At 37.0% G+C, this 243793-nt stretch overlaps 4 protein-coding genes across 4 annotated transcripts; all 4 read right to left on the bottom strand.

Moving 5' to 3' along the window:
- Positions 1–693: 693 nt before the first annotated feature.
- Positions 694–39427, bottom strand: ube2g2 (ubiquitin-conjugating enzyme E2G 2 (UBC7 homolog, yeast)). The gene is made up of 6 exons (XM_088607341.1): positions 39270–39427; positions 27563–27598; positions 25234–25279; positions 9835–9953; positions 5112–5252; positions 694–4747 (listed from the first exon to the last, which is right to left on the bottom strand). Exons 1-6 carry the CDS (start codon positions 39310–39312, stop codon positions 4635–4637), a joined length of 498 nt encoding a protein of 165 aa, XP_088463467.1. The 5' UTR covers positions 39313–39427; the 3' UTR covers positions 694–4634.
- Positions 39428–40279: 852 nt separating this feature from the next.
- Positions 40280–46002, bottom strand: LOC148648936 (small ubiquitin-related modifier 3). Its single transcript, XM_088607342.1, has 4 exons — positions 45845–46002; positions 44529–44657; positions 42272–42343; positions 40280–41301 (listed from the first exon to the last, which is right to left on the bottom strand). Exons 1-4 carry the CDS (start codon positions 45863–45865, stop codon positions 41239–41241), a joined length of 285 nt encoding a protein of 94 aa, XP_088463468.1. The 5' UTR covers positions 45866–46002; the 3' UTR covers positions 40280–41238.
- Positions 46003–49118: 3116 nt separating this feature from the next.
- pttg1ipb (PTTG1 interacting protein b) lies at positions 49119–63089 on the bottom strand. The gene is made up of 7 exons (XM_088607340.1): positions 62734–63089; positions 60780–60832; positions 57434–57542; positions 55191–55293; positions 54135–54200; positions 51933–51979; positions 49119–51268 (listed from the first exon to the last, which is right to left on the bottom strand). Exons 1-7 carry the CDS (start codon positions 62822–62824, stop codon positions 51225–51227), a joined length of 513 nt encoding a protein of 170 aa, XP_088463466.1. The 5' UTR covers positions 62825–63089; the 3' UTR covers positions 49119–51224.
- A 13466-nt stretch (positions 63090–76555) lies between these two features.
- Positions 76556–206582, bottom strand: myo10l3 (myosin X, like 3). Its single transcript, XM_088607339.1, has 41 exons — positions 206167–206582; positions 168106–168204; positions 144811–144969; positions 138769–138956; positions 136444–136578; positions 135829–135953; positions 134656–134669; positions 133771–133855; positions 133096–133199; positions 132436–132565; positions 131302–131420; positions 125688–125834; positions 125029–125129; positions 122017–122083; positions 120312–120404; positions 119742–119810; positions 116709–116791; positions 115785–115893; positions 114355–114435; positions 111165–111289; positions 109829–109943; positions 101600–101706; positions 98493–98933; positions 97954–97993; positions 96508–97293; positions 94779–94902; positions 93440–93683; positions 92969–93064; positions 90682–90775; positions 89559–89614; positions 88948–89090; positions 88331–88525; positions 87694–87851; positions 84897–85020; positions 83992–84289; positions 82941–83148; positions 82139–82275; positions 81493–81616; positions 80161–80631; positions 79440–79631; positions 76556–78945 (listed from the first exon to the last, which is right to left on the bottom strand). The coding sequence occupies exons 1-41, from the start codon at positions 206185–206187 to the stop codon at positions 78841–78843; spliced, it is 6312 nt and encodes a 2103-aa protein (XP_088463465.1). The 5' UTR covers positions 206188–206582; the 3' UTR covers positions 76556–78840.
- Positions 206583–243793: the final 37211 nt, after the last annotated feature.

Below are 243793 nucleotides of genomic sequence, written 5' to 3'. Positions count from 1 at the left end.
TTCCAGGGGTGGAGGCTTGGGTCCTGAGAGAACATTTCCTTTCTGCTGCAGGGAACAATGCATATTCTCTTTGTTGTCTTTGCATCATCTTATTTTTTGATGAATCTATGCTGGTATCAACACCCCCTCCCCCAAATTCCTTTTTTAACCTCAAGCGCAATCTTTTGGTCTGTATAATCAGAGCATATGAGGTGTGGGGCCATTGAAAAGCTATTGAATACCTATCTGTGACACTGCAATCTACTTTGGCAGAAAAATGTCCAGTCTTCATAATGGCACTCAAATTTTGGTGACAGCTTTTACTGCAAGAGCTATGTATCACGTCAAGCTTCTAAATATTTAAAAATATTAACCTTTTAAAGTTGATAAATGAATCCAGCAGGGCCTGTGTATTAACATAAGCTTAAAGTAAGACTGTTCTGGGATGTGGATTGTGTGCTTTGAAACAGTGGTTACTCTTTCTCAGTAATAAAAGAACTTCTGTTTTTATCAATATCCATCATGGAATAGTAGAAGATTTTGGATTGCTGTTGAACAGCTAAATGCTTTTGCCATTTTCAAAGAATTTAAATATTCTGTTATTCTCTAGTTATTTGCAGATGACAGTTCTATGAATATTATATTCTTGTATCTTGAACTAAAATGTAAAATTCAGACAGCTTACAGTTCCATAGATTCAAAAACTCTAGAAAATAGGAAGCGATAAATATGTTTATTTGTAATCTTCTCAAACACATCTGCTTTCAAATGTCGATTACACAGAAATAAAAAATGATCACAGAAAGGGCATAAAAGTTTTAGTATTGCTTAGTTTGTAACAGAATTTTAAGTTATTGTTAGATGTGCAAAGTACTCACTTCAAAGGAACATGCTTATATATGTTTTCTAAAGTATATAAGTTATTGGAAGCAATGGTACTCCTCTAATCAGCTGGCAGGTGGCAGCAGGATTGTTTTAATAGCCACTTGATTGCATAGCTTCTGTGTAACCCCTGTTCCATTTTTGTTTTATTGGGCAGCATTATAAAAAAACATCTACTAACACGATTGTCCCATTTCATAATTCAGAGATTACTTAACACTATTTAAATGTGGTTATAATGTGATATAACATAAGACAATTCAAATGTTTTACAGTAAATGTGCTGTTATGTGCAAACGGATCTCTTATCTTTTCCATGACAAATTGGTCTGAGACAATACCTTTTATACATGTATTTTACCTAACTGCTTGACTGTTATATTGAAGTGACTTTACTTTCAGAGGGAAGCTAAATGTATTTATATATTTCTGAATGGATAATATAAGCATATCTTCAACCTAGTCAAGGATTCTTTAAGTCATGTTAAGCATTCTTCATTTCTAAAATACACATAGCAATTTTCCACCTTCTACTATTCACATAGTGAAATGGCTACTCTAGAATTTGAACAGTCCAAGTTCATAAAACACTCTTTTTGTCATTTGGGTGGGCTGCAACTCCACTGAATGGCAAGAGAGGCATCCAGTCCGCCACTAAAGCTCAGGAAAGATTGTGTCTATGAACAGCCTTGACTGAAAAATTACACATTTTAGGAATCAAGAAAATATACTCATCTACCAAAAAATCCAGTACCTGGCCCTTACATTATTAATGTTCTGGACTACAGTTGCTAGCGTTGTTTTTTACGTTAGCATTAGACCTTTCACAACTACAGTACTTTACATCACCGACACAATGTATTTAACATTTTGGAACACAAAGTAATCTGTACAGTGAAACTGCACAATAAAATAGACTGATGCACAAAGAAGAGTCAGTCTTATTTTTATCATTAACACATTGATCACATACATAATGCTATTTGCATTTTAAAAAGGATTTGTTGATTGAGTTGTACTGTGGTAATTATGATATTTGCTTATGATATTTAAATTCAAAGCATAGTTCTTCTGTTTATGGACAGCTGAAAATGAATAGAAAAGCTTAATTAACTATACAACATAAAGCCCTGCTTTTCCATAGATTGTAATGTATTTCTTTAATTAAGCTCAGTTACGTACTAAGGCGCTGTTTGAATCTGCATTGCATCTCTGAAATAAAACAGACTGTGACTGCCAAATTTGGTGTAGTCTAGTCCTTTTCAATGTTAACCTACCCAAAAACCAATACAAGTTTTTTTTTTAAAGTGAATGATCTTATACACTAAACTCAAATTCTTGCAGGCCACTTTGTCTTTTCCCCATGCCATCAAAAACCATTTTAAATTCAGATCATGCAGACATTGTTAAAAAACATCCACACAACAATTTCTATACATTTAAAAACACTTAAACATCACACCAAATATCATGGTAATTATCAAGTCAGCAAGACACCAATGAATGATGTGTATGTACTAAAAAGTTGGGTTACTGTAAAAAATATTGCTTTAAATCCAAAATTATCTAATCACATTCTAAGAACCTCGTGATCTTACTAGTATTATGTGCATATGCAAATGGCCCTTAATATGCTTGTTGTACACAGGCTGAAATAAAATGGCATTATACTTCTACTCCATTCTACTGGCAAGGGGTGTGTCAAGAAATGACCAACATAAAGCTATATAGTAACCTATTTACACTATAATACCAAAAGTAACGGACAAGCCTCTCTATGCCAATAATGGATTGTACAAGAGACTTTTAGGTATGCAGAGGGTGAGGACTGTAGTTCAAAGGTGTATATATAGGTATTTGCAACCTCATGCATCTGATTCCTGCCAGCAAGATAATTTAGAACAGAAAGCATTTTAGTGAGGAATGATGGTTTGTTCAGATATCATATGCTCATGGGACTGAAGAGAATTCATGGCTCTTACAGTTTAGTGAGAAGGATCCAGACCAGAAGAGTACAAAATGATGGTAGATCAGGCATGAGAAACAGTGAAATGTGAAAAATATAAAAAGCCCAGTTGATCAATGTCACAGGCAAGTGACGGGCAAGCTTGCACCGAACGTAGGGAACTGTATGCACAAAGATTTTATGACAGAACACTTTAAACCAAGCCACTGATCACTTATAAAAGCACAGAGTTGAACACAGGGGTTCTGGAATCATTAATAACTTGGGTACAGAAACTCGGAAACAGCATGTGGAGTGATAATACCTGATACATTTGGATGGTATCCAATGGGAGAGTCTGGGTGTGAAGGCCTCCAGGAAACGGTTTTGACTAACACACTAACACTGTCCCATCAGAACATTTAAGCATGTACCAAGGTACTTTGGAAATTTATTGTACTAGCAAATTGAAGGAGCTCCTGTACATATGCCAACTGAATTACATGCTCTATCACAAAGCCAGGAGTGTAAAACAATTGTTTGAAAGAAAAGGACTGGAAACATAGCATGGTCTTCCCTGAATTATGGCCCATAAAACACCTTCGGGATGCACTGGAACAATGAAACAGGAAGAGACCTTATAGAGCAAATTCTTCAACTGCATTTACGACTGCACTGAAAAATAAGTATTCCTCAGGTTATCTATCAAATGGTGATAGGATGCTTTCTTTCTAGTACTTTAGCAGCCATTAAGGTCAAGCATGGTCCTAGACCCATTAAATATAATGCAGTAGAAGAAAAAACACTTTTAAAAAAAATACTGATTACCAAATTGGTTTAGGTTTCATTTATTGAAAAACTATGCTTCAGAATGTTGTTTATGTGACCTGCCCTTCCAGAACCAGGCTTTTATAGGTAAATTCTCTATTCAATAATATAAATCTAAAAGACAAGCTCCCAAAAAAACATTAAAAAGTCACACCCTTTATTTTCTTTGCAGATATTTTTCCTAATAAAGTCAGAACATCTGCAAGAAGAAACGTGACAGAAAAGCTTCAAGTTCAGAAACTAGAATGGGAATAATAAAATGCATACATGAATTACACACAGTTAAAGGTAGTAAATTATAGTCTGTGTTTTTCATATAGAACAAACCTATAAATACAGGTCACTACATTCATTTGTTTGGCTCGGTTTAATGTTGCCATCTTTTTAAAAGCAGTACTTGTTTCAAAATTATAATCTATTTAAATAAGTCTAAGGAGACAGGTATTTCTGAAGTCTGTGCCTCATGGAGCAGTAAGCATTGTACAACCCTTTTTGCAAAGGAAGAAAAATAAGTCAGTATCACACTGCAAGATAAGCTTGCTTTTCTGGTAAATACAAAGTACTCTTCCAGATTTTTCTCTGTTAAGTAGGACTACAGCCTTTTGTCATAAGTATCTTTTGTACAACCACCTAAATGCTGTATAATTGTTATCTCACTGTAGTCATACAAATAGACTGTTGAAAAGACAAATTCTGTCATAAATACTAATTCCTGTATTATGAACAACAAGGAAGTTGGAAAAGTAAGATGTAATGAGAGAGGGAAAACACAGGACAAATGAAGGAACCCAAATCTATTGATTTTCACCCACACTGTCAGTGTTCCCAACAACAGGCCCTCAACAAAAATGAAAGCAGCTGGTAATGCATAGCACAAAGTCCAAGGAAGAGAGAGAAAAAGGGCCATCTCTTCTGCTTTAGCAATGTATTTCCAGTCCTCTTTGTGAAAATTAAAAAAGAAATAACATCAAAGGTCCATTAGGTGGAGACATTGGGAGCATTAGAGCCCCAGGGATTTGCGTACAATCTGTTGAGCAATTCTGCAGAACTGGTCTCTGTCTTCACGCCACATCTTTGATGCATCGACATTGGCTCCACTCTCATCGTTTGGCTCTTTAAAATGCATATAAAACAGTGATAAAAAAATAAAATTATTGCATTCAGTGTTACAGCATAAGTGACAACAATGTTTAACTCTAAAGAAAACATCAAAATGTTTGTCATTCATGGCAGACTAACACTTTTAGCATAACATAATATTTAGAGTTATCCATTTAGCAAATAAGGGTTTATTTTAAACTGGTAAGACAATTATTTCCCTCTTGATTAATTCATAAATTTACTTAAGCAGCACTTGTGGCAAAGACCTGTAATGGACTGTTATGGTTTTGAAGCTACACTATATTGCTCATCTTCACAATAAAAAGCTCCCTGACCTGGGCTCAGTGTTCTCCCCAGAGAAAGAAGAGCAACTCACCAGCTAGCATGCTGACCACGGACAGCAGAATCTTTTCCACGCTCTGGACTGGACTCCACCTCTCAGCACTGCTCTCATAACCCATAGGATCATCTCCTGGGGCATGTAAGATGGAAATACAAACCCGTCCATCGGGGTAGACTGAGACAGTATAACACAAGAGAAAAAAGCCCAGAGTGAGTAAAAAAATAAATTCAGCTTAAATACATTTAAAACTAAATAAATGTAGTACAGCTTTCACAAGAACTGCTTACTTCTTGCAAGTTTGTGAAAACCCAGACATCATTAATGATTTCTTCAATGCAGTCTAAAAATCTGAATGTCTGGGATTTGGACTATGAGTCTGCCTTACACTTAGTGGCTTGAAAACATGTACAACCTGTTTAGTTTTCTCACATTTTTAAGGACAAAAAATGAATGGCTTTGCAATATGGAGAAACTTGGCAGAAGTGCATTTGAAACTGAAAACAGTATGCAAAGGGATTCAACTAATGGGTGGATGAGGTACTTCACCTGCGAATACCAAAGGGGCTAGATAGATTGGATGGCTTTCATATAAACCTTCTTGTTCTTATGGTTCCAAGGTTTTCATCCAGAAACATTGCAAATATTTTCTGCAAAATAATTTGAGTCTGGGTGATATTTTTGTAAAAGGGCAGGAATCTAATTTTTTGGACTAATGAACAAGGATTCCATCACAGCAAATTGAACAGTATGTCAATAGCACTTATCATTACTCCACTATTTTATAGTCTTTTAGCAAATATTACTGACCAAAGGGCATCAGTTACACAGTGTAAAGTAATCATCATTTTTAACTACTAACTATCTTGGTAAAGGTGGATATATGCCATAAAACTGTCAAACAGTTGGCAAAATGTGAGGAAATGTGAATGTGAATAAAATGTGTAATGACTTAAACACTTCCTGGTGTTGTAGCAGTAGTGCAAACTGTTTTAGCAGAGAAGGCCCTGAAGAAAACTTGGCACTCTAATCTGAAAAATCAAAGCAAACATGCTGTTATATCAGAAGGCACAGACCTAATGAGAAATGAATGATTATATCTCTGGTTAGTTTCTGCCAAACCAGGATAGGAATCCACTTTGCAATCAGATAACCCTTTCATTTTTTGTCTATAGTCTTATTCAGCACACTGATAAGACTCTAAAAAGGAAGTGGTTTATCTGCAATATTTCCTTAAGCACATAGAGTACTTATATCTAAGTGATCCAAAATACTGACAGTGAAAAGTTACAGTTCCAAACAACTGCAGGCCTGAACAAAGACTGGGGCCGGAATTTAGTTCATTCCCTGGCAGGTCTTTACAATGTGTTATAGAATAAAAATGTAAAATCATTCTCATCACTTATTAGACCATGAATCCTTGTGCATTAACAAAGCCTTACAATGGAATGGTCAGTGTGAAAATGTTTATTTCACAAAAGAGTTCTGAATCCCAGAACTCCCTGTTAAGACTGAAGGACCGGTGTAAGCTCAAATGTTTGAAATGGCAATAGCAGGCAAATACTAGTGAGTACAAATTGGTGGAGTAGTCCAATTGATCTAACATGGCTAATAGCGAATTCCTGACCACAGGCTTAATTTACTGCATGAACAAAGCTTCATCATTACTAAGGGGGAAGTTTAATATTCACAATCAAAAAGATTTTGTTTGGAATTAAAAAATGGTGAAATACTCGAACCCATTTGATGCATAATGAAGCAATGCACCATGTCCCATATGTGAGGCACTGTCATCTCAAGAACTAAAAGACAGAATCTGTATAATCGAGTGCCATTATTACTGAATACAGCACACATTGCTCAGGCATGTTTAGTGAGTGGCTATAGGAAATCAATTTCACAAGCTGCTTCTCAGTTAAAGGATTAAGGTTTTTTAGACCCTTGATTTTCATTTTTATTTTGTGTAGGCATTATGTCAAGAACGTTTATGTAGTAGTTTCCTATGGTAATCATCTTATGCAGTGTAATAACACAACACTGAAATAGGCAGGAAACATGTAAAATGTGTCATCTTGTCATATATAAAGATTTTCTCACAGAATGATAACTGGATCTAGGCCAAAACACTACAAGGTAAAGGCAACAAAATCAATTGTACCGCGGTATTCTCTTCATTCATCTAGACACCTAACAATTAACTCCAGTCTGCACCTATGCTACTGAACTCCACCTACTACCACTAAGAATTCCATTCACTGACAAGGACAACAAGTTTAAATGCATTTTGCTTTAAATTAATGCCTTGCGACATACTCCTTTCAGAGGCCCTAGTGGAAGGTGCTGCTTTTCATGAAAGCTTACATTGAACATCCAACCAGTTACCCATGCAGCACAGGTTTCTGCAGATGGACATAAGAAGAAAAAAAAGCAGTGAAAAAAAAGATACCAGTGCCTTTAATCAGAGGACTTCTTATCAACCAAAACTTTCCTGACTTAAGATCAGCAATCTACAATAGTCTTCAAATTGTACATGCTGGTTGTTTAGGACAAATAAAAGGCTATTTACCTACCATTTAAAACAAATAGTCTTCTGTATCACTTTGAAACTGAGACAAAGCAAAAATCTTAAGCTTTTACTGAAATGGGTTTACTTTCAAAAATGTATGTTTACTGTAGTAGTATGTTCCCTAAAAATAAAATCAAAATTAAATTTTAACTTAATCTGTAATCAAAGCAACACTGATTTCAAGATAAATGTTACTTTTGATAAAGTGTCTAATCCTGGTCTTGCAGAGTTAGTGTCTGTGGAGTTTCATTTCAACTTACAGCATAAATTGATCCTGTTAAATCAGTAGGTCAGTAGGTCCAGTAGGTCCATAGGATCAATTTAACATCTCCCAGCTTCAGGTACTACTTTAAAGAGACCTTGAAAACCTGCAGATACATGGGCCCTACAGGACCAGGACTGCATACCTCTGGTTTATACACACACATAGAATTTAAACTACATTGATTTCTGTTACATACTACAAAAGAACTTCAAAAGACTTTTAAAAGTGTTCTAGAAAGACTGAAAACTGATATAATTTCCATGAGACTTAAACACCTAAAGAGACATTAATTGTAGTACTAATAGTACTGTAGTACCATTGGTTTAATTTCACATTTTAAGAGGTTTAAAAAATGTTCTTTGAGCCTAAAATAAAAACCTGTTCACATAGAGATCCAAGACTTTTCACACCTTTCCCACTCCAGGGACACTTAAGTTCTCTTTTTCAAAAGTCTGACCTCTCTTTCCTGTCAAAATACTCAAACATTTAGTTCTATCTAGCATTTAGCCAATTTATGTCTGTAACTTACAAAAGCGTTTGAAACTTGCTCTTTGTACTGACCTTCACCTATTCAGTAGGACACTGAAATGCTACTGGTAACTATTTTGAACAATTTCGATCTACATTTCTTAAACATTTAAAGCTTATTCCAATGTAGAACCATATTAAACCAAGTTTATCATGCCATCATTCATGACATACAGTATATTAATTATGATTTTAAGAGACCTTAAGCTAAATAGCATACATTTCTACAACTACCCAGAAATTAAACTTCAGTATGGAAGATAAAAAAAATTCCAAACTAATATACTTAAGCACAATATTTTTCCTCAGGTGAGAGAATATTATATTTAACTTTAAGAACAAGACGGAGTATGTTGAAACAAGTCTTTTTCAAATGTCAGCACATGCTGAGAAGATTAATAATGGAGTGCCTACCAGAATTTAGGCACTCGTACGAATGCACCTAGAGCAGTTTTAGTAGAGTACTGGATGGCATGTTTCGAGGTTGGTTCACAACCCTTTGTAGATGGTCAAATACAGGTTTCAAAACACGAGGACTGATAAATTGAAGACTGAGCACAAGTTGCACAAGAGTGATACTGTAATTACCACCAGCACATATCAAATAGCACCATCATTAGGATAAAGAAAAAAAGTTGCAAAGTTTGGAATGTGCTTGCTACCTCTATCATTACCTGCAGCTTTAATGTGTGTCAATATCCTATAAAGGTCTTGATGTGGGCTTTTCAATAATTTTCCTATAATCATGAAAGCAATCTTTCATCCCTGTGGAAATAATGCATTGTTGCTATTTTCAACAATTAGATGGCATCAGAGAGGGATTAGGACTGGAAATGCGTGCAAGAAATTATTCACTGCCAGAAGTAATCCTTACATGAAGATCATTTTGGTGCCCTTATCAAGCCTAAAGGCAAGCAAAAACATTGAATAGGCACGAATGGCATAGGGCTTGTTTTTCTGCATTTTTATTGTGCATTACTCAATTACTGTCGGGGGGTACAAGCTATTATATGTAGCTGCATAAATAAACTATTCAGACTGTGGTAATCTGGAAAGGAGTTGGAATGAGTTTTGAAGACATAGAATAAGCATTTGTACACAGTAATCTACACTAAAACATATTCACCTGGCAAGAGAAAAAAGAAATTCTTTATGCTTCAGAGGCTTCATTTGTTGATCATAACTGATTGGACAATGGTGTTAAATAGTAATTCCCACTTGAACCTGACTACTGATACATGTGGCCTCTTAGCCTCCATTAATCTCCTCCTAGAAAAACACAGCTGCATCAATGTTTCATGTCACAGATCTACAGTGTGATTGTTCTTTATTTGATAGCTAATATACAAACATATGCAAAGTTTTTAATTGTGACAATGAGGAGTACAGGAATTGCTTACTGTTAGGATGAAACATTTCACAGGTAAATCTCATCTTCGGAGGACTGAGAGGGTAATCAGATGGAAAGCTCAGGATGGCTGGAAAAACACCTCCTTCAAAGCAGGTATCTTCAGGACCCCTGGACAAAACAATAAAAAATACACAGTTTGTATGTCAGTGGTTTACCACATTTAGATGCTAGAGAGACACTGTGCAGATTCATAACTTTGATAGTCATAAAGGTGGCAAAGCAATGAAAATGGAGAATGGAAAAAGTCCTTCTAGTCAAAGTCAATCTACCAAATTGAACATTGACAAATCCCAAAGCAGCTTGTGATGTCAACGTTTTATTCATTTAAGTTTATTCTGATTTTAGAGTAAAGCTAAATGAATAGATGGTGAAGGTTAAGGTGAAATGAATGTTAGTAGAGGTTAATGGAGATTCTCTGCAACAGACTTTCCCTATAAAAAAAGCAAAGAACAAACAATTGGGTCTCAAAAGTCTTTTTTCAGCATTTTACATAGTTTTCAGCATTACACTTCAATCCTCTCCTCCCTGCTTATTAGAGATCACACAGACATACAGTGATTATTCTACCAAACTGAGACATTTCCTTCAGTTGTGTGTTTTTTTTTTAATACATGCTACTGTAGCCCCACAAACCAGAATACACAATTAGATCATTGTTGCTGTCTGCTATAGAGTTTGTGGGAAACAGGAAAACTCCAGTGTAAAAGTTCTGGGTATATATGGACCCATCGGCAAGGCACTATGATACTTAAGGAAGCACGAGTAGTTCTCACAATGATTCTTTGCATTTGGAAACACAAAAGGCTCGGTAGGTATAACATTGAGAAAAGACAGGCTTGGGGTGAAGAACTCCAGAGCTGTTGAATAGAAATGCAGGCAGTTCCGCAAGATAATACTGTGGACTCAAGAATTATTGGCACCCCTTGATAAATATGAAGAAAAGTCATAATAAAATAAACCACAGGATAAGGACAGGGATTTAACATTCATATGTTTGGGGAATACTTGTCCTTTTTTGTTGGGGAATGTCGTTTTACTTGAAGAACATAGGTGCTAAAATTATTTGCACCCTTCAAATACAATCAAACACAAAAAATAATATATTTATACTTTTTTTAGTTCAATTTTGCCTTAAAGAAATAATGTCTGTACTTGTACTGTTGACTTCCTAGTTCTTTAGGGTATAAAAATGACGAAACACGCAAAGAAAAACCTTTTGTCATCCATCAGCAGGGGGAACGCCAAAGAACTAACAACAGAAATGAGGCAAACCGTTGTTCATCTTCACAAAGCAAATAATGGGTACAAAAAATAAGTAAAACCTTAGAAATACGGATATCGAGTCAGAGCAATAAATTAAAAAGAAAGAGGATGCAAGCCCATCTTGTCCCCACGTACAGTGAGAAGGATGGTGAGGGTGGCAGAGAAAAATCCAAAGGTTTCAGTAAAAGGAATACAAGGATTGATTGCATCATCTTCTCCAAAACGACTATTCGACGACACCTTCATGCCAACAAGCTATTTAGAAGAGTTGCTAGAAGAAAGCCCCTACTGTTGCAGAAGAACAAATTGAAGTGCCTGGTGTTTGCCAAACACTATTGGCACTTTGACTGGGAGAGGGTGCTGCAGTCAGATGAGACCAAAATTGAACATCATGGGTATGTTTGGCGTAAGAATAGGGATGCATACTGTATACCGAAAAGAACATCATACCTACTGTAAAATTCAATGGGCAATGTTTGATGTTCTGGGTTGCTTTGCAGCCAGTGGTCCTGGAGCCCTTGTTAAGATCAATTGCATTGCATCATGAATTCTCAAAAGTACCAGGATATTTTGGACAAAAACCTGGTTGCCTCTGCCAGGAGGCTGCGTCTTGGCCGATGATGGATCTTTCAACAATGATTCAAAAGACTTTAAAATCAACAAAGAAATGGCTGGCATAAAAGACAATCAGTGTTTTGCCATGGCCATCTCAGTCTCCTGACTTGAACCCTATTGAAATCTGAAATCTGTGGTCTGAGCTGAAGAGGGCTGTCCATAAGCACACACCTACAAACCTCACGGATCTGGGAAGGTTCTGCATGTAGGGATGGTCTAGAATCCATCCAAATGTGTTCAACAACCTGAGAAAGCATTACAGGAAAATACTTACTGTCATTATCCTTGCCAAGGGAGGCTCCACCAAGTACTAAAAACAGGGGTGCCAATAATTGTGTTTCTTTTATTTTGAGAAAAATAATTTATAATGTAATAGTTTTTTTTTTGTCATGGTCGATTCCAATGAATCATTAATTTAGGATAATTAATTCTTTATGTTGGAAATATTATTTGCTTTATACTTCTTTTTTTTATTCATATTTGTCAAGCGGTGCCAATAATTCCAGAGTTCACTGTAGGTCAGTCTTGCAACTATTTTACCATAAAGGAGAAAACATCTGGAACAGTAACAATCCATAGATTAAAATGTTATCTCTAATTTTGAAAAGAGGATGATCAAATCTAGACCTGGAAGATTCAGAATTTTAATTTGTTTGCAAAAAACATTACCTAAAAGCTTTGCATAAAAACTGTAGAGAAGCATGACTTATCTCAACATATCACTATTATGTACTCTAGTAAATTCAATTTAACCAGATTCTGTATGTTAATTATTTATAAAGAGGAAATTGTTTGATGTTTAAATATTGACTATAGTAAGAGTCCTGAAAACAATTTTGATTAAAGTCATTTTTAATTACCCCCAAACAACAATACAAATTATTAATCCAAGACCATTACACAGTACATAAGTTATGTAGGTCTTCACACAGTACTACAAGCTACAAAACTGTTTTCTTGGAGCCATGAAAGGATTCAAATCTGACATAGAATTTGTGTTGTGCTGAGAAACTGCCATGCAAACACAAAGATCTGGTACCAATGCCAATGGACACATCTTTGGCCAAAACAAACAATAACAGAAGTTCAGCCAGTATGCTTTATTACAGATTTAGTCATATTAAAGTTTAAAATTGCAACACAAATCTGTTATACTTACAAAACTGCAAAGGTTTTACATCAAAATCAAGATTAATGTTATGTGGGTCTTGTTATTCAGTGAACAGGAGGCAATGAAAACCTTTCTAACATAACTGTTCAGATTATATGAGAGAGCACAAGAAGGAGCAAAGGTATTGCCATAACAGGACCTGACCTTCCAGCGAAAGAGATGAAGAGCTTACAGTTGTTTAATGAGCACATGTATCAGATATATTAATTTAAACTGTATGAAAATCAAATTTAATTGATAAGGCTTTAGACATCTATTGTATTCATATACTTCTGAAAGACCCCAGTAGTGAACCAAATAAACTAAAACTAATCCTTTTAATTGTTCTTTGAAGCTTTGTGCCACATTTACAAAGGAGAGACATGAGTACTTTTCTCTGTGGTAAAGTACTGTACTAATGCTTTACTATAAAGATTAGAGCCCCTTTACTGAAGCTACAAAGGCTAGAAATGCATACACTACCTTTGATATTGCCTTTACATAAGCCCATATACAACCCAGAAAAAAACAGTCACTTCTTTGAAGAAACACAAAGCAAATTCAGACTTTCAACCAAAAACATCTCAATACTCCAAGACCTTGAAACTACGTGTAGTGAAGTGTCCTCTCCCATTTAAAATGTTTTACAGTATTGCATCTGTCTTTGTAACAGGCAGGTTTTAAGGATCAATCACCCAGGTGTTTGAAGTAGATGAACTCATGACATGGGAGCCATACAGAATCTGTTGCTTAACCCATTCCCTCCTGTTGTTCCTGTCGGAAAAGTTTATTTAATTTACTGCCTCCATGGGGCTCTCACAGGTGTGTGATGGAAACTGAAATTTTCCATTTCAGTCAACCAGTCTTAATAAACCCTTTTTTAATTAAAATCGAAAATGAACATAAAAGAAACCAACACTATTACCACAACAAAAAACTATTTCTCTTTTCGGATGCCATATTTTGCCTAAATACTGTATGTCCACACCGAGAGACATTAAAACACAACAAAATGAGTTTTTTGGAACAACAGCATTAATTGCTTCACACTCTCAGTATATTTAGACCAAGGTTTTAAAAACTGTTTTAAGAAGTTAAACTTCTTACTGGAATAATTCAAAAACATTTTGCCATCAGCAAACCTTCCACAGTAATGCAGAAGAAAGCTTACATTTAAAGTATTCAACCGTGCAAGCATTCCAAACAGAATGAAACACCCCAAACAATCCATATAGACACTATCCCCCTTGGATTTCAAGAAAGGCAAAAAAATCAAAAAGCCCTTTACCCTAATCATAATTCCAATTAAATTAACCAAACAAAACAGAAGATACCAGAATAGGATTTGAATTGTTAAAAGTTAATCCATCTGAACATGTTATAACTTTAACTCCTACTGACATATTTGTAATACAGTATGGTTATAATATGATTAGAAATCCGAAACACCCCAGTCTCTGGAAAATAGCAACAATTAAGGGAGAAGAGGAACACGCTTTGCCATTTTATTTATTCCTTATGTCCTCACTCATGCCCACATGCTAATGTCAAAAAAGTGAAAAGCCATCACCAGAACCAGAACATTTCTACATATTTTCCTAAACTGCTTTTTACCTCCTAACAACCGTTTCCTTATTATCTTACAAAAATAAAAAGTGAGAACTTAAAAGGACAATACCATGATTCTCCTGTCAGTATGTACAGGTTCACTTGATGAATAATAAAGACAAAATGTGACAGGTTTATATGTGTTGTCTTTCAAAGAATTAGGCTCATAAATAACTTACAGTAACTTAAAAATAACTTACAACTTACAGTGATCCAGGAATTTCCTAATTTTTCTACACAAAGTGTATAAAGTATTTTTTCTTCAAACAGTAACACAAAAAACCTGTTTAGAAGAAGGGTCTGAAAGACTTGAGAGCTGCTCAACTGATAGAGGTGCTTGCGCAAAAGCAGACTAAGTACTAAGATCACAGTATCAGACTGGATCATGTAATTAGTTAACTATGAGGTCAATTCTACACATGACAGCGTAATTAGCTAATCCTGAGCTGGATTCCACAATTGACAGATTGTTGCTAAAGTACGATAGTATTACTGATGCCTCCCCGATTTGGGGTGGTGTCAGTGAAAGACGTTAAGAATATGTTAAAAAGATGAGCGGCTCAAAGGGGGGCAAATCAAAGGCGATGGCCTACACTTCCTTATTCTTCCCTGAGTATGGGTGCAGGGATCATTTTTGCCAGGCTTGACATGAAAACACATAACTATTAAATTTCAAGTTGTGCACTGTGCAAATCTTACCAAGACGTATGTGAAGATTCCAAATTTAAAAAACAAGACTGAAAATCCATTTAAAACAGAGAAGAGAAGCCACTTCTTTACGGTTGTGGGAGTATGAAACAAGTTGCTAATGTGACACCCAGGCTTCTTTCAAAAAATGATTACGGAGATCCTCGGTTCAACCGTTACTACTTACAAACAAGCGACAGTACATGGGAAGAAAGGCTTCCCCTCATTTGTAACCATTCCTATGTTCTTATGAATGCTCTCTAAAGAGATTAGAAAGCATTATTTCCTGTTAAGAGGGTGGAAAGGTGGTACAGAAGTTAGTACTGCTGCCCTGCAGCACTGGGGTTCTGGGTTCAATTCCTGGGGTGCTATCTATCTGCCTGGATTTCGTATGTTCTCCCTCTACATACTGGTAGGGAAGGTAATAATATCTTGCCGTACTGACTTCTGGAACAACTGGCCCTGGTATGAGTGCATGCGTGTTTGTGTCTGTGTGCCCTGAGATGGATGCACAAGGATACACCCTGGACGGAACATGCCTGTTGCTTGCCACCATAGACTCCGGCTCCCATGCGACCCCAGATTGGACAAAGCAGTTAGAAAATGCACAATTTCCTGTTAACATCTTAAATCCGAGATTGATCAGTAAACAGTAAAATACAAACTATTGCCTAACTACAAAGACAAAACTGAAAAAATGTGCAAATTCAATTATAATACAGGGGTTCTTTTTGGAGACCTTACCCACCCCAATTTTTATCACATTGTCTTCAATGCAGCATAGCTATTCATTTTAATATCTTTTCAGTCTTTTAATTCTGTTTTGCATTTATTGCTTTACTATTTCACTGTCTGTGTTTCTTGTTACCAGGATGGACTGACGGCAACAAAGGTAAACTTAAGTTTTCAAAAATGCATCCAAATGATGTACTGATATGCTTAGTTATTGTGGAGCTGTTTATCAGACACTTTTTCAGCTTTCACCATTACAACATACAAGCGCATATGATCAGGCCGCATGCACAGATAGAAAATCAACTGTCACAAAACTTTTGGCCAATATTGGCTTCATCTGTTCAGGAGTACAAAAGGATGCCCATGAAATCTATCCAAAACATGTTCAGTCAGTAAGGCAGGGTAATAATACTTGTATTGCTAAGACCAAGTATTATCTACCAAACAGATTTATTCAAACTGATCCATGTATTTATTAGGCAATCCTCAGCAAATGGAGGATGATCAACATTGACGGTGCCAGTGACTTCTCAAACATGGTTAAGTTAGACAAAAGTAAGAGAAACAAGTAAAAGGTTTATTCCATGCTGAAAAAAAAGAAGAAAGAAAACACAACGTTGCGTTTTCTTCCTTCTTTTTTTCAGCACAGAATAAACCTATTACTTGTTCCTTTGCAGCCTACGTATGCTGATGCAGCTACCCACCTGAACTAAAAGTGACAGAATACAATCTTGAATTGCACATTAAAGAATCAGAAATTGAAGGCAGATCAGTAAGAGCACCTGCTTTCTAATCATACTGACGGGATATTTGTTAAAGAATAGACAAATTATGCTTATCTACAAACTGCTTACCTACTCAATAAATCATGGAAAAATGAACAAAGGAACCCCCATCACTTCTCGTTCCGCGGATCACAAAGAAGATTACGTAAAACTCACCTGTGAATTTCATTTGGTTCAGCAGTATTGAAGTATATCAGGAATACACTCTATGTTAAGCATTAAACATGTACTGACTGGTTCATATGTTATTTACCAAATGTTTTGTTTGGATTAAGGAAAGCTTTGTCTTAAATGCAAAGGAAAAACATCCATTTAACAATGACTAACTCTGATCATAGTGTAGCACATATTACAGAACAATCTCTAAATAGAGATAGACATTTTTACCTTTATGAATACTCTATACTTAAAGCACTTAACAAAATTAACATGATCAAAAAGAAAAAACACAGGTATCATCTTTTTACTGTGTGTGTGGGCCATAGACATGTTCTCCAAAAGTGAATGTGATACTGTTACACTGAGTAAGAAAAGCTTTTCAAAGTATTTCCTGGATCAATACATTAACCATTACTCAATGGCTTCAGCTCCTAAAGGTGATTTATCTAATTCCTTAAAGTTATGCAAACAAGGATGAGTGCCAAGATTTAAGATGTATTACAACTGCATCCTTAACAACAGCTTAAAATACTTTGTGCAAGACACCTACAGATTTGACAGTCATGCAGCTTTACTGTTATTTACCTGTAATTACTAGCATAATCAGAAAACTTCCAAATGATCCGATTAAAAAAGCTGGCTCAACATTAAGATAAATGGGAGATGTGTGCCATAAGTCAAATTTCCTGTTTTATTTCTGAGAAAATACACTCCACTTCAGAGTTATTCACACCACATGTAATAGAAACAAAATAGTTCATGGAGTGTTTTATGTGTTTTTGTTTTGCTTCAGATTTAACAGAATTTGTGTTGGGTAAAATGCACAAATAATAAAACAAGGTAAAAATAAATACTACATAGGTTTAAAATTCAAGAATATAATGGTTTATTTATTTGATAAATGCCAGGGTCCTGAGCCAAGCAATACGTTCTGGTCTACCTGCTTGACGGTTGTTTAGTCCTCCACTGAGGCTGTGGATTAGGCAGGCCTCTGGAATTGATGCATAGTTAGCTCCATCCCACAGGAACAAACAGGGCTTGCGCTAATTCCCCATCTATAGAGGTTGGCAAGACGAGGACCATGACCAGTCCTAAAATCATTGCGAGTGGATCACATGTGTTTGGAAACTAAAAGCTGGGAGGTGTTGGGTAGGGCATGTGATGAGATGCCTGTTTGTTAAATCCGGTGTTCCCCATGCTTGAGCCCAGGTGGAGTCTGCACTGAAGTCTTGTTGGAGAGGATTTTTCCAGGTTGGCTTTCCTGAAGGCAGACATGTTTTTGGTAGATTAAATGTCTTCTGTTTAGAGACAGGTGGATTGGATTTTTCCGTGATTTGACGTTGGCTGTTGTTGTGCTCCCAGAAGGTAAGCATCCTGTCTCGGGTCACTCCAAGGTATGTTAGAGTAGGATGGAGCTGCAATTTCTGATGGTTCATAAATGTCAAGTTTTTTTAATGTTTGGCATTGGACGGGATGCTGTTTTTCACTCAGGACTTGATCCAAGGTGCCAAACTTATGAGCTTGTGTTGCCAGACAGATGTGACTTTCAGGATGTTGTTTTTGGGAGTTCATTTATGTACAGATTAAACAGAGTGGGAGCCAATACTGATCCCTGAGAGAGTCCATTTCTCTGTCATTTCTACATACAGTAATTGCTTGCTACCAAAGGTGAACTCCAAATTGTCTGTTGCTTAGCAGCATTTGGATTATTTCATGACAGCTTTAATAGTAGACTGGAGTGCCATACTCTGTCTTAGGCTGCAATGAGATCAAGGAACACAGCATCTGTCTTCAGGTTTTTCTGAAATATCAATAGTGCCCTAGAGGAGTAGGTCCAATGTTTATAGCAGGTGTTATGTTTCACATGCTTTAGTAAATTTTATACAGTATATGTGACGCATGAAATAAAGAGCTTGTATATTTCTGATGAAACAGGTACAGGAATAATTTCTGCTGTACTGATTGAAACTGTAAAAAAAATAGTCAAAAGATCCAGAAAGCATATTAATACGGTATAGTATAAATGTATTTCTCATATAATAGTGTTTGGGGTGGAAAAAAACATCCATCATGATTTAATGGACATTCTGCAATAATGGAAGCACAAAAAACACGAGGGTCACCTTTATTCACAGCCCTGTTTTTAGTATTTTTAAAAATCCTCTCCTGGAGAAGATTACACTGACAAAACACCTCCGGTACTGTATTATGAGAACCTGGCACTTCTGATAGGGATTTCAGAAATAACCACCAGGTCATTTGGTTTTCATTAGTGAAATGCTTTTCTGGCTTGACTGGATTGAGGTTTGGTGATTGAGATGATTTCAATCAAGGGTTACAATTTCAGTCAATCAAGAACATTTAATTTGTGTGTACTGAACCATATCTTGACACATATTTCTGCATATTTTGTTGCACTTTTCAAAGACGAGAATTTTTTGTAGATATTTTTGTTACATTTTATTTAAATTTTGTTCATTGTCATGTTGCAATGTCTAATTCTGGCAAAGCTTTGTTCTTGGCAGAGGAAACCAGGTTTCAGGTCAAAATGTCCAGCCATGTGATTATGTTAATAAGGGAATCCAGGACACTTAGATGGAAAACAACACCCCAAAGGCATAAGTATATTCTCAACATGAACTCTGCCTTCATTGTACAAAATGCAATGCTAATATTGTTTGTATTGATTCTTTTAATGGTGGTGGTTAATGGCCGCTTGTCTGAAGTCTGCGGAGAGTTCTCTAACGTTATCCACAATAACGCATGCTATCACTGAATGTCTTTTATGTGCTGCCTCCATTCACACAAAACCTGCCGAGGCCTCTACATAGTTCTGCATATTTTGTTGCACTTTTCAAAGACGATAATTTTTTGTAAATGTTTTTGTTACATTTTATTTAAATTAAAGGTATAATTAAATGTGTGAATAATTGTGGCCCTTGTATCCTCAGGAATTCAGTTAATTTATGACATAACTAAAATATTTACATACTCTTTGGAGAAGCTCTAATTCTTAATTAATTCCTTGCATTTTGGATTGTTTCTGTCCTTGTAGAATCCAAATTCCACCGTAAGAAAGGCGAGCTGATGGCTGACTATGCCCGTGTAGACTCCACAATAAACTTTTAAACTTTTAAAAAGTAAACGTGTTTTATTCACATTCACTTTGGTTTCGTCAACAAACAAACAAAAAAAGTTTTCCACAATACCATAACTATTCCTTAAAGCTCAAGTAAACTAAACACGCACCTACACAAGCACACCAGAAACCGTTGTGCTCTAATTTCCTCTGAAAACTTGAATTTACATGAATGAACATCGGCGTTTGGCCATCTTAAAGGCACACACAATTTATGTAAATAAAACAACGTGGTTTTCAAATAGTAGAATATCAACATATTTACAGGATTGTTTTTAAAGGAATATAACCAAATTAAAACACCATATGGCTCCTATAGCCCTAATCGAGAGAAAATAAAAGTAAATTATATTTAAATGTTAAAAATTAAATGAACTTGAATTAAATACTAATGGGTAATTAGGAAACCAATTAGATTTAGATTACAGATATAGATTTAAAAACTTTACTGGAATCTGTATACCAGATGTTTAGTGTAAAAGTGCACAAATTTAAGTATGTTTTTTTAGAGTACATGTAAACCTAGCACAATAGGCTGAATGAAATGAATCCTTACATTTGTCAGTCTGATTAAAAAAAGACTCAATGCAACAAAATATTCTATCCATCAATTAATGCATCCATTATCAAAGAGCTATGCATTTCTTGTAAGGATTACAGCAACCTGGAACCTATACTGGAAGCATATGACAAAAGGCAAAACTACACTTCAGATGGGAAACCAGTCCATCAAAGGGCACACACAAGTACAGTTAAGAGATACCAATTATCCCATCCATCAGCTCTATGGAAGGACACTAGAGCACCCCAAAAAGACTTGCACTAATATCAGGAGAGCATGTGATCTCCACACAGGAGGTACCCCTGCTTTGAACTTTACCCAAGATCCAAGAGTTGTAAGACAGCAAGCGCTGATCACCATGCAGTCCACAGCCCTACTTCATTCAAATTTCACAAGCAAATCCTGTGGTTTATTTTCCACTCCCAGATTTATCATGCTGTTATACATATTAATCATTCACAAGAAAAATTGACTCATCACTCCTGCCATCTAATTTCCTTAAGAGTCCCAAACCTGCTCAGCAGGAGAGGAAACCATTAATTATCTTCCTTGTTTTGACTGGCAACAATCTATACTTAAAACTGTATCTCATCATTAACCAGCTGTTTTCAGTCGCAGCATCTGTTGTTTTTGTACATTGTCCAAAATATGTTTACACATTGAAACCTTGACATCAGGTTGACAACTGGATCATGTTTTCTGCATTTCTATAGCCATTTAGATAAACATTTGATCCTTTAGGCTCTTATTCTAACTTTTAGATCTTTAGGCTTTTATTTTAACAATTAACAGAGATCCCAGGACAAAAAATAAATGTTTTGTAAAACTGCGACTAACAGTATCTTGACTTAACTGAAAGGGTTACAATGGTATAATGAAATGCTTCAGAAAAGTGTGATGTATTTTCTAATGATTAAATATGCAACAGCACATTTGGGGAAACGAGAAATTCTTCTTTAACTATTATCAAGACATTTCTAAAAGTCAACTGAGACAGGAAAAACCCACTGACTAGATAATTGCTTATTTAGCACCCACTAGAGCATTTCCTGCATCACTTCCAACAACTTCCACCCATCCCTCAAATAAACAGTTAACATATCTTCCACTACTCTTCTGTTTGTAGACATAAACCTATCCATTAACCATCCATGACTCTACTTCTGTCTATTACAAACCCACAGATTCACACAGCTATCTCCTGTACAGCTCATTTCACCCCACACAAACTAAAAATTCTCTCCCTTTATCACAGTTTCTCAGGCTCCGACTGACTTTGCCGTGATGACATGGATTTCCAAAATGCACCTCAAAACCCTTAAATTGCACTTTTTTTCATTAGAGGATACTCCACCCATGTTATTGACAGGGCCCTTCCCGAGCCAACAACAGCCCTCGGATAATCAACTCAATTAGGAACTCTTGGCCTCACAACCACATTACATTGGTGCTTCCCTACCACCTTAAAACCCTTTCTATCCCATGAACCATTAATAACAACTTCCCCATCTTACAGGATGATTCCTCTACTGGTACTGGAAGACTGCTCAGGTAACATGTCAGGGTGTGAGGATCAAAGATCTCTCCAAGCCCAAAGTTTCCCATTTCACCTCTAATGGCTATATCATACTGATCTCTCCATCTGTGTTCTCAGAGGGATTTCAGAATTCTGCAGAAAGACAACCGAAATCCTGAAACTAGGATCACACCTATCCCCTTCTCTCAACGACAGACTTGTTTCCTTCTAATCCTCTCTATTCATTTGCAGGTTTCGACTTCACACCTCTCTTCACTTCTCTTGACTTCACATCACCACCAGAGTGTCGACTCTGCTTATCTCCTGCCCTCGTCTCCTCTCCACTCCCAGCTTTTGTTCTCCTATGCTTTATCAACTGCCAATTTTCCTCTCTGCCTCTCTCACACTCAAAGAAGGCTCCACAGATGAAATGTGGGCTTTCTTTTCTTCTCTTTTCAGCATGGAATAAACCTTTATCTGTTCTGTTGCTAAACATGTTAGAGTTCTTTTAAAAACATCAATACAGGAAATTATTACAGATCATATTTATTTTTTCAGAAGGCTTTTGATAAATGTTTTTTGTTAAAGATTAATTCTCAGTACACATTCAAGGAATTGCATGTTTTTTAAAAGAACAACTAGTCAAATCATAGGAAACTGAGTACAGATAAGGGGTGAATACTCAACATTGGGAAAAATCATTAGTGGACTATCGTGAAAATTGGGTTGGACCACTGCTCTTCCTAATTTATATTAATGATCTAGATTCTGTCATTGTTCAAACCAGTAATGATTAGGTTACATATAATGCTAAAAAGCAAGAATTAGCAAACTGTGGAAGCTGCAAAAAAATCCAAAAAGACCAAGACTAGGCACACAACTGATGGATGATATTTTATGTAGCCAAGAACAGAGTATTACATGCATGCAGCAAAAATGAACTATATGATGTAAAACTGAGCTTCATAAAACCACAAATTAACATTTTTTCATTTCTAGTTATTTTAATTTTCCAAGAACACAAGGTAATAAACCTATTTAACATCACACCAAACTTTGTAATGAGGTAACAGTTCTGAAAAGTCTTCCCCACCTGTAAAGCATCACCTTAGCTATTTACTAAACATCATGCTTTGATTTATAAACATTTAATTCAGTGGAATAATTTTCAGTTACTCAGTACTTAAAATCAAGACTGCTCTATACAAAGTTTCTTTAATCATATTTTTGTCTGTTTAATACAATCTAAATTGAATGTTATGTGGAACATAAAAATGTTTACTACTATTAAATAGCAGAATAAGTATGAATACTTACAGAGTTCAAACTCTTTGTATGCTCTGCAAATTTTAGAGATTAATTCTTCAAGAATGTGGGCATGCCCTTTGTCGTTACCCGTATTATTTTACTGTTTCTCAGATATCTTTTCCAGACAGATAAGGAAAGGCTTAAAAATACAAATTGCAGGCTAGTAGAGTGCAGTCAATTACAGACAGCTCTGGAATGAAACTGCATTATGTCTGGAAACCATTAATAACTGGGCATGCGGTACTTGATCTGGTTTTACAAGTACAGCTTATAAAATGTTTCCACATTAATACCCATAAAAAATACAAAAACCTTAAAATGTAAAAGAATGATGTTAAATAGAACACAGTTTTGTTTATTTTATGAGTAGCGGCTATGAAATTGCATTATTTTCAAAAATTTTAAGAAGTATGTGTTGTGTGGTACAGGTCACGAGCTCCAAAGTAATGTGCTCTAAAACCGACAGGCAGTCTATCCACTATTAGAAGTAGCCAAAGCCTTATGTGGATTACATGCTGAAACTGGACAGACCCTTGCTGAGTTGCAAGCAACCGAGTGCAGTATCGTTTTCAAATATTTAACAAAAGTACACGTCAATGAGATGAAAATAATGTTTGTACAATGTCTGCAAACACCTTTTTTCCTGGTCATGAGTCGATTAAGATGACAGAGGGAAATATATACATTAAAATAAATGCATTCATAAAGACAAATCAGGGATCATTTTAAAGCATGAAATGTGCCAGTAACGAAAGAATTTTGAAAAAAAAAGAAAGCAGTTTGCTCTCTTTATACATAATGTATATATAGTGCTGACACATAGGACACAGAAGGGAAAATATTACGTGAAGTAGCTCTTGGACAGATTTCCTTAAATTTTTAACCAAATAACTATGCCTACACCTCCTCAAGAAACTAAAATGTATCATTTATGAAAATGAAGAGGCTACAACCATGTGAGCATATATAAATACACAACTCACAAGGATTAGTAGTGAATAGAACGATGGCTGAAAGATATTTATTTGCATATTACAAAAGCTCAATGTGTTCTCAAGAAGTATATGGTCCAATGGACGACAGAAAAAAAGTATTTTAAAACAAGGAGTGTATTTATGGTACATATTTTAAAGAAGCAAGGTGAAATAACTTAAGGCTTTGAACAAAACCAAACAATGCACAAATGAGAAATCAGCTGCATGGCTGTAAAGTAAATGCATAGTTGGTTTATCTTGGCAGAACATTCTTTACCCTTTATCTTCATTTTGTCTGGATTACGTAATTATTTCTCACAGCTGCCAAATGAACAATAATAATTCCTTCAATTTACATAGCACTTTTCTGGACATTCCCCTCCACCATTACCAATGTGTAGCACCCACCTGGATAATGCAACAGCAGCCAAAGTGCACACAGTACACCCACTATACATCAGCTATTAGTGGGGAGAATAACAGAGTAATGAAGGCAGCTCATAAATGGGGATTATTAGGAGGCCATGATTATTAAAGGCCAGAAAAAACATGTCCAGGACACTGGCATAACAGTGGATTTGAAATGACTCTTGTTTACAAAACTGCTAAGTGCATTTGTTTACAACACCATAAGAAAGAAAACATACTATTTTTTCAAAGTGGAAAAATCTGCAGAGATCAAAGGTAAATGTAAATATCTGAGATGTATTGTGATGCTTCTTTGTAATACCTGTCTTGCTGAAATGTTTTTTATCCTGGATGTTTAAAAAAAGCATATTTTAATGTATAATTACATTGCATTATCAAAAGCACATAGGAAACAAATGACATATCAATTAAGAGGGCACATTGAATAAATTATGCAGAAACCAAAGGGCAATACTTACATGATAAGAGCTTCCCATTCAAAGAAATTCTCTTCATTAACAGGACCTGTTAATATGCAAAAGTAAGGGATAGTGAATTTATTTACACTGAAACCTTAAAACAGTATTAAGGTCATTTCATTTTTGGTATTTTCTTCTCTTCTGCTTTTGTGCTCCCTCTTCTATACGTCTCAGTGTAACACAGTGAAGAACTGAATGTAGTTACCTCTTTCAATATTAAGTCATCCATTAATTTTCTAAGGTTTCCTTCCAATTCAGTGTCGCGGGGCAGCCAGAGCCTATCCTGGCAATCAACTGGCGCAAGGCCATCACAGGCAGACACGCACACTCACATGAGGGTCAGTTTTCCCAGAAGCAGATATATCAGCATGTTTTTGGACTTTGGGAGGAAACCAGGGCACCCAGAGGAAAACCACATGAAAAGGGGAGAACACACAAACTCCACACAGACAGCACCCGAGGTCCAGAATAGAACCATGACCGTGCTGCAAGGCAGCAATGCTAACCACTGTGCCACTTTGCTGTATTTAATACCAAGTCATTCCTTAAAAAAATTAATCACAAACAACTTGAGAAAAAATTCCACACGTTTTCCTTGGAAGATATGGTTACTGTGTAACAGTTTAAGCGCAAGTGACAATCCATCCATGAGAAAAACAGAACCCTTTTTTGTCATTTCTCAGCACATGGATGTTTTTTTTGTCATTTCCACATGGACGATTCTGATGCTTCTCAAAAGCTGTCATTACCATAATTTGAAAGCAAGGAAACCCCCAGACTTGAAAAGAAAGTCTCTCAGAGGAAGTAGTGGAAATATCTGTCATGTTCCTGTTACGCCCATATTTGTCATGCAATGTTGTTCACCTTAAGTAGACATTATCCTTTGTAACCAATCTGTCAAGATTTTTGATGTGTTGGCCATCTGCATTCTCTCTCAAGACTTTGTCCCTTATGTACTAGCTGTTGACTGCCAACAGCAGTTTAGCTCCAGAACCTTCCGAATACACCTCTGGGACAGCTTTTAAAAAATATCAGTAGAAATCATTGTATTCATATTAAATTTATCATTCAGCTGGATCATTATTTCTTGATATAGAAAACATCATCATGGTTTAATGGTGTACATTAGAAACACTTCTTTTAGCCTCACTTTCATCGTTCCCTCAAACTTCTTTACCTTTTGTGAAACTTAAGTCTTTTGCCACAACCCACTGATGATTCCAGTTTTGTATCCAAGACATTTTTTTCCATTGTGATGTCTTCAAGAACCCATTCGGCTTCAAAACTTCATGTTGCTTTTAGGATATTTATTTTAGACCACAAAAGGGCTGGATTCTTTGTTTGCAGAGAGCTGAGAGCCCTGATTACCATCCCATTCCCACCCTGTCCTCAGCAGTACTCAGCCAAATGTGCGCCACCACTTGGGGAGTCCCAGCTGCAGTCATCTAGTGACTTAAGATGTGTTGCTCATGCATTGGATCATAAAAGTGCCTTGGGTGAGCCATGTGGGAACACCCTCTGTCTGCTTTTTATGTTACAAGGGGACTTCTTAGATTCCGTAGTTCTCCACTGCTTCAATTTAACAGGCGAGTATATTAGATTAGGAAGAAATTTTTCATTGTATTAGGTTTCACTTCCAATGATTAGCCCCTAAATCTCTGCTATGCATCAACCATAGGTGAACACAGGATTAAATGTTTAAGGAATGTAGATAATGGTGTAGGATAAAATATATTCTAAGGTTACACATTTTAAGATGGCAAGATAAGAAATATGGCGGTTTTGTGACCGTTCACATTTTTCACATACAATAATAGAATGCCAAGACCAAGGTAGCCCTATGTGAAACAACACCAAAACCTTCCAAATACAGAATAAAATACAGTGACAGTAAAGTCTGATGTACCTCAGGGTGTCAAGCAGTCCTAAAAAGTACAGTGTAACCATTTCCCTGAATGCCTGCATGGAGATTTTTATTACAATCAAAGGAGAAGTCAAATACGTCCTTTTGCCAATAGACTTTATATGAAATGACACTACTGCGTAAGAGAAATTCTCAAGTTGTCCTCAATATACGTTATATGTTAGGAATGGGACTGCATTCTCACAGATCTCAGTCCCTTACGTTTTCCCACATAATGTGCAAGAATATGACTGTTCCTCGAATGCTGTAAAAAGTACAGCCATAAATAAATGTCTTATTCATATCCTCCACTGTTAGGTATAGTACAATACCTGAGAAACTGCACATTAAAGAATATATATACAAATATAACAGACAGCCACAGGTGTTTTCTTGTAGCTCCAAAGTGAAGACCAGCATATTTACCTGCCACTATTCCTTCTGGCGGGTTGAGTGTTAGCTCTGGAAAGAAAGAGAACAGAAGATATTAAACACAAAGTATTTCTCTCAGTATAATGGAGCCTGTACAGTGTTCATTACAGTGTACAGGAGTTAGTTAATTAATTAATTAATAATTAATATTAGCGTCAACATAAAGTTGAGCCTGCTGAACTAGTTATGAGAAGGTTCATTTTAAAAGGAAAATAATATATTTCTAGACTGGATACTTACAGTATAACTGGTATTTTGTATAATTGATTACGATAAAAAGAAAATGTTAGTGAATTTGTGAGTATTTCATAATTTCATAATTCACATTTTAAGTCTTAAAGTAATTTCAAGGAATGGTAGTAAAATGTTTAATTCATACTACACTACAGCCTTGGCATTGCTATGTCTTTTAAAATTGTACCGTGCATCACACCAAAGCTGAATGGAAAAACTCATCAGGATTAGCCTAGTTCTCCTCTTTTCATTCAGTGTCACTTTTCTTTCACTTCACCACCAAAACCATCTTTCCACCACAGGACCCCCATTTTGAACCCAGACTATCTTAAGTGAGCACAAAAATGCAAAGAAAGTGGTTCACGGTGATGAAAATGTACATCACCAGAGCTTTAATAGTTTAGTAACCAGTGGCTTTCAGTAGGTCACTTTGGTGTGCTTTTATCTGTATTTTGTTCTGTTGTGGACAATATATGTGGGGTACTCCACAAAACTTTGAGATTGGACAGAAGCACTCACATAAAATAAATAAAAAATCTCAAAGAAAAATGCTGTTTGAAAACAATTCATGCAATGGATGGTTTAAACGAATTGTATTTTTTGGCAAAGCTGCATCTTTAATGAGCAAAGTCACAGATTAAAGGGAAATGTTATTTACTCAAATAACTGATGAACATTCAATGTTTTCTTTTACATCCAATTACAACCCAATAGAAGTTTCAAATTTCATCATAACTTCAGAAGCGTGTCAGGTTAAACTGACTAAACTTCTTAACTGGTGCTTTTAAATCCTCAATAGTGTACAGGTCCTCTGTCTTTCCCCTCAGGTCTTCTGCCATAGATACTTTGAAACCGGCTGGAAAGAACTGTGTGCAGAAAGTTAATGGGGCATTATAAACATCGAAAGCCTCATGAAGTACTACTTCCCAGGTTAGAACAGAATTTCCACTCCAATTAAGTTAAGATAAGATCACTTTATTGACCATATACAATTTCTTGTATTAGGAATCTGTCTTTTCCCATACCCCCACTTCCTCTCCATGAGACACACAGACAGGGAGAGAAGCTTGAGATCAGAGTGCAGTGTCAGCCATTTATATGGCACCCCTGGAGCAGTTGGGGTTAAGGGCCTTGCTCAGGGGCCCAACGGAGTAGGATTCCTCTGCCTGCTGCGGGATCTGGCAACCTTTCAGCCACAGGTGCAGATCCTTAGCCCCAGAGCCACTGCACCTCTTTTTCAAACAAAAAGATTCCAACAGATTATTTTTAGGCTACAACTCTTAGGAATTTCTTGACTGCTCTTTGAGAGCCATTCCGTGCAGTCTTTATAAATGTTGTCTTCGTCATGGTTCATTAAACTTCCCGTTTCAGTTTTTTTTTTAGAGAAACATACTTTAATTTCAATGAGAAAACATTTGTTTACATAATGGTGTTCAGATAAACTTGCTGACATATCCTGATATTCTAAATATTATAATAATAATAATAATAATAATAATAATAATAATAATAATAATAATAATTGCTTACACTTATATAGCGCTTTTCTGGACACTCCACTCAAAGCGCTTTACAGGTAATGGGGACTCTCCTCCACCACCACCAATATGCAGCATCCACCTGGCAGCCATAGTGCGCCAGAACGCTCACCACACATCAGCTATCAGTGGGGAGGAGAGCAGAGTAATGAAGCCAGTTCATAGATGGGGATTATTAGGAGGCCATGATTGGTAAGGGCCAATGGGAAATTTGGCCAGAATGCCGGGGTAACACCCCTACTCTTTTTGAGAAACGCCCTGGAATTTTTAATGACCACAGAGAGTCAGGACCTCGGTTTTACGTCTCATCCAAAGGACGGCGCCTGTTTACAGTATAGTGTCCCCATTACTATACAGGGGCATTAGGACCAACATAGACCACAGGGTGAGTGCCCCCTGCTGGCCCCACTAACACCTCTTCCAGCAGCAACCTTAAATATGAGAATATGATCACAGCAATTGTCTAAGACAACCAACTAACAGTATTTAATTTCACCTGAAAATGTCACCAACAAAGAAGGATTTTTTTTCAGGAGAAGCCCATGATTAATACAACGTGCAATGCCAGAATATGATTTATAACTTGACATTCACTATTCACTCAGAGTGCTAGGAAAAAAACCCGATAACTACCTCACTAACTACCTCATCTACAAGGCAGAGGCAATTATTAAAACAAAGAGAGCAACACCTTGAGTGCTGGATGACAACAGTACAATGGCGTGACATATGAATGTTCTACCTTTTTCTGACAATGAAGGGATACTAGATGACACCCCTGCTTTTGTCTTTCACGCAGCTAAGGATTCTGTGAAAAAACTGGTAACAAAAATGTCAGGTCCTTATCTCATTTTAAGCACGTTTATTGGCATGTCTCCATAAAAGGCATACATGCCATGAAAATATTGATCATTCATATGGTTACATTCAATTTAGGAACATAATAACATAATAGAGACAGCCATTTTGTCCATGTATCCTGTTTTGTTTTTCAGTGGATAACTGATATCCTCTTCTTTCCATTTCTACAAATATGATATGAAATATAAATTCATCAATGTGGCTTGGCTGCATGTTCCATACACCACACTCCCACAACACTTTGTATAAAGACTTACAAACATTACAAAAGCAATAGAATTTTGTTTTGTGGGAAAGTTGCATTATTAAGGAAAAAGTAGTCATTTACACAGTACAGACTTCACTAAAACGATTTTATGAGCTACCTCACGTGCTACTGTAACAGCATTTATGTTCTTTGTGATTCTCTGGTGTTCTATCATATAATTTTATATTTCTCAATCTTTTCAATGCAGCACAAAATCTCCAGAAATACTTATAAAGGCTAAATGTAAGGAAATTAAGTGGGAAAACAAAAGATTCAACACAGTCACCAGAGTGCTTGATTGGACCACTCTAGCTATCTCGTCCACACAGAACAGGCACGTTTTATAACAAGGAGAGCAACAGTGTAAATCTGGGCACCAAAAGGTAACTTTCTTTCTATCACAGACAGTGCTGAAAAAGTTATTTCCAGAGACGCATGAAAGTACTTAGAACAGGCAAATAATAAAGGTGCAGGATTAAAGATTGTCTTGAGAGGTGCTAGATAGCTGATGCTCATCTAACCAGATAAGCCAATCCCAACTGAGTCCTGATATTTTGCAATGGAGTTCATACAATGTTAAATTACAGATGAGTGTCAAATTAGATTTACACAATTAACACATTTTTGCTTTTTCTTCTGTTCTATTCTAAATATTCACAAAATATTTGCCTATTGAATGCAGTTCAGTGAAAAAGCATATAAAAGAATAAGTAACCCAAATTACATACCCCTTCAGTAACTTAATATGTTTATTTTCAAAGATAGTCACAAACAATACTTTGTAACAGAGCCTGTGGAAACGCTTCTGTGACAAACTGGCCCACCCTGAATTTTAATTAAAATTCCACTATAAAAATTATATTAATATTGCTGACGTGTAGGGACTATGTGTTTTACCTAAAGGTGTGCTTTGTTAAACATTACATTTTGTGATTATAACTTTTGTACTTCATAATAAGCAATTAAACTGTCATTCATTAACTTGGTCACTTTCGCATTAGTAATTCAATACAATGCAAGTACACCTGCATGGACTGCAGATTGCAACTTTGCCAAAGAGAGTATATATCCCTTGACAGTATTTACCATTTTATTTTCTAGGAAAGATGGCTAGTGCAATCCCTGTATAGTAAATGTTCCACGCCAATAAATAAAACTGGAGGGCTCAGATCAAACATTAATATAATTTTGCATTATTGGACAAAAATTCAGGAACTACATATACTCCAAATGACTAATGCCATATAGGGTATATCTCCAGCAGATATGTTGGAACAGTCTGAAAGTGTCCAAAAGGATGATAAAAATAATTTCTTACTGTGCGTCTCTAGTTTAATTGAAACCAGCCTTTCTAAACTAACCAAAGGGGTTTATAGTTACCAATTTGATGTTTTTTAAGATGCATTGTTCTATCGAGTAGGAAAAAATGAATTACGAACAGCTGAATGTGAAATAATGAGTGAACCACTAGTTTACCTGGCTCAAGTAATGTGTTTATACAGTTTTGTGCAAAAGTTTAGGTTGTGCAAAAGTTTAAATTGTGTTTCAACAAATCTTTAAGTGAACAGAAGCTGACACAACCTCTACATGATATGAAGTTAAACTCAACATCTTTCTGCAAATTGTAATGCAAAACTACTAATTACTTGCTGATTTTAATAGAAAAAATAAAAAAGCATAAGTTGCATGTGCAAAGGTTTGGGAACCCTTTCAGTTGATTCATTACTTAATTTGTTTTTTTCAAAACTTGATTGAATTGTTAGGCCTTAAATTAAACCAGGTGGAAGACAATTCCACGTATGAACAAATACCTGACCCATAAAATCTCTCGGGTGTTGACTGTTGTTTCTGCTGAATTTCAACAACCATATTGTCTATATAGCACTGTTGAAGTTAAGGCAAGATCTTAAAGACCCAGAAAAATCTGCAATAGAACTGCTTGAAAACTGGTAAGATCTACGAAGCAGAACCCAAAGATCACTGCAAAGAACCTCCAGAAAAGTATAGCTGACACTGGAGTAGTTATCCACAGGCCCATAGTACAGTGTTGCTCACACAATAATGATCTGCACAGCAGAATTGTCAGAAGAAAAACCTTTCCAATGACCTCATCACTCAAAATGTCTAAAGTATGCATAACAAAATCATGATACACTGGAAACTTTTTGAAACAAAGTGCTGTTGAAACAAAAACTGAACCCCATAAGATATGCTTGGAGAAAAACAGGTGAAACATTTAAAGAAAACGAACACCACGCCAAACAGTAAGCATGAGGGTAGATCGATTCAGCTTTGGGGTTGTGTGGCAGCCAGTGGCACAGGAAATATTGTGTGGATGGAAGGACAAATGGATTCTATTTATCAACAAATCCTAGAAGCTCTTGTCCCAGAATCTTAGAAGAAATTGAAGCTAAAAAAGGTTGCATATTTCACTAAGACAACAATGAGAAACATACATCAAAATAAACCATGAAGTACTTATAGGTTAAAAGATTAAGGTGTTGGAATGGCCGTCACAGTCCCTAGACTTGAATATTTTTGAAAGTCTGTGGGACATCGCAAACATGTAGCGCACACAAGAAGACCTAAGAACATTTCTGACCTAGAAGAGTTCTCCAAGGAAGAGTGGGGAAAAATTCAAAAGGCAAGAAGAGAAAGAGCTTTAACTGGCTACAGGAAACATTTGGATCGGCCAAAGGAGGTGGTAATAAGTACCAACTGACAGGGTTGCCCTATTCACAGTTTCATTATTTTGAATATCTACAAAACTGTCAATACTAATTGTGCATTATAATTTGCAGAACGATGTCATGTTTAAGTTTGATGCCTACACATCTGCACACAAATGTATACAACAACAGGGCCCTGATTATCCCTGCCAACACCTGTGCTCAATCATTAGGCTGTCAATAGCCATTTTGGCTCAGTGACTGCTCTTCTTTAAAATCGCCACCTGAGATGCATAGTCTACTCAGAGATGTAGACTCCACCACAAGCCAAAGAGAGAGAAACAGTCACATGAAAAATCTAGCTGAACTCAGTGGTAGAGGAAATTTACTCCTGAATCATTATGGTAATTGAATAATCCAAATATATTTTACATCTTATTCTTAATAATTAATTAATAATTAATTAATAATTAATCTTGTTACGACTCCTTTAAGTCTCCACTGTCGAGAGGAGGATTAATATATAAATATTAATTCTGTATAATTAAAGCTTCAGAGCTTGGTCTTTAAAGGAGAACTGCAGTCCCGATTTCTCAGACCGTGATGACAAAATAAATTGATGATATTGGAAAATTCTACAGATTCCGAATTAAGCCCAAGATCGTGAATTTTGTGAAAGTACTCCATGTTTGCCATGTTGTCCCGTCGCCGCACTGCTGCTGGTCTCGTCACAGGAGAGAATGAGAGTCTGCGAGAATCGCGATGTGTAGCGGCCCTTCCGTGACCTGCGTGCAGAATCGACAAGTGGCACTTGTCCGTAAAGCTGTCTCAAAGATGAGAGCAGTATTTCTATGGGATTAAAAGAGCTGTATTCACAAGCCTGCTTGTTTTACAAAGTAATAGGGCCGCTTCATGTCACCGGACGTTTTGTTGCCTCGGTCTGAATCACAGACAATTAGAACAATATGGCACTGCACGTACCTGGAGATTAATAATAATAATTAATAATAAATAATTTTCTGGACAATCCACTCAAAGCGCTTTACAGGTAATGGGGACTCCCCTCCACCACAACCAATGTGCAGCATCCACCTGGATGATGCGACGGCAGCCATAGTGCGCCAGAACGCTACACCACACACCAGCTATCAGTGGGGAGGAGAGCAGAGTAATGAAGCCAATTCATAGATGGGGATTATTAGGAGGCCATGATTGGTAAGGGCCAATGGGAAATTTGGCCAGGAAATGTATTTTGTGATGTAAATTGGTGGTTTTACACACTACTGTGTACATATTTACTTTCGTTGTGGTTTTAAAGCTCTCATCAATGCCGATTCTTTCCAACTCAAAAATATAAAAATAGCATTGCAGTTCCCCTTTAAAGAGCAGGACAGTTATTTTTGTTTAATAATGGCATACTAGTTATGTACTATACTGTACACCACACCAAAAGAAAAGAATAAAATGTTACACGAGCCTTCAGGCAACTGAATTAAACTAAAGCCCAGTTGTACAATGACTTTCTCTATAGCAACCAATAGCTTTCTGATCAATGTTAATTCTAAAAATGTTGATGTGAATGTCCATATTCTTTAAATTATGGGTTAACAGAACCTACGTAAAAAACAGCACTGTAGTCTAAAGCACAGATATGTGAGCAACAAGATCATTAGGAACTATAAAGCTATATGGGACACAAAGGAACATACAAGCAGAGATTTAACTAGATATAAACTGAAGTCAAGTATCTGATTAAATAAAGACGACATTTAACTCCCCAACTGCATTTTTAATGGATTTCTGTACTATAGCTGCATTTACAGAACACAGAACAAGAAAGACATTGTCCTTATAAATAATATATAATTTCTTGATCAATATGCAGAAACAGAACTAAGCAATAATATCTAAATTTATTTCTCTAAGATCTTTTCTATTATTTACATCATTTTCTTGTTTCAAGCCTTAATATAGACATGCTGCATAATTCACTGCTTGAGTGTGCCTCTATATCAAGGTTCATGCCTAGCAAAACAAAGAATATTTCTTACAGATAAAAGAAAGCAAGCTGTTGACCCTGTACACTAGTGTTCAACAAACCCGAATGTACACCTCCCCCACTCAAATAAAACCAATCTGTGTTCCCTTTAAACTTTATCATATTGATAAAAGCTCTGTATACTCTAAAATAAAATTACTTTCATCTACGGTATTACTTACAGCATACTACAGTAAATTCATTTTGATTGGTATTACCATATGTGCATCATCACCTGGTCTCACAATTTAGAGATATCTATGAAAAACGTATCCATCACTATTATCACTTCAAGGAAACATGCTGTTTTTGTAACATGTATGAAGGGTGTCTCAATTTTATGCATCATGGTGGCCACACACATACAACTAACAAGTTCAAGTTTATGTGTCATTCCAGCCATATACAGTATACAGAGGAGCCAGATATCGTTCTCCAGGTCTACGGAGCGAATACAGACAAGGCACTGACAAGACAAGGTTATAGAAATAAGTCTATTATTTATACTGCTAGATGTGTACTAAAAAACACAACAAAGAGAAGTGAAAAACAGTTAATTAATAAAGTACTCTAAATGAAAGAAAATTACTTTCCAATATAAAACAACGGTAAACATACCTACCCCCCCACCCCCCAGAGTTGGGATTACGGAGATATACAGACCATGGATCATGAGGAACAGAACAGAAACTGAAATAAGAATCCTTGCCTATTCTGTCGTCTGTCATAAACACTTCGGTAATCCAAAACAGTGTTGAAATGTCAGAAGCCTGAAGTGATTGCTAGCTGATTTTTTTCCCACTTAGCATATTACAAATGGCCACAACTTCTCTGATGCATCGCAATCTTTTTACTCCACATGATGCCATTAGTCATGATTGTGTTCGAAATAGGTCTAATGCAAGGACATTCTACATCAAAAGGCATATTTCTAAAAATCATCCATTTTGTAAGAGCTGTACTTTTTTGTTTGTCTTGTACTGTATACCATCTCTTCTCATTGGTACAGAGGTTATCTGAGCTCCATAGATGCAGTTTATTTTTGGAGGGACTCTAGGCTCAATGCATACCACACAACTACGAGAGTCGAAGATTCTATTGCCTTGCTAGATTTTGGGCTGCAATAACTCAAGGCTTTTAATTCAGAACGATTAACTATAATTATTTATATTGCATTTCAAAGGCAATGACAAAGCTGAGGTTATTTTACTAGGTCCATCAACTGTGAAAATCAAATTAAGGGTCCAAGCGTTGCATTCATAAAATGGTGTTTATGATGTTGTAACATTTGAACAGAAATGAAGCACCTGGCAGAAACCTACGAGAATGCCAGGAGAACATGCAAACTCCTCACAAACAGCGTCCCAGGAATTGAACCCAGGGCCCCAGTGCTGCAGGGCAGTGAGGCTGATCACTGTGCCTTCATGCTTGCCCTTTATTTTTTATTTTTCTGTAAATACACAAAGATGGCCTTTATTAAAGGGGCAGTACAGATTACAAGTAAAAGAGTAGACTGTACCTTTTTGGTGAATTATAGCATCAACATTGGAATTTCAGACTGTCGTTTTTAGGAACATCTTAAGGCAGCATGGTGGTGCAGTGGTCTGCATGACTGCCTTGCAGTGCTGCGTCCCTGGGATCGATTCCTAGAGTGCTATCTGCGTGGTGTTTGCATGTTCCCCCCATGTTCAAACGGGTTTCTGCTGGCTGCTCCCTCCCAAAGTCATGCTGGTAGGTTAATTTGTTAATTTTGTAAAAAGAAAACTGGCCCAGTTATGAGTGTCTGTGTCTCTGTGTGCTCAGCAATAGAGTGCATCCTGCCTTGAGCACGCTGCTCACCGGGTTACGCTCCAGCATCTCCTGCGACCCTGTACTGGATGAAGTGGTTAATAAATGGAGGGGTACACTTTGTTTACACTGCTACCCTTCACCACAAGATGGCATCTACTGTTATGTCTTTTTTTGTAACTCGAGACGCTCTTGCACTTCGGTGAAAAGCAGCATCAATTGTGCCACCTGCTGGAGAATATCTAAATTAGCAGCCAGCGGAGGACGAAAATGTTAAGCCTGTTAATGGAAACAGAGTTTTCTAACCTTTTTAAAAGCTGTATTTCATGAGTGTGTGCCATAAGCATGGTAATCAATCGTATTCAAACCAAAGCTGTGCTCAAATGAAAACTGTGGGTCATTTTTTACTCACCAAGATGCCTGTTTTTCAACTCTTGAGCGTTTCTACGTTGTGTCGTGCTCTAGTTCTACCCACTGTTGAGAAACTAATCAATCACTTTTTCCCTCACCTCATCAAGACTTGACTACTGCGATGACCAGCTTGAGGCTACAGCTTTCACTGTATTAGATATACATCTGCCTGTCCTGACATTCCAGAACACGTTATACAATATACACTGAATTAACACACTGTCTGAATCTTTTGTGTTTAATTTAAGGTTTTCTCCCTCCGTTGTACAACACTTGGAGCTCTGTTTGTGAAAGGCGCTTCATAAAACAGTTTCCTACTCTTGCATTGAAAGAGAAACCGTGAGGTGTTTTCGCAAAGAATGCAATCGCGCCATCTAGAGAAAAAGAAACCGTACTGCAGAATTCATAGAGCCGAATATAACTACATTTGAAACACTGAATACTTATTTAACCATGATGGGAGGGAGGAGGGGACGTGAAGTTGCGATTCACAAAATAGTGAATGTAACAAGCTATCACAAACTGCAAGTTAGGAGAAATCTTCTTAAACTTTACAAAAAGGCAGTCTGCAACAACACGTTGTTTATATTGGAAATTTTCCATTTTGGTGAATCCCATCAATAAGTGGGAAACTGAGGTAGTCTGGACATGTGGTCGTCTTTCTGGCTCAAATGATTCAAACTGAGGTCTCTTTTGTTTCAATTATTTTACCTTTATTTAAATAAGGCTGAGCGCCTGGACTTCATTCATATACACTATTATACAATGGGCTTATACACAATCAGGAATTACAAAGTGTATGTGAAGAGAACCAACTATGCAAACAAAGTCTCCATTAGTGCCTTCTGCATTTGTGCGTCATTAATACAACTAAACCTTTGCATTAGAAAGAAACAAGAAATCTGTGAAACACCTTAATTAGATTATTTAAAACCTTTATCACATGAACTGCACATGAGCAGCCAATAAGGGCTCATTAATTCGATTTACTAATTAAATCTAATTTACTCGCCATCAGGTGTTGCTCGTCATAAACATCACATTCACGTCCACATCCATTAATTGAAAAGCCTACTTTTTGTACTTGAAATCGCAGGTTTACCACGATGAACTTATCTTAAAACAAAATATCTGACATTTCCATGGCAAGAACCATATAATTCTATTTCTACTAAGAAGGAGGAACCGGGTTGATAAAGTAGAACAAATGTGAAATATCCGAGACAAATGTACAAATCTACAGTTCATGAATTATGTAGCTTAACCAAAAACAAACAAAAATGGAGTTGAAGCGCAGAAAAAAAAAATTCCAGCTTTGCATACATCATTGCACGGCCATATCTCAAAACCGCATTTTCCAAATAAGATTGAATGTCCCTTGAACCACTGGATTCATAACAGAAGGACAAGTCTGACTTCAAGGACTGTGCTGTATATGGTCAATAACAGTATACACGAATATAAGAAAAGAAGCTTCGTACAAAATGTACTGCGATTGCTCCTACATTTTAACGAAAATAATATTATACTAAAACAACCTGAAACACAATCTCTAGATATATCAAATAAGGCCACAGCAAGGAGTCATTAGAGCGAAACTGAACTGAAACAGACGAATTTAAATATTTCACAGTCCATCCTGAATTTGGTATAAATTCCCAAACCGAACATTGTATGAGAAGACTGAGTTGCTGCAAATCATCTGACCTGGTTCCAACTAAAATCCCACCCGAAACTCAGAACTTCTTGACTAAAACCAGTGCTCAGCAGCAGCCTGCTTTATCAAACACATCAGCAAACACCGCAAATAAAGGCTGTCATTGCTTCACAAGCTTTTCGGAACTTTTCAGATTAAACAAACTAAATTGGCACAAACAACGCCTAACAGACGTTCACAATACGCAGCTGCACTTACGTTTATATTCAGCCATAAGTCTTTTCAACGCTGTCCCAGCCATTTATAAAGAAATGTAACGAAAGAAATAAAAACTAGGCTAAATTCTTCTTTCCTTCGCAGACGTATCAACACAACAAACGCAACTGCAGAAAATAACCTGTTCCGGGTTATTTTAGAGCACGTAGATGCTAAAAACTTACTATCCGCTTTACTTACAGCACCCTCTGAAGGCCGGAGGACTTTTATCTGCGAAATCAAAATGTAATGTCAAATTAGTCCACACCTCCCCAGCCGTTTTTCATTCATTAAAAATACTTCTTAAACTAGGATTTATCAAGTTACGCAAGAACTGAAAAGCAAAGTGTTGTCTTCCCAAAACCTCTTACATTTACTGAGATATCCCAGGTAATCGGCTCCTGTACCACCCTTGACTCTTCACAGTAAACTTTTTTCCTGCAGTACCTCATTGAGATCCTGTACAATGTATAAAACAGATTTCTTGGGATTTCCTCAATCTAAGTAAACTTAGTTTCTCTTTCTGTGTGCTGGCAATAGGTGCAGCTGATGCTTAATAATAATAAACTTTATTTTATATAGCACCTTTAAAGGTGGCTTCTCAAAGCGCTTGATAATACTCATTCCTTACACAATCCTTGCTTTGTATAAATCTGCAGATACTGCTCAAAGACTTTAGAACGCCAAGTTAACTTAATCGAAATGGGACTCTTTCAAATTCAGTTCACAAATAGTTGTTGAATTTTATAAATGACATAAATGGGACCAATTATTTTTCATTCCTGTGGTCTTTATCATTAAAATCACCAGAGTGTGCACGAATGTTCTGTTAAGAGCAGTAAATAATCTCAGTGTGAAAATATACTTTTCAATGTTACAACCAAAGCCAACAAAAAAGGTGTGGCTGGCATAAAAAACATTAGATGAATGTAACAGTCAGGTGGTTAGTAGTGGAGTGAGATTATTATCCAACAGAGAAAATAGGCTTTGAAACCAATAACTTTGACAAGCAATCTGAGTACCAAACTATATTTATTGTATACAGTAGTAAAGGACAACAAATAATGTACAAATCAGTAGAGAAACATGACAGATTCAGTGGAAATTTCTACCTTGCCCACCTCCCTCCCACCCCAATGAAAAGGAAATGCAGAAACTCGCAGAATACAGGTTAATGAAGCAAGACTCTCTTGAACAATTGTGTAGAAAAAAAATCATTACACATCTTAATTTTAAAGAAAACGCCCATTCTTTAGTCCGGAAGAAAAAAAAAAGGTGAGGGGAAAACCAAACTGTCAAGTCCACTTCCCCTCATTGAACAGTATAAGGTTGCACTTTAAGTCAGTTAACACCATAGTCAGAGTCTGCTTTAAAATGCAACACTTTATACCTCCTTTCTTTATAAAGCATTATACAATGAACTTGAACTTGTCTTGTCTACTTCAAAAAAAGGTTTGCACAGTATACTGTCTACAAAGCAGTTTGTACCCCAGCATTACTCCAAAATAATTGTGGCTTTATTAATTTAATCTCAATTGGTATCATAAAATGAGCCCACTGAAAAACGCACAGCATGACTCCAAGAATGTGCTCTTCACAATTTTTTACACTCACTGAAACAAACCTGAACTTGATTCCCCCTAACACCTCACAGTCCATCATTAAATTCCACGATTAGATATCATGCATTTTTCGAGGGGAAACCACAAATGCTCTCTACGTACCATGCACTTTAATTCATGTGTACTCAGGATGGATGTTTAAAGAATCCTTTGCTCCCAGTGAGTCATGGTTACCATTTAAAACCAGCGTTCAAACTCAGACTTTGTTTCCACAACAGTCCAGGGGGGGGGTTTATGAGGAAAAAACATTAAAACCGAGTATTTGGAGGGGGGAAAAAAGAAATAAAAAAGCTTAGTAAAGTGGGTTTTACTCCAGGTCCGCAGTCCTCTTTAAGGAAGGATGTACACCTTTAACACACTCCACCGGTCTGCTGTTGAAATACATCAATAGTGTCTTCGTCTTCCATCTCAAGCTGAAAGCAAACACATACTTTTCATATAGGGAGTTGTTTTCAAAATGTATACACAATATCTGCAGTTAACAAAGGCCAAGTTCTTTACTATGAAAAAACTTGTTGATAATCCAAAATCAGAATGACATTAAAAGCTTCCTTCTACTGCAAACCAGTGTTCACATCATTTAATTATCTGGTTCCAGTTTTCAAGGATTTACTTTTCTATCAATGCCTCTTGACTATAGATCTTGAAACAGGATATCACTGCTCAATATACAGCAATTGAACACCAAAGATCACTTCTTCCAAGGCTGTATGGTCAGCGAGTGCCAGTGCAGACCTTCAGAGTGGCACTTGTTGCAAACGTACAACCACTATTACACAGTTCTTCAAAAGCAACAAGGACAACATTGTGCAAATGCCCTCTGGTATGCCTGAATGCAATACTTATAATCAGTCTAAATAATTTTTAAACATTACATATTAACTGTAATATGTAAAAAAAATGTTCACCTCAAAACAAACTTAAACTTGTAATATACAAGTATTCAAGTCAACAGGCGTCGGACCTCCATACTTATAAAAGATGTGATACTTCTGATGCTTCAAACGTGCTGCAGGTTCTTGCTAAAATAGGTACATCAAGGTACAAATTACATTAAGCTATCAATAGTTCAGGTTTGCTACTGTGACAGGAAATGGAATAAGTATTGCCTGTATTTCTATAGTGCCTTCAGTCCCAAATCAATCACATGTATGAGGAGATCTATATTGTCCACTACAGAAGTGGGTACTGTCTTGGAGGGCCTGCAGCATCCATTGTGCTCCAGCAGCACAACAACAGAACACAGCAGGTAATGTCAAAAACATCTCATTTCATTTAAGAAGGAAAATTCAGGTGGAACGGACAGGGCGAGCCTAAAACTACAGTTGTGACAAACAGAAGCAGGCTTTAAGTGCCTCTGAATTGTTTTGAGTTTGTCCTTACCTGCGCAGGTGTGTCTGTTTCATTGATTGGCTGTCCATCAAACCTGAATCTAATTTGCCTAATTGACAGACCCTGGGAAACAAAAAACAGAATAGTTAAACCCTCATGAATAACCGCATGTAAACATTTCACTTTGCAACATTACCAGTACCCACTCTAAATAGCTCAAATGGCAGTCAAAGCTAAAATACAATATGTTGTCATTAAAGGTGCAGGCAGACAGTGACTATTACATTTCCCATGCCTCCAAAGCAGCACAACTGGTGAATGTGCTTGCTAAGCACAGACTAAAGCTCTGTGGTCACCAGTTTGATGTTGGGTCACGTCACTAGCCAGCAATGACAGGCATTTCTCCAGTGGAAAGCATGCGACTGGCTGAGCACTGCCGAGGTTAGGCTGCAGAGTTGACCAGGGCCCTCAGCGACACACTGAGCCCTGTGGTTTCCTGGGTGCCTGCACATATGATATGCTGTTTGGGGATGTGTCTTTCCTCCATTTAGCACTGAGCCTCCAGATGTAGTGCCTGTGACATGAGGAGTCTCCCTTCACATCCTCATTTTCCTGCATGGAGTGACAGGGCTCATACTTGTGAGCATAGGTGAGCAACACACAGCTGGCTAGTCCTAATCAGCTGGGTCTAATTAAAAGAACCATCAATACTAAATAAAATATATATATATTACAGGAAACTGAAGAGGAAAACTGCTCCCTCATATTTCTAGCCTTCAAAAAATGGACAATTCAGAAAATCACAGAATACTTGTGGACTAATTATAGACAAATAAGTTTATGATTAGGCTTAGCACTCCATTAGAAAGATGTTTCTCTGGACAATACTCAAACCTTTAGAGACAGAAATGTTTTTTGAAAGGTAAGTACTGCTATAATCACTGGTACACATCTTTAAAGTGGAGTAAGAGAGGTAAGCATTAACTGTAACATTCAGCACTTAAATGAAAAGAACACAAAAATGTGTCCTGTCCTTTATAAATAACTCTCTAACAGAACTATTTCCCTGATTACTGTTTTAAGTGTAAACCACAAAACCTACACTGAAGCCTGCCATAAATCCAATCCATCTGGCGACTAAACAGTAAATAAGCATATTGTCCATATAGTTCTATATTATCCTAAATAATGTGGGCATGCAATAAAATATAATCTGCATTATACTATTTAAACATTGACAGTTTGTGCATTCCCAGACTGATCAGGGCATATACAGGACAATTGTTAACATAACGTTCGCCTACACAAAGACAATTAAGCACAGGATTACATCATTCTTTCTCTCTAAAACAGACTCACTGTGACGCGATTCCAAAGGAACAAGTTAAGATTAATTCCACACAGAAAACTAAAAAGAAGAAACAGCTGCCGGCTCAACAGTCAATACCTTGAATTTCTCCTTCTATGTTTCAGTGTGGAATTAACCATTCCTTGTAGCCTAAGAGGTGACGGTTTTTGAGAAAACAATGGTCAGGAATGCAGGTTTGTTTGCATGTTGATATAGTTAAAATATTGTTGTTTTTTTATTTTGCATTTGAGCTTTAAAGCAAGCCACAACTGTCTTTTCTTCAAGTGCTGCTACAACTAATTTGCATATACTATGCCTTGCAGCATGACTATTTTAAAAACTAAGATTTTAGTGGGTATTTTTGGCTTGTTTTAATTTGTGTTGTAATTGCCTGATCCCTGTAGTAACTGTAAAACCCTTTGTCCTGGCGTACAGTACTGTAGCCTGGCATACTTAAAAGGCACATCTGCACTGAATTCTTTCTTTTTTGTTCCATTTCTCTGGAACTTGGGTGCTCACCTTTTAAAGGCAGGATTGTGCTCAGACCAGATTATTCCTCAAAATAAAAACCTGAAGTCCTGCAAGTGTCCAAAGTTTGAGAAACCCCATGCCATAATTCTTGCACCCACATACACAATGTGCACTTAATAAGCCTGTGCAATGCTGAAGATTTTACAGGCTCCATCCAAGAAAAGATTAATCATTATGAAGGGAAAGTAGCTCTAGATTTATACTGTTTGTGCACACAATTACAGATGCCCTGCATCCACACATGAATCAAACCTTATGAATTATTTTGCACCAATGCATACAGGGAAACACCACCAAAGGAAAGAGTGCACGTCCTAAAATGTTATGAAGATATGTAGTCTTTGACACTCAAGTATGGTTGCCTACATCCTTATAAAGGCACTTTAAGGAAGATCACGGTAAAGAAAAATACTTCAAAGGAATGTTTACCTGTCTTTCGCAGTATGCCTTCATAAGTTTGCTGAGGGGGGTGTGTCTTTTAATTTTAAACTGGACAACAGAGCCATCCTGACCAGCCACCTTCAGGTTAATGTGGTCATTCTCGGTTTTCACTGCTTCCTGAAAGTGAATTAAAAACAAGACTATCAAACATGGATTAATCTGCTCAAATACGTAGTAACAAAGTAGCTCGGTGTAAACAAATCAAGTTACTTTAGAACCCTCATAACGTGTACTAAAGCATCGACCATTTTTTCTGCACACTAACTGCTGAAAGCATCTCATACGTTGGTTATTTTGTTACTTTTTGACAGCTACAGCGAAAATCTTTACAGTACGTAATGATTTACTTGAACCAATATATTCCTATGGATCGTTGTGTTTAATACGTTGGCTGAGCATCACCAGCAAAATCGCCATGTTTTATCAGTTGTGCTGCATACATTGGAAATATTGTACTTTTTATCATTATTGCCAAATATAAAACGTACCTTACGTTACTATTACTTGCCTAATATTGTGATGGCATAGAATTGGCATGACAGGAGATGTTCATAATTTGTCATCGAAAAAAGATGTACACTTTATTCTCAACGAATGAACTGCCTTATTTCAGTACAGGGGAAGAAACGTTATCATTAATTGATAGAGATTGGGATTTATTGTAGTTTCACGTTCTTTCTCAACTTTGTAATTTGTAACAAGGTACAAGGCCATATTCATTAACGTACCCCCTCCCCCAGTGAAATTACAAACTAAATGGGACGAAATCATAGTTAAAACGAATACCTATGTAAACAAATGAAAAGGTAATCACTCCCTCCACGGTCGTGTAAAGTGTGCTTTACCAAAAAGCACTGTTTAAACTGCATAACGGTGATGCGCTCAGCTTTGTAAATGGAGGCTGCTTGCACTGTGCATCTTTCCGCTCAGCACCTCTCTCCTTTGCGGCATTTCTTACGCCGAAGGCGTAGCTCTGCTTTGCGACTCCATTACCCTTTCACAAAGAAAATCGCGCAAAGCACACACTGAATTCCAACCCGAGGAGATTGCGCGGCAGAGGGAAACAATGGCGCAATTTCAATGAAAAGCCCCATCCTAATGCACCTTAGTAAATTTTGCTGAAGTACCAACCTATGCTTCCAAATTCCAAATAGCAGATTTTATTTTTTTATTGCATATATTTTGGTTCTCATTCTACTCACAAAAATGAGGAATCCCCTGCCCTAAACACAGCCTGATTACCCATACCGCTAAATAATCACACAAAATATAGATCGTCTTTTTTAAAAGCATCAGAATCTTACCTTTGGCTTTTCTTCAGACATGATGCCTCTGATTTGTAAGTTTTCGGTGTGGATTTATTGAAGGACAGCTTTTCAATACACCTCTGCCAGTCGTCTCCACCACTGGAACGCGCCTTGTGCCTGAAGAGCCCAGTCACTGATAGGTAGAAAGCACGTCACGTGACACGTTCTCGGGTACGCGCATGTCCTGCAAGCAGTTGGGTGTCGCGGAGATCGCCATAGTGAGGATTTTTGCTTTAACTTGCTCAAAACTAGCTGTATGTATAATGCGCTGGAACAAACAAGTTTAGCTAATCTCTAATATTTTTATACACCAAAATAAATCAATTTGCTAATTAATTTATACAATGCCGTTTATTCTGATATGTGATATTTGATTATTTTATGACGACAGGGGGCGCTCGGTGTTCGGACGAGAAGATAAAGTACTCCTACAGTACTGAAAGTTATAGTGATATTTACAGTAAGTGATAAACGAATGCTTGACATTTACCTTAAATGACACATGTTACACATGTAGCACATTTAACATGTTAAATGTCAAATGTAGAAGCGTCTCGGACAGTGAACCATTATTGTCTTTTGCATTAAACTGATAAAAAGTGCAAAATTACCTTTTAAGTTATTTTGGCTGATGATAATCGTATTAGAAGCAAAGGGACGAGGGAACTACCCGTAGTGGTTAAATAACATTAAAATCAAATAAATATTATTAATTTAATAATATCCTTAAGCACATTGAGAACGATTAATTTCCCTTCATATTCACTGGGAATTATTTTTTATATCAAATAGATCACATAAGAATACAAGGTTCAGCAATACCGTATAATGCATATTAAACGATTCCCCGGACGAGCACTAATTCACAAATCTTACAAACTCTGAAAACATTCTGTATTGAGTGCTTAAATAACTCTCGATGAATTTAAACTGATAAAACTTACGCATTAACATTACCTTTGGTTAACATTAAGATAAATAGTTTTGCTACATTGAGGTGATTATATTGAAAAATGTCACTTTTTTTAAAAACGTGCACATGAAATATGCTCAGATGCAATACCTTGTGCAATGTTTGGTAATACTAGTGTTTCTTTAAAAAAACTCGTTGAGAAAGTCAAGTTAGGACTTGCAGACAAGTGCATACAAATACATGTCGCTGGTAAAATAGATATCCCATATCCCATATGCATACTTCATTCAAATATTTAAAGTCATGAAAGGGTTGATAAAATCAGCCTAATGGATTGCTTCCGAAAAGTATTTGAGGATGGATTATAGGAAACTACCTTATTGTAGTTCCCAAAATGTCTTTGTAACAAACTACCAGTTGTGTTACTAATTCTGATTCACTGGGATCTGTAAAGAAACTGCTTGATGAAAACCTCAGATTCATATCCACATAACATTCCTTGTGTCAAAACTAAATTGACAGATAAAGTTGCGAATGTTTCCACACACAAGCTTTTGTCCTTTTCAGTTCAATTCCGAAATTAACATCTTACGAGAACAGAAGGTAAGTAAAGCTACTCTATTCGGACTGTTGGACATTTCTGTAGTTGCACGAACTACACGGAACACAGGGAAGATAATAAATATATTTGGATTTATAATATTCAGTCACCACTTGTTGCTTATTTCCCCCGTCTTTTAAAAAAATAATTTCTAAATAGTGCGGATCAAGTTAAGCACAATAAACTGACTTGACTAATTTGGGCCCAATTCTCTATCACTCGTGTCCTTTTCCCTCTTGTTATTGTCGTACTATACTTTGCCACTAGAGGTCGCACTATGAACATTTTTTTTTAGACCACGCAGAGGAAGTAAAGGAGAGAGTTGCCTGAGACGTTACGTGGCTGCGCAAAAAAACCCTGCTAAATTAATTGTACTTGGCTCCGATTTCTTGTCTTCATTTTTCAACCTTCACTTCCCCAAGCGAGGGCATATTTGTTCCCATTTATCTAATTAATGGAAGGTCACACACAAAAAACCTGGTTTTTGAGTTTTGGATATGATAGATTATGTACAGGTGGGCAGAGGTGGTATACATTACTTACTAAATTGACTCTAATGACTTCAGTTCCCACCAGAATTGTGAGCTTCCTGAATTGTAAAGCTTCCATATTCAGTCTTCAGTGTCAGATGTTTAAAAGTCAAAAGAGTTTTTCTGCAAGATGTGAAAAAAAAATTAAAGTTTTGTGAAGAATAGCTGCTCTCATGTGATGATTCTTTTTCAAGTTTCTTTTTTGCTATTTTTGGCTGTTGCCCACGTTTAATTCACTTTCTTGTCTCAAAAACAAGTTAGAAGCAACAGAAATTCATGACCTTTGCTACTGAAACAGTTCAAGTACATTGCTATATAATCTAAGACAAACTACTCACTCCCTAACTGTATATAGTCTTAGGCCATGCTACTATAAGAAGAAATTCCCTACACTGCACATGTACAGTAGAAGTTGAGAATTCTTTGAGAATTGTTTTGTACTTCGAGCCTCCTTTTTTCTGATGAGGTGAAATGTGAAGAATTTTCAGGTTATGATCTGTCATTTTAGATGAAATAAGGGACTGTACTATACGATACAATACTACACGATAAGCTTCTGCTATTCACTACTTTCTTTACAGCTCACATGAGATATTTCTACTGAATAAGCTACTTGTGTGCATTTTAAACCTAGTCCTCATCACTAAGGGGACATGCAACGTAAGTCACTCTTCCACTAGCTCTTAAACAGGAGCTAGATGATAATAAACTTGGTCCATACTGAAAGGCACACATTTACCAAGGCAACCCAAAGGCATAATTGCTGCATAGCAGAATGTAATGTCATAAAATTATGATCGATACCCAACCATGCTATCCAAGCAAATACTTTGGTATCTTCAAAGAAATGGATGGAAGAGATCCACACATTAGCTACTACCAACCTCATGAGCTACATAGGCCACGTGGCCTCCCATTGTAATATTTATTGTGCTCATATGATCCTACAAAGTTTAATCATTGTGTTTACTTACAGAAGCAGGAGAGACCCAATTATGTAAGAACACAGCAAAGATTGTAACCATATTAACCTAACTAAGTGGAAAGATTTCCCCAAATTACCCTTCGTTCAATCTCAAAGGAGCAAAGCATTTATGAAAGCAAACCAAAAATCTCCTTGTACATTCACCTATTGTATTGTCATCTAAATAAAATTAAATGGAAAACAATAGGACATTTTGCATAAAATCTTTGTTTGTTTAAATAAAGGCACAGCAACAAGAGATGAATAGTTTTTTTTCTTTTATTAAAACAGAAAAGCTCTTTTTAATGGTAAGCTAATAAATGAAACATTAAAACTACACAGAAATCACTATGTGATCGCACTACATTTGCAATTTATTAGGAAACACCAAAATTACCATTATACAAATTCAAAAAACCGTGAAGTTTTAAATACCACAGTAAATAACATCATATATATATATAATGTGCTGCTTTTAACAGATACAAAAATATACTTAAGATTAATATCAACAAGCAACCTCTACTCATTTTTGGTCAGTGAATTTGTCGGCAAAGCGCTGTTTTAAGGCACAAGATGTAAGGCACAATGGTTTCCTTACTCATGGTTTGAGTCGTATGAAAAAGGCTTAACGGGCAAAAAGTATGAAGGTCCTATATTTCTATAAAAACGAGTGTAAAACAGTGCAGCACATACTTACTTAAGTAAAGCTCTACATTCGGTGTGAGTAATGATCAAATACAAAGCTGAGATTTAGAGAGTACTGGGCTGAGATGATCTACTGAACTATCAAGGGAGCGCTTAACCCTTAAAAGCTAACTCTTCCTCTTATTCCTTTGGTATATATAATATAGGCAGCTGTGCTTCAAGTGTAAAATTTCCATAAGTGTTACAAACTTACTGCTCAGTGTCTGCCGCCAACATCTGCCTTCCAGAACAGTTACTAACAAGGTTTGCGTATACATTTAGCAATGTGTCAAAAACAGGCTTTCAATAAGTCGTGACCATATCTGAAAGTATTCACCATTGTGAAACTTCTCAAAGTGGCTATACCATTAGACCCATATCAAGCATTTCTCTTTGATCTGTCCCTATATGAAATGCCACAAGTGCCCGATTAGTTTGCTGTTTCAACCCATTAAAAATTGTTATTCTACACACGAAAGCTTTGTTAAAAATACCCTCTTTGTAATGGTTTGCAATGCAGATTGTTTCAGAATAACTATGATGTTAAAATGCTATCATGTCTGAGAACAATTTGTCGTCCAAACAGAAATCTAAATATTTTTTCAAAAAGATATTAAGTCTAGCAATTACAGGAACAAAGCCAAAACTGCATTAGCATTTATAACAGGAAACATCATTCTTTTCTTTTATGTTTTGTCACTACCACTGAAGGAGCAAAAACTTGAGAAAAAAAGAGCTATTTCAATCTTTGAGTGAATTCCAAGCAGTTAGCTCTGTGTATAATTTCACAGAACTTTACACCAGTATTTTCTTCAAACTATCACTGTGGGAAAATAATTTTTGCAGACATTTCCAGATAAAAATAGCAACCACACATGACATTATCAGATTCTTCTCTTTTTAAACAGAAATGCGCTTATGAAATGAGTCAGTCTTATCAGGCTAGAGTCACAAACGTCTTAATTTAATAGTAACTAACTCCACGTCTTTATTCGTACAAAGTAAGAACAAAATTACATTCGAATTTTTAATAGCTACTTAAAATATAGTATTTTTAAGAAACCCAAAATGGTATCACCTGAGCTAGACTAAATGGTACTGAAAAATATCTTAATATTATAAATGACTTTGTTGTAACCCTAACCAATGCGGAAGCCTAGTTTAAATATCTTGTTTGCTGAGTCTACTGCTCTGGGAAATCAGACAAATTCAGAATCCTGACCTTTAACTAATGTATTCACATCACCTCTTGAACTTAAAACTCCTAAACCTAAAAGAGTTCTTTGACAATCTTAAATTTGCTAGATTAAATTTTAAAATAATAGATGTTATTAATTGTATTTAGGAACACTAAATTATTTTCAGATATGCATTGCATTTATTGCTTCTGTCTACAAGTTTTAAACAACTCAACTCTTAGTGGAATTAGAGATAATTCAGCTTTTACAAAGGAAAATCTCTTAAACTGGTTCTTCTACAATGAGATGTAAAGGTGTGTGTGTGCAAAGAGCAATATGGTTCACTCACCTTCACAAAACAATTTATATTTAATTGGCATTATTGTTTAATGTTGGAATTTTCTAATCAGTAAGAGAAAAATCTGCAATCAGTGGTCTAACAGGAATTTGTTCGTCCATCGAATAAAGGTTTGGAAAGTTGAGGAGCCTCTGGTTCCACTGGAGTTAATTGTTTTCAAATTTAGAGTAAGGGTTGCTCGTCGTTAAACCTAAAAGAGAAAAATTAATTGAATGCATTTGCATACTTTCAAGCTGTACCACATAATAAAAGGAGTTTAAAAAAACTACATAAATGAAATAACAAGTAAAGAAGCCAGAATATGACATCCAGATTCCATCGCTTACAAAGCTACAAAGCTTACCCTTTCACCATAGCCAAAACAATATTTTATTAAAAGAACAGAAAGCTGCTCAAACTCCTCTTGCTTTAGGTACTGAAGTACTTAATTTGTAGCACATAAATAATATGACAAAAGCACCATAAAAAGTGCAAACTTGTCTCAGCACCACATTTAAACAACATATTACCATCTAATTTACGTCAAAGATCTCCGTATGATATCAAATGAATAAACTGAATCAGATACAAGGTGTACTTCCTTTTTCAATTACATGTTGTATTTGTTTTCACCAACAGAGGGAGTGTGCATCATATGTAATATTAAATTCCTTTCACAACAGGGTAGTTGTTGGTTATGCAGCAATTATTCATTTCTTTCTGAAAGATAACTGGCATGTTTGATTTCTTAGAGAAACTACACAGATTCATACTGCAAGCACTTCAGTCAGAAATTCTCGTGTGACTTTCTATAAATCTCTTAATAAAGTCCTTTGATTCTGTAAGAAAGGGATATGTTGTTTTGAGTTGCTTACCATATTTCCTTCTGATTTCATCGTGTCTCATTTTCATCTCGGCTTTCCTGCAAGGAGACAAGGAAATCTTTTTAAGCTGCAAAGAAACAGCTGTCCATCTTATGTTTTATGGCTGGGATCACTAGGCTGTGTTGTCAAATACTAAACTGGTTAGGTCAGACCATAACTACTGCTGAAGTTTACAGTAAGCACGTCATATGAAATGGTGCAGTTACGTACGAAACAACATTCCTCTTAATGACAATCTTTCAAAGTCATGCTGCAAGGTCTAACCATCCCAAAAATCTACCAGGAGGCAGGTTCAATAAAGAGAGAATGGGTGCTTAAAAAGTAAACTAATCCTATTAAAGTAGAGACATCTTTTACACACTCCTTTCTGAAAGTTCCAACCTGAAGTTGATGAGTAATTACAAGTCAAGGAAGTATCAGTCAGAGAATAGTTTTTTTTCTCTTTTACTTCAGTATCTACTGTCATTATACAAAAGCATTTAAAAAAGAATGCAATTAAATGTTTGAAGTAATGGTTCAGGACCTCATGACATTAGAATTGTACAGTACCATCACTAAGCAAGGTGAAGGCAAAACATTTTATGTTTCTTTTAGAACATTACATAAATTGTAAAATAATTCTCCCTTAAATGCATAACAAACCATAGCATATCTGAATTTCCTTTTTCAGAGTCCGGAAGACAAATCTGTAGTACTAGGAATGGTAAATTGTCACAATGTATCACTAAAATATAAAGGGCTTTCAAACCCAATTCCCAGAGGGCCTACAGTTTTTGGTTTTACCTAAAATAAATTGCATCATCTTTCCATGTGGAAGAAAGAGAACTTCCAAAACCATCAACATTACATTATATCTTCTTATTTCCCACTTAGTTTTGTAAATGATTATATCTCACTTAAGTAATCACTTCTCTGAATATGCTATTCAGTGGTGCTGTCATTTGGTCTCAGTCTGCTGTAGGGGAATTATAAAATAATGTTGCTCTACAAGCCTAAAACAAGATAAATGTAGGATTCAAGCAAACATTACTGTATAACTGAATTTAAACAGACAGTTCCTAGCATTATGGGGTGCTAAAGAATGTGTTGTTATGCCATTGCAAATTAAATTAAGTTACAAGTGAATCAAACTTTCCCCTAATGTTTTTAGACACTTTTTGGGCGTGCCCAAGGTTAACACACCCCCAAAGCTCAGAGCAGTGACATTTGTGCTCAGGAGACACTCCAGTTGCCTTAGTGAGTAAACAAATTGAGGGAACATTGCTGTTAAACTATTAAAATGCAATTCATGACCTTTTTAGCATAATTTCCTCACATTCTTCTCATTACCCAATTTATCGAATGTTCCTTAAGATATTTCATCTTAATCATATCTTTAAGACAATGAATTTATTAATACATCACTATTAAAAAGACAGTATGTGGATGCCATCTTAAAACCCTTTCTAGTCACTAGACTTATGTTTATTATGATTATTTTAAAATTGTTTAAAATAACAAAACAGACAGTTTGCAGTTCTTCCATTTGCAGTTCTTTATTTAAAACCTGCTCATCCAGGTTTTTTGATACTTTTTTACTTTTTTTTGAAGAAAATAAAGTGCAACAGAAAATAATTCAAGTAGGTAGCTGTGTCAGCATGCGTAGGCTGCAAAGGTAGAAGTGAAGGTTTATTCCATGCTGAAAAGGAGAAGAAACTGTTGAGCCTTTTTCGGGCATCAACACCTGAAATGTGTTTCTTTTCTTCTCTTTTCAGCATGGAATAAACCTTTACTTGTTCCCACGGATAATAAGTTGCATATTTAGATCACAGTCTCCAGGCCTGATCCGAACCAGGCAAGAGCAAGATGGGGAAAGAAAACAGAAATGAGAAGGATAAAATTATATAGAGAAAAGACAGAAAAAGGATACACAGGTAGAGAACCATGAAAGTTCAAAGACAAGAACAGGAAAGAACATTAAAAAGAAGAAAAAAGTAAAGGAAACCAAAAGATTAAAAGAAGACTGTGGACATCCAAGTGGCTTAGATTCTCAATGGAATGAAGTAGCTAAGGTGAGATAAAAGTAAACCATCTGTATAATCTACAATTGTACAAAAGAAAAGTAAATATAGCATACAGCTATATTTATAGCATAAATACAGGTATCACAGAGCCTGGAATGTAACACTATCATACAATTTTAGACTAGCTCACCTCTCCTCCTGACGTGCCTTCCTTTTCTCTGCTTGATGCGCAAATTTTGCATCTAGTTTAGGAATACTGAAATAAATCAAAAATAGAATTGCACTTAATGCATGAAGTTACATTCTACAAGATATTACTTTTCCACAAAACAGAAATACAACCTCTGGTGTTAACTGTGATATTTATTTAGCATTGTGTAACACACCCTCTGAGTCAGTAACTTGAGAAGATTAACATTTTCAAACAGCACTTTTGCATGATTTCATTTTGCTTGACGTGAACAATAAAATACATTTGTTAAAGAAACATTTAAATGTTTTCCTTTGCCTTTATTCAACGAGTCAGGTGGTCACATGTCAGGCGAAATTAAAGTGCAAATCATAGGTCATATTTTACTATCATGTCTTAATAGAATGGTTCGACAACCACACATGTTCATATACTGTATGGGTTAGATTTTAAACTTTCAGATTTATGTACTTTTTCAAGTTGTGTGTGCCACAACGGGGGATGGACAAGTGGACACTTTGTTACCAGATTCAAAAATACTTTGAATAGCTGCTAGGCTTATAGAATAAAATGACTACCCAGCATGTTCCAACATTTATGAGGTGATACCCCTCCGGGCAATCAGACTTAAGCCGGGTTGTACTGTAAGAGGCTTGTGTAGTGGGAAAGAATGCATCTATTGCTAAAACAGCAAGCGAACGCAAGTCACATGAAAAAGTGCTGTTTGAAATTTTTAATCTTCTCCTGTTGCTGAGAAGATATGTAACACTGCCAAAAAATATCTCAGTTAACACAAGTGCCAAATACATATTATGAAGTTAAGGTTCAAACAACCATGAAAAATGCATTAAAATCTGCATGTGACTACGTGTCACAAAATGCTTTTTCTAAATTTAAACAATTACACAGAATCAAAAACTAAAGTAACGTACAGTAGATGTTGACTTTGTATATTGTGGAGCTCATCTAACTTGTGCAAAGGCCAGTCGAAAGGTTTCAAAAGAGACGGCTGTTAAAAGACCTTTGTATACTTCGAATTATTTTCGGGAAACTTACCCTGTTTTTTCACACTTGCAGCAACAGAAGCAGCAGATGAAAATGGCAATGAGGATGATCCCAGCTATTACAGATATGGCAATAATCAGAGCCTGGAAATCCACTGGAGAGCAAAACACACAGTAATAAGTCATTATACAACAAAAAACAAATCCTATTTTTCATACTGAAGATTCCTATTACTTTTTTCTACCTTCTTTCATGATAAGGCAGGTACCAGCACCATCCACCATCACCCAGCTTGCGGTTCACAAAATGAAAAACTTTGGATTATCTCAAAATGGCTTTTAACATAATGGTGACGACAGCTCGATGAATTCAGGTAACTGAACCCAGCCTACCATTTTGCAAAAGACAAATTTGAATAAGAAATGTTCTCTAGCCTGGCCTGTTTAACATAACACTACAAGCTCATTTAAATTCTTAGCTAGATGACAATCCACAAACTTTATTTTCAGTCAGTCTTTAAGCAGTGTGCTGCTGGATGCATCCAAGCCTGGAATTAAAGACAGCTGCTATGATATTCATGACAGCAATGAAGGCTTAGTATCACTCAAAATGGATATACTTCTAAATTCTGGTTTAAAAGGAAATGTGTGTTCCACAAGATTGCAGTTCGTTCCAAAAATATGGGGAAAACAAAAACATTACTACCGCGAGATACAATGACATTACTAGCGATTGACACTGGGCCAGTTACTTTAAACATTAATGAAATTCTTCAGTCATCTATCAATAGCATTTTTAAAATTATTTTAGAAGAACAGTCAACACCTTTTTCAAGGGAAGCAATTTGCAATCAAAACATGACTTGAATGCCACATCTTAAAATCAAATTGTTAAAACTGAAAGCATATTCAAAATATAGCTAGAGTTCTAAGAGATCCTGAATTATGTTTTAAGAAATCCAATTGAAACTTTAAACAAAATCAGTCCAAAGAAATGATCCAAGGTTATATCCTTATCTTACAAGAATATATCGACAAAACTATTTTTATTGACATCGTGAGACAGGAAATCAAAACATTTAATTTCAACCAACCTGCTCCTGAAGTACACAAAGTATGCAGATTTTTTCAACAGATCATATTAAGATCATATGGTAACATGACGACTTTCAAGATCTTGTGTAGCTCACCTTTGATTTAAAATTGTTGTCACGTTAGGAACATTTCAAAATATGCAAAAATTGTATCTTCACTTGAGAACAATTCTGACTTTCTTCTGTTTGGCATCACATTGGTAACTAAGCTACCTCCTTCTTGACTAATTAATAAACAGAAATGGAAGAGGTTTCTCCAAGAAATCCAGGAAAGGATACTTACACCATAGATTATTCAGCTTTAAACCACGTAAAAAAAGAAAATTCTTCCTTATTACAGTGTGACAAGCTCACTCATAGCTTGCTGCCTTTAAGAATACTTATCTTGTATTATTTATCCACCTTACTGGAAATAGCAACAGACTGAAATAAAAAAAATGTACAAATTTTGAATTAAGCACAAAATCGTGTACTGTAAGTTGCCATGTTGTCACAAACTCGCATTCAAGTTCCCACGAATTGAGACATGATTCTGCCCTTCCTGCTCACTAGTCTCAGTCATGACTAATGTAGTGACATACAAGCGAAATAAAAACAGGTTGTGCAGCAGACATTTCACCGCAGAAATGTTCCAATGTGATCTGCATGCAGAGTAAACAAGTAAGTACTATTTGTCGGCAAAACCTTATCGAAATCAGAAGCAATATTTCTATTGGATTGAAAGAAAAATATTCACACGCCTGCTTGTTTACAATATCATAGGGCCACACGTCACTCAAAGTATTGTTGCCTCGGTCTGAATCACAGAACATTGTGCTAAGCATACCTGGAAATTTCAGCCCTTTTGTGGTGTAAATTGGAGGCTTTACAATGTACTGTGTACATTTTACTTTCGTAGAGGTTTGAAATGCACTCATCAATGCTGATTCGTTTTAACCTCGAATATGAAAATAGCGTTGCAGTTCCCCTTTAAGTTACAAATCAGTAACAACATGGACAAAGGTACCAGAAAGAATGAAGTTTTTATAGTTGTGAAATCTGAGCTTTAAGAATGTAGAAGTATACAAAAAAAAATCTCAAACAACATGATATATGAGAAAAAAGACAAAGCTTGTCTTGAATAAACATCATGAGACAGTCTAGCTGTCCAGGACTACTCCTGGAGAGCCATGCATCAGGAGGGAATAGTGGAAATTCTTACTCCAGCACATGCCCCATCGCGCCGAGGACAGGGGGCAGAGGGAATGGGGTGGCAGAATGGTCCTCACAGGATAGTCGATGCATCGCGTATTTGTTTTACACCACAGGCACTGCAATACACAAAAATGCAGGAGCACACTCATCACTCATGTCTTACACATCTTCATTTGTAAAGGTGAGCCACTGTTAAGTTTTCATCTCCATACAAAGAACCTTGTACATTTCAAACTCTCTTTTTTTCATTGACTTCCAACCAACCAAGTAGCCAAATATGCTTAACACTGAATCTTCACCTTCAAATTAAACATACTGACGTTTGATTTATGAACAGTATGGCACGGGTTTCAGCCTTTTAAAATAGTAAGAACAATAGTATTGCATCCATCTACTCATTATCAGACAGCTATATTTCTAAGTGATCCTGAAATTACAGTTGATGAAAGGACCAAAAGCACATGGCTGCTCTCCCTATACACAAGATGCCACAAAATGCAGGGGCACATATAAAACTTTAAAACAGCCAATCAAACCCATATAAACATGAGGGAAACAATCTTATTCCACATATGGAGATAGAAACCAGACTTGCACTCAGCACCCTAAAGCTCTGAGACAGCAATGTTTGTTGCCACATAACTATACTGCCCCTAATAACATGTAGACTCATGTCTACAACTGTACTGAGTAGTTGACTCAGAATGTCACTTTAACAAAATGACTAACTGCTCATATTTAAACAATTCTTGAAAATACTAAATTGCATCAAAAATGTAAAATCTCACTATGAAGGTCTCCATAGGGAATTGTAAATAAAACAATATTTAGGCAAAATATAGTAATTATATAATGTACCTGTGAATCGATGAATTGTACTATTAAGTATCTCCTAATGGTAGGTGATGGTGGTTTGTACATATATCACTTATATGTGAATCATTATAACGTAAAAGTCACAGGATTAACAACTCAGCACACAGCTCCAGCCCTGATCATTTACAGTTCTGGGGATTCAGTGTTTTGTGATATAATTTTTAATGATTTTTTTTTTAAACTTTCCCTTAAACAGATCAAGAGGGGCTTTAGTTTTCACAGAATCATACTTTCACAACACTAACACTGTAAATTCTTAACCAGCTAACCTACATCACAACATTGCTGCAAGATGGCTGTTGCTTCATATCAGATATGACATCCTTTTTAACATCTCCCATGAAAAAAGTGTCAAATGACATGTTAAACAAACATGCTGGGAGGGACTTTTAGAGATCATCAAAGTGTGATCCTCAAGACAATGTTATGAAGTTTTTTTAAAATAGGAACAAGAAATAATCACATACAAATATGCATATGGTAATGCGTCCAATAACAGACCCTTCAAAATGTTCCAACCACTGTGCCAGTGAAACATTAGCCTGAATGGCCAATATTTTTGTCAGAGAAATCAGTATACTGTATAAACATATGGGATTAAATAAAACAGTGCATGAACAATACTTATTGATGTAGTGCACCTAATGTGAACAAAAAGTCATATTACACTATTTTGATGTCAAAAATGCATATTCCATGTCTACCCATGCTGTATAGACTCAGTTATCATAACTTACATCAAAAATGTCTTTAAAAAACTGGCATGCAGTGCCATTTTCCAAAATAAATGGTTTGGAAAAGCATTTGGAATGCAAAATTCTTAACCTTAAAAATATGCCAGAAACATGTCACAGTCAAAACTTCAATGATAAGATTACTGTTACTTCTAAAGCATGATTAATTGACCTTGTTCAGTATATGATGAACTTCTAACAGCAGTCAGGAATGCAGAATTTATATCTAGGATGTTAAGAATACTGTTCAGTTTTGGTCACCACCTTACAAAAAATATCCCACTACTCTGCAATCAGAGCAGAGTAGCCAGATACATTCCAGGGTTTAAACATTAAAGCATGTCCTACTCTGACAGGATGAATGACAAGAATGGAATCTCTTTAGTCCTGAACGGAGAAGACAATATGGGGACCCGATTCAAGTATTCAAAATATTCAAAGGCATTGACAAACTCAAACCAATAGACTTTTTCAGAATCACTAGTGAAACATGAACAAGGGAACACAACTGGAAAAAGGCAAAAACTAAAAAGGGGAGGGATACTTTTGCAAAAGCTTGGTATAAGTCTAGAAAAAGCTACCCTGCAATACCGTCGAAGACGATAGCCTGGTAAACTGATAAAACAGCAACTCACAACCAAACAGCCTAAATGGGTCAAATGTCCTCCCCTTTATGCTGTCTTTCTTGAATTAACAAGACTGGATTTCTTTAATTTTCTTTTTTCAGTTAACAGTCTCTTAGTACCCACATAGAAGGTGTGTGAAAAACTCAGTGTTAGCTGAAGTAGGAAACTACTATCGGTGACTGGTTGGTAAAAAACTGGAATCCTAATTTTCTTTTGAGCAGGCCATAGTTTTCCACACCGATAAATATTGTGTTAAAATTTAAGTAGTAGCTATACCTAGAAAAAAAAAAGAACACAATTACAAGCACGTTTGTTGTGCAAGTCACTAGGTGACTACTTTCAGAAAATACAGGCTATTTACATCTAGTACAGTGTAAAGTATACATTTGGAGTGGGTTTAACCACAGACTGGGATTGTCTCACTTATATTTTTACGACAACACTAACAACCACCCACTTTCAAAGTCCCTTTAAGAAACTTTACTCATTCATGCTACAATTTAATTGTATTAAAACATTCACATCTAGCACTGACTACTTTTGTTTCTTCAATCACTTTATATCGCAGAAATAAAAAAGAAAAATCATGCAAGTCTAGGTCTAGTAAGCATATGGACCTCTCCCAAAAATCACCTTCTTCTTCCTATGAGACAAGGAAGTCTATTACAAGACCTAGCAGAGTAATAAAAGGGGGAAAAAGCAATTCCACAAAGTCTGTTGATTCCCAAAGGCAATCCCTAAAAAGAAAACAAAAGTATTTAAAAACTACCAATATAAACATATGATATTAAACCTACTACTGTATAAAAATGAAAAAAACACATAGCTCCGCATACCTTAAAGTAAACTAACCTGAATGACTAGTGCTAACGTAATTGGCCAACCAGTTCATGTTCCACCCGCATTGTCACTTGAAATTTTCCCACCCCATAGCTAGCTTTCCTAGCTTTTTTGTCTGCGCTTCCTGGGTGCAACACTGAAAATGCAGTACAAATAGTGTACTTTGGAAAATTACTGTTGAAAAGTACTGTGGCGGTCCAGGCCAAAAGTACATACTTAACTGGTTGATGACCAGGTTCAAATGGCATCAATGCTGTGAAAAAGACCTCACACTCACCGAAACATTTTTCAGACACTGTTCACAGCTGGTGTTGGAATATGTAGCACAGGCTGTGGAAAACAACAGAGACAGAACAGATAGTGATGAGAATGTGATAAATTCACAATTCATTTAGGCAATCAGGAGAGACTAATATGTGCACTTATTTCCCCTGAGTAGAGAACATATTTTATATCAAGAAAACACAGGATCTTTATGTTGTGTACCTGTATGTGCAAGCATCTTCAATCCTGACTCTAAATATACGTTTTCCAACCATGATGCTTTGAGCAGTTTTGTAACTACCCCAGATTAAAATGTCACTTAATACAGGCCACAGAGGGCATTACTTCAAAAATAAATTATTATAGGACTTTCATCTTTTTAAAAGGTAATATAAAAATCTTCAAAAACCTTTATAAATAAAGTACAGGCTGGGGAAAAACACAAAAGTATTTTTACACTTATAAAAGATGAATTGTTTTTTTTCTTTCATTTCAGAGATTAGATATTCTCAATTCAGTGAAAATATGATATCAAACATTCCTAAGACAGACTCATCTGAATTTTATATACGAGGCACAACATTAGGCTTGTTTTCTTTTTTATACAGAAACAACAGCTAACTGTTTCTTGGTTTCCAAAACAAAAAAGGCTCAAATCCCCCATGTGCGAATTACAAGTAGAGAGCCAATAATCCCTTTGGTGGATTTAACTGAATTCAGTGGCATAGGAAGAACAACAGGTCAAGTTCGGCCTCTACTCCACACAAAATGCAAGAGGTTAAACTAAAATTGTCTAAAATACAGCTAGGTTAAACTGAAAAACAAGAACTGAGGCCTATTAACCAATCTGGGCTGTATTCCCTCACTAAAAGGGACTACACAGGGACAAAACGTCTGGTCATTTTACTACAGAAAACTGTGACATACCGACTTCCTTGTTTTGGAAGATGCGAATGAATAGTTATACGAATCTAAGTGCTCAAGTTTTAAAAATAGAAATGCACCACTGAAGCCACCCTCCTCAACCCTGGACCAGAATCGCCTCCATAAGCCTGCAAGGTTAAAGCTTGTCCTTTTTCCCCCCATTTTCTATTTTCATGATTTTCATACTTTCACACTGCGCTCTCAAACCAAATTCCTTGATGATCTAGTGTCCTGTTTTCTTGTTTCACCCAAGCTTAGTTACATACAGTTGTTGTTCTAATTAACTATTTTTTAACTTCTAACTAAATTCTGATTATTTTTTCGTTAACTATTTTTAATTAAGCGAATGTCGTCCATATGCATTATTGTCTTAATTTTCCACTGATCCCCAACATTAAACTCTAATCCCTTTTACAGTCATCACTAGACAATTGAACTTTAATGAATAATTTCATCCCCGTCTAGTCGTCTCAAATTGGGTTAAATGGGGAATATAAAAAAGCAGTTCTATTTAAAACACTAAACATTTTCCAGGGCAGCTTCCCCAGACAAACGGGAAAATCAGCATTTTTAAGCCTGTTTTGTGAGATAAACATCAGTCTTTTTCTCGTTATCAAGGTCCTTTATGAACGCTGGGGGTAAAATCACTTCATGGTAAAACAGACGACGGTTAATTAAAAATCACAATACAAATTCTGACAATACTCAGAAATGCAACTCACCTGAAATCTAGCTAAATTACTACTAATCTTGAAGTCAATATATGAGGAAAAGTGACTCGAAAATTTAAGTGTAATAAAATTGACCCGGAATATTAGTACGTTAAAATCTTAAAGTTCCGTACAAGGATTTCTCAATGTCACTTCATTAGTTAAATCAAAACCAGCCAATTTGAAACCCACCCACAATATTTTTTCAACAACAGGTGATATCTTTTCATATTTCCGATAAGAGTTTAGTAACAGAAAAAGAAGGGTAAATAACATATCAGTCTCCTTTACGTTGTAAACTTGCTAACACTTAACAACAGAAAAATGACTTACATACTCCAGGTGCGGAAGTCTGAGCGTAGACTACAGCCAGGTTAACAAGAACAACAACAACCAAAGGGCTCAAAATCCGTAATTCCATCATGAATAATTTCTGTATCGACTCACAATATCTTGTGGCCGTTTCGGTTACTTAAATAATATTTTATTCAAAATACAGACTACCAGGATTTAAAAATCAAGAAAAAAAATTCAGAAATACATTACATTAGGTGGCTTCCGCGATTCAAAATTTAAGACGGTATTCTGGAGTTAGAATGATTAAGGAAACAAACGCCACAAGCCGAATCAAAAAACTTTCTGTTCTTCTTACTCCTCCCAGAATCGATGGGAAAAGGGATGGTCTATGCCGTGTGACTCAAACACACAGCGTTTGGTAGACTGAGAGATTTACATAATCATAATTCAGTTGAGCCGTAAAGCTCAACTGAAAAGAAGATGAAGGTCGGAGTATTTTGTCTTTGAAATATTTATTCAGTTACTACAGTGTTCTACACTAACGTGCCATATGGAGAAACCGTGATTATTTCTTTGACTGTACATTTACTTGTTAAAAAACAATATGTGTATGGTTACAATTTAAACGTGGGGGAAAGTACGATTTAGTTAGTCTAAGAGATCAATTACAGAGCACTCAATATTGTGGTACTAGGATCACGGTATCAGATAAAATATGTACTAGGTTAATACCAGTTGCAAAGAATGCTGCTTAAAGTTAAGCTATATACGCTTCATGCTGAATTTTACTTTAAATTTGTTTTTGTTTTTATTTTTAAACTCTTCCAAACAAGAACTGAAGAGGGACCTCAAAATCCAATCTATGCTCAGCAATTCTTTCTTTCGAGTATGGTGTTTGTAAAGATAAAGGCGTCACGGAATTTCCCTGTCCAGACAGCACTGGAAGTCCATCTTCGCTCATCTAGAAAGTATGAAGTGTCATCGAAAACCATGAAGGTCCTGCTGGCTACCAATCTTGATCAACTTCAGAGTCGTGTCAAAAGCACCTCTCTTGCCTGGGTTGGAATAGGTGGGGGCATATTTTACTTTTTAATAATATTTAATATGGTATTAATATGGTATTAAACTATTACAGGTGTCCTAACAATAAAAATTACAAGTTCCTTTCTCCTGTGAGTTATATTTATTGATACAAAACTTGTGATAACTATTTTTTAATAAAAGAATATTGAGTAAAAAAGTGTACTCACACTAAAATAAATATAATTGTACCACAGTGTACAGGATCCAAAAATGATGCCATTGACAAAACACTTAAAATTAAGAAGTAGCCTGAAATCTGAGATTATATGTTTTTTTCTTTTTTAATAATTAAACCAGACACAAATGGATCTGGGATGAGGACTTCACAATATCTTATCTTGAGATCATTTTAGTGACCCCTGTCGATTTTTTTATACTTACTGTATATCAATCACTATTAGACATTAGGCACTTTATTGAGAGTTATTTGACAAGTAAAATTACTACATTGGGAACAGATGAACATATGACTCCTTGTTCACTGGGAGAGCAGGAAGTTTCAAGCAGGATTTAAAAATGTACTCAAGCTGAATAATGCTAACTTTTAAATTAAACACATTTGCCTAGATACAGTAGGTAGCACAGTGGAACAGTGGTTAGCATTGCTGCCTCACAGTGCGGGGGCCCTGGGCTCATGTCTGGACTTGGGGTTGTACCCGCCTGGAGTTTGAATGTGTTCCAAATGTTTTACTCTGGGTGCTGCTGTTTCCTCCCATGGTCCAAAATCGACTGGTAGGATTATTGGTTACCTGGAAAATTTGCCCTGGTGTGAGTGCGTGTGTCTGTTTGTCTGCCCTGTGGTGGATTGGTGTGCCATTCAGGATGTACCCTGCCTTGTGCCTGCTGCTTGCTGGGATAGATTCTGGTTCCTCAGCAACCCTGAATTGGAAGAAGTGGTTAGAAAATGGATGAATAGTTGATTAGAAATTGGATGGATAGATTTGCTGAGATGATTGTTGGTGCATAATGACAGGTTGCTTTAAACTTTGCAGTACGGTTAAGCTGTTTTTTATTCTTAACAAAGATCTGTTCAAGTGAACGTAATGTTACTGATTTACTGAAGTTGATAAATTTTGAATTGTTTTATATTGCTATGAATAGGAACAAGTAATAGGTTTATTCCATGCTGAAAAGAGAAGAGAGAAAACACAACTTTTCGGCTATGGTGCCTTCTTCGGGTGTAAGCTTCATATTGCTATGAATATGAAAATATCGAATCTACTGTAGATTGGGATTAACAATTATTTAAATAATTACAACTTCCAATTGTCAAAAGTATATCTGAATGGCAGTATAGTTTGAGGCAGCTGAGTTCTTTCTTCTCTGGCACAGCTCTGACAAAAGAGTAATAAATGAGAGGCAAACTGGGATAAACAAATATTTATTAACTAAATAGAAACTAAACAACACGTGACACAAAATAAAACATGCAATTTACAAACAAGGCATCTCAGTGGCTTGTGTTCTGACAGTCCCTGAAAACCCAGACTGCCAAGCAAGCAGAAATCTTATATAATGCCAAAACAGGCCAACAAGAGTATGAAATATGAATTCTGAATAAAAAAGAATACAAACCAGAGCTAAACCTCCCTTCTTGTAAACCCAGATTGTCCAAAGTGAATGGGAACACCCTATTCTGAAAATGCATAAGTAACCTGAAGAGAACCTCTTTAGGGATTTTTCAAAAAAGAAATCAGAAGTTTCCTAAAATAACAGAACAGCAAGCTTTCTTGAACAAGGTTCAAATACTTCGCTAGAATCTGGTCTTAAAGGTTGTTCTGAACAAAGTCCTCTCACACAGCACTCTTCTTCTGCTGTTCTCTCTTTCTTCTATGTCTCTTTTTCTCCCTCATTGCTTCCTCTGTGTCTCCTTATCCTGTCTTCCTAGGTGTTGAATGTTCACTCTTATTATGATGAACTAAAGCAATTCCCCAGAAGGTCTCCTTTGATCTGTAACTCAATGATTACTTAATGCTCAGTAAACACTTCAGCCTTTTACTTGTTGTTTCTTAGACCCTGAGAATTGCAAACATTTACTTTTTATGACCATTGTAACATTAGTAAAAAAACAGGAACAAAATAAATCATGAACAGGAATTCTTACATTATAATCCAAATACATTCTGGTTGTTTATCAGTGTAAACATTAAACAACTACACTGATGAATTCATCAAACACAAGACACTTCTCAGACACAAGAAATAGATACAATAATATATATTTAAAATCATACATTTTTTTCTCCTTTTTTTGGTTCCTCTCCTCTGTTGTCTTCTGGTCTTTTCTGTTCTGTATTCACATGTATGGTCACTTGCATTGTTAAGCACCTTGGGGCAACCTTGTTGTGAAAGGTCCTATATAAAAATAAATTGAATTGAATTGAATTGTTGTCACTTTTGAAGAAAATATTTATTGCATCCTTGTAGGAACAAAACATCACAGTCTCCCCCCAAAATGTATTTTCTGGTAGCACATAATGTATTCTGTTATCTATGATCAACCAATAAACATTTCTGAAACTAAAAATACAGGTTTGTAACCTGTACATTTTTGAAGCAGATTAAAAAATATATTTTTCTCATAAATGTTTATAGTATGGCACAATAATAACAAGCATTTAATTATTTAAACATTACAATGGTAAGAACCCAAAACATACGGGTACAATTAGATATTTTTTTGCTGTATACAACCTCAGGCAGCTTAGCAGGGAGAGACCGTCAGGTTACTATCCTGCCATACAATGGAGACATATTTAAACCATGAAACAACATAATCCAAATACGAATGGGTATGGAAGTTCTGCATTAAGTGGGGATCCTTATTGTTTGCTCTGACAAATGTTTGAAATACAGCTATCATCCACAAAAGGTGAATTCCTGTAAAAAATATTAGACTCTTAAATCTATTTCTTTGATGTTTTCCCCCTCTCCCCCTGTAAACAGGAGGTGTGAGGTGTAACATTTTACTTGACTTAATCACATGGATTGTTAGCGAGTGCTGTGCTTTCATGCCGGCGTCACACTACATGACTTTTCCTAGGATTTTCAGTCGTAGCCTTCATTAACCTAATTGAAAGAAAATCACTGCGAGTTGTGGAGAGTCACAGCCTTTGCCCGTTACCGTCAGTTTTGTAATGTGATACCCCCAGCGACTCGGTCATAGCGATCTTAATAGCCCCTATGACTCTCTGCAACTTTCTACGATAAAATCAAATTGGTTTGATTTTCTCATAGCAAGTTGCAAGTCAGATGTGTACTTGTGAGATAATGAGATAATATGACTGTGGTGACGTGAACCACAGCAATTTTCTGTCACGGACAATCAAAGTGACTGGAGCATTGGGCCCAAAGCTGGGGACCTCGATACATGCACCAGGCAAGGGTCATGGGAGACATTAAATACCAAATTCAAGCTGCCTGCACATTTGAATGGCTTTTCAGAGGAAAAGACCGACCACACAATTATTGAAGAAAAACAGAAGAAGAGTTCCAGGGAGTGCTGCTAGATTTTGTCCCGGAGGAACTGGCTGATTGCTGGACAGTATTAGCAGCCTTTGATCTATGGAGGCTTGGAACCCACACTGGTGCTGCAAGAACAGCTTGGGCTCTGTGTTCTGCAACTAGGTGAGAAACGTAGGATTTGTGCATCGGACCAGCACTATCTTGTGCATGCAACTTACCCCAATGAGCACTCACCACTTGATTTATGGCCTAACTGGATTGTCAGATCTGCCTGGCTACCCCATAGGTCTGGAAACTGCACTTTGGAAGACACATGAGGTCAAAAAGGTCTTCAGTCAGCATACTGCATCTCCAGAGGTGACATGTCAAGTATGTCATCAAGTACCTGGCTGCTGGCACCAAGTTCCATGCAAGCCAAAGGGAGCTAAAGTTATAAATTTTAACTGTCTTATCAGCTGAAAAAGGTACATTTTCCTTTAAACATTATTTTTGCTATCTATGTTATTTTCACAACAAACAGCAAAATAGCCTTTTCCCTTCCCAAGAGTTAGTAACTAGTTCACATGCCTCAAAGCTGTTTTTAAATTTGGAAATATAATTTTTTCCAGTTTAGGATGCTAGTAAAAACGTATTTAAAAAACCAAGTTACTGTAGATCCATGCTCGAACAAGGAAGAGGTGTTAGTGGGGCCAGCAGGGGGCGCTCACCCTGTGGTCCATGTGGGTCCTAATGCCCCAGTATAGTGATGGGGACACTATACTGTAAACAGGCGCCGTCCTTCGGATGAGACGTAAAACCGAGGTCCTGACTCTCTGTGGTCATTAAAAATCCCAGGGCGCTTCTCGAAAAGAGTAGGGGTGTAACCCCGGTGTCCTGGGCAAATTTCCAATTGGCCCTTACCAATCATGGCCTCCTAATACTCCCCCTCTATGAATTGGCTACATTACTCTGCTCTCCTCCCCACTGATAGCTGATGTGTGGTGAGCGTTCTGGCGCACTATGGCTGCCGTCGCATCATCCAGGTGGATGCTACACATTGGTGGTGGTGGAGGGGAGTCCCCATTACCTGTAAAGCGCTTTGAGTGGAGTGTCCAGAAAAGCGCTATATAAGTGTAAGCAATTATTATTATTATTATTAAGTGACCAGGGCTCAATCTCCTCTTGGATAAGCACATTTACCAACTAAACCGTCTGCCCCGAAGCAGCTGTTTTTTAATGTAATTTCAAGATGATTATTAGTTTAAAATTTTAGTAACTTTTTTTTCTTGATAGAAATAGAAATATTTCTAAATAGAAAATTGGGTGACTTTAGTCATACAAATCTCAACTCCGTTCACCCGAAATACCATCAGCATGTCTCATTCCCAACAAGAGGAGAAAACACTCTGGACCACGTTTACACTAAGAATCAGAATGCTTACAAGGCTGTAACCCTCTCCCACTGTGGAAACTTAGACCATATCACTCTGTTTCTCCTCCCAGCATACAGACAGCTGTACAGGCGAGTGAAACCAGTGGCCAGAATGGTGAAAGTGTGGCCTGAAGGAGCTAAATCAGTCCTGCAGGACTGTTTTGAATGCACTGACTGGGATGTGTTTAAAGAGGCAGCCACATAGGGATCACACACCGACACACAGGAATATGCATCATCAGTCACTAGCTACATCAGGAAATGTGCTGATGATGTTACACTCACAAAAGAAATAAGAACTTTTCCTAAACAGAAACTATGGATGAACAGTGAGGTTCGCATCCTAATCAAAGCAAGGGATGCAGCATTCAAATCGGGCAATAAATCAGAACTAAAGTCAGCCAGGATCAATCTAAAGAATGGTAGTAAACATGCAAAAAACACACTCAAACAGGAATTAGAGGAACACTTCACCACTTATGACCCACGGCGTATGTGGCAAGGTATACAGGCCCTCACAGACTACAAAAGGAAGAACATCTGTGCATCTGCCCATAATGCCTCCCTGCCTAACGAGCTCAACACCTTCTATGCTCGGTTTGAAGCCAGCAACACAGAACCAGTCAACAGAGCTGCACCCTCCGCAGCTGACCAGGTGCTCTCACTGTCTGCAGTTGAGGTGAGGAGATCTCTGCTTAAAGTGAACACACGAGAGGCTGCAGGACCTGACGGCAGACCCAGACGCGTCCTCAGAACCTGCGCCAAACAACTGGCAGGTGTATTCACAGACATTTTCAACATGTCCCTGGCCCGAGCTGTAATCCCTACCATCTTCAAGACAACCACCATCATCCAAATTCAGAAGAAAACCAAAGCGACATGCCTTAATGACTACTGCCCAGTGGCAATAACCCCTGTTATCATGAAGTGCTTCGAGAGGCTGGTCATGGGGCACATTAAGGACACCATTCCAGACACACTGGACCCGTACCAATTCGCCTACTGGCCCAACAGATCCACAGATGACGCAATCTCCATTGCCATACACTTCTGCTCAGCTTTTAACACCATAATTCCAATGAAACTAGTCAAGAAACTCAGTGCACTGGGTCTTGACATCAGTTTCTGCAACTGGATTCTGGACTTCCTGACAGGCAGACCCCAGACTGTCAGGCTTGGAAACCACACCTCTGGCACACTAACTCTGAACACTGGGGTCCCCCAGCATTGCGTGCTTAGTCCTGTGCTCTTCTCCCTCTACACCCACGACTGTAAGGCCAAACATTACACCAACCCCGTCATCAGGTTTGCAGATGACACCACAGTTGTAGGTCTGATCACAGACAATGATGAGAGGGCCTACAGGGAGGAGGTCAATCTTCTTATAATGTGGTGTGAAGACAACAACCTCACCCTCAACGTCAGCAAAACCATGGAGCTGATCGTTGATTTCAGAAAACTGCAAAATGGTCATGCTCCTATCCACATCAATAGGACTGAAGTGGAAAGGGTCAGTAACTTTAAATTCCTTGGCGTCCATATCACTGAGGATCTCACATGGTTTCTCAACACCACTTGTCTGATTAAGAAAGCACAACAGCGCCTGTACTTCCTAAGATGGTTGAAGAAGGCTAAGATATCTCCCCAGATCCTCACCAACTTTTACAGATGAACTACAGAAAGCATACTGACAGGTTGTATCACAATGTGGCATGACAACTGCAGTACTGCTGACCGCAGAGCCCTACAGCTGGTGGTGAAAACTGCCCAGTCCATCACTGGGGTTGCTCTCCCATCCATCCAGGACATTTATGACAGACGGTGCTTGAGGAAAGCTCTAAGCATCATCAAAGACCCCACACACCCCAGCTACAGTCTGTTTGACCCTCTGCCATCTGGAAAACGGAGCATTCAGGCCTGGACTACCAGACTCAGAGACAGTTATTACCCCCGCACTATCAAACTTTTAAACTCCCAGCCTCTCTCACCTATGATCTGAACCCTTTCAGTGCCTTCTCTCTTTATCAAAACTCAAACACACATAGAAATTTACCTCTTTGTCAGGAAGTTCACTCCCCATAATTTTGTATCCTTTGTTTCATTCTGTTGATGTATGATTTTGCACAGCTGATGTTGATTTTCAGATTACTTGTTACCTGATGTTATTTTGTACATTGCCTGTTGTTGGTTTGCACATTGCCTGTAGTCTATGTCTTTCTTTTCTTATACAATTGTATTGTTTTTTGTAACACTTAGAGCATTTTGTCTTAGAGCTAGCTTAATAGCATTTCGTTATACCACATATCTGTGTATGTGTATAATGACAATAAACTTGAACTTGAAATTGTTTTCTCTAAATATGTTTATTAACTGTCAGTCTTGTATGATTTGTCAATCAAGTGAAGGGGGAGGAAAGTAGGTGAGCACACATGGAAAGAGGGGAGAAAAATCAAGGAAATAGTCCCGGCAGTCTAAAACCAGGGGGAAGAGCAGAATGCTACATTGCCCCTCAGTCAGCCTCCTTGCCCCAAGGAGAAATTGTAAAGGCCCAGAAGTGAATCAGTGGATCAGTGCTTTCAATAGAGCACTGTCTATAATCTTAATTGAATACAAACAGGTGACTCTCAGGGGGTAGGTGCAGATAGTACCTGGTCTCAGTCACCCTCCAATCCATATAAAGTCACATCTGGGATAATTACATCTGGGATTCATGCCCATAGACCTAAACTTGGAATTTGAAGAACCTATCCTTTACCTGTACTGTAGGTCATAGTTCCACCAGAACCTTTGTCCTGCAACTTTTGGAAAGGGATATAGACATGAGCCATTACTCCATGAATTGAGCATCATATGTGGGGCTGTCAACCACATTGGGGTGATATAGGGGTGTCTCAAAGGCCATCTCAGGTAGTTTACTAAGGGGTGTTGTTCTAATATTCTGAATGCTGAGGAGGACACACATGGCCTGGAAAAATTGACTCTGTGTGTGTTACTCAGAGTGGATCTTCTGCAATACCCCAAACTGACTGAAGTAGTCTCCTGTGAGCAGGTCACACACCATCTCTGTCTCCTGGTCTGGTAGCACTCCATTCATATAACCAAATTACTGCTGTAAGTTGATGGACACCAACTCCATAGGTGTGCTCATTAGGAAGGGGCTGCACTTCAAAGTGCTGCTTTAAATCTAGAGTTCCTGTGCTTAACTTATATTATGTATCCAAACCTCTCCCAAAAACACTTAAAACATTGTTCTTTTGTTAAACTGTTGAGCTGTATAAAGTGTATTTACAGGTTAAGCCTGTAGTAAGCATATGATTCAACCTTTTTTGGGACACAAACAGTTTTAACAGAGATCATTTTATTCTAAAAGTCTTCCCAGAAATAACCTTTTTTGCAACCTTCCTTTGCCTGCGCTGGCACAAGGAATACCACAATGAATCTTTATAAATACTTTTAAGGTAGGGTCATGACATCTGCGAATAGAAGCTGCTAATTTGCTTATTAGCGATTCAGTCAGGCCAACAGTCTTGTATGGAAGAGCAGACGGGATGAAGGTTGTTAACCTCAATTTTCAAATTAGCAGCCACCAGATTAGGATGATGAGACAAATCAAGCTAGTGAGTGAGCTTCTCCCTGTCCCCTGCCAAAGTACCCTCTACCCAGCACCGGCATCTCAACGTATAGTTTCTATATTGTAACAAATACTCCTGGTTTTGTGTCGGCAGCATGGAGAAGGACTAGACAACTTTACAGGCTCTTTGATAGTTTAATTGTCTGTTTCATTACAGTGGGGTGAGCTAATCACAGAGGCAGAGAGAGAAAGTGCAGGTTGGACACAGAGAAGACATTAATGTTTATTTTATCTGATTACTATAAGTTTGTGATTATTGTTGTTTCTTTTACTTTATCAATGTTATTTAAATTAAAGCCAATACATTAGTACTTTAATAATCATATAAATGAGTGTTACTTATATCTCTTAACCATACATACTATACACTTTAGTACATTATGTGACGATATGGGGTGGACTTGGTTACATGGGAATTTGACTATTCATGACAGCTCTCTGCACCAGACACTACTGTACTTACCTTGATTAAACATCTAAAAAGACAAATGACACAATAATAAAATTCTCTCTAAACTGAATTCCAATGATCCCATTATTTTCTAACGAACTTGTCAAAGGTTTGATTGTAGTGTACAGATTTCGTATGAATTTCCCATAGTAATTTAGCAAAGTAAGGAAATACCTCAGGTCTGCTGTGTTTCTGGACAACACAGCCTTTTCAATCGATTCAGGAAAGATTTTTCTTTTAAAGATGTAATTTCCACTCAATCAACGATGTGACTCAAATATTCTACACTGTTCTGTACATTTCTTATTAAACCCATGCTGCTGTAGCCTCATCTCAAATTCAATTCAAAATGCTTTATTCATCCCAAGAAGGCAATTGAATTTAAACGGTCTGCCTTATTTCTGCAAATCAATAGAATGTCAGATAGTAGGATATCATCTTCCAATCCTTGCACTACAAAACCCATTATTCATTGAGAACTTAGAAATCCTACAAGGTAACTGACTGTGAGTTTTGCAAGTACGGTTTGCTTGGATCCCTGACAAATTGATAAGACTGAGCCAGATGTTTCCAAACTATTCTATTTGACAATTTTGCAAATAAGTCATGAGCTCTTGCAATGGGATAAACATATGTCTCTCACCATATACTGTATGTATATTCCCATCATTCTTTGGCACACAAATAATGAATAGATGCTGCCCACTCTGAATAAGCTAATGGAAAGATACACTGGTGTACCAATTCCCTCCAGGTACAAATCTACTGCTTATTGCACTGCATAGGAAACTAGGCTGTATTCAGCAGCAATAAATTGTACTATAAATGTTATGCCATGTCTTAGTGTTGAAGAGCCCATGGCTGGCTGATGGAAATAGAGATCCAGCTGCTATACACAATGGAGAGATGAAAATGGCAAATGGTCATGGAGACACATGAAGGGCAGGCGAGGGGTGACAAAGGTAGCCAAGGTTGTGTCCATGAAAATATTGGAGAAAGCCGTGGGCTGACTGGAGACGCATGACTGCCCCTGTTCAGGTGTGGAATCAGAGAACAAGGCTGACACGTTTGGCAAATGAGGAAATATTCATGAACGCAAACAGGCAGTGGTTATTTCAGGCCACGGAAAGCTGGTTTCGTAAACAACTAGAATTCTTGGTGCGAGAGAACTACTGCAACCTAGTAGCTCAAATATCAGAGCACCGGGACAGTGGTGAGCGGAGGTTAAATACCCGGCTGATTACTGACCAGTTAGTGGCAGGCAGCTGAAAGAGCCTGCCATACAAGGTCCAAGTGTTGCCGGGTGGAGTCGAGTCCCTGTGTTAACCGAAGACTGGGAGCTCAGATCTGCCTGAGTGTAATAATAAGTCAAAGCTATTCAACTTTAATTTCCTAAACACAGACCCATTTCACAATCAAAAACACATGTATATTGATGAAAAAAGAAACGAAACACCACCTCCTCCACACTCTGGCCCTCCCATCTGCGTGGAACAGGCTAAAGAATGATTCATCCGTGAAGAGGACCCTATGCCACTGCTGACGAGTCCATCGCAGCCTCTGCCTGGCCCAAGCCAGTCAGGTGTGATGTCTGTGAGGTGTGAGAAGAGGGCCTCTGACAGGTCTCTTTGCTCTAAGGTCAGCAGCATGGAGCCTCACTGTCCTGTCACTGATGTGGGCATTGTGTCTGCCGGCAGTTTCAGCAACAGGGTATGGGTGGCAAATCTGAAATGATCTCTCAGATGGACCAGTCTGATCTGTCGGTCCTGCTCTGGTCATCTGTCCTGCCCGTCTGCTGAAACCTTCTTTGCAGTAGGGACACAGTGGAGCAGCTTACTCCACAGTGTTTGGCATGCTGGCACATGACATGCCTACCTGCAGCATGCAAATGGCTCTCTCCCTTGCTTCTGGTGTCATTCAAGGCATTATGGAATGCACAGAAAACTGAAAAGGTGAAAAAATAAAAAGTGTGGCCTTTTTCTTGCATTGACCTAAGTTTTGAATTAAGGCCTTTTTAAAGGTAACCTGATCAGGCATTGTTCCAGCTGGACCTCGTTGGGTAAAAGTGAACCTAACAAGCTTTCGTGTGATTGGCAAGTTACAATGCCCCACTGCACAAGCTGTATTGCTGGTTAGAAGGCTTAAAACAAATTATCAACTTTTTGTGAAAGTACATAAGCTATAACTATAGTATTCTCATTCCAGAAAATGTTGTGGTTCTTTTTTCCATCAGTATATGTGGCATAAATGATCTGCAGGGTCTGTAACATTATGTACCTCTAATCAAAGTAACTGCAAACGCACAGTCAAGCTTTTCCCAAACAAGGAGCACCATTTACCCTTGACTACCTGCTACATTATCAGGTACAATAACAGTTATTGTAGCCAACAATTCAGTGTAATTTTGATTTTGCTCTTTAGAAATAAAAATTTGGGGTTTTGATTTTCAAGAAGTGGCTAGTTGAGATCCTCTGATCAATTGACTACTACTGTAACTACCAAACAAGCTAGAATCAACACTTTCATTTAACATTTCCCAATATTTTTTAGCAAAATAGTTTATTTCTTTTCTTTCTTTTTTTTGTTAGATTTTGATATTCCTTTTGAATTTGCTGTTGTAAAGCTCCTCTGAAATAATTGACATAGTGGCTCCAGTGTCATTGGCAATAATCTATCCTATCACTTTTAGTAACAACTTATCCAAATCAGGGTCATGGTGGACTGTAGAATATCATGGGAAGCACTGGGCACAAGGCAAGAAACACCCTGGATAGGATGCCAGTGCCTTGCAGGACACACACCAGAGCCAATTTACAGAAACCAATTACAGTACCTACCAGCACGTCTTACGACTATAGGAGGAAACCAGAGTACATGGAGGAAACGCACATGGCCACAAGAAGGACATACAAACTCCACTAATCAACTGGGACCTCCTTAAGTTCCTGTGCACTGCTTAAGGCACACTTACATATTCAACACATTGTATGTCTATATTTTACATAGGAGTCACATATACAGTATATAGTATATATAGAGTCTTATATTAAGATTTTTAAATATAGGATAATACCACAAGAACTTGTTGCATGACATAGATGCACACATTTGGTATAATGTTTTTAAAGTATCTGTTTCCTATAATGTAAAATGCTGTCAAAAGTGACCCAGAAACTAAGAAGTGGTACCTCTAGTGTGAGAAAGAATACTACTGTAAAAACCAGCAAATTACTGAAAAATAGTCTATTCACAGGTTGTATACTTCCATGTGAATACTTCCAAGGTCTTATTTGTGACTTAACTGAAATGTCTGGAAGATTACCTTCCTTGTAGTCTGAGATTTTGTTTCTTCTGAAAAACCAGGGGGTCTGCTTGTGAGGTGTTAGTGCATTCCACAAGGTGGAAACCTGAACAGCTTTTATTGATAGGTTAAAAACAATATATTTGAATAAAACAGTTATATCATAACATCATATTTTGATTGTCAGTAATATAACTCAACACTGTAAAAGGATCTATCATTTTACCCTAGTGAGTTTAGGCTTTTTATTAAAAAAAGAATATCAGCTGCGTTAAAGCACTGATTTGATGGATAAAAAACTAAAAGTATAATCATTTAAATAAACTATGACCGAGCACTCTGAAAAAAACTGTTATCTAAGGCTTTAGAACTTGAAGGGGATGCCTTTAGCTGATTTTAAGCACTCCAGACTTCAGATGTGTTCAAACAAATGTGAAGTGTTAAAGTGTTGGAAGTGAAAATCACAAAAGCAAAAGGAACAACATATCAATTAACAACAAAATAAAACACAAAAGATGTAATCCAATAATTTATTAAAGCATTTTGTAAAGCCAGTTACAAATAAAAAAACAGATTTTTTTCTTTGCCTTCTTTTAAAAACAAGCACGATTTTCATAATAAATGCTTACATTCTCACCCTGGACTGGCTGCCTGCAGCCATCCCAGAGGCCACAGCCTAACAGTAGTAAGAGACAGGGTAGACAGCACCGGGGATGAAGCCCAGTTGTTGTGACAATATGGGTGACCATTAAACCTACCCAGACATATTCTCCAAGGAGACTGCACCACAATTGACATATTAACATTCTGCAGCACATTTGGGCATTCCGTTTCTCAAATTAAGGAGGCCTTCTAAGGTAAATAATCTGCCCTTTCCAGGCTCACAGTGCACTAACTAACCCGCTGCCTCCTTCCGCAAAAGAAATAGCATGAGCTATTGTTAAATAAATACCCCTCCCTCCCCCACCCGTCACACATACAACTACTTCTTTCAAAAACAGAAAACCTTCCCTCTGTAACAGAAGTACCTGACTATGACTGCCTCTCCATCTGCCTCGGAGGCCTCTTCTTAGTACTCTTCATTTAATTCTTGCAATATCTTCAGTTTCTCAGTCACAAAATGTGCTTAATTCTAAAGGAAGAAAACATCTTTTACGGCTACAGGTCCTTCTGAATTATTTGGATTTACTCTCCTGTCACATAAAATGGAAAATGTGAAATTTGGCCGTGTAAATTAGATGGTCATTTTATGTCATCAGAAGAGCACTATTAACCTTTATCAATAAGCTAGAGTAGATGTATGCCTGTTCCAAATGGCCTTAAGATAATCCCTTAAGAAATAAGCACTGAATTTCTCTTTCAACTTCTATAGAAGAAATCTTCACTTCCTGTCCTTTCTTCTTAGAAGCAATTAAAACATTTGGTAATAAAATGAAGACCAACTGCCAGTTTGACAACATGCCCAAAGTACCATGGAGTGGGGCAGGCAATCTCTTGTTAACCGAGTTAAAACTTTAAAATACCTGTTTGATCAGATTTCAACTTACTATGCAAATAAAATTTAGTGTGACTGTTTGCTCCCTTTTAATTAAAAATGGCAATCAGGCTCTTCTAATCTTATGGAGGATTATTCTCCAAGGTTCGAGGCCTTGACATGCAAATTTGTAAAATACTACCCTACTTTTGACTTCAGTAACGGCTTCACAGCTGAGAGAGAAGGCATTGTAGGAATCAAAGGCAGCAAATCTAATTAAGGCATAATGACTCAGGGATTTAAATAGTTCTTCAAACTTGATATTTTGTTCTCTACTCCTATTTAACCATACCTTAAAAACTGAATGAGAGGTAAAAAGCTTAAAACAGCTAGGGGACATTTTTATTTTTCATTTTTGATATTGACGTTGAAGTGGAAGCCTACTAAATTCATTTATTTATATTGAATATGATATAAATGTAGGGTTCTGCTTCTTACATAGTATACTGTAGAAAATAGTATACAAACAATTTTAAGTGACATTTGAAACACTGTCACAGAAATATTCTGTGCAAAACTGACGCAGATCCAACAACTGCTGCAAAACAATCTGGTTTCCTCACAAGAACAGGCTTGCTGAACTGAAAATCGTTCATGGTATGGATTGGATTTTGTGACAGAATCAAGAAATCCTTGAAGTGGAAATATGACCTCCAGAATGAGACCTTCATAAGAATGTGTCATTTTGCAGTGCTGAGAAGGAGTGATGGTACAATCACATGGTATGGATTGGACAAAAACTAAACTTTACCGTGAAATTCCACTAGAAATTCATCCCAGCCTGCATATGTGAGGAAAAAACGTTATTCAAAACTGTGCTACTATACATGAGTTGACATTGAAAACTCACTTGTAGAAGAGGCATTTGCATATGTGAGAACAAGAAAGAAGTAAAAGCAAGCAAAGACTGTTTTGTCTCTTGAAGGGTGCCATTAACAGAGAATGGACTAATAAAATCAGTGTGCTCCATCTGAATTAAAAACGAACAAATCCTTTGCAATAACTGTAGCATATACAAGAATGTGCTAGCCTTCTGCTGATGAGTTGAATACCATGGCAGAAGATTTCCCAGGGTTATTGTTTATTTGAGTCCTTTTGTCTGGCAGGACAACAGTTTGCCCTCATTGAACTTTGGTAGTCATCTAAAACAGCAGGTTATCACTCCTATGGCTTCCGAATGTCCACTCTTCCTCCTGTCAGGTCACTAACAGCTCATTACTGAGCACGTGTTCCTGTTGTGAAGATGGGTGATGACTGGGCAGCAAGATCACCTAATCCAGGTGCTGCCTTGGCTAGACACAGATTTCACACTGCACCGTTTCTTCACGATCATGTTAATGTAGGCTTTCATGATCTTGGTGATCTCCCCAACCTGAAACAACACACTCATCAATTCCTGCTGGAAACTTCTTAGAAGAGCAAAACAATTAACTGCTTTGTAATTGGATGCATCATGTTGAACATGTTATTTTCTCCAATTAGATACACTATGGTTACTGTTATATATAATGTTGCACATGAACAATAATTATTCACAAATACTTATCTTTAATTTGTACATAACAACAAATGAATGAGCTGAAACAAATTCAAAAAGGACTGAATGATTTTTTATGGCAACAGATGCAGTTAAAAAATTAATAAAAACAACAAAAGTACATAATGCAAATGTCTATAAAGTCCGAATTTGAGGCTGCCATGGCAATTTGTATGTTTAAGACACACTTACACTTACACTTAGCTTCTCTTAACTACTGCACGTTGAGTAAAGATTTAATGCAAATATAATAGATAATCATATCAATTTAGAAAACACACATCTACTGTAAATATAAATGCAATAGAAAGACCTATTGAAACCCTTACCTGTGGGGTCTCAAAGAACATCTCCCTCTCATCCACAGTAATTTTGTAGGTGCTAGCCTGGGGTGCACCGAAGAAGACAATGTGCTCGTAGGGAAATGTCTCCAGAGGCTTGGGCTCTCCTCTCTTGTATACCGAGACATTCTCTGCACTCACTCCCAGCCACAGGTCATGGGGGAAACCTCCTTCCTTACACTAGATAGAAATACAAAACTCTGTTTTTAAGAAAGACAGCTCTCCTGTATTCTACAGAACAGCATAACTAGCCAGCTCAAAAGGAGCTTTGGCTCTTTTAGGAATGAGGTTTATATAATCATATATGAATAAAGAAACTCAATGCAGCAACTCTCCCATTATTTCAAATAAAATGAATATGCAGATATTTAGAGGCATTGACTAATTAATTGGCAAAAGTGACATACACAAGAAAGCTAAGCGGACCCCAGATTAGTTTAGGACAGATCTGGTTGGGTGAATCAAAAGAAGAAGGGAATATCCATGAAAAAAGCAATACCTCCAATACGGAGTGAACTATAGTCACACACTGAAACCACCTAAGGCTTACCACTTCAGAGGATACAGTTACAATAGTATGGCATATGTGGTATTTTTTAACAAATTCAGCAAATGAAAAGAAACAAAAGACCAAGGAATTAAACATGGAAATTATTTGGCCTAATACCAAATATCCATCCGTATGAACAAAAAAAGGCCTGGAACTCACCTCCACGTCAAAGAGTGTGGAGCCATATCCTGGCCATTCCATGATGATGGCCATGTACTTGAGCATGGCCTGGTGCTGTTGCAAGCCCTGCAGCCTTGACCACTTCTCCATCACGCTGGCGCGGGTGGCCGACAGCTCTTCCTTCACCCACATCTCCAGCATCTGTTCCTCTTCCACGCGCTGCTTTTTAATGGTTCCTGTCTTAAAGCTACGCCGCAAGGTTCCCTCCAGGAAGCTGGTTCTCCTTCTCTCCAGGGTGTGTCCACTGGAGCCTGCACCACTGCCCACCGCACCACTGCACTTGGTGGACTGCAGGATGCGGCTGCGCAGGCGCCCCACTGGGTAGATGTTGTCCAGGCACCAGCCCGACCGGCCCATGTCCCCATGCAGGTACTGAAGCCGCAGGGCAGCCAGGTGCTGGAGTGTCTCTTCTGGAGCGGGGAAGTGCCCACTAATCAGGCTTTCATGGGCCTATGACAAAGAACGGGAGAAATAATGGGTAATTAGGTTCAGGAAAAAATAGGAATCCTATTTTTTTTGTTGCTTTGTTGTGGTGTAATACCGAAGTGCCTTGTCCAACAGTAAACTTTGAAAAGAAATTCCATGTCTATGCATTTAACTTTTCCAGTAGTTTTAGGGTTCTGTGGCATGCTCAATTTCTCTTGCTTGTAGCTACCAATAAAAAAATAGATACTGCAGTCATAAGCAAGCATATGTATGGAATCCTCACTCTATTAAATGTGTCAAAAAATTAGGCAAAATGTTGTGTGAACAGAACATGTTTACAAGTCTTCAAACAAAATGAGTCCTCTGTACTTTCACAAATTAAGGAAAATGGCAGATGGCAAAAGCATGCCCTCTTTTGACCAATTCATGAAAACACTTGGAATACACATGGCATTAAAAGCATACACGCTGCTTCATCAAACCCATGTGATTTCTAAATCACAGAATTTCTGAAGTATTGTTTTATTACTATCATTATAGCCCTGACCGAGAATAACAGATAAGCAAAAGATGCAAAATATCTATCTTGGATGTTAAGTTTTTTGAATAATTATGACAACAACTATGTACTCATCTTGCTTTAGAGGTTGTTCATCCTCTAAACCAACAGTCATGTCATAATCACATCTCATTATGCATTTGGTCCATTCAGGAACCACTGTATTAATTCTCCAAAATGACAGACGCATGTAAAATTATCCTGCAGAATGCAAAGTTTTGAAAAATGACTACATTGGATAAAATCGTTTGTTGATCTTGCCAAGTAAGTACTTAATGTTATTTTGATATTTTTTACAGCCCTTTAAATTGGCCACTGGGACTCACCTGCTCAAACATGAATGCAAACTCTACGCCATCCTTGGGAACACTCTCCACATCCAGGAAGCAATAGAGTTTAAAATAGAGCCTCCACTGTCCTTCCTCCTCCTCTTCCTCAGTGCCCGCCAGTCTGTTTAAACATCGGAGACAAGTCAATTATAATGGTTCATTTACTCAGATGCTGGCTTCATTCTGAGTCTCGTAAAAGATACCCTAAGGATAATAAGGCAAATTATTGTGTAACAAATTATAAACAAAATGTCCAAGGAATTACTTGCTAAGTAATCTAAAATAATGTATACAATTAATTTATATACCAATCAGCTATTTTTTAATATGAAAAGGCATTTTGAAAAGTCAACCTGACCAAAAGAGTTGAGGTTTATAAAATGCAATGCTTTGTAAATCATCAGGGAATCCTTAAACATACAGTAGAAGCCTAAGAAAGATCAGTTAGAGTACTACCCCACATTAAGCCAAGAGTAGAACTCCTCTGATTAATTTCTGCCAAAATATTCAACACAGAGAGAGTCCTCCAATACGGCACTACAGAAAACATCCTTCTACTAACAGATTCGCTGAGGAATTTTCAGATTCTCCATTGCATGCAGATAAGAGATAATGAGTACAAAGTTCAATGCTCACAACCCACCTCTCAAACTTTGCCAGTACATCGGCCACGATGACACGACTCTCCACTGCTCTATCGGTGGTGTTGTTATGCTCAAACAGGGCAAACATGTTGCGGCTGTCCTCCATCGCCAGGCCTCGGATCAGTTTCTCCACAACCTGAGGGCAAACAGTACGAACAATTTCTGTCACCACTTATAGACTTGCTATTGGACTTGAACCAAGGGAGAATTATATGTTTTATTACTGCTGTTGAACAAGAAGTACACTTTTGATTTTGAAGAAGATATTTCTGTCAATTTTTTGGAGTGGCGTTTTGCTTTTTAAAACAGGGTTTTCCTCAACAATTCCTTAACATTAAGGAGAAAACAGACATTTATTGTAATGGTAATATTATAGTATCAAGGGCAATAGCTATTCCAGTATTTAAAAAAAAATATTTTATACATTATTTTGTACATTAGCAGGTATCCAAACCACTTTCTGGAACAAGGCATCTTTTCAGAATGTGGAGTGGGAATGTTCTTCAGAAGTAAACCATTTATGTATCCCACAAGACTGATACTCACAAATGAATTTAAAGTGAATGTTGGGGCATATTTATATTTATGAGAATATCAACTTGTGTTCTTCTTAGACATAGATCTGTGAATTGAGAGCAGTGGAGTGGAGCAGTGTAAACCAAATTTTGCTTTTAAATCCTCCATGATGTTTTAAAAAAATCCTCATTTCTTTCACCTTATAAGATAACGGGATGGTATAAAACTCGCCACACTTGTAAAGGGGAAGTGAAGAGATGCTGTAAATGACGTAAGTGGACGTACTTCCCCAGCAGTAGTATGGGAGTTGATAGTGATCTTGCAGGAGCCTCCTCCATGGCAGTACACAGTGGTTGTCATCTCTTGCCTGGTGAGCAGTGCTGCAATCTCTTCTTGCGAGGGAACAAACTCTCGTGTCTTGGTCTTCTTCAGGGACTCGCCAATGAAAGTGGCGTACTTCTCTATTTCTGTCCCTGCAAACTGCTCCTTAATCCTGGGGCAGAAAAGAAGACATAGCATAGGATTGAGGACTCCTGTCCTGGAGTACCTGCACTGGCTTCCTGTCAAATTCCGTGTGGACTTTAAAATCCTCATGCTCACCTATAAGCCCGGCATGGCTTGGCACCTCAGTACCTGTCTGACAAATTATCACCCTACTCCCCATCTTGCAACCTTACCTTCGTTCTTCTAATTCTGGTCTCCTTACTGTCCCCCAAGCCCGTCTACATTGTATGGGTGACAGGGCCTTCTCCCGTTATGCCCCCAAGCTCTGGAACTCTCTGCCCAAGGATATCAGAGAGTCACCTTCTCTAAACTCCTTCAAATCCAGACTCAAACTCTTCTTCTTTAGAAGAGCCTTTACTTAACTGGTTCCATTCTTCATCCCTCTGCTTTTCCTAAAAAGTGAATGTCCTAGTACCACCATCCACGGTCTCCTCTGTATATTGTAATTGTGTTTTATCTTGTGTATTCTTTTTATTTATTGTTGTTTTTTATTATTATTATCGCAAAAGGACAAAGAAATCTGACCCCAAAGTTCACAAAATGTAAAGCAGCAGATGAAAGCACCTGAATCTGAAGGCGTGCCGTATCAGATTTTTTGATCTGCTAGTCAAAGTCACAGCTAGTAGTTCTTTTTTGTTTTCTCGAAATTGAGACATACTCTTTGTATACATGCATGGTAGGAAAATGAATAGGATGAAGTACACATTGTTCTTGACATCGAACCTGAAAATGTTGCCTATTGCACAGGTTCAGAATACATCTGTCTGTGAGTTGCAATGCAACAGAGAGCATCTAGACGATGAAAAGAATGAGACGGAAAGATGGATCTGACCTCTTCAGGTGGAACTTGAGATAGCGCAGGATGGCGCGACTGGGGAGGAAGGTGCAGCTCATACAGGTGAGGAGGTGCCAGTGGGCGCGGTTGGCTGCGCTGTTAGGCTGGGGCACATGGTTGGTCTGCTTGATGAGTTGGCAGTAGACTTCATCTCTCAGTGGGCGCAGATCCTGGCAAGTCTGCAGGATGCCCTGGATAATTGGCACGGGGTCCGACACGGTCTCCATTTCCTGCAGTGAGTTGAACATCTTCACCGCCTCATCCTGCAAACTGGCGTAGCCTTTCTCCTTTTGGACTAGCAAGGAAAAACACACAGGACAGTGTTATCTGCAGATGATGGCAGTCTCTTTGATATTTTTTGCAGATTGCTTGATGATTACATAGGACATTATGGCTTATTATCAAGTTTTTTTACACACTGATTCAATGTACCATCTTGGAAAACTGCATAAAAATAATGACTCGCTTTTACAATCATTTTTTTATCAATTCATAACAACCATTAATTTGAGCATTACCATATTACAGTTCCCATGTTTTTAAAATACAGTGCTAAATCATGATTATGGTAGTACAAATTTCAAATATTTTCTCAGAACAAGAGAAAAAATATCTAACCATAATGCATTTAATTAATTCTGGGAAAAAATCCAAGTACAAAGAATCAATTCAGCTCTTTCTAAATAATAGGGGTGGCTCTTGGTTTTTGTATCCAAAACCCAGAAATGAACAGCTCAGAATTTTATTTCAGGAGCTCTATAGGTTTTTATAAAATCATTGACTATCAAAGTCTAAAAACGTAAAAAAAACTAATGAGAAAATGACACAACAGTTTAAATGAATGTCATTTACTACACAGTACAAGTGCAGAACAAGAGTAACTCAGAGAAGATAAGACTCACGATTCAGGTTAATGTCTCCATAGGGAAGGGGAAGTAGAGGGGAATGCAGAGGGTGCTGGGTATATCGGAGGATAGGGTTCCTTCTGTATGTCTGTTCTACAGCGTCTGAGTTCAAACTATTCTCCTGGAAAAACAAGGGTAAGCACTGGGATTAGGAAAAAATACAATATCTATTTCTTTGGTCAAGCTCTGCATGTGACTTTACTAAACAACATTAGGTGAGAAAAACACCTCAATCTGACAGCTCCAGTCTGAAATGCAATTATCTGCACACAGTAAGTAAATGATAAGGGAAAGAAACAGCACACCAAAAGAATTTCATGTCATGAAAAACACATTTCAGAGTCTTTTTCATAGCCAAGCTGACAAATCTTGGATGTGTATATATACTAGAGCAGCAAAACAAAACACAGCAAACAGAATTTCATTAAATATGGTGACTTTTAAATGTCAAATACTGTAGCTCTTGACAATGCTAATTCAGATGCAGACACACCTTTAAAGGAGAAGTGAAGAGATATAGATTGAAAGAGTATTATTGACTTGTTTAAGGCACACAGAGAGATTACAGAGCCTCATCTCAGATCCAGGTACCTGATTAACTACAGCACTTCCTTTGTGACAAATAGGGGTGGCATAGGAGTTCGCCTCCACAGCTGAAATGAAGAGGTGTCATGTGCAATGTGAATTAAGGTCAGTAATGTCTGCCTTAGTTCATTTGCGTATACCACAAAGGATCATACAAAACACTCTCACAGTCTGAGATACAGCAATGTTTTAGTAAAAGGTTTTTAGTATAATGTTGGAAAATAATCCTATCTAGAAATGGCCAATTTCCCATTCATGGAAAAATTAGGAGTCATGGCCTCCTAATAATCCCCATCTATGAATTGTTGTGAACGTACTGGTGCACTATGGCTGCCTTCACATCATTCACATCAGCTCCCATTACCTGTAATGTAAAGTAAAGTACTTTGAGTGGAGTGTCCAGAAAAGCACTATACAAGTGTAAGCAATTATTATTATTATTATTATTATTATTATTATTATTATTATTATTATTATTAAAACCTCTGAGCAAGTACCCATTGTCATGGCCATATGTGCATGATCTATTCCTTTCAAAGGGGACAAATGTGCCTTTTGCCACTGTTTCCAACTATAGTATCTCAATGTTTTATGTTTAGTTTTCATCAAAGCATTCTGACAATTAAACGTTCGGGAAAATTCACATTAAGATGTTTTAATTCGATTCTAGGATGTTTTGGATTCCTGTCTAGCCCCTGACAATTTCATTCCTGAGATCAAGCAATAAAAGATTATGCTACCTATAATTTATCTGATAATCAGTTTCAAAGTAACACCAATTATGCAGGAATTTGGAATTTTAAAAGCAACACACTTGGGTGGGCTTTGACTTCATTGTTAAAAGGCATGTGAAAAGATAATATATTACACTATGTTTCTGCCTTAACATTAGCTGGCAATGTTCTGGGTTAAACAACAACGGTATGGTCACTATAACCGCAAACTGATTTTTCAAACAATTGAAGGATTTAAAAATTCAATTAAAACTCTGAAGTTTAAAAAAAATTCAGTCTGTGAACAAATAGCTGACTTCTTCCTGGATACTTTTTCTAGAATCTGGCACCAATTACTTCAGTTTAAGGAGTCCTGCACACAAACCCCCACTTCATTGTGTGTGCTGTCTGACTCTCTGCCTTCTCCTACTCGCTGTTTGTTATACTTGATGTAAAAAAAACTTATCAACTGAGAGGTACTACTACTTTGGATCCTACAATTCTATGTAATTGTATAGATGTAGTAGCTCCACCTGTCTGATGCTAACATTTTATTTTGTAGTCTCCAATGTCTTTAAGGCTACTGCTGTCTACTAAGGAACCAAGAACTCTTCCAAATATTCTGGAAAACTATGAATAAATCTTAAAAGTATTTCCTTTCCTGGATGAAATTCTGGAAAATTTAATGGGCCTCAAATTAACCATCTCAAATCACGTAATTTTATATGAAAATTTACGTGTTTCATTACAAAAGGTACAGTACTGAAATGGCTCTTTTGAGAATGACAGTCATATCAAACCTGCCTTTAGTGATCCTGTATTATCTCTCTACAGAATGAAATCTTCGAATTGGTTTATCTGTCAGTTATCAAGCTCTATTACAGCTCTATTAAGGTTTAATTTAGGTATTAAGGTTTAAGACATACCTTCCTAATGAGAATTTTATATTTCTATGAATGGCACTAAATCTACTCTGAAATCTGTTTTGAGCAGTGTACCAAAAATTGTTTAGTTAGGCCCATTATTTTTTATCTCTGGGTTATCTTCTTTCTAAACACAAATTCAATCTTACTTCAAACATAAATCTAATTTTTATGCTGGTGATACCCAATTGTACACTTGTCCTTTAATGACCGTCAAGTTGATTCAATATCTAAACCGTCTGCTTGTCCACATTCAAAATGTCAATGCACTTGCTACAAAATGGACTTTTGTTTTCTAACAGAAGATCCTCTGTAAATGTGTTGTAGTTATAGGTTTCTTATGATGGCCAGCAGATATTAACTGCCTTAACTATTCATAGCTAAAATGCTGCATTAAAATACTTGCAACTGCAACACCACCTACGGGTCAAATTTCTGAGGTTTGTCCAGTGGTGCACTTTTTTCAGTTTGTATTAAAAAATTACCCACTACATACTGTTGTTTGATCTGTCAACAGATATACTATAATAGTAAAGCAGCACTCTATCTGTCTGGTACATTCCCACATTTTACCTTTATGTCCCTGATCAGCTGCTGTGTTGGTGTCTCAATGGGCACCTTATTGTCGATCACACCCTGTATGGCTGTGGCCCATCTCATGGCTTCGTTCAGCATCTTGGTGTAGAGGCGATAAGAGTGCTTGCGTCCATGGACAATGATGTTCCAGTAACCTAGAGAGATAAGTGAAGAAATTAGATAAGTACATCTTTAAAACAAGAAAAAAATGTAAATATAACAAAGTAGTTCTAAGATCCCAAGCTTCACAGTGAATTAAAATAACATAACATCAATCTACCAAAGTATTTTAATAAAAATCATTTATGTATCATGCACCTCGTAGACATATTCCTCAAAAAAGTAAAGAAAAAATAGCAGAGTACACACTTAGAGATAAGGAAGATACATAATAAAGTGATTTTAAAAGAAGGAACAAAAAAATATCACAATTATTTTTTTATAGAACCTGGAAATTCTGAAGTGGCGTTAAAGACTATTCTGTGACAGAGGTTTGCTACATTTATACTGCCTAACCATAGTCTAGCTACCACTTGGACTAATAGGTTTATTACCTTCCCTTATCCATTGTCTAAACATTAACATTTATAAAACAGAAAGCACTAATCTAAAGCAAGTGAAAGCAAGGACTTACCAGACTCCTTGAATATCTTCTCATCAGGCTGCACCACAGAGCAAAGGCTGTTGAGGACAAGTGTGCCCAGCTTGGAGGAGCTGCGCTCTGAGGACTTGTAGTAGTCTAGAGAGTTGTTGGTGAGGACAAACCAGCGCTTCTTCAGCTTGAGCGAGGTACTCTTCCCCCCAGACTTCACTTCTTTGTGGAGCCAGCCTGAGATAATAGGATTGACAAGCAAAAGGTGAGAGACATGCCTATAACTTGTATAAGGTTCCTAGGTTCCTTTTTCACAGTGATTAAGCAGCCACCCATGATTGTCTGATGCTCAGACTACCATGTAATTTGCTTTATGATTTACTCATTTACTCATGGTCTCTTTTAAATTCTAACTACTTATTGATAGTTTAAGTATAGTTTCACTAAATGTCTGTACACTTTCATAAGAACAAGTAAAACTTCCTTCTGCATGTAAACAAAAGTCTAAAATTTCAACATTGTAAGTCCCTCTGGATAAGGGTGTCAGGTTATAAGATAATAAATGAAATACTACTAATATTAATACCACTGCCACTATGTAAAACTAGAAGTCACAGTCTAATTTTGTCGCCCATTTGAAAGCCCAAGAGCCCAAGTACCTCTCACTAAGAACTCCTGCCCATCAATTTTGGAGTCTCCCTTAGGTTTCTGAAGCAGGCTGATCCAATGATGCATCTCTTCAGGAGTGTCTGTGTTGCAGTGGATTACTCGGTTTGCTGTGATGATCACAAAAGAGTTGGGCCTAAAAGGAGAGACAACAAAAACAGCACTTTCAGCATAGCTACATCCCACTGCTTACTATATGTTTAGTTCTTCAATCAACTTCCTGTCCTTCATGACTTTAATAATCAGATTCCACCTTCCAACTATTAATCTCCTTTGTGAGGTGTTAAGTCTTTACTTAGGGTTGTTAGCTGAAATGGGATTTCCCTTTGCATATTATTTATTGCATACAGTGGTATGCATTTCCATACAAGTACTAATACAGTATACAAGCACCACAGGAAATCTGTTCTCAGTGACAATTTTTCTTTAGAATGAAAAATATTTTCCAGTACAGTGATTATCTGATGCAAAACATCAGAAATGAAAACATGGTTTAATTTTGTACCGTTTAAAGTGCCATTTTTGTACGTCCTTTTGTGCTTTTCATTGATTCGTCTGATAGAAAAAAATGAGGCTCCAACAATGTTAGACAGAGGGCATTTACCTGTCAGGATTGTCTGAGGCACAAACGGAGTCGATCAGTCCGACATCGAGAGTCCCCTGGAACATGGAAAAACACACAGCATGTTAAAAAGAAAAGATACCATTCTGTAAAAGAAGACTAGTCCTAGAAGTCATATACAACAGTATTATTTAAAGATATAGTAAATCATAAACCAAAACTTTGACCAAACAGTTGCAACATCCATTTGATCTCATTTGATGGCACCTTTCTAAATTCCAGATACTTTTTGCACCATTGACTGAAAACCTGAAACCATTTTTGATAATAATTTGGTATCAGAAGGTGTACTGAATTCTTTCATTAGTCATTTGTCTAATACTCATACATGTCTATCAAAAAGTAGTTCATGTCTATGCTGCGGCAACAGTATGATTTTGTATTTATTTTTATTATTTACTATTCTATTATTGAAAAACAATTTAGATTTGCCAATTATTTTTTCTAATTATACAAACCATCATATCAATTTGGAATCACTAACTGTATCTACACGTTTCAGCTCATAGTAGCTACTCCTGTAGCCACTTGGGCAGAATGGCATGCAGATAGGCTGCTATGACACATCAATTTTTTACATTCTACAATCTCTTTTGCAAGTTAGAGGACATCCAGTGTTGTGTCCCTCACTGGAGTCACTGTGTGCCAATTGTGCGGCAGCTCTTGAGGAATCCTGATCACAGCTGGATAGAGACAAGACTCAGGCTCATTTAATATTTAATTTCACGACCCGTCGACCGCTTAAGTACTGTTGGTGTCAAGTCTCACTTGTATACCTCTGCTTCTGAGCTATTTGATTGCATGAGATATGAAATCCACCAGTGAGACACACTGATACTCAATCATTGCAATAATCACGTCATCTAGTTTTATTTAGATAACATTCCTGATATTGAACCTCCTAGCTAGTTAAGTGCTGGTTACATTGCATTCTTATTTTCACATCTCACTTTAAAACTCATTATATATTTCTGTTTCTCAAATGGAAGTTATGTTCTTGCTTTTAACTGGGCCTTTTAACATTTACTGCAGATCAGATTTCGTTGTGTATGAGACAAACTGCTAACAGAAAATCAGTGTAATGCAGTGAAGAGGGAATGCTGACCACAGCATTTTTGGGGTTAGCCTGCTCATCCTGCATCTCCAGCAGCTGCTCTGTAGTGGCGCTGTGAACCCGACTCAGCACGTTGAACCAGCCACTGAAACAACAGGGAAAAAAGCAGAGACAAGGCACGATTAGGCCATGATGCACTGCAGCTAGTGTGCAGTGCAGACGTTCAATATTGAATATTGAATTCTGAACTACCATCTCATACAGAATGACATTGCAGCAGACATTTTATAGTGTGCTTTGCTGAGCACATGCACGTTCTGAATGGAAACCTTCAAGTCTTGCATAAAGTCTGAATATCCATCTACCTCCTTCCCAAAAACAAATTTTGCAGCACAAATTCATCTGTTTAATGGGAATGAGATGTTTCACAGAAGATATGAGTAATAGCAAGATGACTTTATTCTGCCCTGTTTGAGTAATGAGAGAATTTATTGTATAATACTGCCTTGTGCTACAGTTTGACCAGTGCATGATGAGGTCATTAAAGCTGCTCTAAGTCTGTGTGCTTTGGCTCTCAGTGTGGTTCTGGGGTGTTTACTGAAAATATTCACTTGAATGATTTCATATTGTCATCTTGGCAGGAATATGGTGGTAAGAGAAAGCCAGTGAGGAAATAGCTTTTGTATGAATAAAAGATTGAGAAGAAACATGGTACAAACATTATACATGTTTAAAATATATACTGTACGGTACATATACAGTACAGTATACATGCACATTGCCTTGTAAAGCTTTACACTTTGAAATAGCACATAATATTTGTTACATACAGTCCTCCACACTTTTTAAAGCAAAAAACAAAAAAGTAGTAATTAATCAGAACGAAAAATGGAACTCGTTATTGCTTAGGTGTTAGGTACACAAATTACTTTATTGAGCCACACAATTAGGTTAACAGCCTCTGTGTGCAATTATACTGGTTAAGAATAAGTAAGCAAATGTCTTTGAGTGGCACAAAGTCCTGACTTGAATCCTATTTATATTCAATATTCTGTACATTGATCTTTTTGATCAACTTGAAAATTGTTATCCGTACGTGATCCAAAAACAACATGAGAAAGACTTTCCCAAAAATTAAACTCCCAGCCTCTCTCACCTACGACCTTATGGTGCCTTCTCTCTTTATCAAAACTCAAACACACATTGAAATCTACAGTACCTCTACCTCACATGTCAATTATTTTGTATCCTTTATTTCATTCTGTTGATGCATGATTTTGCACAACTGCTGTTATTTTGCACATTATCTGTTGTCTCCGTCTTTCTTTTCTTATAGAATTGTATTGTTGTTTTTTGTACCACTTACCGTCTGAGAGCTAGCTAAATAGCATTTTGTTATACCATATACCTGTGTATGAGTATAATGACAATAAACTTGAACTTGAAATGCCCGTAGTAGTAACCCTTATTGCCAAACACTTTTGCTACCTAAGGTGCTTCCATCAAAAATTGAGCTCACTGGTACGATTACTTATGCAATCAACACATTTTATTTTCTTTAGTTTCTCATATTTAGTTTGTCTTACTCTTAGATGTGTTCAGTTTGAGAATTCAGGTTTTGAATACAATATTAGGTTTAAAACATGTGTATGTATCATTTTGTAATTTCACAAAGTGAGATATCATAGAAAGGGGCAGAATCCCTCTGTATGTACTATGTATAAATGCATTGACATAGTTTTGTATACTTTGACATAATATATTTTAAAGATTTTGTATACTTGATTCAAGTCCCCTTGTTGTTACCTAGGACACTCTTTTAAGCTCTTGAATGTATCTGGCTGCTCTTCTCTAGACAACAGGAATATCTATTTTAAAGTGATGATATCTGTACACAATATTCTAAATGAGGTCTTATTAGTGCATTGTACTTTTTAATGCATGAAGAACTGTGCCCACATTTGATTATTTTTAGTTTTCACTTACGAATGATCTATTGACAGGATATTAACACTGGATAGGCTGGCAAAAGGTAGACAAATGGAGCAATTGTTGAAACCCCAGATTGGAGGATGATGAATGACCAACATGTCTGGACCTGAAGTGTCTGCTTCTTTATTGTATATCATCATCATATTCAAGCTAGAGAAATAAGAGAACCACAGAACTTGTTCCACAAGATTTATATCTTTCTTTCAGTTTACTTTAGAAATGGTATTGGCCAGCTTTGGCATTTCATTTCTTTAAAGACAAAACATGGAACTCTATATGTTGATTTACACAAGGAATCTTGGGTCTGATAACAAAGGCAAGGCGCTAAGAGCCTCAAATGACACACCTGGCATCCTCTGGTGACTCAGCCACAATATGATAGGTCCTTTCCTCTGTCACAATATCCAAGGCATTCTCCTTCTCGTGGTTATCGACAATCTCTCTGCAAACAGACCCACGTTAATAATTAATCTTACAGTTGTTGAGTGTCGAGTCTATCTTTTATACGTTAAGTAGAGTCTGGGCACATTAAAATGAGCAGCCCCTCCCCAAAATAGTAGAATAGTCCTGAGGTTTACTACAGTACTTCTCACCTAGTTGCATTAATTTAGGTAATGCAAGATCTCTTGCATAACACACAAGCAAAGCCTACATCAAATATGTATGTGTCTTTTACATTTTGAGCTTTGTTCTTGACACAGTAATGTTTTCTCTTAGGGTGGTCACTATAATATGCCAGGGCTCTATTAAAAAACAAGTCCAGGTGGAAAAACACCCCTTATAAATAACAGAGAGAAAAGTATAGATGTGCTCTCACTTGGCTGCCCTGATGTCAATGGTGCCCTTAAGCTTCTCTTCACTGTCGTTCTCAAAGTACATGAGCTTGGATTCCCGCAGGACAAACCAACGCATCTTCCAGTTGCGGCGGGAGAGTGTGGACAGGCCCCCACCCTTTTTGTACAGCCAACCAGACTTCAGGGACTCCTGCTTGGCTCTAAACCACATGAAGGTCTCATCCTTCAGCACACACCAGCGCCGTCGCCATGGGATCATCAGACCGCCTGCGCAGGAAGGAGAGGCCAGTCTCATATAAGACCATCAGCTTTATATAGAATAGTGCATATTGTAGGTTGCCATTCATGGTAGGACCAGGACCAAGACCAAGAGAGGAGAAGCTAGGTTTTAGTCTAACTATACTGAATGCAATGCAAAGCAAACTAGAATATGAAACATCTACACTTTTAAGCATTTGAGATATTAATATTTTCAATAAGTAACGTAATACACTATTCATCTTATTTTTATAGCTAGTTTTACTTTCTACAGCCCTTAGGAGTGGTAGGAATGGTTCTGCCACAAGAACTTTACACCAAGGGTTTACATGACACATGCCACTACACATTGTCTAAACATTTTGGATCTCCATGAAAACGTATTTTAACCACTATATATATTTCATATTGAACTTCATACATAACATCATCTAACCACACCCTGTAGAGTTTATTCTGTTGATTAAAGGCTAGCCAAGTTTCAAACATATGATCTTGGGAATGAGAGATACAACTCAATTAAGCAATTAAATACATTTTTGCAAACTTTATTTGACTCTCAGCCAACTTGACTGTGTCCCTCTGTCTGTGGCTCTGTCTGGTATTTGTCTGACACAGTTGACTGTGCTATTTTATAATCACATTGTAAAAATCAATTATTTACAATTATTTACAATGAGGGAGAGGAAAACTAAGACTTAAGAAACAGATTTCCAGTATTAAAGAGTTTTATTATTATTAATAATAAAAATAATAATAACATAATACAATTATTATTACTAGGATTCATAAAAATCAGATTTACTGAATGAACTCAAAAACATTTAGCTGAATTAGATGGCAACTGTTCTGAGTTGGTGGAAAGTAGCACCAGGATTTGATATACCACAGAATTATAAATTAACTCGGTTACACTCTGCTTTTTTTAGTTGATTTCTGAGGTATCCTCTTCTTCTCATAATGAAAGAAGAACTGTTATGTTAACTAAAATTAAACAAATGAAAACAAAAGAAAGTGCAACAATCGGGCTTAAATGTTTTGCATGGGAGTTACATAACAGTTGGCCTGCAGTCCTGAAGGTGTGAAAACAAACTGTGCACTCACCCTTCATGTAGAGGTAGCTGTGGAAATATGGAGGGCCTGACCCATTGAAGAGGCTCAGTCTGCCATTAGAGATTTCCTCATCTGTGTCAATGTAGCCATCATTGTCATCATCGCTGTCAATGAACTGGAGAAAAGAGACAGATTATCTCATCTGAAGACAGTCATTTTCTATGTCTTTCCCTTAACCTGCAACAAAAATCTGCATTTATGTGATTCTCTCTTTTCTTTCTCATAATCTGTAATGTTTTTTCTACTTGTAAATCATGCTATCTCTTTGCACTGTAATGGAATTTCCTGTAAATCCACAGGCTTCTAGATAACGGCTGAAAGATGCCTCTATCTGTAATTCCTCAGTTTACACCACTGAAAACCCCCACAAAAATTGTTTAATACCTGAAAACCTTCACTAGGGACAATGAGTTATGGGTGAATTAGGAACTAAGTTAGGAAAGCATCTTGCATTTTGAAAACATATTGAGAAAACGATTCAACTCCACTCTAAAAAGCACCCATGGTATGTTTCTATTCAGCACATCACAGCTGCCAAGCATATGAACGAATTTCAAGCAAAAACAACTTGAGTGAATTTTAATCATATGCGGGTTAATGGCAGGGGAGAACAAAGGAGTTTCTGAAGAAACATTCCTACATTTTCCCCTTAGGGTAACTAGGCTGTCCCAGAATAGGCTTAATTTAACTGAATTGCCTCTATTTACACTTAGTAGCTTTCATGTTCAGCAGCACATGGATTGAAGCACAGATGAAAAGAGTTAGCATGACTGCAATAACGCTTGCTGCCTTCTCTGAAGAAAATATAAAAACATCAAACAGACTATCAAATATGAAAATTATGCATCTTATAGATGTAGAACATGCAAAAAAGTGTTATTAACTACTCTAGTACTTTACAGAGAAGTTTGAGGGTATTTTAATTTAAAGTGTCTTTGTAATATGTAAATGTACTGGCTTACATTTTGTAAATAACTTTTCCAAATGTTTTTTTCTTTAATTTCCTATTTACTTTACAGAGTGCAAATCTTGTGGATTTGTTCATTTTAATAAAGCTATACTGAGCAAAATGAATCCACTGTCTAACATTTGTATTTTTAACTCAAGTATTACATTTTAAAAACTGAACAAAATAATTACCTCCAATATTTTTTGAGAAATAATTCACTATTAGCAAAACTAGTTTCACTAGCAGATAACAGAAATTAGGTTATTCCTATTCATCCAAATGATCTAACAGATATTTTCATTGTGGATTTTATGCGTTTCTCTAAAATATTTTTAAAACATTCCACCTGATGGGAATGTATCCAGTAAATTAACATTATTGGAGAACAACAGGTCCTATAAATCAGAAGAGTTATAAAAAAGTAAAGAAAATACCGTCATACAAATACACTCACTCACTTTATGTCTTTCTTAACTGAACTCTGCTTCTAAAACAAAATCTGAAACACTTGGCAACTCCATTTTAAATTTCATACTCAGTGGATCATCATGTTAGACGGCCAATCACAATCTGGTTCTAATCCTGGTTTACCTCATCTAGTTTCTCAATTATTTAATTAAACAATAATTGCTATGACAAGTTTATATCAATCAACGAGACTGTTGAAAAGTGAAAGCTGGATAACATTTGACTGTACATTTTAAAACTTGACATAAATCTGGAGCTCATACTGACAATCCATTGCCTAACAACAGGCTTACTGCCACTCACTGAATCTGAGCTGCCCCGATATGAGTCCAGGCTGTTATAAGTGCAGGTGGATTTGCGTAGGACCTCCTCATCTGTTAAGTGTCCATCATTGGTGCTGCCTGCATCTCCGGAGCTGGCCAAGGCCTCCTCAAACTCGTCATGATCATAGTCAGACTCCAGGTCTGGGGGAACATTGTAGATGGGCTCCTCCGAGTCAGCCAGGCTCTCGGGAATGGCTTGGTCAATGCTTTGGTAGTCATCGCCATCATCCTCTGTGACAGCGGGAGGGGGAGGAAGACAAGGAGGGGGAAGGGGACAAGATTCGGAGGTGCTTAGTGCTTCCTGAGGAACTGGGGGAGCTTCCTCCACTATTTCTGGGGCAATAAGATCTGGCGGAGGGGGAGGGAGGTTGGCAAAGATGTCCTCCTCGGCGCCGGGGAGGGGGTTGGTCTCGTCTTCAGCGTGGAAGCCCTCATCCACCTCCTCCTCTGCTAGGGGGGCAGTGGTGGTCTCCGAGGGCTCGTTGAGATTCTCCTCGCTGGAAAGAGAGTGCTCCAGGCCCCCAAAATCCAGCAGCTCCAGGAACTCCTGGGCCACCCGCGAGGCCTCTTTCTCCAGACGGCGGATCTCGGCCTCGCGGCGCAGCTGCAGCTCGGTCCGCGAGGTCTCACACAGCAGCGACACGCCATCCTCCCGCTGCTTCTGAAGCCGCTCGATCTCCCGCTCCAGGCGCAGGATCTCCTCCATCTGTCGACTCTCCTCCTCCAGGACCTGCGGGCTCGGAGTCCGAGGAGCTGCCTGCTCCTTCTGGGAAAGGGGGGAGAGGGAGGAGCATGAGAGAAATGGGGCGAGAGATGTGTTTAGTGAAAAGTGGTTTGTTCATTTTAAAGCAGCGAGTGAAGCAGTCCTGCAGTTCAGTTAATACATCATTAATTCATCATAAAAGTTCTACATTTTACAAATACAATCAACCCAAACTGACAATTTGAGACAAATGTGGTCTAACGCATTCCAGAGGTTTCAGCTGTGAAGACATCACAAAAAATAGAGATAAATGACATGAAGAACAATGTGCCAAAATAATTAACTTTGCAAGGAGAAGGAGCAGCACTCAGGTTACAGACTGACCCCTCCAACCTCACTTTGATGTCTCATTTTAGATACTGTCAAAAATCTATAAACTCTTTCACCTATTGCATAATGATTTGGATCCTGAGCCAGAACACCTTCTACGAGCATACATACAAACTGTAGCGCAAGGTACCATTCTTGATATTTCATTTTGTAATGCACATTAAAAAAAAAAAACATTTGATAGAGAGCTCAAAAAGTCTTTTATACAATCAGTTTAAAAGTTGGATAATTTGAATCTTCCGATTTATCTACATTATAACGCCAATGTTTTAAATACACCTATTTACTGCACAAGGCCACTTTGTTAATATTTTTGTAACAGTAAGAAATTACCTTTGGAGAAAGAAACTCTACTTCCAGTCTTTCCATCTCTCTACAAGAAAATTAAATAGAAAAAATACTGTTAATCTTACCAGCACTGACAGACGTGATTAGTACTGATTAGTATTTGCACTCTTCAAAATGGGCATTTGCAAAAAGGTTGTCCATTAATTTATAATTGGTTATGGACTTTTAAGTGTTCAATAATTTGATACAATTATTCTCAAAATTAAAGTCATTATGGGAAATGTGGTCATATTACTAATGAAGTGGCATAGTTTGTGTCTTCTTAATTGGAATTCTGTTACAGACACTAAATGCTTTCCTGCTGTTTTGCACCATGTGCTAAATTCTAGATTATATGTTGCAATTTTTTAAATGTATAAAAACAATATAATGGTAAAACTGTGGTAAATGCAATTCAAACCGTTATTACTCTACGTTATGTCTGATGTGTAGTTATTTGTTCTGAGTACAGGATTAATGCCAAATGCTGCTGCCTCTGAGGAGAGAGAAAATTGAGCCCCAGAGCAAGGGAATATTTTCCATACCTGCTCTGTCTTTCTTCCTGTTTCTGCACGCTCACATCCGTCACGCTTCTTCGCTGTAACTCCTCTTCTTCCTGTCGAGCCTTCAGCTCCTCCTCTTCCTGCCGAGCCTTCAGCTCCTCCTCTTCCTGTCGCCTACGGATTGCTTCCTCTTCCTCTTTCCTCTTTAGCTCCTCCTCTTCCAGTCTCTTCCGCTCTGCAGCGGCTTCTTCCTCTTTTCGTCTCCTTTCCTCCTCCTCCTCTCTCTTCCTCCTCTCCTCCTCCTCTCGTCTGCGCTTCTCCTCGAGGAGCTGTCGGTACAGAGAGCGGGCCAGCTGGCCACGCCAATGCTTCTGAAACACCAGAGCAGCCGCCTGCAGCCGCAGAAACATGCGCCTCCAGAAATGGGCCCGATAGTTCTTCTGGATGGTGATGATGCTGGCCAGGACCTTCTTGTAGTGCTTCCTATGGGATTTAATGGATAAATAAGAGTGTATAATTGTTGCCCTTTCATGCATAAGAGACTGAAAGTAATATTGCAATTGAGGCTATGACTAAGATATAAACATTTTAAAATACTACCACATCAAAAGAACAGCAAAGTTTGCCTCAGGTATTCTTTTCCTCAGGTAAACATGATCCCAAAATACTATACAAGAGACGACAAGGTGTTGTTGGAACTGAGAGTTAATTGCATTGGTCTGGTGGTATTTTCCCAATTGTAATGAAAGTAGTAATGTAGTTTGTAGACCATTATCTAGGTTAACTATTCCTAGGCTCAAAGGAACATCAGGATAGGATAAAGGGACTCTGTCTCATTGGTCTTGAACAAAAGAGAATAAACAGGGATTTAACTAAGTATTCAAAATCTTTAAAAGGTAAGATAAAGTCATCCCAAGTGAATACTTCTAGCTCAACAATGAAACTGGACTCCAAGGTCACAAATGGAAACTTAGGTGATGCATATAGGAGGTATAAAGAGTAGTAGGAGCCCATAACATATTGACTCAGTCAATATGTTAAAACTGACTCTTTGAGAGGTTTCGGTTTCAAGAAATGTATATGATGCATCCAAATTAGCAATATAGATTTGACTGGCGTCCCTTCATTAGTATACCTTCCGATGTACTTAAATGAAGTTCTTCCACCTCATAGTAGTGTAGTGAGGTAGAGGAACTTGACTTAGTGAGGAATTTCACCTCACTACAACTAGGCAAACTTTGACTTGGTGCCAATGACAGTGGGTGCTATTCTACTGCAGATACCTGCCACCCTGGTCATAGAGAGCAATTGGTTTGCTGGTTTTATAGGCAGCCTTAAACTGTCAATACGGAGTGTCCTGGAACGCATGCTAAACCCTCCTAATTTAGCAGCTGCTTGATCCAATTGTAAGTTGTTCCAAGCTGAAACAGAATGAAAACCAGCAGAAGGCAATGTTGATAGCTTATTGCACTTAGTAAAGATGTCCTTCTATTATTTCTCTTCCATTGTACAAACAATAGGGCAAATGGCAGGAGAAGTTTTATTTTCCTTCTATGACTTTACTTCAGGAACCACTAGGTTCTCAGAGAGACCACCCAGTTAGATGTCTCCTTGCTCAGCAGTCTGTGACTGAATGAAAACATCCTTTGTCCACTGGCTACAATCAGACCTCCTAATAATTTGTATTTCTGACCTAACCTATACACCAAATCTGAAAGACTACTGTACTTAATAAAGCCCCTGTAGTATCTAATTAAAACTGACATCAGATCACAGAAAACCATTGTATAAGAATGGTTTATCCTACTGATGGATGATTTAGGTTGTAAAATTCCCTAATATCTAGGGTAGATACAATATGCTGTTTGTAGTGTATTCTAGCAAAGCCTGAGCAAACACCTGGTAGAATAGATGGCAAAACCCATTCAGTAATATGTTTTAAAACTGGGCTGGAGTTGCCTTCAAAGAAAACAATCTTTGCAAAACAAACAACTGATATTATTGGCTATTAACTACTCCATAATATTACGTATTGATTGGCCCATATTTTGCTATTCAGCCCATATTAACCCAAGTCAGTTTTGACACAAAAGAGGACAAATTTCATACTTAAATCAAGGACTGATCTAGTAGTAACATTTATAAGGGAGTTTACATATACACCTGAAAGACAAAGGTAGCAGTATGACTTAACCCATTTAATATTAATCATTTTAGTACTGAAATATACCTTAATCTGTGTACATTCCAGGTAAACATACAAAGGAGGTTCACTGCGACCAGACAGTTGAGATCTGTAGTGGTCTTTTGTCTTCCAGTGATTTATTTAGTCACATTATTTTTAAGCTTTGCACTAAATTGGCAGCTACTAACAACATTAACCCTAAGCACACTTGTCTGATTTGAATATGTCTAACAGTTCATTCCATTCCTTCAGTGCTTTCCATCTACCTCTTAACCCTTCAACACAAGAGCAGGAAAAAAAGGAACAAAAGATTCGTCTTTATTCTATATTCACCCACAGTATACCACCACCTCTTTGATAAGTAACAAAAGAGGCAATATCTATCTTTCATTTAACCAAAACACAATAACTACAACATAAAGGTACGTGTACAATTTGTTTTAACACTGTAATGAAGCATACTTTGGTATCTGTTGCTTCATCTTAAAAGCATTCAGTACAATGTTGCCAGCATTGCATATTGTAAGTTTTAAAATGAAAATAACAATTTTAAATGCAATTCAAGGGCAGAAAAAAACATTCTTCCAAGCTTAACATCTCTGTCTAAAACAGTAGATTACGATAATGATTCCATAACTGTAAAATAAAAATCATGAAAATATATAATGACGACTAGCACAAGACAAAATGTTTTTTTACAAACTTTCCAATTCTTTCAAGTCAATTGCCCATCCTTCCTCTTCCTGGCATGTTATTATTAATAGTTTTTTCAAATCACAGTTCTTGTGCTTAGCACTCTGTGTCACCTGTCTACGAAATCCAGGGTTGGACTATTCGGATTTTGGTTTAAAGTGCACATTTTCTGCAGCAGAATAAAACTCACAGTTCAGAGGTCTGATACCACAAAACCGCCTGTACATACACCTCCCAACCTCTCCGTGTTTCTCCCATAAGGATCACTAACCTTGCCACATAGCTCAGAATATGGGCTCGGATCACCGCGCCAGCCTGTCTCCGGACTGCCTCCCGCTCCTTCTCCAGCCTCTGCTCCAGCGCTTCCTTCAGGAACACCTGCAAGACGAGTGAGACCACGGAGGTTGAAGGTGGAGAAGGGCGGGGAATGGGGGGCGGGGGGTGGGGGTGGGTGAATCTGAAAGACTAGGTTTGGGGGGAAAGTGAGGGAAGTTGTCGATGTTTCTTCCTGGATGTGGTAGAAATTATCCCCCAGAGTCACAGAGTCAAATGCGTGCTATGACAGGTTGTCATTGCACTGAACACAGGCTGCGTGGAAAAGTAGTCCTGCTGCTGCTACGGCCTCCCCTCTTGTACTGACGTGCTCAGGGAGGGACAGTTTGATAGAGAAGGGAGAAGGGGGGAGGTAAAGTTGTGAATGGCTGCAGTCCAAAGCTAAGGCCACACCTCTCCTTGCTCTTGTAAAGGCAGAAAGAAACCGGGTTATAGACACACACAACTTAACCCCTTCCTATCCTATGGTAGCAATAGGAAATAAAGCCCCCTGCAGTACTGTATAAATAAAAAGGGAGCTTGGAGTTATTTGGCCTTAAAACCAATTCATCGCTATCAACCTAATAGCGCTGTACATTTTAGTCTTGATTTTATTGATATTTTATGTCTTAGGCTTAGCTGCCACAGAAGTCAATTGTAAAAAAGTACAAGTAAAAAAAACATGTGGACATTTTTTGAATATTGTAGGATGATAAACAGGTTCCTAAGGGTAATCTCATACTAATTTAAATTGAAATTAATATTACCTATTGACCCACCTTAAATGTTGCAAAAAACTTAGTTGAGTGCTGACCTATATTTTTAATGAGGCTAATCCATTTTCTAAGATACAAATTGTGTGTGTACAGGCTAATGAACAATCACAATATTTTGCTTCCTGATGCATTCTTCCAAGGGTCAGCAATGACAATTTCCAAGCCTACCGTAGAGAGTCTGTGGGGGTTATATTCACTTTATATTAACAGAATTTCAGATTAGATTTGTCTCCTGCAAAATGTGAACAATGATGTTTTGCTTTGGTTGCTGTCAGCAATCCGTTATATAACAGAAAACTAAAAATACAAGATGTCCTCCATATTTTATAAGAATTTCTAAGAAGAAGTTTTAAGATTTAAGGTTTCATAAATAGAATATCGTCTGTACACACTGACAGTTCGCTTGAAACACAGGGCTCAGCTTTAACCTGCAAAATAAGACTCTGAGACATTTTGCATCAAAGCATAGATCAGGAAACAAGCCAGGGAAAACATGGTAGATGGAAAGAAAGTCATACAGGTTTTTCATGGGTACATAAGTTACTACAGTAGCACCACCAAACTCCTGGGTGTTTAACAGGACCACAAAATCTTTCACTATTGTTTTTAAAAATAAACACAAATCTGAACATTAACCATGTTTTTTTTTAAATGGGCTCTACTGTGGATATCAATCGCTGCTTCAGTATTCGTTTTTAAAAACAAGATTCCACTTTAGAACAGATCCTTAGCATATTAAATGAACACCACCACAATCTCCTCCCTCTGTAACCCTACACCCATGGGATACTGTCTGTTACTGTCAAGTTCTGAGTGACACACAAGCACAAACTGCCAGGTATGGAGTTTGGGCATGTTTAGGCATGCTCCATTTTCTGCTTTGTATTATTTTTATGTCAAGTCCCCTCATTTTAATATATAGGCTGTATACTTTGACCCAGAATGGCAAGTGAGTCCTAGTGAATTATTTGAATTGGTGGTACAGATCTGTTTAGCTACTGTGGACCTGTTGTTCCCTGTGAGGATGCAACAGATGTTACTGCAATCACAAGCACACAGCTGCACCAGTGCTAAAGCCATTCTTGGGAAGTTTCCTTCTCCACATCCTTCCCACATCCCACACAATCCAAAATACTAATCCTGGGACTGAGTTTCCTCTCCACACAATCACCCCAGATATAATTACACACAGATTGTTTCAACAAAGGAAACACAGACCACCCCTCACCCCTCCCCAAAAACTTCACACTCAAATCCATACAAACGCAGATACACACACTCACTCAGGATATCTGGTCCACAACCTAGCCAAGAATTTAAACCACATTAGTATAAGTGTCTGGGAGAGGACCTTAACACTGCTATTAATGTTTTTAAAGTGTGAGGCTTTTCCATATGTTAACCTGTTCAAAAGGTATAACAACAGTTACAAACGAGGGGCCGCCTAAAATACTGAATTGTCTTGAACAGAGAATGCTGATTCATGTTGAGGAGACCTGATTCAAGTTTCCAAAATGCCCAAAGGCACTGACAAGGGGCATCAGATTCCACAGTAAGGCACACAACTGAGGAAATAAGGGGAAGGTATGGGAAGGTACATTTAAACCTGAGAACCAGAGACACTTTACACTATGGGCTGTGGGAGTATGGAACAAGCTGACCAGCCATGTTATTGAATCTGACAAATCCTGGATTCCTTCAAGAAAGGACAGGTGGAGATCCTTGGATTATACAGCTACTGAAAAACAATGAACTGAGCTAGATTTGTGGCTGCCTCTCATTTGAGGCCAGCAATTTATCAGGTTTCTTTTCTCTGAAACGATTCTCAGATTCCAATTTTGATGACCAAAATAGTACACAGTATTCAATGGTATACTTTTATTCACAGTATCATTTTTGTAGTAATGAATGGCTCAATGAGACAGGTTAATGATCTTCTGTCTTCTGGATAGATTGCAATGTATCATACAACTGCAGTTTTCCATTTTGGATGTTCTAAAACCAGCTCAGATTGCTATTATTCACTGGTAAAATAATTTACTTTAAAAAATCTCAATTCTCATACGCAAAGTGGACAAATTCCAGATCCACTTCAATCTCAACAAAGCATTTTCAATGGCTGATTTTAACCCTTTTCATTGGCACTGGAACATTCCTTGTCATTGTAGAAAGTAGTTCTAGACACATTACAGGACAAATCAAACACTGGATCAGTTTTTATTATTATACTGTATTTAAATTACCAATGTGTTAACCTGGGAATACATTGAATTGTTTACTGAAGCAAATAATTAGTTTTATGATATACAAGCAGTAGTTAGAATGTAAAGAAATCCCAAAGACACTGTGGCCCTTGAAAAGCATGCAACTCTCAGTAATTATTTAGACCAAATAAGTCAATAGCTGATACAACAAAATCATTGAGATGTCATGTATAATGCAGACAAAAAGTAGGAGTGAGGATCCCTCTTGTGTCTTCCTTTTACCAGTTAAACCATTATATGTTGGCCAACATTTAGCCTTCATTTTACTTTGGACAGGTAGACAGATATTTTAAGCATTCAGATGAAGTCAGTCATTTAATTTTAAGCTATAAAATATGTTAATGCTGTCTAGCCTGTCCTTCATACAAACAGCCCCAAGGACTGAAACTCTTTGTCAACCTTCTGTCCTTCACTTTTACATGGACCACAACAAACAGTAGTCAGATTACTGAATATTAGATTACAGTCCATTAGTAAAACAATCTGTACCATGTCAACCATGAGTATAAAGCATGTATTTTTTCATTCTGAGGGCTCCATTGATTTTCAGTGCTGCTTAGCAACATTTGCAAAAGTATAAAAACTTTTTGCCCAGGGGCGTACTTGCCTGATTCAGATGAGGCAATGTTGACTTATCAAGAGATCAGTTCACCTCATGTCTGCTCTCCTTCATTTTTGCCTGTTATATAATGCTTTTACCAGAACAATGCCAAACGCAGCAAGATTAAGTGTGCTCGATAAGCTCTAATGGCAGACCTGCAAACTCATGCAATGTACATTAGCACACTTTGACAAGCCGATATATGAGAAACTGTAGCTTTTGTATAGGCAGTTTGTAGCAGGGGTTGACTTTTTCATGCAGGGAAAACACAAGGATATTTCTTGGGAAATCTCTAAAATGGATATTAACTTGCAAAACATAGTACATACTGTTTTTATACAATATTTTCATGACCATTGACAGTAACGTCCTCCCCATTTCACCAAGGCTTGTGAAAAATCCATTCTATTTACCAAACAGTACAAACTATCTTATATAGGAACAAGTAATAGGTTTATTCCATGCTGAAAAGAGAAGAAAGAAAATGCAACATTTCGGCTGTGGAGCCTTCTTCGGGTATAAGGGAAGGAGAAAAAGACTCCACAGCCAAAACGTTGAGTTTTCTTTCTTCTCTTTTCTGCATGGAATAAACCTATTACTTGCTCCTTTGCAGCCTACGCATGCTGACGCAGCTATCCACCTGAACTACTATTATTATATATATTAGGAAGTTAGAAGTCCAGTGATTGTTTCCTACAATGGTGTGATACCCTTGTATTTACTTTAATGTAATTTAATGAAAAAACTTAAATGTTTTTAGCATCTCCCAATTATCTACCATAATTTGGAAATATAATTTACTTGATTCTTATTGATTTCACTTGATATTGATTTTGGCCTGAGCAGGTTGATGTAACAGCCAGTCTGTGGTTGAAACAGTTCTCACAGACATCTCGCAATTATTCCTTGCAAAAGCATCCAATCTAGGTGGCAATCAGACAGAAACCAGCACTGTCATATGACTCAATATATATATCAATATATGATACAGTCATAATTTCAAATAATGCACTAGGCAAAATAATTGAGATAGAGAAGAAAACTGATTATCTTAAACATGAACTGTAGGTAATTTCAGATTACATTCATATTGTTGTGATATTTTAAATCCAGGCTGCTAATGAATGAATGAACTAATGAAAAGTTCAGAAAAAAAATTAATTGGGATTGATTAGTGTGGGTCTTACCAATGGTAGTTAAAGTTGGATGTTGAAGTTGCTAAATAACACGAATGCAGGTAAACACATTCTGGTGTGTTTACTGAGGGAGTTAAGGGGTTAAGGCAAATGACCTTGAGTACTTTATAACTATGACACACTGAGAGCAAATGGGAGCAGCACAGGGAAGGTTGTCCACTTCTGACCTCGCTGTAGAACAATGGAGCTATTTTACTGCTGAACAATCAGTGAGGCATATCCTTAGCAGCTCTGTGTGTTTGTGTGTGTGTGCTCAAGCTGAGATGCAAGGCCTCCGCATATTGTCCTTTAAGGCCCTAACAGAAAGCAACTCCAATAACTTCAATGAAACTACTAACAACAGATTTCTTTTTTTTTATAAAAAAGGCTGAAACCATTCCAAAGCTGCGATCATTTTTAATTTGGAAAACACCTCTAAGAATTTCTTTAAATTGTCAAAACGATGCATTTTTATCTCACTCTTTACAAAGGCTCTGTAGTTTTGGAAAAAAAGAAAATTACACAAGATACCTTTACTACATTTGGAGCTTTTTCTTGTATTTTAGAATAAAGGTATTATTGGCAGGTAATAATTTAGAGCGCATAATGTGCCTTCAAAAATCAGAAATACATCCAATGGAATTGAGTACAAATAACTGAAAAGAAAGTAAATTATATTACATAATAGTATATTTATCTCAACATATTCTCAAGCAATGTCTTTTATGTATGCAAATGAGAATTAAGGTTAAATTATGTTAAAAATATGCAAGAAGAAAATCTGTATTGTGCTTAAAAAGTACTGACTAGCTTCAATACAAGACCAGCCCTGTGACAAACAGGACATAATAATGACCCACATTGTCGGCTCTACAGTTATGTGGGAGTTGCTGATTCACTGAGACCAATTGGGAAGAAAGAAAACAGCATTCTGGAATCAATTAGGCACCAAGAGCAGGGGGAGTTTTAATGAGTGGAATTGAGTCCACTCAATATGTTTTTTTTAGACATTTTCTAAACCATTCCACTTATCATTTTCTTCTTGATTAATCAAGTAATTTCTCCTCGGAACATCTCAGCAAGATATTCAATTCCTGTTTACAAAATTGCAGCCTAAAATCAGCGAAGATTAAGAGACTAACTTTTCTATTTCTTTTCTATAAGTTCATGGTTCATTTCATTACAGTACTGGAGTGGTGAGGTTGCTCTAGAGATTTTCAAGCATGACAAGCCATGGGGTTGTGTATTTTTTCCCCCATATACAAAGCCAAATTCGAACCCAGGATTAAGGAGCTTTAATCCATGAAGCCACTGATCCAAAGTAACATAGCAAAACAGGAAAAGACTCATGTGACTCAGCCACCTAGATCCCTATTTCATCAAGAGCTTTGCGTGAGAGGGCCATATGAAAAATAAAATGCCAAACGGAAACTCCGGTTGTAACTTACTATGAACTCAGGCTCACAGACAGCATGAAGCATACAGTGCGTTGTTATCTCACTGATTATAATCGAGAAGCAGCACAACTGTAGAAAGTGGGAAGGTGTCGCTGCCTAGCAGTGAGTCACAAGAAAGCTAACCACCACGGACAAAGAAACCTTAGTTTCATAGCAGTGCACACTATGAGAGGAAGACATTGCTTTTTGCATAGGGTAATTCAAGGCATCAGCATTCACTTGCTTCTGCATTGTTTTCAAACAACATTCTGTGAATTTTCAGTCCCCCTGTTGTTTTACAAACCTTCAAATTTGTTACAATGGAAAAATTAGATTCTTCCAGAGTGAATGGAATACATTTCCTCATCCTCCATTTACCTTATAATACCTTAGAACTCAGATCACAGAATTTCTTTCAAACAGATGTGTTGCTGGAGCTCTTGGCTATGTGTTAAAAGTGACTTAAATATTGTAATCAAATAATCAGTTCCAAAAAGGGCCCTTTGACTAACATGAAACTGGTTCATCTTTCAAATGATTCGTGAAAATGACATAAATAAACTAACCAAAAGATACATATGATGTTCAGGAATGACATTCCTTTGACGACAAATACAATTATTATAGCTGCATTCTCAAACGGCCCTAGATGTTTATTGCTTCATCTTGATGAAGCTTGATGAAGACCTTGAGGTCAAAATGTTTGTCAACATCTACACTTTAGGATAATTTTCACAACAAAATTACATTTTACATTCATTATTTCAGCACGTTGAACTTTTTATTGCAAATTTGGTACATCTTTGATGAAAACTAATTGTTCTGCTTTTATATCAGATACCATATCCATCATTTTGTTGCAATTAAGCTGTCTACTCCCAGTGTTCAACTGAAAACAGGCTTGTTTTTTATTTTTCCTACTTAAGTCAAATACTTCTTGTTCTAAGAAGACTAAAAAAATCAAAGAATGATTCAGGAGGCAGAAAAAATAAACATTTGTCTCCTGCAGCCAAATGCACAAAAATCTTTGCAACTGTATTAGTTACTGAGCAATATAATGGAACATTAATTACTCAGTAAGTAAGAGTGTATATAACATCAAAAGTGTTTGCTGGTTGACAAAACTAATTTGTGTCTGAACCACCAAGGCAAAAAAAAAGATTAATAAAGCTATAATATAGTTAAAAACAACAAAAAAGAACTATCAGCTGTCATTTATTTTATATATTTTAATCCTACAGTGTTCTACTCTTGTAGACCTTCAATTTGTCACCAGCATAAAGAGAGCCAAGAATGCAGAAACCACAAAAATCTCCAGGGCCTTTGATGACTTCTCGATAGAGCCTTGTTTCTGTGGGCTTATTATGGCACTCTGAACTCTCCAAACTTGGCTGGAAAAATACCAGCCTCTTCTGGGAAGTAGGATGAGACTTGTTTTCAAAATGCAGTTCAATAAATAACTAAAAAGGGTCCCTGGTGTTTTAGTCTGGTTCTTAGAAGTGAATCCTTAAGAAGTTCCTATTAAATTAAAGCACATTAAGTGGGTATTTGGTAAACTACAGCATACCCTGAAAGAATAATGTTTGTCATTTATGTTTCTTACCATAACAGACAGAATTTGAGGATGATAAGTACAGTAATATAGACTGAGACAAACATATTTTTATAAAAACAATAAATAGGTTTTACATTAATATCTGAAATATTGGGTATTATTTTTGTATTAATTCACAATTAAATGGTGCTTAGAGATGATTAGTGTTATATAGAGTGAATCTAGACAAAGGCACTCACTTTTTTCAAAATCACAAATGACACACGGACACAGGGACATGATAGTCTATGGCTAAAAACTGCAGATCTGCTTCCTTGCAGATGACGGCTACAGGCAGCACATTACTGTAGTAATATTCTTAACAATTAATGACGTGGATACCTTTGTCTTTCCCAGCTGCCACTCCATTTTAGTGACATCACGAGAGTTTAACAGGTCCAAGCATTTGCACTTCTCATCCCCAGTAGCGTTCTTTTCCTTCAGCAGCATTTTGTATCTGAAGCAAAGACATAAAAGGCAAAAATGCCATGTAGTAATTTAATCACGAAGACATGAATAAAAAAATCTAAAACATGGCTTCATCAGCTTCTTCAGTGTTTTATCGGCTTCCTCATTTTTGTTTAAACCAGAAGAAAACAACAATATGGATCATTAACTTCAGTATAGATATTTGTTGCCATATTTATACGTGTATGGTTTCCCTCTTGATGACTTGTCAGGTTTTCAAATTTAATAACAGATTTTTCTGAGGCTTTTCCACTGAGTTAGATGTAGTTTTGTATTTGCATAACTGCAATAATTCTTTGATTACTGAGAAATTAAAACATTTTAAATGAATAAACAGGAATGTGTTATATCAAAACAACAATATAACTGCCTTTTTTCAACACTCAGAAAGCATTAATTCTACAATACTTATTTCTATTGTATTTTGTATTAACATGAGTTTGTTGTAATTGCTGCACTTAATGTTAACAAATCAAAAGACTCTTAAGAGGATGCAGTGTTCACCCAACAGACACTTTTAACAAAAGCAATTGTTCTGAAAACCGTATCTTATGTCTTGATAATCAAGTGTGAAAAGGATTAATTGGATGGTCTTACTGAAAGACCCAAATCCACTTTCAACAATGGAATATAAAAACGCAGAAACTCCACTGAATCAAAGGGTTCATAAGAAAAAAAATCAAACTTTTGTAAAGTCTTAGACTAGCCAAGTCAATCCCCATATTTAAATCCAATTGACCACACATTTTACAAGCTTAAGAAAGAACTGAAAAAACCCAAGAACAGGTAAAAGCTCAAGGTAACTGCAGCAAAAGGAGCAAATTGCAAAGCATTATAAAGGATTATACAAAGAGTTTGATGAGCACAAAGGATCATAGATGTCATTTAGCTATTACCTATGCAACCAAATTTTGACTTTTACACTGAAATAAACTTAAAGTGAATGTGTCCCAGTACTTCTGATCACTTGAAGTTTCAAGTGACTTGAAATACCTTGGTTGAATGCAAAATATGTTTTAATTCCATGTGATCGAATACAGTATGTGCATGGATGGATTTTTCCAAAACATACAGCACATTATTTTTTATTTATCATTGATCTCAATAGCATAAATATAAATACCTTGACTGAAAAGTAAATGGTTTTGACCCAGTATGTTTGGATACACTATATGGCAGATATATCAGATTTCATAGGCCATTTTTCTACCTGCTGTAGAAATCCTTGAACTGCCTGCGAACAGGAAATCCTGCTCGCCGAATCTTCACAGTTTCCAGCATACCAGAATACCGCAGCTGGTTCAGAACTACTTCTGGGTTGAATTTATTGGGAGTCTGTTGAGAGAAACAACCAAACAGATGTCAAGTACTCGGACAATATTTATTACCCTTTATTAATATTTAGTACCTTTCAGACATAGGATTGGGAACACACTTTATTAGATACTAAATTTCAGGGAAAATAATGGTCTCTCAGTCTGCAGTTATTTCATTAACAAACGGAATTGCTAAAGCATATTCTCTAGCGGGATGACGTTTGCACTTTAACATTTACATTTTGCAAGACTACAAGTTCATGCAGAGCAAATGCCAAGACAAAAGGGAATATGGTTTATCTGATCTCTGGATGTAACTGATTAAAAACAGAAGGAGAAACATCATGGGTGGAATGTTCACAGAAAAGATACAATGCCATTTCTGTGACTCTGGTTTAGAATTGAGGATTATACACAGCATTGCCCAAGACAATTTGATTTCTGTATCTGACTCCATTTTTTCAGCACTGAAAATATAAAGACAAAAGCCATGTGACTTAATTCTTTCATTTAGACAGGCAATGAAACCAAGTGTAAGTCCCAACAATGACCATTGGTTTGGCCTATTTCCTTCACTGCTAGGCAATTAGGGGATTTAATATCAATCTTCTCCCTAAAATTACAGAGCTTTCTTTCACTTTCACTTCAGTGCTAACTAAGGATCTGAATACAATTGATACTACAGTTGCATCGGGAACATGAGGGAAGACATAACAAAATTTAAAGTAAAATGTAAGCACATAATTTCTTGTCATAGCTCTCTCTAGTTTAATCTGTCTCCCCATCAATATTTCTCTGCATTACAATTTCCTGTTTTTTTTACTCGTACACAATGTTTTCAACTTGTACTCAATGAAAACAAGGCAGACAGGTGAAATACTATACACAGTCAGAAGCTCCCACTTACTAAGAGGCAAGTCATCATCAGAGATACTGAAATCTGAAGTTTGCCATGCTGATATCCTTGGCAAGGAAGAAGATCAATAGAGAATCCTGATGTTTTGTCATCAAAAAAAAGTTGTATGATTGTTCTTTCTTCACTATATATCCACTTCATCTTTTTGCTGGGACATTTTTGGCAAAAACAATTATGTAAATACTGTTGTAACTTACAAATGTTTTCTAGGAAACATTGTGTGATCATATTATTATCGATTGCATTCAATAATAATAATAATGTCTGCTGTCTTGCAAAGTTGATCACTCCTGGAGTTATCAAACTCTGGGATCAGACAGTTTTGCTTCAGACTCCTTCAGTATTAATGCCATATCATGAGATCTCTGATAGTGGCACCTGTTGGATGACATCATTAGCATAAGAGCCTTCCACAACACTGGCACAGAACTACATAAGAAGCCCTTGTAATGATCACTATACAGCTGCCATGAATCACAAAGGCTTGGTCCTCCTATCACCTGTTTTCTGATCCCTATATCACGGCTCAGAATTCCTCCACCAACTAGAGAAGACTACTTCACACTGTTCACCTTTGCACTGAGCCCCTTTCCACTGTAAACTACTGTTTTCTAGGTCGCAGCTAGGAGGTGGTACATGAGGACAATCTTTATAACTTGGGATCATCACATAATGTGGGGTTTATAACATGGAAAAAGGGCCTAAAGTTGTACCTGGGTTCAGAAACAGAATCAGGTTTTGATTGTAAGAGTTGTAAGCAGACAAGGAACAATGGTAGTGTTCTGTTAGCCACAATCCAGCAGTGGTCATCAGAGTTTCTGTTCACCCCTGCCAAGCATCCTTACTGGAACAATTGTTTGTCGTTCTTATAAACCTTGAAGTTTATATACATATTCATTAAGTTTATATTCATTAAACAATGTGTACAATATTAAACATATCAGAGAAATTAAAACACATTAGGCATAATCAAAAAGTACAGTTTTTTAGTTTTTAGTTCTGTTAAATTTTGTATAAGATATGCAAGTAAAATAAATCAGTTTTATATTCTTTGTCTAGAAGTGTTAACTTATTTTTCCTGTCTTTGGGGGGGGGGGCAAACTCTTTTAATCCTGACTAAGTTTTAAAAGTTGGCAAGGGCAAAAAATAATTGTGTGTATACTATAACTCAGTTACATTATAGCAGTTTTGACAATGCACCAGCAGACAAATTGCTTTACACAGAGGCTGCAGTGTATTTCAATGTGAGGTGCATAGCCAGATGACAATGGAAAAAGTGCTGTAGTCTTTAAATCAATGGCTGTTCTTTCTGCCTTCGGACTTGTGAACCATGAAAGTACTGCTGCAGTAGCACAGGTTACGGGGTCAATAAGGGGGCTCATGGCAGCTGGAATGAGTGGCGGTCCTCTAACAGTGACCTTTGGCTTCTTGTAGAAGCTTTGGGCTGAAAGAATGTGCTGTCAGCCAGGCTCCGTTGTTCTGTATTTGAGAAACACAAAGGGGCTCTTTTCATAGACCAAGGCAGCGTCTGGAACACTCTGTCCTGTTTCGAATTGTATCATTCTCTTGGAATAAAAATCCAAGCACTTAATATTTAGCTGTCCTATTTTTATTATTTCATTATTTCTTACATTACATCTGCTGAAATCTAGAAGAGAGTGTACAACAGAGCTGAAGTGACTGTCTAATGAAGCAAATTGGAAGGCAGTCTGGGGAGATTTCTGCTCAGTTTTCCTGTTTTCTCTTGCCTACACTCATCAAGTGGGAAAGCGTGTCTCTGAAAATGTATAAAACACTTTCAGTAAATAAAGATCTAACTTACAAAACTCCAAGAAAGATGGTATTGCTAGACTGTTAACGATTGCATTAATTAAGCATTTACCTTATACAAATCCTATAGGATTTCATTTAACAAGTAAATGGTTTCAACCAACAGCCATGTATCCCCTTTTCCCATTCCTGACTGCTGACTTTTATTTCTGCTTGCCAAAGACTGCCCTTTCTCAGAAACACTCTGACTAAAGCAAATATCAATGTAGACTTCTCTGGGAATTTTTTTAGAAAACTTTCATATCATACCTCCAACACATGTAGTGCAGAATGAAAGGCAATAAAGTCCCAAAACATCCACAGACAGTATTTTCAGGGGGCATATTTGCTTTACCTACCTTCTCCATGTTGGGTTTGATGCAGCGAACAAAAAAGGGATTGGAAGCACTCAGTGTGGCCATTAAAGAGTGAAGGGAGTCCTGCAGAAAAACAATTCCAAGCAACAAAATTAAAAACCTTTCAGGCTGTGTTGATATACTTCCACTTAGGAACATTACCAAACAGAGAACAACATAAAACCTGCACGTTGCACAAAGTAGCATAGAGCAAGGTTTTAATTTGGACAGCATTCATGAATCATCATACTTCTCATCACTTACAGTTCTGTGTAAACAGCATTGCCAAAAAGAACTTTTGGGCATTAAATAATTTGTGTTGTTGGGGAAACTTGCTAATGCTAACTGAAAGATGGATTTACCACTAACATACACAAACACTGTGAAATGTGCAGCATGTCATGTTAACCACCAATATGGCACCATTCCAAATTAATGAGCTCCAATGTCTAACACCTCAGCTATCTTTAGCAAGAGGAGATTTACTCTGTTAGACAGCAAGGACCCTTGAACTTGGCTCCATCCACCAAACCCTCTTATTTTCAGACTGCATGTCTCCAGTCTGCTTTAGAATGGGAGAGAAGAATGTCAAACACATTCACCCAGGGCTGCTGTAATCCCCATAGTATAAGTCTTGAGCTAGGAGTCAAAGCTATATCCCTTGCCAAGTTTCTTTTTAGATGGCCACTTTTAAGTGAACCTGTCACTATGCTGTATTTCTACCTTATAAAATAAATAATAATAAAAAATACAATTCTTTCAATTTAGAACTTACAATCAGTATTTTTCAAATCTTTGGAGTTTGAGAAAATATTATAGCTTATAGCCATCCTACCATCACAGACTCATTTCAGCAGGAGTTTTCCCGAGTTTAAAATTGCATTCCTTTTTTCCTCTTTTGTGAACTATTGGTTCACTGTACATATTTACAGAGAGGCCAAAGGAAAGCCCTCATTACAGCATAATCATTTCATAGAAAATTGTTCAGATTTTCTTGTTTTAAGAGTTTCTGTTGAAAACAACCCCTTGTATTCCACAGATGTAATATTTAAAATATATGCATCCAAAGCAGAGATCACACAGAAGTAAACAGGTAACCACATTTAGACACCGGCTTATTTGGGGTCTTTCACTGTACTGTGAATGGCGCCAATACTTTCATATGTCACATCTCAGCAATTTTGGTCTACACAATAATGCGGGCCCTTCCTGGCATTTCTCTCAAAGATTCTGTCTGATTCTGGGAAGACAGTTCACTCTGACACTTTCACAGTGCTCAGCCAATTACTACCCACCAGCTACAACACAGCTGTGGTGCACCTTGGTTTACTTTGGTTTGTTCTGACCACTTCAGAGTCACTACATCTATTCAAACGATGCATCCCAAGCCCAACACCCCCATCCCCCCTTGACACACTTTGTCTTTCTCTTACCCTGAACTGGGAGCTGACAGTGGGTTTACGCCTGGCAGTGCCCATCTTCAGTGTCTCCTCACTATTCCTGCTGGCTACTCGCTCAAATAGGTCATAAATGAAATCCAGCCTGAAACAAAATACCCAAGACAACAGGCTTGTATTTGGTAAGGTTATAACACAGGCTTTTTGTTAGCATAAACAATTAGATTTATCATTGCAATGCATTGAGCGAGTTTACTTTATAACTCGGTACCATACAAGCAACACATACTAACCACACTGTATATACAATCAACACAAAAGATCATTAACTCTGCTCCCAATTAACCATTTAAAGGTTTTTTTAGGTTTTTACAGTTTGTATGTTATAGAAAAATAAGCCAACTGAGACACAGAAAAAATGATAAAATCTGATGAATAAAAAGGTGAATATGTGATTGTATTAATCATAAAAATCTATCTAGAAGATTAAAAGGTGAGTACTACTGTAATTTGGTTTGAAGGTTTATTTTACAGTTTCTCTGAAAGGGTTAAAATAAGTACTGTTTTCATACGTTATACATTTAGAGGAACTGTTTATATGACCCTTATTTTCTATTTCTACTATATTTTCTTATGTCATCTTCTACGTATTGGAAAAATCATATTGGCTACCCTTTCTCTGAAGTGTGTCAGTGAAGTATGCAACACAGACATACCTCTTATTTCTTGACATGGCGCCTACCACTATCTCTTCAGTAACTGTTTACCTTTAACTATGTTGTTGTATTTAAGAATATTAAAACTAAAAACAATCAACCAAGAATCAGAGAACACATACAGTAAGGTAAAAAAAAACAACTAAAATATTGAAAAACACTGTGAACATTTTCCTAATATATCCTACGTTTTCCAGCAAGTTCTATATTTTGAAAGGAATGTTTGTCTATTTTTATGGCTCACCTGCTGTCTTTCAGCATGTTCAAGATATCATCTCTGAATGTGTCCCTATTTTTCTCCAAAATCCCTCGCACGTCATACAGGACCTGGCAGGACCAGAGGCAAAGCACATCAATTATCACACTTTATCAGCTGCCTAATGGAAAGAGAGATAACTGGCTGAAACCCCCCTCTACTCCACAGAGCAAATTCACTCAAAACCTTTTCAGTGAGTGTCCTATTGTGACTGGGGTGTTTTCATAGTAGAGGATAAAAAAGGAATGCACAGGATCTAACCACCTTTTAGTTTCATGCTGTTATGTTATATAGAGCCTGCCAACTGGGTGGTAGACTGTTGTGCTAATTCAGTCACCTGTTTAAATGTGCTGCCACACAGACATATATATAGTACTGGACTCTTTTCACCTCTCCAGTGATGACTTAAAACACTTACATTTATCCACACAGCAGCTTTAGCAACAACTGGTTTATTTGTAGGTGTGTGTTATAAGCATTGCATTTTTCTACACAGAGACACACATGGATCATTGTATTTACATTCATCATAGAAATTTCTTTCATGTTCTAGTTGAAAGCCTATTTCCTCAAAGGTTTATTTAGGTCCAGGCAGGTGACAAGGACCCTGTGACGACGCATAAGTCCACACACTTAAGAGCACCTGTGGTTCTTCAACCATCAGCAGGAAAGAAATATTGGCTTCAATTTCCTGGGATTTGAAAATGAGTTCTGATGGCTGATTAAAAGCCAGACAAAACTCCAATGGCAAGGTATAATTGTACCAGATCTTTGAGTGAGGCAGAAGAGAAGAGGAATATTGATCAGAAGTGTGCAGTGGTTTCAGGGCAATGCAGGAGTCCTGCATTGTTCAAGATACCAGACCTTAAAGGCATAAGGCCATGAGTCATGAGGCCAACGGTGGTTTTGAAAGGGCTATAGAGATGGGAGTTAATGTCGGTGAGTAAAAGCTGGGATGTATGGCAAAGTTGCAAGAAGTAAGCCAATGCTGAAAAAAACACTATCTTGCAGTAAATCCCACACGGAGTTTGGAACAAAGCATTTAAGCAATACATCAAACATGAAGCACAATGTTTTCTGCTGAGACAAGACAAATTGAAACATTTCAACAGTCAGTAGAAGAAATGACCCAAAGTACAAGAAAAAGCTATACTGGAGTGGTATAACAAGAAGAAAGTGAATATCCCAGTCTGGCTCTGTGAAATCTGTCTCAAGACTTGAGAACTGCTGTCTATCAATAATTCCCAACCAAGCTGACAGAGCTTGAGCAAATTTCCAAAGTGGAAAAGTTACACTACATTATAGTTCGATGTTGGTACCAATCTTTACAAAAACATTTTTTGCTGCCAAAGGTGCACACACTATGTATAGACAAAGGGATGTGAAAACATTCCGTAACCTTTTTTTTTTACTTAACATTTAACTTCTCGCACATCATAAAATAAGTTGTCTGAGCATTCAAGTTTTATTTAAAAATCCATCCATCCATTTTCTAACTACTGAATCCAGTAAAGATTCACGGGGGAGCCAGAGCTGGGCGCAAGTCAGGATACAGACAGGACGTCAGTACAATTTTCCCAGAAACCAATTAACCTACCAGTATGTCTTTGGACTGTGGGAGAAAACTGAGGCAAACATGGGAGAACATACATACTCCACACAGACAGCAGGAACCAAAGGAACCAAACCCAGGAACCAAGTGATGCAAGGCAGCTATGCTAACCACTACACCAATACAATAAAAAAATAATTGTTCTGTGCAACAGGGCAACTGTCAGTATCCTTTTAAATACTTCCACTTCTTGTCATAATTTCCAAATAATCGACTATGATTTTATAAAAATGTGTAACCTGGGGGACAATTTATATACAAAATATACAGTAAATAATAAACTGGAACAACCCATAAATGTACATTTTTACATGAGTAAAGTAACACATCAGTAATAAATCTGCTGCAGATTTGTTTTAAAAAAACATTTTGTTTTTTTTGGCAGTTACCTATAAACTCTCCACCAAACTCTCTCTTTAGTCATGAACACGCTTTTGAGAGTAGTTTAGCACAAAGGTGCTTTCTTTTCTCAAAGCACAAAGAAACAGCAGCCTAAAAAAATCCTTGAGCCAAATAATTATCATAAGTGAAAGTGCAAGGCATGCTGCTTCAAAGCTACCAAACTATACAGACATTCAGTGGGTGCCATCTCCTAAAGGGCATCTTCACAAAATGAACTTTCTGCTCTATAAAGTAAGGAGGTCCAGTTTCTCCTGCTGTCACACTGGCCACTACAGTGACCTTTCCATTCCAGAGTCTTTCCTGTTTCATTCAGCGGCAGACGCCAGAATCAGAGGCTGGCTACAGCATGTAATTGTGTAGGGCTCAGCTTTTGGCAGGACTCCCAGCTGTTTTCACTCATTGTTCTCAGAAGCAACTCATCCCTTTAGAATCCTAGCTTTCTAATTACTGAAAGATGAACCACTTCTGGCAGCATTGCCCCCTATCAGTTACTGTGAAACCTTGTTGCTGAATTCTGTGCTGGCATGCACCATATCTGAGGTTCTCAGACCTTCAGGAGTTTCTCAGCCCTGGCATACAAGGGGTATAGAGAAAAACCATAAAGATTTACTTTCTGTTTTCTCCTGATGTATAGTGTAACAGGTAACATTTTAAAAGGGGAGGGGTCAATAGTTGAATAATAATAATAATAATAATAATAATAATAACAACAACTTCTTACAAGTTATATAGAGCTTTTCCGGACACTCCAGTCAAAGCACTTTACAGGTTCCCCCAGGCTAGGGGGAAATTTGGCCAGGATGCCAGGGTAACACCCCTACTCTTTTCGAGAAACGCTCTGGGATAATGACCACAGAGAGTCAGGACCTCAGTTTTGCATCTCAATCAAAGGATGGCGCCTTTTTACAGTATAGTGTCCCCATCACTATACTTGGACATTAGATTTATTTGTGGACACATGTACAGTATTAAGTCTTGCTGAGCCATAGTTTGATATAGTTATTTACCTCTCCAGCATAATGCTTGATACCAAACTGGTGATCTGCCACCCTGGGTTTGACGTAGTAAGGGTTAATCTGTGGAAACAGAGACATTAGCCAACAACAATATGTCATGTTAATATTCTTGACATGATGGGATTTTAACCCAGTTGATTTGTAATATTGAGAGAAACAAATTCAGCTGGGTCTTCTCTTCTTTGTCATCTATAAAAGGCCCTGAACACAGGTGTTCTCAAGCCATGGCTTTGATACAGATTATCCAAGAGCTATAGCTTCTGAGATCAAATTTCTGCACTGCATGCTTGTGAGTGAATATCCATGGGCACTTCACAATAGCTTTGTATGCAGGCATATGATAGATCACCTCCCATTTTTTTGTCATTAAACTGTTGTCCAAAATTTTTTAAAAAATGGGCAATGGCCTTTCTAATTGGTAGGGCTAGCTATCACTCAAAAACCTGTGCTGTAACAGAAAATGAAAAGGAGTTTAATCTGATGTAACTCAACATCTTCTGAAACAAACCCTGTCAAGCTCTACAAACTGAAATACTGCATCAGTATTTTGATCCTACTTACAGCATGCCGACTGTGGAGCTTCTCCAGTAATGTGTAGTCTGTGCCTTTGGGGAATCTGCTCTCCTCGTTTATCAGGGCCAGCATACCCAGTTTCTAATGGGAAGAGAGAAAGGTACACAGGTTTAAGAAGCCAATGCAAAGGTATCACAAAAAATTGACTTGGATACCATTATTTTCATTTGGTGCACCAAAATTACATTCTTGCCTGTTTCATGTTACCTCCCTTTAGGATTCTTTACTTAGAAGTCCCAAGCTTCTTAAAACAGTCTCATCTCACTTTAAATCTGAGTAAAAAGTTAATTCCAAAGAAGCAAGAGTTTGACAGAGAAAGACAAAAGCAATTAACCTGACTTTATTAAGTTATATTAATTCCTAGGCCTTGTTATATCAAAGATATACTGTAAATTATTACCCTGATTTTGAGGAAATTCTGCATTTTGAAGAAAATATATCTAGCCTAATGTGGTAAAAAAGTGTAGGGTACATGCACATTATGATTTAAAATATTAATCCATGAATAAAGTACTATTGCAGTGCCCTATTTATTAAATGTAACCCATTTTCATATAAAAAAGACATATCCCAGTTAGGCCTCACTCATTTTCTAAGCCTTTCTGTTCTAAGCCTTTGAAACATTCACATCACTATTTATACCCAATCCAATTAATTAAATAATACATTTATCTTATGAAGTGATTTTCTGGACACTGAACTTTACAGGTAATGGGGACTCCCACCACCACTGATATGTAGCACCTGCCAAGCTCACTACTTATCGGCTATAAATTGAGAGGAGTAATGATGCTAGTTCATAGATTAGGGTTATTAGGAGGCCACGATTAGTAAAGGCCAGGACAAAGTTTTACCAGGACACTGCAGCAACACCCCTACTCTTATTGAGAAATGCACTGGGATTTTTAATGACCACGGAGGGTTAGGACCTTGGTTTTATGTCTCATCCGAAGGACGGCACCTTTTTTGACAGTATAGTGTCCCTGTCACCATACTGGGGCATTAAGACCCACACAGACCACAAGGTGAGTGCAACCTATTGGTCCCAGTACCCCCTCCCCCAGCAGGAACCCTAGCTTTCCCAGGAGGTCTCCCATCCAATTACTGACCAGGCTCACACCCGCTAAGCTTCAGTGGGTTGCCAGTTGAACTGCAGGGTAACATAGCTACTGGCAACTATTCTGAAAAGTTAGTTTTAACTTAACTTAACAGCTCATCTCATTTTACAGTGCAAAAGCTAAAGTAGAAAGGCAAGGTTCCTTTTTGTTCTTGTTTCTTTACGATGTATTGTTTGAATCACCTATTATTTTTAAAGCCCCTAAATTAGGACTACCTTTAATTAAGTTAATTTTACTACTTACTGTGACTTTGCAGGCTGTTTCTCTGCCAGAGATTCTAACCATTAGTCAAGCCACAAGGCCTACAGTGAAGGAGTGGTGCTGATCAACACTACAAGCTCACTGGGGTTTCGTGTTGGCAACAAACCCCTCAACTTCCAATGCTTTTTAAAGAATCTTGGATAGAGCCCACTAATTAGATAGTCCAGATTCAGACTGCAGACTGGCGACATCTGCCATATAAACGGGAACTATATATTAGGACTCATCCTTGACTCAGAACAACCCCTTATAGCAGTTAGGCAACTCAAGGTTCTATGTTTAAATGGAACTTAAGCTCTAGTAAAGGTCACTACCTTTTCAATGAGATCAAGGCACTCTGCATTATCCATCCAGTCAATGGCCTCCCAGTGGATTCCTTCCCTGTATAAGAATAAGACACAAGAGCTGACAACCAGAAGGACTCTAATAACGTTCATCTGCATCACAGACGTAAAGCCCTCTTACAAAAAAAAAACAATATCACATTGACTGTGTTATTGCTGCCAGTCACAGAGTTTCTAATATTAATTTGTACCTAAGTGGTAGATCCAGTACACTAATATTCGATTACTTTATTTAGTTTTAGGTAGCATATCACTTTTGCACATTGCTGACCTTGGACATTAATTATATAAAAATAAGAAAATGCTTTATTTTGGAGCAGCAGCAATCTACACAGTAAAAATAAAATGACACAGAAGCTAAAAAAAAAGACAGGAAAGAGAAACCTGATGAATATATTAAATATGTTTGAAGGGACAGTCCTGAGACATTCAAAGACCCAGAAGTTTGAACACAGCTGGTTCACAATACATATTCACATACCAAACTCAGTTTCATGCTTGAATCTCCTGGCCCTGAACAGGCAGATAGGTTTGATCAGATTCTCTGGTTCAGTGGTTTGGGCTGCCTAGTGCAGAGACACAATAGCCATCTTGTTTGTGTATTCATGTGATTCAATGGCCTGTGACCAGCCCGCTAGCCCCTTTAGCAATCACATTTTAAAATACAAAAAATCATCTGTCTTTAAATAAATGACTCGTTCAAACATCTGTCTCTACATACACCCCTCGACAACTACAGCATTAACTGTACGCAAACTGTGGAAACAAAGAGCTCTTAAAGTCAAGCCTAGCGTGTGGGAACTTACACTATCTCTACATGTGAAGACAAATTTCTAAAATTAATTAATTTATATACAGTATACACACATGCTAGCACTGGCAAATCTTATTACTGTTTTCATACACACATTTTTTAATTTTATAAAATACTACTTATTTTTAGCTCACATGCTATGTAAATGCTATGCACTGCATACTCGGTCTATAAAATGAGGACATCTGTCTGATTGGTTAAGGTCAGGTTAACGTTAGGGTATGTCTATACTGATTGTAGTTATTGAGAAGTTAATAAATATTATTACACAACATGGTATACAAGATTTGAACATGATCTGTGGTTACTTTTCCTCTAGTGTTTTATTAATTCACTTGGGTTAGAATGTGGTTAACTTAAGGTCACATTTCTAAAGTTGTGTAGTTCAGTGGCTGCAGGAGCTGTCAATCTCTCCAGGTAGTAGCGTTGTTCTCTGCTTCCAACACATGAAGGCTGAGCGCCTACAACTATGTAACCCAATCCAAATGGCCTCAGTTTTTATGTTTACAAGAAATGATTGAATGCATTGTTTGTTTTATATCTTGCATACTGCTATAGAATAGGGTCTGTAACCCTGGTCCTGGGTAACTCAAATCCAGTTAGTTTTTCTAAAGCTGACTCTAAAGTGAGTTATTGCTGAATCAAGCAAGTAATGTGTTGAATTATGTAAACTCTTTGAGGGCTCTTGAGAACTGCAAAATAATCAGAGATTCCCTTATATTATCTCTAAATTACTTAACAAATTATCTGCTTTATTGATCACAATGACATTGCTTCAGATCTTTGGAAATTAGCCGCTTAAACTGAAATGTGAGTCATTTTGTCTCTCAAATTTTCAAAACAGCGGAAACAAAATATAAAGAATGATGAATTATAATAGAATTAGTCTACATGGAAGTTATTAAGTCACATGCAATGCAATGCTTAGTGGATCTGCAGGCTTAAGGGAGAATCGAACAAGCTACTCAGCTGTATTGTTGAATCCAATACTTTGGTTTCTTTCAAGAAACAAAAGTATGAAACCTTTGGATCAATTAGATATAGATTTGGGCAATATGGGCCAAACGGCCTCTCTCATTTGCAACCTTTCTTTTGTCCCTACAAAATGAAGATTTGCATCCGGCCATCTTTTTATTTTATGCAGACACACATCAGCAAACCTTTCTTTTAGTTGTATGCCAGCAATTATTTTGGCCCATATCCAAAGTGCAATGAAGATCATAGCAAGTCTATACTAGAGTAATCAAACAGCTTTAAAAAATCAGTGAATAAAACCATTTTCTGGTTGTAAAGCACTGCTATCAAACACAAGTTTGTGTTTTGTGTAGGACTAAGAACTTTACAAGACCTACTGCATGTCCACTATTCAGGCCAATGAACTTTGTGTTTTTTTTTAATTTACACAAAATTCTAGTTTGCTGTTAGCTTCTACTACAATAAACAATATCCATGAGGACACTTACTCAATTTAATTAATGTTTTTTTTAAAACAAGATGCATATAGCATAATTAAAAATATCACAATGGAAATCATTTTGCAATTTGAAAACTAGTTTATGCAATGTATTTTTATGGATATTGGCCCAATATTAAGCATTGCTGCCTTGCAGCTCTGGAGCCCTGGGTTCAATTACGGACCTGGGTTTCTGTCTGTGTGGAGTTTGTATGTTCTCCCTGTGTTCACATGGGTTTTTTCCAGGTGCTCCAGTTTCCTCCGGCAGTCCAAAGACTAGTTGATTAATTGGCTTCTGGGAATGCTGACCCTGGTTTGAGTGCATGAGTGCTTCTGTCTGTGTGTGCCCTGTGATGGACTGGCATTCCATCCAGGGTGTTTCTTGCACTGTGCCCTTTGCTTGCTGGGATAGGCCCTGGCTCTCCCACAACCCTGTATTGGATAAAGCTGTTAAAACTGGATGGATGGATGGATGGATGGAAAGAATGAGAGGCATGTCATGTGATTTCAATTGACTCCCATGTTAATGAGATGAAAAAAATAATAATTACTTAGATAATACAATCAATAAATGTGTAAAATGAAGGCAATATTCTGGTAATGTAGTTTGTAATACTCAGTAGTTCTGTAATTATCGCAGAAGAAAAAAATCCATCTTGATTTGAGCCCCAAATTCAGAGAATGATAAGAAAGTCTGTTATTTAATTATCTTCACCTGTTGTACTCCAGCTGCTCCAAGGAGAAGATGTGCTTGTTAAAATACTCCTGCAGTTTCTCATTGGCATAGTTGATGCTGAACTGTTCAAATCGGTTAACCTGTGGAGGCAGATAAAGACACATATGTCAGTAATTAAAAAAAAAACAACTGCACACTAAACGAGAATCTATCCAGAAAATAATTTTGCTTTGCCAGTTCAAACCTGTTAAGGATCTTACTTTACCTTTGTCAAAAAAATGGCAAAGCTTCAAAACGTTCTTATTTTATTAAAAGTTCTTCATGTGATATGAAAATCAGATGCTAAATTATCATCATTGTTTCACATTTGTGAGGTTAGTCTGTGCATAATGGTAAGAACAAAAACACAGGGGTATCCCAACTTAAAGGATACCCTATATTTTACCAATTGGAAAAATGGGAAAAAATACCATTCTGTGTAAACTGTACAGCAGTACAGAATAAGCATAAATTAATACAAAGTCCCACCCACTGACATGAACTTCCCTTATGACATTCTTGCCACTTATACTTGAGTTCAGTAGTTTTGGACCCGATCTCCACAATTGTTTCAGTGTGACAAGTAAGCATCACACCAGTGCAAAGGTAAAGAATTGCCAATCCAGGCACATACAGCACCTACAGCTGAGAAAAGATACCTCAAAGTTCTCAAATCCAAAGATATCCAGGATCCCTATGGACTTGAAGTCGTCCTTCCCTTTGATTTTGTGGTTGATCTTCATGATGATCCAGGAGAAGCACTGGGAGTAGAGGGCCATGGCCATGGAGTCTCGGGAGTCCTCTGCCTGGGACACAGAGCACCAGTTTAGGAGGCACCTGGGAGGCTAGCGCAGCCTACATGCCATATGTATTACATCAGAGCAGCCTAGAATTTCGGTACCTGCAGTTAGGTTCCCAAGAGCACATGTCCTACAGAGTAGGACTAAGACCTATAACCTACTGTACTGTACTGTACGTCAGTCATTTTCCTACATAATTCTGGGGCTACATCCTTAACTTGAATTTGTATTCATGTACTCACATATCACACAAGCAAATACACTAACAATATTTATAAAGTAAAAACTAACAGCTTATTTTTTTCCTTTTAGTTTCCAAAGCAGCAGAGAACAACAACAAAAATAAAGATGAAACAATCTGTGATTACAATACAAAACAATAATTTTGCTTCTTAAGTGATTAAAATTAACAAATTCAATGCAATGGAGTTAGGAAAAGATGGAGGTAATACTTTGAAGGTGCTGTTCATTTTGTAATTGACAAAATGTAGGATGGATACAAAAAGCAAGCCTGTTATTTATGATTGTTCAGGTAATTGTGCAAAATAATATTATTACGTTGAATTAAAAAAATCGAGCAATACTTAAAATCTAAAAAAAAATCTCTTCTTTTGTGATTGTAATTATGTCAAAAAGAAATTACCAACATTTCTTTTTGTAAATGTCTTTTTGTACATTTCTTTGTAAAAGTTAGGGTATGTCTATGGGTAGGGTACGTCAAATTCTGAAAACTTTGTAAAAGTTTTCTTGTAGTTCCATAGCCTCTTAACAGCATCAAAACAGACGTGAGTGTCCACAGAACATAGAAGGGCGTCATGTATAGATTTTAGCTGTGTGTAGGATTCAAATGTCAACGGGACTTGTAAATCACAGGGGAGCACCAAGTCACTATGTCATTCCCTTATGATCTCATATGTGTGCACTGAGTGTTGGGTTTCAAATGACTGTGAGCATTTCCCTCCCTCAGTCTGTGTACTGTCACACCCAGGCACTGAAACACCATGGAACCATCAATGTAACAATAAAAGGAAAACAAGGAGGGGGAAGTCGAGCCTGCAGTCCTGGCACATTCCAAATTACTGGCCAATCAGTAACATTAAGGGAAAAAAGCTTTCATTCTGAAGGAAAACAATAATGAAGAAAAAGGACAGTTAAGCCTCCAAAAAGCTTCATTGTTATTGTCTAGTATGTGACGGATAAAAAGTTCTGCACCATAATTCATCCATTTTTCTCATTTTGAATACAAGTAGTGACTCCAAGAGCTCACTTTGAATGCTCATTTGTAAGGGTCTTGGTAGTGTAAAGCACTCAGTTGTTGATTAATGTGAGAATACATTGTGAGCATGGCCAGGACAAATAACACAGTCCATTAAGATAGTTTATCACTTGTCTAAGGAAGTCTTTGTTTTATTGTACCATAGCTCCTGTTACTGTAAAAAGAATTGGTCATGGAAATAGAAATCTACTTTTTAAAAATAACACTAGCTTTTAACACAACATAAGAATATTAACAAAATCAGTTTTATGACATATATAGGAAAAGCTGAAGAAGGCTCCACGGCTGTAACGTTGTTTTTTATTTCTTCTCTTTTCAGCATGGAATAAACCTTTTACTAGTTCCATATATAGGAAAAGGCTCTTTCAGCGTCATTGGAATTTGTAAATACAATTGGTTTTGCGCAATTTAAATATGCATATAATGAAATCATGACAGCAAAGAAACATTTCACACTTACATGACATTATGAACATCATAAATTCCATCCATTATCCATGGCAAATTCATCCTAATGAGAACCACAGAACCCTGAGCCTAACCTGCATAGCACACATACAGTACAAGGTGGGACTAGGGGGCAATTTAGAGACATCAATCATCCTAGCCAGTCTCAAACCTACACTACTACTTTACTTGGCAGATCTGACCAAACTCACTTTACCCCCGTCAGACAAGAAAGCATTTAAGTAAAAAGCATATTGATATAATCACCACAATCTGACGGTAAGTAAGCTACCATAATTTAGAAATTACTACATGGTTTTTAATTATAAATACTAACTCATTCAGTTAATAATTATACAATCGGTGAACTCGATACAAATGAGAAGATCTTTATGGCAACCTTCAGTAGTCCATTGATCTTAGTCTTTTCTCCTGCTTCCCAGAGCAATCCACTGCTATATAGTGCAATGTAAAAGGCCTCAGACCCTCGCACAGCTTTCATATTTTGTCAGTTTAAAGCTTGCAGTTGTGACACTTTGAAGCACCAATTAGTTTGTTAAATATACACCATCTGCTACACACATTCAAAGCAAAAACAAAAAGGACATAAATAGGTAGTATGAAAGAGAAATGTCAAAGTCATGATTGCATAAGTAGTGGCAAGCCTAAAATTAGGTGCTCAAAACTGTCTTAGTGAGCCACACAATTAGTAAAACAGTCTCTGACTATGTGCCATAATAGTGGTTCACATGATTTCTGATCAATCAAATGAAGAAGTACACCTGTCTCTGTAAGGTTCAACCATGAAGATCAAGGTGATTTCAAAACAACTCAGGTTAAAGTTGTATAAAACACTTCTGCCGTTTTCATACCCATTATATTTAATGTTGTAAGCAACATTTTCTGCCCTTTTGTTTGTGTTCTTTTTAATATTAGCTTTTTCATGTTTACATTTGATTTATTACTCTTTCACTAGAGCTGTGCCAAAGAATAAAGAACGTACGTGCCTCAAATTATACCAACCACTCAGGTATATCTTTGGCATTTTGTTATTTAACTACAGTAAACCCTTGGTTTAATTGACTATAAATGATTCAGATGTAATGGACAAAATCTGCTGCAGGGGAATTTTTTTTTGTAAAATAAAAATAATAGATATATAATAGAAATATAGTCTGTCTTTTCCCACAGTAATATGGGAAATGCACAAATATGAAACTAAGTGAAAACAAAAATTTCATACTTTGGAATTCGAGAATATCAATAGTCCTATAGGGGTAAGTCAGTTGCTTATGATGGTTGTTGCTTTTTTCTATGTTTCAGCAATTTTTAACAGTATATTTATGACACATTAAATAAAGAGTTTGTATATTTACGATATTTACGAAAAACTGCACAGGAACAATTTTCATTGACTGTATTGATTGCTGTTGCTAAAAAAAATAAGTCAGAAGATTCAGAAGCATATATACTGTATTATATATATTTATGTGTATTTTTCTCAGATTACAGTTTTTTTAACATGAATAAACTTTCATGATTTAATGGACATTCAGCAACACTCATTCCCACATATTACTCCATTAAACCGAAGGTTTACTGTGCTTATTTTAATTATAATATTTCGATTATATATTATTATATAATATATATATAATTATATATTATTATTATATATTATTATATTTTGTATAATGTGTTATTATACATTATTGATATTCACAGGAACCCAGAGTGTATCCTTTAAGTCTCAAGGTATGACTGCACCTTGGATGGAAGCCCAGCCCATCACAGGATTCACTGAGGAGAACATGCAAACTCCACAGAGAATGTGCAGAAAGCTCAAATTGAACCCTACACTCAAAATATGAGGTAGCAGCACTAACTGCCATGCCTACATGTTGCTCTTATACCCATCGGTTTAAGAATAAAATGCTAAGAACCAAGTTCCTATAGAGTCACAATGACATACTCCCTCTGCTGGCAACTGTAGCAATTTGAACTTTCTCACTCCTTTTTTAGTTCTTATTTGATGTCATTATTAATGCCAGCCATTCCTTCCATTTTCAAAGACACTTTGGAAAAAAATAACAGCAACAAAGAGGGGCACAACAGGCTAAGAAACAGGTACGCACATTTTCAAACTTATTGTTTGTTACTCTAAATATAACACAGGCTGAAAGAAACATAACTAATTGGTTTGAGACTTATGCAAGCACAGAACAGGGTTTCCAATGGCATTTTCACATTTCTTATATAGTATACACATTCTATTTAAATATAAAGAGTTTGTTAAACATAACCTAGTATTCTATGTACTCAATGAATTTAGGAAAAACTAAACTGTAACTGTAATAAGTTGTGGGGAAAAAAGTAAACCTAAGTAGCAAAATCACTGGGGTGATTTTAACTTTGTATTTTAACAATCAGTGATAGTCTGTAAAAAAAATTAATGCTTAAAGGTCAAATGGGATATATGTTAAAATTCAAGGAATTAGTAGACACTATGTTAAAATTGCATAATTCTTTACTTTGGCTTAAATGATTGTTGTGTACAACATTATAATTATGGACCACATTTTAAAAAATATATTAGTGCCCTTTATTCTAAAGAAGACTAATGAGATGCATCCTGGGTTCTTACAGTAATGTCCTACGCTTACAGTGTTAAAAACAGAGCCTTTGTAGACTTGAAATAAGACAGCAAGGGTTATGTCATCTAAATAGTCAAAATACTTAAAGGCACTGACAATTTCAGTCCACAGTACTCCTTCAGAATGAACAGTGAAACACAAACCAGAGGACATGAAGATAAACTACAGGGAAATACATGCAAAAGTGGGCATTACAGCGGGCATTTCTTTACCCAGTGGGATATGGGAGTATGAAACAAGAAAGGTTTTGAAAACAAATGAAAGCATCATTGGATTTAGGAAAAATAGTCAGAACAACAAATTGTAATAAGCTAGGTAAAAAAAGTGAACATAGGTTTTTAATGAAGGAATGCACACTCTCTCCACTGTGACTCTGCAATAGTCCCATCCAGGAGATGCCTCTGTGCCCCAAAGTGTAATGGAAATAAACTTAGGAAATTGTTTATGCCCTCTGCAATTTCACTCTTAAATAATGTAAACGAATCCTCTTATATCCTGAAATGTTGTTTGCCCTTAACAGCTTGTTGATGGTGGTTCTTTATGTTGCATTGTTGTGCTAGTTTAAGTCTGAATAGAACTCAGTCATGTTCTTCAAGCCTAGGCTTCCTTCAAGAACTTGTTGGATGAGATCCATATTAGCAAATGACCACCAAACTGACTAAATAGACAAATAGCCACCTCTCATTTGTAACCATTCTTATGTTGAAAATCTTGGTCCTATAGAGTAGTCAAGAAAGATATATATCTACTTTCCAAAACAGGATTAAGATGGGTGGTTTCAATAATTAGCCTGCACACAAAAAGTGTAAAACCTGAGCCACTCTCTACCAGAAATTTAAAATCACTGCATGCGTGTGAAAGCAACATACTCAGAATGAATACCTTTATGATAGTGCACATATCATGAGCACAGACTGGGACAAAAGCTTGCACATCTCAATAAAAATGAAATCATGTATGTTTATCATTAAATGTAGCGTCATTAGGATGTTGTGCAAAACAAATTATGATTGCCCATGAATTTAATCACATGCAAAATACCGTGTAAGATATATATGGCTATTGAGGCAAGATTTGGCTGGAGGTTGACATTTACCTGCTCCACTGTGAGAGGAGAACAAATCTCTTCCCCTCGCAGGATCATGGACCTTTGGGTCAGCACCTCAGACAACTGGAAGGAGTCCAGGCCCAGCAACTCGCTCACATTGCTGATCACTGTGCACAGGGAAACATGTCAATGAACACCACCTCCCAAGCCCAGCACATTCATCCAATGCCCAATAGTTCACAAGGATGCCACAGCATGCCAAGCATCAACGCTAGTACTGTACTGTCAGGGCAGTTTTCTGTCTTAACAAAGCACTGCATATTATGCAGTGTACTGTTCATACAGTGTTCAGCCTCAGTAGGAATTCCTGAGAAATAAAACACAGAACATTTCAGAAAAGTATCCATCATTGCATCAGAACTGATTACTGTTGAATCACAGCATATTTTGCTTTTGAATCCTAGAGTTCAATGTAAAAAGCTAAGGTCAATTAATCTTCTGATCATCCAAGTTCAATATTGATTTTCTGGCAACGGTGGCACATACTGTACTTGGTCACAGTTCAAATTAGCTGATTTTCTGAATTTTAAATAAACAGGGTCAAGACACATCTGTGGTTAAGAAATTCTAGCTCAAGTCCAGGCATATTCTTTACATCGCTGTTTAAACCAGAATGCATCCAGTAGTTTTTGGGCACAATTACAGCGGTAAATGGAAACAAAGTTAAATTATACCAGGGGCCAAACCATTTTTTCTCTCACAGAAATCTGTCAGATGTCAAATGACAATACAATATAGTGCAGCTGTAAAGCTTTATGATGGCATGTATAGATATTTTCTTAATGGAAAACAATGAAATAAAAGCTTTAACTTTCTTCCTGCTTGGCGATACTGACCTTTTACTTTAGTTGTGAACTCTTGCTATACCATTATCAATTTAAATCTTTCTCTTGTTTTTACTTCACATTAACTTTAACTTTTCTTATAACTGATTTTAAAAACATAGTTAAAAGAGTTTTAAAACATTAAAGAGTTACATTAAGATCAGTTCAATCAGTGAATTGTTTGGTGTATTTTCTCAACCAGTTACTATTTACCTATTTTAAGGTGAGAATAAGAAACTATAACATTCAGAGAACTGGATTGCTTTAGCCAGATCTCCTGAGCACCTCTATTCCTTACCTCCTTTGGTGGTAATCTGAGCCCCCCCAGCTGTCATGAACTCAATGTTGCCCATCTGCAGGACCCCAGAGAGCAGCTTAAACATGTCCCGGATCTCCTCTTCACTGAACTCCATCACTTTAAGAGCTTCCTATAAGTCGAGATTGAAGGGCAGCCCAGTTTCAATTCAATCACCTGATCACTTCTGCAATTCCCTTATTGTGAGCTATTAACTCATTTTGTACTGAAACATGTCTGTAAATCTTGCTTCACTATAACATCAATGTGAAATCATTTATTTAAACACTTTAACATAAAATCTAAACACTTCATTTTATCCAAAATATTAAAGTAAAGATACCAGACAATCAGAAAAATCTTATCGTCAGCTTCTTCTTGAGAAGCTAGTCACAGATGCAGAAATATATGCAATAAATGGATTTCTTTCACCTCATTTAGCTTTACCTCAGATATTACATTGAGGTTATGTAAATACATTGATACATTGATTTGGGATCTTTAGGGGCACCCAGTGCTTAAACTGTGTAGATGGCCCACAGCAAAATCCTGGTCTCAATTCCAGTTTTTTCCTGTATGAAAAAAGCTTATTTGATGCTTGATCTTTGTTACCCCAAAGTAAAAAATAAGCACAGACTGCTGTGATAGCAGAACAGAACTCACCATGACACTGTTGAATAGCCTTTTGTCATCCAGGCTTTTGTCCTGCACACACCCTGATTGGCTTAGGTAATGATAGGATTCAGGCTCAGTCAGGAAATATAGCTCTGGGAAAAACAAACCTCACAGGTCACAAAAAGATCTAGTCAACATACCTAATAATTGCAATAAAGAATGCTGAATGGATGGGCCATTATCAAAATGCCATTTTCACCTAGCAATGGTTCTGACAATCTGAACCTTGTCCCAAAAAACAAAGGGTACAAGACAAGACTATACCCTGGTTGGGATGCCACTCCATTTCAGTGCACACATATGCACATACAGGAACAATAGATTTTCATACCAATTAACCGGTATGCCTCTGAGAGCTGGAAGGAAACTGAAGCAACTGGCAATATCCATTTGCACACAAAAAGCACCCCAGTCCAAAATCTTTTCCAGGACCCAATAGCTGTGAAACAGCACTGATGGGCTACTGTCATGAAAACAACAGTAACTTGCAGAGCATGGCCTTTTTCCATGGGAAACACTGAACATCCTCTTATCAAGATGTATTCTGTTTAAGAACTTAACCCCACACTTTAGTTAGGAGTGCAAATAAAGATTTAATCATTTCAAACTGGATGCAACTGACAACATTTTGTCCCTTGTGTCTCAAGAGCCATGAACACTAACCTCTGTGCTCTTCATCAGCTCCTGCCAATAGTGCGTAAAATACATGATAGTTTCTCTCTCCTGGGTTCTGTCGCACCACACGGTTCTGCAATTCAGGAAAAAAAGGGATTTTAAAACTCCATAATTAAATGTTGGTTCACGTGCAAAGCATATGCTCTGAGAAAATATTGTGAATGACTTTTACTTTAGACCAAAACCGATGAGAAAGATTTGGTAGGACACACACAAAAATATCACGTTCCAGCTATATAAAACATTTTATTGAAAACCTTTTAGAGGGAACTCTGACTCAAAGGTGTTCAGTTATAATCCTACAGATGGTAGTTTTCCCACTGTTGGTTCCTCAGCAAAGCACAGACAACAAATGTCTGAACCTGCAGATCCTCTAGTCCTGAGCAGGATTACGATTATAACAACTCATCATCAGTAGGGTAAAACCAGCTTGTCTCATGACGGTCCAAAGCCAACTCGCTTTCCCCACTAGTGGACGAACAATCCCAATGCTTGACAAATTACTGATTTTTAAAATATTCCAGTTAATTGTAACTATTATTGTGGTTTGTGTTACTTCATATTGTCAAACTATCACCAGTGTATGTTTCATACTCTCCTGTTATTCAAAACATGTTACATGGGATGTCAGTATATTTCCTCATGTCTGAAATTGTAATTTAGTTACTTTTTGCTTTCACTGCTCTGGGTCTGTCATAAATTGACAACACTACAGCCACCATGGGTATAAATCTAGTTGTTATACATCTCCCTTTACATGATGAGCAACATTTATTTGTTACAGTTTGATTCGTTTTGAAAGATTGAAACAGGATACAGAAACAAACGCCACTCTGGCACAGGAGCAAGTTGGTTCAGGTTCATCCAAGTTACCTTTTCAAGCAAATCTGGTACAGAGAGGTTAAGGAAGCAGCCTTTAGACTCCTGAATATATTCTATAAACATTCCTCAATAATGTTATTCACCTTGTTCTATTAAATACTGTACTGCGCACACCAATAAAATTAAAGAAGTTGGTTCTGGAATTAAAAGTAGTAAGCAGTTTGAAACTGCACCTCACATCCCCATCAGATTCTGGGTCATATTCACAAAATGTTGACATGTTGAAATACAAATTTCCCAAGTTGCAAGAAATGGAAAAAAATAATTTAGTTAATATTAAATTAGTTTAGTAAATTTTGTATCATCTTCAATTAGCATCCTGAATACGTTTTTTGCATAATTTTCTCATTAGAAAAAAATATAACCAGGCGTTGCTGCAACAGTTTTTAAGAATATATCACTTTGTTTTTATTAAACAGAAAATTGAAAATTGATAAGCAAAAAGTAAAACATTGTTATACAGATGGGTTTTTGAGGCAAAGCTTTAGCATTAGGAATGAAAAAAATAGAAGACATACAAGAATTAAAATCTGTACAAAGCCAGTCTATTTTGTGGGACCAACTTTTCATATGATGTAGTTATAGTTGATTGGATTATGGTATAGACTGTAAAAATGCACAAAAGGCCCCGATATTAATATTGGCTGTACTCCCTATTTGGACTACAGTGAGTTTTATGTGCGGTATTAAATTATGGAAATTCAGTGACAGGTGATTCCATTTTCACCCATTGTCCTATTTTAATTTGCCGACAACTGCTTAATTAACAGGAATGATGAGAAATTTCAGTTGAATTTTATGTTATGCGAACCACACAAAATCTTAGGAGAAATACAAGTCAAATTAAGTTCCTCAACTTCATTGCCAAAAAAATGATATATCCAATTAAAAATGAATGAATCATTTTTGCTCTTTAGCTTGAAGTACCAAATTACCCGAATAAGCACTATTCTAATCATTCTTAAAAAAATCTCAGTTTAAAAAGGAAATAATTGGTTCACACAGTTCTGTTCCTTTTGAATGAGAAGGGAGTTATTACTTTAGATCAGTCAAAACCAAAGCAGAGAGCAATTGAAGAGTCACTAATGAAAACCACTTTGCTATTCAGTCATATTTGCACTGATTAAATGAAGGATTTTGTCATGTGATTTAAACTTAGGATACAGTCGACGATACATCCTCCCTGGATATTCCCATTCTCAGAAAAGTGAAGCTGGATGAATTTGCCAAAGCGGCTCGAATTGTTGTTGTAAACCGTCTTGGCATTTCCGAAGGCTTCCATTATGGGACTACAGAGACAGAAAAAAAACGTTAAGGTTGAGGTTTTTTGCCAATGCCAAAAAGTATTATTGGTGGTGGTGGAGGGGAGTCCCAATTACCTGTAAAAGCGCTTTGAGTGGAGTGTCCAGAAAAGCGCTATATAAGTGTAAGCAATTATTATTATTATTATTATTATTATTATTATTATTATTATTAACGTGACTACTAACCTGCAACATTCACCATTACTAGGCACAAGAGAACGTGAGCAGATTTCAGATTCTCTTAAAAAAGTGTTTATGTATTTAATGTGATTATAGAATGTAATGATCCAATGTAATCTAATTATACTGTACATCAACATTAATGTAAATGAGGAAGCAGTTTTTCAAATTTCAAAATTACTATTTTAGTGTGGTATTTATTATGGCAGGCACACTACAGGACCAGTAATACAACCATTGTTATATCTGGCTCTGCCTCTGGTGAGCCAGCGCTGACCCAGTCCTCTTAGCACACCTGCTCTGGATGATAGCCTGTTCCACACGGGTGGTCTTCTCCGAGGCTGGGGTCCCTGCAGAGTTCTGGCTCATCACAGACAGGAACATTAGCAGCAGCTTTGTGCTCTCAGTCTTCCCAGCTCCACTCTCCCCACTGAAAGACACCATACAACAGCACATCACTAAAAGGGACTCAGGAGTCATTTAGACTACAAAATAGAGGCTTAAGAAGAGGCTGCAGTTGCAATGAACCACTAGAGGCCGCTATACGATCGGTAATCTTTGTACATAGCCACAATGGGGATTAATCATCTAATTATTGTATTAACACTCACAAGGCATTTAATTAAACTTTTTAAAGTGTATGTGCATGGTATATGGGATATTTAACTGCTGTTTGTTGTCAAAAAGGTCTGTAAAAAGCCTTCTCCACCTCATGTGAGATTGGGAGATTTTGTGTTTGCAGACCTTTGGGATTGCCCTGGTTGAAGATGTGGTCTGTCACAGTCACTTTACGCCTATGTGAAGTCTTGTTCATCTTGGAATTCAGCATGTAAATAAATTCTGGCAAGGATGTGTCATCATTTTCATAGGAATCATTCGCATTTCTATCATTTCAAATGTATATAATTCAGGTCAGAATATCCTAAAAACAATTACAACAGTTAGATGACTTGCTTTATCCAGCATCAAAGACTTGGGTGACATGCTACAGCCCTGCTTCTCACTGCAGAAGCTCATTACATTGAATGTAAAACGGAGAAGTAAGAAATACTCAGTCAATTAAACTACAAAGAGAACTTGAAAATTGGCAGGTTGTATAAGCTGGATCTGGAATTTAAGCAAGACACCACAGTTAATGACCTCATGCTTTCAAATAATGCTAATAGATATGAAATGTCCACATGTTGTCATATCTTACAGATATGGCACCTCTAACTGTACAGTGTGATTGAACAGGGAAGGTTCACATGAGAAAAATTGTAATTTATTTGTAATTTTATTAAAGCCTTAATTATAAATGAACAAATCTGAAGTAAATAGATGGAGTAAAAACCCTGCATTCTACCGTACTGCTTTAGCAAATGACAGATTCGTACACTTTTTTTCATCACAGCCAAAAGCAATGATTAACAATTAGCAATGATTATGGAAGATGAAGGGAACATCATCAGCAAGACGAAGAAACAAGCGGGGGTCAATTCCAAAAAGAAAACTAAAAGAATAGAACAACTTTTAAGATGTAGAGATATCTTTCTTACTTTTCAATTAATTTATTCATTACATTTTACATATAGAGCTGATAAAGGTTCATATCCATAGGCATACGATTTGAAATATTTGTTAGTCTCAAATAATCCTATCCTAATAGTCTCGTAGGGTTTTTATATTTGATTTCCACTGCATCTATAATATTTTTTCAATTGATCAGTCTTTCCCTGTTTTTCAGACATTAAAGACTTCTACTACCGCAGAAGATGGACATTGAGGGTGTCTGGACAGTGAAAGCCATTCATCAACCAGACAGGGAAACCACTACTGGCTAGAAAAAGCCACTTCTCAGACAGGCTCACAAATCTTTGTGATGAGATAGACATCAGCACTGGTAAGCAATCAATGCAAACATATTCAATGCTGGGAGGTTGGAGGTGGAGGGGGGGGCTGAAAGGACATGTTGTAGCAGCACGAAGAATGATGGCTTGGATTCTAGAAAATCAATAGGCATGAGGCAGACATGATGTTGGCCCAATCCTTCGGGCAGCTACAATCATTCCCACTAATCTACATCGAGTATGTAGGTCTGTGGAGACACAATGAACAGATGTAAAAAACAGTAAAAAAATCCTACTCCATACAAATTGCTACATCTACTCTGAAGTCAGCTGGTTGTGTGAATCATGAAAGTGTGGGCACTGCTGTCTCACGACAGGAGTGTTCCGATAAAAATGTCAAACTTAGATTTCTGATTCCAAATCCTAGGATACCTGCTGTGTTTCTTTGTTCAGATGCTTTACCATGTAATAATACCACAAATCAAGACATATAGTCATCATTCTTCTAGTCCACTAATTCAACTTTTATCTTTCTTCTATCTATGAATATGATGATGGACTATTTAAGGTAATGGATAATTAAAGCTAATCAGAATGATTTTCACATAATTCCCTTTATATGCATACCAAATGTCACTGCTCTATACATCAATATTTCTAAATAAGCAAATGCTAAATTCCACAATGAAATGCAGAAAGGAAAAAAACTTCACCGACTCAGCTGCTGAGCCTTCTTCGGGTGCGAAGGGAAGGAGCAGGAATGCGAGAAAGAGAGAAGGAGGCCAGCTCACCTGATGAGCACACACTGGCTGTCGTGTCTCTTCCACAGGCAGCGGTAGCACTCATTGGCCACAGCAAAGATATGAGGTGGCAGCTCGCCCAGGTGGTGCCGGCTGTAGAGGTCAACAGCAGAGGAATCATACAGGCCAGAAATCTGCTTGTAGGGATTCACTGCTGCCAGAATGGAGCCAATGTTGGTCTGAGAGGCAAGAGAAGAGTTAATCACCTACAGATTAGGTTTACTGTATGTCTTTAGTACTTTACTATTAGTCATTCTAGATAATATTTTAAAGAATATATTTTATGGTGAGCAAATTCCCAAAGCATTTTATCCCTTTGAATCTGACATTGGCTTTGTACACTGGAAGTTTAAGCAACAGAGTGATTAGTCTATGTCTGAAGTGGTGCTGATTAAACAGGATTTTAACAAGACGCTGAGTAAAATGTTGATTTGGAATTAGAGGCATTTACATGGGGTGTTATTGGCTCATGTGTGGATGTTTATTGGAAAAGGCAACAGGACTGAGTCAGCTGGTGAACAAATGGTCATAGCGAAGACCTGGATAAATAAATGTAAGAATCTCATCTCCCATAGAAGTGAAAATGAATGACCTTAAACATAGGAAATCCACACCCAGAATTACATGGAAACATGCAGTGTTTTGACAGCCTAGGGAGTATGTGTGAGAGGGATGTGACCAATCGCAATTGTCTGTCTCCTGGATTTCAGCCACGGTGATATGTAAATAGTTTCATTTAAATTCATTTTATACCTCCACGTTCGGTATCAAATTTTATAGTCAGTTATTGAAATGAGAAATACAATAGCTAACATTTCTCAGAGCTAATGACACTCTACCTCACCAATGACGTGAAAAGTAACATGGGTGAGGGCAGAAAAAACAGACAGAAGAAGTCATTTACAAGCCACGGGGTTATTAAAACATCTTAACACTGAGCAGACAACAATCTGAAACCAGATGTCACATGAACTTTCAGTTGTTTTAATGTCCTTTGTGAATGTAAGCCACCACTTATTAAACATTTTTTCCTACAAAAACAGTACGTACAGGGCCATTTTTCATGTCTTGAGTGAAATGTCTCAATATGAAAACAGTCTGAAGCTCCTGCACATTTAAATACTGTAACTGTCTCTTTCACTTAGCTCATCAATCATCAAATGAAGTACTCTTGCAACGATACTCCTGCCCATGCACCCATACTTGTATCTCCCTACCCTTCGATGGTTCTGCTATACACATGCTGTACAAATGTGTGTATGCATGAATGAATGAACATTCATGAATGTCCATCAGGGTGATCTACACAAATCTGAGATGCATCACTGGAGACAACTTTGTTCACTCCAATTGGTGTTGCTCCAATACTCTGATAGCACAAAGGCATTGGTCTCTTGAAAAGTGAGGCCCATTGGGTCTTAACCTTTTCTGATTTTCCCCAGGCCTCACAATCAATAGATTAAATCACCTCAGCTGTGCCCAATCAACACTCTTTCAAGTGTAACAAGTCAGTAATGAATGATCTACTACTTAAAATAATGAAAGAAAATTATTTGTAACCAAAATCAGTATTACATTCTAATAACACATATCGAGTGACATGTTTCTTTTGATATTATATATTTTTCCATTGTTTAATATTCCCTAAATACACAGTATGAGTTTGTATTTTAGGTTAATTTTACATCCTATACTCTTTAAACTGTAGTTTAAAACACCCCAAAAATCCAGTTTTATCCCAAAATAGACAATTTTCTCAATTTCAAGCTTATAAACAACTACCTGTGACTAACCTGGCTGTACAAAAAGCTCTGGAGCTCCTCTCTATCAGTTTTGTTACCCTTCAAAATTTAGTTTGATTTCAAACTATCCACTCTTTCTAAAGTACCTTGTACACATTTTTAATTATTTAATAGTAATTGTAACTTGGCCACATTCACACTGTGTTGTTAAGCTTTTGCTCATTGGATTACTTAAAATTAAAATTACTTTATTAGAGTCTTGTTAGTGAGAAAAGAACCTTTGAGGAGGCAATGGAGGTATTGCTTACATAATCAGTTACAGGAAAACTATATGGATAGATAATCAATATAATTTAGAGAACCCTTTTGATAACACGCATGAATTAACAAAATTGGATGTATAAGAGCACTTAATGATCAAATTAGATATCGTATACATAATGATTCCATGCAGTTTCAGGTTTGTGCTATGTGAACAACTGATTAAAGGGCCACCTTATCCTGCTAAGTATACTCTCCACTTCTGACGCTATAGTGTAGAGACAATAAAGCTGTGGCTTGGGAGGTTTTCAAGGTCACACGCACTAGAGAAAGGATGTTTGTAGGGCCAGCTTGAATTCACTTTTTGTACTGAAAATGAAAGAAAAGCAACAGGTACTTGTCAATGCCTTTTAGTAAGCACTGGAGTGCCTCTGGAACACATCATGAAAGGTATTCTATGTTAACAGGATCAATTTAATTTAAGCACCAATTGACCTTTCTTCTTAACATCACAGATGTACACACTAGGTATAATCAGATAGCTTATGTCCTATCAAATTGATACCTGTGAAAAAGAAAATGGACCATGAAATTTAATCTCCACAATTAAATCTGCTCTTTGTCATTTACTACTCTAACAAATTCATTTTCTGATGCATTTCATGTTTTGCACATTGAAACTCAAAATTGAAATGTTAAGTTTCAATTAATAAACTATTCTAGTAATCACCCTCAATTGTTCTTTAATTTTAGAGGATGAGGTTAACAGTATGAGGTCTCATAGGGGGAAAAAAGCAGAGCCAGGGAACTCCACCCTCAACCGTTTACAAACATGAGTGAAAATGATTGGAATGTCCAAAGCAGATCTTAAGGTTTTAAATTAATTACTGGAGCAGACCAAGTGAAATAATTCATAAATTCAATTTCACACGATGATGATGGTGACATGATAATTCATGCAGCCTGTAATGTATAATTTCTGTAAATAACAAATCTAAAGAAGTTGATATAGGCTTGGAATTTGGTGGAGTACATTATCTCAGCCTCCCAAAAATGCCTTGGTACCGTCACATTGGTAAATAAGAAGGATAACCCTGTCATCTATTAACAATCAATATAACTGAATATTGCTGCATGCCAGACACAACTTGAAAAAGAACTTAAAGATGCATTGCTTTGAATTTTTTTCCATTGTTTCCACTGTCAAAGTCTGACATTTTTAAATGTCATAGCTGTGCAAATTACAGCAAATACCTTTGAATCTCATAGAATACCCTATAAATGAACTACTGTGTATAAATAATTTTTCACTATGTAACGTCGGTGTTATAACATTTGTACAACACCAGGAGGCAGCAAAACAATCCTCTTCTGAAACTGCATTCCTCCTGTTTTGGACTGAAAAATGAGATTGTTGCTTCAGCCATCACAAGTGTAGTAAGTGTCTGCTGGGTTACTTCATATATAAATTGCCACATTGAACAAAAATAAATACAAAAATGGTTATTTCAGCAGTTGTTCGATTACAGAGGGCATAATTCAGAAATTTTTGCTCTGTAAATTACTGGCAAGAATTTCAGAATTTCCGATGTTGTGTAACACCTTAAATTCTGCCACTGTAATGCTGATCAGAAGTTCAAAGCCTTTTTATGGAGTCAAGGACAGGATGTTTGCACTTAGGCACAGTTTCACTACAGTTCTTTAATAGGAACATACAGACTGTATGATGTGGAGAAGAAAAAGGGTCAGAGAAAGGGTTTTCATGGAGGACATGCTGGCTGGCATTAAGACACTTAGGCTCTGTGATGAGGTAATGGAGTTGGTCCCTTGGGTGCAATGTGTTGCTCGTCTATTCTGTGGGAGAAGAGCCTGTAATGCAGGACTGTAGTCAGGGCACTGGGGTCAGTCCCCCCCACTGCTTGTCTACAAGCCCCCCGAGAGTAGTGATGTCAGTACAGCAGATGGGGCCAGAACAAATACACTTGTAGAATGGCAACTCACTCAAAGCAATGTACACAAGATTCCCACTGCAAAACACAGCACCAGTGTACTGTGTACAGCCTTCTTACTACAGTAAGTGGCTACATGTGCCAAGAGTTGTCTGTAAACAGACCCTTGCACCACTTTTCTTTGGCTAAGGTGTAAATGTTTTGTAATTTACAAACAAGATGTGCCTTTTTGTGAATCCCATTATTTTATTTCATTCTGCCATTCACTGCTGTGCAAAGGTCTTAGACATTTTGCATCTTTCTACTATTTCCACTCAATGATGTTTTTCCTCATGTAGAAAAACAATTTTCTGGTGACAGTCCACCATAAAACAGCAACTGTTTAATTTTTAGAGCCAATCCCATTTTGATCAATGTGAATTAAATATTGCAAATGTCAAAAGATGTCTTCTCATCCAAACTAAGATGTATTGATACCAGACAAAGGTGTTATAGTAGTACAAAACACTATAACATCTATTGTAATTCCTGATGGACTCTATGATGTTTAAGCCTTCTGCACAGCTGAGTAATTTAATTTCTTGGACTGTGTTCTTTGCATCTATTTTTTGGGGTAAATTATCAGATGTGCTCCTTTGGTAATTTAGCCTATGAACTTGGCATGTTAACTGAATATTCAAAAAGTACTGAAAGCAGAATGTGAGGATGAAAGGTTGTCATAGAGTATTTTATCAGCGATATTCAACAATCAATTACAACAGGACAAAAAGGCACTTTCTTGCAAAGGTTTTTACCCCTTCCAATCATGTCAACATTGGCTGTTGAGCCTCATTCAGGTGTCAACATATGATGTGTAAAAATTATATGGATTTAGATCCAGAAATTAAAGACAGGAAAATTATTACAAAGATTTCTGTGAGTCTTTCACTTTTGGTCCTAATTGCTAGTACTCTACAATCACCAAACAAATTTGGGATTCATTAGAAAACACTACTCTTTGCCAATTACCTGTCATTTATGATGTTGTGCAAACTACAGCTATGCAGAACAGTGAGTTTATACAACAATGATGCAGTTGGAGGTACCTTTGAAAATTGTACTATACTTGGGTTTATGGGTCTTACATTGTTCCCAGCTGTGTTAGCACAATGAAAGCCTTTAAAATGGGTAATGGTGCCTAATGAACAATTAGGGATGAATACATATGCTGTACTTCTAAAGTGTTTAACTTTAGTTGTAGCCCAGCTTGTCACCACAAATCAAAACTATTTAGTTGCTAGTTTCCTCAATATCTAGTGCAAATAACACTGCACCTCTTTAAGCATTTGAAAGCTATTGTCATGTATAAAAGCAGTGGGTTATTTCAAAGTCAGGAAATAAGTCAGTGAAAAAGCCCTTTCCTCCAAGAAAAGGCACTTTCCTATATTAAGAGTTTGTGACAGGAAACACCTGTTATTCACAAATCAGCCTATCTAGACAAAATCTAGACTTAAAGGTCCTCGTTTTAAAAGGCCCTGTAAAATGATATGCAGCAAGACAGTAGTAGGAAGATCTGGGTGAGATAAGAAAAGGGCACTGGCATACTGTTGACAATTAAGGAAGGAGAAAGTGTCATTTTTTCTTTTACATTTGCTGTTCTGAAACTAACTGAGGAATCCATGTTCTTATACCTGTCTTCTTCTGATGACTTTTCACCGCTGTGCGGTTTTGGACGTTATCTATTTTGTATTGTAACCAGCTTGTTCAAATATTTTGAGAATGTTGAAAATAAAATTTGTTTTAAAAATTCTGTTTTGACATTTGAAAACCCGTTTTTTAATTGGATGAGATTCAGTGACAAATTTTGGAAATAATCGTTTAAAATGCAATTCTGCTTGTGCTGTGCATTGTTATAACACCCCCCCATCACAAAGTGCTTGGAGGTGGTGATCATCATAATGACACCTGAAAACAATCTACCATATTTCTGACAATAAGGGGAGAGGCAGGGAAAATGACACTCCATTGCAAAAAAGCTATAATGACTCAAAATGGACAGTAATGTTATATGCATTGATACAGCTGTATCATTTGCTACTCACATAGATGTTGTCCTGTTGGTAGCGCAGGTAGAGGTTGTACATGATGGCAGCCTCATGAAGTTCAGCCAATGTGGACATGTCCTCCACCCCATCCACACTGGTCTTGTGCATGGGAAACACTTTCTCTCTCGACACTTTGCCAAGCTCCAGACAGAACACCTGCAACACCGTATTAGGAACCATGAAGCACCAGACAGATATCCTAAGAGCTATGCAGTGATAATGCATACTTTGGAGATCTTTCATAATAAAATGACCACCCTCCCCCCACTACTAAATACAGTCAGATTATCTGTGTCCCACCAAATACAATTCGTACCATGATGTTGCACCTGTATTAACTAACTGCTGATTTAAACAATGCATTCTGCAATTTGTCAACAAGCATTATATGTTTTTCAAGGCAGAACACTCTTCATACTATTTCTTCAGATGATTTCTTCCAACAAAAAAGCTGATCACTTTCAATGTCACATTTCAACACCTATACCTCCCAATACTGATTTGCTCACTGCATTGGCAAGAACACTATAAAACATTTTTTTTTATCTTCAGTGGTGTGTATCTACTGATCATGCTTTCTTAAAACTCTCTTCACACCACCACAGACAGAATATCCACATGTATACATATATACATGTGATCAAGGTCTGCATTTAAATTACAGATATTTTCATATGGCTGCCTGGAAAATAAAACAATCCTTATGAGCTTTTGAACTGAGGGTCTAAAGAATGGAAACACATGAAACACAAAAGAGGTTTGTTCACTCTGAAGCCCAAAGGCATGTCTGTACTTCATTGGAAATGCTTCAGCACTGCATAAAGCTATCCCAGCAGAAGTAATGAAAAACATTTCCTGATTAGTAAATAACTGTCCTAAAGATCTGAATAGATGATTAGCCTGTTTAACTAATAATTAAACCTGTAGGACCTGTGGTCAAGATATCCTCTGACCATTTCCTTCACATTCTACATGGACAGCAAAAGGAACTTAACAATTTTAGTTTTGAACAGACAAGTCGGTGAGGGAACCTGACACAATTATTAAAAATATTTAAAGACACTGATAAAGTCAACCCAGTGGACATTTTCATAATTAACAGTGGATGTTGTATGTAAATGCATTTTATAAAACTGATAACATGAGGCCATATGAGGTTGTGGGAATATGAAACAAACTACCAAGCCATGTTGTTTCCTACCAAGGAATGTCTTACATACAAATTTGGAATAAAGACCAAATTTACTTGAAAATGTGTTTAGTACGACCTGGGTGGTGGCTAAGGATCTGCGCCTGTGGCTGGAAGGTTACTGGTTTGTATTCCGCAGCCGGCAGAGGGATCCTACTCCATTGGGCCCCTGAGAGCAAGGCCCTTAACCCCAACTGCTCTAGGGGCGCTGTATATATGGCTGACCTTGCGCTCTGACCCCAAGCTTCTCTCCCTGTCTGTGTGTCTCATGGAGAGCAAGTTGGGGTATGCGAAAAGACAAATTCCTAATACAAGAAATTGTATATGGCCAATAAAATGATAAGCTGATCTCCTCCTCCTGGTGCTTAACCCTTGAGCCCTTAATTTCAGAAACTGTGTGCCTGTAACAGACTGCTAGGCTACTGTAGGTATATGGCTCAAGCAAGATACAAAAAATTCTATGTCATTTTATGAAGACCGTATGAAACAAATTTATGAAGAAAATTGAAGGTTCAGGTTTTGAATGGAGGAGAGGATATCTTCATAATGGAGCATTTTAGTAATTAAAGAAATTAAAAGTACATTTAAACAGCAATACTGTTACCAGAATTTAGTGCTGCCACATAGAATAGATTAGTATCTTACCATGGAAATCAATTTTTCATAAAACACAGATTACATACAGTAAACATCTCATTTTAAACAAAACTGCTTTTACTGTCCAATGCAGTAAATTGGTTCTATTCAATTTCCATTATATCCCTCGTAGAATAAGACCTGCTCTCCTGTTCAATATATTCAATATAGCTTTGAGACACAGGAGTGCATTGCAAACATTTGTTGTACTATCTATTTAATTTCCAGGGAGAACATTATTTTGTGTCACAATGACTTTTTAAGTTCTCCACATTTCCACAAGTCCAGATAGGCGATTTTGCTCAGCACTGAAGAAAAATTAAATGTCCTCTCTTTCCACGCCACGAGAGTAAACTCATTGTCATGGAGGGATCCATGAACAGTACACCTTGAAATGACATGTTCTGATTGGCACATCGTACGAACCAATACTGCTGCAGCTGACACAGTCACCGACACAGCACTTATGTAATCTACTATTTAACCATGTGTACAAGTATAGAAAATGAACCAGTGAGGTGTTTAAATACACAGGATGGAAAATTATAAGAAAAAAGGTGAAGAGTCAGCTCTGGGTGGATAAGCATCTAACCACTTCTCCCCATGAGACTTTACTGGGAAATGGAGTTTTGTTTCGCTAAATGGAACACAAAAGGCTGCTGCTTGAGCACCAGACAGCTGCTCAGAACCTCTGATAATGGGACTTAATGGAAAACTGGGAGGTAGAGAAGAAGGTAATTTAAAATTGATTATCTAGGCTGGGCAAGTCCTTCTTGATGAGAGGAAGCAGAATCGTTATGGAGGGCATAATATACAGCTCTGATGCAATCTCCACTGCTTGTTGTATTCTTTTAATGTGCTTTTAAACAAAGCAAGTAGATGTTCATCAGTTAAGCTGTCACTAGCTGAATTGACTATCAAATCTTACAGAAAGCTAAGTTTAGAGACAACCGAAAGAAATTGCTCAGGCTAACACAGCATTTTGTGGCAGCCATCACTCAAAATGGATTGTAGGCTCTTTAACATTACACTGTAATAAATTGAGTCTGGTTAAATGGTGCCTAGAAGAGAGAATATAAATCCAGTTGTTTCTCAAAGGTGTTGTCCACACAGTATATTGAACACCCCGTTTGTCAACATAAATAATTCAGTATATCTGAAGTAAGATGAAAAACAGTTTGTCCAGCAGCTGGAGTCCCAGCTTACGCAATAGAGTAAATGTATTTTTTTCTCTCCAGTTCAATGCAGCTTACCACAGAATTGCACTATATGAGCTGCAGAAAGTACAACTAACAACTTGTTCATTTATCACAATCGTTCGCTGGTTATTGATATTGGGGTACATACGGTAAATTTCAAACAGGCACCACAGCAACCCTGGCTTGGTGTTGCTATTGATTATTAGAGCTATGTCCTAAAGGCACATTCTATTAATGTTTTTTATACATTTTAACATACATTCTATTGATAATAATTAAATATAAAACTTAAATACAGAGACTTTATATTATTAGCACTCTTTGTGATTAGTGATACTTGTTACCACATCAACATAATTTCAAACAGTTCAGGAAGCCCTCAAAAAAAGAGAAAAAAGAGGCGAAAATAAAAGGCTATTTACTTCCACCCTTCATCCAGTTGTGTCCTTTTATTAGGACGTCGTGAATAAAACATTTATATGCCTGAGAATCCAAAAAGTGATACCGTATTACAGCCAGGAGGGAATAAATGTCCCTCATATAACTGAAGGCTTTTTCAGAGAAACCCCCTTGGGGTCCAGCTTCCCAAGTCATTTCCATGCACTAGCAGTCATTGTGGAGTAGAAATGTCAAGTTACTGCTTCCTACCAAATTGCTGATGTTTATTTAATGCCAGTGACATAACCTTGTTTGAAAAAAAACACACTAAGATGAACAAAACAACAGGATACTTAAGGAAGTGGGGAATTGTTTGGAATAAAACTGAGTGCTTAACATTTTTCTCACTAATCTGAAATGTAGTTTCTTAGATACTGTGATTTTTTTCTGCCATATTACAGACAGGCTTGGGCGGCATAGTGGCACAATGGTTAGCATCACTGGCTCACAGCACTAGGGCCCTGGGTTTGAATCCAGATCTGGGGTGCTACCTGCGTGAAGTTTGTATGTTCTCCCTGTGTTCATGTGGGTTTCTTCTGGGTGCTCTGGTTTATTCCCACAGTCCAAAAGCATAGTGGTACGTTAATTGGCTTCTAGGAAAATTGGCCTTAGGCTGTCCAGGGTGCATCCCGCCTTGCACCCATTTATGACGAAAGGCTCCAGCTCCCCTGCAATCCCGAATTGGGAGAAGCAGTTAGAAAATGGTTGGATGGATCATAGACAGCCAGGTGACTCAGTGATCAGATATGAACTCTTTAAGGAGAACCGGTTTCTGAAAAGGGTAATATAATAACAGACCTTTAGATTTTCATTTCCTTGGCTAACATATTGAAGAAAGTGCACTGAATTTGTCATGACAATGCAGTGCAGTGATGATTGTACTGTAAGATGGTTATTGAAGCTCTCAGCACGTTGTCCAATATAGGTATGCACAACATTCAAAATGCACATCTAAAGGGAAAGAAACTGATTTTGACTGATTTTAAATGGAATGAACAGGATTAAATTTTATTTTCCTAAGGGGTTATAAAACATCTTTACTGCTTTTTAATTGTTTAAGTGGTTAACCTAACTAGAGAAGGGTGATTAGAGGATTTAAGCAAAGCAATACAAAATGGCAAGACTTGGAATGGCCTAAACAAGTACAAGAAAATCAGGATAGTATGTTGTGTGAACATTTATGTTAGAAAAATGATGGCTAAAAAGCTTATGGGTGTTTTTATCCCTTAAAAGCACTAACATTAACTGGAAATGACTTTTACTTGCATAAAATGTAGCAGTGTTCTTCAGGGTCTCCAAGCAATCCTGTTCAAGAAAGGCCAGTGTATCTGAAAGCTTTCTGTCTCTAAAAGCAGCAGCACCTGAAGAGTTAGCGAGCGCTGTTAAAATGGACCCATTAAGCTGATAATGAACTGAATGATCTTGATGAGTGGCAAGTTGACAAGTTGAAAACGTGACAAGTAGAACCACAAGCCAAACAAGAACAGGATTGTCCATTCCTGTTCTAATGAATCACTAAACAACAGGTTATTTCATATCAGTCAATTAATATGCTTGCTATAACTGCAATTTTTCTGTTTATTATTTTGTCATATGTGATGATTTTGTCTGTAAGACACGTTTAGGAAAACTTTAGTGCTTATTTAAATAAAACTTTTGAAATGTATAGACTCAACATAATCTCATCATAATAAGCTATTAAATGAAACCCAAAATAACTACCATTCCCATTAATAAAACAAAAGCAATTCATCTTGGGAAGGTTTTTAGGGCGCTTTTAATCAGTATGAATATCAACTAATGTGCTTACTTAATAAACTGCAATGTTTGTACTCTTGTTGGAAAGTATGCTATTCCTGTTGGAAAATTAAAATGTTTTCCTTACTAGAAAATAAACAGCAGTCTGAGTCATTCTGGCAGTAGAAGAACAGTACTAAAGACTGTTAAAATCAAAACTTCAGGTGGAGCCTCTGAAGGTTAAGGCAGCTGCTCTGAGCTCTGAAAATCCCAAGTGAATCCTAATAAAGGTTTTTCCTCACCCCTTTGTTTTTGGGCCCCATGTTCCCATGTCCAGGCCTTTAAAAATGCCGCACAAGACATCTGTCCCTGCACAGGATCAGCTTACCTGCCTTTTGTTCCACTTAACAGATCCCATCTGCTGGCTCCCAGTTCCAGCACTTAGTCACAGCACTCTCCCACTCTCTGCCCAATTTGGCAAAACCAAGCCACTGCTCAGCTCACACTCTTCTCTACTCTCATCTTTCCATTTTCAACACTATATGCTTCTTTAACTTTTTCAGATGAAGACTGTCCTTTATCAGAGAGGTTCAACAAGGAATAAAAGGAAGATGAATTGAGAATAATGACACTTTGTAAAAAAGTGCAATGTCAAGACAGCTCTAGTTTCAGCAGATACTGTAGAACTATCTTGATCAAAGTCTCTCCAGTATCAAGATATTTAGCCTTTTGGTAACTGAAATATGTCTTGAAATATGAAACCTTAAATGTAGCCATAGACGATATTCAGACCTAGGAGTAGGACTGTAAGCTAGCCACTACCCTTGCTCTCTATCACAATAGACAGTGTACTCAACTCTCCCTGAAATATCTTTAAAATATTGCTATAAAGAAAAGAGAAATATGATGAGATTGCCTTTTCTTCTTTTCAAACGTACAAAAGTCACAATGTAATATCATTTCTACATTTACTGTATTTTATATAGCATACAAACTGTAGTTATTGATTAAATATTTGCATCTTTTGGATTTACTAATCATTCAAGAATGACCTTGACAGAATCAAGTGACAATGACTGTTGCATAAGCAGTAAATCATCTGATTAGTGATGGACTTTTGTGGGCACAGGTGATGAGGTGATTTAACCTCTGGAATATCAAGCCTGAATCAAGATTAATGTCTAAAGATTCAGAAAAGCATGTCACAATTATTCAGACAGCAGTGCCTTTGAGTCACTAGTTTGTGACTTTGATGACTGGACTAAGACATCTCAAGTGAACTTAACTGTAGTAGAGCAAAGTCCTCTATAGGAACAAGTTAAAGGTTCTACATTTTTAGCTGTGAAACCTCCTTCAGGTTTTCTTCACACACCTGAAGCCACCTCTATAGCTGAAATGCAGTTTTTCTTTTCTTTAACTTCATGCATAGAACAAACCTTTACCTGTTCCTTGTCTGGCTATACATGCTGACGCAGCTCCCTACCCCAAGTCTTCTTTAGTAATGAATGCCTAGGTGCTACAGATCTCCACTTCTACTAAGAGCAGACTGATAGCAATCTGTCTGCTAAGGGCAAAGTTGATCAAGTCTCGGGACCTCTTCCTGCAGGCTCTTCCTGTTGACATGACAAAATGCCAGCGGGACAAGGCAGTCCTTACATTGCTTGTGTAACAACAGCTTTCTTTCAAGATGGCAATGTGACACTTGGGCCATGTGTGCCCTATTTGCCAGACATGAGCTGCACCATCTATTTGATGATGTGGAACAGTACAGCTTAATATTTTAAAGTAAAAGCTGTGCTTTATGGTAGCAGGCATTGAAAAGAAATAGAAACGACTACCATTGCCAGAAGAATTCAGATTTCCTCTTTTGCCCAGTTGTAGTTCTTATATCCACAATGTGTCCTACAGAACTCTGTGCATAACCAGGGGTATCAAAGCAACAGAATATTCTGAGCATATTATTCTGTTCCAGTAGTAATGTAAATACTTTAGATATCCGCCTGAGTCTCTACATATAAACTTACAAGAAGCACTAAAAACGTAGCATTTTTTGGTCATATCTGCCATGCTTGTTGACGAGCAGCAGGGAAAACTAGTACTAATGTGCCAGACAATTACATCACTGTCCAACCCATCTGCCAGAGCCGGTTGCCACGGAAACTAATTGACAGGAGACTTGGATCACCTGGAGATTGTTTACGACCACGCCCAATTCAGAAGATAAAAACTAGGACCTGAGAGAGCTCTGAGTTTCCTAGCTTCATTAATCCTGATCTCTGGTTTACTTTGTACCTCTTTTCTCAGTTCACCCCCATTGCTCTTACTTCTCTTTGTTCACCATTCTTTGGACGCTGTTTGTTATTATTTCTACGTCTCTTTGATTTGCCCTTTACTTTGATCTGTTATTCACTGTGTTCCCTAGATCTGACCCTCACTTCAGTCCTACCATGCCTCCTAGATTCCACTTTGTGCTTTGGACTCTGCTTAGCTTGCTTGTACCCACTTTAACCCAACCTGCTTTGTCTATGATCTCACACTGTGATCACACCCTGATTTCCTATTTTGCCACTACATGCCATCTACCTGCATGCACTGCAGTACTTCTGAGTCCCAAACTGGCTACAGCTTCACACTGCCTGTGCAGTTCCCATCTGTATGCTCTGCCCACTTAGCCCAGTTTCCATGTGCACACAGCAGTGTGCAGTTCCCTGTGTGTGGGTGCTGCCTGCAAGTTGTCTGCTGGATTCCCAGTCTCGGCTACCTCTCAGTTTACTCTTGGCCCCAAGATCTGCTGCTTGTCCCACCTCTCACCAGAATATTACAATGACGACATGCTTCATAGGAGATAATTAGGTTTTAACCCACAATGGACTTGAGTTTTTTTGGCAAAATCCTAAATATAAATGTCTTCTTCTTAAAAAGTGATTTTCTCCCAGGTATATCTTTACTGAACAGAAAAATTATGATTTAAAAAGGACACTACAAGATTTGTATCATCATATTATTTCACTTTGTCACATCATTTAGTGTGCTTTTGATCCTTTATGCTAGTAAGATGGAACACTTTCTTAAACACATTCTCAAGATGATGGAGATGGATGAAGAACATACAAAGGTCATACAAAGATTGAACCCTCGAGTTCAGACCTTAGGACTAGTATAGCACTAACTTATTTATTGTTTGCACTTCATACATAATTTCAGAAGGCATTTCATGCTAGTTATTTAACATTAAAAATAATATGTACATTTTATCTGAAGAATATCAAACTATGTTCGGGGAGGGGGTTAAGCTGTGTTCTCAGTTGCAGAATTAAACTAACATCTTTTGTAATCAGAATTTTTCTATCTCCTCTTCACTCATACACACTCACCTCCATGAATGTATATCACAAAAATGTAGCTTGAACTGTAAACATTTAAATAGCTCAAATCAATGGAAATACACTATTAAGCAGTTTATTAGTACAATTAATACATTTTTTCCCAGTAATTGAAGTTATTTGTAGCAAAACCCTACAACAGAGATCCAATATTAGGACTAGGAAATGCTGATATAAACAAAATATAACAAAGGATATAAATAATATTCAGAAACTGAGAAATAAAATCAAACTTGAAAACAAAAAAATAATTAAAACAAATTAAAACAACCCATGTGAAAAAACTGCTTTCATTGGGCTACTAATCAAAGTACAAAAAACATATTGTAATCAACATGTCTATACTACAATTAAAACAATAATTAATCTAATAATGTTTATATTTAAAAATAATTCAGATTGTCCATAAACAGGACTCTAGGGAGGAAATAAATATATTGTTTTATTTTACCCAACGCCATACCTGATGTGCCATTTTATTAACTCATTATAGCAAAAAAAAAACATTTTTTGTGTTTTGTAGAAATTTAGATAAATGTTATTTTTCATCTATGACAGGTTTTTAAAATCTTATTTATCATATTTTACCAATTTCTCAGTCGACTCCCTTAACCACTGACTTAAATAGATATGAACAATATACATTAACAATTGTGAATATAAAACAAACACATGGAGAGTAAAGCCAGCTAACAAAGGAAGGAACAAAGGAAAAAGGCATTGTATTTACCAGAATTATTTTTTTAGAAGTACCAGTTATAATAGTTGTGATTATATATGCTCATATTGACAAACAGATGTTGTTGTGTTGCTGAAGGTCCTTATTCTAAAATTATTTTAGATTTAGTTCAAGTGTAGCTGCATCAGCATGCATAGGCAGTAAAGGAACAGGTAACTGGTTTATTCTATGCTGAAAAGAAAAGAAAACACAAAACAACAACACTACTGTTTCCTTTTTTTTCTTTTCAGCATGGAATAAACCCATTACCTGTTCCTTATTTTAGATTTGTCCACTTTATCTGACTGTAGTGGTGTAATTTTCTGTAGGGAAAATTGTTCACAGTACACCTACAGGATATCCAGGGCCCTAAATCAAACGTGCTTACTTATCAAATTAAAGAAATGTAGCCATTTTCCAGTGGTTTGTGTTTTGATGCTTTTTACAGGTGTCTTTTGCTTTGTGTTTTTATTCTTTTTACATTAAGATTTATTTTTCTCTGCAATTCAATTCTGTTCTTTGGTTATTGAAGGCCCATGTTCTTTAATGGGCAGCTCGGCTCTAATTTAAATGCTTTCTTTGTCTGAGGAAAAGGATGGCTGCACTGGCTTGCTTTCACTTCCACTCCTGCCAGCACAAGTGAGTCTTGACCTGGGCACCTCTGTCATTCAGACTTGTAGCAATTTTTTTCACTGTAGAAACAGATGTCCACTGGGGGCTAGGCCTTGACAACCTAATTCATTTAAGTTGTGGTCACAGCAGGACTGGAGCATGGGTCTACAGATATGGGGGATGGGGGTGGCAGACAGAGGTCAGAGGGGGGGTGAACAAAAGAATTTCAATCTATTTAGACGGCTAGTTTGGTATCCATTTCTTCTTCAAGATCATGCAAATCCAAACAATAGTAAGCTAGGGTATATACAGTAAATCAACTAACCCTCTTTCTTCTGTTGTCTGGAAAAACATTGTTATTTAATATTTTATTGTGTAATTTATTTTCTTCCATTTATTAGGTGAGGACGATGGAACATCTCCAAAATAAAAAGGTGCTGACTTGCCCATACAGCATATGGCCGACAAAAACTACTTTCAATACTCTGTCACTTAACATACAGGAAGAAACCTAACACACTCACTGGAATCATGATTTTCAGATTTGGTTTATGCCAGAGCTTTGCGTAATTATAGTTGCTAGGCAGCATTCAATCTTTGCCAGAAGGACAGAATTTTAGGCCGAGACATTTGACAGCATTTAATTAGTTCAACCAGATTCAGTAAAACAACAAAAACCTTTGCAGTAATCGTGCCATCAGTTTAGGCGTTTTTAACTGAATTGATAAAAGTACATTTAACAAGAGAAACTAGTCTATATTCCAATTAAAGATTAGTTAAGTAGGAGTTTTACCTTTTCAGGCTCAGGTGAAAAACAAAGCAGGAGAGTTCAACAATTAATATATGCAATAAACAAAGACATCATTATACAAATATACAGAAGGGTTATAAATATATAAAATGATTCACAGGTCTTACTTTATACTTACCAGCATACACACTGTGCTGTTAATCTATTCTAGTGCTTCCTGAAACCTATTGCTACATCTTTTTATTTAACCCTACACATGTAACCTGTAATAATATTTGTTTTTACTCATGAACTTAAAAGATATGAAAATCTGTTCTTATCCAATGAATTTGAACATCAAAACTCAAAATCAAACTATTATGGAAAGGTCTATCTAGTTGAATGTTTCCCAAAGAGAAAAAGACCCCTCGCTATCTTGGTGATAAGTTCTGTTGCTTCAGAGAAATGCAGAGAAGCCTTTACATTAAAAAAGACTAATTAGGTGCACACTGTCTATTGAAGTTTTAGCTGCTACTGAAGCCATTTCTTCTCACCCTGACTGCATTAGCAATATAGTCAAACATTACACATTCTTGACAACTTGCTTTGTAATAAGGCACTGTTCAAGTTCAAAAGTAAGGATTAAGATACTTAGCCAAAGCTCCATATTACAGAAACCTAACATACCTCACTGGACACATGATTATGAAAACTTGCCAAACCTTTGCATAATTAAAGTTGCTAGGCAACATTCAATCTTTGGCATAAAGAATTTTATACAGAAACCCTTTTTGAGTGTTTAATTAGTTCAACCAGATTTAGTAAAAGCAAACAAAAACCTAAACAGCCAGTTAACAATGTAATATTCCACACAGAATATCTTATGATAAAAGAACATCATTTGCAATGATGAAATGTCTGTATGAATTGGCTTCATTACTCTGCTCTCCTCCCCACTGATAGCTGATGTGTGGTGAGCGTTCTGGCGCACTATGGCTGCCGTCACATCATTAAGGTGGATGCTGCACATTGGTGGTGGTGGAGGGGAGTCCCCATTACCTGTAAAGCGCTTTGAGTGGAGTGTCCAGAAAAGCGCTATATAAGTGTAAGCAATTATATTATTATTATTATATTAATTATTAATTATTATTAATTATTATATTAATTATATTAATGCAGCCCACTGCAGTTTACATGTTCTATAATTGACAACTGACTGTTTAAGCAATATAATCAAACATTACTGATTTCTTGGCAACTTAGTTTGTAATAAGACACTGTTCAAGTTCAAAAAGAAGATAAAGATACTTATGCTAAAGCCCCCCATTACAGTTATTTCTAAGATACCTTTTTAAAATTCATTCTTAAAACATAGTTAACAGTTTTGGTACAATGTTTCCAAAAATCAGCACATTTATACAAGAAAAAAAAACAAACAAAGTATAAACAAGTATAAACAGGTATAAATAGTAACCAGTAAAAAACTTAGTTTCAGCGAATATATATAAAAATCTTCAATTTTTCCAAAGTTAGTAATTAAAGGCCAACATCTTCACAAGGAAAGAAAATACTTTGATCTTAAGGCTGTGATAAGATACAGCTCTTCTGTCTTGGATGTGGGTGCAAATCTAATCTTATGTAAATGAACTTGCATGTCTTGGATAATGAAACCACAGGCAGTCATGCAGCAGGGACTGAACAGTCTGAATCAGGAGTGATATATGGGGCCATCTGCTCATGGGGCTACTCTGCCGTCTCAGGACCCAACATGCCTTTGCTGAAGAATGCTGGGACGGCAAGATAAAGCATCATAAAACCGAAGGGGGAGCAAGTCTGACAGAAAACAAACACATCCACTCACCTTTCTTCAGACACACACTCCCTTTTCTCACCCTCAGCTCTGGAGAGTTAGCTTTGTTATTGTCAGTTCTTTAGTTTTGTTCTTCATTAAATGTATATAAAACAAAGTCTGATTATCTGTAGACATTTAATAGTAAATACCTTGATTTTGCTATTCTGGAACGTGGTCATTTTAAATGTTACATATTTGTTTCCAACAAGACTGTTCAGGACGAATATGACTAAACAGCTTAAATGCAGGAACCTTTTTCATTTCAATCCTTTGCATGATTTTGGAACTAAATCTCTAGAAAAGTATAATTCTTGCTGATTCACTGGACAAAATAAACATAAATACCCCTGGCATCACTGACCTAGATTTATTTCTGATTCTTGGTGAATGTGCAAACATAAAGGCAGTACAATTTTAAAACAATGTGTTGACATTACATGGTATCACTTTCTTTGTTTACTAAAAAACAAAACATACACAATTATGGCTTATTTTGTACATATAGTATTTCTGATTGTATAATATCAGAAGTAACCACAAAACATGTATGTAACAAATTTGGGTCAGGGAATACATTTTAACAACCACGTTATTCAGCATGAAGACCACAACTATATACAGTGTTGGAAGTATTTGCAAGAATATGATTTATTGCATTTCTAGCTAGCTCTGGATATACCTGTTGGTTAAAGGAAAGTTTTACAACATTTCTAGCTTCCTGTTGTAGCAAAGCTTTAAAGAATAAGAACTGCATTAAACAAACTGATGAACAAGAGGTAGGCCTTCATTTAAAGGCACAGACCTGCAAAATATAGTGTGGATTTACAGACAAGCTGCTTAAGCTCAGCAGGTAAATTCTGAGTCTATCATGCTCTTTTTAGGTTATACAGAACATTAGCCCTCATGGTCACACATTCTGGGACAATCAGTCTTGGTGGGTGGGTGCGGACAATTTTGTGAAGTTCTCAAACATTTAAAAACAGGGTTTTGGCAACTTAATAAATAACAAGCAGCCTACATGCAGTTCACAACCTGTCAGAGTGACTAAATAGTATGCACACAGTCTTTCTTTATTTTCATACATCTCCTTGGTTTCTATCTGTGTTCAAATTTAAATCTTTTATCGCTAAATACACATTTTTATTTTTTGAAGGTTGGTGCACCAGTAATAAAGAACTTTCCCTATTCCTTCATAAAAAAATAAACAAAACATTCACCAATTATGCTTTCTTCTTAAACCAATCCTGTTTCTTCCTGGGAAGTTACTAACCATGTTAAACCCCTGAAAGCACCTTTTCTGTAAAGTTATAACTTATTGACAAATCTTTATTTATAAAACCCTGTGTCTTTTGGTCTTGTGCGTTACAGAACACCGAGCTTCCCTGCAGGAAGCCTCATTAGGTGGTTTTCTGTCACTTGGCCACACACTCTCCTCTGCACCTCAAGCTGCTGCCATCTGGCCAGGCAGAGGGGTGCAATGGAGCTGAGCTATAGGAAAGGCAGAGAAAAAGCAGAGCAGGACTGCAGGTGATTCTAACTTTGCCCCCCACCACTACCACCAGTGCTGTGCTATTGGACAAAAGCAGCCCTTGCCACCAGACAGCATAGCAGATGCAGATCCACAAAAGTGCAACATGTGCAAATTCTGCTCAGTCCTGTCACCTCCCACCAAACAGGGGAAACCGTGGAAAAGAATCTTCCTATTTTCATTAAAAAAGAGAAAATCTTAATGAGGAAGCCAATGATCTGAATGCCTTGCATGCAGTACTGTGAAGGTGCTTCAAGCGGTACCAAACTTTTATATCATTAGAAACTGCTACTGTTTTAGCTAAACGTTAATCTTATTTTAACTCGTCAGATGGACAGGTTGACAGAAGGATGGACTGTCAGAAATCGTTTTATAGATTTATTGTAGAGTGCTTTGTTTTGAATTCTTTCACAGCAAATCTTATAATTTGGATATTCCTGAATAGACATTATGACGGGGACAGTTTTTGGTGTTATAAAATATTAAGTTATGTCCTAAAGACTAGATATGTGAATGGTTGTTAACAGTTTCATGTGCCATGGTGTGTTTCACCAGGGACAGAACTTATCAAAGAACTACTTTAAAAAGAGACTCTGATAAATGAACAACAACTCTGGTATTAACCGACTTTTAGGTGATAGACTAGATAGACTCTTTTCATGGGTTAACTTTGTATTAACAGTGAAACATACTGTAAACCAGAGGTCACAAGTACTCAAGATATCAATACAGCATCTAAAAGCAAGCAGAACAACAAAGTATTTTATTGAATCCTAAGGCAACAGTCTTGTAAAACAATCTGCCTTTCAGGATTATACAAGTATGTATTTAGTCCAAATCCTCTGTGACGTTTCTTACTTTCAGCTCCTTTCATATCATCAAAATCTCCTCATCATTACATGATGTCTGGTGAATTAGTGTCCAAATGAATGGAAATCAAGGGGATAGGTGAATTAAATCTGCAGTATTTTTTATGATGTCTATCATTGAGTCCAGGTTTTCCTCCCTGCTCTTACATGTGACAAATACATATGTATATTTTGCTTTTTTTTCTGATCCTGGTCCTAAAGAAGATTTAAATAACTGAAAAGGCAGCTTGGGAGTTTTATGAATACTCAATCTTATTTAATGGTCTATGTTCTGTCGCACATGTTTATCCAAAGGGCTATTCTGTCCGTCTCTAGTGTGGCTTCTTTTCTGATATAAAGGTGCAGCACAAGTGATAGATGATCACAAGCTTTCTGTTGACAGCATTGATGGGTCTCAAATCAGATCAATTAGGATTCTATACATGAGACCTTACCATATGAAGAATGGAATGCATAGAATTGACATAATGTGCAATATTTTTAAAGGAAACAAAAGGACCAGAAAAAACAACCCAATAAAATCTGAAATGCCAAACAGAAAGAAGGGCATTAAGCTGTGGACATGCAACCCCTATAATTTAATTAGATTCTTCTTCCAGCATCTGAGCTGCAGTGGAGCAGAAGAGCTCACCTTAGCAGAAAAGGTTTTCAAATTCACAGACCCATGCCCTGTGCTTACATTTGTTCACACACACACACACACACACACACAACACTATCATGCTCTATCTGGCCTACTTTGTTTTCAGCAAATACATCTCTACTGCTCTTGCTGTAATCTGCATTTGTTGCTTTGCAACTGTTCTTTTTACAATTTTCTGAAAAAGACACCTGATCCCCGGCTTTCTACTACAATCAAGCAGCATTTGCATGATAATGAAAGCTTTTCTGTTGTGTATGTAAGAACTTTTGCAGGTATACATTTATAAGGGATCTTAAGGGAGTTTACATCACCACATGCCGAATAGGCACCCCAAAACTAAACAAAAACAGTAGGAAAAAAGTAGGGAAGTAAGAGAGCTACTCTTATTTTTATAGTACTTGTTCCTGTACTATAAAATGAAGTGTTATCACATGCTAATGGAACTTCAAATACTAACATAAAACAAAATTTAGGGTGGAAGAAGAAACAAGGATTCAGCACTATTTTATGAGAAGGAACCTTTTAGAAAACTCACCTTTCAAATCTACACACAAGAGATATGTTGAGCACTACACAACAAATTAATCAGCCTATTATACCCACAATGAGATGACAGTGGTTTATGTTTAAAATATTCCAACAAACAATTCTATACAAAAGAGACTAAAACATTTATAAGATAGATTTGATCAAATATTGAAAATACTGACTGGTAGTTTAAAAGAGGGGACATGAATTCAGAGAAAACATTGGTCTGAATAAGCTGATTTTTTTAAAAGCAATAAGCAGCAATAAGCTGAATCTGGCAAAAGCCATTAGAATTCCTGGATTCTCCCGGAAGACAGAGTGTTAAGCCTAAGAGCACAGACTGCAGGATGGCAATGGGAGGTGACAGGTGCAGTGAGAGGAACAGTCCAGAGCTAAGATTAGCACACACCAGCAGCAATTCCCTCTTTCAGGGACTTGCTATTATTTATTAAAGGGATGTTTCTGAAGAGAAAAAAGTAAATCGGTCCCAATTCAGTCCTTCAGCAACTTTGACTGCTCTCAATTTACAAACCCCAATTTCACGTCTGTGTTACAGCCCGTTCTGCTTGCTCCCGATAGTGTCCGAAAGTAAGACACAACATTGAGGTCATGGGAGACAAGAGCGAGCTTTCCACAAGGGAAACGATAAACAAAAAATTACAAAAAGAAAACACATACAATTATTTCAGAAGCATTGCGAAGAAGCTAGAATGCTTTAACACAGAGGTTCCTAATTCTGGCCTACACACAGCTGAGCGTAATTACCTAATTAAACCCTTAATTGAACTAACAAGTTGCTTGTTTGGAATATATGCAAGTTTTTTTTTCTTCTCAGACATCTGGGGTTTTATTTTACTTATGAATGCAATAATGAAAATTCAATCTCCATAATGTTTAATAGCTGAAAACAGTCAAATAGTTCAAATTAATCCTATTATTGAGCCAACTGGGGATTTAACTTTATACCAGAGGTTGGCTGGAAGTAAAACCAGCAGCTGTGTGGATCTCCAGGACCAGGATTGGGAAGCTGTTGACAATAGCCAGAGATAAAGTACAGTGTTTCCTTTAAATAACACTAATAAACATTCTGTTAATAATGATGGTTACCTTCTCATTTTGCAATTTATTTGGCTGAAGGAATGTAAACTTCATTTGCAAATTGTGCAGGTGATTTTAATTTGTTGAACAGTTCTTATGTCACCAAATTGCTTACACTGCATGGAGTTTGAGTTCAATTCAGATGGTGGTCTGCTTTGCATTTTGCTAGTTCTCACCCAAAACACACAATTCTACCAATAAAACTTGAAAGTCTCCCCAAGGTGTATTGCAAGAAGGGATGGAAGACTTGTCTGTTACTCATTAACAAATCAGATCATTGCACATTTACATAAAAGCATATGATCATTTACCACTGGCATTACAGTGTGCCAGTTTCCATGGGAACATGCCCATGAGCCTACACAAGGCAGAGCTGATGCATTAATGTGCAAAAGCAAAGCTGATGGCAATGAAGTGGGCTTGCAAAAGGAGACTTTTCTAGGATTGTTTTTATGCTGCAGCACTCAGGTTTGTGAACATGATGGAATAGTGCTTTAGTTTCAGTTCCGGCACAATGCCAACTGCTGCAGTACAAGCTACAAATAAGAGCTGTCTGATGCAAACAAGTTATTTCATATTTTGTTTAAAGGCATGCATACAACTGGAATATTATATGTTAATAGCAAATATCCAAATACTCTTCAAAGGTTCAACATGACACATTAATGATGTGATACTATGCAGATACTGTCATGTACAGAATAGTTATCCTGTCAATACAGAATAATCAATAATATCATTGTTGGATAATATTTTAGGAGGTTCAGGTATCATCCCTTGCAGGATCTCTTGGGTTTAAACAGATTTAAACATTAATTTGCCATTTTTACACCTATTGGTTCTTTTATTGCTTTAGATACCATCCGAGGTTCTTAAAAAGCCAACAGCAAAAGCACCCATTAAGCTAGAGGTTTAAAACCTTTGCAGAAACTTTGCTGAGTTTTAAATAATTTAGCAAGGCACTGTATATAACACCTATTCCAATATCCGTATACTTTTAGCACTGTTCATTTATACAGTGTAATGACTCATGCATAATAATTTCAGTGTTCTTACTTCAATGTACTCCAAAACTACGTTCAAGCAATGTGTTCAGAATTACATTTAAAAATTATCCAAGACCAAGGAAATAAATATGAAACTGCATTATGAAATATTGTACAAAGGCATAAAGACAGTGGATTTATTTTTAAAGGTTATGTTTTTTGCGTAAAATATAATGGGTGATTTGTAGCCTGGGACTATGGGGAGGTAATGCATATGGGTAGTGTTGAATAATCAAGGAAGAATACAGCAAGTGGACACTCACAATAAGAAGGTTATAGTCATTTACTATTTATCAGTGGTATAATAATGAGTGTGGGTGAAATTTGACAGTACAACCTAATAAAAGCACAGTGAAGTCAAATTTAAAGCTCCATATCAAAATTGACTGGCAGCATATAAGCTATATACTGTAATTCACAATGATAAATGATAATGTCAGGTGCCACTTGAAGAAAAATGTCAAACATATTCAGGTGCATCATTGGCCAAGCTACAGAAGCAGTACTGTGAAGCAGCACAGACTCCCCGATGAGTGGGAAGCATGGGTCATTGCGTTTAACTTTGAGTGAAACTGGTCATTCTCGCAGCTGGCAACCCCAACTGTGTGATTAATATGGAACAACGTGGAGGAGGGGACTTAGATGTGGAATATTTTGTCACAGATTTAGTAACAGGCAATTGTGGTCCTGCAATATTTGCAGTGAATGATAACGTTGTGGTTGGAATCAGTTCCAAGTCTTAACATCCTTCTTTCCCACATTCCACTAACAAGATTCAATAAGCATTATTTATATTCCTTTTTTAAACAAAATAAGAAACCAGGGTGGCACAGTGTCTCAGTGTTGCTGCCTCACAGTTCTGGGGCCCTGGGTTCAATTCCTGACCTGGGGTGCTATCAGCATACAGTAAGTATCCTCTCCCTGTGTTCCTCTGGCCCTGGTGTGATTCTGTACATGTCAGTGTTTGTGTCTGTGTGTGCCCTGTGACAGACTGGCATCCCATCCAGGGTGTATCCCACTTTGTGCCCATTCCTTTCCAGGACAGGCTCCTGCCCTCCCACAACCCTGAATGAAGCAGTTAGGAAATGGACAGATCGATAAGAAGCCAGTGTGAAACCAATAAAATGGGTTGAATAATGCATTGAATACTTTTTAACAGAACACATATGAAAGAAAATTTCATATTGAGGTATCTAAATTACATTATTGATATTTCCAAGCCAAGCTCAAATAAAACCATTGGTAAAAGAGAATCATGGGAAAGAAAACTGTATTGACAAGGTTAAGTCCCATAACTGAACCTTTCACTAGCTAGAACCTAAAAGAGAACACATTAAAAATGTGAAATAAAGTGTTAAATCAGGGTAAGTGTCTTAAGCATGAGGCAACGTGAATGGTTATTCTAGCCCTAGATCAGCATCCGACATTACCTCATATGAACACCATCTATAACCCAAGTCCCAAGTTTGCCTAAAATTGACTCAATGGCATACCAGAAAGAAATCAGATCAATCATAAAAATAAAATTAAGATGGAATTTTTTGGCTAAAAATTCTGAAATTCTGTTAACACAGTTAAAAGTTACATTTCAGACAGTTTGTTAGGGTTCACAATCCTCTTAAACCTAGACATTTGCGTGTGTTACGACTGCATTTTAAGGAAAGATTAGAAACATAGCACAGAAATAACACCCAAAGGATTGGCACTAATTGGGATCTAATTACAGCATCAGTTCACATACAAACTCAGTAGGGGGGCAAGGAATGTGAAGACAGTGCCTCTAAACAGAGAGAAATACACAGTGTCCTCTACAAATAAGATTATCATCTGCTTCATGTATTGGATGTTTCATATGGATTTCCAAAACCAACTTCAGTAGTTTCTGATCATTTTAGAGATGTATTCCATTAAAGTTTTTGTCCGATTCATAGACAATATAAACTACATAGTTGCTTAAAATAGAAAATAAAGGACCTTAGGTTTGCAACTCACTGTGAATGATAATCCAACAACTATATCTCAACTTCTAAAAGTTTCGGATGACAGCAACGTTGCCCTTCCTAAAAAGAAAGGATCCTAGTTCTTTCCCTATGACTGATACACTCTCATAGATTCAACGAGGAAGACGTCTCACATTTCTGAGACTGTATATAAGCAAATTTTCACATGGGTAAACAACACATGTATCCTGACAAATATAGGCTTTAATGGTGATATCCACAAAGGCATTCTCCACGTATTCCTTATTTTGAATTATCCATTTACTAAAGCATTTTTAATCTATACCTGCGTTAGAAGTTGTAATCAGAGTTTTTGCAAGTTAATTTAAATTTTGTAATTTAATAATTTAAATGCCTGGCCCTTTATAATGAGAGCCTGTGGTGCCTGGACTATAGGGAGGGGATCAGTAGAGATGTAATATCATATAAACCGAATAAGGTGAGATTTCAAAGAATTAATGCTAGTTTCTGTAGTGAGGCAAACATACACTGACCTTAAACCAAAAAAATCCTAAATCTACTCTATGTAAAAGGAATCTGCACCTGTGAAATAATGGATTTTGAAAACATTTAGCATAATGCAAGAAATCCATAGAAATCTGCCAGCAAAACAAATTCTCAAACTTTGGCAGGAGAGTAAATAAATGCTTGGCACAACTGCAAGATAAATCACATCAATTACCTTTTCATTGTGGCTTGTTGTCTGAAAATCATTGACAAGGGTTTTTTGTTTCCTTTCAAATGAGTCAATATCAACGGCAAATAAATACATCCTACCACAGTCCATAACATATTAAAACAATTAACTTGGGGTTCTTTTCATTGACAAGGTACTGACTAGGAGAAATAACCATAAAAGGCTGTGACTGAATTGGCTGGACTGTACATGAAAAAAAAAAAAATTAATCAGTTTTGAGAATACGTGGCACCGGAAGGCATTACCCCACTAAGACATTCCTGATTTTATTCTTTAATGTTAAGCTCTGATACTATTTTCAATCTCTCTTCATTTTTTCTGCACAGGATTTCCTCCAGACACAAAGGTCTCCACAGACTGCCAAGCCGATAAGTATGGAGTGCTGGGCGACACTCCTAGTGGTCACAATTCCTGCCACTCATTCCCCAGACACAGTCCTCATCTTGTGATCCTTCTTAAAGATAACAGCCATAAAGGGCTGCAGTGAACAAGTGGCAGAACATTTTGCCTGTTACAAGTTCGTTGCCATTAACTATAGACACATAGCCAAGACTTTGACAGGGTATAAGATAGCTATGAGACAAAGGCTTGTTCTGATTTGCAGTGATCAAGTGCAAGTCCTAGAATGCATTTGATAATATAAAGAAAGCAAAGCTTGCTACACCTTTCTTTTTCGGGACGAAAATTTATATTGATGTTAAAAGAGAATGATTCTATGGTTATGAAGCAGCAGTAGAATTATTTTTGCCAGGCAAAATTAAAATAAACAATTAAGCACTGCTGTGAAAATACTATTGTATACTGTATGAATGAATGGAATAAGATACAAACGAAAATAGTCTGTTAACACTTTACACAGGCATGTGTCTTGCAATTACACAAATGTTATTGAAGAAATTATATTACCAACAGAGGTAATCTATAAGGATTTGCTCATGTTTTGATAACTGAATCAGCCAAAAAATGAAAATATGTTAGCAGATTCTTTTTCAATGGTAGAGTTACACCCTTTGTATTTCCTTTTTAATTTGACATCTCTAAGTGGTTTCATTAATCATTTATTCCTTATATTATTTTATCATCATTTAAGCCACATAGTTAATGAAAACCCATTTCACCCTGACAAGCCACAGTTACGTACAGAAGACTCATTACCTTAGGTTTGTTTACAGTTTTCTCACTGTCCTGGAGACAGGAAACTCTCGTGTCACATGCATTTATTAGCATGCAAGAATGTGACTCACCCATTGTTATTGAGCCTAATTTATTCATCAAACAAATGGCAACATAGTTAATTTCTGGTCCTGTCAAGGTGTCTATCTGGGAGACTTAAAACTGGCCTGTCTTACTAAAACTCTCAATATCAGCTGCGAGGATCTGGTGTCTTTAGGGTTAGCTGTGTTTACCTGTTGAACTCACGCTATCTCCTCCCCTCCTACTGGGCTGGATTCCTGCTTACCCAGAAAGTCCCCAAGGGCAAATTCCAGAAAATGGACACCTGACATCAAACTCCAGTCTCTAATTTCAAGTTCAAAGTCACAAGATGATGATCAGAGGTTCAGGTACAAAGTGCTTGAAAACAGACAGCATGGATCCTCTGACACTGACCCCATTGTTACAGCAGCACAGAAGCAGGGAGATAAATATCCACACAATCTTGTGATTTTTTTTCCTTTAAGCAAAGATGACTTGCCTTCACAATATTAAAATCAGTATAACAGGACATTTTAAAACCTTGCAGCTACAGCAACACATCTCAGACTATACAGAGAAAGTTCAGTTTGTTAAAGAATAAAACTTAACTACAGTATATTTTCCAAGTAAAAGCTTGATCATTTATAAGTCTTCACATTTCAGAATGTATGGCAATTGAAATGTTGGATCAACTAAGTTTAGAAGAACACTAAATTAGAGTTTTGGGCCACTTTTAAAAAGCTTTTGTGAAAGAAAAAAACACTAAAACCAGTGATCTTGGAAAATCTTTTAAAGTTGTCTTATCTCCCACTGACAGAGACAAACCATCCAAGAGGGAAAATAAAAATGCAGAGCATGTTCAGTCAAAACCTTGGCCCCAAACAAAGCGATGATCTATTTTAAGGTGCAATGAATGACTTATGGGTCTGGTTAATATTAAGTATGATTGAATAAAAATTGATATTTGGTGTTCTCTAATTAATCTTCACGTAGGTTTAAAGAGTATGTTTTTACTATTCTATTATTTCTGTCATAGTTTGGAGGAATATAATTACACGTAACCCAGCACAGAAACAATATGTAGCTCACCCTCTCATTGTAGCACCTCAACATGACGTAAAAATTTTAATTGACTTAGTGAAGCTTGTAATATCCGAGTTGAATTTCTTAGTTGGGTCAATTTTTGTAGGCATACCTCTCCATAGTCAGTTCTGAGGACCAAAGAGCCGCTGGAACAGGAGCTTACAGTGGATGGATGAAGCAACTCCTTCTCTTTCACCCACACCTGGGCACCCTGCAAAACAGTGATGAGTTAAAAACGCATGGCAAGACTAAACATGCTGCTAAAAAAAGCAGTGAAGCACATCTGCTGATGAGACATGCTAAACAGTGTTTAGATTTGTTTAGGGAGACAGTTCACTACATCATAATGAAAAATGGATTTTATGTTAACATAAACATGCTGTTTGCTTAGAAATACTGTGCGATGACTTCAGAAGATCTATAAAGCCAGTGCAAAGAAGGGGAAAAAAAATGTTTATGCTCTCAAATGTTGTCAGGTAACTTTAAATAAAATAATTGCTATAAGAAACTGGCAGTCACAAGCCTAATAACTCCCCAGTGAACAGAACAAAAATTATACTTCGTAGCATGGTATTATCATGTAGTACCAAAAGCAATATGGTGGCTTTGTTATTTCTATTTCTTTAATACAAACTTTAACTTTTTCATTGTGCATCTCCAAACACCACAATGTTTACTAATTCTACACATTTACTGACAAAAATGTGCTGTGTATATTGTAGATGGGTAGATGGATTGAATGATGTTCCAGGAAGGAAACTGATGAAAAAAACTTTTAATAGTTATGCAATCTTGAGCACCACCCTGCACTGTTAGTGAATAAGATACCGGAATTGTATTGCCTCTGGGTGGGAATATCTAGCTGAGGAAAACTGAAGAGTGATTTACAGGAAGACTGTAAAAAGGTATTTGCTTCACAGCAAACTAAAGTTTGTTTAAAATTTTCTTTTGTGAAAGGCCTTTAAAGGTTTAATAATAAAAAAGAAAAGACAAAATAAGTTTTGAACTTAAGAGAAATTAATTTACCATTTTTCTCTGAAAAAGCTTTTGTATTTTTAATTGTTTTTAATGGAGGTAGCAAAAGAGTTGAAAAACAGCTGTGCACTGCAGTAAACTGCTTTGAACCTCATCCTGTTGATATCCCACTACTGCCTATTCAAGTCTTCAAATACAGCTGGTGTGATCTTTTATTTTTGGAGTCACGTCCTAGGCATTTTCAACAGCACAGAAAATGTCCTATAGCCTACACAGCAAACGATACAGCCAGAGGGTGTGGCAGAGACAGCACAACTCTCACTGCACTGCTGTGTAATTACCTACCACAACTCTTTTCAGGCTCAATTACAGAGAGCACTGGGGAATTATAATGTTGGAACAGGCAAAATTTGAACATAAATAGACAGTTCTCTGAAATCATCTCTCATTTTTTTTGTTTTACATTTGATGTCAGAATATTAAAATCTTCAAAGACCATAGACTTAGTATTTTAAGGGGTATTTTTCCGGCTTTGTTAAAGAATGAGGCTCTCAATCGTAAAAGATGAATTCACATCAGTATCAATTAAAAACATCTGTGAGTTAGAGAAATCCCCTCTCCGTCATTTCCACATTGATTGAATTTGTTGCCACTTAAAATTCTAAGCTATTAGGGTCTTTCTATACAAATACAAAATACAAAAATGCTGCTGCAGCTCATTGCACAGAACAGTCATTTGATACTGCCCTAAAAGTGTTTTTCCCAGATAATAATGATGACAATATCCCCTTAAATAATTATGCTCGCACTAGTAACAATTTCAACAGCAACAAAAATAGAACCAATTTCCAAGGTGTTAGGCGTATAATCTTACTATTAGTATTTTTACAGAAAATGCCCGTTTCTATAATTCACCTTTGGTCTAAGATCTGTACATGTGTCATGCATATCTATAAACATATGATTCAATTAACATAAAATAGTCTGATCCCTTCATTGAAAAAGGGTTCTTTGTCGTTTCTCCATCTATATATAAAATGCATTTGATTTGATTCACTTACACAGACCTTGTATGAAGTCACAGCATTTTAATTATGCAGCAGGGATGAGAGAAGTTAGAATTAAATGCTGACGACACTCACTGCTCTCACTCACTCACAAGCTCTGCAGCTGCATTCTCTTTGTGACATTCTATTTCACTTGTGCTCCTGATCCCCTCAATTTTCCATTGAATTAAAGTGGGATTCAGCTTCTCCTTTAAAAAGCATACTTTTCCCAAGTCTAGCGGATGTTTGCATTTATAAATCGTACAATTGAAACTAATGAGCAGGCTGAGTGTTAGGCGCATTGCTTGTCTGGCAGGAACATTAGAACAGTGAGATCAATAGGCATTGGGCCATGCAGAAATTCAATACCAAAGTCCAACCTCAAAGATATCAATCCTCATTAACAATTTAAAGGCCCCCTTGATCTGACTTGTGCTGCCATCAGCTGACCCTATCTTTAAACAGCCCAGGCTCTCATTCGTGTAGCTGTGTATTGAGATGCTCATGAAGGAACCTGGGTTTAAAATGGTTTCCTATTCCAATTTTAAGTTGCAACTCCGTATTGAATAGCAGACATATTATTTTTTTTTTTGGGGGGGGGGGGGGGGTAGCAGCTGAAAAGAACCCAGTAAAAGCTTATATCCAAAGAGCAAAAGACTTCATCCAAGCAAGGGATTAGCAGAACAATAGAAAGGTCATCATGTCATGACTAAGCTGTTCCTCCTACATACTGGCAGGAAGTCACCACTGGCATCAGTGAACACTGCCAGGATGGGATTCAGTAGTGTTGTATGATGGATGCTTGGTTCTCTGTACATTTGTGACTCCTATGGCTGAGCCATTTGCTGGACTGTGTGTTTAAGTATTTAAGTAGGAACTACGCCCTTCTCTTCATCTGTCAATGAACTAATTAAATGACTTTCAGAATATGTACCTTTAGTCATAACCCAAGAATAATGAACGAATCTGATTAAAAATACAAAGAATTCCAAAAAATCAATATCTTTGTCAGAATTCATCTAAAAACAAATCACTTTAAAATAGTACATACTTGATCATTCACAATCAAAATAAGAATAAAATGTTAAAGATCAGGCTCCATGTTTGGAGTTTCTGCTGTGTCAGCTAAAATGGCATCATCGTATTCCATTTAATTTCAGAAGGCTGCTTTCACTGTTTCTGTACTGAATTTAACAAATTTGTATTTGGAATTTAATTTAAGTTAATACCCCTTTTTAAGATGCGTCAAATCCACATTTGAAAATTTAAATAACCTTTTCAAGGTGGGATTTCAGATAAAGACAGTAGATTAAAAAAAACTTATTTGCTGCAAATACAGACAAGACTGAAGTTACTTTTAAACAGAATGTGCTGTATACAGTTTATAAGGAGCAACAAAATAAACTAATGTTATAGTTGATAGTGCTATCTTTACATAAGCTGACATTTGAGCTGTTTTATACATACATTAGGTAAGCTACTGATGTCTCAGTCCCCATTGATTGACTCAATCAGCAGTGCAATGTCAGAGCCAGCTGCTCTCTATTTAACCTTGCTGTCAAAGAAAATATCTATACAAGATTCTAACAACATGGGGGAAAGGACAAGAGATGGCATCAGTTTACCTTCAAAGTGAAGTTCAAATTCAAAGGCTAGCAAAGGGTCTTTAGAAAGGAATAGGAGAGCAAAACAATGTGGTTCCAAGCACAAAGAAAACGCTTCTAAGAAACACAAACGTTTAATCACACCCAAAATCATCAATCCAAGTGGAAGCAGTTCTTGATTTGTGCGCTGATTTAATGCACCTTAAGAATTTGCCACTTGCTACTTTAGGCAGCATTAGCTCTCCCTCAAATGGACGTAGGTATGGCCAGGAACACATAACATAACAGAGAGTCTGAGTCCATATATGCTGCATATACCCAGTGCTGGGATGAATATTCATTCTATTCTAGTAGTCCCATCTCATGCTTGACACATCTAGAAAATGTCTTTGTTTTTGTCTGTGCCTTCTGTTTACATTGAAATCTAATCAAAAACTTATCTACTGTGGAAATTAAGGCCTACCTGTATACATCCCATGCATTGCAGGTGGCACTCAACTGTCTACAGATTTCATATGACATCTTTAAAATAAAATACTTCTTGAAGTGTTTAAAAGGCAAGGAGGTTGGTACTATAGGGAATACAAATCCACATTAACAAATGGGAGACGGAATATTACTGGGTGGTACAGTATGCAAGTGACTTTTGTGACTGGCAGTGCTTCCAGGGCTTAATAGTCACCTGACCACAGAAAACTTAAGCTTTAACAGTAGACTACAGATTCACACAGCTCTCTGAAACTTTGCTGGGGCCATTCTACTTCAAACGCAGAACTCATTAGCTTCCTAAAACTGTAGAGGCTGAAACCTTTGACCATCAGCGAACTGAGATGTGTTCTACATAAACCCACTATAAAGAGCATCCCAAATTATTCATTATGTCTGATGTCGGATAGCCTGCTATAGAGTATATTATCTCTGCTGGTATTTTACTATGGTATGTAAATACTAAATACTAAGTACTAATAAATAATAAAAATACTGTAAATACTAATACTAAATAGATAGTAAATACTATGGTATTTACTGGCAGTGTTCACCTTGACCATCCTTATATATCACTGTATTTCTGAACCTGACAGAGAAGGAGGACAAGAGGGAACAAGTAGGCTTTAAAAAAAAATAAAACTACTAGAACCTAAGTTTGTATTTGAAGTTCTGCGCTATTAAAGCTAAGCATGCTACAACACATTCAGTGGTTTGATACAAGATGAACAATGAGGGGAATTGTGCAATTCCAGTTAACTATAACCAAATGATCTATTTAATATGATATTGGAGTTATGGAAATTTACAAATAAAGGTATACAAGCCTCAAGAAAATTCCTGTTTTTATATTGCTTAGTATGTCAGAAGAAGTTTACAGTGAAGATCAATTACAAGGCCAATGTGTGTGTGGTGTTTTAAGATCTTATTTTCATTTTTTTCATATAGAGTACATAGAACTTTTTTAAATGAGATCTTTATTTTAAAATGGCCTTGTTTTAAATAAATCTCATCAATTAACTACAGTGTCTTGCAAAAGTTTTCTGACCTTTGCAGTTCTTGCATTGTTACTTTAAAGATTGCAGTAGTTACTGCAGTAGTAAACCTAAATTAATAGGTCCCCAAAATTACCTTAATGAGCTACACACAATCAGTCAAATGGTCTCTGTTCTCAATAATTGTGGTCACAATTTCAGAATAAAAACACTTGTCTCTGTAAGGTATCTCTGTCGGGTAGTAAATTTCAAGCATAGTTTCAATAAGAAAGATTAGGCACAGATTAGGAGAAGAGTATAAAAATGTTTCAAAAACACCTTAATATCTCTTTGAGCATGGTTAGGTCTACCATTAAGAAGAGAAAAATATCCAGACTGCCTAGATAAGCCTGTCCCTCTAAAATAAGCAGTCCAGCAAGGAGGAAACTGATGGTTGATACCACTTAGAGGCCAATGGCAAGTCTGAAAAAGTTACAAAGCTCTGTGGCTGACATGGGAGGAAATATCCATGGCTCAATAATTTCCTGATAGTCCAGAAAGGGGGCTTGTACAAAATTAAAACATATCCAAAATCCTTCCAGGAGTTTAAAGTAAAGCAATAAGTGATGCCACAAATCCTTTTGCCAGTCAGACAAGACAAAATTTGAACTTTCTAGTCTAAATGTAAATGTTACATCTGATGCAAAATCAACAAATTGCTGCCACCATACTATGCTATATACATCTTACCCTAAGAAGTCTTCAGTTTAATCATTCAAGCTTTGAATTATATGAATATGAAGCTTAGAAAAATGAATATACATCATTGTTTAATTTCAAATGAGACCCCATTGGAAGGGCCTGAATACTACCAATAATATACTGTAAATTAAAATAATACTTTTTTAAATTTAACTACTACAGCTGTTTGGAGTAGTAGTTGGGCGCTTGACTGGAAGGTTGTGGGCTCACATTTTGGTAGAGTGTACTGTTGCACATGTAAAAAAGGTATTTCACTCAGATGGTTTTAGTAAAATTCCCAGCTATACAAATTTAATATAAATGTACATGGATACAAATGTAATTCACGTGCTAGTCAGATGAATTAATAACTTGTAACCAACTGATGAAATAAAGAATGTAATAAATGTTTTTTATTTAATATAATTAATACTGTATAATCTATATGATATTATAGATATTAAAATTGGTCAACTGTTAAATTAAAAAGTAGTCTTACCATTATGCCTACTCCTCAGTCTGATGGGTGATTTACTATGCAACAGGACAAATACAGTATAGTCATTTTAAATTATATGCAGCAGCTAAGGGTCACCATAACTGGTCCAGGAGCATTGGTGTGTCTATGGGTTTTTAGTTCAGCTGTGCTCATTATCGGTTTATATTAAATCAATTTAGGAAACGTGCAGATACACTGGACCTCAAGGACCAGGATTGAGGACCCCTGGTCTACAGTGTCGAATTTAAAATCAGGCTCAAAATATGTATTTGGAACTGTTATAAAATGTTCATGAATTAATGTAAATCTAGGGTTTTGTCAATCCACTCTTACAAAAAGTTTATTGTGGTTAAGCCAATAAAAAGTATACACAGTGTACAATAATCTTTTGAATGCTATTTGTGACCTACTGTACTTCAAAATACATAACTTTTAGGCTTCTATTTTGCTTTTACTTTCAAATTTCATTTTTTCAGTCTGCATAACCACAAGATACTGTATCTTTGGCAATACCAACAGCTACAAGTGCTCTGAATAAGTCTATACAGACTGGTAGTGTTGACGATATTTTTACAAAGTAGGATGTATCCTCTTGTGCTTTCACGTCAGACACTGACGCTGTGAAGTGCCAGAGATGTTCTAAAAATGTCACAGTGAGCATTGAGCGCCTCTTTAAAACTGCCAACAAAGAGAGCCAGGAATATAAAAAGCTGCCCAACTCCAAAGATATTTGGAGAAATTACAGCACTGATCATGCTACTATTTATGGCCTGTGGTTTTGTATCAGACATATCAGTGCTTCATGTATCACAGACCTCATATGCTGCTTCCCACTGCTTCAGATTGAAATTTATATTAGATATCATTCAGCGGAGGGCAGAGAAACTCTAATTGCAAGATAATTAATTCCAAATGGCTACTGCTATACTATTAATGCTCTGTACTGGACATGCTGCAGTGATCCAAATGCTTCGGGTTCTGTTTAAATTTGTGTTTTAATAAAATATATCACAAGTTCAAATGACCTGCTAAAAAGTAAGAATTCATCAAAAGTCATCTGCACATCTTAAAAACCACCCACCAAAACTAGCAGCCCCACAGTCACACAAAATCCTGTACTTTCAATGAAATGATAAAAGAAAAGAGGCAACCATTCTCCACAAGTAGATAATATCATAATAATAAATATTTAATATGAACTGGTAGGTCTGCTATTGGCTACTATATGATATTAGAACAGACCCTTCATAACAAAGAATTCAATTTATGTCTATAAAGGTCAAAGACTCAACTCAAATAATAATCCATTCCAAGTCAAAAAGTCATTCAAACATATTGCTGTTTGGGTTTTTGGCTTCTCAATGTTGTATGCAAACACACCGCTACTGGTTAACTAATCATAGCTAGAAGACGAACCTCTGATAAATGTGGCTCCCTCATATTGTAGTTGTAGAAATTTCAATGTTATAAAATGAGAATTTCCTTTTCTCTGCTCACATGCAAAGCCTTGTGTTTTTACTCATCACAGTCCACTCTAGGTGTACATATATGTGAGTATTTTTCATGGAAACATGGCAAACATTACAGGAAGACTTGGAGTTGGAGACTACATTGCGGTTGTAGTTCCTTCCAAAAAGTGGCTACCCTTTCTAAGGTTTCCGTTACGACACTCCACTTTCATCAGAGTATCAAAATTCTGCTGGTTAGAGTAAGACATCCTAAGACATTTCTCACTTTTATGACTTCTTTGCTTTGAAATGTGGAAAATTGTTGAGATTGTAGCCAAACCATTTATAGCAAATGGCTATTAAGAAACTGAATGCAAGCTTAGGTCTAAATTTCTACCCTCCTAAAACACCGTCTGGAGCAGAAACAACTCAGAATGGAAACACTTTACTGAAACAAAAGAGGTAAAAGAAAACTGTTTCAAAGACTGGACAAAGAATGACCAGATGTGGCACCCTGAATGAGCTGCAAAACAAGGGATGTATGAGGAAAGGAATTATTTTTGGAACAGATGGTCCGACAGTCTGAAATGTTCTTTTGGTGACACCCCCACAGTCTAAACCCCCAAACTGCGGCTCATTTCTCGTTTCTCAGTGTATAACCCACAATGGGAATTCAGGCTCCCTGAGGCCTAGAGAGTAACTAGGCGGAAAGATTTCACAATAGCCAGCTGGGGAGCTAAGAGAGGGGTGCCAATACAATCCCTTCACCCCTGTAAGTTTTCACTCGGCAGGAGACTTGCATCCCAACTATTCAAGGAGCTGACATCAGCCCGCACAATTCAAGATTTACCACTGTTTGAGTAATGAAGTAGCACCACATCTATCCTGGTACTAACCTACGACTGCAAAGATACTATAGACTTTTGATTGTTTATATGTTTAGAAGTACAAGAAAAATCAGAAGCAATATTAACAGAGAATCTACAAAAGGAGAGTATCAGGGTCTACAAAAGAGAGTATAATTGGCCCTATTTCACAATAGTTCTGTTTCACTGCACCTAAATCCAGATGGGTTAAAGGGAAATCATTTGAAAAACTTGGAAATAACAGTTAAGTTTAACCTTTTGAGTACTTTGTACTTGTTTATGTTGCTTATTTGTAACAGTCTTGAAAATACCATAGGTCCCGTGTATAAAACTTGTACAACACAATAAAACTACCTAAGGATACTATAAAAAAGATGTTAATTGTGTGGTTTAGCATGCAAGATGTTTAGATTAAATTACTGCTACTTTGTTAAGGATGCCTAGTGACCTATTCAACTGGAAGTCTATAATGAATGCACCTAAAATATTTATAAGGTTACAAGATAGTTCCTGTTCATTCTCAGGTGTTGAACTGCTAGTTCATCGTAGCATGACCATAAACATATCTGCTGATTAAACACAGGGTCTCCAATTAGCTTAAATGACGGCAGTATTGTCAGTCAATTAGTTTAAGCCTTTCTCAATTAAAGCTAGGTTTCAATGCCTCTACTTTCAGACTACTTAAGCATACAAGCGACCAACTGAGGAAGGAAATATCAGAACACAAAACAATTGAGACAGAACTTAAAAGAGATGTTTTGAAGTCCTTAAAAGGGATGTTTGTGAGCTCAACAGAACCTTGCCTTACTCTCCCAAACAATGATTTACATTATTGTATTTTTACATCTATAAAAATAATACAACAAAATCTGACAAAGATGACCTGAGCACTGTAATTTGCATATTTCTTCTATATTACTGCAGTATTAGGATAGAAAGTGTCTTGGAGTAATAATTAATAAGAGACATTGTCAGTTACAATAACAGTATCTCATCCTTCTCCAGTACTAAGTGTATACCTAATTCTAAATTATTACCCATTACAAAACTGGCTGGTATCCAAAAGGTCTTTATGGTCTCAGCTTAAAAGAAGTCGTTATATACTAGCAAATGAGTGTGAATAATTTAAAGCAATTTATAGTAATACCACATAATAAAATAGTAATTTATCATCAATGGTGAAGGAAAAAAAATAGGTTTTCTGTTTTAATTTTTATGCCATTTCATTCCTGATATTTTATGCTTCCTACAAAATTGTGTAACAACTGATTTTCAGGTTCCAGGTTGCTTCAACCCTTGCCAGGAATCAACTCTTCTGTGATTATACTGTAAATAGAAGGATGCTTCCCTTTTGTACCTTTGACTTATTACCCTTGCTATCTATGATTTTTAGAAAAGATCCAGAAGCCAGAAAAGGTTTCTGAAATTTGATGTCAAGCCATAAAGTTCGTTTACAGCCTAAGCAAAAAACATCAATAACAGATACTAATGCAGGACACACCTAATATAACAGGATATGGAACAAAAAAAGGAAACAACAAGAAAGTATTACTATTACAAGCTTTTGAGACAAAACTGTCTAATATGATTACAGCCTGGCTAGACATATGGCTATTTTTACATCAAAAATAGGACTGAATTCTGAAGAGAAATGTCTTATTTAGAGCTTTGTGGGTAGCACCTTTAACAGGCTTAATTTAGAACTCCAGGATGTTTGTGTGTAGACAAAGCTACACTTAAAAAGGGGGCTGATCTGCTGAGCAAATATATACATATATACTGTATATGAGAAGGGAAGAGTATGGTGGGTAACTAGCATTTAATCACTTTCATTTAGTGAGCCTTTGCTACTAAGACAATAAATCAAATCAGTCCTTTGCCATTCTGTTACTAAATCGTGCTGTGCTGCATTTACAGTGTAACCAGTATTCAAGTATTTACTTGCCATTACAATTCAATTCCAGCACACTGTTTCCAAATACCAACAGTTACTCAAACAATGTGGCATTGTAACAATGCCACAACCTCTTACTCCCTTTTCTTTCTCATTAAAAGTAGTGCCCTGGCAGGAGAGTACAAGTGTAGCTCTGCAGCTACCATCCAGAGATACAGCCTGAGCAGTTCAGTCTCCAGGGTCGGTATAATTAATGATCTGCCTTCTACGGTATCTGTGTGCCCCCATCCCCCACTGTCTTCTGTCCAGCATACCTAGTGCACAAACATCTTAACCCTTTGAGTGCTGCAAAGGTAGTCTTTCCCAGTCACACTTTTATTTGTAAACAGCAGCTAACGAGTACAATCTCATGCATAACTGTGACCTGAACCATGAAAATGGTTTGCCAATAGCAGTGGCTGCTGATGACGTCGCACTCACAAGCTAAGCAAAGATTTCCAATGGGTTGAACCAAGACCTATAAAGAAAATCAATAGCTATTACAGCAGTAAATGTGCAGGAGCTCGCGGTGTATCCAAATGAGGTTTATATGCAAAACAAAAAATAAAAATTCACTTACTCCTTACGAAAAAGCACAGCACCCCAAGTTCAATAACTGGGAAAAAGAGGAAACTGACCTCATGGTACCTTTATCCACTGCTAAAGCTCTTGTCTTAAAATATTATGAAGTTGTTTAGGATTATTAATCTAAAGAGAAAATATTCCAAACGTCCATCCACCCACTTTCTCACCCTTTGATCCAACACAGAGCCATGGAGAAGCTTGAGTCTATCATGGCAAACAACAGGCTCAAGGCAGAATACACCCTGGATGGGTTGCCGATCCATCACAGGGAGCACATTCCCAGCAGCCAGTTAATATACCAGTACATATTTGGAGTGTGAAAGGAAATCGGAGCACCTGGAAGAAAACCAAGTGAATACGGGGATATCATAGAAACTCCACTCAAACAGCATCCAAGGAATTGAACCCAGGGCCCTAGGGCTGCTAGGCAGCAATACTAACCACTGTGCCACGGTCCAAACATTAATCACTTATTATCTAGAACTAGCTTGTTTTATTCTATCTTATAACCATATCGGATATCACCACCTGAATCACAGAAACTCCCAACAGAAGACAGCTCCTTGGAGTACTGCATCTTATGAAACACGTACCACCACTGTAAGACTGCCAATTCTGGGAATGCTAAAATAGCAAAAGAAATAAGGCAGAATTTCAGATCATCACAAACGAAAGAAACGCAAGGAGTATGTCTGAAAGCGCAGGAGCTTTGTCACTGAACCACTGTATAACAGGTTTGAGAAAACAAAGCATTTATATATTTTCTGCTACACAGAGATAACAGCCCGGCAGCTTCAGTTCTAGGGATTTTCTAAGAGCTCAAAGATGGCAGAAAAAATGTAAGCACAAAAAGACAGAGGATTCAAACTCTGTGAGATGTGCCACTTGCCCTTCATGAATCCAAAAATAAAGAGGACGGCATTCCTTCCCACCCAACTGTGAGAGTACCATGTGTCAAATGCTTTATGCTCTGTGTGATGAGAAAAACCCCTTACCTGCTTTTGGGCTGAATCCCGTCCTCTAAAGTGAATTGTACAGTGTTCCTTTACAGTGAATTGTCCTCTAAAGGGAATTTGTGTTTACATGTTTATTAACACATGGAATGATATTTTGGCATTTCGGTGTGCGAGACATTCTACAATGGTTTGACAGTTGATTATTTTAACTCCCATTTGCACACATACAAGATGAAAAGAACATTCGGGGCTTTTGTTTCCGTCATCACTTACACTTCTTCACGTGTTCTTAAGTGACTCTCTAGGTCTCAATGTGCTGTACCTTCAGTGTTCAGCCCCACCTCCTAGAACACATTTTAGCAGAAACAGCTTGGTCCTTGTACATATACCATTCTGTCACCTTAGCATTGATAAGGTGCTAAAATGTACAGTGCAAAAATATAGAGTATATATAGTTCAGGTGGGTAGCTGTGTCAGCATGCGTAGGCTGCAAAGGAACAAATAATAGGTTTATTCCATGCTGAAAAGAGAAGAAAGAAAACACAACGTTTCATCCGTGGAGCCTTCTTCAGGTGTGAAGAAGACACCTTCACACGTGAAGAAGGCTCCACGACTGAAACGTCGTGTTTTCTTTCTTCTCTTTTTAGCATGGAATAAACCTATTACTTGCTCCTTTACAGTATATATATATATTATAATATATTATATTGATTTGTTAAGACTGTAGTCCAGTTTAATGCTTCAATTTTCCAGACTCAGGAAGTTTGCCAGTACTGTATTCTTTTTGAGACTGAAGAAATTATCACCTTCCAGTGTTTGGATTTGCAATGAAGTAAGCTAGATCTGCCAAATGGCCTCCTCTCATTAACCTTTCATATCTTTGTAGGTTCCATTTTCTTCGTCCACACCGTTACTTTTGGCTGCTTTTTTTTTTGCATCTATAGCAAAACACCAAGTCATAATACATAATATTTTATAGGGGAGGGGAGTGCCAGGCATCACTGCTAGTGGGCAAAGCCTAGATTGTAGGCTTTATACAGGCCAGAACCTTTAACTCTGAGAGCATGGTCACAATGTGGACCAGTCCCTCCCATGTTCAGGCAGAACCTCTGAACACTGGATGTCTCCTGACTATCAGATGCTTTTAGAGATTAAAAATACATGACAGTAACCAATTAAGAAATGGTTCTGGGAAACAGTTTACACCCCCCACATGTAATACCACATATAGCAATTATATTACATTAAACAGGTTTTCTGTCAGCACTGAAGGTCAGAAGGATAGGGCATCTGAAAAATGGGTAATGAATTAATGATGTTGAGGGCAGCTGAAGGAGGGGCCCAGGGGAAAGCAAAGCCCCTTAGTAAGAGGAAGGGGAAGTTGAAAAAAGCAGAGAATGAGGGGGAGTATGAGGAGAGTTCAGAAAATGGGAAACAACTTGAAAAAAGCAAACCCCCTCTTCCCTTCCCCAGTCTTTTCTTGGGATGGCCTGACATATGCATTAAAAATGTCAAACCAGAGGTTAACAAGCCCTGATTCAGTGATACATATCCACAGTACCAGTGGTATATACAGAATATACTGCACGTGCTCAATCAGCCACTAACTAAAAATACTGCTTTTCTAGTCTTCTGTGTAAATGAGCTACATTGTAGATATACAAAAAATTGTAGTTATGTTTAATACTTCCTGCTTCCTTTCACTATACAGAATGAAATTGTCTATGCTGATATCACAACATTTTAAATGAACCGCATATACAGAATAACGCTGTCCCCTCTGGTGAAAATGCCTAGTACATTACTTTTTGAATGGATAGCCTGCCATTTAGCATATTTTATATTCTGTATTCTTGTTTTAGCAGTTTGCATTTTACAGGAATTAACTTTCATTCAGACCAGAACTTTTAGATGCTGAAATGTAACATTATTTTTACTTACATTGCTGGCCAGAAATACATGGGTACTATAGCCATATTCAGCAAACTGCTACATAAAAGTTCCCAATTAGTGGGGGGTGCTATATTAGAATACATTTATTCAAAGCTTCTTATCAGTGCCAAAAAGCTCGAGTATAAGATACACAAGCAAATATGGCAGCTCAATATTAACCACTCAGTGCTTTTAATAAAGACAATTCACAACATTGCGACTATTTATACTGGTGACACCTGGAAAATGAGGGAAGGGTGTCACCAAAGGTCAGAGAGACAAGTAAAGTGATAAAAGGGTTAATCAGCCATACAAAGGAACATATGGTCTCCAGAGTAGTAGTCCATCAGCAGGACAGACTAGTCACTGAAGGGGACAGTGCTGAAGAGGTTTTTATTGGTATAGTGAAGTATTACTGTCAGAGATCCAATAGAGCTATCTTAATGGCATTAGCAGTAAAAGTAGACTGCTACCAAACAGCAGAGTGATGTGTTTCAGCCTCCAGAGTCTACCAACAAGGACATTTACCAGTGAGTTTAAAAGAGAAGAGATATGTTACAGGATTAAAATGTCTACTTACAAAGACCTTATAATACCATATATTATAGTGGTAATTCGCACATTATCAAATAGAGATTCAACTCACCAACAAAACAGGTATCCATGGCTTGTAAACTGTTGTTCTAGTAGGTCAACAGTGGAAAGGAGTTTGGAACAATTCTAATGTAAGGTAAAGGTTCACTTTTAGGTTAATAGAGTAATTGTGACAGATAAAAACATCTTACAGTCAATATTAAGTGACTACATATTGTGAAGATTTAAAACATTCTAGCGGAAGTACTGTACATGCATCAACAAAGCAATGACATACCATCATCGTGCTACACACTGTTTTGCCATCACTCACTAAGTGCATCAGAAACCAGATGCCTTGTTTTACAAAAAACACACATACAGGTGAGAATTGCAAGAACTGGCACAAATAAAAGCATTTGGATGGTAAATTTCCCTCTCTATAGTGCTTTCTACATTCAAAATGAAAGTCTTCCCCAAAAACACCCACATCAATCTATTAACCAAAGACTAAACTTTAATTTGGCTTATCATGTAAAATTTAAGTTACAGTTCCAAACATGTCCAGAAAGTGTCTAAATGAGTGCTGTCAAAAATATTTCAAGACAGCCTATGAAATAAAGTTGGAAATACTTCCTCTCTTAATCATGGTGACCTCATCTTGGTCTAATGCATATCATCAGCAGCTATCATTAAAAACTGCAGAGAGGAAAAGAGGAATTTGAAGTATGCAGTTCAATAACAAAACTCAAGGAAGTTTCCGCCTGCTGTACATCTGGACTGTTGCCAGCTGTGGTTCAGCCCTGACGGAGCCAAGCGTTTGGTAGCCCAGTGACCTCTACTCGGTCTCAGCTGGAGGTCTCCCCATATGTGTACATTCAGCAAAGACGACGACTGAGCAATCGCGTGAGAATTTCCCAAGACCAAAACTTTAAATGTGCTTGTCTGTTTCGGATTAGAGGAAGTGTGGACCACTCAGGGTGGTGTGACATAGGAAGACACTTTTTTAATTTAACTTTGCACTGGAACAGATAACAGTCATGAATATACAGGCACCCAGCCTTAAAGGGGACAGTTTAAAACAACAAAGTATAGAGGAGACAGTGTGGTGATTACTTTCCTGAAATCATCTGGCAGTGCTCAACACTTCTCCCTTTTAGAAAAGAACCACTCCCAAATAGCAGAGATGCATTTTAAAGCATATTTTAAGGACTTCCACCTTTTGAGATGTGTAACAGAATTTTGCTCTTTGTATAAAAAAAGCTAATAATGGTGGGTAGATTAACATTTTTACACTGTAAAATTACTGCATAAGTCTACATTTCTCAAATGCAAATCAGAAAGGTCACAACACCCAAACAAAGTGCTGCTTAACAATAAATATAAATACAACTGATATACCAAGTCCAATATCTCACACCCATTGTTCCAAAGATGATTCTGAATCAAAAGATGTTCCTGCAAGGAGCAGTCATTGTCATCTGTCTCCTGCAGTCTTCAGTAATTTGCAGTCCCACGGAATAAGCAATTACTGTACATCCAAGAATAACACACCCCAGCATGCTTATTTACACATGCTTTAGAGAAAGTGACTAAACTAAACAATCACTTCATTATCTGAAAAATGTACTGTGTGCTTATTTCAAGGTCAGGCCAGAGTCCAGAAATTTTAAACATGGTTTAACAACATTTTATGGGCATAATGCAGACCAAATTGTAAAGGTAGCCTTTGGAATGTTTTCCACAGATTTAAATAGCTGGGTTACAATCCCAAAGGAAAAAAGCAAGGGAAATCAATGGCACTAAGCTTTACAACATCATGTTAATGCGCTCGTCCCTTCTGTTCCTGTTCAATTCCAAGCTTTTACATATACTTCTGAGCTTCACCAAAGACTTCCTGAAATTAAAACATGTGAAAGACTCAAAAGAGGGGAGTCATTTTCATGGCAGATTCCTGACCCACATGCAGCACAAGGACAGAGACTCACATAATCAAATCAGTGACATATCCTGGCAAATCTCCAGACATAAACCCCACTGAGCACGTACACTCTTTGACTCATCCTTGGGAAAACATCTCAGTAAACTCATTTCCTGGGACTCACTTACAGACATTCTCAACCAGGAATGGGCAAAAACCCTGAAATCAAAGGATTTTGATCACATCCATTCGACATACTAGCAATTTTGCAGTCTTGCATGAAAGGGATCTGACACTGCAAAATGTCCATACTTGCACTGTGCTAGAATCATAATTGTTACATAGGAAAAAAAGTGCTCTTTTGCAGATATCCATTTTGAGTTTTCAAGTGATCTGAAATATGAACAATAGGACAACAACACTGAACTTCTCACTTTCTTTCTGTTTGGTATTCAATACACCTAGATAAATCACACAAATCTAGAAACTCTCTCAATCGAAAGGTTCTTCACCTTTATGCTCCTATAATGCTTACCAGAGAGAAGGGGGGAGAAAAGTGAGAAACTAGGATTTTTCTTATCCTTAGCAATACTTTGTATTAAATATATATATATACACACACATCATACTCTAGTCACTGGTCATACAAATAATGTTTATAAGATCACTTTATCAGCCATGTACAATTTCTTGCATTAGAATTTGTCAATTTGTCTTTTTCACATAGCCCAGCTTGCTCTCCATGAATAATGGAGAACAATATGAGTGTCAATGAGTCTCTTTTGAGTTTGAATAATGCACATTCCTTTGCATTGTATTAATGTACTATTTTAAAATTAAACAAAATGTAACTTGCAAGGAGCTTTCACAAGAACAAACACAAATCAAATTCTCTTGAGGTCTGAAGCAGCTGATTTAAAGAAAACCCAATATAATGGAAAATGATTGCTTGTATGTAATCTCTTTATATTTCATTAAAGTCTTGTAAAAAGTAAATTATGCAAATGGTGTGGCTAGAGTGCAGTATTCTTATTGTTGTCAGTCTTCTTATTTATTTAATATGTTTTTAATACAAGACTGAGCAGTGGGAGATTGCTTGTTGCGTCAATGGAATAATGGAATGAAATTCATATCTGAATCTAAGGAACGTTCAACCTCCCCAGATCAGATCTTGCAAGTCAGGCTGCACATTAAAATCAACACAACGTTTTGGCTCTGGAGCCTTCTTTGGGTGTTATCAGCTGAATGTGCATCACACCCGAAGAAGGCTCCACAGCCGAAACTTTGAGTTTCTTTTCTTCTCTTTCACCATGGGATAAACCTTTACTTGTTCTTTTACATTTGTATATGTCTGTTTGTTTTACTGCAAAGACCCTTGTAGTGATGCATCATGAAAAATGTTCAACAAAATAAACGTTGCTTATTACTGCATCTTATTCAAGAGACACGCGCTCTGTTACAGGCAATACGTAACTTCAGGTCTCCTGGACAGTGACCAACATACAGAATCACCAAAGAGCACATTTCATTTAAAGGGTATTATTCCCTCTAGACTACAATTTCCAAATCAATAGCTTAATGGAGACCAGGATACTGAGTTTGTGGGAGGGGCTCTCCTTTGAGATTAAGCCAAGATCCTGACAACTTGGTCATTAAAGATCTCATGGCACCGTTTGTAAGAGTACGGCTATTAACCCTATTGCCCTGGCTAAATTCCATTCTGGGCTAGCACAGTCTGGTCTACACCTCATCTACTGTGTAGCAGGCTTGCAGATGCAGAATGGTTGCTGAATATGAGCCAGGTAGGGGCTAATCTTTAGTGGACTATGCTCTGGGTCTCCTACCATACATAAAGTGTTTTGTTATAGAACTTATCGGTAGAAAAGTACACTTTTAAACTTCAAACTTCTTTTCACTTAAACCTAACACCATCAGTATTTGCTAAAAGTAATGAAGATGATATAATCCCTCCATCAAAAGACAGTGATAAAATATTTTTTAGAAGGCTAAATCTAAAGGACATGAATCTGCAACAAAAAAGCTGTAATCATCATTAATGCCATGAACAGATTTATAAATGGCATAAATGAACTTGGGTTGAAAATTCACTCCCTTTCTCATTTCCAACTATCAAGTATATTAACAAAAATACAAGTAATAGGTTTATTTCATGCTGAATAAAAGAAGAAAGAAAACACAATGTTTCGGCCGTGGAGCCGTTGAGTTTTCTTTCTTCCTTTTTCAGCATGGAATAAACCTATTACTTGTTCCTTTGCAGCCTACGCATGCTGACGCAGCTACCCACCTGAACTATTAACAAAAATATCTACTATCTGCAGATAGCCGCTATCATTTTCTTATTTAAACTCAAAATGGTCAAAAACATTATATGGATGCCCTAAATATGTTTCCCTAATACATACACTTACCAAACTTGATGCTTACTTCATGTAAGCTTTCTTGTCTGTCTGAATTTTACTTACCAAAGCAATAGTCCGTAATTATTTAGGGGCTGTAAAATGTTAAGACAAGCCATATATTTTCATTAATTTGATTTTTAAGGAAACAATGAAACAAAAAATTAAATTTCCTGAAAAGAAAACCCCCCTCCCCTCACGTCCATCAGGCAAAATTCTGAATCATCCTCCCAAATTTACAGGAGGAGCTCCTTACCGACTTGGGACATGATTTGCAGTCTAGTGACAGAGTAGCACTGCTATATCCCATTGCATCTGGGGAGTTTCCCTGCTCCCTCATACAGTCTGAACATTAGTCACCCTGCCGGCATGGAGTTCCACTGAGACTACATGTTTCCTTGTGTATGCCAATGTGGGCACAGACAACCACAAAAAGCACTGCCTTTAGCTCTCATTGCATCAGCTTGAGAGCAAACCAGACTAGCCAGACTACTGTGTCTCTCTGAAATCCTGAGACATTTGTACTGTAAAACGTGGATGACATATTTCAAATAGCCAAAGAAGTTTTTTTATGAACAAAAATAATCCAACATTACAATTATTACAACAACTCATAAAATAAAGACTGAACATACAGCCAATACGTTTATATTTGATACATTTGTGCAAGATATTAGAGTGCTGTTTTGTCATGCTCCTATTATTATTATATAATAATAATAACAAATAATTACTTACACTTATATAGTGCTTTTCTGGACATTCTAGTCAAAGCACTTTACAGGTAATGGGGACTCCCCTCCACCACCACTAAAGTGCAGCATCCACCTGGATGATAATGCGACGGCAGCCATAGTGCGCTAGTGTTCTCACCACATATCAGCTATCAGTGGGGAGGAGACCAGAGTGATGAAGACAATTCATAGATGGGCACTATTAGGAGGCCATGATTGGTAAAGGCCAATAGGAAATTTGGTCAGGGTGCCAGGGTTACACCCCTTTCTTCCATCACAATATAATAATTGCATGCTGATATTAACCACTAAAAAGTAAGACGTTTAGATGTCATATATTAAGTTACTTACCAGTTTCTGCCAAGGACAAATCCCTCATAATTATCTCTAACTTGTTTGTTCCAGGAGAATATAGGGTATCTAGGACTAGTACAGGAGAACTCCTCACAGGTTTGCTCATCAGTTTCCCATGAGATCAGCATCTTCTCAACATTTTCAGATTACCATAATTGCTAATGGTGCTAATCAAGTCCTGAAAAACAAACCCGCCTGCTTTTGGTACCTCCGGCTAGTGCATCATGACACATCCTCTAAACAGCCACTGCCGTCAAGAGTCAAGTCATAACCACTCATGAAGACTTACAGTATTAGTCTATTAGTCAATGAGTTAATGTGTCTTAAGAAAGATATGTCAATCCTGAGATTCTGAAGTAGCTACCAAGCATTCATTTTTATTTCTAATAATTTTATCCTTTATGATTACTTTACACATACAGAATTCAAAAACATTGGAAAGGTCCCATATCCCCCCGTATACTCATGGTTATAGGACAAATATCGGCTTTTTGCACAACCATTCAGATCCTACACACTCCATCAGGCAATTATAGGCGTTTGTCCTTAAAAAGAAAATTAAATCAACCTGTAAGAGGAGTACTGTGAACACATTAACAAGAAACTAATGTTGTTGTTACATCTAAAGTATTGACTTAAAACTCATGGAAGGACACTGCTTGTTTCTTTCCTGTCAAGGCACTCGAAATCCCAGGCATGTTTAAGTCATGAAGTCCACAGCCACCTCCGTTCCCACCCCCCTGTTCTAACAGCTGATCCCTGCTATCCTCTGAGCAGCTCCCTCCCAGGTGCGGCTCCTCCAGGAAGAGGGCCTGTGGTTCCTGAGGAAGCCACACGGACCAGCTGTAAAGCTTCCTGGCACAGCAGAAAGATGAATGTATTCCCAGCTGGGCATTCCTAGCACTGCACAAAGAGCTAAGACAGCTTCCTACAGGCCACAATATTTCACAGGCCAGTAAACAAGCCAACATAATGATAATCTTCAGAATTAATCACCTACTTTTAGTCACACCACCTATTCATTTCACAATATCTAAACCTACATTAAATATTAAAAAAACAAAGGAAAAGAGAATATTTGATGTTCATTGTTTTTATTGGTTTCTTTCACACTGATCACCTAGCCATTTAACTTGGAATACACTAGCTGAGAGAAAGAAAGATAACTACCACCTAGCTCATCTGGTAGGTAGTAGCTTGTTGATCTAAGGTTCTCAGCCAGTTGTTTAAAGAAGCCAGGGTATGAGCTGTCAACAACATGGCTGGGTAGTTTGTTCCATACACCCAATGTGCCTTCTTATCTTGGTTTTAAATACACTTATACATGGTTTCCACTTGTGTTCCTTTTTTCATGTTTGATCAAGCAGGGGAACTGCTTTATAACCAGGTTTGATAACCACCTGGCTGCAGGCATTAGATAACAGCAGGCCCACTATACAGTAGGTCAATCTGAGCGAGAAAATTCCTTCATTGGAATAATTAAGAAAGAAAGAGTATAAATAGAATAGATAATAAGGCATGGTATCAAAAATAAAGCTATTTTAAGTTTGGTAGCCATTTCCTGAGTACCACTGTTAAGTCTAAAGACGTTCCATTATTAAAGCTCAATTAAATGTCATTAATCTCCTAATCCCATACATATAAAACTACAGATGCACTGCGTTCAACCTTCCTTTAACACCTTTTAGCTCAGTAATGGCAACCAAATGATAAGGAAGGGCTGAAACCTTTATGTCCTTATGAGAAAATCAAATACTTATCAGAACAGCATGCTGGGTCATGTTTTGTTTTTAGGATTTGATGGCTGAAGGCAATGTTAATGTAACTTCCCAGTTGCTCAACAAAGGCATTTCAATATCTAATGCTTATAAGATTTAGGCCTTTCCCAAGAAAGGACTACCTGCAGCAATAAAAAATATTGCTTCTTATGTACCAATTAGTATAGTATAAAATTCACTCTGTATCTCACCCAGACTAGAGAGATCAGGCTTCAAACATAACACATACTACGACAACCTTAAAAAAAAAAGTGAATTAGGTTTATAAATCAAACCACCAGGTTGCGTGCACATTATTACATGCAAAACTCCTTTAGTACTGCAGTTCAACCCAAGACCTTTATTCTTTAGTTTACTCAATCACATTTACACACTTCACAAAGACTGTTTTGTTTAGAGTCTTATATTGTCAAATACAGCAGTCCAGTTATTAAAGTCACTAATTTAAAAACAGGTTCTTGTCCTTACGATGATCAGCAATTTCCTCATCACCTCCAAAATAATGAAACAACAAAGCAGAGCAGAAAGTAAATGAGAATAGTCATATTTTGGTGGTGATTGAATACAAATGTCCAGGGTGTAAAAAGAGGGTGAAGACCAAGACATCTTGTACAGTTACGCAAAATATGATCAAAAACTCAATTCAAGTCCAAAGGTCCTGTTGTGAGTGTCTGTGTTTGTGTCCTGTGATGGACTGGTATCCCTTCCAGGCTGAATCCTGCCTTGCTTCTGTTACTTGCCAAGAGAGGCTCCTGCTCCCCCACAACCCTGAATTGGATGAAGTGGTTAGAAAATAGCTGGATGGATTGGCTCTATTAAAATTTGGTAAGCATGCTAAATGAATCTGGTTTGTGAACGTTGTTAACTCCGCCTTGTTCATCCAATTCCAGAATGTGTGTGCAACAGAGAGAAACGCTCAATCTGTTCCAAGATTATTATATATATTTTGTTTAAAGATCTTTATTTGTTGGTTTTGTATTTTGCTTACACTATCTTGTTGAACAACTTTAAAAAGATTTTTAAATTCCATGCTAGTTGTGCACAAAAGAAACACCAGCAGAGCAGTGGCCAAAAACTTTACTGCCCAGATTGGCTGAAAGAGCAGAATAATGCAAATTAAAAACTTAATTGAACCCTCAGAATACATCTTTAAGGTCACAGCAAATGTTTAGGTATAAACTGGTTTGGGGGGACAGCTCAATCACAGGAATTGGATTAGCACAGAAAGGTGAGACTTGTGTTTAACCCATTTGATGTTGATCTGCATCCTCTGATCCTGCTGTCTAATTACATCTGAAGAGAAACAGATTAATTAGAATGTTTACTAAAATATTCTATTAAGAAACTGTGCCTTCTATCATGAAACTCAACATTGGTTCCAAATGGACAATAAAAAAGATTGCTCAAGTCAAGCAAAATTTGCTCAATGCTCTAAATCTATAAATAAATCTAAATCAATTATTATTCCCATCTCAAAATCTGCCAGGCTAAGTGATCTTAACAGCTACAGGCCAGTTGCTCTAACATCACCCCCAATGAAAAGTCTGGCGAGAATAGTGAAGCAATACATTAAAGAATACACAGGACCTTATTGACTCCCTGCAGTTTCCATACAGAGAAAGAAGGAGGAACAGAAGACAATACTCACACTGCTAAACATGGTTTATGAACATCATGACAAGGCACAGACATTTGTAAGAATAAGAATCTTATTTGGTATTTTTTCTTCTGCTTTCAATGCAATACAACCACTCTTGCTAGTACAGAAACTCTCAAAGTCAACCTTCAAACTAAACATTAACTTGATCATATGAGTCTTAAGACTTAAGACTAGGGGTGTTAAGACTTCTTAACAGGTCTCAGCAGGCCAAAGTGGAGAAATGGTTATATGATATATGTTACATTTCTACTGCATAATCACAGAGATGTGTCTCTACTGTACATTTTGTTTTGCAAGAACAAAAACACAGACAGACATCTCATTAAGCCTGCTGATAACACAGCCCTGGTTAGCTTATTAAAAGGACCTAGAAAATCACTAAGGGTCTATTCTAAATTATTTTACTAATAAGTGTGATGAGTTCTGTTTGATGTTAAATATTTTGAAAACAAGCTGAACATTAATTTCAGGAATATTGCAACACCTCTTTCACTTACTGTAATGAACAGACTGACTGTAGAGGTTGTCAGTAACTACCAATACTCTGCATTGGTCATAAACAAAAACATAAACAAAGGTTGTGACATCATTTAAAATAAAAGGTCAATCTTTTTTTCTCTGAAAACCCATCTACATTAAGGTAGACAGAACTATTTTAACACTTTTCTACAAACCATTTATTGAAAGCGTATTAAGATGCTGTCCCACTGTCTCATTTGTTGGTTTGGCAACATCAGTACAGTAATTGTAAAAGATTGGGAAAATTAGTGAAGATAAGCAGCAAAATCATTGGGGGAAATTAAATAAACCTAAATGCCCTGTATTTTTAATGACCACAGACTCAGGATCTCAGTTTTACACCTCATCCGAAGGATAGCACCTTTTTACAGTATAGTGTCCCCATCACTATACTGGGGCATCAGGACCCACACAGACTACAGGGTGAGCGCAACCTACTGGCCCACTAACATTACTTCTAACAGCAACATTAGTTTTTCCCAGGAGTCTCCCATCCAGGTACTGACTATGCTCACACTATGCTCAGCTTCAGTGGGTTGCCAGTTGTGAGTTGCAGCATGATATAGCTGCTGGCAAGATGTTAATGCCACTGTAAAACAATATAAAATAATTATCTTATGTCCTATAACACCATTATACGGTATTCTTTGTTGATGATGTTTATCTCTGTTTGTTGCATTGTTGTGTTGGACCTACCATATAACACATTACCCCCAGATGATGATAAAGCTTGAATTGAATGAATGAAGGTAAGAGAGCAAAACAAATCAGTGTTTTTGACTGACCATCACAAAAATTGTATACTTGTAGTATGAGCAGATCACAAAGGTGAGTTGTATAGGCTCTGTATGTAGGAGTGTCACCTAAATATTATTTAAAAACCAACGGAAAGAATACTGATTGCTGGGGTAAAAATAAACTTGAACACCATGCATTTACATAAATATATTATAATGTTTTGATTGACAAATTTCAATTTATATACCCAATATTGAAATTTACACAAGATTTTACTTTTTTAAATTGCTTCCATCAAAAAATACTGAAGGTACAGTGGGATTTTCAACTTAAAATAACATTTAGTTACCATTCAACAAGAGCATGAATAACTTTGTAAGCTATTGTATATAGTTCAAGTAGTTCAAGTAGCTGCATCAGCATGTGTAGGCTGCAAAGGAACAAGTAAAGGTTTAGTCCATGCTGAAAAGAGAAGAAAAGAAGCACAACATTTTGGCTGTGGAGCCTTCTTCAGGTGTGCATATCAGTGTGTTATATATATTATATGTATATTGTATATAGCTTGTTTTAAACTTAACATCCTGTGGAATATTGAAAGAAATGGTTCATAATACCAGATTAGGCTTAGACTAAGCGTGCAATAAAAAGTAACACACAGGAGCCTTTTCATATGATCAAAAAGTATTTATAGACATTTCTTATATTGGTTTCCTAGCTGTGGCAAAGCAATCATTGTGTGTGACATTGGTATGTGTAACCACACTGGAGATCTGAAACACAAGAGCTAAAACTGAGGTTTCAACCAAAGAATCTCTATGACCGATATAATACTGAAAACTGCATCCTGATATACATCTATGGGCACATGATGGCATACCACATTGGAAACTGTAAAGATTGTAAACACAAAAAGATTAAGGCTGAATTTTTTCCTCCTCCCACATCCCCAGATAAAGCTTCAGCAGAAACATTTCTAATGGACCTGCATTTTTCAGTTGACCTGTTTCTTTTGGTTCTCTGTAAAAAAAACCCTGTCCTCTACTGTCAGGCTTCTAAACATCTCTAGCCTAATTCTGTCATTTGTGTTGCGTTTCATTTTTTGTAATATTTTCAAAACAATTTGCTGGTTATCGCATAAATCATACGCGCAGATAACACACCCAAAGTAACATCATTCTATTATTCTATATTTCTAATTAACACCTTCCTAGGATATCTGGAAGAGGTGTTAGTGGGGCCAGCAGGGGGCGCTCAACCTGCAGTCCATGTGGGTCCTAATGCCCCAGTATAGTGACGGGGACACATCCTTCAGATGAGACGTAAAACCGAGGTCCTGACTCTCTGTGGTCATTAAAAATCCCAGGGCGTTTCTCGAAAAGAGTAGGGGTGTAACCCCGGCATCCTGGCCAAATTTCCCATTGGCCTTTACCAATCATGGCCTCCTAATAATCCCCCTCTATGAATTGGCTACACTACTCTGCTCTCCTCCCCACTGATATCTGAAGTGTTGTGAGCGTTCTGGCGCACTATGGCTGCCGTCGCATCATCCAGGTGGATGCTGCACATTGGTGGTGGTGGAGGGGAGTCCCCATTACCTGTAAAGCGCTTTGAGTGGAGTGTCCAGAAAAGCACTATATAAGTGTAAGCAATTATTATTATTATTATTAATAATAATAATAATAATAATAATAATAATAATAATTATCTGTACAGCATGGCACTCACATACCACTGAAAATTACGTATATGGCGACAACTTCTCACCTTCTCTCAATGGAATATGCAACTAAAACTTCTTGGATATCACAAATTTTTAATTCTTACCTAAATAAAATGCAAATGAAAAAGTGAAGAACAAAAGAGCAAATTGATTGTACTAAGTTTACATTCACATAAACTAAAGAAAGACTGCGGTTTATATAATCTGATAACATTGATATCAATATATCAATGTTTTCTTACTGAATGCAATTTTGTGGAGAAAAACGTATATTTTGACTTTGTAGAATGGAACTTTATGATTACAATCTCCAGAAAACCCATCAAACGTCTATCATGAACAAGATGATTTCTTTTATAGTTTCACAGAAAAGTAAAGGAACACACAAGCTTCTGCTCGATTTGGCTATTCACTTACAAAATAAGACACAGTTTGATTTAATTAGGTCAAACCAAAAAAAATTTATACTTTCAAAATAAAATTGTATGAAATGTTCTGATGTTGTAAAGCAAACAGCACATTTCAACTGCTTTGTCACAGAATAAAATGTAGCTTGCACAAACTCATTTTCAGATGAATACTGAAGTAAATGAAATCTGCTTTACTGCTAGGGACTAGGTTAATTTGATATTTGAATATTTTTAACAACAAAGTTTAATATACAAACTGGATTTGGTGTTTAAGGCATTAATTACTTCATATAAAAAAATCAGAATGTAACTAAAGATAGCCCGGTACAAACTATGTTTAATTACAGCAGCATCATGAATAAATCCTCCTCTCTCCTTAAGTGCAATGCTCCCATAAAGCACTGTTGAGAAATGTTTTTGTACTATATATATACAAAATTTAAAAAATGAAAAGGCTGCATCTCAACAAACATCTGATTTCAGAAAATGTGTATATAAACTCTTATTTCTTAGTGTGAATTTTAAAGTGTGTGAAATTATTTCCCTAGAGTTTCAAACCTGAGATCAAAGAGAAATGTATCCTACACTGTGATACAGATACAACAGAAGGTCAAGGCTTTATTGAGGGCATTGCTCATTAATGCAGCCATTAATGGCAAAATATGTTTCCAAGACGCTGATAAAGGTTAACTTCTAAGTAAGGTAAGAATTATTTGCTGTAATAAATCCATGAGTCACACCATACTTCAGAGCGACCAAACAATGTATCCCTCCTTTTTCAAAAATATTGCTCAGCAGCCGATTTTAATGCTCTTTTTCAACCAGGAAAATGAGAATAGGTGTCACCAGTGATTAATAATAAATGCTAACCCAGTGGGGTTTTTTTAGGCTTATTCAGGAACAAGAAAGAGTATATCATTGTGAGCATTCTACAGTACACTTCAAGTTTGAAATGTGTGAAGCCTTGCAATATTAACAACGTATAACTGATTTATTATGCTTTCAACTGTTCTGAAAATGTAATAAGTCCTCTCAGACAAAAGACACACAAACATTATCTCCAAGGACACTAAGTTAAATTAGCAAAACTTGGAATGGCTTCACAGGTAGGATATCAAGTTGAATCTGAGCAGCAGGCTAGGGTCCAATATATGGTCAAACACCTGTAGCAAAAGACTATGCTAACAGAGCACACTCCACAAAACACAGGCATGGCCTCAACCTACCCATAACAATAAGAAGTAGCTTACACAAGACGAATAGAGGCAAAGGGTTCCAAAATGATAGAATCACTAACACTTTTACTTAAGTTCAACCAATATATTTCCTCTAAAAATTAATGGATCTACCTAGAATGTACAGCCGAATAACACTATTTTTAGATAATTATGCAGTCTGGGCAATTTACTGTAATTCACACTATATTGCCAGATCATCAGCAGTACCATGTGTAGCATGCTGTGCTGGGGTGCTTATTTCATCAGCACACAGAGCTCAATCTGTGCTACAGCACCACTGAGTCCAGTACTGCAATAATACAGCTAACAATCAGGTTGGGTTAGCTGAAAAAAACCTACAATGAACACACTGCAGGCACTAATTAGGACACTGAGTGACACATAATTTGGCTGTATCACCCAGCTATCAGGGAGACTAAGGGTTCATCTCAGTAGCAAGTGAAATGAATAAAATGCACAATTACATTTCTGTTTTAGTGCTTTCTTTTCCTATAAACAAATTTAGATCAATCAATTTACCCTAGGGTACAGTGGCCTTAAACAGAATTGATCTGATTTCAACATTTCGAATAAGCAATTTTTAGTGTTGAGTTATATCACATTATAGCCAAGGGGTGTTAGAATTTGACTTCTTTTTCTCAATTTAAAACTATTTATATCATACAAAGAATAAATTCAAGACCATCATGGTTTCACTTTTCCCACTTCATTACTTTTGTTATTAATTCCATCATTATGATACTTACGGAGCAGAAACCATGACGTATCTTATCTAGACATATGACTATTGATACATGAAAGCAATAAAAAGGTCCCCCATCCTCAGGATGTTACCTGCACAGGGTAGAGTTCAAGGTCAAAGTAAACATCACCTGCAGTTCTGTAGCTGAAAAATCCCAGAGTAGATATCTATCATTTAGTTCCTGATGTATGAGATATTACGTTTTTACTCTATGCAGTAATTGTCATCTTTCGTTCTGCCACTGTGAAGCCAGCGGACTGCAGCGTGACCAGCACATGAGGGCAGAGCTCAAGCTCCAGCTTAAATGTCCCATTTAAGCTTCAGGGGTTTTATAGCATTGAAAATAAAGCTCCTCTCAAATGATTCATGAGGGTTCAAAGTGGCAGTGAGAGCTATAATGCAAACACAACTACACAGGCATTCTTAAATGCATCCAAAAAAGAAAAAAATCAAAGATGATTTCAAACAAAATTTACAGAATTAAAAAAAAAGATTATTTAATGAGAACACCAGATAACAGTTCCAGTATTTTCCAGTATTATGCACTTCAGACTCCACAGTTGTATTTCCCACTATGTAAATGACAGCTCATCTGAGGAATTAGGGTTATTAAACGATTATTACTAAATTATTTGGGTTATAAAGGTATTAAAATTTTACTTTCTGGATAGAAAAGGCCTGGATATTATCAACTGTAAGCATTATTATTACAACAGAACTGATTATTTTTTCTCCTTACACTTACCGGATTGATTTAGTTGTGCCAAATTGTAAGAATGCCCCGTCCTTGCCTCTGAAATGATTTCTAATTCCCGTTTTTAATCTTGCGTGTTCGGTGTGCAGGGCAGGGTAACAAAATGAGTTGCTTCATTTCTGATTCAAACATCACTGCACCTTAGCCCTAAGTATCTTTCCTCCTCGTGCTCCACTGTAGTTATTTATTTTTGCCTTACAAAGTATTTTTAATCCAAGTGCCTTAAATGAAAATGACAAATCTATTCTCATTTATCTAAAAAAAAGAAAAATGTGCTTTAAACCTTTAGTGATGATATAAACTTAAAACAACTCACAAGTGGTGGACAGTAAAGATGGCACAAAAAAATACAGATACGGTAGAGTGAAGATTAAATTGTGTGGTCCATTTTCTGAGGCTAGAAAAAAAACTAAAAATGACCTACTTTAAATCATTAGTAAACACACAGCCTGTAGCTAATTAAATTTCACATCTTTTCTCTAACAAGCATGACTGAGCAGCTGATATGTCTTGTACTGTCCTTGTTGAGAGCCAAGAGTGAAGTATAAAAAACAGCACTGCTTATGGAATAACACAGCAAATGTTAACTGCATCAAAGTTAACAATACTTTTTAATCTCATTTCAGAAGTAATGTGCTTATCAATTAATCTGTCAGAATGAACAGTTAGATAATAGTAGATAATAATCTACTATTTTTATGTTATATCATTGGTGGTAAATTATATACTTTTAACACTGTTAACAGGATATAATGGCAATCACCTGATCAATAAAGATAGTAGCAGAGCCTCTATTACTAGCCTTCCATAATGATACTAATGGTCTTCCTGTGCTTAATGGGAGTGATATTTCATTATGGTAATAGTATATGGTACTAGCTCAGACCTCGAAATTGAGTTTGAACTTCCTTTCAGTACTCTAGTCTTCAAACCACAGGTTCTCTACAGTGTACATTCTTTAGAGCAGTACTGTACCATTGTACACCATTTGGACCATTAGAAATAAATCAATAATCCTCTCTGGGCAATGCAAGGGGTGTGTACTCCAACAGCTTGGGACTATCGATCATGCTCGTATTGAAAGAAAGTGTAACAGCCAACATTTATTTATTATAATGACTAGTTTCTTATATTATAGTCTTCCATTAGGTCTCATGTCAACAAATCCCACAGCAAATGAAAATAATAAAGCTTCAAAATGACAAGGGAGCTGCAATTATATTTTTATTATTTTCCCTTTTCCTTTACAACTGGAAACAATGGAAGTGCAATGATTTCAGATGTCTTAATAACCTTAAGAAAATGATCAATTGAAGGGAAGCGCTCTGCCTATGTGCTAAAAAGTCAAACAGGAATCAGGGGTGGGGCTTTGTTTTGTGACAGACGCTGCAAAGAAAGCTCCCTTCAACAATTGGGCAATGAAAGGCGATACTGCCAGTATGTTTCGTTTCATCCCAGGACTTCCACTCATACCCAATGGCACCATGAAAAGCTAATGAAGCAAAGGATTAAGAGATTGATAAATTGAAGCACATAGAGTGGAGTGGAGCAATACTTTGCTTTTTTTCCCCAAAGGACACAGGATGGTGAATCTAGGGAGGTGGGAAGAGCAACAGTGAGAATGCTGTGAGGCCTGGGAACAGAACTTCCAGGAATTCCAATAACACATATGGAATTTAGGCAATTTAGCAAAGGAATGTTTAAGATAGAAGGAAGTAATCTGGGCGTTCAGGGAGGCCCTTGTCATCGCAAAGAGTTCACATCCCAGCAACGACCTGCAGACAGCTCACAAAACTTGAAAAACATGTGAGCGTGTGCTATCTGTCAATCGGGAACACATTTATTGAACACAGCAGCTGTCACAGATCGAAAGGACCAAGGTGTGAGCTGTTTGATCAATGACTCCAAATCTCTCACTTGAAAGTCTCTTGTATTCATTTGCAAGTCTCAATCAAAACCAGAAATAACATCTGAAAAAATCGTAACTGTTCTAACCAATTTATAAAATATATTGGATTGGTCTAAATAGCCAAGATATTCACACTTTGACATCTGTGTAGAGTACATGGATTGTTACACTGGACATCAGTCTGTGGTGCTGTTAATCTGTCATCTTTTATGAGGGAAATAATCATGCAGTATGCATTACACTAGGATGATGCAATAAGTCAATAAGATGGACTGCATTTTCTTGGTTTTAATGAGTCAGTTACCAAACCCTCTTTATTAAATTGGTAGGAAACTGAGTCATTGTGGCAAATGTTTGATAACCTTCAACAGGGCAAACACACTTTCTTTTTGGTTCTGTCAATCCACAGTTTCTGATAAATCTGTCCTTTTCATAGTGTTAGTCTGGTATTATTCATTTACTTTTGTGTTTTTTACTCAAAAAGTCAATTAGATCTGACTAATACACCTGTGATACAGACCTTATGAGTATTAGGTATCTTATTACACTTCCCAAAAATGATGGACTGATTCAGTCTCAGACTCACATTAATAATATCTTAATAGTTGGGTACATATCTCAGCACACTAGGAATGCTAAAGGATAAGAAGAAACAAAATTAGGTCATATATCATTTTTTTCTTTCAATACACTTCAAGCTTTCTACAACTGTAGCTGTGCACTTAAGAAGCAGAAATACTTATAACCATGATGTGAGCTATTACATGACATGATGAGCATTACAGGACATGAGATTAACTCTGCTACAACCCAATTTGTACTTCAAGGAGTGAATGGAAATATGTAGGAACAGTCCTTCTTGCCTCTCAAGATTGCCAAACCTTCTGGTATTTTAACAGGGGTATTTTTTTTAAAATTGCTTTCAGCTCTTCAAATGATGAATGGGATTTGTAACTGTTGATAAACCGCAAAAAATTTCAGTATTTCCCTCATTCCGCTCTTTGGCCTGAAAGCCAACAAACAGGACTTCTGCGGGGAAAAAATAGCTTTGTTTGCTACACAAATGCGCCTGGCCTTTATGAAATTGATCACTTATTAATACATTTTTTAATATATTTAAGTCAGAAATATATGTGAACAAGTTAAGGAGAGACTTCTTAAAATTGTGTTTACTTAGATTATTGGACAAAATACATGCTTGAAGTATTTTTAAAACTGTACAGTAAAAGTCTAAAGATGCAAGCAGATCAATTAAAATGATAAATGAGCACTGCAGTTGAGAAAATGTAGTAACTGCACAAGCGTTACAGGAAACTCCTTCTCTCGCACTAGGTCATCTGCTTTACCACTTTTCTACCACTTCACTGAAAGATTTTCGGTGCTTCATTTATGCTTTTCCTTTCACTGCCTCCAAAGGTGCAGCCTATTGCTCCTGGCTAATCTGCACATTACTGATACCTGTACTTCCAAACAATTGTAGTTCTCTACATCCATCCTTCTATCCAATACCTAGGATACATGTATAGATAAGGCTAAGATACATCTAGTTCAGGTGGGTAGCTGCGCCAGCATGCGTAGGCTGCAAAGGAACAAGTGATAGGCTTATTCCATGCTGAAAAGAGAAGAGAGATAACACAACATTTTGGCCATGGAGCCTTCTTCACAGACCTTTCTTTCTTCTCTTTTCAGCATGGAATAAACCTATTGCTTGTTCCTAAGATACATCTATAAATGTTTGCAAGCATATTCATTTCATTTTCTCCAGGTGCAGCCTGCCTAGGAAGAAGTTGCTCTACGCAAGTCGAAAATCAGCCAAGATTCTTATACTTGTAACAATTTAAGAATTTGCTCAACCTCGTTCAGACAAAGCCAGTTATGCATCGCTATTGTAATCAGGCATCTCCAAAAATCGATATTACAGTCTGTATAGAGTTTAAATTAAGTGTTTTGCTTAAAAGGAAACGATAAATTCTTGATCAGTTGGAGAAGGTACTCTTTTTGTTCACCACCAAAGTCAATTTTTAGCAAGTGAATTAAGTCGAATTTGGGAATTGTGGATTGTAGAGAGTATGGGGCGCTATTGTGAAAATTCTGAATTTCAGTATTTTTCCTCGACAGGTTGCTATAAAACAAGATGTCCGTCTCAGTGTTGGGACATCCTGATTAACAGTAGTTTTACAGTAGTCATGATTCAGGGACCAGTCAAGGTCCTGGAATGCCAGGGCGGCAACAATATAGCTGTGTCCATCAAAACACTCTGAGAACGTGTTTATATATGTGGTGACTCACTAAAACCAAGGCCAGTGTCTGAGGAAGGAAGAAACTTAGCTTGATGATATTTTTTGTAAGCAAAGGAGTTGTACAATATCCAGTGAATTTACAGTCACCAAAGACTGGGGGAAGTGGTTTACAAATAGACAGGGGTAGGGTTAGAAACTCACTCCGCTGTACTTTCCTGTATACACAGAAGCCATGCTCTTCCCAGTTTGCACAGCCACACACTAATACATTTCACGAATGTCTCAATTTAATGTAAAGGAGACACTGAGAATCAAAGCTTATAACTGCCTCGAGTAAAACATTAAAATCAGCATTTCTGAGCACATTGAAAAATAATTAACTGGATAAAAACAACCTATTTGTTAATTTCTCCAACAGTCAGATCAACAATAGACAGTTTAACAGAATCCTGAGTTTGCTCCAACATCAGTTCAATAGAAAGGACAGTTACTGTTTATACCATATACACAACTGTTCACAGAGCACCATATTTTTATTTGAGCAAGTCATAGAAATATAGAATATTTCAGCATTTTATCATCCAAATTCTGTAACAAATGTCTTAAGTCAGTTCTGACTTGACAAATAAAATTGTTACATTACACAGCAATGATGTTTGCAAATATAAAAAAATCTTTTTTTTTCTTGTTACAGCTGTTATTATTATGTTTATCAGTTAACAAATAGTTTATCTGGGGCAAACTGTGATGCACATATAGATCTGTTTGCCAAACTGTCTGTGGTAATGGTATTCTTTCTGAAGTCACCACTGCCTTAAGGGAATGACAGAACATCCCATTTTATAGAAGGTGACTTGCGACTGGATAATTTGACCTTCTTTTTGTTTGTGTCATTCCTACACAAAATGGACTCAAAATGAATACACAAGCTTCTATCCACAACTTAGCTAATGCAATTTAAATGACAAAAATGTGCCCCAACCTTGCCTGAGCTTTTAAAGAGCACCAGACATCTGAGGTTTCAGTAACAATAATACTTTACATTGTAGGACTACCACATGTCTGCTTCACTGGCAAGCAGCATGGAATAGTCTAAAAAAAGTCTAGGTTCAGGGCTTCCATTTCTTGTCCTCATAATTCAGCAGTTTTTCTGGGTTTCCTTAATTTATTATTACCGTAAAACCCAAGGTATAAGGTTAAATTTGTCCAATTATTGCCAATATTGTTATACTGGACCAATGGCCTGATTAAACAGGATAGGCTACTGGTCTTGACGTTTTGGCCAGCACTGTCTGTTTGCATTCTCTTCTTTGACTAGATCACACAAGTACATCCAGAAGAGGATATGAGCAGCAATCTAAGCACCACATTTAATGAAAAAGTTCACCTTTTAATGAATATCACTTCTTTTTTCTAGCATTCCTTAAACTTGGCAGATTAGACGAGAGACCAGAATCTTTCATTAGGCCACAGTTTCTCTCAAACCATGTTGAAGAACAGCTGCCACTTCAAAGGTGTTTCTGCAAAAATTCCTGGGTGCATAAGAACTGTCAGTTTCCTTGATTCAGCACTGAAATAATGATAATTAAGAGAACGATGAACCGATTCAGTATCCTACAATGATACTGGGGTTAAATCAAGCTATAGTCTTCTGCTTGTTTCTTGAGCAGTATTAATCAACTGCAGTAAGAGAGGTGAAATGTCTCGTTATTATTATAATATGAAACTTCTATTCATTTGCTTTCCTCCCTATGATTCCTTATTTATCCAGACAGATGAAACAAAAACATACTCCCAAAGAGTTCCCGTAGCAATTCCAAACAAACAGAATCTGAAAAACATTACACCAGACCACATTTCATTTGATGAGATACGTCTACAATTAAGATGCCAGCCAGATACTTCAGATCAAAAATGTTTACAGACAACCATCTTCCTCTTTTCTTAGTGACAAATGGTTGGGGGACTTGGGCTATGACCTCTGGACAAATGGGTAAATAGTGCCTCTCTCTCATGTATGCAGTAGAGATGGTTGGCATCCAACAGACAAGCCGGGGAAGCAGTGCTTCTGGCAAACATAACGCTCTGTGCGTGCAGGGAACACATAAGCCCTAGTGTTTCATCTCTGGAGAAGGAAGACTGAAATAGAGCATGGGAACTCAAATGTATGGAATAGTGAAGAGGACTGGAATTTCACATCAAATACATAGGGAATTACAAGGTCCCTTTTTTGTTGTGACCCTCACAAAGCATGTGTACATACAGAGTTGACGTCAAAGTCATATACTAAAAGGCTTTAGAAATCTTAATTGCACCTTGTGTAATGTAATGCTAGATCTAACCCTGCAGGGAAGAGGTTTAACTTTTATTTATTAGGGCTGACACATTCCTATGCACAGTCAGGGGTGGAATGAAGTCAGTCAGTGGTTTTAGGCACCCTTGTGTATGACAGATGAAAAAGAGTGCACAGGTGTTTTGAAAATGGCCCTGAATTTGAAGAAAAAGATGAAAGGCAAAGTGTTGTATAAGTACAATCATTGGCTTGAAATTAACACCAAAAGAAAGCTGCTTAAAATACTTAATGTGTTTTGGTAGAAAGGCTTGTCATCTTAAAAAGCTTATTGCAGATTTTGCAATATGTCAAAGGATTTGTATTTAACAACTATATACCCATTCTATACATACTGAGCTTTACATTATGGATAATCTGACATGGATCATTTTTATGATAAAGCCACTGAAATGAAATCATGAATTTAAAATTTTACAGTCATATTGTGAAGGATCCTTATGTAATGATTGCAAAAATAACGTATGCACTCAAGCACCGACAAAACAAAGCAGTGAAAGACAAGTGCCGATAGATTTAATTGATAATCAAAATCTCATGGCACAGTGTACATAACGTGCAACAAAATAACGGTTTTAAAAATATTTACACTACACATTTCTCTTACCGACTACACTTAAGCAAGATTTAAAAAGCTCTGCTTTCAATGATGCTCAAATATATTTTGGGTAAAAGAACAAATATGATAACACTCATGTCTTTAACACCTCACCAACCTTAACTGAAAAACTCAACACATTTGCCTAAATTGCTAAGAACCATTAGTTTAAAAACGTTGCAGTGTGGAATAAAGGAACACCTAAGCCGCAAAAATGCAGCAGATGCACTAATAATACATCCACCCAAAGTGCCATCGTCTACACTAGACGCAATGAAAATCTCTACCTGGGATGACGGCAGAATTTGTCCTTGCCATCACCGCCAAAATACACGAGTTAATAACGGGTACGATAGACGGATATGTACCGTAGTTTCTTCGAGACTGCAGGCGCTTATTGCATAAGCATAGATCTGGAAAAGCAATGAGCGAAGCACCAGTTTCACCTTGGCCATAGACAAGGTGTTGTGTGGAACGTATAATGCTACCTTTTTAATGTTAGAATCTACTATCTCGACTTTGAATACGTTTTCGATGGCATTGTTTTAAGTCTAATAACGCTTGTTACTCGAGTCACTAATAAAAGCCTCTGAAAATCCATACAATACGTTGTGACCTGTATGGAAAGACGGTTTTCTCTAGTAGCTCAATAAATTAAAACCTAACATTGTTTTTATAACTACGTTTTCTTGACAGGAATATTTTGCTTAATACAAAATGATTTGAGTATCTTATCTTTGTGTAGCCCCCCGCCCCCTCCTATCTCACCCAGACTCTGACGATAACTTGGTATCACAATTTGCATCTGACTGCCCCCCTACTATCACAGCTGTATCATGCAATAGCTTTAAATGCAACGGCTCCGTAATGTCTGTTACTGAGAAAAGCACATCACTGTAAAGCGCATTTGCTGAGCAGGGAAGTAAAAGCTTCATTCCTGGGTCAGACGCACTGCATCACAGTTGATAACTAAAAAGTCGAACAGTTATTCCAATTCAAAGGAAAATTACTCTGCATCTAAAATGTAATATAAACGGCATCGATTACGGAATTATATATTAAATTGTATCCTTTACAAAAACGTTTTAATTTTTACATGCGTAATCAAGACATGTTGCCACATGAATCGTGTTCTCAGAACAACCATTGAATGCTCGTCCAACAGTAATCGTAAAGAAAACGAGAAACAATGGACTGTAGTTTAGAAACTCATAGCGTGTAACACAAAAATCCACTGGAAACTGATCAACCAAAAATTCTTCAAAGAGACGCTATCAGCCCCTCAGGCTTAATGACATCATCCACGAAGACTTACATTTAAAGCAGCATTTCGCTAGTCTTTGCGCATAATCTAAAACCACAGACCTGTAAAGCAGCGATTGTATTCAACTTTCGTCTCCCTGTCAGTAAAAGACTGCCTAACCACACACACAAAATACATAAAAGGTTTTATGAATACAATATAACACATACCTCAACGAAGAAGTTATCCATTTCCAAAAGTGCACGTCAAAATGACCCCCGTTGCAGTTATCAGTGAATTACACTATAATAGCATGCGTACTGGAAGAAGGAGCTGTGGTCCAGTTTGCGGGAGCTTTCCATTCACAAGCCCAAGTAAAGCTGAGGAGGTCCCATCCGCATTCCCTCTCCCAGACTAAGAAACACGAGAAACAAAGCCGGTACCCTGCGCTTTCACTGCATCAGCAGTAACACGGACGTCGCTTGCCCTCAAGCAAACGTGATCCTACTTAGACCTTTCTTGCCCTCCTGGGACAGTGACCACTCGGTGAAATCTACTACAGGACAGCGTTCTAACCTCCCGGGTCTCCTGTCTTTCCTAACCAATCTAGTGTGAAATTGTGTACACCGGCAGTAATGAATGGACCCGGCAGACAGGGATTTAATTCAGGGTAGGCGGTGCATAACGCCAAAAACCCTGCCTCCAAGCTATATATGGAAAAAGGTACAACCCATTCCATGACTTCACAGAATAATAACAAAATATTGAAAACGTAGTTTTATTTAACATTTGTTAACAATACTTCTTATTAGAAGCGGTATAACTGAACAATATTTTATACAATTCCCATTTTTCTCGTTAACATGATATTTCCTGTATAAAATGGAAGAAAGGTCTTTCCTCCACCTTTTCACTTTTCCACCATTAAATGCCTCTTTAGTATTGACAAAGTTAAACCAGTGGACTTCCTTAGTATCAGCACTGAAACCTGAACCACAGATCATAATTACAAACTACGTGGAAGTGTTAGGAAGGGAAGGAAAGAATAGGAGGCACTTCTTTACACAAGTAGTGGGCATTTGGAACAAGTTACTCAGCCATGCCATTGAAGCTGAAACCCTAACTTCTATCAAGAAAGGACTGGATGAGATCCCTGCATCAATTACCTACTACTAATTACTTTCAGAAATATTTAAGGGCGTCTTCTCATTTCTAACTGTTCTTATAGTCTTTGGTTCTTAGAAGGAGCAATTTTCATAAACGTAAGGTAAGAAGAAACTTCACTTATAATTATATATTACTATTAAAACTACAATTACTGATGGTAATACGACTGCCACAACATAGTTAGTAATAACAACAATGCTACTACTGCTGATATGACTAATATTGGTTCTAATACTTCTAGACCTACTATGTAAGACTGTAAAAAAAGGTACAAGTGAGAGGAGGTCATTCAGCCTATGTACTGCTTGGTAGCTAATTGATCTGAAATATATTCAGCCATTTCTTGAAAGAAGCTTCAACCACATGACTGAGTGTCTGGTTCTAGACTACCACAACTCTTTGTGGAAAAAAACTTTATTTTCAGTTTTAAATGTATTTCCTCGTATTTTCTAGTTGTGCACGCTCATTCGGATTTCACTGTTGATTAAAAGAACTTCTTGGGGTTAACTGTAACAATTCCTTTAAGCACTTCCTTAATTTTGGAGTACCCCCGTACACTTTCAGAATATGATCCAAAGCATACAATATTATGATCACCGGTCCATATTCTCTCACCTATTTTCTTACTCTATCTTGATTGTATGAAAAGAAAAGAGTAGTAGCTCAATACAGACATTGCCTCTTGAAGGTGTTCTGACAAACCAAGTGAGAAAGTAGTAGCTTGTGTACCACTTTGGTTTCTGGTGCTTAGCCTTTTGCTACCAATAAAAGTATTTTAAAAGTATTTAAGTAATTTTCTGTTGTGGGAATAATTCTGTGACATTATTCATAGATGTCCTGAAACACAGAAGAAACTATCTTCCAATATGACAATGCAATACAGTACCGTAATACTGTTATATAATAATATAATGTTGTATTATCCTCCTGAGTTCATATTTTAATTAAGTATTTTATGCTTTGATACAAAGTGCATCACACACAATTATTTTTTTCTAAGTTGTATAGGTGATACACTTCTGACTGCAAAACACAGGTGAGTAATCAATATTCATGAATGAGTTGATAAATAGAACTAAATATTTTAGTTTTATGTAGTTAGCCTAACACAGTCATTAAATGCAGCAAAAACATTTATGTGGTGGATGTGGCTTCTGCCTTTCCTTGCACTCAGATAGGGTGACAGAATAGGACTCAAGCAGTTGATATGATAGATAAATAGATATTTTATTAATCCTGTGAGGTAAATTTCAGGCAGTAAAGCGCCATCTCTCAGATCCACAGCAAAAGGTGATTGAGGGAACCTTGTTTCACACACAAGATAAACTTCATAAGAAAAGCACTGTAGGTTTTCCGCCTTAGTCCTCTGTAATGTAATGTTTTATTTTATTTTTTCCAGCAGGCCACTTTTATGCTATTTCTCTCCTTCACTGGAGAAAGAAAGGACTGGCTTTAAATGTGTATTATAGGATACAATCCTCACTGTGATACTGTCATTCACATCATCGAAGCCAGGTCTGCTGTTGTACAGCATGATAACCAACATATTTGTGAGTTTAAAGCAAAAGCTGGTTATAGGAGTTCCTTGTAGTGAACTGTGTTTTCACACAAGAAGATAATGCATATTTTGTGCATTCCTGATTGTTCATTTGGTGTATTACAAACTAAGACATATGAAACCGTATCTCTTTAAATTCTGCTACATGTATCAACATTTTTTTTTAAAGAATGTATTTCTAAGATTTAAGCGATCGACATAATGTTGAGGCCAGAGCTTATCTTAATTGAGCTCACGCATACTTTGAGAAGTCTTGCAATTCTTTCATAATAATTTCATAAGAAGATAGAAGGACAAAAATTACACAGCCAGAAGGTAAAGCCAAAAGAGAAAAACAAACAGGTGAGTTTACGTTTAAGAACATTAAATTTCTCTTATAAGAATCTTTCCACAGCCATGTTTATGCAACTCCTGGTGCTAAACTAACCAATGAGGTGTCAGCCTAAAGGTGTGACCTGAGCAGTGCTGTAGGTAGCTTGGGATATGTAACACTTGGGCGAGTCACAGAGAAGCCCGGGGAGAGCAGGCCAAGGGAAGGGAGTGAGTGTGAGTCAGAGCGGCTTATTCACCCATTTGTTAATGAAATTGATTGAAAGATAGACTTGCAAAACATCCTGATTGTTAATAGATCCATGCAATATGATGAGACAACCAAATTACTCTATATCCATACAAAGCACACAAAGAATACAAGGAAGACAAGAAATGCTGAAGTGATAATAATAATTGCTTACACTTATATAGCGCTTTTCAGGACACTCCACTCAAAGCACTTTACTGGTAATGAGGACTCCCCTCCACCACCACCAATGTGAAGCATTCACCTGGATGATGGATGGAAGTGATGGTCAAACCTTATCCAGAGCATAACTAAAACAGCCGTAAAGAAGTATAAAACCTAATTCTGTTTTCATTTTTATGTCATTCTTCATTGTAGTTACAAATTCTGAAACGGAAAATGTACAGAGGTTGTAAACACCATGAAATTGGGAGCTTCATTCACCAGGGGCTTTTCAGGTGTGGAGCTGGAGTATTCAAAGCTGACTTCAAGATGACAAAACTGAAAGTGACATTGAAATATATGACACTGGCCATCTCAGATGATAAGAGTTTAATGACTAAAAATGAAGCTTTGTGCCTTGGGCTGTGGACCATGTGGACTATGGTTTATCCTGATGTAGCATTGACTCAAATTTTGAATACAGAGCCAGAACACTACCGTAACACTTCAATGTGAGCTAGAAAACCCATGCAAAGCTAAAAAAACTTCAACCTGTTGTTCAATTGTATAAAGTTTTAATCCTAGAGTTAAGCGTGTGGTCCCTTTTTCCTTTACACAGAAATATGTTTAATGTAAGGATCTATATATAAAGGATGTGGAATGATGGGAACAGCTCTTTCATTTTAGGTTTTTGCAGGCAACTGTTTACAGTGTACGCAAGTGAATACTCAACAAAGTACTGTATGTCTTCAGAAGTATTTAGAGCACTGTGGCCTATTTTAAACAACCATTTAACTTTTTTCTGATATTCACTATACTTAATATTTCAAATATTAAGTATACCTGCATTTCCTCCATTTGCTTTGAACAGCAGAATTGTTTCAAAAGCTCAATACTATCCAAAGAGAGAGATTCTGTTAGGAGTGAATTTACAATCCAGTAGGTTACCCCCAAAAAACTTTGACCCATGTAAAAGGAAGCCATATGAATAAGTTATATATCTGTCCATACAATGATGCTTGCCTTTACTGTCTTTAACAAAAAGACTAAGAAGAGCATGCTCATCTACACATCTTTGCCTTTAATGTTTGAAATGCCACGTAGATCAATTGAAGTCATTGTGTTCTCCCCAGCTGGGACATAATTTAAAAACACCTTGATTGCATTACAGAGTTGTGAGGCATCCCAAAATTCCAATGTTCTTGGTGTCTGCATCTCTTCTAGTTTGTCTGTTATGTCACTCATCTGATAAAGGTACAGTAGAAGACAAAAGAGGAATGAACAGTTCCCCCAGCTTTTTCTGAAACTGTGAGCTACGAGGCGTAATTTTGTCATTAGCAATTTTCAGCACTTCAACTACAAAACAATCTTTCCTTTTTGTTTTGTGAGAGAGTAATTCACAGCAAGGGCTATAAATATCACAGCAGCTCTGGGGATCAAAATAAAACACTTTCTGACACTTTTCTAAGTTTTCAGAACAGAACATGTTTCACATCACACCAAGAAGAACCAAGACAGATAACCTAGTCTCTGAGTGAAGCATCATTAAACATTTTAAAAACCATTAGCATTTTGAACCTTTTATAATTTTTCAGCGTGATTAGGTAGCAGTTGTTTTTTTTTAACTTCCCCAGATATATTGTTGAAACAATGAACAGGGAAAATAAGTTATTTAATGTTTTATATGTGCATAATCACAAGCCCATCAGTGAATCACATTTCCTATACTCGAGCTGCTTTTTTCATTCAAAGTGTAAACAGAATCACTACAGAAAACCTTATTTGTCTATTATATTTGTAGGTTTAAATGTCATAATAGAACTGCATATTCTGTTCATCTCCTGATGCTACCAGTTCCTATTAAAATACTTAAGAATCTTTAGACTCCACTCCTGTGCAGCAAGGTTATATCCAGCAGACATACCCCATAAGTGGAGTGGTGGCTCTGTGGCTAAGGATCTGTGCCTGTGACTGGAAGGTTGCCAGTTCAAATCCTGCGGCCGGCAGAGCTATCCTACTCCGTTGGGCCCCTGAGCAAGGCCCTTAACCCTAACTGCTCCAGGGGCGCCGTACAATGGCTGACCCTGTGCTCTGACCCCAAGCTTCTCTCCCTGTCTGTGTCTCCATGGAGAAAAGCTGGGGTATGTGAAAAGATGAATTCCTAATGCAAGAAGTTGTATAGGGCTAATAAAGAAACATTATTACATTATAAGAGTTGATTTAACTGAAGCTAAGAAGTTCCTCCATTATGAGAATCTTGCTCTTTCTCCTAGACTGTTGCTCTTTTTTGGTTCTGAAGTCACATGGCCATAATTGTCATAAAGCAAAGCCTATACAAAAGAGAATCTGGATGACCTTGTCAAAATACCATTTTGGAATAAAGTAAGTTAAGAAAAAATTATATTTAAAGTCCATCATACAGACAAGTGTCTATGAATTTCCACTTAGCTTGTTAAATAACAGTACATATTGCATTTGTCATATCACACTGTGATCATGCATCTTAGTTGGTGTTAGGTAGACATAAACCTTTTATATTTTATTTAATTTTATATTAACCTTTTTGTAATAGGTTTGACATAAAAATATGTTTATTTTTTAAAGTGAACTTCACATCCCTAATATTTTACAAACAAGTGATTGTAATCAAACCTCTCAAGACAGGTTATGAAACTGAACTGATAAAAAATCTAATAACTGTAGAAAACCATATTGCAATTCACACAAAATATCCATTGCGATAATATACATAAATCCATGCAACTGTCAAAGACACTACAGTTCTGATACTGCTTTAGATTGAGAACCTCATCTTTGAGCTAATGTGGACTCAAAATGAATTTTAGATGCCTAGACAATAAACTATAAACATTGGTGTGGTGGAAAGTATGTCTGTGTTTATAAATTTACCATTCAATATAGCAAATGTCAGCAATTCAAGTGAATTCAAGCTTAAATAATAAAGCTTAAATAAACAAGCTTAAATATGTTTCCTATGTAATTATTGATATATTCATAACAGATTCTTGCAGATGTTTGCATGGTCATATTCATAGTTTTTTTTTTGCCATACAGATAAGTTTGATTCATATTTGCTTATAAACAGTTAATTGATACTGTAGCTTGATTTACTATATCTTGCTTTATTCAAAAAGGAAAATCAGAGAACACTGTCCTTTGCTTGAACTCACTCCTTAGTAAAATGTGTTTAACCTCAGATTAAAGAATTAAGTCTTACAAAAATTAAGAATTAAGTTTGAAAAGTCAGAATTAATATTAAGCCGGGGCTGTCCTTTTTTGTTGTTATTTATCAATCATGTTTATCAATGGGGTGATAAGAGATTTTAATTCTGCATGGAACAAGAGCTCTGTTTCTTCTGGCTAGGAAGTGGTCTGGTTTATCTCAACAAGCGAGGGTTTAAGCCTCTTTTCGTTTATAAAGGATGAAAGCCTAACCCTTTCTTTCTGGTGCTTTATCTGTCACCTGAGGAACAGTGCAAAGGAAGGATTAGGAGCAGTAATACTTATTTCAATTTAGTATTTCATTTTCATTTGTGCTTGCAGCTGTTTAATGGCCCAACATGAGTCTGCCTGGTTTTCTGCCTCTCTCATCTTTTCTCAAACCACAGCCTGACCTTTCTAATCCAGTTTGCCTTTTAATAGCGGTTTCATTACATCGGAATTCTTGAAATTCTTAAAATTGCAGAACTTTGTAAGAGTTTTACGTAATATTCTCTGCCTTTTGTACTGGGTGTGCCTCTGATGCAGGCCTGTTGTGTGAAACTTGCACATTCTAAATTGATGTGCAGCTCGAAATTTTGTATTTAAAATTAGCTGAAGAGAGTGACAGACTAGGTGTTCCATAAAATGAGTGTGGAATTCCAGGAAGCATTTCTTAAATTCCAGACAAGAAAATTTAAAACAGGTGCCAATCCTAGATTTAGCACTATTAAAGAAGACGGTGTTAAGCCCCTGCTCACTGATGACATTTGACACCAATGTCCATTTGCACTGGCAGTAAAATGCAACTGTTTTTTGGACTTGTCTTGATGGGCTCTTGAATCTCTACTAAGCATTTCTAATTTAGGCCTACATGCTATACAGACTGCAAGATGTAGTTTGGGGACCATGGCTTTAGCCCAAATCCTGTAATACTTGTCATTAGGACTTAAGACATGTTTCAGCCAAGAGGAGACCATTCTTCCCATCTAGATCATTGCAATTGCTAATTGTTACACTAAGTGAACCAAAAATCACATTCAGTGGTTTCTTGATACAAGAACAACTTCAGCAACACTTTTTTAGAATGCTGTAACCTGTTGTGTTAGAGATTGCCTCCTTGTCTCAACTCAAGATGTACTGCCTTGTAGGTCCCACTTCTGTTCTCTGATTTGTGTTTCATTGTCTTGTCTTGGGAAAATGAATGAAGGAGCTTTTGAAGAAGTTAATTTTGGGTCCCATGTGTATTCTTCTAAACATGCGTACATCATTTCATACAATTTTCAAATATAAATGTACTGTAGAACTGAAATTCTTTTATATGTTTTATATGCTTGTATTTTTTTCTTTTTGGAATTTCCAATGATTTGCTCTTATATATTTACCAGATTTAAAACCCAGCAACATCTCTTGTACCTGGTCATGTGAGAACAAGGGATGTAGACACTCCTATGGCACACCGACGTGGGTACCCATTCATCATGTTACACACTGGAAGCTCAAGAGCAGCACATCTCCCAGTGAGACTAGGACTCCCACATCTCCCAGGGTGTTTCTCGAAAATATATTGTGTAAGGAATTATTATTATTATTATCGATGTCTCTGTAAACCTGCATGTACCCTGGAAGTCAAAGGAATCGCTGTTTTGCCAAAAAGGCAAGAGGACAAGTATTTCCACCCCTCACCAGTCAGTGCTCTGCTATTTGTGTGCTATCGTTTGGGGAATTTGACTCGCATTACTTAGGCATTACTTAGGCATGCATTAGCTTCATTTGGATAAAGAGATTTTAACTTCCACCACAACCAAACTACTATTGATTGAGCCACTAAGTGAACCCCCTCCATAACCCTGTCTTTAATCACCATTTCTTATTCCATCTACATCTATACTGCAGCCCTACACTAAGCCAAGAGAAAATTACTGTAAGTACAAACTCTTGTTTCCTACAAGACGCAGACGTTGCTCTTTTTTTCTGCAATGTTCATCCTCAATAAAGAATGATTTTTAATTGCCGAATTCCGATTGATCAGAGACCAGTTTTCAAAACTCCAACCAGCACAGCCAAAGGTCCTCTAGCAACCGATCAGCTGCTGCTCAACAAGATTTCCACCATCAGAGGATTCTGACAGCCATCGCAGGAGAGCTGCACAGCCTTGCTTGTATTTTTATGACTCATACTTAATTTCAGATGGAGCTGGATGGATGTTTTATTTTGGACTAATATTAGCTTATTTAAGTTACAAATCCAGACAAACCAGTACTTTGGTAAACAGTTTATGCATCAGTTCTGTATGTACAGTAAATATAAAAGGAGTGCAACAGTCACGCTGATAGTTAAGTTTAGAATTCAAGTTGTACTTAATTTTTGGGTACTGTTGTTCAGATTCAGTGGGCAGTGTACAGAGGAGTGTCAGTTTGGCTCTTGGTGCAGTCATTAGCACAGAATGAATTTTACATTGATGGCTTTGCATTTCCCTTAAATAGGACCTGAAAGTATCCATTCAACGGTAGGGTTGTTAAAGACAATTCAACTTAATCAATTATCATTTTAATATAGGCAAGAAGCATTATTGCAATACAGTATTCCCCTCTGGTCACTCATAAACTGCATTAAAAAGAACAGAGTTACTACTTTGCATATTCCCTAGTGTGTGTCTGGAACAAACGGTTTTGCCATTTTGCTGAAATTCCTCCCTAGGAATGAAATAGCTGTATGAGACTTTAGAGTGCGTTTGTATAATGCAGCATGTATATTGTATATTGTGGCATACCCAGGGGTGGGGTGCAGTAACAAGAATTATTTATAGGAAGATCACAGGGAAAACAGGCACAGAAAACAGCTGTGAAGAAAAACGAACCAGAAACAGAAGGCCTAGATCTCTCCTAGCTCTAGCCAAACATTTTCTTTCAATCGCAGCTTTATAACCGCCCAGTGATGCTTTAAACATGTCTCTCTCCACAACACGTCCACAGATCCATTGTTAGGTCAGTTCCTTGCTCCCTTTTCCATCAGAGGCACTGCATCTCAGAAGCTCTGTCCTCCGTCTTCATAGCAGTGGTCAGCAACCCCTGGAAGCCTCTTCTTCCTTGTTCTTAAATGTCACCTGATCATTGCTCTCTGGGAAAAGTGGTACAAATATCTGCATCTTGTCTTCACCTACCATCCTTTTATCATACATTGAACTACCTTGAAATAATGACCAGTGTAGCTTTACATTCAGGATTATCAAAGAACATTATTTTGTTTGAGATAATGTCTAAAGTTTTAAGTATATGTCCACAGGTAGCATGTTCACTGATGAAAAATAAAACAGAGTTTAAACCTATTGTTCTGTTCTCTTTATATGCATTTGGTAGGTTGCTATATTAAATCTGTTTTATAATACATTGCTGCCTTTGTTTTTGCCATTCACTGTATATGTCAGGGCATCTCATACATTTACAGGTCTTGATTATAATCAATAGCCCTTTTGAATTTATAAATCAGTGAATTATTGCTTTTCATGCAGAATTTATATTTTATTATAGGAGTGCAAATGCAAAGACACAGCCTTCATAAAGGATTCTGAACACAGAAATCAATAAGTACAACAAAGCAAAAATGGCAATATAACCTTTCTAAGCCTGGCTACCTCCCAGCTGGTTGAGTAGAGGCTACTCTTTGCTGTTTGAAAGACAGCATAATGCTACCATCTTTCCTTTAAGAGCCTTAAAAAAAGCTGTGTAAATTACACTGATAGTCTTTTACTCTATAAATGAACAGTGCATAAAAGATTTCATTGTTATTTTTGCTTCTCAGTTGTACAGAAGATAAGTGATTGTAAGTCCCAAATTAATGAATAATATATACCTAAGAGTATATAAGAAATTATTCATTAGCCATTCTAAGGAAATTAAAAAATAATAGCTACAAGTTACAAACAGGTATTAATGTAGTGCAACTGAGAGTACTGAGAGGTAATGTTTCTCAGAAACTTTGACAATTGTAGTTCTCTTCTAGTTGTTGACAAATGTAAAAAAGAAATTTGCATTATCATCATCATAGTCATCATTATCATCACTTGCTGTATTTAGAACATAAGAAAGGTTACAAATAAAAGAAGGCTATGTGGTCTAATTTGGTCATTTCTTCTTTAGCTTAAGATGGCTCTTTTACACTCCCACAACCCTTTGTAAAGAAGTGCCTTCTGTTCTCATGCATTTAAATGTTTTTATATAGAGCATTCATAAACTGTGATTTTTATACTCAAGTATCCCAAAGCACTATACGCACAAAGTGGACCCATTTCCACAGAATATCTCTTCATCTTTAAAAGATGAGAAACACAATGTTTTTAATGCAGGATATGTATACACACACAAAAGCTAACAGGAAATTATTTTTTCCAAGGGGTGGTTATGAAGCACTAGGAATTCAGAATTAATAATATGGTATCTGTATAACATGGCTTGGAAATGCCTGATAGGAGAATCCTGAAATAAAGTATTACTGGATGCTTAACATTACAGGATGCTAAAATTATCACTAAACATCATTGTGTGCTAGCTTTTCTTTCATGGACTGGAATGCAGAACTTTTGCATGTCCTTTCAACTCCAGAGCAGTTATCACACCTGTAACTACACTGAATGGCTTTTGTGCTCACAGACAAACAGACTAGCCCAGTGAAGTAGCTTTCACTCTCCAGCTATCTCAAGATTCCCGGCTAGTATAAATGGGTCCCTTCTGTTGATGTGGGCTGTCAGCAGATACCTGCTGGGTGAAGATGAAAGCAAATAAAGTACTCATTTCTTAATTAAACACTTGACACCTTTTTTTGAAGGGCCCTCCAGTAGTCTTCAGACTACTCATCAGCACGTCTCAGTAAAAGTTGTCTACAAGACCAGGGGTTATCACTACAGTAACACAGAAGAACAAAGAACCACACCAAGGGACTGATTTTACATAAAGCAATCAGAAGCATCACAATGAAACACAAGATCTTGGACGGCCCTCCCACTGTCTGAGGCACCTTTTCACCTAGTCATGATATTTCTGCTGACAATAGAATTACATTGGTTGCAAACAAAGCTAGCAGATTATATTTTGACGCATGCACTGTAGTCATACAACAATTAGATGAAGTGGTGCTAGAAACTGAATGCAATCCTCAGGCACAATCATCCTCAAATACTTGGCAAATGTTTGGGAATCTTTACTATCAGGCAAAAGGCACTCATGTCAAATGTTTTTTAAAACATTTTTAGTAATTAGTGTTTGAAGAGAAAATATGGTACATAATGTAACATTTTATTCACTTTATCGCCCCCTTGGGCAATCTCTAACATAATTATTTTTTAATGTTATTCCTACCTTTTTCAGTTTTAAATTTCACACTATAATTTGCTATCTCAAAAGGTTCTAAAGCCATATAAGACATAAATAAAAAAGGATAAATTGGCCACCTGTAAATTCTGTTAGAATAATAAACAGTGTTAGTATATCACTCCTAACAATATTTTTGGTCCTGATTGCTAGAATGATATAATAGAGTACATACATTATTCTGCAGCTTGAAATGTGATTTGTGGTCTTAGTATACTATGCACTAATTACATTGCAAAAGCTACACATTTTTACACGTTGGTAGACATTTTGAGCCTTTTGGTGCAAAGACAGCAAGAACAGAAGAAATGTTACCTTTACTTGAATGTTACTTGAATATATTATATATTATTTTTATGCTAAAATAATAAGAAGGAAATTGGTTGTATCCAAGCATTTTTTTTTCAAATTAGAATGTGATATTTTTTAAGATTATTTCTATAACTTAGCAATTGAGTATATTATATTGCAACCCAGCCATGCAGGGTTATTCCTGCATGCCGGTCCCAAGCCCGGACAAATGGGGAGGGTTGGGGAAAGACCTGGCGACCTACCTGTAACGAACAGTTCTTTCCGGACCCTATGCGGACGACACAATCCGACGAAGTGGGGAAACACTGGGGAAACGTCATGCAGGAATACGGGGCAGAAGACAGGGGGGCGTGTCCAAGGTGCGCTGGTGCACGGGGGAGGCGTGGCCGAGGCGAACAATCCCAAAGAGTAATCCTTAGAGTATCCAAAAACACATGAGTAAGTCCAAAACCAGGAGATCCATCAAAACAAGGGAATTAAAACCACGAAGGCCGGGTCGGAACCGGCAGACAAGGAACAGGAACAAAAGTTAAAACCTTAACGGGACCAGGCGCTTCCAGGTCCCGGACTCGCACGATATGGAAATCAGATGCAGAGCCCGGATGAGCGTCAGCGCCTGGCTTTTAAGGTGGGCTGGGAATTGGGAGCAGGTGCATAGAATAAAGTCTTGAGTGAAAGGGCTGGAGCACCCTTAAGGAGGGGGGACTGATATCGTGACACTACCCTAGAAAACCATCGCCATGAAAATTAATGGAAAATCTCTCACATGTTTCAAATATGGTACCCAATGGTAGACCCCCCCCAGGCCAGCAGGTATCCAAAAATTAGACTGGGAAAGAGCAAGGTTCATTTGCGAGTAATCCGGGATTTTATGACGCAAATGGGGGAAATCCTTTGGGAAGCCCAGATGCTGATGCTGCCTGCAATGAAAGAAAGAATCTGCGCTGCACGAAAACGCACAAGATCTCAAAATGGAATGTCCGCGGAATGAGTCAAGGGAAACTGGACATCATCAAGCGAGAAATGATCAGACTCAACATAGATTTGCTTGGAATCAGTGAATTACACTGGAAAGATAACGGCCACTTCCAATTGGATGACTTTTCAGTGTATTATTCTGGGCATCAAGAAACTTTCCGTATCTTTCCGTGGAAAGCTGCTAAATGTCATGGTTTTACAAGTCTATGCTCCAACAACAGATGCTCCAGGAGATGAAAGCAAACGATTTAATGCCAAAATCGAGGAAGCACTGGAACAAGTGCCCAAAAAGGATATCATTTATATCATGGGTGATTTCAACGCAAAGGTCGGCAGTCAGGAAGAGGCGAAAATCATAGGCTGGTGTGGATTGGGCGAAAGGAACGAAGCTGGTGATCGTTTGGTCTAATTCTGTCATGAAAACCATTTCAGGGTCTCAAATACATGGTTCATGCAACCGAAACGCCGTCTGTACACCTGGACAGCCCCCAATGGACAGCATCGCCATCAGATAGATTACATTCTTTGTAGTCAACACTGGAAAAGTTCAGTCCTCGCCATCAAAACTTTCCCTGGTGCTGACTGCGAACTGCTTGTAGCCACCATCAAGGTGAAATTCTGCAACATCAAAAAGAATGCTCCATCAAAGCGTTTTGATGTCTCCAAGGTACCTGTTTCATACAAAGTCGCAGTGAAGAACAGATTCAAACTGCTTGGCAATGGCAATGAAGACAAACAGCCGGACGATTTGTGGCAAGAATTCCAATCCAAGATGATCAAAACAGCACAGGAACACATACCATACAAGAAACTAGAGAAAAGGAGCAAGTGGCTGTCGGCAGAAACCATCAAAGACTCTGATCAAAGAAGAGCAGCCAAAGCCGCTGGGGACCGAGACGAGGCTAGGAGGCTAAACGCAGAATTTCAAAGGACAGCAAGGAAGGACAAAGAAGCATACTTGGATCTGGGATGCAAGCCAATGGAGGTGGACTGTCAAAAAGGTCACACCAGAAATCTCTTTGCGCAGGTCAAGAAAATTCTAACTTCTTTCACTGTCCGCAAAGGAGCAATCAAATACAAGAACGGGAAGGTCCTGACTGGCCAGCAATGTATCAGAAGCAGATGGCGAGAATACACGGAAGAGTTGTATACAAGCACTAGTGACCCTGAGCCACCCCACGACGACCCAGTGGAAATGGAGCCAGCTATCCTGGATGAGGAAGTCGTATGGGTGCTGAAGCAGTAACCAAACAACAAGGCACCTGGTATTGACTGCATCTCAGCAGAAATGTTGAGGCCTGTTAAACCAGTGGCAATCAAAGTGATCTGCCAGAAGATCTGGGAAACCAGCAGGTGGCCAAAGGATTGGAAGAGATCAGTATTCATCCCACTGGCTAAGAAAGGTGACGCAAGGGACTGTTGCAATTACCGTCCAATAACCCTGATTCCTCATGTGAGTAAAGTCCTTCTGAAGATCATACAGCAGTGTCTGCGCCCAATCATTGAAGTAGAACTACCTGACTTGCAAGCTGGATTCAAACGAGGTCATGGTACCCGTGACCATATCACACATCTGCGGTGGATTATGGAGAAATGTCATGAACATCAGAAAAACATCTACATTTGCTTCATCGACTACAGTAGGGCATTCGACTGCATCGAACACGATAAGCTATGGAAGGCCTTGCAAGAACTGGGAGTGCCAGCACACATGATCCAGCTGATAAGATCCTTTTATAAAGATCAAGAAGCAACTGTTCGAACACAACATGAAGACACCGGATGGTTCAAAATCGAGAAAGGTGTGCGACAAGGCTGTATTCTGTCCCCTTTTCTTTTCGATCTTTACGCAGAAATGATCATGAGGAAATCAGATCTGGAAGAATCGGAAATCAGTGTGAAGATTGGAGGCAGAAATATTAATAATCTCCGCTATGCTGATGATACAACATTACTGGCGGAAATGGAAGATGGCCTGAAATATCTCATATTAAGAATCAAAAAGGAAAGCGAAAACATGGGTCTCCACCTCAACATCAAAAAGACGAAGATCATGACAACAGCTGGAAATGGAGCAGTCAAAATAACCATCAATAGTGTAGAGATATAATGTGTCAAGGTTTTCTGCTTCCTGGGATCCATGATCGACTGAACTGGAGACTGCAGGCCTGAAATCAGGTGACGAATTGCGTTAGGCCGTAGTGCGATGCTGAGCATGCACCAAATCTGGAAGATCAAAGACATCAGCCTCACAACCAAATGCAAAATGGTCCATGCTATTGTGTTCCCCATATCAATGTATGTGTGTGAAAGCTGGACCCTGAAAAAAGCTGACTGAAAGAGGATGGATGCTGTCGAGCTATGGTGCTGGAGAAGATTGTTACGGATACCATGGACAGCAAGGGTCACCAATAAAGAAGTTCTGGAGCGCATCAAGCCAGAAATTTCGCTTGGGGGAAAGATCACCAGACTCCGGCTCACTTGGTCACGTGATGCGATCAGATTCATTGGAGAAAGCAATGATGCTTGGAATTGTCAGCGGGACAAAAAGACAAGGCCGACAAAGAACGCGGTGGCTCGACGCCATCAAAATGGACACTGGCTTAGGCATAGAACAGCTGAAAGGGAAAGTCCAAGACCGGAAAACGTGGCGAGAGATGGCTTATAGAATCGCCGAGAGTCAGATCCGACTGACCTGATAACATCATCATCATCATATTATATTGCATTGATTTTAGATATTTAATTTAATGAGTAATTATAAATATAAAACAAATATCCAAGAATACTGTTTAACAGGGCTGAAGCCAACAAAATACACTTTGTTGCTTAAAAACATCAAGAAAAAGAGCACTTTATCCAACACTACAACCAGTGAAAATGGGTAAGAGGTAGCTTAGCAAGGTCAAAACCATTAACTTTCTGCAAAACAACTGAAATGTTAAATGGTAAAGAAGAAACTTAAACAGATTAATCTGCTATCTTTAGCAGAGTCTGCATTTCATGGACAATAAAATTATTTGTATTGTTGTTGTTGGTGGTGGTGGATTTAAAAATAGAAAAACATTTACACTACATGTAAAAAAACAGTTAAAAAACAAAAGGAATGTGATCGTGTAGACAGGTAATGGGTTTTACACGCAATACCAATTTATTAAGTTATTAATTTTAAATTCTTACATATTAAATCAAATTATTAAATATAAAATTATTACATCAACCATTTAAATTATTAAAATTATTAATTGAATTATCAAGCAGAGAAAACTTGAAAAGGAGGAGGTGTAGGAGTGCCAAGTGTGATTGAGAATGTGATGGCAGATATATTTAATCTTGGTTGTAAACAGTGTTACAAATAGTGAGCCAGGTAATAGGTAGTAGGGCAGTTAATAATAATAATAATAATAATAATAATAATAATAATAATAATAATAATAATAATAATAATAATTGCTTACACTTATATAGTGCTTTTCTGGACACTCCACTCAAAGTGCTTTACAGGTAATGGGGACTCCCCTCCACCACCACCAATGTGCAGCACCCACCTGTATGATGCAACAGCAGCCATAGTGCGCCAGTACACTCACCACACACCAGCTATCAGCGGGGAGGAGAACACAGTGATGAAGCCAGTTCAGAGATGTTGAATTGAATTTAAAGTTAGGCTTTAGCAATCAATTAACAATTAAGGATGGTTTTGGTTATTCACAATTTAATGGAAGAAATCACTGGATCTAGCAGACTTCATTGCATTTTTGTATTCAATCAAGTACTCCTTCCAAGACTGTAGATGCACATTCAAGCCAGAAGGACGCCACCTATGCCATATTCAAAATGATAGTTCTCATATTGTTCTACCATAGTGTAGCTGGAGTGACTGACCAGATGCCACTCCCACAGTACTAGCATTGTGGCTAAGCAGAGTAATCAGTGCTCTGACACTCAGAGAAAGTCATAGGAAAAGGCTAAAACCTTCTGGATACATTCTCTGCTTTGTTTGCATATTGTAACTGTCAGCTACACCGATTGAACAGCTGTGTGGTGAGACTATGCAGGCTACATACACAAGAATAAAATTACTCTGTGAAGAAAAAAAGTGTTATACATTTTCTCAGTTTAAGGATAAACAGAAAACAAAATCAAAATGATTGGCCACAACAATAGTCAGGTGTCCAGAGCTAGGCGGGTCGTTGATTGACTTGTAGTCCTCTGAGCTAAAGAACAACCTAAGTTTTCTGAAATTCTATAAAATTGCCTTTTCAATCACTGATGTGCCTCATAAAATAAGCATATAGGTTTTTTTCATAATTGAAAAAAATAAAAAATATTAGAAGATTTTTTTAGAAGCTGACGTAAGAAAATTCTTCAGATGAACAAGCCTATAAGATTTACAATATGAAGGCTGGATCAGTTTTATATTGTACATTTGAAATGTTATACATAACATAACATAATTAAGTTATATTAGTTCAAACTTACAGTATATCAATGCTACAGCATAAATGTGTACAAATGACCATCTGAATTGTTGTTTACATGGAAATAGAACAATAAAATAATTAATTATCTTTTTAAAGTGTCTGCGTTGTGAGTCATCTGTCGCCTTAGGGAATTTTTATCAGTTTCCTGTTGTTATCATTTTTTTATATATTTGATAGGATGCCCAGAGATTGATAGACACTTCAATAAAATATTATTAAAAACCCATATGATGGACAGATAATTATGAAATATCCATTTTGTGCTGCTTCACTTCACAGAAACTTGCCTATAAGGCCCTTATTCATAGAAATGTGCTATTATCTAGTGTTTCTCAGAAGAGATGCAGCTATACAGTGTCCTCCATATCAGAGTTTTCCTATGAGAAATCAAGTTATTTTGATAATATGCATCAGTTAACTTGAACCACCATGACAGAATTAATACGGGCTCTCAAGACTGAAATGACTTTTACTTCCAGTTAAACTTTCTAGTATCATCCGGCCACTAACATATTGTGAGCTTTTTCAAACTGCTGATGATATCTGTTGAGTTTCTTTTATATGAAAGTACATAGATTTTACAGTCAATGCAGCTGGATTCCAAGGCAGAATTCACCTCTGCAGAAGGTTGTAAACACGTGGCTTTAAGCAGGGTCAAGCAAGCATCTTGCACCAATTTTTGAGAGACAGGAAGTGTAGCCATGAATGTCAGGTAAAGCCCTCCATTTGGAGAGTTAGAAGAGCTGACTGAACATCATCAGAGATGGAGCTGCCAGTATATCAGTGGTCATAATAATAATAATAATAATAATAATAATAATAATAATAATAATAATAATAATAATAATAATAATAGTAATAATAATAATAATAATAATAATAATAATAATAATTGCTTATACTTATATAGTGCTTTTCTGGACATGATCAGTCTGTCTTTGTGTTGGTCATTAAAGATGACAGGACACAACGTGGAGAACACAGACATGAAGGCACAAATGATAGAAGTAAGGCTTTATAACCGGTAAGGGATACAACTTTTTTTAAAGGGCTGGACAAGACAATTTATCCATCAATAAATCCCTGTTACTTAAATGTTTTGGAAAGAGCACTACCGACTTTCAGTTCTTTAGCCCTCCATCAGAGAAAACCATATAAATCCCTTTCTGATGAATGCCAAAGCAATCAAAGCTGTTAACATCAAAAGTAATGATTTGTGAAAAAAGTCTAGTCCAGAGAATACAAAAAAAAGGTTCCTCAGAGTTACTCACTTCCTAAATGATCTGTCTTAAGTTTATGACTACTACATGCATTTGTTGAGCTGCACATTTACGTTTAGGTTGAACTGAAAGATCCAACCACTTCATAAGGCTTAATGTTTTCAGCAAGACTTTATAAGATATTCTGAATAATTGAAGAGCTGCTTTTATGAAGCACAGAATCTTTAAACTGATTAGATTAATGTCCCCCAATGATTTCAGCTCATTTAGAAGATGGAACCTCTGTACGCCCATGAGCACATGAGCATGGCAACATCTAATTATTTAAAAGAGACAATATGGTGACAAAGGGGTTAAAATGTCTGGTAGCAGCACTAATGAAATTAGACCAATTCCTAAAGGAAGAGTTAAAAGGGAAGGGGGGAAAAGGAGAACAGGAGGACGTCCAGCAGAGAAAAGACTTCAGTGGGAATGACCCAGAATAGCCATTACCATGCAGCTGCTCCTTCTGTGAGAAGTGCAAATGAGTACGAGGAGTAAGGGTTACCAGATCTCTCCAGGTTCTTCCTAAAAATCAGATGTCATTTAGTTTCTAATCTGTGCACCAAAGTTTATTACTTTTATGCTGCTTGCATGCTAAACACGTACAAAATGCCTTGAGAAGAACACTTGAATTGGCCTGATCTAATCCCCATACTTTTGGATCAGACAGGTTTTCTTAGGATTACTCAATCGATAGCACGAATTCTGTCACAGCTTGGACGCTCTCTTAGGGAGATCTCCAAGTACTTCCCAGGACACTATTTAAAACTGAAAGGATTTTAGAAAAATGACTAAGTAAGGTGCAATGTTTGCATGTCATTAGCCGCAACATCGATAATGAATTATATACAGACATCCCAACTTTGAAAAATTGATTTCAGGGAGGGGGGGTCCTCCCTCCCATGAAAACCTGCAGACCACAGGGGTACCCCCCTTGAAAAACATTGCAGCTATATAATTAAATAATTTGGTGATAGATGCTATAATATACATGCAATAAACTAAATACTATACCTCATCGGTCCAGTTGAATAATCTCCCTTTCTGTTAAAAATTTCATTGTACAGAGATGCGGGTCATGGTGTATAATCAAATAATTCACTATTGATTTTTTTGGACTGGGAGTGTCGCCAACAGAAAAATTTGGGAAGATTTGGAAATTTCCGGGAAATTATGGATCACTTGCAGGAGTCAGGGAGGAGACGCTGATTTCCAGGAGAATCCTGGAACTTCCAGGAGACTTGGGATGTCTGTATATAGTTTATTTCTTGTGTGTGTTTTTGAATATAACCACTCTGTAGAAACATTCAGCCGAGTTATAGGAGTTATAAGCTGTTAATGAGAGACAAAATACAATTTACCCTCTTGGCCTTTACTTCCTTTTTCAATAGTTTAACAGAAGTTAAACTGCTAGCCAAGATAGTTCTACTCATTCATCTTCACCTTGTCCCAGGACACAGATACAGCGGGTTGCAACTTGTCTGTACACAAACACACTTGTCCATGGAAGAAGGCATCAGTGTCTGTGGGTAAGGAAAAGCATACAGAAGCGGAATGAATTTCTTGTGCAATGTCTGGTTGCCTGCAGAAACAAAAACATTTAAACAAGTCAGTTTATTTTCTTTTTCACCAGAAGGAAAGAAAAAATGAAAGGAAAGGAGACCTCCCAAAATCCCAAAAATTCAGAGGGGGGATAACTTCACTGAGGAAGTCTGCTATTACTCAAAATGGTACTGCCCCCTACACAGGACTTTGCTAGCCTTGATAGCCTTCTGCCTGAAGTTCTCTGCAACCGGACCAGGCCAGGCCACCACACACAGTGTTACTGAAGCGCATGAATGTGTATGACGGCTTTCTCTCTGGCCTCTTGAGGGGAAATACATAGAAACTGCTCCAACTGCTTACACATTCTGTAGATTATACTGGTGCTCCCCTGAAACAATTCCACAGAGTGTCCATTAACAATCTTAATAGAAAGAATATAATTTCATAGAAACTACATTTGCGTCTTTGATTGCCGGTAGCTTATTGACAAAGAGACCACAACAAGCTGTCTGTTGATGAATGCCAATATAGTTAGGTGGTCATTTCTGAACAGCTGTATTTCTTGTAGTACCTGCCTAAGACACTTACATCATTATCAATACCAGAATTGATGCTTTCATGTTTTTATTTTGAAATACTAGACTTCAATCAACACCTAGGAAAACCACATTTGGATTCTGATGTAAATAAATACATACACATGTAAGGAAAACAATTACCCCATTACAACAAGTCATTTCATATCCTGCTGAAATATTCCTTCATTTTAGTCTATTCATTCAAGACCTTTGAAAACATATTTCTGTGGAGTTATATTTCACAGTAACTCTTCCTGTTTGGAACTCCAGCTTTGCTAATCTTCACTGATATAAAGAGATGTTTTTAAGAAGAAATAATGCATGACCTTTGGAAGCAACAGTGTTTGTTTGAACAGATTATTCTAGATGTTTTGATTTAAGGGGGATGCATTTGCACCCTTCCTTAGGGAGAGATGGAATGTGAGAAACTAGCATTTAGGCATGTATGTACGGAGAGAGCTGACACTGACTGGAAAACTGTCACATTTCTGAAGAAACGAGGTGGAGATATTGGCACTGTTGAAGACCCACATACAGGTGCCAAGCATGCATTAAAAAAACAGCAACCAGGGGTGGTACCAGCATGACACACAGAGGTTTAAATTAACTGCTTAAGAAAAAAAGCATTTGTTTTTAGTCTAATAGTACCCCAGGCAATACTTGACTCTTCCTATAAAAACCTCTAAAATCTTTTAGCTCAAGAAAGCAAATTATACATAGGGAAAAACAGAGAAAAACCATATGGACCGTTGCTTACATGGGTTGAACACATTATTTCCTACTGTTCACTGGCATTTACTGTTATTGTAAAAGGAAGATGAACAGTGTCAGTGCTGGCACCAGTCAGGGTTCCAACCTGAACTGTCCAGTTTTTGTCCAGAAATTAAAAGTGATACAGTTTCATAAAGCTGAATCTGTATGGGAGTTCTCTGGCAAAACCAAGAATGTAAATTGTCATGATATGTACTGTATTTTTCCATGTCATTCCTATGAGAGGTGAATATGGTTTTGGAGCAGGTTTTTCCACTGAAATTACTAAAAAGAGATGGAAATTGCACTTACCAAGTGAAACATTTTACCTTGACAGACATGAAAGAACAGAGGAGACAAAGGGGGATGGCTCTCCACAGTAAACTGACTCACAGCAGGGGTGAGTTGTATTCACATGGTCAGGGATAAAAAAGGATTTCACTTTTGAGAATCTGGTTCAAATCCATACAAGGCTTTAGGAATAAAAGATTCATAGTCATATTTCCACAAACATTTTTCTATGAAGGGATTTGTTTTTAAAAGAATACTGTGAGTGTTATTTAACACCAGTGTGACACAAATGATAAGTGCATGGTATCAAGGACAACTTGCGGGCTAATGCAACATAATTCTAAATTCGAAGACTACTGGGAAACACAAAAGCAGCAGACAAATGGAACCACAAAATGTCAATACCACTAAGCAACTAAAATGTGCTGCCATATAATCAGGCAGAAATGTCCCTAAACATATTAAAATTAAATTGAGATGCATTGGATATGTTTAGCAAGGGTAGAAAAAGTCAGAGAGTAGGAAATAATTTTACAATGTATCATTGACAACAAAAACAACCAGGTTTAATAGCCATTAAATAATTGGAATTCACTCTTGGCCAGATTTGAACTGTGTGTTCAATATATTTAAAATTAAAGTAATGAAAATTGTACCTTCATTTTAGCCTGTAAGACACAGTTTGTATATAGGGGCAATGTTTTAAAAAAATCAAATTTTCCTGTATGGAAGGTGAAATTTAAAAGTATAATGTAATATATGTAAAGGAACACTAAAAAGAATACAGGTCATATATCCCATTCTCCGCATTGTGATTGCCTTGTTGATTAGTGTTGTAAATATCTGAAAACTGCTGTGAGTATATACAGTACAGTGTATGCTTCTGAAAGAAGCTGTTTCTCCAGTCAGTGGGTTTCTGCAACAAAATCTATTGACCCAGCAGTTAATTTAGATCATATCAGACAGGCTTGGAAAATACTAGAAATATGACAAATTCATTGCATTGCTGGCATCTCAGCTGATGTTGTGTAACATTTTAGTGAATGAAGCTCTCATCCTTCTGTATGGACACATTTTTCCATGTTTCCATAATTTCAAATTCAGAAACAATAGTGCATGTGCATATCTAATCCCTCGAGCACATTGTGTCTATCTCAACTGTCAATCACTTTCACCATTTATAATGTAAAAATGTTTCAAATCTATTCAGCTAGGCCTTTTAAAATACCCATACAACTATAGAAGCAGACGTTGGCATAACTGACATATTACATTTAGGTTATAGCATGAAGAAATGCATTAGACTGCAGTTTCTTTCCTAAACATAAAATGTAAGTAATAGTATTAGAGCACCAAAATTCCATGTTGCTTCAAAAGGCCACAATGTGACTTCTTTTCTGTTTCTGTGTTGGTAGAACTTTTAAGTTTATTGTCTCCAAAATTAAGACAAGAACTCTTCTAAAATTGAAAGTTGTGGATGATTGCTAGTATTACTCAGTAGCAGTGGAATCCTTTATTAGTAAAGCAAGAAAGTAAGGCTTTAGCATATTTCTTAATTAACTCCTCTTGTACACTTCTGCAAAGAATATCAATCACCTTAGGATGGCATAGTCAGTCCAGTCTTCACAAAACATGCACACTCTTGGCTACACATATTCCTATAAAGACAGTGAGTCCACTTTATGTCCTAGCAGATTTCTGCAAATTATTATTATCAATGTTACAGTATAAGGTCATTTTGTTTAGATTATTAATTTGTTTAATCAGTGCTTTTATTCAAAGCATAAGTACCTTCTAACCTGATCTTGTCAGATTACAAAAGTTAAAGGGGAACTGCAGTCCCAATTTCTCAGGGTGGTTAAATCTAGATAACAAAATAAATTCATTGACAGTACAGAAAAACCTATACAAATTTTGAATTAAGCATAAACAAATCATAAACATTGTGAAAGTCCTGTAAGTTACTATGTTGTGGCAACCCCTAGTCTCGTCACGGGCAAGTATATAGAGGGTTCCCTCAAATTGCGACGTGATGTAGCCCCTTCCTGCTCACTAATTACTATAATGAATAATGTAATGCAATCCACGAGTGAATGAGTACAGTAGGTGCAGCAGAGTTATGCAGAGTTAACAAGTGAGTAGTTTTTGTCAGCAAAACCACCTTGAAATCAAGAGCAATATTTCTATTGGATTAAAAGAGATGTACTCACAAGTCTACTTTTTTGCAATGTCATAGGGCTGCATCACATCACTAGAAGTTTTGTTGCCTTATTCCAAAACACAGGATATGGAATACCTGGAAACTTTGGCTATTTTGTGATGTAAATTGGAGGTGTTATAAGCTACTGTTTGCATTTTACTTTTATTGTGGTTAGAAATCTCTCAACGAAGCTGATTCTTTCTAACCCTAAAAAATTAAAATAGTAAAATAGATAATAGTAGGTAAAACAGTAGATAAAAACCACAACTGGCACGGGACATTTCCAAGGAAACCCAGGTTGCTACTGTATGTGGTACTTACAGAAGCTTTGAAGAAATGAGACTGAAAACGGTTGAAAATAGATGTCAACAGGTTAGAAGGTCTTTGCTTGATCAAAATTATTGCAAACATCAGAAGTTAAAAAATAATATCCCAAATGGGATTTCAACAACTCAATTAAGCAAAAATAATGGGAAAACTAGTACTTTACAAAATTTTAAAAAAAGACAACAGGATCCAGTTAACAATAAATAATGCAATGAAATGCAAGCAGAAGTAAAATTAGGAAAGGCCAACAGAGAAATTGAAAGGTATATTGCAGTGTAAGCTAAAATAAATAATAAAAGCTAAAAGCAGTACTACAACAAAAGAACAATCAAGAAAATTGTTTTGGGACAAAATAGGAAATTTCTAGAAATTTCTAGGAAGGGCATGTTGATGCGTGATGATTGAGAACATGAATAATAATAATAATAATAATAATAATAATAATAATTGCTTACAATTATATAGCGCTTTTCTGGACACTCCACTTAAAGCGCTTTACAGGTAATGGGGACTCCCCTCCACCACCACCAAAGTGCAGCCCCCACCTGGATGATGCGACGGCAACCATAGTGCGCCAGAACGCTCACCACACATCAGCTATCAGTGGGGAGGAGAGCAGAGTAATGAAGCCAATTCATAGATGGGGATTATTAGGAGGCCATGATTGGTAAGGGCCAATGGGAAATTTGTCCAGGATGCCGGGGTTACACACCTACTCTTTTCGAGAAACGCCCTGGGATTTTTAATGACCACAGAGAGTCAGGACTTCAGTTTTATGTCTCATCCGTAGGATGGCGCCTGTTTTCAGTATGGTGTCTCCATCACTATACTGGGGCATTAGGACCCACATGGACCACAGGGTGAGCACCCCCTGTTGGCCCCTCTAACACCTCTTCCAGCAGCAACCTTAGTTCCAGCAGCAACCTTGGTTAATTGATACACATAAGGCATATGATATGGTGTATAGATTTTCAGAAGGTTTTTGATAAAGTTCCATATGAATGATTCATTCTCAAATTAAAGGCAGTAAGTATTAATGAGAACATCAGTGTTTTGATTGAGAATTACTTATTATATAGGTAACCGAGCTTACAGATAAGGGATGAATAGTTAAATTGTGGAGAAGTACTGTAATATATGCAGTACCACAGGGATCTGTTTTTCTCAATTTATATCAGTGATTTGAGTCCTGGAATAGTTAGTTAACTAGTCAAGTCATTTAGATAGAATTCAAGACTGGACCACTCCTGGCAGATGACATTTATACAAGAGCAGGGTATTTCATGCAGGCAGCAAAAATGTACACTACAAATACAGAATTGGAAACACTGAGCTTGAAGAGGCTATTTATGAAAAACAAACTAAGGTATCTGTGTTGAAACATTTACATCATTTACATTCGGATCAATATGGGAAATTAATGAAAAAGGCAAACAGAAATGCTTTATAGTTAGGCAAAGGACTGAAATCTAGGGATTTTATACTAGTGCTGTAATGCATTAGCAAGGCCTCATTTAGAATACTGTGGAAAATTTTGGTCACCACATTATAGCAAGGAATCAGTCCAGAGAAGAGCAACTAAATACATTCTGGTGCTTAAGAAAACGCCCTTCACTGACAGTCAAAAGCAAGTGACCATTCTTAGTCTTGAACAGAGAAGACCATCAAAAAGTCAAGCGAGTGGATTACTTCAGAACGAAGTACAAACCAGGACACAAGTGAAAACTATGTTGAAGCGTATTAAAAACTGGAATAGGGGGCACTACTTTACCCAGAGGTTTGTGGGACCATGCAACAAACTTCCCAGCTATGTTGTTTTCCAAAAACAGCTGGATGTGATTCTTGGATCAATTGACTATGAAGTAAAAAACTGGATAGCTGGGCCGAATGGCCTCCTCCTCTTTGTACCATTTATAATGTCGTTAAACTGGTAGACTAGTATCTGGCACTTTTCCCAGTGGGCCAGAATTTACAAACCTTCCATCCAAAGCCTGAACCACTAAGCCAGACTTTTCAGTGTTATTTATTTGTGTTCAGTTTTGACAACTGCACTTGTGAGTTTTATAAAGACAAGCTCTTAAATAAGAACCCCTAAACATGAGTATAACAGCATACCGTATAGGTTTTATGCTGTCCAACACAATGACCAGGTACAAAATAAAACAAATGACTTATGTCTGAGTTTCCTTAATAGGTTAAAATTTATCTTAATCAGATTAGTATTTTCTATTCACCTGTTGCAATGTTACAGATCTATTTTGCACAGTACAAAAAAAATGGCTTCGTCGGGTGTTGCTGCCATATTCACAGAAAAGTTTGATTGCAAGCTGCCAGTGCAATATAATATGTGTAAAATGAGTGAAGATGTAACAATTATTAAATTCTTTAGGCTTTGCCAAGCTTTTTTATATTAAACTGTGAGAAACCTAAATCAGTTTGGATGCTATATTTAGTTCATTCCATAACTGAAGTTTCCAAAACCACAGAATGATGAGTAAGAGCCATTTGAAGGTGTATTATTCACCAGGGAGTAGCAAAACATTAAAATCTCAAAGTGAATCCAAACCTCAGCAAAAGCACTTTTGTTACGTACTGTACAGCCCCAATATTCCTCATACTCCCAGGCAGACTTTGATATCTGATATACTAAATTACTTGGAATTGTAATTCTAGTCATTTATTGCATTATGTGGATTTATGCAAGAGAGTCAGAAGAAATGAAATATATTGCTTTGGTGATAAAGAAGAGCTAATCAGCATGTCATCTACAGCTTGAAGTAAGACTCTTTGGCATCTGTGGGGAATTTAATAAATTCCTGCAGTTTTTTGTCATTTATGCTAGTATTATTTTATGATGCAGCCTAGACAGAATCTGGGTAAAGTCCATTCACATTCAAAAGACATCACTTGTTACAGTACATTTAGAAAAATGGTAAAAGAAAAACTGGTATCGTGCTGTTGCCTTCTTTATGTACTTAACAAGGAATAAAATAAACAGAAGTGAGGGTGCTAATTTTCTATTCTCTGTATGATAAGGTTAATACTTGGGGAAAATAATCACCAGTTCTTAGATGGATGTAATTGAATGTGGTTAGCTGGTTGTGATTTGTGAAGACATTCAATATACATGTATTGAATGACACTTCCTCTTTCAGTCCCACCCCCAAAACTTTTTAGAAACTCATTTTCTAAAATATTGTATAGTGAAGTGGTTTTCAGTCATATAGCTCTTTATTACTTAGGCCTCTGTGCTGGAACCTACTGTTAATCCCGAGTGATAGATAACACAGATCTTGATAGTGGCCTGAATACTTCTTCATACCAAACCACCTACAGTACTTTGTTAGAATGTGGTTTTAGAGCATACCTGGATACACAGTTTGAAAAGAAAAGTTTATACAGTCCATCATAGCTCATATTGTTGTCTGCTGTTAAACCCTTTTGGATAAGTACAGAAACATATATTACTTCTCATCTTTGAACTAGGGTTCAGCTTCTTAGTTAATTAAGAAGGCATTAGGCACACAGTTACAAAGGAAAGAAGAGACAAAGGAAAATTAAATTAATTGGCATATTTATTGCAAAAGTGGATAGCTAATTTTAGGTTGAGGTAAAGCTCAGGTGTATGGCGTGCATTAGGGTTGGAATACTTCACTTTTATTCTCACAATGACGCTTCAAAAAATAGTTTGTTCAGCAAACAATTTCATTCTCCCTATTTGGCATTTCTCCATTGGAAATTAAGAAAAATACTTAGATTTTTAATGTATTAAAACATATCTAAAAACATATATAATATATAGAATACATACAAAATGTGTTTTATGCATCTGTAATGTGAAAAAGATATACATATATCTTAGGCTTTCACAATGCAAAGCCTGTAATACTTTTCTGCATGAAGAAACCAATCTTATTAACATGCAAAATAAATATATACAGCTTGAGAATGTTCAGAATGGATCAGGATATTCCCATCTGATAAACTGTGGAGAATCAGCACAATGCTGAAATAATGTAAAATAAACATTTTATATGAGACCACATTACTGAATGGGTAAGAACATTGACTATAATTGGGAACCATTGAAATTCAACTGTATTTTTAATTGATTTTACAAGACAATAAAGCACAGGGTGTGCAGTGATTTCTAGGAATCTTTGCTGACCACAACACCCAGGGGAGGGCAGCACTTTTCATAAACACCCCACACCCTGCAAAGAGTCTGCTACTGCTGGCCTGACTGGTGCTCTACTGTACAAAATTATTGTAGACATAATAATAATTATATTTGATTATATTTATGTAGCACTTTTCTGGTCACTCCACTCAAAGCACTTTACAGGTAAGGGGACTCTCCTCCACCACCACCAAAGTGCAGCATCCACCTGGATGATGCGACGGCAGCCATAGTGCGCCAGAATGCTCACCACACATCAGCTGTCAGTGGGGAGGAGAACAGAGTGATGAAGCCAATTCATAGATGGGGGTGATTAGGAGGTCATGATTGGTAAAAGCCAGGGGGAAATTTTGCCAGGACACTTGGGTAAAACCCCTACTCTTTTCGAGAAACACACTGGGATGACTACAGAGACTATAGTGTTCCCGTCACCATAATGGGGCATTAGGACCCACATAGATCACAGGGTGAATGCCCCCTGCTGGCCCCACAAACATCTAACATGTAGCAGAAGAGTGGAAACTTGGCGTCCCATGCATTTTATTCACTAATCAGCCCTTACACTTTTCTGCCAGTGGCACAGTTAGCACACTTAATATTGTGAGCCAGAAGTTATTTGGCACTCACATAAAACATGGAGCTTCCTGTCTGAAGTTCATTGTCAGTGTTAATGGGTTCCACATTTCCATGTATGAACTTATAAAGGAGATCTAGATGCTAACACATTTATGTTCAGGGCTAACAATGAGTGGTGTAAATGGTGTCATTTAATTATTTATGTACTATTCCATGAAAACAACTTTGAGATAAATAGCTTGAAAAGACAGGAACTATAGGAAGGTCAACAGCATATTCAGTATTACTGTGTGTTGCTGCTTTCTTCCAGTTCATCATAGCATAGTATATGAATACCCCCAACTGCTCACCTCCATCACCCGGGTACTTTACATGCTTTCGCTTCAGACTTTAGAGTCTCTTTAAAAAGAGATTTTAACAAGTGCTAGAATTTCAACAGCAGAGGTGTTAAATATAAAATTGATCATATAAAACACTACATCTGCTTTGACAATGTTTATGTTGGCAGTATTTGATGTGCTATTCTGCAATAGCACAATAGCATAAGAACATTTAGAATACTGGCAACAATGCAATTTATAATACATGCAACAATAGTATGAGAAAAATACATCACAGTACAAAGAAATACAATTGTGAACCCTTATGTTTGACAGGTCATAATTACTGTAGAAACCAGTAGCTTTAAATACTAGACTGAAATCATTCATCTTATATAACTAATAAAATATTCTTTCATTTGAGTATTCACTGCACATTGTCTCTAAAAGCCCCTCAGCCCTAATTCTTGAGAAATACTTTTGCCTCAAGAATGAAGTCCAGTCATTCCTCCCCCACTCAGCTTCCTGTTTGTGTTTTTAGTAATTTATAGCGCTGCCTCGTCTGTGAACAGTCAACATTTGTGGATGACTCAGTGGTTTTGAAGCCGTATGGTCTGCACCCAGCACTAATTAAATATAACACAGCTGATGTCTTTGGTACAGGAAACATCAACAGATGTGCACTTTGACAAAATAAACTTGTAATGTTTTTATTGATGGAGAACAAAAATACACTTCTGTAGCTAGAGGTGTGAAAAGAATTGTGCCCTAGTGTCTGGCAGGAATGTTATTGCAATAACAATTATTCAATAGAATGTCTGATTACGTATATGAAATTCCTGCATTTTCCAAGTTAGCTCAAGACCTATCAAGAAGACCTCCCTACAAGAACAAAGAAGGAATCAAATTTAACACATGGAACTGCTAGAAATGTGTTAATTTGCTGATAGTCAGCACATCTTCAGCATACCAAGCAAGCTACAGACATCTGGACCTGCTGCTATTTTAAACCAAATGCAAACCACCCTAGAAACAAGCAGAGAAAATAAAAATAAGAATCGTGTGTCCATAACTGGAAGCAGTGTATTCAGATTAGCACCCAAAAAGAAGATAAGCTGAGCAAACTAAGATGTTAAAGTTCCCTACGATGCATGTTTCTTTATTTTCACAAAACGTCTGGGAATAAATCATGTTATTAATGTGGTAATAACTCATAATGTAATGTCTCATAGCTGAAAATGAGAGTATGATCAACTAACATGAATTACCTGCTTCGGGTCTATAAATCATTATTCAACATGTCTTTATAAACAGCATTTTTTGTTTGACCTAAACAGACTTCATACAAAGACATTTCTAGCCCATGTGCTGTAATCCAGGCCCAGGCCTCTCCAATATTCTTTCCTCCTCACACTGATAGAGAAAATTGTACTCATTTATATGTAACACATCTGACTCAAAGTAATAAAAGCTAAGATTATTGCAAGAGGTGATGATTCTAAATGAGGTCCAAGCCAAAGATAATCTCTTGTGTCTCCTGAGAGCTTTTCTGATCTATGATATGTTCCAGGTTTGTAGTTGTTTTGTGTTCATTTTCCACTCAATAGTGAAGCATTAGTGTCTCCAGTCATCTATTATCAGAAAGCTGCTTATTTCTAGTAATGAGCCTATCAAGGAAGGATAGGACACAAATGAGACTACAATATGGATGGGAATGAATCTAGTACATTGCAGGGTACACAAACTGATACAATTTAGAGACACCAAATAATCTACACAACTTGCATTTTGGAAGGTGGGAGGAAACTGGAGCGCCTGGGAAGTCCCACATGCACATGGGGGGAACATGCAGACTCCACACAGAAGGAACTTCTGACCGGAATTGAATCCACAACCCAATACGTGTTGAGGCTGGCAGCAGGACAAGCCATCATACACCCACACTGGTAACAGTTTAAGCACAAATTCTAACTAAATTTGAAAGGAACTTCAGAATGCAAATTCACCTTTATTGGAACTCATTTTTGTATCTCTTGGAGAAAAACGTAACAACCCAGCAGCACATATTCAAAAGACATGTTTAAGCATAATTATAAATTATCCAGCTCCAATCTTTTTTTTCAATTAAGCACACCTTTGCACCCTGACATTTTTATTATTCCACCAGATAAGTTTCTCCTATTGGGAGTGAGACAAAACAGTTAAAGCTTTCTGTCTCCTGCAGGTCACATTTCAAACCTGTTTGACGCAGGAAAGTAGTTTTATTTCCCCTGTCTTACATTGATTCCCTTTTCTAGACAACAATTTTTCATTTGTTTTCAGAAGTGAATAGCCCAGAAGGTACCCAAAAGTTTTTCCCATTGGCATTTCACTTTCATATTGGTTAACTTATAATCACCAATAAGACTTAAATTATTATCCTGTGGGACCCCTTTCCCATTAGACCTTCCAGTACCCTGTAAAAAGTATTTTTAAAAAGCAATAGATACAGATAATAGTATTCTTAGGTTCACTTTTAGAGTAAAGTTTTATTGTCTTTTACATCACTTTCTGTGTATCAGAATATAATGTAAAACTGTAATTATTTTCAGTGGAAGGGAGAAACAGAGGGGAATAATATAGCTGATAAAATATCTTAGTGATACAATGATAAACCATGATAGAACTGTCCAATTCCAACCTGAAATCACATTTCCAGTTAAGAATTCATACAGCATTCAAAGGTTTGTTTCAGAAACCTATGGTGCAACCGTCCTTTTAACATTAATAACTTTCTTCTCAGCTTGTATAAAAAGCCTTACAAAGACTGACTGAAAACCATGAATAATGTCTTGGGTTACAACAATAAGAGTAAGATTTTGTTGCTTTTGAAAATGGTTTACTCTGCTGAAGAAAGGCATCCCTTTTTTATCAAGTATAAACTATGGATGTGATATGCAGTCTCATGTCCCCACAGTTTGCACTGTGAAGGAGGCAGTTGATAACCCAAACTACAATAATCAACAAGTATGAGAATCTGGTTTGAAAATGTAGACAGATTTTCTTACTCCAAGGATATCATGTGTTTGCACAAAACACAAGACATTCCTGGTATGCTCCCTGTGGCAATGGGGCCACAAGAAGCTCCGCTCTTGTTTTTGCAGGAATCCCAATGAGAGAAGTTGCATTTGAAACACATTATTAAATACAGCATGTCCTAATGAAAACAGCTATGATAAAGCAATATTTGTAGACAAAAGAATATCACCATAACTCCACTCAAGAAATGTCTAGTAATCATTGTGAGTTGAAAAATGTGAATTTCCATTTTGTTTAACATGGGCGTTCTAGATCCTACCACACAATATATGTTTCCACTGGCACTGCAGAAGTAACAGAACATATTTAACTTGACACTGAGAGGCAGTGTTACCTCTCTTACTCTTTACACTCTGATGTGAAAATAAAAGAAACTGGAAATTGCCTATTTGTTTCCATGCAACCCAAACTATTTAACTTTCAATGACATAGAGTTCACAACGAAGAGGATAAGCAGTCTCCTATTCCTACTCCTGTTGGAGGGGACTATTAGATTCCACAATACACTCCTACAATAAGGTACCAAAGGCCAAATTAATCTGTGGACTGCAATTAAGAGAAATGAGCCATTAATGGAAAATCAAATATATTGAGATTTTACCTCTTTTATGTCAAAGCTACAACAATGAAGACAGTGACATGAAAGAGTTATTGTACCTCACATTACCTGTGAGCACAGGGAGAAATAAAACTGCACCTATAAATGATACATTGCACGGCGTGTCTAAATGTTTGTTATAAAGTTAGGCAAAAAATATGTGTTTTTATAAAAGGTATATTGTGCAGAAAACTGCATTTTCTACAAACACTGTTTTGGGATGCTGTTGTAGTAGGTTTCTGCCCTCCATGAATTTCTCACCGTTGACTACAATATTCATTGTCTTCAGATTATTGATCACCTGATCACAGTAAATATTATCTCCTGTGTTGTTTACAGCTGTTATATCCAGCCCCGACTCCAGCCCAGTACTGACTGGGTGCATCCAATAACAATTATAACTTGCTCTATGAGCAAACAATGACACATCATTAACCTGAGAGAGATATCATTTTGCAGGTGTTAAAGTGCGTTAAAGTGTTGGTATTTTATGTCTTTATATTTCAATACCAACAAAAAAAAGTTTTTAATAGAAATAACTACCAGTCCTCATGTCCAACCTAAGGTAATCAAAGCATTAAGATTATACATGGATGGGACTTAAATAAATGCTTTTGCCTTTTAGCATAATCAGTGTCCTGTTGCTGTGGCAACATATGCACCTTTGAAAGAAGATATGGATAAACACTGAACTGAGTTATATAACTCATGGGATCCACTCTGTTACATCTAATATCAAGGTTTAAGCAAATTAAAATTCACCAAGTATATTGCTGCTCTTGAAATATCAAAGAATAATCATCCTTTAAGACCAGTTGTGTGTGTGTGTGTGTGTGTGTGTGTGTGTGTGTGTGTGTGTGTGTGTGTGTGTGTGTGTGTGTGTGTGCTTTTGGCCTAAGCTTCACCAGGAGTGTTATTAGAAAGTGAGGGTTTCAATATTAAAGTAATTCAATAGATATAATGGTCAGTCTGTTTCAAAGTCTGACTGTCACAACAGCATAAGAGATACTTAACAGATAAAAAAAAAAAATATTCAAGTATTGGTGAAATAGTTCACCAAGAGATCAAATTTAAAAAGTTTTTAAACTACTGTAGTCTACATCATTAATATTCTCCCATGAAAAAGTAAATACACCTCTGTTATTAGTGTTCCACAATGAGAATTATGTATTTTTAAACCAATCTGATTTCGACTGGATGCCAGGACCCATATGATAGAAATCTTTCATCTGCAAACAAGCTCTCAAAGCCTCAGATCTTGCCAAAATGAAAATAAGGATGAGAACCCCCCCAACCACCATTACAGCAGCCTGTCAGAACTGATGAATACTTCTGAGGCAGTGGGAAGAATGCAATTTAAATCAGCTTCACAAAATGGTCCTGCTGAGTAAACAGTGACTGTTAAAAATAAGCACTTCCCTGTTACAGTGCATTTTTATAATGAACCCAAATGCACAAAAAGTCACAGTAAATAATTTATCAGATTTTGAGGGAAAAATCAGAAAATTGTGAATTTCTATTTTTCATCTCCTGAAACCTCCAAGGGGATACAGATAAAGCAAATGTGTTTCAGAAGACAGTCTGGACAAGAATGGTGTGGACTCAAGGGAATATGATGTTGCAATGAAAAAAGGTCTTACAGCTGAATCTTAACACAACACTCCTGTTTGGTAGTGCAGAGGAGAGCATATTTGCATAACTACATGAGTGCCTCTGTTGAATTTCACAAATTATATAGTACTGTGCCAAATGAAATTGACTGTTGTGATGTGGCTTAGAAGCAGTATGAATTATTGTCTTTAAAGGGGAGGTTGATGTAGAAGTGTGTTTGTTACTTAGTGATTAGTGTGTTTGTGTTAGGTGACAAGTAGTCCATAAAGACCTTAAGAGTTAGTACATGACATGCAGTTAGCAGGTTCGCTAACATTTGTTGAACATTTTTCCCAACTTTTTAATAATGTTGAATGATAACCTGTTCATTATAAGTAAAAGAATTGCTGTACAGTGAAGAAATCCATTATCTATATTAAGTTACAAAATGTCTGTGCATGCCAGGGATAATTTAAATCAGGTCTGTAAATTCTGTAATCACAGATACTTACAGATAAAACCTGACGATACTTCTACCAGGCGTAACTTAACCCTAATCTATTCTCTCAAATCATCTCCTTTTATTGACAGAGGTCTTACATAATATGTATAATTATATACAAAATGTTATGCATATTTTAGATTTATTTTTGATAGGGTAGCATTTGTAATTGGCACTACTGCCTCACAGCTACAGGCTGAGACACATTCTGCGTGGAGCTGGAGTTTCTCCCCATGTATACGTGGATTTTGCTGCCCAAAAAAAATTCCAGTTTTTAGATAATTGATGGATGGAAGGAATGTAGATAAAGTATAGATCCAATGTAGAAAACACCCCAAAGCAAAGCTCGCTCTTAAAAAGCTCTAGGGTGTCATATGCATCAATGTGTTTCGTGAGAATACCTAAATGCAGTTCAGACTTCAAAGCACTCTGCTTAAACATATCCATTTACCCTATGAAAATATGACAGAGTGGAATGCTAAAATAAAAGCAACCACGTACAGTATAACTGGCCATTTACATTTTGTTTCTCCAAGTAGCGTGGGCTCTGACCTCAGTCTAAACTATTACTCAAGAGTTGTAATCTCCCTTAATTCTCATATAGACTCACTTGGACACAATTACAAAGCGACAGGGCTGATCTTTCTCATAACCCACTGATCCCTTAAAATATTCCATGAAAGCTTTCCCCCAGGAATGATACAGTATTTCCTTGCATGGTACCACATCCATCTGAGTCAGGTTTCACTGAGAGGAAACCAGGGGGTGTGGGGTTCTCTACTGCGTTCTGAATCATAAATTTAGATTGTACTCATTACCCATCTAGGCAAGAGCTTCTGATCCACGATGTGGGAAAACTAGACATTTAAGATGGTATGAAGAAAGTAAGCAATGAAACTTTAGTGAAAAATCATTTGGCACACACTGGTTCTGTTGAGGAAACCAAATTGGGGAAAGCCTATTTTAACAAAAAGCCTATATATTCAGTCACCATGAAAAAACTGAACAGACAGGACAAGTAGACATGTAATAGGAAGAGGCCAGGGTATTAGCGATAAGTAGACAATGCGATGGAGTGGAGTCGGGAAGGTAAAGAATTTTGGATTTCATACATGTAGAAAATTAAAAGTGTAACAAAGAGCAATTGCCTGTAGAACTCTGTGGCTTCCTTTAAAACTTCATCATGGGCCTCCCAAAGTCGTTCAACAGTTAAAGGGACTTGTCTGAGTGCAGATTGAGCTCTGTGATCATGGATTGGACACTAGCTTACTGTGAATGGGATTCTCCATGATTTGGTGACATTTCAATAAGTGTCACTGGATAAGGTAGGATTTATTTGCCAGGGCTCTTTTGGGTCTCACTAACAAGATGACCATTGTGGCCTCCCGGGAGCTTGCAGTTAATGAGAAACACCCCTCTCCTTCAATCAGCTCACGGTCTCTGGAACAGGACTCTGCTGTCTGTGAAGTGTTAAAAAGACCCAAGGTGCTTGGGTCAGGGGAATCGGCCTGCACTTTATTCTCCTTGTGTGCAGTTAAAGGGTTCGTAGCTTCAAGCTGATGAATGAAAAACAAAGTTTCTTATTAGAAAATTGGCATACTTTTTTATTTACCCAGTCCTTGGCTTCTGTAACACAAATCTGAGGCACACAAATGAGGAACTCCCTTTGCTGCAAGTATTCTGTGAAACAAGAATGTATATTACTGTTTTCAGTGTTGCCTTCTTCCAACAACACAAAAAGAAAAACACAAAATACATATATCAACAGATATCATGAATTAAAATTGTGATATATGTGCTATTGTCATCCATTTATACAATTTATAAGAAATGTGCTTTGTTATTGTCTTACTTTTGATATTAATACACTTCCTTGAAATTGTTCTCGGTAACTGAAAAACCTATGCAGACACCTTTGTTCATATATATCCTGTAGATTTTATCTGCAAATACCATGCATCATGGCATCTGGTAGGTGGTCTGGGTTGAGAGGAAAAGGGAACTCAGACATTAGCAAATAAGAAGAAGCAACAAAACCCCCTTATATAAGAAAGAACCATCTCGTTTCATCATGAAAATGCAGGTGACCCTTCAACAACCGCTTGACAAAATGAATGAGATTCCAAGCTCCTTTGAAGTTAACAGCCCTTTGACGGTTAAAATGGTTTTCAAAATATTCACTTGTTTCATCCGCCCATTTTCTAACTGCTTCTTCTGTGGGCAAACTTGTTTTATGTTTTTTTTTTAATTAGATG

The sequence above is a fragment of the Lepisosteus platostomus genome, chromosome 14 (genome assembly GCF_059453375.1).
Source record: "Lepisosteus platostomus isolate fLepPlt1 chromosome 14, fLepPlt1.hap1, whole genome shotgun sequence".
Taxonomy (NCBI): domain Eukaryota; kingdom Metazoa; phylum Chordata; class Actinopteri; order Semionotiformes; family Lepisosteidae; genus Lepisosteus; species Lepisosteus platostomus.
This window is presented reverse-complemented; position numbering and strand designations above follow the sequence as displayed.

Bases quoted from the DNA above. Each gene is read 5' to 3' on its own strand.
- ube2g2 (XM_088607341.1), bottom strand. From the start codon at position 39,312: ATGGCTGGGACAGCGTTGAAAAGACTTATGGCTGAATATAAAC. The intron at 9,954-25,233 runs GTAAGTATTGCC...TGTTTTGTCCAG, and splicing joins GAATGGGAAGCTCTTATCAT to GGGTCCTGAAGATACCTGCT. The intron at 5,253-9,834 runs GTAAGCAATTCC...ATACTGTCTCAG, and splicing joins TGAAATGTTTCATCCTAACA to TCTACCCCGATGGACGGGTT.
- LOC148648936 (XM_088607342.1), bottom strand. From the start codon at position 45,865: ATGTCTGAAGAAAAGCCAAAG. The intron at 44,658-45,844 runs GTAAGATTCTGA...ATTCACTTTCAG, and splicing joins TGTCTGAAGAAAAGCCAAAG to GAAGCAGTGAAAACCGAGAA. The intron at 41,302-42,271 runs GTAAGGACAAAC...GTTTGCTTTCAG, and splicing joins AAACAGACACACCTGCGCAG to CTTGAGATGGAAGACGAAGA.
- pttg1ipb (XM_088607340.1), bottom strand. From the start codon at position 62,824: ATGATGGAATTACGGATTTTGAGCCCTTTGGTTGTTGTTGTTCTTGTT. The intron at 55,294-57,433 runs GTAAGAATTTCC...TTTGCTCTCCAG, and splicing joins GCGATGGGGCATGTGCTGGA to TGGATTTCCAGGCTCTGATT. The intron at 51,980-54,134 runs GTGAGCTAGTCT...GTCTCCTTGCAG, and splicing joins AAGGCACGTCAGGAGGAGAG to GAAAGCCGAGATGAAAATGA.
- myo10l3 (XM_088607339.1), bottom strand. From the start codon at position 206,187: ATGGATAACTTCTTCGTTGAG. The intron at 84,290-84,896 runs GTGAGTCTTATC...TTTCCTTGCTAG, and splicing joins TGGAGACATTAACCTGAATC to TCCAAAAGGAGAAAGGCTAC. The intron at 78,946-79,439 runs GTAAGGGTTTCA...GTGTTGTTTCAG, and splicing joins TGTTCTTTGAGACCCCACAG to GTTGGGGAGATCACCAAGAT.